The 288,358-nt window shown below is 36.4% G+C and overlaps 10 protein-coding genes and 2 long non-coding RNA genes across 13 annotated transcripts; 6 read left to right on the forward strand and 6 right to left on the reverse strand.

The window, feature by feature from the left end:
- Nucleotides 1-29,088: 29,088 nt before the first annotated feature.
- LOC115929723 lies at nt 29,089-44,616 on the reverse strand. 2 transcript variants are annotated; one of them, XR_004066697.1, is made up of 3 exons: nt 44,241-44,563; nt 33,317-33,572; nt 29,089-29,395 (listed from the first exon to the last, which is right to left on the reverse strand). It is a non-coding gene; the product is annotated as an uncharacterized LOC115929723 (long non-coding RNA). The 2 variants fall into 2 exon arrangements; XR_004066696.1 differs by lacking the exon at nt 29,089-29,395 and having other exon boundaries at nt 32,336-33,572; nt 44,241-44,616.
- A 3,317-nt stretch (nt 44,617-47,933) lies between these two features.
- Nucleotides 47,934-52,287, forward strand: LOC582515 (protein ARV1). Its single transcript, XM_782462.5, has 6 exons — nt 47,934-48,101; nt 48,830-48,949; nt 49,521-49,674; nt 50,417-50,501; nt 50,944-51,092; nt 51,450-52,287. The coding sequence occupies exons 1-6, from the start codon at nt 47,991-47,993 to the stop codon at nt 51,563-51,565; spliced, it is 735 nt and encodes a 244-aa protein (XP_787555.2). The 5' UTR covers nt 47,934-47,990; the 3' UTR covers nt 51,566-52,287.
- Nucleotides 52,288-55,087: 2,800 nt separating this feature from the next.
- Nucleotides 55,088-108,041, reverse strand: LOC764466 (pleckstrin homology domain-containing family D member 1). Its single transcript, XM_003726730.3, has 12 exons — nt 107,428-108,041; nt 103,338-103,431; nt 95,826-95,915; nt 92,306-92,382; nt 87,219-87,363; nt 79,020-79,114; nt 72,128-72,221; nt 66,654-66,835; nt 65,956-66,046; nt 64,772-64,988; nt 63,317-63,466; nt 55,088-57,598 (listed from the first exon to the last, which is right to left on the reverse strand). The coding sequence occupies exons 1-12, from the start codon at nt 107,532-107,534 to the stop codon at nt 57,213-57,215; spliced, it is 1,728 nt and encodes a 575-aa protein (XP_003726778.2). The 5' UTR covers nt 107,535-108,041; the 3' UTR covers nt 55,088-57,212.
- Nucleotides 108,042-111,110: 3,069 nt separating this feature from the next.
- Nucleotides 111,111-120,200, forward strand: LOC579056 (BRO1 domain-containing protein BROX). The gene is made up of 11 exons (XM_779190.5): nt 111,111-111,296; nt 112,592-112,745; nt 114,882-115,003; nt 115,442-115,540; nt 115,792-115,864; nt 116,523-116,628; nt 117,206-117,381; nt 117,829-117,910; nt 118,263-118,413; nt 119,275-119,431; nt 120,025-120,200. Exons 1-11 carry the CDS (start codon nt 111,196-111,198, stop codon nt 120,124-120,126), a joined length of 1,323 nt encoding a protein of 440 aa, XP_784283.3. The 5' UTR covers nt 111,111-111,195; the 3' UTR covers nt 120,127-120,200.
- Nucleotides 120,201-123,715: 3,515 nt separating this feature from the next.
- Nucleotides 123,716-125,575, reverse strand: LOC115929774. The gene is made up of 2 exons (XR_004066725.1): nt 125,397-125,575; nt 123,716-124,070 (listed from the first exon to the last, which is right to left on the reverse strand). It is a non-coding gene; the product is annotated as an uncharacterized LOC115929774 (long non-coding RNA).
- Nucleotides 125,576-126,781: 1,206 nt separating this feature from the next.
- LOC764485 (palmitoyltransferase ZDHHC22) lies at nt 126,782-129,453 on the forward strand. Its single transcript, XM_003726729.3, has one exon. It carries the CDS (start codon nt 126,936-126,938, stop codon nt 127,872-127,874), a length of 939 nt encoding a protein of 312 aa, XP_003726777.1. The 5' UTR covers nt 126,782-126,935; the 3' UTR covers nt 127,875-129,453.
- A 2,588-nt stretch (nt 129,454-132,041) lies between these two features.
- On the reverse strand, nt 132,042-143,301 carry LOC578928 (BTB/POZ domain-containing protein KCTD3). The gene is made up of 15 exons (XM_030998997.1): nt 143,122-143,301; nt 142,404-142,457; nt 140,892-140,937; nt 140,090-140,222; nt 139,478-139,558; nt 138,741-138,905; nt 137,925-138,209; nt 137,358-137,473; nt 136,596-136,683; nt 136,005-136,121; nt 135,140-135,310; nt 134,561-134,716; nt 133,722-133,818; nt 133,080-133,270; nt 132,042-132,559 (listed from the first exon to the last, which is right to left on the reverse strand). Exons 1-15 carry the CDS (start codon nt 143,178-143,180, stop codon nt 132,231-132,233), a joined length of 2,088 nt encoding a protein of 695 aa, XP_030854857.1. The 5' UTR covers nt 143,181-143,301; the 3' UTR covers nt 132,042-132,230.
- A 4,471-nt stretch (nt 143,302-147,772) lies between these two features.
- LOC578865 (potassium channel subfamily K member 1) lies at nt 147,773-180,217 on the forward strand. The gene is made up of 4 exons (XM_030999446.1): nt 147,773-148,192; nt 163,157-163,315; nt 165,613-165,867; nt 175,529-180,217. Exons 1-4 carry the CDS (start codon nt 147,877-147,879, stop codon nt 175,810-175,812), a joined length of 1,014 nt encoding a protein of 337 aa, XP_030855306.1. The 5' UTR covers nt 147,773-147,876; the 3' UTR covers nt 175,813-180,217.
- A 5,005-nt stretch (nt 180,218-185,222) lies between these two features.
- LOC100890408 (COX assembly mitochondrial protein 2 homolog) lies at nt 185,223-187,029 on the reverse strand. Its single transcript, XM_003726727.3, has 3 exons — nt 186,868-187,029; nt 186,246-186,317; nt 185,223-185,614 (listed from the first exon to the last, which is right to left on the reverse strand). The coding sequence occupies exons 1-3, from the start codon at nt 186,946-186,948 to the stop codon at nt 185,543-185,545; spliced, it is 225 nt and encodes a 74-aa protein (XP_003726775.1). The 5' UTR covers nt 186,949-187,029; the 3' UTR covers nt 185,223-185,542.
- A 249-nt stretch (nt 187,030-187,278) lies between these two features.
- Nucleotides 187,279-197,799, forward strand: LOC587575 (eukaryotic translation initiation factor 3 subunit K). Its single transcript, XM_030999471.1, has 7 exons — nt 187,279-187,409; nt 191,751-191,849; nt 192,725-192,845; nt 194,005-194,079; nt 194,737-194,803; nt 195,185-195,388; nt 195,871-197,799. The coding sequence occupies exons 1-7, from the start codon at nt 187,354-187,356 to the stop codon at nt 195,900-195,902; spliced, it is 654 nt and encodes a 217-aa protein (XP_030855331.1). The 5' UTR covers nt 187,279-187,353; the 3' UTR covers nt 195,903-197,799.
- Nucleotides 197,502-201,109, reverse strand: LOC587592 (acylphosphatase-1). The gene is made up of 4 exons (XM_787309.4): nt 201,007-201,109; nt 199,996-200,012; nt 199,070-199,179; nt 197,502-198,402 (listed from the first exon to the last, which is right to left on the reverse strand). Exons 1-4 carry the CDS (start codon nt 201,083-201,085, stop codon nt 198,288-198,290), a joined length of 321 nt encoding a protein of 106 aa, XP_792402.1. The 5' UTR covers nt 201,086-201,109; the 3' UTR covers nt 197,502-198,287.
- Nucleotides 201,110-201,497: 388 nt separating this feature from the next.
- Nucleotides 201,498-238,822, forward strand: LOC590127 (proteasome activator complex subunit 4). The gene is made up of 39 exons (XM_030999469.1): nt 201,498-201,816; nt 203,751-203,891; nt 205,302-205,418; nt 206,381-206,425; nt 207,552-207,701; nt 208,562-208,625; nt 209,140-209,214; nt 209,790-209,909; nt 210,552-210,641; nt 211,327-211,385; nt 212,061-212,267; nt 212,902-213,088; nt 213,745-213,899; nt 214,352-214,505; nt 215,128-215,226; nt 215,896-216,033; nt 217,434-217,649; nt 218,391-218,545; nt 219,112-219,207; nt 220,015-220,186; nt 222,045-222,143; nt 222,754-222,912; nt 223,860-223,988; nt 224,495-224,689; nt 225,434-225,555; nt 226,065-226,118; nt 226,552-226,681; nt 227,280-227,524; nt 227,904-228,099; nt 229,334-229,486; nt 230,139-230,344; nt 230,880-231,011; nt 231,581-231,786; nt 232,435-232,511; nt 233,048-233,176; nt 233,989-234,144; nt 234,494-234,641; nt 235,463-235,596; nt 236,510-238,822. Exons 1-39 carry the CDS (start codon nt 201,626-201,628, stop codon nt 236,642-236,644), a joined length of 5,436 nt encoding a protein of 1,811 aa, XP_030855329.1. The 5' UTR covers nt 201,498-201,625; the 3' UTR covers nt 236,645-238,822.
- Nucleotides 238,823-288,358: the final 49,536 nt, after the last annotated feature.

Here is a 288,358-nt window from a genome sequence, read left to right on the forward strand (position 1 = left end):
CCTATTCAAGCCCTGTTTCACATGTGCTCTCCATGTTAAAGATAATATCTCATTTTATTATATTAGCTGTCCACAGCCACAAATTGCTAACTCTATGTTTAAGAATATGAGTTAATACCCTTCTGGCTCCAAGCAGACAGTATAGTGACTTAGACCCCGTTCTCACTCACTTTGAAAGTGGTCTTAGTTAGACCGCTCCAGACCGCTCCAGAGGAACGGGTCTTGAGGAACGGTTTGCGAGCGTTCACACTCCGAGCAGTTTTTATGGCTCAAACCGCTCCACAAGTCAAAGTGGTCTTGTTGCTATGGCAGCTCAGGTAGGCGGGTCAATTTTTTCGCGCGCGGAATCCAAACCCTATGTCACCTGATGTCCCGTTCGGGACGCGTCCCGTATACATGTATATGTGTAGTGCCTGCCCGATTGCTCATCGCGCGGAACGTCACTTCCGTTCAAAGTACGCTTTCAGTTCACATTGCACGTTAGAGCGCTCTGGAGCGCTCTTAATAAGACCCGCTCCTCAAGACCACCTCGGAAGGTGGACTTCTGGAGCGGTCCAGAAGTCCGCTTCCTGGACCACTTTGAGCGTTCTCACTCACCTAAGAACCGCTCCTGAGGAGCGGGTCTTAGTTAGAGCGCTCCAGAGCGCTCCAACGAAGTGAATGAGAACGGGGTCTTACCAGTTAATAGTACCATGTAACTGACAAATAAAAAGCTTACAAAAGCTTACCTCACAGTCACTGAATGCATTTGCAAATCTTTACTAAATCGTTGAGATATACAAAGTATCCTACTAATAGCAAAAAGCTCTTCTTTTATTTTTGTTACCTAGCTCTCAATTAAGTTCCTAAGTGATTTGAGTCATGATATTATAATGTTCATTAGTCCTATAAACCCTACTAACAATAAAATGCTTAAAAGCCTTCAAGTCATTTCAATTTTGTTAAAAGTCTGGCAGTAATTTCAAGAAAAGGGCTCAAAGTCAGAGGTCTCAGACTCGCGATTCTAATATGTTTGAAAATGTATTTAGAGTTTACATTTCATGATATTAGAGGGTTGAAGTTCACATAATGGACAAAGAGAAATAACGCTAAAAGAAAAATAATGAAGAGTGATATTAGGAAAAGAGCACTCTCAGATATTTTCTTCTCAAGCAGATACCTGCAAGCATGCCACTTAATGTATTTAATTTCGGAGTGCATTAGCAAATTAGAAATGTAATGGGAGCGTAATACGCCCTTACCTTCCCATCTGCGAATGCGGAATTTGATTTCTGCGCATTATGCCACATAGTCATCCCCTTAATTACATAAAATGCCTTCAGTATATCAGAAGCGGTTTGGAGATATGATTGTTATGGATTTTCGCCAGTTTTAGATTTAATCAGCGGTGTGGAGTTGTGAAGGGCATCTTGAGGTGGGCTGTCTGACACAGATTCCACCCCTACAGTACTTGCTATTTAGAAGGTTGATATTTTACTTTTATTGGACTGTTTCTATTTTAGATGGGAAATCATAGGTGAAAGAAAGATTGTAATATATATACTTTCCATTTCAGATATGTTATAAAAGACTCAAGATTTGAAACACCTTTCGCAGCTTTTTTCTTTACAAAATGAAAAAATATGGGAAAAAAATCAATGAATAGGTATGGTTATTATAACCATTATTATGGTTAATTTGGAATATTGTCTTTAATTGACACAGAAGCCATCGAAAGTGATAAATTCTTACCATACAATATGTGTCTTGTTTCATGTTGATGAATGCCAATTCACTTTTTTGACCTTTCATGTAATGCTTACATAATAAGTAGATGACAATGCCAATGCACACGATATGTCTTACTTACAAAATAGCATTAAAAGAAAGGGGCTTTTCATGCAATGGAACTAGCAGGCAGGTTAATAATGGGAGAAAGAATATTAATCACAACGGATAAATGAAACAGTATTTTAAATATTGATTGAAGTTTTGATAGATAAACAAAGCCTAGTAACTTTATCGCTGGAAGGGTGACTTTGATAACCATGATCGGTAGAGTCACGGGGAGTAACAGTGCCACCCTGCTGCTTTACAAGGCGGTCTCAAGCAAAATGTCAAGGTAAAATACTCAGTGTTTATGCATCATAGAGCATTAGAGCTCAAGCTCACACGCTCTCTGACTTCACCCACCTTCTCCCCACCCCCTTTCCTTGTCTTTATCCCTTCAAAAATCATTGATTGCTACTGACACTGACAAATGTAGCACTACTATAATTCCTTCTTTTTGTCTAACCCAGCGGACATGTCAGACCGGCGGAAAATTCCCTACGCCAAGCACGGTACGTTCTCGCCTCTTAGTCTCAAGAAAAACGCGATTCCTGTATAATGGGTATCCTTCAGAAAAGAGCGACTCATTCAGAACCTATTGTGTGCTCTTTGAGATGGAAAGTCGGTTGGTATTGAGAGCAGTAAACATATGAAGACTATGGCAACAAAGAACTTGACAGAGCCATTACTGTATGATTTAGTTTGTATTTCTCACTAAGTGCTCGCAGATTCTCTTTTATATACACCCAAGGTTGAAGTTAATAGTCTCATTTTCACAGCAGGCTGCCTTGGAAATATTAGTTTCAGATTCATTCTCAAATACCAGCTTCTTGAACATGTCATTATATAACAGTAATAAAACAAAATTTGTGATAAATTGTTGTTACTACCAAAATAATGGATAAGTGACATTTTTAATAACCTTTTCAATTTCTATTTCTCTTTCTATTTTATTCTAGACTTCAACTGGTAATAGAGAAAAAGAAACTGCGAGTTACATACTTTATCACTTGCATCTCATTACATTTTTCCAAGAAGTAGAAGTTTCATCTAAATTTATAACCAGAAACAACTATTAAATATTAGAAATGTTAGGTTAAAAATGCAAATTAAGAATAATAATTGCATACCTTACACATAGACTCACTGGATTCAATTCTATTTGAGTACAACAAAGATTTCCACTGACTTAATCCAAAGTTATTAAAGACTTCTTTTTTTGCAGGTTAAACAGCAGAAGAGGAGGAAGAAGTTTTCATTATGGTTCTAGTTTCCATGTGATATTAAACTATATAGTCACAGGGTCAAGTAGACATGTGTGTGGACTCTAAAGTTACACTACAATGTACTTATACAAACTATGTTCTTTAGTACTTGTGTTATGATAACTTCCTCCTTGTAATTAATATCTATAAGTGTCATATCCAATGTCATTCTTCTAACTGGGTTTTTTTCAAAGTGCTCAAGGTCCTTTTGAATTGTGGAGAATGGAGGCTCTTGCTATCTTTCAAGTTTCCACCTTATAGCACTGTAGGTATTAGCAGGAGAGAAATTAATGACCAACAATGTGAGTCCAGTTCTACAATTCCTGGGTTTTCTTTGAATATAACATTCAACCAACAACGACATTCCATGCCCACAGAAGTAAAAAAAAAAAAAAAAAAATGAACCTGTTCCTCAAATGGCAAACGTAAATACAAGAACTACTTAATGAAGGAATTCCTATCGTATGTTTAATTTAATTAGCCTGTACTCATTTGTTTATTTATTTACTACCCATTGTTTCTTTTCTCTGTACTTTGTATTATTATCTGAGGACACTGGAGCCCAGCCTTTGAAAGGCCAATGGCCTCTGCTGGCTACTCCATATTCTTTGTATTATTTATATTTATATATTTGCTTATATGTATAATGTATTGTTAAATGAATTTTTATACGAGAAATGGAAATAAAATGAACTTGAACTTGAACTTGAACATTTGTCAAGGAATCCAGAAAGACATTTGTGCCTTCCGTGGCCTTTAAAGTTATTCAATGTTGTAAAGCTATGTGAGCAAGCTATGAAGCAATATACCAATTTCAACACCGACATCCTTGAGACTTCCAGAGGCACAAATTCTGTCATCATGAACCTGAAGGCAATGAGAGTATTCTGAGTACTTTATACAAACGAATATAAACCAGTAGATGAATTTGGTTTCATTAAGACAACATTTAGTTTACAATTCTCTGCATTATGTTGATTCCCTTACTGTATAATGTCATTCCCCCCAGTTTTATCCACAAGTATCTAAATTTATTTTGGTTTAAATAACAGGTTTATGTTATTATCTCCCCCTGAAATCTCAAAGATCCGCATGAGAGATCCAAACCACCACCTGACAAGCTAGAAGCTGGATTATGTGTTGTAAATGTGAAGCGGGGTAAAAGCCCGAAACGTACCTCAAGAGCACGCAAAGGGAGTCGAGAATTATTCAAGGTGCAGAGACAGAGAGACAGATAAAAGTGTAAAATGTGAACGTAATCATGCCCGAGAAAGGGCAATGAGCTGTGAGCGGCGAGGAAATCAGAAGGAAAGATTAAGCTTCACAGGAATGAAGAAGTTGATCAAAGAAAACTCTTTAAGGTCTCTATCTTCCCCCCTCTCTCTCTCTTTCTCTCTCTCTCTCTCTCTCCCTCTCTCTCTCTCTCTCTCTCTCTCTTCCTCTCTCTGCTCCTCTGCAAGAGCATGCCTTATAATCATATCAATCACTGGAATAGTGAACTCTTTCTGAAGCGGACAGAGTGTCTAACGACTTGCTAAGTATGCAGAGTTTGCCTTCACCCCTGCTGTGATTTCAAAGCTCTAATATAATAAAGCCAGACAAATGCGCAGAACACCACAGCAATTAGCATTCGTCAGGCTTTCCATGCAGCTTTTCTCCAACAGCTCCCGAAAGACAACAGGGGGAAAAAAGGGCTCTGTAAACCCATAACAGATGACAGAGATGTTCAACACCTCTCAAATATTGATTTTCTTTAAAAATCTTCCTACATGAAGCTCGTCTTTGTATAAGCTGTGTATTCTATGTGGTCAGAGGAAAGGAATGGCTGACTGAGTGCTTGTCGTAACGTTTCACTCTTTCGCTGATTGAGTCACAATCTGCACCCCACAGTGTTCGTCCTTGTTCTGTATTCCCTCCTAGTCATGCACCAGGTTTAAAGCTAACTGCAATTAACAATTTGCAATGAAAAACATATGGTAGAATATACATGTAACCGAGAAATGATCATTTAAAAAGTAATATTTGTTTCTATGGATAGTCAAAATGTATATGTGGCGATCTTTCTTAGCTCACTTGATTTCGCAAGGACAATTTAGCATCTCAAATATAATTTGCAGAGATATACCAGTACTGGCTACTGACTATATAATAACAAACAGTCACAGAGATGATCATACAAGAGTTAGACTGTAGAATCGTTTAATGGATAAAACATTGGTCTTGAATCCAGGGAGGTCCCAGATTCAAGTCAATTAGGTGTGCTGGTGACCTACATGCAAAGCAGATAATTGATTAACAAGTGCAACAAATGGGACCTGTAGTCAAATATTTCTTGTTGCTCCCCTGAAGAATGGGCCTACATCTTTGCCATAATCATCATCTAAATGAAAATAGTTTATTCCCAAAATCAATCAAGTTTCCAAATTCAATATCAAACTCATCAGATGCTAACTTTTCCATTCAAAAAAATCTTTAAAATTCCATAGAATAAAATCTAGAATTCCAGCTGACAGTATAAAATGGATTACAGAGTCAATTCGCAACTGTTCCAGCCTCACAGCTTGTCGACAGTATACTGCCCATCAAAACTATCGAGTCTGAACAGAAGACTACCAGCCCGAGTCGGCCAAAGGCAGCCAGCGTCTAATGCGCATTACCAATTGACGTCCACTCATGCATGACCATTCAGGCATTGATCGGCCAGGTTCATACTGACCTTGAATTTCACACGCACGTTGCAGCACCACAAATTAGTGCTGCTATGGGACTAGGAGTTACTTTGGCAGTCAGTCAGTGGATTCGAGGTGTCAAAAAGTTTTTTTTCTTCAATGACTTGACCATGTAGACTTTGGATTATTGCATGTCTCCTCTTTAAAAGCTTTACTTGTTGCTTTGTTTTCTAATGAATATCTTATATGGAACGGTTCTGGTTCGTTTTGGGGGAGTCTGGTACGGATTTTATTCTGAATCTTTGTTTAAAATCATCATCAGTAATCCCTAATCTTTAATCACTGTATGCTAGCCTGTTTTCTCACATCATACTTCTTTAAATTTAGCTCTTTTACCCCTCAAGCATAATGTGGTAAAAATTTCCCATGCAAACTTCTACAATGTAAAAATGTGGTGAAATTTTAAATAATGTGTGGCTTAGGTCCTATCCAGAGAGCAGGGGTCACAGACAAGATAACATTGGACCTGGTTTGATGATGGCTAATGGTGGAGATGATGACCATACAGTCACAAATCATGAAACCTGCTCAGACCATTGGTTTCCAAGCTCACTGAATTCCTTACTTTAACCAAACATGATTACTAACCCTAACCATAACCCTGAAATGAATCTCAAACCCTACATCTTTGACAGAAATAGAGCTCGGATAACATGTCACCGCAGCACTTGTCTGATCACCATCCAAGTAAATATATTCAAGGTCAATGCGAGGTATTCTACAAGTACCACTCATAGAAACGCGCAGGTCCAATTTGTTACCAACCGATCAGGGGTGGACCCCCTCCCCTTCGTCACAGGCCGCTATGATCTTTCATCATCAGGGTCCCTGTGTATTACCCGCCTGCTGGTACCAATTAGGCCATGTCCACAGTGATTAGATGCAGAGGAAAGACGTCTGTATGCACGCAGGCAGGCAGCCCTCGATCAAAAACTTTAACTTGTCCAATAATTTGACAGTTTACGAACGATGATTTTAATTTGTAAAATCACGCACATGACCCTCATTCACCTACATGCATGCATCAACTTGAAATCTTTAAAGGATGGGATCTTCACAGATTGAAGTAAAATTATAAATATTGCAACAGATTGCAATGACAGTCACCACTGAAACTGTCATATAAGGGGGGGACATACAATTAAGAAAGAAAGGGCAGGTACTGAACTGTCGTGTGAAAGACCTCTCCATGGATCGGTTGCAATACATTCTCATTGCCTAATATCAAACTAGTTTATCAGAGATTACACATCATTTGGGATCATAACATTTTCCATTAATTGTGATAATCTAACTACATGTACCACAAATACAAGGAATGATACCTACAGGTAAGGATGTTGTTTTCATTAATAATAATCAATGTTCTGTTGGATAATTCGTTACTGGGAGAAAGTACTCTGCAACATTTCCATAGAAGGCTTAAAAATCAATTTTCCCACTCAGCAAATGCTCTTTATATCATTGACCTATCACTTTACAGCCGAGACGTGGAACAGACCAGTTATCAAATTCTAATCATACAAATGGAAAGGGTGTGAATATCTGTTCAAGGTCAGATATAATGCAATCAAATTTTGTTTCAACACCCAAGCAAGCTGGATATTATCACCAGTCAAGATTAATAATCCACAAACAAGTAATGGTCAAATAATGCCCCGGGAAAAATGAGTTGACCACTCACAGGGCTAATTGGTCACCCCTACCACAATCTTGCCGAGCAATGCGTCAGATCTTATATATTTGTGCTTGCCATATTCAAAATTGTACAGAGTAGTAACAACAACAAAAATGTTGCTGAAATCTGATGAATTTTCTGACTTGTTAGGAGTTTAGTTAAATATTGGCTACAGAAACAAACAAAAAGGTCTATAATTTTTGCCGAATTCATATAAAATAAGCCCTATTTGTTATAATTCTCACATTGTTCCTAATAGTATGCAGTTCAAATAATTTATTTCCATATATATTATATTCAAAACTACAGAAATGCAAAGTTCATACTAACTATCTTCCAGTATGATTATATTGAATACAAATCATGCGATCATGGCCAATTAATTAAATAAACCTGACTCTCTCTTTTTCTTTTAATTGTTAGAAATAACTTGCGCTTTACAGGCACTATCAAAGGACTTTGAATAACTGTGACAAAGACCTAACGTATCCAGCATCCAGTAATTTTCATACAGAGAATCTGATAGTTTAAGCACAAACTTGCTAAGAAAATTCAACAAAAAATTTAAACAAATATCAATTTGAATCGCATCAATGTTAAGATAAACTTGTGATCATCCCCCTTGGACAAACGCAAGTACAAATGTCATTCTTATGTTTGTTTATCTCTTTGCTCAAACCAGCATCACTTGTCTAAAATGAAGTAGGAATGAAAACCAGGCATTAGCAGAAGAGGATAATGCTATTCAATCGTGGCATGCGCTTCTGGGGTGGGCGTGGCATGCCGAAGCCTGGAAACAATAACTATTTTGATGGTTCTCTACATGCTCTGTTGCATCGCTAACCATGCATGCCTAAAAAACCCTACATTGAAAACACTCCATGTTGACTAGTTCGCTACTCGGGGAGAAACGTGCCTTTCTCTCTAAATGGGAGGAAAAAAATGAGCAATTCACGGGGAAATCATCATTATGTTTCCGCTTTTAAATATACTATTAGTCAAGCATAATTAGTAGTTTATCTTAATGATTTCAAATGACTTTAAATTATTTTCTGTTGGCTTTAAAATGTGGGCACAACAAAAATTGCCTTTGAATGTGTTTGGAAAGGGAATATTTGACTTAGCTTTTTTTAAGTCTTCTAAAGTGAACTAAATGCATAATAAAGTCATCTACATGTATGTGTAGAGGGAAATTAAATTTTTTAGAAAAATTTGCAAACCCAGTGTGCCAAAATACAGATACAGGTAAGCCTCTATCCTTTTTTATTTTGCTTGCATAGCAAGAGTCTGAAAATTGAAAGATGGTATCTTTGAAATGGTGTTATTAGGAAAAGTGATAGAAAAAAAGAAATATTTGGTGAGAGTTTGTGTTGATTCTAGTTTTTAATTTGGCTGAGTTTGGCAAAATTTTCTTAATTTTGATGATAATTTTTGTATTCACAAAAAGAATTAAATTTACGGTAAGAAGCATTACAAAGAGCTCAAGCATGAATGTGTGTGTGTGTCTACAATATAATTTGGTACTCCACAGCGATTTTCCTACACCTTAAACTTCAATAAAAAGAAAAGTCATTCATGATGACTATTGATCAAAACATAAATCAAAATGACTCATTCTTGGGGTGCTACTTGCCTAGGTTATTTAAATTTCACTCTCACTTTTGGTGAATGGTAACACACTGAGCTCTTAAGTGATTATGAAGCTGTGCTGTCAAAGAACAAAAACTCTTCTTCAAGATCCCGCTGACTATTTCTTCCTCCTTCCAGACTCATGGTGGAAGAATGAATACATGACTGAAGAACATTCAATGCGTGTCTAATGAGCGATGGGTGGGGAGGGGGGCGAGGGGAATACAAGCACTGGTGATGTGACAAGTCAAGCAGAAGAAGGGGGATGCGGACACCCGCCCATCAGGGGGGCTCGATTGACAGTGTCGTCGACTAAAATGTTCCTTGTTATTATCCCCAAACGTGTTTGAATAGGGCATGTGGTCCATTATGAGCCACATTCTAAACGATCATTGGACTGGGGAGTACGCACGTGTGTCTGCTGTGTGGGCGCAAGAACAACTGAATGAATGTGTGACATAATGGAGGAATTATGACTGTTTGATTGGATATGTAACAGACATTTTGAGATATGTCTGAAAATGTCTGAAAATGCGGTTTACAAACTTAAAAAAGAATCATAAAGAAAAACATAAATTTCAAATTTTATTTCACTTTCAAAAAGGGCAATGTGCAATACCAAGTTTTTAGAATAAATGTTGGTAAAATCTTTGAATTACAACACAATTCCATGTAAAGAGTAAATAAAGCATATTTACATTAAACATTACAGTTTACACATAGGAGTGCCTAAAAAAAACAGCAATTAAAATGGTATGGCTTCTCATTGACAGCAAATTCGATTTCCAAGAAATCTGTCTAAAATATGCTATACAAACTTAGTAATTTTGAAAATCTCAGGACTTTCTTCAATTGCTTTAGTCTCACATCATCTCTCCATTCGTCTCTCTATGCATCTTTCCATTCCTTAGTTGGAGTTCACAAGACTCATAAAAACAGTTCCTACAACAGATGTCAGCTTTTGTGCCTTTGTGTGCTTGAACAATCTTTGTGGGCAGCTCTGAGGGAAAAACCCTTTGGCAAGGCATTAATCTACATTTGCCACTTGGTACCCAGGAGAGAGATGCATATAACAAAGGCCACAATGGTGTCTCCTGCATGCCTCTGCACATGATCAAAATGGGGTTTCATGAGGGCTGCAGCTGCCATCCTGGGTGGATAGTGGCAAACATCAGTTTTCACCTTGCATGTTATGCTATATGTTGTTTTGTGCCCTGTAAAACAACTTTAAGGTTATTTAGTCCTAAAGGTTTAAAGTATCAGTGACTAATAATGATCCGGCCCAGCTGATACCAAACTTCTACACCCGACCAGTTACATGTACAATGTACAATGAAAACCATGATAAACTCACATACAGTCTAACAAACATGTGAAATCTACACACAGTCCGAAAACCATGTAAAACCCATGAGACAAAAAGAAATACTAATATATTGGACAATATTCCTGGGTGGCTTTCCACATGTTTCAGTTAGCAATGTATGAGCAGCAGCAGATGATTTGACAGTGCTCTCTACGCTACACCCTGGCTGTCAATTTGTATCAACTGTTTCAATTAGAACCACAGATTACGCCTCAAATTGGCATTGCGTGGCTCAACAGGGTGTGTCAACAAAAAATCAACTGGTGGTGCTAGATTTTACTCAGATGCTGGTTTGTCATTCGATAGGCTTGACTGGTAGGATATATACTGAGAGATGAGAGCTTCTTCTTTTCCAGTTTGGTGATTTGTAATGTTTCATAACACAACAAAACACAACAAAGCACAATGAAACACAACAAAACACAACCAAAAATAACAAATATAAAATTATTTAACAAAAATAAAAATAACTTTAAACATATAAACCTAGTCCTTTATGAACCTTTATATATATTGTCTACCGGTAATTTCACTATTCAACAAAAATTTAATAAATTATATTGCTATTATAAAACTAATATTGCGATTTTAATAGGAGATTATTTCTTTTCCCCCTTTTCTTTCATACACACCGTATATAATATGCTAAGCTAAATGCTACATTAGCTTTATTTTTTCTGTGGCTTGATCATGGTTGTTTGTGGTATCCCCCCTCCAAATGATTGACGTGGAAGAGAGAGAGTTGAAATGATTGATACACAAGATCTTCATCCGCTTCCAGAGAAAAACATGACCACAAACAAATGCTATCATCCACTCCAGGTTTTCCTCCATCAGCTCCAGGAGAAAGTATACGGATTGCATCAATTCTGACTATGCATAATCTATCTCCCAGTCATTGAGAAGGAATGATATTCACTGGTTAGATGCAAACTAATGTCGCTTTTCATCTACTTTTTTTTTTTTTAAAGGGGGATTGTTTTCCTATTATCTTAATTCTATTTCTCTCTCCTCCATTTCTCTCTTCAATCTGTTAATGCGCGATCAAAGATGCGGTAATATCATGTCACCTCTTTAAAATCAATCTCTCTCTCTCTCTCTCTCTCTGTCTCTCTTTCTTTCTTAATACCTGCATTTCAATTTTTGTATACACAACATTACAACCAACCAAAGGTAATGTGCTTAAAACGATATCCATCAGTTAATATACAATCAAATAATAAGTTGCAACATTCTGGTATGATTTAACAATATATGTAAATGTGATCTCTTTTATCTTTCTCTTCTTTTTTAAATTTCCGTTAATATCTCCAGCAGGTTCAAGCAACCTCTCTCTACAAACAGCTCTCTATCTATTCCCCTCTCTCTCTCTCTCTCTCTCTCTCTCTCTCTCTCTCTCTTCATCTCTCTTCCTCTCTCTCCATCTCTGCCATGCTCTGTGATCAGCATAGAGCACATGCGTACATGTAGTAAGGATGTGGAAGAGCAATAAAGCAAACTCAACAGAGGGCCCAGTCAGTCAGTCAGTCTTTAGCGAGGAGGAGGAAGAAGCAAAGCGCAGCACGCAATGGTTCTTCCATCCCATTTGCTGCGAAAGAGACTGGCATAATGCATGGTGACTAGCCACCAATCCCTAATGCCTAGCCAGCGAGACAGCCTGGCGCCGCTTGCCTCTTTATCACATCGTGCATAATTTCTTGCCCTCCCCCTCATCTCTCATTCCTCTTGACTTCTCTCTCTTTTTTTCTTCTCTCCTCTCTCTCTCTCCATCTCTCTCTCTACCTGTTCAATTTTTATTTTATTTCTTCTTTATATATCTTCCTCTCAGTCTCCAAATCTCTCTCTCTCTCTCTTTTTAATAAATTCTAAAATAATATTATTTTAAAATGTAATATTACAATATATTTAAATGAAAAATTGCAAGATTTAGATAAATGACATTCTCATGTCAATTGGACAAATGATCGAGTATTTATCTTTTTAAAAATTAACCATTTCAAACAAACCCAGGCCATGCGTATCATCTTTCTTTCCATTGTTAAGTATCCTTTGCTCTCTCTCCTCCATGATTTTCCCAATAACACTTTACACACTGATTCCCCCACATTCAAATATCCAATTCAAATATTTTTGATACTGTGATTCGTACATTATGTATTTTTATATATTATATTGCATTTTCTTGTTTTTATCTTTGAATGTGGAAATTAATAAATAAAACCATGTCCTCTCATCTTTTTTTTAAATACCCCCCCCCCCCCCTCGAGTAATAATGTAGTTAACTCTTATATATCACATCACAAGAAATGTCCGTGACCACCAATCAATTTTTTCCTGAACGGTGACTTTTCGATCATCACGTCTGCATATTTTTTTTTCCATGCCGAAGAACACGTAATCTCATCTCCGATATTATTTGGCTGAGTCTTTGTGCACGAGTCTGCCACCATTGCATGACTTCATGGTCAGGGTTAGTCTCCCGGCATCTCACGCCCGTCTCGGCAGCACCAAGGACAACGCTTTATTAGCAACAGTAACCACGTCAGTCAGGCACTGGACAAACGTTTCTTAAATGCTCGCCGAGTGCGTCAACTCCGCGAGCCACTATTAGATTTTCTTCCCCCTCCAACACGTGCACGCTTCACTGTTGCTAGCTGCAACCAAAACAACTGGTGCAAAATCTAATTTTGTGCTAAAAGCCGGGCGGGATGTGACCATCAATAGCCAAAGCAGCCACATTGAAGGCAAAGAATGGGCAATTTAAGGGCCGAATGAATGGCTATTGAGTCTGTGTATCTATGTAAACAAGGCAACAGAAAACAAAAGGCATAGATGTTTCAAGGCATCGGCCTCCGTCGAACAGGCGAAGAGGGAGAAATTGACGCAAATTAGAGAATTTTGGCGTCAGGAGGGGAGGAGGAGATTGGTAGGAAGGCCAGGGTCGGCTGGGGTATGAAAGCAGAGACGTGTGCCGGCCACAGAGAGTGACACACGCCCACTAATCATGCAGAATAACAATTAACCAGGGGGGCTTTTTGTGAAGCCTGGGATGCTCTCTACCAGGGGGTGCTCTGATGGTGGTGGAAGCACAAAGGTCCCTCCAGAGACTTGTATTGTTGCGCCGCTCTAGAGTACTGGGCGGGGGTAAGGGACAAATGAAGCACGGTGGCTACAGTAACACTAGCCAGCTGCCTGCTAGATCAGCCCTTAAAAGAGGTATGAAGGGGAGGGCTGGGAGGAGGGGAGGGCAGGGAATCGGGTGCGATGGCCCGCTAATGAGGGAGCAATGTGTTGATGAAAAATGCGACAGATGCTGCATGGTGGTGTCACGGAGAAGACAGACGCCCTGTACCCCCTAGCTGTAAGGGAATCATGCAATTGAAGCGCAGACAGGGTCAAACTTTTATACCAATCTCGATTTCTCACTTACATCTGCACCGAAACTCCCTGATAATGATCAATCAAGTCAGGTCAAGTTTTTTCATCAATAACTTTTTACAGGGTTGCTCTGATATTAATATTTTTTCCTGACATACAATACTTTTAATCTAACACTAGACAACAATGAATACTTTGCAAATTCATCACTGTTTTTTAGAGTAAACTTTCATCCAACAATATGGATGATTTTCGTCATTTCAACATCTTTCCTGACACTACTTTTCCAGAAGAGAATCACCAACAAGACCACTTGTATTGGCGAGAAGGGCTGAAGATTTGATTTTCTAAACTGGGAAAATTGCTTGTCAACATCCATCCTATGTTCTTTTGATACTTCTGATTTTTTCATGCCCTATTTAATGATATAATTTCACCAAATTTTGGACAGCTACTTAAAACTGTAGTTATGCAAATTATAACACTGGGAATTCTGAGTTCATTTGAAATTAATTTTAAAATAATTTCATTTATCCCTCCACAAAATCTTTCAGCCACCCCTCAGTTACATGCATTTGTTTCATTTGCAACCAAAGGGCATGGTGTATATTCACCTGGCACTAGAGTGTAGCTGTTTCTAGATCAATACAACATGTAACCATATCTAAAACCATAAATATCATGTTAATCTATTTCTCACAGCATTGATGTTAACATCACACTTTTATGAATTTCAAATTAAAACAAGTCATCTATCATTGTATCATAACCCAAAAGTCTTGACTTGCCCTACATTTAAACAAATTGCCCTTATATAACGATTTCATCATTTCTTACTGCAGTCAGTGCGAGAAGGGTACCCCTTTTATATCAGATCATTCAGATTTTCCATCTGGCAATATTACATCCCAGGACAGTGTCTTTTTTAAAAAGTTACAATTTGGTTGGCTTTGAGGAAATAAGATAAAGGGGTAAATAGCAAACTTAAAATGAGCTTCTATGTGTACTTACAAATTTGAATATTTATTGTCAGTATATATTTTTTAATGAAAAGGGACTTCTAATATTAGAGAACGTGTACGTGTACACATTTTAAAGTTTGCTTTCAGTATGAAAGTATGAAAGGGTTGCAGGCTAAGAGTGACAGCAATCTCTTATCAACTCTGCATGTTGGCGAATTGCGGAGGGTGATTGATGAAATTTCCCCCAGCCCATCCCCGCCTGAACCTCTGGGGGCTGTACCCCAGAGTGAGGGGGGAAACTGCAAGCTCATTGCCTGGTCGGTACGTCGGCCCCGGCGGGGGGAAAAGTCAACTTCACGGGTGAATCAGGGGCCGTGTAACGTGGTACCGTTTACATTTCCCCCACTATCTTTCTTTCTCATCCTACATCTCATTTCTGGACTTTTTTTTTTCATCCCCTTTACCCGCCACCGAGGAATCAACTTTACGATTCAAACTACAGTATATTGTAACATGGTCCCATATTCCTCAATCTCTATGCACACATAAACAAACTCAAATGTATTAGTATCCCTTGTCACGCCTTTATGATTTATTTACTGAATCAAGCGGAAAACGAATATAATAAAATGTGGTCTTATTTTCCCACACTTTATGTAAAAATTGCATATTCTGTCATCTATTGCAAAAAAAAATCTGTTTCAAAATATCTCTACATGTACATCATCAATTTGTTACATTTGCTTCCTCATGATATTGTGTCTGAATCATTGGCTAAATGGCTACCTGTAATCAAATAAAAATGTTAATAATAATTTTTTTTTAAATGGTCGAGAGCAGGTTAACTTACATATATTTGTGTCTAATTTATTAGAAATTGTAATAAACGAATGGAGACACCATTTTCAATTCAATCGTTATTGAAATAAATGGCAATGAAATATATTGAAACTATGATATATCATATTTTTAAATTCATTTTTTCTTCAGGCATATCAAATACAGATTACATTAAATTGGCTATTATTACAATCACATTTGTGCAAGGTGCTGAAGGCAGAAGAAAGACAGATTTGTCTCAGTTTTAATAGGCATCCCTTTATACTTACAGGGAATTACAAAATCAATTCTCTTCCTGTGGTAAGTTTGAAACTTAGTACACAACTTACTCTTGTAGAAAGAGCGAAGAGATAAAGGGATACAAGATAGAGGTAGTGAGAAATACAGAGTGAGATGGACATTAAGAAAGATAGAGACAGGGAGAAAGAGTGAGCACAAAAATGAGAAAGGCTCCATTCCTATCAGTTCTTATCGAACTAAGAAACGAGCCCGACGCAGAAATTCAGGTCGATGAGACAACTCAGTTATCTAGTCCTTTTGTCATCTCCCTGTCTCCCTTCCCTCCCCTTCTCTCTCTCTCTCTTTCTCTCTCTCTCTCTCTCTCTCTCACTATCTCTCTCACTCTCTTGGCGACGTTCCCCTCTACCATCGGACGATACGGTTCAGTGGGAGGAGGAAGGAGGTAATTGTCCGCCCATCGGGGGTGCATTATGTTGCATGATGGGTCTATTCTGACGAGAGAGAGGAGGAGAGAGGGGGGCTGAGGTTATCCCTACTGGGGCTCAGCTTGCGTACATTGTTTGATCCATCAAGAGACGCGCTTGACATCTAGCTGATTCACTCTCCTCATAATCAGCATTTTTAAAGGCATCCCAGAGAAGAACCAATCTTTTTCATACAAGTTTGATTTGAATTACTGATTAACCTTCCTAATGGTTTTCAATATTACTGTTAAGTTTATTTCTATTGATTACCATATTACAAATCAATTAATTAAAAATTCCTAAAACTAATACTTAGGGGAAATACTTTTTTTAGATTGAAATCATACTTATACAGAAGAAAACAATAAATGTTAAAAACTTTAATAAATATTTTCAAGGAAATGATTTTGAACCAAGATGATAAGAAAACCAGTTCATTTTCACCTTCTCTTAATGATTAATTTTATCCATGTGGTATTTACCAAAAGCACAATGAACCAAGTTGTCATGAAAGCTTTAAAAAGACCATCTTCATGCTTCATCCGGATAAAGAAAATACAACTAGAAGAAAAAAGCTCTAAATGGACATACTTTGAGTTATGCACGTAAATTCTTTCCTTTGAATTTCCATACAAATTTCATGCTGCTACTCAATAGAGCAGCAAGAAGCAATCCCTGCTTACATTGATAGCTGCAAGTGCATTTGACAAAGCCATTGCATAAAGGTGGGGGTCCCCAATATTCACAAGAGCTCTTTTAAAATTTCCTAGCACTAAATTTTATATTTTCACATTTTTCTAGAGCATTAAAACTTCCAAGAGCTGAACTTACTCTGCTCGATGTATTTTTTTCCCACTGGCCCTTATGCCTTTAATGCTTTAATTACTGGAGAGGGAGAGAAAGAAGAGATTGACCGCAATGACAATGGCCCCCTCCTGTGACCTGATGAGACGTGTCCTCCTCACAAAATTGAGACAATAATTGATGGATGAATTATATCCTATCATTCACCTTTGTCATTCTTGCTACGTCATATATCACCCACTATGATTGCTGATATCATCTATAATTTTGATTCCCTAGAAGGTGATTTTCACATTGATTATTTTGTTGTTGTAGGTTCCACTAGTCACTGGCTGCTATACCTTTCATGCTTGACTATCACAGAGAGAGAGAGATAAAACAATATACATGTAAGAGTTGACCATTATGACAATTAGATGGTCAAAGGAAGATAATAAAAGGAAGAGGAGTTTGACCGCTAAGACAATGGCCCCCTCCTGTGACCCGATGAGACGTACCCTCCCCCTAGACTTGAGACAATAATTGAAGGGTGAATATCTTTGGCCTTTATCAATCTTGCTATGTCATATATCATCCACAATAGGCCTATTTTCATCAGCTCAAGATCGCCAAATAGCCCGCTACTTTGCTCAGCGTTCACGCATAGTGCGAGTCTTCGGGCTGGTAAAGACAGACTGGACAAATAGCAGGATATTTTGCAAACTAGCCCAAGATATCTTGGGATGATTATCTCGACCAAATATCCCGCTAATTGCAACTTCGGGCTGATGAAGACGCAAATTAACTGGATAGTTTGCGATCGGGATAGTTGAAACAGCGGGATATTTGGGAATCTCGGGCTGATGAAAACAGGCCTTATGATTACTGACATTACTGCTGTCCTTTACCCTTCCCTTCATGACAGGTAACTATTGATAATTCTTTAGAGCCTAGAGGTCTTCTTTGATGGTCATATAACTCTGCTGGATTTGTTTTCCCCCTTTCTTTCCCTCTTCCTTTTCTTGATTTTTCCCTTTAGTTCAAGCAAAAAGTTTACAGAGGAGTATTGAGCAATTAAGCTCTGGAAGGCTGCATTTACATGCAAGTGTTTACAAAATAAAAAATAAACCACAGTTCTGGCAAACAAGGTAAAAACTTGAAAATGTTTGGAGAACGTTTTAACACATTTAAAACAAAATTAAAACAACCTTCCATGAACAAAAAAAGAAAATATTAAACTGCGAATGTTGTAAACAAGAGGGCACATTTTGAGTCAGATCTAAAGGCCTTTCAGCACTAATGTATTGACATTTGTTCGATTAAGAAATATAAAGTCTATTTTATAAGTGACACATGCATGCATTTTAGGAGCATACCAGCATGATCCCAATTCTTATTTTTTAAATGTAAATTCTATGCAGTTAAAACAGAGGAAATGCAAATAAAATGGAGGCGAGAAGAATGTATTCAGAAAGGGACAGAGAGATGGAAGAAGATAGAGAGAATAAATGTTCATGCAGATTAAGAATCAAAGGCCAAGAAGGAACATTAGGCCTGTCTTCACTATCTCGAGATTGCCAAATATCCAGCCATTTGAACTATCCCGATCGCAAACTATCCAGCTAATTTGTGTCTTCATCAGACCGATGTAGCAATTAGTGGGATATTTGGTCGGGATTGTCATCCCAAGATATCTTGGGATATTTTGCAAAATATCCCACTATTTGGCAAAATATCCAGCTATCTGTCCCGTGCGTCTTCACTAGACCGAAGATTCGCAATACGCACTAACGCTGAGCAAAATATCTCGAGCTAATTTCTCAAGGTCGAGTCTCAAGTTTCGAGTTCGAATCTCGAGCTGATGAAGACGCAATTTGTAACTCAGGATTATTTCCCAAATCAAAAATAGCGGGCTATTTGGCAATCTCGAGATGATGAAGACGCGCCTATGGGGGTGGAGGCAGTATATTGAAAAGACAAAAATAAGATAAGACAGATAAAACAAAAAAGTAAACAAAGAAGAGAAAGGGAGATAAAGATAAGAGGCTGGAGAGAAAATCTGCATCATGTTGTTGACTTGGAACGAGGGAGAAGGAGAAATGAAGAGTTGCACATGAATGAAGTTAATCCAGAAAGTCAAGGTTACCAATATTCATGACATCATTACTGCTTCACTTGTTGTGTTTATCACATTTTGATCTCTCCCTGAACTTCAGAATGGGAGACATTTGACTTACACATCACCAGATTCAAATCATACCCATCCCCCCCCCCCCCAATCTCCTTCTATTCCAAACCGTGAATGAATCAGCAACCTTCCCCTTGCCGTTATTCTTTTAATGTGTCATGTGGACATAAAGGAACCCCACACTGGGATGAAGAGTAAAACATAATAAAAACAATAAAGATATAGCTCACCAATTTGGGGGTTGGCTTCCCTAGATTTGTTACCAAATCTAAATCAAGATGACATCACCATTGCTGCATTTTACCCAGAGGGTATATATATATATATATATATATATATATATATATATATATATATATATATATAGATATATACACATGTATGTTCATGTAAATTAAATTTCTTGTTTTCTTCCTTTTCTTCATATATAATGTTTCTCTTCATTCTTTTCTTCCATCCCTTTTCTTTGGTGTATTCTAAGCCAGAATGAACAGATTAAAAATGTAATGTCTATAAGATTTTTTTGGGGGGTATCATACAGCATAACTCCATACAACAATGATTTGGGGGCTAATTTGAGTCATAATCCATTTTACAGACTGCAGATGTACCACACCAACCCTTAAAAAGGTGAATGCTGAATCAGGTTGTGAAACAAAGTAAGAACAAATATAGACGTGGTGAATATGGTCCCATTTTCCTCTACATTAATACACACTTATAACAAATAAATTTACAAGTATATTCAATCTCTCCTTTTTCCTCCATTTCTTGATAATTACGTTTCTCTTCCTTTTCTGCTCCCTTCCTTTTCCTTTGGTGAATTCAAATTCAAAGAGAAACTTTCTGTGCTATAATAGCTTTACATGATGTATTTCCAGCATGTTTTTCCACCGATAAACAACATTCAAGGCTATAATTTAAGGTCAATGGCAAGCATGTATATTGCAAGTCTGATTTCAACATTTGTGTAGTTCAATAGTCTCTGCCAGGGCTATATCTCAAGTGAAAAAGTAGTAAAGGGCACTGTTAAATTGTGACAAATTTCTTTGCCAATATTTTAACTTATCAAATTAAAGGGAGGAAGATGGGGGAAATTTTTAGGAAGGTAAACAGGGAGAGGGAAAGCTGAGAGATAGAAAGAGAAAGAGAAAGAGAGAGAGATAGAAAGAGAAAGAGAGAGAGAGAGAGAGAGAGAGAGAAAATGAGATAGAGAGAATGAGAGAGAGAGAGAGAGAGAGAGAAGAGTCAGACAGACAAATGGACAGATGGAGAGGGTGTACTTAAAAATAAAAGGAAAAATAATTCATATGATCATTGCACTAAAAATAAAAGTAAAAATAGATCTTTACCTTGAAACTGTAAAACAAGTACATGGATGGGAAGCCTACATAAAAGAATATACTTTTGAAAAAATGAAGGTTTAACAAATATCAATTATAGTGAACAAATTATTCATTCAAGTCAGAACAATAAAGCACCTGAAAAATCATGGAAATAGACTAGTGAATTTCACGATATGTACATGCACTCCTTTAGAAATAGAAAATTATCAATTCAATGGGGAAAAGTAAACATCCCATCATCATTAACAAAAGTATCTTTGTCTCGCCATCAGCCCCAACAATAACAGTAACTACTCAATTACATGTTTGATCATCAATTAAAACCACTCAACCCACCGCTTACTATGTTGTACACGCCTAATCAAATGGGGAAACTCAAAAGAAAGACAAACAGTAAATAGAATTGATAGTCCTGTATGGATATTTTTAAAAGAAGATACAGAAAGGGGAGCATGCATATTCAGACAATAGCTGAGGCAATGAGGCATTGATGATTGGGCTTTTAGCTCCAACAAGGACAATTAAAAATGTTGGACTGGATGTGTATGGAGATAGACAGTTCGGCTGGGTGAATAGGGATATGCAGTTATAGGACTACAAATCTCACAAATGGTATATATTTCTGGCAAATTAGTCCAACTAAATGTTCTTTTGCCTCTTTTTTCAAGGATATGTGTCTTTAAAATCTAAAGTCACTGATTATGGCTGACAAATTATGAAATGAGAATGGAAATTTATTTTGAAAAATAACTAGAAAACACAAATAAAGGGGATTTCTATATTGTCAAGGACTTTCAGACCATTTACACATTTTTGTAAGAAAAAGCATTGATGTGTACTTAAACTTTAAGCTCTAGGGTGGAATTTATTTTTCATTTTCCATCTGGTATTTGTCATTTAAAGATAAACTTGAGTTCTGGTAAAAAAAGAAAATGAATTCTCACAGAATCTAACGAAACTTACACTGAATGTTCAAGATTACAAATAAATGTCATGTGCCAAACAATTTTGGAAGAAAATGTATACTGGCTGAGTAATGAACATAGAAAGATAAGGAAATCAGGGTAGTAATGGCCCCGACACCATGTGTGTTGTCCCATATACATCTTTCTGTGTAAGTGATTGTTACTTTACCAAGACTCTGCCAAATTTATGATGATTTTGATGACACCAATACTTACATGCTATATGATAAACTTTTCTGATTCATTCCACACCTTTTCTTTCACAATGCAATCGCATTACCAGAACTCAAGTTTATCTTTAAACTTTCAGAAACATGCATAAATGGGGCATCTTTTACTTCACATTAACAACACTTCAAGTAAATAAAATTAATAAAATGTCAATGGCTACTGTTCCGAAATGTCATATTATTTCCATTCATCAATAAATGCTCCCCCGATTTTACAAAAACACTGAAATTCCAATGCAATCCAATCAACATGTAGTATTCCCACTCTGTGATCACATCAATGACTCATGTTTTAATTTCTTATCATCCCTACGATCAAAGAGAAGTCATGAGGGAAATTCACCTAAATGATTGCATGCATGCCTTCTTACAACGTCTTTACACAGTTAGAGCTTGGCCTAGTATAAATCGCTTTTTATCAGATGAACCTTAGCAATGCCTACTGGGGTTCAATTCAAGCTCCATGTGTATGCTCGAAAGCTGAATTAATGCATTTCAAAATGACACGTAGGCCTTATGAAATTTGTATCTCACATATATATGATTCGTAAATGAACTTGTAATGTATTTAGACACAGATAATGAACAAGGAGCATATATGCCACTTTATTTTGGGGGGTGGGGGCGGGGGCTAAAAAATGGGGGACTTGAATGCCTGAAACAAAGACAAGCGACTGCATCTGCAGAAACCTTCATCTATTAGGTATCTAAAATATGATTCCTTTAAAAGAAAATCCCTATTCCAAAAACAAATTCCTATTTAGGGGCAGAATCTAGATGTCTGTATAATCCACATATACTTGAGAAATGAAGACAGAAAAAAAGTGGGAAAAGGGAAATAATTTCTCTGTAATTATCAGGTACATTAATCTATCTGAATGCATTGCAACGTTGCAAGGCTCATGAACAACAAGACTTTGACCCAGTAAGGCAAGATATCTAAACTATATATAATCCAGCAACAGAGGGCAGTCTTTCTGTTTTTTATCCAGGACTTCTTAAGATGTCACAACTGGAAGACAGATTCATAAGATTAAATGTCTCCATATAAATTGGAAGATTTAATCAAGATACTTACAGCTTTCTATACCAGAAATCCATTCTATGATGAAAGTGTACCAATCATCAAAATATATTTTGCTGTGGTAAAATATCATCTCTGTTTAGTGTTTAAAGGAGCAATTTTGAATGAAATCTAAAATATGATTTTGCTTTCTTTCTTTTATCTGTAACTAGACCACAATCCAAATTCTGAAGCTAAGTGATGATTACAAAAATCAAACAGAGTTCTGGGAATGAAATGTTCCCATTTTTCTCAGGTTAGCGGGAGGGCAGGTGGGGTGAAACGCAGTGTGGCATTTACAATACAAACTTATCCTCTCAGCTATTTACCTAGGATACATCTGGGAATACAATATACAGACAGGCAGGCTAGCTTAGAGCACAGTTCCTTTATTGGACATATGATGAATTTGCCCTCACTTTAATTAAAGGAAAGCCCTTGAACGACAAAAAAAAGGGAGGGGAGAAAGAATATATTTGTTTTTTAAAGAATGAGTGAGATTTTTTTCAAGGGTTGATAAAGAGTTCATCTTTAATTTTCAACATTTGATATGATTTCTTCTTTAGAATACACATCATGGGTATGCACAATTCATAATTTTCAAGATAACTGAATGCACATTCTAGAACTATATGTATTTTTATTATGTTAAAATGTATCAAATAGTTTTTGTACAACTCAAATAACCCCATCCAAAGATGTAGTAATGTACAAATCTACAGTGTAGGATCTAAAAGATGTTAATTTCCATATCATACAATATAAGTAATTCACACATATCCATATTTTATTACTTTGTGGCTGTGTATTAAACATTGATGTTCAGCTTAAACTTAAACCATATTTCTAACTCCAGATCTATTCATCTACCCTACGATAGAAGTATTGATTTTGCTTTTTACCTCAGAGTCAAGGGCCATGTAAGTAAGCTATTATAAATGCACAAAAGATGTTGGGTCCCTTTGAAAACATATATGTGTAAAGTATTAAGTATAGTGTTTGACTACTAAGCTTGTATTGGCCTTAATTCATTTGTTTAATCTTCATCCCCCCTAGAGACTACATGCAGCCCCAATGAAAGTTGGTTTAATTAACGTCCATATGTGCAGATGGACTTTTCCTTTCAGCATTCATGCAGTAAGGTTTCAGCTGCCACAGGGTATTGAAATTCAACAATTAGAAATACAGCAGCTTGCAAATAGAGACAAATACTGTATGATCAATATGGTGTGAAGGTGTTTTTTGTTCAAACACATTAAAATAGAAAAATGATTAAACAAAAACTATAATGATTAACAGATTTACATGAATATAAGGTAGTTGAGAATAAAGCAAATCATTTACAATAGTACCTGACTCCTCCTGATTTGTTATTAATCATAGTAAATTTAAAGAAAGAAATAAGATTTGAAGTTTGGATATGAAGGAACACTGCTAGCATTTTCTTTTCAAATAAATTTAGCCAGCCAATGGCTGTCAGAGCAGGAAACAACCAAACACAAGGACAAATTATGATTATTGTTTTCACTGAGTTTGAGAGACATTTCATTAAAAGTTCCTAGAGGGTGGGTAAAAAATATAAGTGTCAGAACTTATTCCCATATGTACAAGTCTGTGCTTATGATTTTTACATTTATCAGCATAATGCAGTTGCTGCGTGTACATACTCCAAATCCAAAATGTCATTTATCTATTAAAAATAAAATTGTATTGCATAAGAATTCCAATATACTGTCTGTTTGGAACCACAAGGGTGTTAACTTCAACCATTTTACACAGAGTTAATGCCCTTCTGGCTCCAAACAGACACTACAATCAGTAACCAAGTATTACTTCTCAATCCAAGAACAGGTTCCCTCAATAATAACAGGTTATTTTATAACATATAACAAATCATGCTTTAACATCTAAATACACATTTAAAGAGCTTTGCCATTACAACACATCACCTTGAACATGAACATACGGGAGAATGCTACCTTTCCCAATAATCATAGCCAGGCAGACTGTTACATTCCCCGGGCAAAAACGCACTCCATTATTTACAGGTTTCTCATCGCTGACATTAGATTATTGGAATTATCCTTCTCTCTTTCTGCTGCCAACGCTCAGCATCGGTCATTAACTCCAGTAATTGGTGTCATTCGTCAAAAGACGGTGATGTGACATCGGGGATGCGCTTCCGTTGCCTCCCCACTTTACCATGGTTAAAGCTTGTTTTATTGATTTGCAATCTGTTTAGAGCATTGCCGAGTAGTTAAAATGAGACGGTGCCTGGCGTATCAACCTCTTACTATCTTCTTAGAAATGACAAAGGAAGACACAGAGTCTCTAGATCTTGATTATGAAATTATCTGTTATTTTTATTACTCGTCTACAACTTTAGGCTTAATGCCAGAGTATCTAAAAGTGGTGAACCTCAGCGTGAAAGACGGGACATCCAACCTACTTTTAAAAAATATATATTTACACTACAATTACAGATTAAAAAGGATTATTAAGAAATTTCATTTTTCAAAACCTTTGATACAGTGTTTATACAGATTATGTAGGCAGGGCAACCAAATTTTGTGTGACAAAGGGAATATAAATGAACCAAAGCTTTCCTGGTCTGTCATTTATTGACATAAATCTCCCACAGAGATAAACATAAAGCAAAAGATGCAGATTATTTACTTGCCAGTGCCTTCTTGAAGCCTAGTATACATTTGAACCTTCCACCTGCATTACTAAAGAATCTCAATTTTTAAAGGGTCCATAACTCAGGATAGTCTGATTTCTACCAGTATGAGACCAACCGGCCTGAATTTGACAAGAGTCCAGAATTGAACAGAACTATGTGTTATTGTCACACTACATGTATGCTGCCGAGACAATCACTGTTCAAGACATGTCTGAATGCCAGACTAGATAAGAGAGGACAGGCATGACTCAAATGCAGAATGAATTTTTAAGTCGGATGAGGCCATCTTGCCTTAAAGTGGGTCTGAATTTCAAACTACATGGACCGAAGCAAAGAATGCTTTAGCAGATCCATGGGACGAACTCATTAGTGTAAAACATGCCAGGAATTCTGAGAACGCCAGACCATAGTCATACTACCACCCCATCATCAAAAACGTCCATCTTCACGAGCTTGTCATTTCGTCGATGGCATCCATCGGAGGTCTGGTATCGTGCTCTCGTAAATCCGCACACGTAAGCCTTTCTGAGCTGGTGGTTTCTGAGGAGCTCTACAACAACACAAGATGACTGATATTGTATGCGATGTATTATAACCGGGCTTGGAAGCATATGACAGGGGGGCCGGTTGTATATTCTTGAGGTGATTCAAACAAATGAGGATTGACTGATACGTGATGCCAATGCTACACAGGACTTTGGGATGTGAATAGCATGGTAATTATGGAGGAGGCTGGGTCTACGTTCATGGACACAGATGAAGTACAGTGCACAACAAATGCATGCAGTAATATTGGACATACTTGAAGAGTAATGACAGAGCTCCTTGCATTCACATAAGCAGAACGTAGCATACTGAATTTCAACCCCATAGTATGTACTGTACATTGTGTATCATTTTAGAAATTGAACAATATAGTCATATACAGTACATGGTACAATATCTGCAAACCGGTTTAGATTGATTCAACATTGTCCTGCAAGGATTTGATAGAGACTAACCTATGACCTAAAATCAATGAGTCTAGATAACTGTACGAGTAAATGAATGAATAAAATATAGAAATGTACAGATAATGAAAATATTTGTATTCAATAAATCCTGACATTGAGATATGATTTGCTTTAAAAAAGCAGGTCCAAGCTTTGCTCCCGTTGTGCATGAAAAAAAATCAAACTCATTAAGATATAGCAAAATAAATTTTTGTCATTTTATAGCCCAAACCTTTAGTTTTATGAACCTTTTATCTTTTAAAAACAAATGGAATTCTACTACCTAATTATTCAATGCAAATATCAATTAACATGACATACAGGACTTGGCACTGTATGTTAAATAGCTTGGACTTGCCCATAACCAACTTGTTCTCTCATGAAAGTAATGTTCTCATTCTTACAACATTGTGCTGAACACAATTTCTCAATAAGTTAACTGTAACTTCCACAAACAATTAAACTACTCTCGTCCATGTTTCAGGATTGATTGCCGCAATAAAAGCTCCTTCTCAGGAGCTGGGGCCTAGCTGCACGCTGCATTAAATCGGTCATTCCCCGCGTCATTCTCCAAATTGACGGGGAAATAATCCGTGAATCCCCGTAATTAGCCTGGCAGCATTAGTTTCTCACTCGAATCATGGATTATGCATGAAAATGATACGATTAGGGCCCCAAACCAGAAACTAGGCTAAGTGATTAACGCTTGACATTCTGGCCACAGCTGACTCCGCCAAATGTCAACTATCATAACTTTTGTGGCTATTAAGCTTACCGCAGCACTGCACACAAAAAAGGATCGCTCATTCTATCCTAACTCCTTTATTCCCGCTCACCAAAATTACCATTGACTCAACACACAGACTGCCATCTGCAGTACAGGGAGGGTTAACAATATTTGTTAATTGATGATAATTTGCATGATTTCAGTAACTTTGGAGAAACCCTGCATTATTCATGCAACTCCATTGATGATATCAGCGATGGCTCATTCGGTTTTGACAATATCAATTTGTTTGAGATTTTCTCCTTTTTTTCCAATTCTTTCTCTCTTGGCAAAGGTAGAGTTCATAGCCCGACCTACATGTAATGAACATGACCTGCATTATAATGTTGTTGTTTTTTTTTTAAGTACTTTTCAAATTGTAAGTTTCCATCAGAAAAAATCTGTTTGCTGTTTTAAAATAAAACCTTTTTAATCTACTTAGTCAAATCTGGATATTTAAAAAAAAAGTCAGCATAGTGAAAGCACTGTACTACACTGTGGAACAAATTTAAAAAGCTTGGCAAAGCTTTTCTTACATTGATTCTACTTTCTATAGGAACAGGTACAGCCATCATGCTCCCAAAGCAATAATGATGCCCTACTTTCACTAAATAATCTACTCAAGAGTCAGAGTACCCCTACATGAATGTAAACATACTACATTTCAAAAGTAAAAACTTTATAAAGAAATTTCTGAAAAGGGAACAAACAAATCATCGAAAATGCACCGAATACCACAGATGGACATCTCTACCACCATGGCATCGCATTAATCTCTAAATTGGCACAGGCTTTTCTCTAATTGCCTTTGATTAAAATTGAAGTCCAGGCCCAGGGTTTGTGCTGTCTTTCTCTTAATTGACCTTCAATCAGGTCGTCTTCCAAGATCTGATTACATCAAATCAGTTTCCTTTCAAGATAATTGAATCTAATGTCCCAAATCAATCGCCTTTTGCATAGTGATGGGTCGACTTGGAGGATCCCAAGGAGAAAAGGGAAGCAACATTTATGACTTTAATACAATAACCATACTCATGAACAGGCAAGTACATTTTTAATGTGAGGGGAAAAGAGGACACAGAGAGAGAGAGAGAGAGAGAGAGGAAAAAAGATAAGGAGAGGGATAACACTGAGAGCAGCTATAGAAATGGAATGCATGAAAGGCAAGAGACAGTATGGGTTAGAGAAAAAAGAAATTTGTATTTCAGAGTGAGAGGGGGGGAAAAGGAAAATAAAGTATAATAAAATATAGAGGGAATGAAATACGATTTTTTAAAAGAGGGGAAGGGAAGGGAGAGAGAGAGGGGGAGGAGAAAGTGAGAGGGCAAGATAAAAAAAAATATGAAACAGAGGTAATAAGGCAAAGACAGAAATACTGAGACAGGAACAGAGATTGAGGGTGAGAAAGAGAGAGAGAGAGGGGTGTGTTTGCAAGGGAGAAAAAGAGCTCGACCGACAGACTGACAGGCGGACAAGATAAAAAGAAAGCCAGATACAGAATAACATTGACAAAGACTCAGATAGAGAGACACTTTTAATGTAAAGACGAATACAGAGAAAAAGAAGAAATCAGAGATGGAGAAACAAGGAGAGGGTGGGAGGGAGAGAGAGAGGGGGGGGGAAGAGAGAGAGAAAGAGAGAGAGAGAGAGAGCGAGAGATAAAAAGAGAGCGAGAGACAGAAAGAGAGAGTGAGAGAGAGAGAGAGTATAAACCCATCTCTAGGTATCAACTCCAGGGTAGCTATCAAAACAGATTGGAAATACCACAAGGGGTGGCAAATATTCCTGCATTTGGACTTGGCAATCATAAGGGATGATTCATCAGTTAATGAGAAGTTGTCACTTACATGTATGCATACAGTGGCATGAGAAACCGCAATTAAATGTATGTACATGTGTTAAAGACATGTAAGATGGCAACTTACATGTAGTGGTGAAACTGTGAAAGAACGAGTACCTGTACACGTACATGTCATTGACTGGTTCGTTGATATCTTTTGAGTGTAAGAAAGGTCATACCTGAATGGTATAGGAGTAGCAGGACCAATAATCAATGTTTAGCACATAAAAGGCAAGTAAATAAAATTCCAATATTCAATGATAAATGTAGCAATGTTCCGAGGAAAAAAATAAGAATCCATGATATTGTTAGTATGCATCTCACTAGCCCCCCCCCCCCCCCCCCCCCCCTCAACAACAAAAACCAAAACAAATTGGACTTATTTTCAAGTATCTCATTTAAGAAGTGTTTAATAGTAGTTAGAAAGGAAGCAAAATACTGGAATCTTAAGTCAGGAAAGAATCGAAAATCAAAAGAATACCGGTACTTGATGAAAAAATGAGTTTCATACATGTTCAAGACAAGTAAGAAGAAATTCTCCTTCCAATATTCCATCCTTTAGTTTTAGCTACAATGAATTAATCTTTTCATAAGCATGTTTCTATACCTGTATCTAACACAATAAGAATCCATGATATTGTTAGTATGCATCTCACTAGCCCCCCCCCCCCCCCCCCCTCAACAACAAAAACCAAAACAAATTGGACTTATTTTCAAGCATCTCATTTAAGAAGTGTTTAATAGTAGTTAGAAAGGAAGCAAAATACTGGAATCTTAAGTCAGGAAAGAATTGAAAATCAAAAGAATACCGGTACTTGATGAAAAAATGAGTTTCATACATGTTCAAGACAAGTAAGAAGAAATTCTCCTTCCAATATTCCATCCTTTAGTTTTAGCTACAATGAATTAATCTTTTCATAAGCATGTTTCTATACCTGTATCTAACACAATGAAAGGTACGTTTGATGACCAATTCTCCTTTAAGAGATATTTATGAGCAAATTTAATCTTTAACAGTCAAAAATAAAACCCCACTTCATGCATTTTTTTAAAATTTAGAATTATATCCAAAAATGAATTCCAGCTACTGTCATGATAATTTTTTTGGTAATATCTGTTTATATTCAATCGCTATCATAATTTTTATTACCATTGGCATGGATGCTATTCAAATTAAGCATTTTTTTTACTGTCATAAAACTATGCAATTAAAAAGGTTAAACATAGGCAAAACCCATCCAAAACAAATTCAAAATCAGAGTCAAAACTCTTTCTTTACTTGCACAGATTCACAAATCATTAATGAAAATCAAAGCCAGACCCAGAACACTTTAGGCACAACGATGGTTCCCAATCTTCCTCGCGACCCTCCTGGGTCCTACATGGGGGTGATTACGACCACCGTCGATACTCCAAGACACATTTTTCGATTATCGAAATGAGGCAGAGGGCTCCTTAGTACACAAGTAACATGAGCTATGCATTGCGCATCAAGAGCAATACTCAAACGCTGATTTCATTAAATTAATGACTCTCTGGCCTCATTTCCCCGGGAAATCGGATACTTGCACGACTTTAGGAACATTTGGCAAAAATTTAGGGCGAGTGGAGAGGGGTGGGCCACTAGAATATTGCAGATTAGACCAAAGGGCAAATAAGATTAATTTTTTAAGCGGAATTTCATTAATCCTTCTCAAATCAGTTATTTTTCAATGCACGGATGGCAATTTCATTTCACAAACAAGACACAAATTAGAGTAAAAACTTATTTTAAAAAATGGTTTGCAAATATCAAAATTTGTTTTCGCACAAATAAATCTAATCATCTTATGAATTTTCAGAAAGAAAAGACAGTTAAATAGAATACTTACACTATGTGAGAAAACTCAAATGAAAACCCCACTGCAAAACCGAAAGTGTGGTACATGTTACAAGTCTGCAAAATTAGCTTGAATCAACTAACACATGTTATGCTACTTTCCAGTCATGTAAAACTTCATTGACAGCTTTTGGAACCAAATACTCTCTTCTATCTGACATTTCATTGAATGATTCAATTCTGACATTGATTGATAGCTTGAACTTGACCTTTGGGCAGGGGTCGCTAGGTCAAGGGTGAGATGGAAATAACAATGATTACTCCACTGAACAAGGCACATCCTATTTATGCTTGTTTTTCAACGGATTGATGTTTATTCTGACACCCTCGTGGCTGGAATTCCTACCATGCGTTGAATACCCCTCGGTAGACAGAATGGCAGTGGTCATACAACTTTCTTGGATGAAAACAATGTCTCTAAAGTCCTCTATTTATGGAAGCCAGACAGTTCAGAATGTACTTGAAAAACTGCTGCATTATTTTTAAAGGTACTATCAAACAAATCACCCCTATCAGGGAAATGTCTATCCAAGATATATCTTTATCCTACTGTATATAAAAAATAAATGATAAATATCATATATTTGTCTATCTTTACAACTGAAAATAAGAGTTGTACAGTGTACTGCACATCACCAACATTATAAATATCTTGCCACAAGAGGATGCTCTTCACCAATTAGTTCCCAGGTCAATACATGTGAATACAGTAGGCATTGACCCACACATAGCTTTATAGAATGTACCTCCATATATGTGTACTGGTGTACACCAGAACATAAATGTATGGGAATTCTTCTCCAGACACATTTAACCTTTATTACTGTGACTGCCATGTCTACTGGAAAATGCAGTCTTTCCTTACTCTAATGGAAAAACATATATTGCTGCACTCAAAACATATCCTGCAATATTCCTTGACTTCAAATGTAGGTTAGATCTAGACCAAGCTTGATTGGAATTTGATATGTATGACGACTGTACATATCATCTTCATTTGAAGAACCACTTCATGTGCAGGCTGCAGTATGAGGCCATTCATTAAGGGGTCACTGGCCACTGGCCATCATGGAGAAGGAGAGGGGGAGGGGGAGGGGGATGGGGTAAAAAGCAAGCAAGGTTGATATATATCATGAAATAATGTGAGAATGTTAAAGTGCTATATGTTTATTTTTTCTATATACTCGTTGTATGTTGTATGTTTCATGTCACATGTACATTTTATTTATTTTTCTCTACGAATAACGCATGTAAATGCAACAAATTACCTTTTGGACCAATAAATGAAATTTGAAATTGAAATTTGATATCTGGATTACATAGCAGGATTATCATGGTTGTGTTATTTTCTGCTCAACATTCTTTTTATCTCTCTCCATTTTATGTTTCCCTTGCCCCCTCTTTTTCTTACGTTTTTTTTTTTTTTTTTTTTTGGGGGGGGGGGGAATGGTTTTCAGCAGTATGGGGAATGTATGCCACTGTTCATGTGCATAAAACGTAAATGAATCACATAGACATCCAGTCTCACCCTCCCATCTCTTCATTACTCCAATAATTCCAGGCTTGGAATACTTTAATGAAAAGATGAGGTACTTCCACAAATGCCTGATGAACAACCCTGGCTTCTGCAATGTAAATGCTTTGTTTTCAATAAAGCTGTATCTAAACCCTTCATTACTTATCCAATTCTGCAAAGCTTAGACAGCTTAGGCCGGTATTTGTATGGATTGAATGTCTAAAGGATGTATTCTCAGTTACGTGGTATTGTCTCAACCGTGTTTATTAACCAATCAGATTTCGGATTTTGTTTTCTTGCACAGAGTATGGATGTGAAAGAGTAATGCGAACAAAGTACTCAAATGGACATAATTAATAGCATGTCTACCTTATGGTTCATGTACAAGTTTAAGTGCAACTCAATCTGGATGTGCGAAATTATGTTCACATACATGAACAATAATGATAATAATAATAATAATTGTCATGTTTATTTAGCCCTTTGTTTATACTTTGTTTCTAAGCGCTTTATTTTTTAATTATAAATGCAAGTACATATTTCAATTCCTACTATTGAAAAACAGCAAAATCAGGATACTTGTGTTTTCATAATACTTGGGTTATAAATAAAACAGTACTTTTCAAATGAACATAAGATAAATATGAACACATAAAGAAACATAAAACAGTCATGTAAAAACAAACCAACCAACATAATACATACCTTGTTTCCTGTTAAAAATCCAATCCAAGTAAAATACTGAGCTTGCAAATTGTTTGTAAAGTTGTTGTTTTGATGGAAGACCACTGCTTGCCAGGGTTTTAATACCTTACATCTGATGGAATAAAAACAGCTTGCTTGCTATCACAATCAGGAAGCCACGCTGAGGAGTCCGATATACCACAACAACATCTGACCCTCATTTAGGAATCCTACGCTCAAAGTCAATGTCAATGTGGTTGTAAAATCGGAAGAAAACCTGATAAAGAAGACACAGAGAATACAAAAATATATTAATTTTTACTACACAGTGGGTATATGAAAGCATTTTGATAGATTATGTTGTACATGTACACGCTAAAATCAAATGTATATAAATATATTTATATATATATATATATATATATATATATATATATATATTTACAGTCAAACCTGCTTTAGCGACCACCTGTCTACAGAGACCACTTTTTTTTTTCAATGAAAAAGGTTTCTCATTGAAACAGGTACTTAAGGAGCCTGTACATAAATGCCACCTGCCTATAAAGATCATTTTTCCTGTCTCCCTTGGGTGGTCTTTATAGACAGGTTTCACTGTATACATGAGCTCCATGGCTATATTCCAAGATGGAGCATTAGTTTTGGAAAAAGATGTCCAGACCCCCTCCCCTCATCTCATAAAAAGAGGTGGATGATCCCAATTAAGTAGAGCAAAAGTAAGTCAATACACAATCAAATCAGTGAGTTGGATAGTGAGTTCAAACCACAAATCAACTTCTGCCTAGACACACACCAACTGATAGTCAACTTCCTATACTCTCTCATATGGGACCTAGCTATAGATTTCACTTGTTGTTTTTAACTTAGCACGTACAACATGTACAGGTGTGTATATGAATTAATGTAGTTTTACCTTTAAACACTAAGGTGATAATTAAATGATGTATAATTCAATCAAACATGTACGTGTAATAGACAAGATTATCATGTTTAGTCAAGAGAAAGAAGGAAACTAGATGGAATTTTGACTGCGCGCAGTCGAAAATGATGCCTCCGCCATAGAGCAATTTAAACAAGTTTGGAGTTTAAATCTCCAGTGGTTCTTGAGATATCATGATAACAATCTCAATGTATGGAATTTCATAAGTTGACCTCTGTGACCCTTGACCTTTGACCTACGTGCTCCAAAATCTAATCAGATTGTCTTCCTATGGTGATACACACTATCATTAAGTTTGAAGTTTAAATCTCCAGTGGTTCTTGAGATATTATGATAACAATCTCAATGTATGGAATTTCATAAGTTGACCTCTGTGACCCTTGACCTTTGACCTACGTGCTCCAAAATCTAATCAGATCGTCTTCCTATGGTGATACATACTATCCTTAAGTTTGAAGTTTTTACATCTCCAGTGGTTTTTGAGATATCATGATAACAATCTCAATGTATGGAATTTCATAAGTTGACCTCTATGACCCTTGACCTTTGACCTACGTGCTCCAAAATGTAATCAGATTGTTTTCCTATAGTGATACACACTATCACTAAGTTTGAAGTTTTTACATCTCCAGTGGTTTTTGAGATATCATGATAACAATCTCAATGTATGGAATTTCATAAGTTGACCTCTATGACCCTTGACCTTTGACCTACGTGCTCCAAAATGTAATCAGATTGTTTTCCTATAGTGATACACACTATCACTAAGTTTGAAGTTTAAATCTCCAGTGGTTCTTGAGATATCATGATAACAATCTCAATGTATGGAATTTCATAAGTTGACCTCTGTGACCCTTGACCTTTGACATACGTGCTCCAACATCTAATCAGATCGTCTTCCTATGGTGATACATACTATCCTTAAGTTTGAAGTTTAAATCTCAAATGGTTCTTGAGATATCGCGCTAACAAACTCAATACAAGGAATTTCATAAGTTGACCTCTGTGACCTGTGACCTTTGACCTACGTACTCCAAAATCTAATCAGATCGTCTTCCTATGGTGATAAATACTATTCCCGAGTCTTAAGTTTAAATCTTAAATGGTTCTTGAGATATTGTGATAACGGTCAAACGGGACGGACGGACGGACGTACGGACGTACGGACGGACGGACGTACGGACGGACGGATGTACGGACGGACGGACGTACGGACGGACAACCCGAAAACATGATGCCTCCGGCACCACCTTCGGTGGCGGAGGCATAAAAAGTCAAAATTTAGAAGAGAATGAGGGGAAAATAAATAACAAATGAATCGGAAGGGGAAGTGATCAAAGTAGATGAGGCAGAAATTATAGTAATAAGAGGGTATATCAGACTAAGAGATACACATAATTATTAAAATAACAAAGAAAGTCTCCAATGCCGGGGTCTGCATCAATAGTACACTGTATTGACTGATTGTATGTCAACACTGAAATGTGCAGTCCCCCTGCATTATGCTTTATGTAGAAAATGAAAAGAGAAGACCCTTGATTTAAAAAATATGAAGCATAAAATGAACATACATGTTGCAACTGGAGACATGAAAGCGGAGAAGGTGAGCGACAAAAAAATCAGAGCGATGAACGGAAGGAAACTGTGAGGATGTCACAAAAGAGGGAAAAATGAATCATAGAAGGGAGAAAAAAAGTAACAATACACTTTCAGCAAATGTAGGGTAGGAGCAAAGTCATGGCTTTTCCATTAAACAGGTGTTTTTCTCACTTGGACCCATGTTCATCATAAATTTGCATTCAGGAACCATAGACACCTATGCACTATAGAGTCTCTTTGGCAGGTTGGATGTAAAAAGCGAAGGGTATGCATGGGTCTATGGGAGAATGAGACGGTCGATTGTCGCTTGAAACGTTGGGTACATGAATGCGCATGGTAGCGAGCTACTGTATAGCCAGTCGAGTTCACAGCTTCTGGTGTTCAATGGAAACTTTCTGCATTTTCAGAGTTGTTGGAAAGTCATTTAATTTCCTATGATGCATACAACTGGTTGACTGGACAAGAGAATTGTAAAGAAAATTACAACAAATAGTTGAAACTGAAGTACACTTGAAACTAACAACAGAAATATGTATACACAGGACTACGTTAGTTACCCAGGGACTCCATAATAGAAATGTTTTCAAAGTATGTGATCGGCCTGAACATTTTTTGTTTTTCTATTAACTGCTCAACTAATTTGCATTAACTTATAATTTCCTTTAGAAGATGTGATCTATTTAATACCACTTGTCTTCATGTTCATTGCATGTTTCTTTTCAAACTCAGCCCAGCATGTACACTGTACATTAGTGCTTTAATTTCTCTCTGGGTACCAGCAGTGAACACAGGAAGGGAAAGTACAGGGGAACTTGTAGGTATGGTTTCCAACTTTTCATCTCTCACGTTTAACACACATGTACTGTATTTCACATACATCTTTCTGATAATCAAACCAAAACTCAAATGATTCCATATCATTCATGTACATATACATGTACACGTACAGTATGTTAATTTAAAGATTTTTGCACATATTCATAGACCTGTCATCTTAGAGATAAAAAGTACAGTATGATTTGACAAGAATATACATTGATGTTTATGGGAGTACATAACAATAGGTGACAATTTTATTGGTTACTATATGTAGATGGTCTTACACAATTTAGCAATGTTTGACAGTAATCAGCAACGAATCAAACTCTAAAATCCAGTTATATTCTCGAATCTTATTTATATAATGATATTCAGTAAAGAAATACAGAAACAGGATGGAAAATAAGTATCACAAAATTTTAACACATCGTTCTGTACAAGTCAATGGTGCCCTAGCTTTAATACCATCACTTGTTAGGCTCACAGTTACATATTGTATGCACATATACAGTACATGCACATGTAGGAGTAATAAAAAATACATACAAAAATAAATACCGGTACATATACAAGAGCCTAAGATGTACCATATCAGGTTTTACCTAAAGTAAATTGTTTTGTATGTATCAATGTCTAATTACATGCACATAAAATGATTAAAAAGAGTGAAAATGTCATATCTGAAAAGTGAGGGTACTTTTCAGTGAAACCACATTTTCATGAGTTCAAAGAAATGCATACTTAACTCAAAATCTTAACAATACGGAAGACATTGCACTCTACTTGTTAATCTACCGTATTTTACAATTAACCACAATTTACAATTCATAGACTCCCATTATCAAGGAAATAACAAGATATCACCCAGATTCTAACCGTCTTTTCAATTATCACTACTTTATTTCCTGTTACACATAAGGCAAACAATTAAGAAGATAATGCACTTAAACCTATAGTACAATTAGAGCAAAAACAGTCGTATTGTATTACAGGCACTGTGTTACAGGCACTGTGTCACAAATATTCCAATCTACAATCCATGAATGTGTAGATAGGTAAGTCAAACATATTTTTCCTGTTTCCATTATGTGTCCTATGTACATTACAAAGTATGATGAAATAATATACACACATAACAAACATCAAAAGGATGTTTACCCCTCACTATTTAAAAGCTCTAGAAAGATACAGTAATCCGGTAGGCCTATACTAAAAATATAAGAGATCAGAAAGAAATGCCCAGATATAGGATTTCAAAGCTGTTGTATAAATTTTATAAGTATAACTGATCATTTTTGTATTAATCATGCAAGCTTTGAATACATGCATATTAATATTGGTTCTTTTGCTCTTCCCATCTTCTTCCTTCTCGGGCCATTACCTCAAGTAATGATCATATGATATTGTATAATTTTATGTTGCAATGTGAATAATTTCATAAATCCCTTTAACTTCTCGCCACTCTTACCGCATGTAGCGGTGCAGAAAGATGTTTGTCATACATAAAGAGCGGGAGTGTATCAAGGTGAATGTGTACATAGATAGTCAAGACGGCTTCTGGAGACATGATACTGCCTCCATGCTCTGCAAATAGATTCGGGGACATCTGTTTTCCAATCCATAGGCTATCCGAGATTGTACCAGAGGTATTATTACAGGAGATGGGTTTTCAAGACTGAAGTGCTCTCCATTTCTCTTGCTCTCCTTTTCTATCTCCCTAATATTCACTGTCTCTTTAACCCATTACACTTGCCCTCACTTTTCCTAAAGTATCTCCCTCTTCCTTTTTCTTTCTCTCTCTCTCTCTCTCTCTCTCTCTCTCTCTCTCTCTCTCTTTCTCTCTGTCAATGTGTTTATCATCTTTCCTTCTTTCTTTCCTTCACTTTCATCTTACCTCCACATGCCTCTTTTATTTTCATTATCTTCATTTCTCTGATCTCCTCTATAGATCCGTGTACTCTTTAAATCTTGTTTAATTTCAATTCCCTATCTACATGTACTTTCTTTTCTACTGTCTTCCTTTTGATAGAGTCTCCCGTTCCCCTTCTACTGTCTCATTCATTCAATTCTTCTTCTCTCCCTTTTTCTCCATCTCTTATTTCCTATACCTCATTTAGACTCTCAATGTACCATTTTACCCTACACATACTCACACATTCGTTCATGTCTATAATTTACAAATTTGTATCAAGTTTGTACAGGTGTTCCATACCTATTTATAAAATTTTCCTTTTTCATACATCATATCTCTGAATTCTCCTCTCCTTATCCGTTCCATTTAAACACCCGACCTGGTGCCTTGGGATCCAATTGCATGAAAATGAAGCCTTGGGTCGCACATCTCATGCACGCAGCCCCATGCATTCATTCCATCAGGGGCAACGTCTTGACACGACATTCATCACACACCTATGCAAGATTCAAGAGAGCCAATTGGATAGCAACGACTCCACTCCATCTCCTCCCGTTCATGTGTGTGATGGCCCTCGTCCATCAAACTTTACGCTCTACATTTCCTCCATAAAGCACCATTGAACTGTTCATTATAATACATGAACTAATTCATTTTGTAAAAAGAGGCATCACTCTAAAATAATAAAATAATTATTTCATACTCCTGCAAGCTGACTGTACATCAGACTTGCAAAAATAGAGAATGGATTGGTTGTAATTTATCATTATATAAAATTATTAATTCTTATGAGTTGATTCCTGTAAGTTATATATGACTGATAGTACTATGATCACTTGTTATTTCCACCTTACAATATCAATGTCTTTCCAGGATTTCCATTTTCAGATTCCAAAATCTCATATTTTGTTAATTAAGAAATACCTAACAATTCTTACAAAATCAATATTTCAGCCTACATGTAGTATGTAATTGATTATTGATAATTAATAGAAATGATGAATTTAATTCAAAGAGAAAACAACAATATGACAGACAAGAGGCGATTGATTCCACTTGGCATTTGCTACAGCCATTTGGTGAATAACCACTTGCCTTAATATTTGATGATTAAATCAAGGGGCCCTATGACTATGACGCACTGCTTATAACCTCCAAGAGGTGTAATTGACAGCTCAAAGATGTCAATATACTATTGCCCTTTCCGCTTAATGATTCAATTAATTGAGCACAAACAATTTAACACAGACACCTGTGACAGCTACACATGTGTAAATGAGGAGAAACATCTTCTTTCATGATCGTACCTGTATGTACAGTATAGAGATTGATGGATTTAGATGGTCACTTTAAAATTCACTTCTTTATTGTGTTGAGCTTTCTTTATATTTTCAGAGAGAAGAGAAAAATGCTTTTAATTGGCAATTGATGCAAGTCATTATATTTTTTCCATTAGTCAATTTGGTCCAGAACTTAGATTTAATTATTTCCAGAACTGAATGCATTTAGCTCTCAAATCTAGTTACTCAACTCATATAGGGGATCTTTGTTTCTGTAATTGATCATTTCAAGAGTTCTTGCATATTGACTTTCTCTTCTTTATATTTTCAATATCTGCAAAATATCTACATGCTTTTATATGCAGACCAAGTACATGTATCTATCCATCAGACAACAAATATGAGAATGTAAGAAAACATGATTTAGTTAGAAATTGGCTATAAAAATTAAGTGAAGTCTAGAGCACAATCAAATGGATAGAGAGTGAATGGTGAGGGGCACATGATAACAAAACATCGTCTCTTTTAAAATCAAACCATGAAACAAGACGTGAATTTCACTTGGTGTAAAAGACATGTCTCTAAATACTTAATACTTAATGCCTGTCCAGATCAAATTTGAGAAGAAAAAAATCAACCTGAGGATAGATTAAATACATATGTAGACATCAAAGATTCCATTTACAAAAAACCTTAAATTTCTCTTGAGTCTTCAAGGAACATTATTTTCATTCTTTTTACTGCTTTGCCAAATTGCAAATTTGTCCAGGTTTTGTTGAAACACATCACAATTGGTGCCTCCCCCCCCCCCTTTTTTTTCCTCTCTCTCTCTCTCTCTCTCTCTCTCTCTCTCTCTCTCTCTCTCTCTATCTATCTCTCCCTCTCTCTTTCTCTCTCTCTCCACCATCTCCTTTCACTCTGCACGTTTTCCCTTTTAAAAAAATGTTATTTTTCAATACTGTCTTTACATGATGTACATATTGTGTATTCATGTGTATAACAGTGTATGGTTCTCACATTATTGCACGTCAAAACTAGTTTCACTTTCTCTTAATTACGTGTCCATTTGCACGTACATCGTACATTTCAGATTTTGATCCTCTTCAAAACTCCTTCAGATATAGCATAAAGGTAATTTTAGAGAACATGCATGTACCTTGCAATCGAAATGGGTAGTTTTACTGATATGAATCAAAGTTTTATTAATATCATTATAAGCATTTGGGCAGCCAATTAACACTCTTATGCTCTATGGTCTAGTTAAAGTAATGGAATCGTGTTAATTATCACATACACTAAATTTAAAGATCTTACACAATATTATCGGAAAATCATGTGTGTATTGAAACCACTTTAGCCAAATGTAAATAAACATAAGAGCATCCAAGCACTTGGTTTGTCAAGTACAATGGGTTTACTTCCATGATAACTTTCACAATAACTTTCACAATAACTTTCACAAAATAAGGTTAGTGGTACAGTTCATCAATTCAATAAAAAGGACGGACATGTCCTTATGCTGACATTACAAAGAGTTTTTTTTCACAGGCTTTTAAAAAAAAATAAGATTGATAGCATTACGATATTTAAAGCACCATGTGATGAATACTGGCTTTACTTTCTATTTCAATACATGAACTTATTTAACTATCATGTACATGTACAGTGTTTCAATTTAACAACTCACTATAAACTTTCTTTCCTTCATAAAACTAAAAGAGGTTTACTTATCAAAGTAAACTTTCAATTCTTACCTCCATGGTTCACTACATCTCTTACTCCCCCCCCCCCCCTCCCCCCCCCCCCCCATTCTCTCTCTATCTCTGTTTCTCTTTTTCTTTCTCTCTCTCTCTCTCTCTCTCTCTCTCTCTCTCTCTCTCTCTCTAAATCAACATTAATTTGAACAATTAAACATTCAAAAAGCATAAATTGCAGAAATGAATTTTGTGTCTTTTGTTGTAGTAAATTTACCCAGCAGAACATATGATAATCACATTAAGTAGATGTACTTAAAGGAAATAATATGCTATAAGCAAAGGAACATGTACATTATGTATGGCACATTCAAAGAAACGATTACGGTACTCTGAATGAATGAACGCCCACACATGTTTTCAACCTGCAAGAAGTAAATGCAAACCAGGTTACACAAATACACTACATAACCTTGTACAATACAGGAAGTTTTTACTTAATAATGACCGTGTAGCTGTAAATCATTATCAGCCATGACAGGTAACACAACACAAGTGACCTCATAGACTTTTAACCTATAATTTTACTCCTGGAAATAGATAACTATCTTGTCCTATCCAAGGCCAAGTCATCATTCTAAAAAAAAAAATCTGCCTGACATCATACAGATATTGTAACATTTAAACTTACACCTAATCAAGAAAAGTTGGTAATTCTCGCTATCGCCAATACGCGCAAAAAAGAGCGGAAGAGACTGCATTTGAAATGGGACCTGAACGAAACATGCAGTATTTTTAATACATTGCCAAAAGCAAGAATTCTAAAGAGGGCACTATCTAAAGAAATAAATATTGTCCTTTGTGAATTTAAATTCATATTAAAAGCTGGACATACCGGTATGTACTGCATGCAAAAGTTGTAGCCCTGTTGTTGAGTTTCATAGTATTACTTCAAACTGTTGAAGTACATGAAAGAGCTTCTCACTGAGAATAAAAATGATATATTGCACATAAGCATCAGAACAATACAGATCGCTTTAACTTATCTGTCAATATTTCCTGTGGAATTAGTAGGGATTATATCAGATATTTTACTATGCATATTTTTTTCTTCAAATGCAAGTATCCCGGTATACAACAGAGGTGTTTTTTTGTATCACTCACTAATATCAAGAATTATATACCTATATGAAACTGAGCTTAAAGTGTACAGGAGATAATAAATATCCAAAGATGTAGATAAACTGAATACTGTAGTATATTTCATAAAGTAATGGATGATGTTGTTCATAGTCATGGATCAGTTTAAATGTGTTTTCTTGGTGCATCTCCTTGGCCTTTGACTGAGTATAACCAACTTGATACTTGCTTCTTTTTTGTTTTATTTGTTGTTGTTTTAGGTTTTTTTTTCTTTCTTCTTTTCTTTCTTTCTTATTTAAGTAATTCAAAAATGGATAACAGGATCCTCTGTCTCGCCTGAAAAACTTTCCCTTATAAGATTAAACACTTCTCCCTCGCGCACTTCTTTGTTATTTTAGTTATTTAGGCTCGGCTGCATACCGGTAGCCTTTTTAGTTAAAGATTACAAGTAGAAAACAAAGACAAAAAACAGAAAGCGAGAGTGAGAGCACAAAAATCACAACTGAACAAATAATAATTTTGATAGCCTTCAGTTCAAGGCCTTCAAGCCTTCAGTAATAGAAGCAGAGTCCAGAGTCAGTCATACATGTACATGTACTGTAAGTAAGTTGTGATCACTAAAGTATAGGAATTTCAAATTGGCTGAATCTGTAATGCCACGTAGTGCCGGACAACTTTCTTATTTGTTCCAATACACATAATTGCTAAAAATGTCTTTTTCTTCAAAATGTATGACTCGGGAGGGTCTTTCCTTTATAGAGGTCAAATAATAATAAAGTCTACTATTTTCTATCCATAATAATATATTTGAGCAGTGCCCCTACGACCCTATGGAGAAGTCACGTTGTGGGTCTTGGCCTTGGGAGAAAATCAGAAATGAATGTCCACGTCCATGACAAAAACAAAGTCACAAACAGGAGAGTTGTCCGTCACTAGATCTATGTCACAATTCACTGACAAAATTGTTGAATTGAATTTTGCATAAAGGTCTAGAGTCTAGAGTCTAGGCCCTAGCTATGAATTTGTAGATAGTAATCTCATAATCATGTAGCTTCATTCAATGGTCCAATTTATTTCAAACCTTCGACATTCACTGATTTTTCTGCTTTCAAGTTTCATTTAAATGAAGGAGGTCCGACAGGTTTAGTTTACAACTTGGGTTGGATTGCCCTTTAAACTCAAGACTCAAGTCAAACTTCACACGCTAATCATGCTAATCAAGGTCTGCGAAACCAACCTCACTCTTAAGTCCTTTAAACTAGTGCTAAGGAATCTTGAAAAGCATTTTAACACCCATTCAAAATACATTTCGGTTCAATGTCATATCTCACACGCACACAATACAGATCGGTAGCCTGGCAGGTTTTATTATCGATTTGTCTTTTCGACGAAAACGGGTGCATTTGTCACGGCGAACAACATCATCAAACACACAAAAAGCGTAAACAATCTACTTCTTGCATTCATGAGTTTAACCAATAACATTATGATCATTGCTTCACAATATATATAAACAATCAGAAATCCATTAATAATCACAAACCTGAAAATTGGTATCTTTGAGTCACGAACGGCCGACGTCTTCGAGCAGACGGTGGGGTTCCAGCACATACAAAACACAACTGTCCCGTATTATGGGTGCATTGTACTTTCTGCACTTTCGCCGTATTGCAAATTTGAAGACAGCGCACTAGTTGTAATCAAGAGTCGGGGATATGGTATCTTTCAAAAGCTGAAACGAAATAAGCGAAATCATTATCACATTCTTATTTTGGTTTCAAGACAAAATATTATGCATTAGTAAGCTTTCATAGACATCGTTTATATGATTAATTTTAGTTTAATTTGCTATGTTCTGATATTAAAATACTCTAAAATATTGGTCAGTAAGAAATGATAAACATGACCCTACTTGTTGATAATGGAACTGCCATTATAATTATTCTTCAAACTTGTCAGAGCCCCCTCTTCACGTATAGGCCATACAAGATTGTTTGGATGCAGATTTGAAAATATGTTTTGTAGGATTTTTATCCTACTGAGTTATGTTATTTTATATATTTAGATGTTATCAATTTGCACATTTTTGTTGGAATTATCCGTCCGTCCGTCTCTCTCTCTCTCTCTCTCTCTCTCTCTCTCGTATTAATGTGCGATGAACTTTATGATGCGGACACTGGTGAAAGGTCAGACATATCAACATAGGATAGTCATAGACAATATAAGGGAAAATAATATTAGCATTTTCTTCATTTTTTCTTCTTCTAATCAATGAAATATTAACATCGCCCAAACAAGAAACGATGAGAGAGAAATGAAAAGGCACTACGCTAGCATGACCCCTCGCTCAATCCGCTAAATACCATTTTTGTATAGTAATTAATATCATGATACATTATACAAGTAGAAAGGTTTACAAGCAACACTATCAAAACTATTTTACGAAAAAATCAACTCGAAGGCGAATTCAATACCTTTGGCATGGAAATCACGTTTGGATTACTCGATAGGTTTTTTTAACGTTCGCACATTTCAAAAGGTCACGTAAAAGGCCATTTAAATGAGGTTGATTTTTTTTTTCTCGAAAATAGTTGCGATTATGACTGTTATGCGTAAAATTGGCACTAATATTTCAATATATAGCTAACGGCAAATTTTCATAATGAATGCGAGTGCGATGATTGTTCTTATGTTTTAAAAAATCTTGAGCCTTATTGATTTTCAGATATATTCACCTCCTCTAAAAGTTCTCACAGGAAGTGTTCACTGTAATCGACTACTTTTTTAAAATAAAATTTGCCCTCACCAATTTTGCCCTATTATTATTTCGTTTATACCATGCTTACGAAGCATGCACAATAGGAAATTGACCCAGGAGGAAGTATTTGACGGAGGGAGGGGGTGGAAACAATTAGGACGAATGCTCCAAAGTTTAGAATGATATTACCTGAATAATATTGAGGCGTTACGATTATGGTAATTGATGACTAAACCTGAACCTCAACTATTAAACCCTAATGGTGGAAGTTTGTGGTTACGAAATTTATCTTAATATTCAAGTCTTTTCCGGTGCATTATGCTTCATTATTAATACAGTCAGCATCACCATGATCACACAGCCAATATAAGGGTTTTAATTTCGCTTTGATAATTTTCTAAGCATAACAAATACATCAACCCATAGTCCCATAAAGACTTTCAAAATCTACTGAAGGGCAATTTGAATATCATTTTGTATTACCTTTTTGGCTTTAGAAATCAAGATTGGATTACGTAATGTTCGCACATTTCAAAAACTGATGAAAAGGCAATTGAAATTTTCATTTTCACCATCATTTATTATCATCAACATCATCACCATCATCAACATCTTCACCATCATCAACATCTTCACCATCATCAGTTTTTGCTCTACTTCATCACCCCCACCCGCACCAATTATTATTGGTATTGTGTTATCAGTCAAATTTGGTTTTAATGCCATCATTTTATTATAGGTTTTTCACGCTCAATTTCATCAGAGTTGCATTGGAATTCTTTAATCGGCGTTCAAGTTAGGCTCTCACGGCTCTCATGGTTCATGTTCATTCTTTGAGCATTCAATTTCGCCTTAAATCATTCTTTTTTCATTCTATATCATTCAATTTAGAGAGAAATCCATTCAATTTAATGACCCAAGGTTGTCATTCAATTTCGTGACAGCTGGATAGACGTTCAATTTTGTCCTTATATATCAATTTCAACGGTTTATGTTATAGGCACACACCTTCGCACTTTGAATGTTCTAATTGAATTAACATAAACAAGTTCTGTAGTTCAATATAATTCTCACCGCAATTTTTTCACGTCTTTTTTGTTTATTCACTGTTCTTTATTATATAATTTCATTTTCATTTTTAAAGTTTTATATTGTGTATTTTAATCATATTTTATATATTTCTTTTCTTCGAGCCCGCGCCGCCATAGTCATGTATTAATGAATGTGTGCGTATGAAAGTGGAGTTATACGAATTCTTGCTTCAATGACAGTTCGTCAGAGGAAGGAGATATTTCAATATAAGGCAAAGGTCCCATTTCAAGGTAAAAGTAAATAATTGTTACAATAAAGAATTGAATATATATGCTAATGCATAATTATGCATGTCTTGACAGCTTTAAATCTTGTAAAATGGGTACTGGTACTAAACTGAACCGCCGTCATATTATCAGGCCACGTTTATGTCACGACATTGTGTATCTTACTTATAGTATCATGCATACAAATTTTACATGATATCTCCCTTGAGAGTTAGGCCACAAATTTCGCTTTTCTTTATATTATTCAAGTCGGTGAATAATTTTGTAGACCCTACACCTTCTTTATACAAAGTGAATATCCGAGAGAAAGAGAGAGAGAGAGAGAGAGAGAGAGAGAGAGAGATAAACACAAAAAAGATAAGGAAAAAAGGGGCCGGGGAGTTAAATTTTAGGGGGGAAACTAAATTGCACCACTAAACCGATCTTAACTTCACGGTTAGATTATAAGTGTTTACGGTATTTGTTGGCAATAGACTATTTTCGTAACTACCAAATGTTATACTTTGTGAAGTGCCGGCAATTAATACACATTATTTCATTCACCTGCAAACTGCATATATTAAGTGTTGCTAGGTAGGCCAAGCCTATAATTTTTGTCCAACCTGGCAACAACTAATGCAGTTCGGATTCTGTCTATTGAAATACTATTATTCTTATTAGGTGAATGAAATAATTTGTATTGAGGCACTTTACAAAGACTTATGCATTAAATTTGATTCCATTACGAAAATGGCCTATTAAATGAATGTTCCTCCTTGCAAGTGCATTTTTCGATACACATGGAAACGTGTTGATTATCCTATTACAGTTCACAGTGATCTTGTGTGCTTCGATCACATAATTTTCAATTCTGTGGCTACTATATGTTAGTAGTATATAGCTCTATGATGCAAATCAAGAAAAAAAAATCGAAACTAGGACCCGTTAAGGCCACCGTATCTGTTTTTTTTTATGGCTGCTAATTTCTTGAAAAAATAACTATATTGGAAATTACTCATACAATTTTATTATGTAAATAATTTTGATAGTATATTTTACTTACAAAAATAATTATTTATAAGTTTAAGAATAATGTACTGTTTTATATTATAAAATTATGAAATCAACTAATTTTTAAAACGTATTTTTCTTGACTCCATTAAATTGGCAAATCAATATGTCAGCCCCCATGTAGATGTGAATGAAGTAACTAAACGGTGACTTTTCACAGTGGAACATGATGAATGAAGTAATGCAGGGTGACACTTTTCGTTGCATAGAATGTGGATTTTCTGCAAGAGAGCTTTACCATGATTACGGCAATGGAATAATTAAAATATCTCACTGTGTAAGTTAATGTTCACCAAATTACAAATCAGATTCAAGCCAACGGCCAACCTACCTGGCTGAGCTGCGTACGCATTCCGAGGAGCTCTTGCCGCCGGACGGCCTGGCGCGCTGTGCCAAGGCCTAGGCCTGTCTGCTGCGATCTTCTCCTGCGCCTCCGCCTCCCTTCTCAATTACAAATATTTTTCAACATGCAATTGCATCATTTTTAATTATAAATGGTAGATCTAGGCCTACTGATTCAATAAATAGAAGTGCCGGTATACAGATAGACCAGTCTATGTAGACTCTATAATCATCTAGGCGGTAGACAAAGGTGTAGCATAGAAATATACATTTTGATAAAATAGTGAAATTTGGGCTAGATCCATCTAATATTACTTAGTTTACTTTAATACACGATGTTATAGGTCTAAGCCTGTTCATCGATCCAGGATTCTTCCATGGTACATGTAACTGCGATTTGTGGATTTAATAGTTTAGGAATGAATATAGTCTAGATCTAGTCTAACTTTGTTAAAATATTATTATTAAGTTAGATCTTTTATAGTTTAGAGGAAAGGGGAAATCATCTTGAGCTCTTATTACTTCATTGTTCTCATTTAAGTTGTATGTATTTCAATTTCAATCAAGGGGAATTCTCATGATTAATGCTTTGTTATATGTGGCTAAGTAAAACCATTAAATACTTGTTTTTGTATGTTTTTCATATCTTTTTTTTCTTGACAGGAAAAGTGTAAACAAGTGGTGGATAAGTATGTGGAGTTCGATCCTGTCATTGTTCTGTTAGATGCTTTACTCTTCAAACCTCAGGCATATCGTCATGTACTATTCAACAAAGTCATTACAGTGAGTCATTTTGTTTGCATTCTGTGTACAACTATTTCTGTGGAGTATATATTCATAATTTATGCATACAAATGATGGGAATGGTTAGTTTGATGGCAAGATTATGGTATTTTGTCTTGTATATTACCAAATGTACAGGACCAAAATACATCTACCTTGGTGAAAAATCCTGATGATACAGCAAAAGTAAATATTGATGTTGAAATGTTGAATTTTTTTTTGCACTGATGAAATGTTATATCTAGGGGGTTACAACTAATACAAGTAACGGTAACCTTATCTTTCATAATTTTAAGTGAAGTAGGAAGCTTATTTGTGAATTTTCCATTCCAGTCGATCCCTGTAATGTTAATCATGATACTTAATGCTGATAATTTCATAAGCATAGGATAATTTATCTTAAAAAAAGACAAAATTTCTTAATTTTTTATCAGTTTTATATTAATGTAACTTAATGATAGTTATGGTGCCATTATATGCAGATTTTAATTACATGTATATAAAAAATTATCAAATATCATTGAAATTCATCATGTTGTGTGACTCTTTTTACCTCTTAATCTGTTTTCAGTTTCACTGGCGTGTGTGCATAGTGTGCCTTCTCTGTGATGCCTATATGAAATGGGCACACAAGTCTGCTGCCCCCACTGAGGGAGAGAGTAAGCCATTCCTAACCTACGCCCTCCAGTGGGACTTTTATGCCATGTTTATGATCGCAGGATTGGGTAAGTTGACCTTTGAACTTTGCAGCCTGAATCTAGGAGGTAACTACCGTATGTATAGTACATGAAGCGAGGGAGAGAAAGAGAGGGTCGGACACTACTGAGAATGTCAAAAGATATAATGTAGACATACACTGTAGAGACTTCAACTTAATGAGTATAAACATGGAAATAGTGGCCTGTATACTAGAAATTAGAGAAATGTTAAAGACATGGCTTCACTAGTCTACTGCTTCATGGTGCCCCAAACTCAACTGTCATCCTACATGTATCAATTTTGTTCAGTAAATGCCATTCTGTAACGGTATGAATGTTTGTTTTTTATAGTTTGTGATTAAGACGATTTTACTTGATGCAGAGGATGACATTTTACTCTCCACAAACAAATTTTCCTCTTCCTCATTTAGTCAGGGGTAGGCCTGGCCCAAGAACCAGTCAAAATATCTTTATCTCTAAATCACCCTCATACAGTGTAATGCTTGATAATATATAGATCTTGATGAGACTTATTTCCCCGTTTTATAAAGATTTAGACCTTGCCCACTTCTGACCGTGATTTCTCAGGTTTTTTTCATATACCATGGGGCTTCAAAAAGTCATAACCCCTGTCATTTCTTCTCTCATATCCTGGAACCCAATATTATCATTTTCAATGCACCTGTGATTTGGTTTTTCATTTTAAAGAGGATAAAGCAGTTTTAGCTCTATTGATAGACTAACATTACCTGATTTCTTTTGTTTTCAGAGTTATTAGCATTCATAGCTGGTGTGGTAGGCATCTGTTTTCTACATTCTGCCCTCTCAAACAGCCGGGAGCATTGGAAAGCAAGGTAATAAGATATATAAAGGAAAATGCTCATGCTTATATTTTTTTTTAAATGATAGACCTACCGTACATGTAATATTCCATTGTTGTGTTGTATTTCTGTATTGTCTAATAGAGTCATGTACTCCACAGACTAACCTATCGGTTTAGCAGCTCATCATGTTTTCTTTTCTTTTCTTTTCCCCCCTTTTCAATAGCAATTTCACATTCATATTTATGTTTAGGATTAGGGAATCACTTCAAGATGTATTCCCAAGGATTAGCATGTTTATGAGGGACCCTTTGCAAGAATGGTCAGAATTTCAACTTCACAGACATCTTATGAAAAGTCGGTTTAATGTTACAACACATGTTTGGATGGTATACTATCAAACTTTATAGTTTCTTGCTACTGGTCACAGAAAACTATTTGTACTTTGACAAGCCTGTGATATTTCCTTTTTCAGATCATCTCGTCTAGTCAAAGCACTGTTGCTGTCCTCAGCGGGCAAGCTACTGGTCATCCCTGTGGTTATCTGGGGTGAGACACATATCTATACCACCCTTCTACTGACCAGGCTCTTCATGGCAGTGGCCAGTACTCAAGCCATTACAGGTAGGTGTGTGTTGTTATGCAGGAAGCAGTGCCACAGGGTAGGGGAGGAGGGGAGGGGGGCACATGAGCAGGAAAAAGAAAAAGAAAGAGGAGAAAGAAAGGGAGAGAGGTACAGCTACGAGGTGAAAAGAATGCATCCCCTTCCGCACCCACATCCCACTGGACCGCCCTGTTCTTTCTCATTTGATAAATCTATTAAGATTGTTGCTCCCTGACACCAGTGACCCCCTAAAAGGTTGAAATATTTTTGAAGTAATCTTTGGGTAAAAAAGTTCCCCCCAAAAAGTCAAATGTGTTAATTGTAGAGAAACAAAAACCATATCAAAATATAATTTGTCACATTTTCTTTGCTTGCAGTGATACTGGACTGCCCACACATCACCAGCATATCACTAATTGGGTGTGGGTTCATCACAGAGGCCTTAGTGAGCTTACTAACGCCCTCTATTGAGAGCATCCTCTTTGTGAGCTGAGGGATGGATGCCATGGAGACTTGGACCGTTTGATCATCCAAGCCCAATGTGTTTCTCAAATTTACAGAAGCGACAGGATCGTACTCGCTATCTTGATGATAGTGCTGTAGAAGTGTTTGAGATGGAGCCTTGGTATGGTGCGAGGTGTACTGCTTCATCATTTCCAAGTAGCATGGAAACTGCAGAAGTGGGAATGAGCATATGTACAAAGGACACCAGTGCATAAAAGTTCCTGACCGTTAGTGTCCATGTGACGTACGTAGCATTGTATTACCCAAAAGGCTAATAATGGCTGGTATTTTTTCCAGTACAGTACTGTGAACATTACTGGAGGAAAAGGTCTGCTCCACCAGCAGAACTTGAGTCGTGCAAACCTTGAACGGGATGTTCTACTCGTCTCCAGATACCACTCGATCTCCCTTTGAAATGCTTTCATCTATTGAAATATGAACATACTAGCCCATGATACTTCCACTAGCAAACTCTGCAATGAACTTCCCTGGATTGTATACAAAAGGGACTTTTTGTTCCATTGAAACTAACACCCGAGAAAACGGCCGACTCATAATTCTGAATGAAAGCAGCCTAGTTTGGTGCAATAATTCTACTGCAGAGTATGCAACATTATAAGCAAGAACTACAACTGCACCAAAACAGTTTTTTAAATTGGTTTTCTTCATTTGAAACAAGATGGTATTAAATGACTACAGTTACCTGAAGAAGCCATTTGAATAAAAGTGTAAACAAATATTTCTTGTCTAAACAGTTTCCTTTGTCCTATGGTGACTGTCTTTTATTTTAACTCTCTGAACAACTTTAAAACATGTTTATGTGTATGGTACATGTATGTCATTTTATCATAAGATGGGAGAGGCTTTCTCTTTTGATATCCAATGGTCACCCCAATTTATACAATTATCAGCAAAATTTTCAGGTATTCTTTTTCTTCAAAGTGTCTTTCTTAAAGGTAAAGGCCAGTTTTGGAAACACCCCCCTCTCAAAAAATGAAATGGAAGCTCTTATTACCAATCATGTGAAAGAATATGATTTGACATGACGATAACAAATTTGCTGGGAAACCGCCTACTAATTTATATATTTGGTAAATTAGTTATCTATTTGGATGTGATAGATATATCTTTACATCTTTCTGTGTACAGTGCTTGTAACTTTACAAAGACTGGGCCAAATTTCTTATCATTTTGATGATTCCAGAACCTTGCAGTACACACCAATACTTATATGCTAGATGATCAACCTTTTCTGATTGATTCCACAATGTTTCTTTCACAATGCAATCGCATGACCATAACTGGTCTTTATCTTTAAGACATTTTGCTTCATAAACTACACATATACGCTTTATTAGGCTCTGAACATCATTGTAACCATTTATGAAATGGACAGACATTACCCTTGTCTTCACACACACACCACTCAAAATAGGAAACATATTCACCACCTTTGCAATTCATACAAGTGTTCTTTTTTTTAATCAATAAATCATTGCAATGATCTGCAAGGCATATAAGAAATATTTACAAACTTGTCATCTTCTCTTTTCTTCTAAAAAGTTTAAAGACACATGATTTACATTTTATAACAATTTCTCCAGAAGTCATTGTTGAAACAATACCATCAACTTTCCAATACCTTATTCGGTCAGGCTAATTCAATATACAGAAATCTATGTACATAATGTTGCATCCCCGGTTATACAAAAATAATCATTTCTCTTTATCAAATATCTCTACATTGATGCCTGTACATGATGTTTACATAATGTAGACTGGAGATAATTCTTTTTTAGATACAGGTAATAAGAACTTGAGCAGAAAGCACCTTAAATGCTATTTATCCGATTAAATAACATGCAATAATAACATTACTGGGACATTTTAAACATATACCCATAGTAATATACAGATGTTTGACTGTACACAATAGATTCTCCTTTGTTACATAATTACAAATGACTATGATAGTCTGAGCAAAGAATATGAACTAAAGCTATGGTCACAAATCAGTTAATTGGTTAAAAACTCGCCACTCGGCTGCCGAGCAGGCTACTTTTGGGTAATGTGACCATAGCATTAGATAAAAAATTGACTTGTAAAATCTGAAATTTCAAAGTACATTCAGCGGCGACCGAGCGATGCCCTAAAAACGAGCGGTGCCTGAGCAGCCACCACTCCGTGGCCAGGCAGAATTGGCTAAAACTTGCCGCTCGGCTGCCGAGCAGGCTACTTTTGGGTCATGTGACCATAGCATTAGATAAAAAATTGACTTGTATAATCTGAAATTTCAAAGTACATTACTATCTTCATCATTAATAATAATAATAATAATAATAATAATAATAGCCTAATAGTCCACTCCAAATTTTATTAAACCGAAACGGAAATTCTTTTAAAGTCATCTCTATAGAGTTCTCACCATTAATATTCCACCTGAAACCTATTTCATCTATATTTTACAAAACCATTCGTTTAAAAAAAAATGGGCTGGCACTGAGTTAATTATCTGAGAGAAGGACTCGTATTTTAGAGGATTTTGTTTTTGCTGTATACTTGCTGTCTCTAAGGCACATCACTTCATAGTTTTTAATGTATACAACAGACCTCTGGGCCCTGTCTCATGAAGAGTTCTGATTGATACGGAGTGACTGCAAGTCCTATCAATTGCAAACTCACAAACTCCTATCTCTCTTAGACTCTAGAACAGAATTGCAATTGATATCAAATTTCAAAATCGATCCAAATCAATTACAACTCTTCATACAACATGGCCTACGACAGTTAATAATATGAAAACGAGGCACAGATTCTGAAAGAATTTGACTACCGGTACATTGGAATATAATAAGATACATGTATATATATAAAGATTAGTGCATTATCACTTACAACAGACAGGCACCATGTGATGGTATTGGTCGATCATGGATTAAGAGGTATATAGATGTGATGTCTGGTTTAAGGACTTCCTGTGATGCAAATATCTAGAATATATCGTATAAACAAAAGTCTTGATGCATTTGTGTGAATGCTATCAAACATGAAAATGTGTTGGACAAAAAACTTCCTTGAATATGGCATGATAAGTATGAAGTCATCTGCTGCTGCGAGCCAGAAATGCATTAAAGCAACAGCTTTCCGCCTCTCAAAACAAAAACAGAAAGCAAAATTAGCCATTGATATGGATTTAGAGACTTTATCATTTAGATTGCTTAAATTGAATAATGTTTGTTTAGATTTATTTCTTTTTTGAATAAATTCCTTTACAGGTGTCCACATTTCTTTTCTCCATCACAAAAGGTTCTTCATGCGTTATTTTTTGTCCAATATGTTTCTTGTGACCTGCATCTACCAGTAATTTGGTTTTGTCCAGGGCCAATATGTCTCCTTTTGATCAATATGTTTTAAAACATTATACAGACATAATGTTGAATATAGTGACACTATACTGGTACTTTTGAAAAGAGGAAAGTTATCTTAATTTACAAGCAGCATTCACCAGAACTCTTGTCTGACCTCGCATGACCCCAGACTGACCTTGTACATCTATCTTGCCCGCCAAATCATTTGCTACAAAGTATTAAAAAAGTAGTATTCAAATATACTTGAAAGACAGATGAAATACAAGGATTACATTTTGTTACAAAGACAAATGATCTTAGAAAGATTGGTACAGGTGCAGATAATTACATACTACATTCATGACACCATCAGTCATTTCAATATCTCTCAATTGAACATTCCATGTTTCTAGTGCAGGAACATATAATACATATTTCAAATCAAAATCTATAAAAAAAAAATCAATGTGGAGCACCATATCCATATATCCTGAAGATGGTGTTATCAAATGTACCAGTAAATGATTAAATGCTGTGATAAAGAATCACATAATAAAGGTGATTAGATATATGTTAGAATTAATTATCAAAAGATCAGATTTTGAGTTGTTTGATAAATATATAAAAATTATAAATTATAAATAATTGCATTCATTTAATTACTTACAATATTCATGATAACCATTTCTTTACTCGGTAACTGGGTAAAAGTGGATAAAAGACTTAAAATATCATGATTTCAAGCCTCTACAGGCATTTCAGCACCATGCACTGAAAATCTTCTGCACAATGGCCTATGAACAACTCGGACAAATCAATGTAGATCTCTCAACTGTGTACACATGTAACAAATTACAAGAAGAGGTCAAGTACAAAAGCGATATTTTCTTAAAAGTAGTCTTCAGAAAACCCATGTCCTAATTACTGTATTACTGCATCCACTTTTATATACTGTATACTGAATATAATACTGTGTTTCATCACCTCACTGCCAAAAGGACATTACAGCTATTGACATAACATGGTTTCAGTGTCTTTTTTGCAGTGAGACAATTTCTGTTTCACTAATGTGCATTGAAATTCCATAAGGGAACAAAGACGATACCAGGTCAATAGAAAGTAACTCCCCTCCAGCTTTCAGCAGATAATTAATTCAACATTGCAAAATTATGGGAAAACTGTGCAGAGGATATATTTACTCAATGTTAATAATATGCCTATTTCTGCTCCATTTTCTATACAGTATGAGTATCCCCTGAATGGCCTTTTATGGCCTACATGTTTTAACCGAAAAACAGGAATTATATTGTTTTGAAATGGTTGCATAAGCGTGTTCATACAGTTGATTGTGACATACAAATGATAAAGGCTAGATTGGTGTCTTCTATTAAAAGCAAAAGGCACAGGAAACTGTGATAGTGATTGTCTATATAGAAGGCACCTAGTGCAAAGGCTAGGGTAAAGACAACCTCCGAAACATACAAAACTTATCTACAGGTAATTAATGCCAGTATGAGCACTCAATATCATCAACTGAAAACCAAAGTAATGGGATTATAAATAGTATACTGTGATGTAAGACACTTCTATACCAATCAAATGTAATATAAATAATCTTTGTAGATTCACTCTTAGCTACATGATGAATATTAAGGCACTTTGACTAAACAAAACAAAGAAGTGGTCCGAGGCAATTAAACATCAACACACACTGCATGTACATACTTTAATAGGCCGATGAAATATTTATAGATGATAAAATGTTTAGTCACGTGTACTTGTAAAACCTGCAGCATATTGCAGATAACAGCAGCTGATATCCATTACACCTCTAACTTTCCCCATTCTCTGGCCTAAAACAAGGATCTTGCAATGGATTTATGGGCAAGTATCGTAAAACTGGACTAAGTATAACATGTTGTTACTCAAGTAGTCCAAATCTGGCTAACCTTACTCCATTTTGATGGTTTTTCGTGAGGGGCCTTCACGTTCAGGTTTACTGACGCCTGAATCATGAAGATCACCTATGTATAAAGGCCAATCTTCTTACTTCCCTAGAATGGTCTTTATATTCAGGTTTATTGAAGCCTGTATACCTACACAGGCTTCTATAAACCTGAATATATGGAATACCACCTGTCTACAAAGGTCACTTCTCTTGTTTCCCTTGATATGAGTAGTCTTATATACAAGTCTGGACAGTAATACAATATGAATAAACAATAGTGGTGGGCAATAAAAGTCTATCCTCAGAGATACTCTATAACTTGATCAAGTAATGATCTAGATTCATATTTTCTGCTCAAAGGCAACGTGTAGGTCGTCGACCTCTCCAGGCACAGGGGAGTTAAGACCGTCCGTTGTGCTGCTAGACACCGAGCTACTCTCATCATCTGCCCCACCCCCACTCCCTGTGCTGTCATAGCTCTGCTTCAAGCTTCTCGTCTTTATGGTGTGAGGGGGGCTGGCCAGCCCACCCCTGGTCGTCGACAGCAGCATGAGGTCGTCCAGGTCAAGGGAGCGGCGGGAGGGGTCACTGGAGTCCCCATCGCCTTCCCGGCCGTTCAGGTCCAAGACGAAGTGGTCATTAATCTGGTTGCCGATGGCGACCGAGTGCCGCAAGGAGGAGACGGAGGCCAGTTTCTGGGAGTCTGCAACACGGAATGAGGCAAAACCTGAAGAAAGGGAAAGAGAAGTGTTTCAAAACCGAGGTGTTAAACTTGGAACATACATCAAGCACATTCAAAGGAATTAAAAACTATTTCATCATTCCATTACCAATTAGTTTTACTTACTATGGGACTGAACATGATTAATATTTTTTTTAATAGATAGTCATATTCATCTATCTTCGTGATTACCTGTAAACAAATTACACCTGTCTGTAATAACCCTTTTTCTTGTTTCTCCAGCAGCCTGCATTCACAGGTTTGGTTGTGATATCATTTTAGCTTTAAATAATGCTCTACTTCAGCAAATGGTTTCACATTCATTTTCCAGAATAGTCTTTACTAGTCTACTAGTACTATTGCCATAAAGAATATAAATGTCTTGAAGTTCCTTTACTACAGTGAGATGATAATGGGGCTATCAAAGGCCAATGTAGTAGTATCTACTGAATGTATATGTACTGTAGAACTCTAAACTGATACAGAAGTAAATAAAAATGAAAAATATATCTGAACAAATACATGTACCGGGTATACTGGTTAGGTACTTGGAAACAAGCAAAGTGATTTAGTCATGCAGCTATACTTGATAATACACAGATAATGCCATGCAAACTTTTCACATTAAATATATACAAATTGGAATATATTTTTCTTTCTTTTATAATGAGAATAAGAGCAATTCAAAGTGTAAATGAAATAATAAAATACATGCAACATTTTTCAAAACTTCATGTGAATATGACAATAAAAACAAAGATTAAGTTATTGGGCTTTCAAGAGAGCTCTGATTTCATCTGTCAAAGGCAGCATCCCAAACATATTCTTCACTTGATCCCGCTTAAAACACAGAGCAGAAACAAAAGGTGGAAACAAATCTTAAATCAACAAATTTGGCACTGTGAAATGTTTGTGTTGGGCATGAATGTGCTATTATATAGTACATCCAGTCAACATTTTCAACTTCAGGATTAAAAAGCCATGTAGATTAAACCAATTTCCAACAATAACAAAAAACAAAACAAAACATAAAAACATTTTAAAAATACATAAAATAAGGCCCAGAAGAATAATGCTCAAGTACAATACAGCTCTTCCTAAAACAACAGATATTTACTTCTAACTTTTGCTGAGAAAGAAGCTCTCTTAAGAACCACACTATTGTTTGTTGCATTAGTAACAATTGCATTAGATCAGTAAAAATGTATGGAGGGTGAAAAAAATTAATGCAAAAGTTATTGCCAACTAATTTGCTTCTAGCACCCTTCAAATGTAACAGCTAGGAAAGTTTAGGGCAAAAGTCATAGAACTTAATTCAACCTATCCAGGAAATCACTTTTTTTTATAAAGGACATTATATAATCAGCTTGAATTATATAATCAGATTTGTCTATTGGGGTCAGTCTAGTTAAATTGCATTGGTAAATTTCAACAGCCCCCTGGTACGAAATAATTTAATACATAGTCCTTTGAATCATATCCCATCGATCTTAAATAGGGAAAAGCAAGGGTAAACTGCTGTTTTTTTAAAAATATACTTTATTCTGTGAGTTGAATTTGTATCTTGTTCAAACACCATCCGCCAAATCAAACCCTACCCACATATACAGTAGCTTACAAACTTTACCAGCCCCAAGTATTAATCTCTTTTTATGCACAGCTTGTCCAAAATATACACCCTAACTTGCCTTTTAATACTGAAGTAACACAACTTGATTTTTATCAAAATGTTCATGACGAATGAAATGTATGACAAATGAAATGTATGGCTATTCAGTATTGCTCTTGCACTTCAACTTGGAAAAGAATATTGTAATGATTGGTCTAAAATATGCCAACCCAATTCTAACAGCACTAGGCCATGTTTCACAAAACTTGCTACCAGTAACAAAATACAGTGATTATTTGAAGCCACTGAAATCCCTTCATTTGATTGGCTATGCACATGTTTGTTAAAGATCTAGGCCAGTTGTTATTGATGATAAACACTTTTATGAAACAGGGCCCGAGTTCAACATCCTGAAGTAAACAATGTATATGATGATCATGACAGTATTTTGAGACAAATGACTTCATGTATTCTATGGCACCAGTTGAACTACCCCAAATTGCCGAAGGAAGAAACAAATTATAAAGCTACCTCTTCTGCCCTCTGGAGCATCATCCGTTTTAAAAGCTGGTAAAAATACACCATAAAGTCAAATGGTTAGAAAGGGATCTGAACGTTTACATATATATTCTACTTAATCTATGTTTTGTATTGTTATTTTGAACACTGCAAGTCTTTCAAGTGGACACATAAAGTAGTTGCAACTCTTTCATTGACATCTCAATTCTCCGTAACCATTTCGAAACAAATCTATCAAGTAAAGGAACATTAAATAAACTATTTAATAATCACACTTCTTTAGCATGTTAGTGTGTGTGGATAACACATGTCCAAGCACTGCCTAGACAGAAAGTATGTGAAGTGCTTACTGTTTGACAACCTGTAATGCTATTGTGAGCAAGTGCAATGTGGTTGAAGCAGCTGTGGTGGCCAGTGAGGCCTACAATCATGATCTGGTGGACCCTTTAAATTCTCTACAGAGTGTTCTTTAGACTAACATTGTCAGTCTTCTTGTATGTTGTGGTTGAAACTGGTTGACTCCTACCTTACCACAATAGTTGCTTTGACAAAAAAAGGGAGGGTTTTAATGGACCAATTTGTAGATACATCATGGAACAAATGACTCCCGTGGAGTCACTTGAACCCTGTACCTTGTGATCTGTAGGCAGGTGACTTATCCACTAGACCACAACATCTCTACATCGAACAGGTATAAATCCTGCATAACTCCATCTCAAATTTACCAAAACTACATGTTATCTCTGGTATTACTATTAGTACTGTGTGTAAGTGTCGATGCGATAAATATTGATGCTACAAACAGTTAGATACATGTACGTTTGACAAACAAAACTACTTGAAAATGCAGTGATTTATTCCAGTTTCATTAGTAAATATTTGTGGTATTACAGTTTAAATAACATGGGAAAGGTTATTTTTTTTAGGAATTTGGGAGATGTTTTATGAAGGTGGGGAGGCGGGGGGCATGAGTGTAAGGAGTGAAACAGGTGAGACTCCACAGGGGTTTAGACAAAGTGGGAGTAACATTTTGAAGGAAATCTGGATGAACTGAATAAAGTATCAAAAGAATTTGCTATCATCCATCACCAGAAGCAGTTGCAGAATTATAGCCTTAAGATTGCATGTAGAAAAATCACTTCATTTTAAATTTCTACCCTAGTTTTTAGAATTATTTTTCTTTTTCCACCACCACTTAAAACAATTTACAATTCATTAAGAGAAAAAAGTAAATTCTAGAGAAAGTTGAAGCTAGAGAATGAAAAAGAAATGTATTAATTTTACACTTTGCCGATACAACTATTCAATTTTTTTACAAAATCATTAATATAGTATGAATTACCGTACTATAAAGCCTATACATAAAAACTAGAAAATATTTTGTCATATTAATTTCATAGCATTGTTATTACCTACATGTAGATAAACATTTGTGTGACCTTTTGGACTGATAATTCATCATCTAATATTCAAAAGTTAAACAGTACCTTAAAATAAAATCCCTCAGCTGTGTACCATCTAAACTCTTATTCTACTCTGAATTTACCAAATGACATGTTTTTTCTATAAGATATAAAGAAGGAATGACTTCTGAGCAGAAACGAATAGGAAGTAGAGGTGAACAGGATAACTTGAGGAAGAAAGGATATTTTTGGAGCGAGGGAAGGTAAAACTGAACATGCGGACAACACTGGGACAGTGGTAAACTAGCTACAACACGACTGCTAGCTGGCACAAAGCGATTTCACATGGTCGTCCATATACCTTCTTAGACGCTCGTTCCCAGCAATGATACATCCAAGGCACTGTTCGGTGACAGTGTGGTGCCCTCTACCCCCAGACACTCATTAGAACGTGAATCTGGGAGTTGAGGGAATCTGGTTTGTGTGGACATGGTCAGACAGCTTGAGCTGACCGAATGCTGCACTCCCACACTCCCGTTTGCACTTGTACTTTTGCCGTTGGTGGTGACCATTGCCTCGCAGGCTGCGTCAGCACGAAGACAATGGTCACTGGTCGAGTGGGCACGGATCAACGCCACGGCCTCGCGACGGATCTCCCGTTTACGGGTGGCGTCCGACCGTGCAAGCTGCCGATCAATTTGAGCTGGAATATCTGGGTTGCTATTTTGTCTGCCTTTAAGGGTTGTTTCAAGTTATTTTCCAAAAGGTATTTGATTGTAGACATGGGACCGCAGATACGCAAAAAGCCATGGGAGTGCATCGTGGGAGGTGGAAGGCATTGCATCGTGGGTAAGGAGGGGTAGAGTAAAATAAAGAAGGAAAGCAAATAAAAAGAATACATGATGAAGAGAATGATGACAAAAATAAGATACCCAAATGTTAAATGAAAGCAACGAAAATTCAAATGTTTAACTCATCCAAAATAATTCAGAAGGCTTGATGAGAGGCTAAGAAAAGAAAATATATTTGATGGTCAGAACTTTTTATACAGCAACTACGATATAGGGAGACATAATGCAACCAGCGAAATACAGAAAGTATATTAACACATGTGGTGTATTGTCTCAAAATAAAAATTATTTTACTACAGTGCCCTTTAAAAATGTCAGTCTCTTTAAATTTTGAACAATTTTTACTGCAATGAATTTACACTTTGAACTACATAATTGTACTTTAAATTGGATATTTCAGTTGGATCATGTCTTATTATATGTGACATGTCCTTTTATTTTTTGAATGAAAGAAATAAAATAAAAATAAATATATATAACCTACTAGGCTGGATAAAGAAAACTTTGTTATAAGAATGAAGCATGAAAAGAGACCTGAAAAAGTTGTCAGAAAATGAATTTTGAAAGAGTAAGATGTGCAGATCATATTTAAATAGTCTACCATGAACCATTAGTTTTTAATGCAAAAGAAACTAGTGCCTCAGTGCTCTTAATAGACCCTCAGGTGTGCTATCAAAAGTGTGATGTATTAGTAAACTTGCAATTATCTTGCACACCTTCAGCTTGAAAAAAAAACAGAACTAGACCTTGTATTAAATCAACATTGATACTATGACTAATGCCTGCATCAATATGTGGATGGACAAGGTGGATTGAGACATGAACTGATCTTATCTAGTTATTACATTTTCTCTTTACTTCACTTTCACAGATCATCATCATCTATTTCGAACTAAATCCGCAATTTTCAAGAAATAGGCTTGCAGTATCCTTGTAGCATAGATTTTTTTTAATAATTAAGCGTACCATTTCCTTTTTCTGATGTTTTCTTACATTAAATTTATCATGGTAAATAGGGAATCATGTATCTCAATAAATATGCAATTTAAGCATGAAATTGTTGATTTACAAAATAAAAATCAATTATAAAGCAGGATATATTAAAAATAAAATGATACATGATAAGAATAACAATAATCGGTCACATAATGCAGGGGGCACAGGTTCAAATTAAAACCACCAATACATCAAACTTGTACATTTGAATCCTACAAACAAATATCAGTCTTCCCTGTGTACAGAAAGGGGTATATCCATCTAACAACCACCACAAGGTTTGTTTGCCTTGTTACCATGGTGCTGACCTCTGTAACCATGATGACCCTGTCTCCCGAATACTCACTGTGTCTAGCATGGTTGCGATCCCTCTCCTTCCTGAATTTGAAGCTTTTGGTCTTGCGGACGAGCGACTTGCGAGCATGAAGAGCATTCTTCATGATGATTGGCTTGTTGGAATCTATCTGCGCCTCGGCCGCGATGTCTTCAAAGAACCCTGAAAATGGTGAGAGGAGAAGAAATATAGATAGAATAATAATGATAAATTCCACAAAATTCACATTTTTTTGTTACTGCTTTGATGTTTTGATGTAAACGTTTATTTATTTTGATATCTTTTTTGCCATTTACTATGTTTTTCTTTATATATAAATGTTTTTAATGTTTTTTTTATATAATTGAATGTATGATGTAAACTTGCATTTTTAGTCTTTGGACTTTTTGACGAGATTGAATAAAACCTGATTTGAATTGCCTTGAATTGAATTGAAACAACCATAATAACTATAATATTGCTTATACAATTCAAAATACATATTCACAATTTTCATGATTTCCAAAGCACCATGGAAGTATATAGAGACATTAAATTAAAATGTGATATATAAATAAAACATTGGATATGCCATTATTGTCGGCATCCTAATCCTTAGATCGTGCCAAATACCAAAAAGCCATCACCCTTCGGATGAACCACCTGTAAACAGAATATGTCAATTATATTGTCAGGTAGATAAGGCAGAAAAGACGTACAAGTACACCCTTTTAGCAGCTTTACAGCTTGAAAAAACAGAGTAGGGGATCATAGTATACAAACAACTGTAAGACCAGACCCTTTAAACTTGTGAACCAGCCATGTCCAGTCTCAAAGACTATTACTTTTGGAAAATGACTTTTACAGTCTGTAGTCTTTATCAACGCTCTGATTGCCAAGGCATTGTGCAAGGTGACAAAACGAGGATAAGATCTCTACATAAAATTCTGTGAAGGGATCATCAGATTGTCCCAAAACTTGGCACACTAATCAAGCACTTCCTGTTTTGACCAGCATCAATACAAAAGGTTACAGATACTCTGGTTTAAAGTTACAAGAGATCAAAATGAGAAATGTAACCAGAGCCGTAAAAATATCAAAGCTAAAACAAACTGAAGATTACAAAAACACAGGTCTACCTGAGATTGTTTGGCACTTCCAATTTTTGAAATTACGAAGAAAGTATATGCTTTCAAGAAATACTAAACATAAAAATGGGACCATCCCATCCTAAACGCATCTTTACTGAGCTCCAACTGAAAATCACACCATGCGACTTTAAGGGGGTTAAATTGTGGTGCCTGGTCACAATTTTTAATGATGACCAGAGTTTTTTTTATAAAATTGTCAAATAAGTGGATTAATTGTTTCATCATGTAGCACAGTAGGAAACTTTTGTAAATATGAATACTGAATAAATTCACAAAAATTAAATGCACGCAAAACTTTCTGTTATTAGCTTGGCGATCAGCCGCTGAGAAGACCTACGTTTGAGATGTGCCACATTGGTGAAGATCTCCACATCTAGCTCGCTCTGTCTCTCTGTCCTTGGCTCTGGTCCCTCCATCGACTTCTCCTCCTTCAGCGCCGACTCCAGCCTACCGAGAGAGTCCTCCGCCTTCTTGAGCCGCCTCTCAGCGTCCCGTCTGGCGATAATCTCTTCCTTCAGCTCTGCATCGGTTAACTCCTTTTGTACGGTCAAGTCCTAATCAGATCATGGTGGGTGATGGAAATCAAATTGGTAATGAGAATATCAATGGGGTCTATGTAGGGTAACCCTTGATGGTAAGGTTCCACAATCAAACATGTAATGATTTTAAGATGAATATCAGTTAGCAATATCACAATATTCATTCTACCGACAGCTGAATCACAAACTAAAAAATTTCTGTGGTGTTTTTTAATACTTACCCAAAATCAATTTCTAAGTGTGAAATTTGATTTAAAATTCTTCTTTCATTGTAATATTTCCCACATGAATAAATTATACAATGATGGTACCTTTTCTTGTTTGAGAGATTTGAAAAAACAGCCATTTTTAAAATCAAACTTAGCATTAAAATGAACTACACTGGCTTACAGTTACTGAGATAATATAAACTTGGATACTTGTTCAAATTTTTAAATCTTTGTCAACTATACTTCCTCTATACATCTCTTCACTCTTTCAGCAACAGAGAATATCGTATTCACTTTGATCTACATCAACTCCGTCCTTTCTCATCACCAAATCCAGAGAACAGCCTAGCTTCAAATCCTTTCAAATTGTTGCCCGCGCTTATGGAACAAACTGCCTGCATTTCAGAGAACCCTACTTCACTTGACTTCTTTAAAAAAACCTTTGTAAACATCCCTCTACAATTCTTAATTTGTCCTTAGACTAAGATAGCACCTTGTATTCAATGGAAAAGACGCAAATAAATCAAATTATTATCGTCATTATTATTATTCAACACTCAATTTCTTGACTGAGATTTCCCCCTTGTACAATTGGATATTTGTAATGTGCCATTTACCAAGATGGCATAGCATGGCTTCCTACACAATCAGTTTGACTCCCGATCTAAATTCATAAGACAATCTATATGTTGAATTGACACTTCAATACAAGCATGATGATCCCTGTCTTTAGTGAGTGCCTAGGAATACAACCATCTGAACAATCCTCTTACATGTAATGACGACTCCAGTTCTCTGGCTTGCATGTTGAAAGACCTCTTTTCCTCTTCCAGGATTTCTGCTTGAACCTCCTTTTCCTTTAACCTGTATGAAATAAAAAGGAGGAGGACTTGTGTAACCATATAATACATATATGTGCTACAAATGTTCATAATTTACCACTAATTTATTATTGCTAAAATGATGTTCCTTTTCTCAGCTTCATGCTAAACCTACTACTTCAAATCATAGGTGGATTCTGCCTACGATGGTGCCCTCCTGATCAAATGCTCCCATCTACCATGTCTTCAAGGACACAGCATTCACTGTCATGAACGTTAGACTCTTCTTGTTCTCACTAACCTTGAGGATATCCTTGAGGATATCTTAGGTAACCTTGTACTCCTCATCCCCTGTACTCCTCATCCCCTGTCCACCCCACTCATAACCATCCCTCAGAACCATCCCTCATAACCATCCCTCATAACCATCCTCATCCTCATCACTATCTATTACTCCAACCTAACCATCTTCAATGACAAAGACTCATTCACTATTAGGTTTGCCTTATTAGCACTGTCTTTCAAGTCATTCTTGACAATGACCTGAGTTCTTCTACTCCTACATTATCTTCCATTCTCCTTCCATCCATTTCTCTTCCCCTCTTCCTTTTCCTTCCCTCCATCCCTTTCTTCCTCTCCCTCCTACCTACCTGTCTTCAATGACGCAGAGCTCATTCTCCAGTAGATTTGTCTTGTTCTCAATGTCTTTGAGGTTGTCCTTGAGGGCGTTTGTTTCTGAGACCAGGGTCTTGTTCACACTGCTCAGTTGATGCATCTCAGACTCTCGTCTCTGCAGCTCCAACTCCTTCTGTTCTCTCACCAATGCAAGAGCCTACCAAAATGCACAGAATAGAAATAAGATATTTTAGACCTAGTCAAACCAGTGTGGACAAAGATATAATTGACAGCCAGATACAAAGTTTGCTTACATCCTGTATTGAACTTTCGCATTTGACACACTACATGTCTCTCTAAAAATATATGTGGATCTTTTTTGTGCTTCAAAACTCTTCTTTCTTTTTTTTTCTTCTTCTTCTTATTTTGTATTTGGCATCACCTGTGCCTGGGAGGCGAAAAGCAAACTGAATCACTGTAACCTTCTGGTATATCTGATTTGGGGTGTGTAGGTGGACCACCACACCTGGGTCCCCCCCCCCTACTCTTTATATACGAATGGAACCGTGGGTTCTTAACATGTGCAAAGGTGGGGACTCTCCTTCACACAGGGCCTCCATTTAACGTCTTATCCGAGGGACAGAATGCTCGTTCTGTTTCTCATTTACCGCATCTTTATTTCCATCTTTCCCATCCTCACATAAGCACAGTGTAAGTGAATATTCTGCAAGTGATCAACACTCATCACAATTTATTTTCCTATATCAATTTTTTCTCTACAAAGATGAAATTACCAAACACTAACCACTCTGCCATTCCCCCCCCCCCCCTCCCCCCCCCCCCCCATTTTCTTGATAAATGGATAAAAACTTACTAAAGCAAGTAAATATAAAGACTGCAATTCAACAATACTTTTTTAATCTATATAGAAGATTATGAAAAATGGAAAAAGGAGGGAAGGGGAGGAAAGCAGAAAATGGAGGAAGGATCAAATTAAAAAGAGATCAATGAATAGCGTTAAGAGATGAACTACTTTCTCTGAGATTTAATCATGGCCACCATTAAAAAAGAAGTGATATTGTGCACTGTTGTTTGCCCCTGAGAGCCATAGCACCAAACAAATAATACCATCCCTAACAAACAGGTTATTATCAATTAGCCTTCCCTCCTTCTAAATCAATCCATCTCTCTCTCCCAACCTATAAACTTACAAGCTGAGTCACACACTAAAAATGGGATGGGGGGGGGGGGGGGAATGAATTATTGTTTGAATAATTTTACCCTACACTAGTCCTACAAATAGGCTGAAATTATTTTATCAAAGTATTTATGACCTACGATGCTAATGTGTCTCTTTCGCCCTAACTATGCGTAACCTGGTGTGCTTTTGGCAGGCGTGAAGAAAAGCCAGGTGATATCTAGCCTCCGAACACTTCATGGTACAATGTATGAACAAGTTGGCAACATCTTTAATTTTCTTAATTTCAACTCAATGAGATTCTAGATAACCACATGAATTTTCTTTTTCTTTTATTTCATCTTTGAGGTCTACTTTAATCAACATGGCCATGAAGGAGGTTGATACACTTTTGGAAACAAAGAGAAATGTAAGCCCCAGTTCAAAACATGCATGATATCATCAAAGATATTTTTTTATATATAAGCTAATAGACAAATAAGAACAATACATTAAAGATCAGCACTCTCCCCTAAACTTGAAATAATAAGTCTAGCATCAGAGCCAGGAATTAAGTGCCCTTTTCCCCAATATTGTTAGAAACTCCTTCTTAATTCTAATAATTAAACCATTGAAAATTTGTTCTGCTCCACTTAATTTTTATTGTTCATTCAGACACCTGAAACAAAACAAATAAAACAGACCTATGTTCACTCCCCCTGACCAAAAATATTTCCCAAGCTCCTCTGATCCATACTTCTCCACAAATAAAACAATGGCTCAAACAGATTCACAACCCATGAATGCTCGAATCCCCTTTTATTCCATTCTAATACCCAGATTATCGCTTCTACGTATATAATATTTCCAGTTGATACAGAGATGACAATGGAATGAATGTTTGAATGGATTTGTTCCGATAAACCACCCTTCCCAATCATTCCCCCCTATCTCTCTCTCATCACACTATAAGCAGGTGATCTTTGTGAACAAGTTGGATTATCTAGGCCATGAAACAGAGCACGGAGGCCTATGTACTTCCCCAATGATTCACAATTGTTCATTGAGAGGCCGTCATTTAAACAATGCACACACACATAGCCAATTACATTAATGACAAATCCCATTAGGCATTTGTTTTCTGTAATAGACTACATGTTGGTCATAAATTGCATTTTGATCTTTCAAATCATTTAGAAATTTCCATGATTTTTTTCTTCAATTAATGTACCGGTAGGTCATTAAATTTAAATCCTATTGTTCTTTTTTGAACAATAGAATCTCTAATCGAAACAGAAACTACATAAATAAATATATGTTATTGTTAGTCCGATATGACTCAACATTAACACAACAAGTATTTCAGGGCATACCATGAAGCAGAAAATGTTCTATTACCATGGCTAACTCTCAAAATAACAGAAGAACACAAAGAGATTTACAGCATAGAAGCCATTATTTTCGAAAGTATATATCTGTGTCCATCAAGAGCCAATGAATCTGATTCTCCACACAAGTAAACTCAGAAATTTGCTGTAGTATCTGTTTCAGGTTTTAAACAAACTAAAAAGCTTATCACTACCATATGTTTTGAAACAGTAGATGAACAAGAAGAAAGAAAATTCAGGAAATATATGTACAATGGACATAAAGGTAGTTCAACCTTGACATTAACATTCAGGAAAATACAATCTTTTGTTGAGTTTCGGTCTGGTGTCCTTCCCTTAGACATGACTGATGTATTACACTGGCATAAGTTGGTTTTCACAGCCATTTCAACTATCAAAGGCACATGCAAGACTCAAGGAGTAGTCACGTTATCAAGAGCTACATTTACGCAAATGGAATCGCCACACACACATGGATAACCCGGAAGCAGTATTCTATTCCCACTTTTTGTGATGTTTCAGACTTTGGGGATACCAGTTGGTTTCAATACCTGTGTAGCCTGTAAAGTGACCCAGAAATATTGGGTCCCCATATATTCTGTCTGATAAAAAGATTGAAAAGGTCTGAAACGGAGAGGTGACAGAGCCTGAAATCAGGCAAAAGCCTGAAAACTGGCATTCCTGTATGCTGCCAATGATGTGCCTCTGAATCAGACCTGAACATCTTTCAGAATGTCCAAATTCTACAGTGTCCTAAATGTTTTAAATATTTTTATCAGGTAACTCTGATATACCCTACCTCCCAGTTTAAAAGAGGAATTTCTTGCTAGTCTAAAACACATACATACTTGCAGCGACCCCACATTCCATCGTTCTCACTCAATGTGTCAACCATCTTTGATCCATGTCAAGACAGCTGATAACAGCTGAAGAGCAGACAATTAATGTTTCATCAGCTGGGAAGTCTTTGATTATTTAAGTAACACTAAGACTTCCTCTGTTTCCATGGAAACAAGTTCTTGTGAAACTAAGGAAAATCCTTTAAAAAAACTTTTTATGAGGGGCTGTGAGACAACTCTGAATTTTACAGTGGATCTGATCATAATTCATAACTGTATAGGAACTAAATCATACCCATTACCAGTATTTTATACAGAGGGCAATTTCATAGAACAGCAATATTTCTAATTACAAAGCATTAAAGAAATGAAAACTAAATTATGTCTCCAGTACAATATTTTGGTGAACAGAGGCAACAATACTGCTCTTGATTAAACAAAAAAAATGTGTTCCTGCTGGGTCAGACTAACAAATTGTATCATTTGGATGTTCAAAACGATCTGATGAAAAAGTCTAGCCCATATTTAGAATCAATATGAATAATATTCAACACTCTTAAATTTCCTGACGTATAGCTGCATTATGAAAAGATCTTTTAAAAGGTTTATGATAATCATGTTTAAGTTTCATTATTTTAGTGAGATATATATGTAAGATAAATCTACCAGCTTTTTCTTGTTACAACAATGTCTGTCATATGGCGCTGGAAAATACTTTTAAAAATTTGCTGTATAATTCAGTGCAAAGTCAATGGGTGTGGAACAGAATCTGAAATTGTCCTCTCTTTAAACAACCATTTAAATTCTGAGGGGAAAAATATGAAAACTGATGACAGGTGACAAGCATACAGGAATGTTCAAGGGACTGGCAAGCATGTCATTACTCTTCTATTTCCATGGTAACGGTTTCTTAAACAACCCAGGCAGGTCTGTATTTAGAATCAAAGGATCTTTTGCTTTACGTGTCAGGTGTCATCATGAGGCAGTTTTAAGGAGACTATCATATTCTATTAAAAAGGAGAGTATTCACTTGAATGTAATGGTGAATGGTGTAATGACGAGTATTTGTAATGTGCCGACTCTAAAACAATAATGTGCTCCATTAATGTGTCTTATAAGCCCTCGTAAAGCTGTTACTGGTTTCATTACCCAACTCATAAATCATGCACGTCAGAATTTATGTTAATACGAGATAACATAGACAGAGTGTACAAAGATCGCACACTGTGTGCATTGCAAAATACGCAGGGACTTCCCCCATTATGCACACAAATCTCAGTGCAGCTATCTCTTTCCTATAGATCACATTATATCTCTGCTTTCAATTCAATCACTGCGTGAAGTGGAATGAATACATTCTACTCTAACAATCCCTCGATATTCGGAAGAAGATGTGAATGATCTATCTTTAAATGGATGTGAATGCTTCCATCTGAGTAGACTCATTGTTAGTCATTCAGATGTGCAAATGTCAATGACTAAGCTTCTAGGCCCAGTTACTCTGAATATCGTTGAATGTGTGAGAAACATGTCCTACATCAAATGAGCAAAATGCTTAGTTGCATTGAGGTGCCGGTATGCATTTTGCATGATAATGAGAGGGAATGATAATAGGTCGTGCTCATCAATTTAGGTCATGCTCATCAATTTCCGCAATGAGATATGCAGTGAAACAGTTTGATTCTTACAAGTAATATATTTTGTTATCTATACTATACCCCCCCCCCCCTCACACACACACACACAACTCATGTGCCCACTCTCTTTTCATTACCTAAATGTAACTATTTTATCATATTCTGGTGAAATTAAAATATATACCTGGATAAACAAAAATATATACCTGGACAAATATTCAGGTAAACAGATGATCATTGAAATAACACTATTTTGACATTCTTTTTCTTTGTATGTGCATATGCATCATAATATGTATAAATACATTCTGGAAGGGGAAAACATTTCAAAATTACCTACCTGTTAGAGAGAAATATTTCAATCACATATTTGTTTTCGTGTCTATCTTGTCTATCTTGCTATCTTTCAAACTTTGGACTAATTTCATATACCTTTGCTTAAGACAAAGAGGAAGGTGTGATACATACCTTGATACCTTCAAGATAGCTCTCTGATGCGTGACTCAGCTGTTCTTTCTCACTTGCCACTTGTGACATCGCATTCATTGTCTCTTCCAACTCCCTGAGAAGAAAACAAAATAGCCAGAGAGAGAAAGAGAGAGAGAGAGAGAGAGAGAGAGAGAGAGAAAAAGAGAGAGAGACAGAGAGAGAGGAACACAGAGAGAAAAAGCAATTGATTACCTTCATGTATATCAACCGAATGGAATCTGCCATCAACTCAATGGAACAGTACTCTAGACGATCAAATATCCGGATATTTGGTCTGCAAGAAAAGAAAGGGGAAAACACAGATGCCCTTGTAGCTGACGTCATCACTCGCAAGCTTGGTGTAACCTTGGATCCAGTGAGAGACCTAGATCGCACTCACCGTACAGGAAGGCTGCATGATAACAGTGAGCCATCAGCACCAGGTACATCGTCGACTGATGCTTCATCAGCTAGGAAGGCCCGATCACGTCCCATAATTGTCAAATTGACAACCTACAGGAAGAGGAGAGAGGTCATCTACAATAGAAAGAAATTGAAAGGAACAGGGATAGTAATTGTTGAAGACTTGACAGTTGAGAATCAGAAACTTCTGTCTGTAACACGTAAGACGTCAGGTGTCACAGCTGCATGGTCTTCCGACGGTCGAATCATTGCTCTTATCAACGCAACCGGAGGTAAGAGCATCACCAAACTTATTGCAAGTGAAGGAGATCTGAAAAACATTAAAACACATTCATGATATACTGTTTAACACCTTGTTGGAATGTCTCACTCCTACAACTTATGCAGCTTTTTTTATAAAGCAGACTACTAAAATGTACCAATCCATTCCTCCCATACCTATATAGGCATTTCATTTAATTTTACATATTCCATTTTTATGTCCATTTTTATGTACGATTTTAAATACATTTTTATTTGTTCTTTTTTATTTAGTCTTTTGTTTACTGTTTACTTTTAAATTTATTGCTAAGTGAGTGAGTGTTGTGAATGGGTGTGAGTGTGTACTGTTCTTGTGCTTCATCTTCCTCTCTATGTATTCAATGTTTATCCGAGATTTTTCCATTCAATTATTATGAAGATGACTGTGAATTCCTCTGGTCTATGTATACATTCTTTCATTTGGATAAAGATATTAATGTAGATAAACTGTTAAAATTAAAAGTTAATCCTTTTAACATGAACTCGCCAAATCAGAACTTCAATGTTGAGAATATCTTATCTGATGACGATTGTAACACATTGTATGTAAATAACTGTAAATATACTTTTTGTGACAATTTTAATACACAATATAAAGATAAGAAATCAAATATTTCCATGTTGCATTTAAATGCAAGAAGCCTACCAAGGAATTTTAATGAATTTCAAGTTCTCCTGTCATCTATTGACTATGACTTCAGTTTTATTGCAATCTCAGAAACATGGTTTAAGCCTTCTACTCATTTTGGTATGTTCAATATAAATGGTTACAAATTAGTTCAAGTGTGTAGACCATCACAAACAGGTGGAGGTGTAGCATTATATGTAAAATGTAATATAGAATATACAGTTCTTGCAGACCTATCTTCATCCACTGCAAACTATGACACTTTGTTCATTGAAACTATTCAAAATAATAAATCTGTTGTAATAGGATGCATTTATCGTCCTCCTGACACCAATATTACACCCTTTAGTGAGAAGATAAAAGCAATTTTTGATATTTTAGAATGTGACAAGAAGGACATATATGTAATGGGTGATTATAATATAAACCTGATTAATTATGATGTTCATAACACAACAAACGATTTTTTGGACACTATGTTTTCATATAATATGTACCCGTTAATTACTAAACCCACAAGGGTCACTCATAGCTCAGTTTCTTTGATAGATAACATCTTTACTAATACAGTGCATGGTGATAGAAATGTTGGTATTTTATATAGTGACTTCTCTGATCATTTTCCCATTTTTTGCATCTCTTCCCTTCAATCTTCTTGTAATCGTCATGTTGTTAATAACCGTAAACAGAGTCGGTTGATAAACGATTCACATATGAATATGTTTAAAGAAAAGTTGGTATCTGTTAATTGGTCAGATGGAGTCAAATGTGACAATGTTAATGACAGTTATAATATATTTTTTGAAAAATTTTACAAAGTTTATGATAATTGCTTTCCTTTACAATTGAACTGTGTAAGTAATCAACCTAATTCTATAAAGCCCTGGATTACAAAGGGAATCTTGAAATCAGTCAAACGAAAACATAGATTATATGAAACATTTTTAAAAAAACCAAGTGACCAGCATAAGAGGAAATATTTGTTGTATAAAAATAAATTAACAAACATTAGTAGATCTTCAAAAAGAAATTATTACAAGAATTTATTTGATAATGTCAAAGGGGATCTTAAAAAAACTTGGAGACAAATAAATTTGATTTTGGGCAACAAAAAAGAAAATGCATTTCCCAAAACAATGTATCATGAAAATATAAAAATAAGTTCAAGGATAGATGTTGCTCAATATTTTAATTCATTTTTTGTCAATATAGGTAAAAAACTTTCGAGTTCAATTTCTTCATCCCACTCATTTCAGGAATTTTTACCAGACAAATCGTTCAACTCATTTTATATTAAACCAACTTGTGTCAATGAAATTATAGAAAAAGCATCAACTTTAAAAAGTAATAAAGCCTGTGGACCAGATGGTATTTCGCCAAAAGTTGTTAAACAGTGTATCCATTATTTTGTACAGCCATTGTGCGATGTATTTAATAAATCTTTTATGAGTGGTATTATGCCAGATAGTTTAAAAATTGCAAAGATAATACCAATATATAAAAAGAATGACATAAATAACATTAAAAATTATAGACCAGTAGCTTTGTTATCCATATTTTGTAAAATTTTAGAAAAAATAATGCACAGAAGACTGTATGATTTTTTAAATAAATCCAAAATCCTTATTAATGACCAATTTGGTTTTCGTAAAGATTTCAGTACTTCACTTAGTATATTGAATCTTACTGATTACATTTTACAAGAATTAAACAGTGGTAATTTTTGTTGTGGTGTATTTATGGATTTATCCAAGGCTTTTGATACCATCGATCACCACATTCTCTTGAAAAAATTGAATTACTATGGTATTCGTGGTATACCGCTTCAATGGTTTCAAAGTTATTTATTAAGTCGTAAACAGTATGTGGTGGTCGATGGTGTCGAATCCAATCTCATGAATATTGATATCGGTGTCCCTCAGGGTTCAGTTTTGGGGCCACTTTTGTTTATTTTATATGTAAATGACATTGTTAATTCATCAAAATTATTGAAGTTTTCTCTCTTTGCGGATGACACTGCTGTTGTGTTCCCCCATGCTAATATATCTCAATTGATTTTCACTGTGAATTCAGAATTGTGTATTTTAAATAATTGGTTCAAATGTAATAAATTGCAACTTAATTTTGAAAAAACTAAATATGTAATTTTCCATCCTAGGAAGAGAAAGGTATTAAGTGACATTGAAATTGTAAAAATTGATGATATTGCTATTGAAAGAAAAGATTGCATTGACTTCTTAGGAGTAACCATCCAAGAAAATTTAAATTGGAAAAAACATATTGATCGTGTCTGTAACAAATTGCTCAAATGTATTGGTGTATTTTATAGACTTAAGGATTTTTTACCCCTCAGAATATTATTTAATATTTATTATGCAATATTACTTCCTCATCTGAACTATTGTACTATAATTTGGGGCAATACTTTCAAATCAAACTTATCAAAATTGTTTATTTTACAAAAGAAAGCAGTTCGTCTGTTGACCAACTCTCATTATATGACTCCAAGCGCGCCACTTTTTGTTAAATATAAAATTATGCCTCTTTTCGAACTGATAAAATTTAATACCTGGATTTTTATGTATAAATATAATAAAGGCGCCCTTCCAGAAGTTTTTTCTAACATGTTTCAAACAAACTCAAAATTCCACACTCATTTAACTAGACAACATCAAGATTTACATAAACCCTTCTCTAGATTTAATTATGTTCGCAATTCAATTAGATTCACAGGGGTGTATGAATGGAATTTGTTAAGTAGTAACATTACAAATAGCACAACACTATCCAGATTTAAAGTATTGTGTAAGTTACGTTTATTCAGTTCTTTAAATAATCTCGATCTCTCTTCGTAGCTCTTTATCTTGTATTTTTCCTTCCTCTTATATCTTTGCTCCATTCTGTCGTGTGTTTGTGTGTGTGTGTGTGTGTGTGCTTGCTTGCTTGTTATGCGTGCGTGTGCATTTAAATTTATATTAATGTTATAATGTACTTGTATATAGGGTCCCGACTACAAGCAGTCTTGCTTCTCAGGGACCCTGACCATTATTACTTTTGTTTGTTGTTGTTATTTGATATCATTCTTCTATTGTATTGTTGTTTTGTATATTTTGTTGTTTTAAATGGTCAATAAACGAAGGACTTCCTTCATATTCAATTCAAAAAATGTATGACCAGGACTTAATAACTCTCCCTTCTTTGGTTGTGTTCAGTAAATATTTTCAGTAAATATTTTCAGTAAATAAGTCACAAAAACAAAGAAAGAAACATTCTTGTAATATTTATGAACAACACAAACAGAAATTGTGAAATATTTTTACATACCGATAACTGTTTCATAAATTTGACATTTTTATGCAACTTCTTTTAACTTTCATACCATTTCAAGTCCCCCCCCCCCCCCCCCCCCCAATCTTAATATCACTAATACACTTCTCTGATTCATCTACTATCATTCACATCAAATTGCTACTAAAGCTGGACTACCCCTTTAGATTTACAGACAGATTCTCTCTCTCTCTCTCTCTCCCTCTCTCTTCTCTTTCTCTATCTTTCTCTCTCCCTCTCTCTTTCTCTTTCTCCATCTTATTCTAGTTCGGAGCCAGAAGGGCATTAACTCATACTTTTACACGGATTTAATGCCCTTCTCGCTCTAGAAAGTATCTTTAATAGCTCAAGTCTTTCCCTTCAGCCTGGGTATTGACCTTTTAATACCGAACTCTGACAAGTTCAATACCTCAAAATAAACATTTGTATAACTGGGATTTACAGCCCTAGGTCAAACATATGCCCTATATGTAGACACACCCATGGGAGTTCGAAGTCTAAAATAAAAGATCCGTGGATTACTATGATGTTAATGTTTTCAAACCAGCAAAATCATTTAAGCCTTGATCAGATGTGCATCGGATGTGCATCGGTAAACAAGAGCGTCACATTTTCCATATGATAGTATGGAGCTGCAGTTTGGGACAACTGGAACATTGTCAACAGTGTTTTTTGTTTTATTCTTTTCTGTTTTGTTTTAATTTTTTGGTTGTTGTTAAATCCAATTCATCATTGAGAATATTTTTTTTTTTCAAACCTCAAAATAAATAACAGTTTGTCTGCTATCTCTGTATAGCTAGTAACTAAATGACTTCTGAATCTCGTGAAAACAAAAAATGATGCAAATACAAGACATATGGACAAGACCTACGTTCTGCTCAAGATAAATGGCTGCTTCTTACGAACAACCAATCATTCTGGCAAACTTTCAGAGGGAATGAAAACGATGAACTTGTTGCATCATTACCCAAGGTAATAAATCAAGCTGAGGGAGCAATGACATCGTTAGTGATGGTCATAAATAATGGTGAAGAATCATGATTGTAGATTGCTTTTGACATTCTCACTCACTTGTAAAATTGAATTACCACTACTCCAGGAGTCATGACCAGGCTATTTTCACAGCATACAAGTTGTCAATCTTAATTGCCTTCTACACCGAATTTATGAAAGAAATTTAACATGCAGAAAGAAACTGCCTTTATGAATTGTAAGTGAAATGAAATATCCTCACGGCAATATTTATAAACTAAGTGTTATACAGGGGACCAATAAAAAAACAAAAACAAAACAATTGCACTGTATAAATGGGATGCAAGGTGAAATACCAAAAATTACTCAATCTCCCCTTCACGTTTTTCAATTGAGACCCATTTAGATGTCTCATTTTGTTGTTTTATGATCATTTCAAGATTTTTTTCATTTCAAGATTATTACTGTTATTTATACTTTTTTTAGGGGGTGCTCCCCCCCCCCTCCCCCCGGTAAAACAGAAGAAGAAAGTTTTGAATATTTTAAGGGAATGAATAGTCAGCATGGACCACCTTGAAGAGTTATAATTTCTTGAGAAGCATCAGTGTTGCCTCTGGTGACAAGCCTGACAAACTCACAAATAGTGAAACGGTGTGAAACAGGTCATTATCAATATCAACTGGGTGACCCATAACCTCAAGATCAGAAATAAATGGACTTCAAATACCAATCAGATCATTGTGTATCATCAATACATTTTTTTTTTTAAATCAACCTTGTTTCACAAATTGGTCTGAAATCTGAAGAAAAAAAAACACCTGTCAACAAAGAATTTTCAGCAAAATTTATTCTGCAAACATTATTCAGGATATTTCTTGAACCACAGGAAGGAAATGGTGAGGTAACAAGGGAAATTCCCATTTACTAACACAACAAGGTAGGACTAAGTTTGACTAAATACTCATTTGTGAGCAATTATTCCTAATCCATGCAAATTTCCTACCAGAAAGTAGCCCCACCCTCGTGAAAATTTAATCTTTTGAAAGAGAGGAAAATTCTAAGCCTATACATTTTTTTGGATAGATAGAATAGTGATTCACTCAATGACTCAAGCGTCTGCCAGGGAGACTCAAATCACGCATTTACTGTCTCTTCTTAGCATTTCATTTCTTTGCACCAGCTTTAATTACAGAAATCCTGAAAAGTATTTTTGCCTAAATAATAAGAAGAAAAAAAACTCACATTTTTGTCCTTTCATGTTCATCTAAGAGTTCTCTGGCTGTGTTCTCTATCTTCATCTTCTCCTCCTCCAGCTCAATAGCAATCTTCTCAAGCTCCTACAAACATACACAAATGATGAAAACAGAGAGAGAGAGAGAGAGAGAGAGAGAGAGAGAGAGAGAGAGAGAGAAAGAGAGAGAGAGAGAGAGAGAGAGAGAGAGAGAGAAAGAGAGAGAGAGAGAAGAGAGAGAGAGAGAGAGAGAGAGAGAGAGAGAGAGAGAGAGAAACAATCCAAATTAGAGGTACTATTGACGAGTGCTTAAAGTGACACCACATTCAATTCTTCTTCAAACCACCACAAGGAAAACAATTTCATTTTCCTACCATTTTCATAAATATGTACTACTGTTCAAACTAGACACTTTGGAGACATGAAACTATATTTATATCACAGGACAGTTTTGTACACATCAGAACAACTAACACAATTGCCAAAGTTTTACGCATGCAATATATAGTTCTCAGTTTTACAATTCATGTACACTGAAACGCTAGCAAACTTAGGGGCCGTTGGTCTTTAAAAATTATTATATATGCAGTTCTATGTAACGATATACAAGCTCAAAAATAATATAATTTCTGTATATAATGAAAAACCTGGTTGCATGCACACACCCACTTTTGTATTGGGTCAGGTCAAAGTTCAAAAGGTGCATGATATTGAGAACAGAATATCCACTCATGTACATTTGTACCGAGGGGCAAAAAAACTGAATACCAGCATGATTTTCGAGCAATAAAGAATGTTTATATGAATAACATTTAGAATATATTTCTCACATGCTTGTTCCTCTTTCGCTCATTGGTAATAATCAAATCGACTTATTCACAGTTCCTTATTTCACAATAATTCTTTTTTTTATCCAAAGAGACTGATAATCTATTCTGCCATGTGTATTCAAACTGATCTGATTCTGAATGACATTTCAATTCAACAACTTCTAATCACAATAGTTTCAACACCTAGCCTTGACTGAAAGCGCACTGAACTATGAAGTGCTGTTTATTTGCATACTGCCCTGTTTACTCAATAATAACAAGTTGTAATAAATGTTGATAATTATAACTGTACTGGATCAATTCAGATAACGAATTAGTAGTTTGAGTGGGTGAGCTTTGAGAGAATAAAGTATTTATGTATTGGTGTCATTGTTTCAATGTTTGTTATCTAACAATAAATCCATCACTGATGCTAATGAAATAATGTCAAAGCTATTCAAGTTTACAATAATGGAAGATTTTCATAATGAAACCAAATGACAAACATGCAAATTGTATGATGATGGCATTTCACTGATTTGTAAACAAATGCTGTGGTTTACATGTAAGGGAGTGCTAAGAAGAGATACATCTGGTGCCTAATTATGAGAAACTGAGAGTCCTAAATATTATTTAACATTTCCGTAGTGTCTTTACAATATATGATTCTGCTGATATTCGACTATAAACATATCACTTGATAGTTCTGTGGCCGCAGTTAATCTCTTGTACTATTACTTTCACTTAGTGTCTGCCTTTAAAAAAACACAGGCCAACTAGGCAATTTTACTTTTTTTTCACCTCCCCCCCCCCCCCTGCACTTACTAAAACTTCACAAAGTACCCCAATTGGCCCATAGAAATTATTTAAAACGATGAACTGTGGCCTGCATGCAGACAATACATGTTATAAGGAAACTCACAATATATAGAAGTCAAAACAATCTTACTGAGCTAATATATTGCGCAAGAAACTGTAAATCAAAATCGTATGTTCTTTTTATTATCACTTGAAACATAACGGCATGAGCATGCACTAGGGAATTCCCCCCTGGAACAAATTTATTCTGGTATGTTATCACCAACGGCAACTGATAACACAGGTAAAGGTGTATCACTTACAACAGACCAAGAATTTTTGATATTTCTTAATGTAATGTAAAAGACAACATTTTTCACTGCTGAATTCAAAATGGAGTGACTGAATAGAGATCACGCATATCACATGATAAATTATATCAATGGAAAAATGGGGATTTTTACTGAAACTTTTGAAAAGCAAGAAAAGAGGGAAAGAATAGATTCAATACCGTAGCTGTCTATTCAAAGGGAGTTTGTGCAGGTGTTTTTAACCAACACCCAAAATATTTAGACTTTATTTGTACGGCTCAATTCATCCCATGAATGTTATTGCCATGGTGAAACTTATGTGATCAAGTATACTGTCAGCTAAAAACAGATTATAATTTCCTCCAATAATCTATTTATAATAAACAATTTGACAGAAAATGTCAGTTTATTCTAAAAGCTACTGAAGTTACCGGTAAGCATTTTGAGACTTCTTATATTTCAGTTTTTATTAATACATGTATATCACATACAAATTCATGAGTTAATTAATGAAATATGGCTGCAAGATTTGTCAGCTGATAGCCAGAAGGACTTAAACTCTATTTAATTTAAATGAGATAAAACATAGTCCTCCTGTTATCATCCAACATGAAACACGTCAAACTAAAATAGGTTTTATCATAAACCAAAGATTATCAGAAGTGTTTTTAAAAGGGATTTTATAACAGTTTGTACATCAATACAAGTATCTAAAGTCCCTCCCAAATTCAGTCAACACCCTTGTGGTTCTCAGCAGACTACTTTCCCCGTATAGGCTTCCTAAAAATAGTTCGTCGACAAAAGTATAAGCTCATGGCATTTGATCATTTCCCTTGCAGTCAATCCACAAGAGCAAGCATCAGATCGACACCAAGATATATCTGCTCAACTGGTGAGAACCTGTCAACACACCAGACTGGTCAGAGCCAGAACGGCTTTCTCTCATCTATAAACGAACAATATTTTAATGCCCTTCTTGCTCTCTGTGTAACCACAGTCTCTCGCTTCACAACTGGATCAAAATATTTTGTATGTAATCAGTGTTAGAAATCATAATGCTTACTGCCCTTTTCCTTTTAGGAGCTAAATTTAGAAGGTTCATCCAAAAGAGGATTCTGGTTATGTTTCCTGTCACCTATTTTGGTCAGAAAGTGAAAAAATCAGGACCTTCATCATCCATCAAGCTTATGAAGAAGTTAGTTATGATTCATTATTGATCTATGTTTGGGTCGACAATATTTAACACCACCAATTTTAATGCAGACAATTTATTATAGAGAGATCTAAAATATTATATTTTGAACATACATTACATTACAGGTTATGGAGAACTCTATTTCATCGGATGATTTTTCTGGACATAGAAAATATGACAGATTATCAATATATAAATATTTGTATTATTTTCATGCCTGATTTGACTATGTACTGCTACGAAAAGTGTTGATGATGATGATCAAATCACGCAATTTGTTTGAATTTTAGCGATCTTCATAATAATGAACTAAGAGATGCAGCTTTATACAAAAATTACAAGCACTTCACAGTCACTTAATTTTATACAATGCCTCCACACACATTAATACATACATTAGAAATCCATTTGCACACATTTCCAAATGAAAAATATAATTAGTGCTAATTAATAGCCCTTTTTTCTTTCTCTTTATCAAAGGCTTCTCTTTATTCTGCTGGTCATTTCCTTCCTTTTTCACTTAATTGATTTGTTTCCACTGAATGGTATTTCTGCTTGCCTATAAATGGATGGAAACAGTACCGGTAGTTTCGATTTAATGCCAACACTTCTTCAAAGAGAATATCAGGTTACAAATGTCGATTCACGTTTCCTGAAAGGCTACAGAAATTTTGAAAACAAACGTTGACAGGGCCCATGTATTTGCCTTCCGATATGACACAGTAGGCACGTCTTCATCATCTCGAGATTGCCAAATAGCTCGCTATTTCTGATACGGGAAATAATCATGAAGTAATAAATCCCGTCTTCACTATCTCGAGATTCGACCTCGAAACTTGAAACTCAACCTTGAGAAATTAGCTCGAGATATTTTGCTCAGCGTTAGCGCGTACTGCGAATCTTCGGTCTAGTGAAGACGCATGGGACAAATAGCTGGATATTTTGCAAACTATCCCAAGATATATTGGGATGACAATCCTGACCAAATATCCTTCCAATTGCTACTTCGGTCTGATGAAGACGCAAATTAGCTGGATAGTTTGCGATCGGGATAGTTCAAATAGCTGGATATTTGGCAATCTCGAGATAGTGAAGACAGGCCTAGTGAGAGTGAGAATGGAAGGAAATGTCCCTGGACGAAAATAGACCAGGAATCACACTCCAATCTGAAAGATAGATCTGTAAGTCACCGTAAGGGCAGTCAAATCAAGTTTGAGATAACTTTGAAACCTCTCTCTGGTTCCTATGGATGACCTGTGCTACAAACTGCGTACCTTTAATCAGATTTAAACCTACTCAGACATGGTGCAGGATTACCGTGCTTGTCGATAGATTAGAATTATGATATATAAACTGACATTATGAAATCATGCCATTTTTTGGTTTGAGTTTTAAAGGTACATGAACTGTACAGTAACATCCCAAGTCTCGTTGGCACAAATGTGTATGTTTTTACATGATTGAAACTAAAGGTGCGCCTATTGTTTATTTGGGTTTGTTGTGATCCTCATTATCCATTGATATTAAAGGAAAGAGATATTTGGGGGAAAGGTTGAAAATATTTTTATTAGGTTTGGGCATTATTGACTTAAGAAAAGAAAAATCAAATCACAATCTAACTTCAATTGTCAACATAATCAATTATTTCAATTTTAATTACAATGTAATACAAACTGATTTTGTATGAATTATTCTACAACTGTTCTCCCAAGCTAGAATTACCCACAGCCAGTAAATTGGGCTTAAAAAGATATTCCTGTTTAAATTATAAAGGGAAAGAAAGGATAATCGACCAAATACCGGTAACCTTCAATCTGGCCAAATGAAAATGAGTTTTACAATCAGAGGTGATTGGTACTAGTACTACTCACAAAGTTGATTAGCCAAATCTAAATTGCTTTTCCAAGAAAACCATGTGACTGATTTGGGAACGGTTGAGTTGGAAATACATACATGTATTGATTAAGGATACAATAATAACCAGGAATGAGTCAATCCATATTATAACGAAATTTTAGAGTGGACTTCAATAAATGTGCTAACAGCTGAACCATTTAGGATGATGAGTTTCAGAAACCAATTTCCAGATGAATTGCTCCACAAACTTTTCCCCCTATGACACTCCTAGAGAACACTCTATTCCATAAACACAATTCCAAGTGAAATACCCCAAAGAGCAATTTAGCAATGACTCAAATTGTTCGTAATATCTCTGTACAAGCATGGAAATTCAATTTTGAACAGAAAGGGGGGGGGGGGGGCTAGGGAGAGGGGAGCCAAATCAAATGCCACAGTGACGTTAAAGGTAATCTCTGAGATGTGGTAAAGGTCTTTGTGTTTCTGGTATCTTTAAAGAAAGTTGTTCAAATGTTATTCTAAATATTTGATTAACATGCTCAAAGTATAAAAATGATCTCAAGCACAATTTCAAGAAAACTATATTCAAATGAAAGATTCTGAAAGCACTACACAGATATACTCATATGGGACAATGTATTTGTATGATTGTCTACTTATCAGTCTTTAACGTCTTCATCCTCCCATGGATATTAGTAAGGTGTCAAAGGTATTTCTGGCAGATTTGTCTGACATTCAACAATAGCATTCAGCATCCGTACAAACATATTTGATGCTATAAGTATTTCATTTTCCATCTTTATGAGGAACTGCAAGACTGCCTTTAAAAACCAAGTCCTGATTCCATGCGTTTTCCCATGAACCCTGTCTAATCAATTCTATTTCCATAATGGATGGATTGATGTTGATCAATTTGCCGCTGATGGGAGGCATCCGTTACGGCCATTATCTGATTTTCGCGTTGAGTCATGGGAACCCATTTTGGTGGCTGATGGGAATAGCATGCTCCATACAGTCGCAACCTTAACCTTGCTGGGGGAAACACTTTCTACTGCAGAGGAGAAAGATTTGTGGAAGATCGGGGGGGGGGGGGGGGGGGGGGGGGGGAGGGGGGAGGGGGAGAGGGGGGTTTCGATCAGCAGTCACGCCACGCTCTACACATACATGTGCACACATACATGTGCACAATCAATCCTTATTTATTTAGACTAGCCACATGAATGTGCTTCCGGTTGAATAAAGGACGCAAATTGAGGCTATGTCAACTTTTAGTTTTGGCATGTGTTAAACACAAACAAATCAGGCATAGCTAATGACATGGGTTGTCCTTTAAGGAAGTTTGCGGAGAGTGGATGTGTAATTTCCGAACAAAAGCTATTTAAAACAAGGGAGGGTGAAAATAAAGTTTATTCACATCAAGGGAAGAGTTCAAAATCTCTAATGGCGATACTGCTTTTAAGGAATGCTGGAGAAACGTACGGGTGGGTCTCTGTAAATATGAGGAAAAGTGCTTTTGAGACCAACTGAAAGAAAGAAGCCATTTCAGAAGGCAGTGTTTCAGTGTAATAATATAATCTCATGACGAGTTATGACCTGGTAATCAAGTAATCATATAACTATTTACTGGTAAGCATTAATATCTCTTTTAATTTGCATCTTACATGTGAAACATTTGGTCAAAACAAATTCGCTAATTTCAACATCCTAAACAAAAAAACTAGAACACTGTAAACATTAAGAAAATGAACGGCCAGGATAGAAAGTTTTGGCAACTCCCAGACGTGCTAACTGCTTCAAAACATCCTTGCTCTTGGACGGGCAATACAAAGATCATATCCTTGTTATTTCCCTTACTTTAACAACACAACAACTCTGAACTTGGGTGCAGGGCTAAAGGGGAGGATGTGAAAGGGGACACAGACGTCCCCCATGGTTAGTTTTCTTAAAGGTCAGTGTTACAACCAACATATAGACCTGACCTGGTTTTATTGCCAGGATGGTGGATGATCATTAATTAGAAATTTGTCCCAAATATAATACCCACTTCCCATGTAGCCTGTAAAGTAGATTGTAAATTCAAAAGAAGGACCGGTACTGGTTGTGTATCACTTCTATCTATATCTTATAGCATACAATTCAAAAAGTAGCGCCCCCCCCTCCCCCCCCCCCCCCCCCCCCCCCTCCCCCCCCCCCCCCATATCCTACCATTCAGTTATACATAAGCGACTGTTTCTCTGTCACAATGTTTTTTTTGTTTTTTTAATACTCAATCGTTTATTTTTTACTCTTTCTAAGAAAAGGGAGACAATGCCCACCCAAGAATTTGAGTGTTGAACAATGTGACGGGATAACTAAGTTAGAATCGAATATGTTTCTTCCTGAAACAGAAACTGGTATCTTCATCATGAAAATTTACTTCCACTGAAAATCTGTGTTCCATTTAACACCAAAACAAAGCACTGTACGTCACGCTATAACGCTTAAAATTTGAGACGTAAAATTTGCTAATAACACTGTGGCACAGTTTAGATTTAGGTTAGAAGTTGACCACTTTATATGAGAATCCATCCAAAGAGTGACAAAGTAGAACGTACTGCACACTGGTAGATGGCTAAGTGCCACTAATTTCCCCCTCATTTGTATCACTATATGTCACATGTTACAAAGAACAAAACTTTCGCTTTCACATATTGTATTTTCTAGGTGCGAGACGGTATATAATGAACTGATGATCTACTTTTAGCACAGGAAATAACAGAGTTCAATCACATTCAATTACACCCATGAGTAGTATCACGTTGACATTACACCAACAGTGCATGTCCATCTGTCAACAACGCTCTCATTATATTAACACTGTATGGAGGTATTGGTCTCGAAAGGCAACATGTATATGAACAGTTCAAGCAGCCCAACATGCCAGTTGTGTTATCTTTCTTTTTTTTGTGGATTACTGAAGGGTGGGGGTAGGGTGTACACCTATTTTACTCTTTTATAGATTTATACATCATCCACTGTCTCACATCTGTGAACTTAAAACAAAATTGTGCTGAAATAAAATTACAGCTCGCATTCCTTCCTCCCTGAACCTGAATCTCTTCTTCTCCAAATATGTCCCCAAAGAAGTCCCCAAAGAACCCCCCCTCCCAATAATCAAATGGAACCTTCCATTGAGCCTATCACCACCTTTAAGCTCTGGCAGAGTCCACTGCAAGCCAAGGGTGGGGCAGCATGTCTTACCTCACATTTGTCCATTTCGTCCCTGAGTGCCAGTGCCTCCAAGTGAAGCTGTTCCCGATACCTTTGACTGTCCCTTGCCAGCTCCAGACTTTGTTTTTCCAGCGTCTGGATCATGGACTCGCCCAGTTCCGCATTCTTCCATGTTCTGCAAAGTTCAAAGAAGGAGAGGGGTAAAATCAATAAGAGTCCTAACGAGTAACCTATTTTGCTCTTATTACATCTCAAAGGTATATGTACGATGCTTATAATGGATTTTCTAAATAACTTAGCTTGAATTCTTGAAGTTGGGGTTAGTATTCATGCTGAAACCATTTCAAACAATGTATCCTAAAAAGTAAAACAAATCTTCTACAAAGCACTTAAATTCATTAGTACGAACCTAGCAAGCAAATAAATCTGCATAAAAATCTCTACTACCATAATGATAATTGTGGATGAAGGCTATCATCTTGTTTCACTTTCAAGCCAGGTACATAAAGTTTACACCTACATTGCTCTAATAGAGGCCTGTGCAGGTACTTTAAAAGTGACTAGAGAGAGAGAAAATAAATCTGTTCTCAAAAAAAATAAAATTAACATTTGATTAAAGTCATGTTTATAAATTTAATTAAATTAGGATGTCTATTAAACTCCCTGGAGGTTATGCATATATGACCGACTTGTACACTGATAGATAAATGTATTTCTGTAACAACAATGACAGCTACAAAATTAGTCACAAGTAATTAGCAGCATCAGGAATGAAAATTTGTGCAATCCTGTCACCTGTGAAGAAAATTACAGGTGACAAGACAGATTTCACCTCTAAAATGACACACAAGGAGAGCTGAGTAAGTCCTTCATGGGTAAACTCAGAATAGAGAAGCTATATACCGGCTTATGCCAATTTCGTGTTAACTTGAAGATTTAGCTTACTGTCTATCTAAATCTGTTAAGATTTTGTTTATCCAACTCTGATATGACTGAAATGCAAGCATATGTGTAGATCCAGTATAATTTTATTTTATATTTTTCAAAGAAAATTGTTATTCATGAGCAAGAACAAAGAAATAGATTTGAACAAAGTAAATGTTGTGACATATGGGTAGAACAAACATTGTTACATCAGTTGCACATGTCTCCATTTATCTAGTAATTCAACAAATTTATTGCGTTTGATAGAAAGAAACCGCTCAACTTCATAAAAACGTTTAAGCATCTTCCTAAAAGAATTCAAAGACCTATATACATTTATATGTATCTATCTGTATGCACAACAGGAAATCCTGCTTCTTCTACAAAATATCATTGACAGAAAATGACTTGCAAATTTCAGACTGGATGATCACAGTAAATCATGACCAGCAAGAATTAATGGCCTGTGTTATACAAATGTGTGACTAATTAAGAATACGGCAGGAAAACGTACGGTAGGTATTGCTCAGGTTTAGTTTCTTACTTTCTATTCTAAACCTTGGTGACTTATTCAAAATGAATCACAAAATTGTTTGATCTATAGGGAATCTTACACAAAACAAGAATGAAATGAAAGAGGTAAAGTCTTTGGGGAAATACATGAATCATAATTAAATGTAAAAAACAAAAGTGTATAAAATATTGGGATGAACATTAAAACGAAAGACATCCTCTCTTCTTACATTATTCAGTTCCTGCCTTGGAAACTAAATGTATGTTCACTTTTAATTATACATTTGTCAAGGCATTTTCATTTTTTTCATTTTCAGTCCCACTAATCCAGAAATATGAATATAAACAGAAACTAACATGGAAAATCACATATGTTGAAAGGAAAGTGATGCAGCACTTTGTACTTTCGAAAAGGTTCAGGTTTAGCTCTAGGACACGGCACTAGAGCAGACAAATGGAATTCAATACCGCAAAAATGTGGAGGTGGTTGCTATATATTGAAGCTCGTATTTCTTTACAGAAGTACTACTGCACTCCTCGGGCTGTTTGAAAGGTATCGACAAACAAGCCTGACTTTTGCATCGCCAACTTGACATCACATTCCGCTGTACATAGGTTCAGTCCCATGAAGTAGGGTAAACTTTTCAACAGTTTGATTTGAACTCTCGACTGTGGGTACATGTGGGACTACATGTTTACCTACAATGTAGTTGGACCAAACATGCATATAATCTAGTCCTACTTGCTGATAATCAAGATTTGTGGTTTTTAATAAAAAAGCCATTATCTACATGTATATCATAAAAGAAAAATTCGTTTTTGAAATAGTGACATGCAATCATGCAATAATACACCTAAAAAGACCTTCATTATTAATGTATTTCTCCTATCTTGAAACTGTATCTGAATCAACATTCATGTTCATAGCATTGCAATTCTCTTTAAAAATGGGTAGTTTGATGCTGGGTCATATTCAAAATTGAGGCCTATTTTCTCTCTGGTATCATACAAAAAACATCAATGATTTGTATAGTTCGCAGACTGAATGGACAATGTAGCACTGAGATGAATAACCCAAATATTGATCTCAACACCTTTGACAGGTGACTTTAAAACCTGGACAGTCGACATCATAAGAAGACGTCAACTGCCAGTCACCCAGTAGTGTCGATGACGATTCTGGGTGGCTACTGTACCAACAGCAGGCCGGAGTAATCAGATAACTTGCTCCTACGTTACACATTGCTCTTGGCCAGACAAAAATAAATAGGCTTCATTACAGTTAATAGGCCAACTAACTCATCACATGAGTATGAGGGTCCGCTAACTACATGTAATTCATCAAGTGCACAAGTCATATCCTCTGTCCAGAGGTGGTGTTGTATATATAATTGGGACGTGTGTTCTGTTGATGAGTCAAGGGAATCAGTGTGTTTAAAAGGTAATCTTCAATTCTAGTTTCAATAAAACTGTTTCTTCCGTAACTATCTAAAGCTTTTGACAATGTATATGTAATTTATGGTGGTCTACATATAATCAATCCCAGTTTTCTTGTCTTCATTCATTGGCTAATCATGGTTCTACCCTAGAACAGCCCTCATGAAGTATAACTATAGCCCTCTATCTACAGTATATGGAGTAGAGAAAGTTCAAAAGGATCAATCACTACCGTTACATCTGATTTACCGGGTTCAAACGACTTGAATTCATCATATATATAGCTGTATGAGAATCGTAAAGCTTTAAAACTAATATAGAACATTTCTCTATACGATGTTGTTTTCTACTAGTGTCTGTAAAGCTTCTTTCGCTATACTATGATTTTAAAAAAATACAATATAGCTTTCCTGTAGTCTGAATAAATTGAAATTTATCTACTCTCTCCATTTTGCTCTCACTGTTCCTGTCTCTACCTGGTTCCACTGAACGAAGTATTTCACTGCAGACTTATAAAACAATAATTACTTGATTACTTAATTACTTGGAGTGAGCTTAAACAAATTTGTTAGACACACATTGGCCTTATTCCATAAAATGTGTTACATCAAGTTTGCATTTCAACCCTATTAAATGGGTACCGGTAGTGAACTGGCGATCGTCAAAAAGCTGTGAAAACTCTGAAGTTGTCAAGCTGTTGACCCTGTTTAACCCCAAACATTTTTCAAAAGGAAGCTGTCCATAGTTCCATCCGTTGGTGCAAATACTCTGCTAATATTACCTGCATTTCAAAAAGCCCAATGACACAAATAGCACCCTTTTTCTAGCTACATGTACATGTATGACCAAACTATAGGAGCAATAACTCCCGGAAAAGATAATTTCCTAAAATGTAACCCTTAGGGTATCTGTCTGACCTAGAAAGATTGTGACAAGGTCTTGATAAAAGTTCTGGTCACAACCTCACTGACAAGAGTCACAAGTGCATTTTAAATGGTTTTGTGTGCTGTTTCATGGTAAAAACAATAAACATACAAGTAGAGCATTTTGGAGAAAATTAATCATATTGTGTGTTAAGTTTATATATATCAGTTGAATCTTTTTCATCTTTTCCATTTCATTTTATTATATTTTACTTTCTTTTTGCTTATAATAAGAGCTCCTTTTCTTCTGTGAATCAAAGTGGGTTCATGAACTGTGAAATTAGATATCATGGAATATTGTCGGTATGATAAAGAAAATTTGAGGCCAGAAGCATATTGTGTGTACATGTAAGTTACGTTCCTGGAACCATAGATGTTTTTCCGGTCTACTGATCAAATTTCTCATCTACCATGCAGGCTTGTTCTGTTTGTCAAGGAAATTGATTTTACAGTGGCAGGAGCACACACACACACATATGCTAAATGTCCACAATAAATAAAGGAAGGACATGAAATAGCCTTACTGTTTTATTAAAATGAGGAAGATTCTGCCATTGTGTATTCTTAAAATTACATAATATATTTACTTTTATCAGGAAGTTGAAATGTAGATAAAGTTAGAATGAGATTTCAGAGATATAATGTCAAAGACACATAACGAAGAAGCAGATATATGATTCCAGTGTCAAGAATGACTTTTTGTTCATGTACATGTATGTAAATAGAGTCTCTTACAGCTCCATTTCCTAAATGGATATTATTAATTGTTCTGTTTTTCTTTCTTCAAAACTTCCTTTTAGCCTTTTAGAACAAAATAACTTCTGCCTCCTGCACGATAGCTCAGTCGGTAGAGCAGTGGTCTCGTATTGCGGTGACCCGGGTTCGAAGCCAAGGCGATGCGCTAGTGCCCTTTGGTAAGGCATTAATCCTCATTACCAAGTCCATCGGAGAGGACCTAAAGCCGTCGGCCGTCTGGTTTCTTACTTACAAGCATTTATACTTTCTTAGTAGTCAGGTAAATAACCACCACCACACCCTACTTCACTATATTTTTCATGGTGAGATTGTTGAATTGGTGATCTAAACTTTTGAAAATGAAATCAGAGCATCCTAATAATTTCCATAATATTTCTCAAACTGTAGTTTCTGTTATTTATCTATTTTTATTTATCTGAAGCAACTTATCACCAAGGTACAAATTTCATATCATTCTATCATTCGCACCATCTGCAGAAATACTCTGGATTAGATCAGAATGTTTTATAATTTAGACTTTTGGTGGAATGAGGGTGAAGGCTGAAGAGGCGTATCTATACTCACATTCTTCCTGACTTGCGCATAATATCCACCCATTTCTCCCTGTCGTACTCTGTGTCTGTCGCCAGAAATATTGAACCCTGTTGAATGAGATATAGAAAATTAAAAGAAAGAAGAATCTCTTTAATACTTATTGTGTCTTTGGAGCCAAAAGGGCGCTAACTCATATCCTTTAACATAGGGTTATTGTCATTCTGGCTCTGAACAAACGATGTACAATGTAATTATAGCTAACGTTGCAGTTAGTTTTATTCTGATGTACAAGTACTAAAGTTGAAGCATTTAGATGTGAAATCTCTATATTTAATTACAAATGACGTCAATTCTGCTGCGTACCTGGTACAAAATAATTCAATGACCAATTGTTGGCTAAAGGATGAGAAAAAGATTCATTCAATGTGTGTGTGGAAGATGAAAACAGTCATGTGCATACTAATGAATACTGACAAAATCTCTGATCAGTGCAAAAATTACTTGTTCAAGCACAGCTGATATAAAATGTATTTCTTCCCAATATTTAAACATTAATTTCATATGCCCATATTTCATATTGTACTGCATAAGAGATGTACAAACATAATGATCATCTAATACACATTTGAAACTCGTTACATCTTTTCAGTACTGGGAACTATACATGTATTTATTTACATTATTTTTGGTTGACTTTTTTTTTTCAATGCAAAACTCTAATTGCCTGCTGACTGGAGCCATTAATGCTTGAATGCAACTATGGTTATTTATTAAATATTCTATAGCGAGCACTTTGCCAAATTAAAGTGCTGGTGGCATTGTTAACAGTGAGAACAAGGATATGAACAGCTTTCCTAATATGCATGCAAACTGCCCCGGATATATACTGTAAAGCTATTATTAAAAAAATGTCCAAGCAAAGAAATGACAAGTGATGCTTGATCACGATACAAATTATGGTGAAACAAATTAAAAACACAAACTATCATAATAGCACATTGCATTGTACACTGAATCCCAGTGTTTTATACACTTTTTGTATTTAGATTTGTATATTTCTTTGGGAATGTAAGGGACAATGTGTATTTTCCTTGTATTTTGGTGTAAAGGATATAAATATCATGTAATATATAATTATAGATGTACAGTGTAATATACATTGCCACTTTTCAATTGTAATTTTCAATAGCCCATAAACTAGTCAACATCAAGTAATGGCATGATATAAATATATACCAATGTAGACTCTCGCTTTCTATTTAGAAAAACTTTGAACACTTGAAACTAATATCTGTTTATAACTACTTACATGTAGATATTACAACAATTTCCCTTTGCAATATTAGATCATGTGGGGTACATTATGTTTGTACATTTCAATAAAAATCTACTACATGTTTACGGTCTCATGATGAGGAACTTCCCCATTTGATCGGGAGGCAAATTACTTTCATTCTTCATTAAAAATGTCACGGGTCATGAAAAATATACCTGAACTACATGTAAAAGGGATCCTATCTACGGATCCCTAGTTGCTTTCTGAATGATTGAATCAATAAAATGTGTCCTCCAAATGTTTTCATCCTTTAAAATCATATATCAATCTCCTTTTCATTGAAGTTCTCTATAGAGTGGGCATAAATACCTTACCACTCCTATTCCTATTTAAACCCACATGGACACATACTGTACATAGTGTAGATAGTTCATTATTAAACCAAATCAGTTTACAGAGATAAAGAAATGACTGTGTGTGTAACTTTAAAGGGATCCGGTAACTTTGTCTCAGATTCTGAAACAAAATTCTGAATTTAGCTCATGATGCAATGATAATTATAAACCTTTAGGTCAGTCAGGAACCCCATGACTTTTACAAGCCGATCGCCTGTCTGATTATCAAGATATTTATGATTGGAATTACAAATTTTGAAAACCTTTCGCCTGACGGTTTTCATAACACTACAGTCTATTGGGGAAAACGAGTATGGTAAAACCGGTCATTCAAAGATTTTTACTTTTTTGAGGCACTTCTTAATATTTTGAAGCGCAATTTTTTTAGGGCTTCAATATTACACGATATCACAGACACTGATAACACGTAGGGACGTGTATCTCAGGTTTAACATTGTTAAACGATCCCTTTAATAGTCAGCATTTGTCTTTAAAAATACTGTATGCTTGTGGTAGGGATAATGTGAGGAGTATGATATCCCGTAAACCATAAAAACACTGCAACATAAACTCCTACAAATAAATTGTCCCCCCCCCCCACCCCCACCCCCAAAAACAGCAGACAAGTTTATTACAAAGATCTACATGTATGTGTAGTTAGGAGCTAGAGCCTACAGTGCATGTAGTAGCCTACAAGTACAACATACATATTTTATTTTTGGTTCCAATATCAAATATTTGGGAAAGGCAAGATAAACTTCTGGGTCCTGTTCCACTTTACTGAAGGCGTTGAAGACACATTTTGCAACAACAAAATCCTTGCTCGCCTTCAAATCCACTCCTAATTAAACCTGGTATTTTTGCCTACACTGTATATGGTGCTATTGACAGGGTCAAAGAGTCACAAATGAACCAATTACATCAAATTACTACGCACAAAATATATATATGGGAGCATGTCATAAAAATACATGGCACATGCCATCCCATGGCTGTTTTAGTGTTTAGCAATCACATTTTATCACTCCCACTCCTAAATAAAAGTACGGTAGATATCAAAGATACGAACCGCACATACCATGTGGTTAAAACCAGAATTCCTGGGCATTCACACAAGAGGCAGTCTATACAAATTCATATCAAGACATGTCGTATGATGAAAGAAGAGAACATACAGGATATGAATTTGTATTTTAAAGAAACATTTTATTTATTTATTTATTTATTATTTTTTTTTGGGGGGGGGGGGTCAACTTGCACCATACATTACATGTAATTTCATTGAGTCTACGTTCATTACGATGCTCAATCCTACGTTTCATTATATGTTTCATAAAATTTCATTACAGGACATTCAGACAAGAGAAGAAATGTAAATGGTAGCTACATGTATATGAAACATTTTGCTAGTCTGAATGGGGACCAGACTGACCCATAGATGTTTACTAGTCGCTACAATCTGTCTGGTATCTCATTGTGACAGGTAATGTGTGTAGAGACTAAACATAACCGATAAGGTAAGAATGGCACATTTGCATACCTGCACATAATCTTGTGAACAAATCAATTCTGTAATCCTGGAACAAAGAACTGATTAAAAAATGGCTTGTCTTGTGAATTATGTGGCTGCAAGGTAGAATTTAACTATATTGGGCTATGATTTAAATTATATTCACTCTAAGCATGGAAGAACCACAATAAGTGAAACATTTCCTTTCCCCTAATATCATATTTAAAAAATCAATTACCACATATTTTTCTGTGCCTTTAACAGAAGCAGTTATTATTATTATCATATCAAATTTGTAACAATTCCTATTAAAATAAGTCTGCTTTTAGAAAGTTTTTATTTTTGAATGACATTTATAAGCAAACTTACATTGAGGTCATCATGGACGATTCTGAAGGCACACATCTTGGTGGGGTCATTGACCATCTCTATCACGGCTCCACCCAACGGAATCACACCCTGTACAGGTCAAACGACAGGATGAGAGAGAGAGAGAGAGAGAGAGAGAGAGAGAGAGAGAGAGAGAGGGGGGAGGGAGAGAGGGATGGAATGGAATAACATATGCAGTTAGTTTCATATTTCATTCAGTTTGCAAAGCATTGCATGTAAATATTAAATTGGTACAAACAAAAGATTGTTTTCCATCTCCAGTACTAGTCGAGCAATCTTTCGCTCAGAAAGGATGCAAAATGTCATAAATAAAATACCAAGTAATGAATACTGAAATACTGAAAACATACAAGAAATATATAAATGCTTGGGATTCTGTGTTGGTCTACAATGCATGTACAAAAACATTAATATACATGTACTATCCTAGTAACGTCATGTATGCAAGTTATGATGGATTTCTAAAGGTATCAGCACAAAAATATAAGTTTGGTAGAGAACCAATGATCTCCCAGTTCCCTGTTAGTCTTTTCACTACCAAGTGAGCTGGTACACTGTATGTGGTTCTCAAATATTTAATCCAGTTAAGTCTAATCTTGCATTTCCGACTGATCAATTGCAAATCCCTTGTTTCCTTCTTACCAAAGAAGACTTGCTTCTCACATACATTGTAGCCCAGGTGGTACAAGTATACCATTACATAACATTCATCCCTTCCGTTAGATATATTGAATTAAGTACAATTAGTACATATACATGTAGGTCTTAAAAAGACAAAATGTTGTACACAAGGAGCACTGAGCTAATTTGCTCCACAAAGCTCAGAGTCTTTTCTCAAACTTGGAGGAAAAATTAACCTTTTTTAAATATCCCAATCAATATTGTTTTGAATTTCTCCATAGAGCTTCCATGAACAATAAGGTACATGTATGGTACTTTAAAACGCAGGTATTAAATACAATATAAATGTTCCTGACTTTATGTAAAGAAATACAGATCCTCCAACTTATGAGGCCTACGTATAATACAAGAATTTAACTGAGAACTGAATCTGCATTGAAAACGATACCAGTAGATCAGTGATGAGCTAGAGAGATTCTGTACATACATGTACTCAGTGGGCGGTTGCAGAGATAATGACCCTAAAAATGGGTCATTTGCTTTATTATAATGGGGTGTGTATTACAGATTGTAGATTGTACATGGTATATGCACATTAAACTGTTACTAATTAATGGGCAATTGGGTATCACAGCTGACTGACTGAGTCTCATTAATTTTGACCTAAAATATTTTAAAATGGACCCCAAAATGAATCAGTTTTTTTTTGCAAAAGCCAACCTTCATGGATTTTTTTCATGCCTTACAAAAGCATTGTACAGCAAGATACACTCTTGATAAATAAATTCAAAAGAACTATGCATCTATACTGCATTAAATTTCAATTCCATTCATTTCATAATTCAATCTGCTTGAGAAAACAATATGAAAGTCAATTCTCTTTCAAATTTTTCATTCCCAAGATTTATTCAAACATTATTTATTTCACACACAAATCTACTTGAATATTTCCAATTTAATGTTATGTATTATTATTATTATTATTAATACGAATAACTTATACTTTTCCAATATTTACTAAAACAAGGAAATTCTAAACCTACATGTACACGCACACTCGATTGTACATGGACAAGAGGATGAAAGGCTTTTGTGATTACTGACCGTGATGATGAGTTTATCCCATAACATCCTACTCAGTCATACCAGATTGGTTCGGAACAAAAACATTCTCTAGTTTTTTAGCTTACAGTGATTGACGTCAGTTGTCAGTTGTACATGTATTTCTAAGCGACAAATCCAATCCGGGTACAGGACCCAACATTCCTAGCGATTTTATTTAAATCTTCTCTCTACCCCATTCTTTTTCCTCAAAGATAATAAAGAGTTCTGGTGATGGATGGAACTTCAAGCAAAACTGGATGATACTGTAGATGTATTCTGAACTTTTTATACACTGTAGCTGGTTTATGTACCTGGTACATGTACATGTAGACCAGCAGAATGTAAACATTAACAAACAAAATAACAAAACTACCTGTGTCAAAAGTTTGCTGGAAATCACAATTTGTAGAAAGCAATCGATACGCAAATATGGGACCACGTTCTCATTGTAAAACAGTCAAGAAGACTATAGCGATCTTCTCATCTTTCGTTACTCATTACTACCGGTACCGGTATACATTTTTAACAAAGGCAGAAATCATTCAATTGCAGTTTTGAATATTAATTAATTTTAAAATCCATTACTACCAGAACCAAATTCGAGATTACAATCAATATGTAAGCTCAGTATTAAAAACCATTAAAGTGGGCACAAATAACAGGTTTGTGTAGGCTATGTAGCCTTGTAGTGGAGGTCCACGATTAAATTCAACATCAAAATAATTTTCCACCTAATACCTTTCATTAATTCCACCTTTGCAAATGCTTTTCATCAACTGTTCTCTATCCATTTTCGAAAGAGTGTCAACAAAGGAAAATATGTGAAATATTCACAGCACTAAATCAGATGGAAAAATTTGAGTGCACTAGCCCTGTTTATAAAATTCTTAGAACAATTGTATGAAATGCATATTTTGCATTTATTAAATACCAAGTTAAAATGCAAACATGTTATTAGAGGTGTTCTATTAAAGTTTGCTGCTCTGCGAGCATAAAGCTAAATCTATGTTATAAGCCTGAGTCATTACGGTTTTTGTGCTAAACGGATAACCGTTAAAAGTATACGGGCGGTTTCGTTTAACCGTTTAATAATAATCTGAAAAAGTGAAAATACAGTATTTGTAATAGTGCTGTAGCTCGGAACCCTGCTGGTCTTCAGACTGTCAGGCTGAGCATTCCGAGCCGGATTATGGTACAAATTGGGTCATCCTGATAAACAGAGACCAGTAATGAACAACATAAAACATGTCTTATTATTCCTCATCTGAATCTGATATCATGATTAACCTTGCAAAGTTACTCTGTAAAGATAGCTTGATCTGTGACGTGTTTATATATGCCTTTGCAATGCAATGTTTGCACGTGGTCATGGAGAGAGCTCCCTGCATGTATCATTGCCATATGAAATTATGTGGAAGTGTGTATCACACACACCTAAGACACACCCTGCAATGAGCTGATCCAAGTTAGTGACCAATCAGGAAGGTTCTCTAGCTATGTGGGTGGAGTTTGATACCAGCATAAATTACAGGTTGGTGACCGTGCGTGCTTTCACCGTACCCAGTTCAGTGGGAGGTCAAGAAGCCACGCCCACATGTGTGCATGTGATAAGCATGAGCTCTCTATCTGTGTGTATGTACAGTGTATTTGAGCGCCGGAGGTTTGTGTGTACATGTGTGTGTGACTGAGAGAGCATGTATGGTCTAGCATGTCCCTGCATGGACCAGGCATGCAGGGACATGAGAGAGTGCAGTAATAAGAAAAGGTACATGAGCAATGAACACATTGCAGAGAGAAGGGAATAAAGAGGGTGAAAAAAGAGATAAGGGGGTTGGTTGTTTTATTGTTTACAAATTCATTCATGGAGATTACTGCTGCCAGAAAGCTGGCGCACAGCGGCCAGCGAATTTTTTTTCCGTACTCGAGAGAGCAAAAATCCCATGTGCGCATGCGCGTGGACTTATGATTTCTCTGCTACTTCCCATACGAAATGTACATGTATTCGCATGTACTGTGCACGATTCGCGTTCTACGAGTAAACGATGGCATAGTAGTCTTCAAACACAGACTCTGATTTGCCAGTTTGACAAATCAATATGCGTATGTGTCGCGATGTGCTTATTCAAGTCTGTGTAGTTGTATGATTCAGACCCAGTAGTGCATATGGAAATACATTGCAACTTGTATAGAATGGTATAGTAGTCTGCAAGCACAGACGCTAATCTGACAGGCCTACTATCGTTTGTTCAGAGCCAGAAGGGCATTCGTTGTGTTAAGAGTTAACATCCTTCTGGCTCTCAGCAGACCATGATTATAAATAAAAGTAATACAGAGAGTGCGAGCATACTGGAGGGAGAGCTAGAGAGAGAGAAAGAGAGAGAGAGAGAGAGAGAGAGAGCAGTGGCACAACACAGAAAACTACGAAAACTTGAATAAAAGCACTACTCAATACACAATAGGCCTATATTATTCTGTCAAACTGTCAAAGGAGAGTCTGTGCTTGCATACTACTATGCCACTCTATAAGTTGAGGTGCATTTCCAATACACGCACCAGTAGGGTCTGAATCATAAAACTACTCAGACTTGAATAACACTATTTTGTCAAACTGTCAGATTAGCGTCTGTGCTTGCAGACTACTATGCCACTCTGCAAGTTGAGATGCCTTTCCAATACACGCACCAGTAGGGTCTGAATCATAAAACTACACATATTTGAATATAAAGCACTACTCAAGACACTATGTTGTCAAACTGTCCGATTAGCGTCTGTGCTTGCAGACTACTATACCATGCTATTCAATTTGGGATGCATTTCTGTAAGCACTAAAATGTCTGAATCATACAACTACTCAGACTTGAATACTAGTACTATTGCTACGCACGATATATGCGTAATTGTTTTGTCAAACTGGCAAATCAGAGTCTGTGTTTGAAGACTACTATGCCATCGTTTACTCGTAGAACGCGAATCGTGCACAGTAGATGCGAATACATGTACATTTCGTATGGGAAGTAGCAGAGAAATCACAAGTCCACGCGCATGCGCACATGGGGTATTTGCCCTCTCGAGTACGGAAAAAAATTCGCCAGCGGCCAGGGTGTAACATTACACTGCCGTTTCTTTGATTATCTTTATCACTGGCTATTAGCACATTCCAAAATGTATACAAATAACGGTTAAACGGAGCAAGAAATGCCAAACGGTTTTGATGAATACGGTCGGATAACCGTCGGTTAAACGGATTGACTCAGGCCTACTATGTTACTATTTTGTACATAGAATGATGCTGGAGTCACATGGCTCTGTACTTCTACAGAACTGTGCGTTAATTACATCGTAGTTTGCAAATAATGTTATTAATGCTACATAACATTGTACCTCTGAATGTTTATTTTTAACCCAATGATTATTAATCCAGTCAGCCTTCGTAAAAGTAATTGATAACAACCCATATCATGGCATGTCCAATATTGCACTTCAGCAAATAAAGAATTAATTAAAGACAATTTTTTGTTATAAATATTATATTTTCTTTCCTCTAGAAGCCTTACCTATTAAGATCACAATATCAGCCTTGCTCATTTTCAAGTTCAGAGCAGACTATAAAAAGAGGAAGACGTCCTTGGCCAAATTCAAAACAAAATAGACAATGTTTTAACAGAGGCTTGCATGTAAACAATAAGTGATGAACCATGAGAAAGCACTTTCCATGAAAGAGAAACAAATACAACTACCTTACTACACACACCTCAGCTCTCAGTATACCAATACTCATTCAGTCAAAATAGAGTGGACAAAAAAACATTTGCATGTATACCAATATACTCAATTACATATATGTACATGTAAAGTTGTATATACTTCTTCAAAATATTCAACTCATATTTGGCGACCAAATACGAGTTGTGTATTTTGTAGGTACAGTGTACATGTTCTACAATACGGATGTCACCCATTTGTATATATGCACAGAAAAAATGTCATATATATGTATGGTAAACTTATGTGAAGTGAGGTATACATTTATATATTAAGTACAGATCTGTACACCTCCACAGTAAATATCTTCAATCATAGTAATTACATATGGCATACCATTGCGGTCTATTTTGCAGATGCCTAGGTATTCCCAATGAAAGAGACACATGCCAACCTACAATGTTACTGTACATACAGTATTTCTGTCTACTTCTGCTGGTATACTGGTGACAGTAAATGTTCAAATCTCTTGTTTATTACTGCAAATTAAATTACCCATAGAAAAATGAGCAATATAACATTGGGTTTATGTGCACATTGCAGCCTACACTGTACAAGGTCATAGTGATCATACTATACACGTGTGCACAAAGGCAGCATTTTCTCTCAATCCTGATTTGTGCGTTCTCCATGTCAATTCAATTTCTTGCCCCATTTCATACTACATTTTTGCCCTTCATCCCCAATCACTGAATGAAAGCCTAAAAATAGTTTTCAGACATAAGATGAAAGGTACACATTGCCAAAACTCCAAGAAAAGAAACCTACTTCTCTTCTTTCTCTCTCTCTCTCTCTCTCTCTCTTTGAATTTCCATTCAGTTTCAAGCAGTCTCCACGACATCCCCCCCCCCCCATTTTCTGTTTGATGTTTGCATATGAAAATTGGATTGCCAATGCCTCATTTTTCTCTCTCAATAAATTAACCCAAGACATGCAATTGAAAAACAGGTATAATAGAAAAATACAAGGTCAAGTTCAAACTAAGATTTCTTGGTACATTGTCATGCACACACTGGTTTCCTTTGATGGCTATCATCGACTCCAACATTTTTTCGCTACAAGTATGGAGTTATTGTTTTGTTTTTGTTTTTTTAACTTGAAGTTTCATGTAAAACATAGACATTATAATCTATACACATTATAGATTTAATATTGATATACCGGTATTACTTTTGGGGAATACTAAACATCCAGCATACACTTAAAGGACGTTTTACCTTTATTTCCGCATTTCTTTCTTTCTTACATGTACAGTACATCATACACAAGAACAAAAATAAACAATATTCATCAAACTACATTCATGACTTTTTTCAAAATGTTGATTATTTCCTTTAAAGTCAATCTCACAATGACAATGCTAGAAACACCCTTCAGTGTTCTTGCTGGCCTCTATGATTTATGAACTAGTAGTTTCCAACTGTACCCATTGTGCTTGTGACTATGCAAATATTGCAACGACATGCCTTTTATCCCAGTGAGATGCAAAAACAAAATCTGTGCTTCTCTTTTCTTTGTTCATTGCCACAAACCACGTTTGGTAAATAACTGTGGCTAACAGATTCAAACTAACAAGGTTACTTAAACAATCTCTAGCTACCTGTATCACATGCGGTTCACAATATAAATATACTGTACAGAAATTCATTAGGTTACATGTAATTCACAAGTGAATTTGAATAAACATAACAATTTCATTTTTAAATCTGGAAGGAACTCTTTCAACATGAATGAGTTTATGAACAGCTATTGTTCTATGAGAAGAGAAGAAATTTAGATGACTTTAATATTTTAGTTTTAATGGCTTCAAGTATCTCCTTTCAAGTTTCAGTACAGTACAGTACTACAGTTACACCCTTTTCTATTGGAAAGAAAAAAATTGTAATGGTAACTTATGTTCAAGTATTGTATTTGGGAAGTGCTGTAATTTATCAATTATATCACTCTGAGTTGGAAATAAAAGGTTTCTTTTATAAACTTAGTACAGTGCATGTAAATCTTTACCTTCGGATGCATGTTGAAGTGCTGCTTTCTCTCAAAGTCTCGCTTCTCACTCTCAGAGTAGTACAAGAGAAACCCTTCTTTTATGATGAAAAACCTACAGAATTAAGAAAATATAAAGATACATAATGTTAAGCAATGCATACTAATATTCAAATAATGATGCCTTTCATTTACAGTATTTATACTTCTACCCTGATTTTATCAAGAACAAGGCATTGAGGCCTTCCTATATGTACTGTATGTACAGTACATTTATTCCTTCATTAACAGGGAAATCTGGACCAGATTCCAGGAACCTTGTGTCAAAGTTGCTGGTCAGTAGACAGCGAACACTAACTAAACATACAATACATACGATGAATATATTCGTACACAGGACGATGCAGACTCCTCATGCATAAATGGGGCTACCGGTACATGTAAAGATGGACTCACTTTGTGCTACTGTTTTGAAGAACAGATGCTGAAACACCTTTTAGTCTGCTCTCCCCCCCCCCCCCCTCTCCTCCTCCCAGAAGTCTGTACCCCCAAAGACTTAGAGGTTTCAATGCTAAGGTCAGATCCTGCCTGGAGGACGAGGTTTGTTGTGGAGTGACTCAAGAAGAAGAAGATTAACACAGTATGAATCATCCTTACAACACTTTATTTAATACAGTAATTACTGAAGCAAACCTTTTACAAAATGTACAGTACAACAGACTGTCATACCTTGTTCAGGTGTATATAATGAAGGTATGATATACAGGAACAGAAGTTAACAGACTTAGTTTCATAAAGCTAATAAAGAGCCCTGCAATAATAAGAATGAAATATGAGTACTGACTAGTTAAAAACATTTTAGGTTAATCTCACTTTTTTTTCTACATTAAGTCTGTGAGCTCCCAAGATCTCTGAAGTAAATTACAACACATTTATGGTACACTGTACAGATTCAATTTTTATAAACAAGTAAAAACACCAGTAAAGTAACATGTATGTGTTGGCTAGGACTAGGCACATATCTTAATCTACAACACATGTATGTTCAGTTCACTTAACAGGGAGCTAGACAGACTAGTTTACAAAGAAAATGGGTCATCCTAAGCTCAAAACATGAGTGTACCTCTATGATAAGAGCAAGGAACATCAAACACATGTTGGATAGGATTAGAAGGAAGGCTTAGACCCAAAACGTGCCAAGGGGTATACATATCCCCAGTCTTGCAAGCTAGTAACATCAGACAGATTATGTTGCCAACTTGATGAACTGATGATTCAACGATCGATCGGTCAAACTTGGGGCACAATGCTGGGGGGAAGCACACCTTTTTTTAACCACAATCGTGAATGCTCATAGAATTATTTTTAGAAACAGAAGGGTTGAATACTTGAATCAAATGTATGCAATATGGCTCTGATGTTACTTTTGCAAGTCTGTATAGATTCTAAGTTGATCCTCGATACGGTAAACAAATGTTATCAATTGCATATTATACATGAAATCCTAACATTTTACAACAAATATATATTATAGAAAAACATTACCCAAATTCCTACACTTTTTGTATCTTTTAAATCTTTGGCTGACTTTCCATATTGCAACATTGTAAATACATACAATGTACATATATAAAGAAAGATCACCCCTCCCCCCCCCCCCCCCCCCAACAACAACAACAACAAAAAATCAATTTGCAAAGTTCTTTCATGCCTAAAAGAACTCTTGTTGGAAATTTGCCATATAAACTGTTTTTGTGAGTGATTTGAAATCCCCTATATTAGTGCACCTGTGACATATATTTAGGTCAACATACCTGTACATGTAAGTTGGCAAATTCTAACAAAGTTTACATCAGGATTCGAAGAATATAAAAGTATCATTACACATTAAATTCTAACGTCAAGACTCAAGAGTAATATTTGGCAAACTATATCAAGAGAGGCAAGAATGTACCCTCTGGTCAAACAGTATGTCACAAACAACTATCTTCCATTTGTCCTTTCCCCCTCTATAGTCTATCCACTCGGCCAGGAGGAGAGGAAATGTCAAATTTCCTGAATTACAAACAAGTGATAACTCTTCTCAGACCCCTGCCTAGAAAAAGACACTAGCCATAGCATGATAGATAAGCTGGGCAGGCTATCAGTCCCTCACACTGCATTTCGTGTGAGCTGGTGATAATCGCATCGGTAAGGGGATAAAAAACGGTAAGGATCAAAGTCTTACGACGTGGGTCCAGCACGAACGTCCTCAGATCAGTAGGCTAGTACTGTGACTAACTTAGAAAACACATGCTGTCTCATGTCACCTTAATCCATTCACGAGTAATGTGTAAAAAAGTGAAGTAACTTCTCAAGGACTATGGTACTACACACACTATCCTTGGTGTACTGGGTACAATTCTGTACTTACAGATGTACTTGTTATTTAAACTTGAACATTGCACTGTAGCCTGTAGGCCTACATAAATAAATCAGACTTCTCAAATGAAGTTTAAAAAACAATAAATATTTCAACACACAATGTATGCCGTAGTAATATAACCTACCATATTGGTTAACCTACACAATACCCTAAAATTACTTAATACATTGTTGTATGAAGAATAAACATATCTTGTGTTTCTGCCAAGGGTGAAAATTCATTTTAATGGTGCAAATACAGCTCCAAAATCATTTGTAACAGTGCTTCATCAAATTTGTCACTGTTGTATCAGAAAAGTATGTTTATATCATAACCATACTCCATACGCCACAACTAGGCCTTGTGGCGTGCGCCTGTAATCCAGCTAACAGTGGAAATTAAAAACTGATTCAGCCGAGGACGCAGGTTTGAAACTGAGTATTGTCTTTCGGATGGTGACGTTTAAAGGTCAGTCCCCAGACGTAAATAATCTATATCTGATTGATACACGTCTGTAAAAACCAAAACACACACGTTCTAATTAAAACATGATCTACATGTATTTGTGACCTCATTCTGTGAGCTTGCCTTACTTTTGTTATTGCACCGTAACAGGCAGAATATACTCTTTGCTGGTCAGAGCACAGTGGTGATTGACCTGATCATTGCATTGTAATAGGATTGTTTGCATTGACAGGCTAAACTAACTTTTCTCAATGATGAACTAATGCCTCAATAATTAATTCACAACTTACATTTAGTTAACTATTTAAAGGGCTTGTCTTCAAAAGTTGCAAGCATAGTAGTAGCATGTACATGCAGGTGTTCAAATTTCAAGCACTTCTCGCTTAATTAAACAAAGGTTTCATAACTGGGATGCACCATCAATCCTTTGATGTGAAACTGTAAGTCTGTAATCTAACCATTTACACGTACAATAGGCCTCTTGTATTTAAAGGATTCTCTTTTCATTATGATCTATTCACATCCACTGTAACATGAAACATGTTTTCTCCAAACAAGAGATGCCTTCATAAAGGATAACCACATGACTGTACGTTACATTCAGACTTTCGAGAAACAACACAAATAAACTGTGCATGTACATTTATCTATCATGTCTATGACTATGGTTTTCAACTGGCTGTAGATGGCTTTATCACCATAGCACAATTATTTTTGGATGCAGATTGCAGAATCTGTGCAGAAGTCTACATTTTTTAACAAGAATCATGACCAGCATTTGTAATCCGAATCACAATTTTTAAGTCCTTCGTTCTTTTTACAAGAGCTTTTTTTTTAACCTTCCATGCCAACAAACTGCCAAAGCTCTCTTCTCCCGATACCAACATGACTACCAGAAATGAATACCGGTAGTTACCCCCTATCTCTTTTAAAAACATTATTATTTACTGTTCTCGATCAACTTCCAAATCTGAAATGAAAGTCCCTTGCAAATGTTCTATCTTACTAACAGAAACAGCGTAAACAGCGTATTCATAATTGAATGACACATGCCTTTAAGACCAACAACAACAACACAGCCTAAAAATACAATAGTCCAGAGTCTCAGACTAGAGAAAACAATAATAAAATCCAATTAAGATAGCAATGACCAGGATGACTAAAATAAAGAGTTAACTAGATCTACAGATCTGAGACTTTTATTATCAATAGATCTACATCCAATAATCCAAAGTACCGTACCTTTTTGCCCATTTTGTTGATCCGTTTTGACTGAAAGGTTTCTTCCACAATACTCCCCATCTCTGTACTTTTGAAGGCAGGGTATCCCCGCCGAATATGTCACACATGATCTTGTTAAAGAAAAAAATTCCAACACAAAGTAACAGAAACAATCTGATCAACTACTGCAGATAGCCATAATTGAAAGACAATAACCAACTATAAGAACAAGTCACGGTGTTCAAACGCGGTTCTGTTTTGATCTGTCTCTGAGCTGAGCTCTGCAGGATGGATGCACATGCAGTCCAATGATCAATTATGCACCACGCACTAGATAAGGATAGCGAAAGCAGAAGAACGACCACGCCGAAACTTTCCGGGCAGTAATCTGTTGGTGTACCGAAAAGAGTCAATTTAAAATGCTGCGATAAAACTGCATCGTCCTCGAACAATATGATCCAATTTAAACTCTCCTCGAAATGTTTAAACTTAGAAGTTTCCCTTTTTGGTTATGTTCCCAAGGTTTCCATTGCAAACAAACTTCAAGTCCTAGAAACTTGTGAAAGTGGCACAAAAGAGATTAGGATTTCGGCTCCTTAGATCTGCCACTTCCTGGTACAGCAGAATAATACGCAATTTGCAAAATACAAGAAATGCATGACGGACAATCGACGCCAGATGGCGTGAAAGAAATTAATTAATCTACATCCACTGACCTTCCTCTACCTTCCTCTACTGTTATTTTGATTATACACTGTTACATGCAAGACCTTATTTTTTTTTTCCTTTTTTTTTCTCTCTGTGTTCATTGATTGATGTAACTTATGAAATGTCTTGTATCAAAATCTTGTTTTATATTGCTTATCTTGATAATTTCTTGTTATGTGAATTTCTTGTTATGTGAAATTATGAGGAAGGAAATAAAATATAATTTAAAACAAAAAAAGCTACACTTTAAACCTTCCTCTACTGTTATTTTGATTATACACTGTTACGTGCAAGAATTTTTTTTTTCTTCTATGTTCATTGATTGATGTAACTCATGAAGTGTCTTGTATCAAAAATCTTGTTTTATATTGCTTAATTTGATAATTTCTTGTTATGTGAATTTCTTGTATGTGACATTATGAGGAAGGAAATAAAATATCATTTCAAACAAACAAAAATATTAGGAAACCTTCCTCTACTGTTATTTTGATTATACACTGTTACATCCAAGATTTTTTTTTTTCCTTTTTTTTTCTCTATGTTCATTGATTGATGTAACTTATGAAATGTCTTGTATCAAAGATCTTGTTTTATATTGCTTATCTTGATAATTTCTTGTTATGTGAATTTCTTGTTATGTGAAATTATGAGGAAGGAAATAAAATATCATTTAAAACAAAACAAAACAAAAAAAAAAAAACAACAAAAAAAATCCACTGACGTCCATCACCTGTGCCTTTTATTCTTCTTCTCCTTTTCGGCTTTTCCATAATCATTTTCTTAATTTCTCTGTTTTCTACCTTCTGCTTCTCCTCTCCTCTTCTTTCTGTCCACGCTGTTGCCGTTGCCTGTTAATATATATATATTTTTGGTGGTTCTCCTCCTCGATCCTCCTCCTTCTTCTTCTTCTTCTTCTTCTTCTTCTTCTTCTTCTTCTTCTTCTTCTTCTTCTTCTTCTTCTTCTTCTTCTTCTTCTTCTTCTTATGGTGGTGATGATGACAATGATATGCATATATATTCCCCTTTAAAAAAAAGTCTCCTCACTCTTCTTAATGTTGTGTTATTATAACTTCTACTCATTTTTGTAACTCCTTACAGTATAGGCCCTCATCTCTATACAAAAAGGGAAATTTCTTTTTCATTTAGTATGTAATGATGTCCGGCAACTTACAACATTGATGTTTGCGATTAATGTAATTTAGAGGCTAACCTGTGGCGTTTCACGGGAAACGAAAAGAGGGCTGTATAGTCCCCTCCACCTTAATTTATTGAATATGGCAGAGAGAGAGAGAGAGAGAGAGAGAGAGAGAGAGAGAGAGAGATAGAGAAATAGAGAGAGAGAGTGTGAAGTGTCAGGTGAGAATTAAAGTAAAGAGATGGACTCGAAATGACTTAATGCGGGTGAAAATATCAAAAAAAGGTAGGCCTCTATAAGGAAACCAAATAACAATGACAAAGTTGTATAATGAAGTTACGAAGGGGCGTTTTTGAAAGTGGGGGCACCAGTTGAAGAAAACCGTCTTTTTACTTATTCTGTATTGATTATTTTGTTCTAGATTGTCATCTTTAGGTAGTTGTAGATAATGCTTTGCAATACTTGTATTTGATGATTAATTTGAGAGCAAGCCACTGTAGTTTTATTCCTATTTGCTGGAGGTCATGACTTTGATACAAATTACAGTGATATTAATGAAAATGATAACCGTCTATTCCTTTTTTTGTTCTTAAAAATTATTTAACATATTTTCTTACATCAAGGAATATATCGGCAAATCTGTGTTTTAACAATTCTTTTCAAGGCACTTATTAATAGTGAGTACACACTTAGAAATATCAGATCTCTTTCAATAAGAATTACCAAAAACTTGATATGAGGGGGCGGGTGAGCTTAAGCCCATGCTAATTATAGAGAGTGAAAACAGAAAAGAGACCTTTAGAGGTACCATTTAGTTAACATAATTTTGTGACTGCTTGATTCCATTATTCATTATTACTTGTAGACAGGGGCGTACGCAGGGGGGTGTTTTGGGGGTTCAAACCCCCCCCTTTGGTATTTTAATGTATGTAAACCCCCCTAAAAAAACCTAAAACCCCCCCCCCCCCCCCCTTTGGCTTTTTTTAATTTTTTTAATTTTTTTATTTAAAAAAAAAAAAAAAAAAAAAAAAAATTATACCCACGGCTAACCTAAATACGTAAAAAAATGTCCAATTTTGAAATTTTGAGACCAAAAAAAAAAAAAAAGTGTCCGCTTACCCCCCCCCCCCCCCCCCCCCCCCCCCCCCCCCCACTGAGCGACTTTTCGGCCGGCGCGATTTTCAAATTTTCGGGAGCAAAATATTTTAAACCCCCCCCCCCCCCCCCCTTGAAAAAATCCTGCGTACGCCCCTGCTTGTAGATTGACTATAAATGGAGCATGCTTAGCGAGCGAGGATGGTTAGGGAGATGTTTAAGTTGTCCTTTATTTGAGCGGTGGGATATTAGGAAACATTGAGGCCTACTTCGGGCAAGTCAAAATAAGCTGGCGTGTGGTTATCTATAAAGGGGCACATTTACATAAGAACTTCCTCTATTTTAAGAGAGGGATGTTTTTCATTTATGTGACAATTATAGGTACCTGTAATTGAAATAATATCTTATCAATGATAGCAGTAAAATAAGCCTGTTTTAAAATGGTACTGTTTGTAAATATTAATAATTGATCCAAGTCTTGGACGCTATATGGCTCTTTTGAGGACATCATTTTGGTGAGTGCATATGCAAAAGGAAATGTGGCCTATAGGCTATATATTTATAGCCTAAATTAAAAGCATTAGAGTCTATCGGTATTCAAAAGGGAATCTTTCAGAAAAAGGGGCAGTCTGGTAAACTTTGTTCGTCATGCCCCCCCCCCCCCGATACAATATTTCTTTGACACTTTTATTGACATAAAACAGAATAGTCATCATCATCATCATGCATTTATGATGAACAATCAGCTGTTAAAATAGACGTTGACGTCATACATAACATTTGGCTGATCGAGAGACTCGACGATCGACGTTAATTTTTGGTTAACAATATCGACGGATTTATAATAGAAAATGGCGCATTGGTTTCACAGAAACCCCATCAAAGCAACAAACGCAATAACATTTGATTTTGGTAGTCAAGCTAGCACTCCTCTTGCAAGAAACATTTGCAGGTAAGATGACAAAAGTTCTGTAACAGTGTTGTATTAACGCCTTTGTTATGTGTGTAGTCCCATTCATGCGTTTTGGTGTAAATGAACAATGACAATGTTTTTGTTTTCTTCTTCCAGCTCCAGTAGGCATATAGTCTAGTAATTTGTACAATTTTCTCATGAATATGATAATATTGATGAAGAGGATATGATTTAGATATGAATTGAAAAAAATTGAAAAATGTGTAGATCTATGCACTTAATTATCATACACTTTCTTAAATGTCAATGATAATAGTCTACTGTAACGTAAGTCTGTAGATCTAGATCTAGACTAGACCGAAAGCTTCAGTCTCTATAATCGTCGGTTGTTCCACTGAGACTACGTCTGGCTCCACTAGACCTCCGGTTATAGAGACTGAACGACTGCCTATGCCAGCCTGTGTTGAACTTATTCCGCTAGATTTTAGCCGCTAGGCCCCTCCCACAAACTTGCCACGGCCGTATTGTTATGCCCCCAAAATCCCCCAAAATGTCATTTTACCTCGTTCATTTCCAATTTTAAATTAGGCCTAGGCTATAATACATTGGTTCCACTTACTAACTTGATTGATATAATCCGTTTAATGGTCCCTTTTAAGGAAATTATCGGTCAAAATCGACATCCATGTTGAAAATCTTGCAAGCCGTGTTAAACTCTCGCTGCCGTCAATCTCATCCCTTCTAGTCTACGCCGAAGGCAAAATGATTATGAAGGAAAAACTGTGCGCCATCGACACGTTCGTAATGGCGTTATCACAGTTTTTCCTTCATAATCATTTTGCCTTTGGCGTAGACTAGAAGGGATGAGATTGACGGCAGCGAGAGTTTAACACGGCTTGCAAGATTTTCAACATGGATGTCGATTTTGACCGATAATTTCCTTAAAAGGGACCATTAAACGGATTATATCAATCAAGTTAGTAAGTGGAACCGATGTATTATAGCCTAGGCCTAATTTAAAATTGGAAATGAACGAGGTAAAATGACATTTTGGGGGATTTTGGGGCATAACAATACGGCCGTGGCAAGTTTGTTGGAGGGGCCTAGCGGCTAAAATCTAGCGGAATAAGTTCAACACAGGCTGGCATAGGCAGTCGTTCAGTCTCTATAACCGGAGGTCTAGTGGAGCCAGACGTAGTCTCAGTGGAACAACCGACAATTATAGAGACTGAAGCTTTCGGTCTAGATCTAGACCTAGTTCATATTTTTTATTTTTATATACGAGTACCAAGTTAAACTAAGGATAAATCTTTTAAACTTTCTTTGACTTACAGTGAAGCTCGGAGTGCTCGTTCGAACCTCCTCACTATCTTTGCTGACCCCACTCGTGACCTGTCAGTGTTGACCGACGCTGCAGAGAAGTACCTCGGAATCCTCAAAGGATTTGTGGAGCCAACCACTGACCCTAATGCCAAAAGTCCTCCTGCTGTAAGTTGTATGAAATGAAATATGAAGGTTAGGGGAGCTCACGAGGGGGCTCATAATGTCATAATGTGCACAGGTCCACATTTATTTATCTGTAAAACAAATATGAAAGTTTTTAAAAGTATCATCAGGAGAAATCAGAACTAAATTTGAAAGGTACATTAAATCTTCAGCAATGCTGCACGCAGACCATTTTCATGTTTTGAATCTCATTTTATGGTATCTTCTAAATTGTATGAGTGATGGTGACTAAATTTCCTCTCCCCCCCCCCCCCCCCCAAAAAAAAAAAAAAATTATATATATATATATATATATATATATATATATATATATATATACATATATAGATTTTATACATGCATCAAACAAACAAAAATCAATCAATTTAAAGACTTTTAAAGATGAGAAAAGAAGAAAGGTTACCAGGTAAACTTCTGCTATGAAGGTGTCAATATATGAAAATAAATGGATGAGAATAGAGCCCACCAAGAGGACACAAATCGGTCAATGAATAAACTAGCTGCCTATTATTCAACGTACCAAAACAACAAGGAAAGGACCACTACTACATGATTGTCACATAATGTGCCCCAAAGAACTCAAAAAGATGTTGGTTTCTAAGTTGCTATTCAGAATAATTTAGTGTTTTATGTAGATTTTGATTTTTCATGTGATGAAGATATTAAGATGTTTGAGTGCTTTTATTCTTATTGGGGTGATATACATAATGTGTATGGGTTTGATATTACATTGAACTAAGGAATTAGATACATTTAAATTAATCAGTCTGTTGATGCTTTTTAAAGTATTGTTTAACATATATGATTAAAAAAAACAAGTGACATTGAGCTTTGACTTGGAAATAACCACTTGCTATAACTGGCAGCTTGCCAAAAATAAATCCTCTTATGAAATAGATAAGCTCTTACATTCTTGTTTATTACAGAATTTGGAAAAGAAAAATACAAGGAAATGATGCTATGAAAATATTTGGATGGTCATAAGTAATGAGTTATTTCCTTCTCAACTTAACATCATGCAATGCATCTTACATGTACGCTACAGATCAGTAATACATAATAATCATCAATTATTATTCAGAAGCTTATACATGTATTCTTCATTCTGTATTTTTTAAAGACTCATGAAATATTAAGATTCGTCATTGAGATTGCTAAATGAAAATTTTAAAAATCCATATTATTTTTCAACCTTCATTTTCAAAATAGCATATGTAGGGGTTATAAGAAGGAAAAAAAATGTGTTCCTACATAGAATTGTCAAAATTGTATAAGTTAAATTCAAACATTGTATTCCGTACAGTGACTGAAGATAATTATAATAATTATGATATCACTGTCCTTATAAAACATTTCAGAGGGTACTATTCTGCCATACTTTGTATCTCAACCTCAATAAATAGGTGAAATGTAACATCTTTTCTTATTTCTCAAGGTGGGGTGGGATGGATGAGTCGAAAGGTGCAAATATGTGAAAATGACTTAAAGGAAACCAAAACCTTTATACTAAGTTACTTTTATTGTAAAGTTTAAGATATTTGAAAAATATCAGTGGAAATTTGAACAAAATCGGGCAAGGAATAAGGAAGTAAGAGCTTTTTTAAATTACTAGTCACTAGAGGGCGGTATTCAATTTGATGACATCATCTCTGAACAACTCTCCATGCCTTTTGTACATAAAATTTCACAATTTTTTTGTTTTCTTCATATTTATTTGTGTTCTTGATCCGACTTCATAACATGTGAAGTAGAATATCATTTTGCATTCTATATCTTGCTTTCAGGGGAGTACATTATCTCAATCACAAGAAAGAAGGAAAAACATGAAATTTGATATACAAAAGGCATGGAGAGTTGTTTACAGATGATGTCATCAAATTGAATACCGCCCTCTAGTGACTAGTAATTTAAAAAAGCTCTTACTTCCTTAATCCTTGCCCGATTTTGTTCAAATTTTCACTGATATTTTTCAAACATCTTAAACTTTACAATAAAAGTAACTTAGTATGAAGGTTTTGGTTTCCTTTAAAGGGGTAATCTGAAAATTATTAAAGGGAGACTAATATTGGCCTGTTAAAGACTATGACTGAAACCATTTACTGTATTTATTAATTTTAGCAAGCCCCCAGCAGTGAAAATGGAGAGGTGGAGAGTATGGAGGTGAGCAGTGGAACAGGGGATAGCAAGCTAAGGAATGCCATCAAATTCACCTGGTCAAACACACTGACTGAAAAGCATTCGTAAGTAACTGCTCTTTCCTATTTCACATTCCCCTGCCTCCATTTTTAAAATCTGTCTTTATTTTAACCTTCTTCGTTCATTATGATCTCATTTACACCATGTACAGGCGTAATCTGTATTTACTGTGTATGACTCAGTCTCTCACTTGAATCTGTATCTTACATTTTCTTACATTTTCTTGCATGTTCTTCAATTGATTTACACAAGTGAGCAATGTGGATATAAACACTTTTCATGGATCACTGTTTTCTCTATTTATTTGTGTGTTTGCTTTTAACTAGATTCTGTTTCTAATGTAATTGCATCTTCAAACTTACGTTGTATGTCATGTAATTAACTTAATCTCTCGCTTGATTCTATTATTATTTACAATCGAGTGATTTTGTGTTTGTTAATCAATTATCTATCTTGCCTTTGTTTTGCCTTTTTTCTGACAGGAGTCAACATGACTTTGTCTTTGAACAGATCAACATCCTTTTTAACATTGCCCTCTGGCATACAAAACATGCAGCAGCACTGGCGGGATCTAAAGAAGAGTAAGTAAGACAAGAAAAATGAGAAGGTTAATGTACCATTTAACAATTGAAATGTATTCTCCTGTGATTGAATTGTGCCTCAACCTATTTTGAATCAAGCAAATGGTTATTCCAATTCCTTGTTCTCATTTGCAATCTTTGCATTATAATTCACCTGATAAATCATTGTCTTTTATCTACCAATTTGTATAGTTGTTTAATTTGCATTTTCGTTATTTCTACATGCGATTCTGTCCTTATTTTCTTGACAGTATTGCTGAAGATGATGCAAAAGTAGTTCACAAATGTCTGAGATCAGCAGCTGGTATATTCAACTACATTGATGTAAGTTTAACCTTGAAACATGAGAACAATAAATGTATATACAGTAGGCTTATGGTTGCACCATGTGAGAGAGGGGAAGGATTGGGGAAGAATTGGGAGTCCTGAAAAGGACTGTCGCTAATCTACATCACCATGCAAGCCGATACTTATAAGCAGCATCTAATGCATTAAAAATGTGATGTTCAATAATTCTAAACATGTTAAAGCCTTTTTTTAAACCATTCACAGCTCACAATCTTTACTTACCGTATTTATAGGACCTTGATTGTATTTTTTTTTAAATAATCATATAAAAACACTGGTCATATGGACATTTTCATAAGGCTCAGGACCCTTTAAAAAAAAAATCTTATACAACAAAGGATGGTAAAGATTTTTTCATTTTACAACAAGTCTGAACTAAACTACCAGAAATTTAAAAACCAGCCCAGTACTCAACAAACAAACTTTACTGATGGGGTCAAAGAAAGATTATTTCAAAGAATACTGTATAAAGCATGAACAGTTGAATAAATCGGGCACTATTGATGTGACCCATTTTGTGTATTATTTTCTATTTCTATATATTGTTGATCATTACAGAAAGCACTATATTTTCTTATTTACCCGGGGGCTGCATATTAATTTCCCATTAAACAAATACACTATTTGCATACAGGAGAAGTTGACGGTGAAGTTGTTTGAGAGGTCCGGAGATGGAACAGACCTAGACCCGAACATCATCAAGGCTTACTGTCAACAATGTACAGCAGAAGCACAAGAAGGTTGGTAGCCATCTTTGAATATTCAACCCTTGCCCTTTCAGTCAACTTTTGGGTTTGAGATAATCAGTATAGATCTAAAGTCCTGTGTGTGCGCATCTCTGTTCCAGCTTTACTGTATTCATGGTTTTTCAAAGTTATCTATTCTATCATAATCTTGAGCCAAAGAACTCTTTGATTGACAGATATTCCATTTAAAAAGCAATCAATAATAACAAATGATGTTTTCTCACAAATAGCAATTCTTTGCAAGTACTTATCATTACCTATAATCAAGCATGGATTCATACTATCAACATAACATATCGCAATCTCCTGTATGTGGATTATGCACTGCTATGGCTCTCTATTCACTGTTAGTGGAATACTTGGTTGATTTAGTTTAACCATTCACCAGGATGAGGTAGGCTTTAGCATGCAGTACTTAATCATTTTCCTGGGCCCAGTAAAACAAAGGTTTGCGATCAATTGCAAACAATGATTCTGATTGGTTAATTGCCTATTGAACAATAGATGCATGCAACTCTCACACAGTACAAATACCATAACTCTCTTCATCCGTTTTCCCCCTCTCTGTTAGTGACGGTTGCCAGGGCGATAGAGATGAAGCACACCAGCAGCCTCATCTCATCGCTAGCCTTTGAGACGGGCAAACAGTTCAAGATGGCTGACAACTCCCTCAAGGCTGTGGAGGAGAATCTGGTGCAGAAGTGGCGCAAGTATCTCCAGCTCAAAGCTACGTTCTACCTGTCATATGTGAGTAGTCCACAAGACCACTTAAAACATACTGTAAATCCAGAAAGTCTAGCAAACTCTCCACTGGCTATTCTTTGTGGCAAGAAACTTTTATGAATCGGAAAATTATATTATTGCATTTCAATTATTTTTAAAGTACATGTAGTGTGTATGAAACGTTGCATATCTCAAATAAATCAAAACTTTGCACAAGCCTGATCCTTACAAAAGTTGTCTGGTTTGACAGGATGTGAATCTCATTGCTACTCTGTTGTCATGTGGAACATCATATTCCTTATTGCAAGATACTACACAATTGTACCATGGAGATATGACGTGAAAAAAAACCTTGCTAGGTTTCCTGTATATTCTGTTTAAAAAACCAAGCAATAAATCGCCTTTTCCATCTATTTCTATATAAGTTTGATTGTTGTACTAATCATGCTCCCATTATGAATCTGTTGACAGGCTCATTGCTACAATGGTCAGACACTCCTTGCCCAAGATAAGTGTGGAGAGGCAGTCAGAGCACTCAAAGAGAGCAAGTCACGTAAGTTTGATCACACTTGATGGTGACTTAGTAGATTGTACATGATTTCCTTGATTGAAGGTAATTGTAAATTATGGTATATCTGTGAATCTGTCCAAAATGTGGGATTTGATTCCTTATTTTTATGATCTCTCTTTATCTTGAATTTAAATTTTGTGCAATTAGCTTTATGTTTAGCAGTGTAAGCTATTGAAATTCAAGACACCATGAGATTTCAATGAATTGCTACATCTTAATGCCATACACATCCCCAAAATTCACCTTTCCATGAACAATTCACTAGTTAATCAACTTTGAAATATCACATTGCAAATCGCAAGTGAACTTAAAATATCCCTCTGTATCATTGCAGAGTTTGAGAAAGCCGATGAACTTGGAAGGAGCTACACAGCAACCAAGGGAGCAGGGAAGAGTGCCAAACCACATGAACATGCCTTCTTCAGACGGTTAGGACCACAGGTTAGGAGGACCCTGGAGAAAGTAGAGAGGGAAAATGGATTCATGTAAGTTTTTTGGGCTCATTTTTGTTTATTCATGATTATATCATTAATAATGAATGATACATGCTCTTTTGAATAGCAAATGTATTGCTGTAATACTGGCAAGGCAGGATTATTCAGAACAATTTTTTTTTGTCTGTGCCATTTGTTTATCAAGAGATTTATATTTTATTAATAATAATAGTTATTATTACTTTTATAGCGCATTTCAGGACCGAAGGCGCTCTCAAAGCGCTTTACAATGTACAATGTACGTTTACATAATAATAACTAGAAGCATTCATTAAAGAGGTGAGTTTCAGCGCTCTCTTAAAAACTTCAACATCAGTCATGGAGCGTAGCGACACTGGGAGAGCGTTCCAAAGTTTTGGTCCACCACAAGCAAATGCCCTGTCACCATAGGTTTTTGTGGCTCCATGATTGAGGGTAAGAAGGTGTTGAGAAGACGACCGCAAATGCCTTGGTGGGATGTACGGTGTGAGCAAATTATTGTACATGATATTCCTCTCATTAAAAACTCCACAAGATGTTTACATTTATATGAACTAATGTTTAGGACTCAAGTTAATTATTTCGAAAGGAGCTGAATGTGAAAAAATGATATAAATCCCCATCCTTTATCAAATAAAATCAACCATTATTTTTTTGGTGAAAGGAAATTTGAGTTTTGATGAGCATCATCTATATTTCAATGTAGTGTGGCTTCAGTTTGTGGCATGCTAGATGATTTGTTTTTTCACTTTTAAATAAGCAGAGTTAATTCAGTCAAAGTAAAAATTCCTTTATAATAATGACATTTGTATAGATTCCAGTAATTTCCACCATCCAAAATTTCTCCCAAATCTTCTTTTTTCTGTGATACAGTTATTTTCAGAAGGTGCCCGAGGTCATACCGGAGTTACCAGCGAAGGCCACCTATGGACTAGCCAGCCCTGTTGAATATGTTATGCCAAACAAACACGAGGACTGGACTGCAGAGACATACAATGGATTTAAGATTTCTAAGCCAGATCCTGAAAAGGTATGAAAAGGGGTATTGGCATTAAAATTCCATTAAAATTATTTGATTTAATTCAGAGGTTTCTAAAATGGAGGAATATATTGGTCGTTTTGCTTTGAATGAAATATTATTTCAACAAACTGTAACTACAAACTTATATTATTATGAGAGTACCAGTAGATGTATTTTGCTTGAGGAAGTAATGACAGTGTCAAGATTCTTTGGGAATTTTCCTATCGGTATGTTAATTTTATCTATAAATGAATGGGGCATACAAAATTGCACAAAGTGGGAGGTGAATTAATTTGATGGCATGTATAGGAAAGCCTTATTACTACTCTTGACAGTCTATACAACTTGGTAAAGCATGTTAAAAATGTATATGTAATTAGCACTGAATATCTTCATTTGAGAAACAATTTTCAAGTGCAAATTTATTTTAATCAAACAATTCTAAATGAATGAGCAACACACTTTGTATGAAGTTGTACAATTAAAATATCGTTTAAAAAAGCAAGATCCATTTGTTTGGTGACTGTGGTCCCAGTCATAAGATTTTGTGTCCTTGTCTGTCTATCGTTTCATGCATTGGTCTCCTTTCAATGTTGTTACAGAGAGAAAAGGACAAGGACGATGCCCCCAAACCAGTCAAAGAAGTACCTGTAAACCAAACAGACAAGGAATCGAGCAGCAGCAGTGGATGCACCATCTCCTAGGCAACGGATACCATGGCAATATGGTAATATACATTGTGGTAACTGCCTCTTGTTTTGGCAAGGGGCTCTGGAATTATGAAATATTGTCTAAGAGCAACTCATGGGTAGTAATATGGCAGAAAATTTGTAACATAATGCAATTTTATATATAATGTGTCAAAGACAGCTGTTTAACACTATACAAATAACGCACGTCCCAGAGTGCAATAGCGGTGAATGCAGTACGCGCGAGGTTTCTTTAGATTGGTGCCGCTCTGTGCAACGAGCCGCTTGCGGCGAGTTGACAGTGCGAACCATCTGAAGAAACCGAGCGAACACTGCATTTACGTTTCGCACAACAGGGTCAAGTGCGTTATTTGTTTTATAAAATAGCGACACAAAAACAGCAACAAACAAAAGTTTAGATCTTTTATAATAGTAATACGAGAGTTCGATCTAGATCTAACTGTTAGAGTTAGCCTATGTTGGTTCTAGAAATAAAATGAGGGTCTAGATCTAAGACCTTGCAGGCTTAGTTAGACCAAAAAGTCCACGGGATTCATTGTTTGATTAAAAATAAAATGCATAGGGTGTCTAGAGACGAGTCTACGTACATCAGACAGCTGAAATTCCTGGCTTCATTATAAAATCCAAAAGTCAAAACGGGTCTAAATCCAAGGCAAAAGTAAAACAAAAATTTGCTTTCTAATAATACCCCGCTCTAGCTAGAGCTAAGCTTCGCGTACGCTGCGCTGGGGATCATGGTGGAGCGTACAATATTAGCTACGCGCGTAGCCTATAGCCTACAATGCACTCGAGGGAGCGTACTAGTACTACGCGTACGCGCGCGCACTGGATCTCCATGGTCACGTACGCGCCGTGCAATATAACTTTTTACTGCGCTTTTTCTGCACTCATTTCTGCAAAATCGTGCTTGCATCAAAAATTTGTCAATGCCATGTGACGCGTATTGACCAATCACGATGCTTAAGATACTAGAGCCATTTTATAAACACAGATATATACTAACAAATCCTGTTGTGTTAATGCCTTAAGCATGTTTGTTGCCCTTGGGAGGGGGGGGGGGGTGCTGAGAGGAATCATGTCATGCACTTTTAGGTTCATTAGTAATTCTGTTTTGGAATAAACTGAATTCAATTCATTGTGAGGTAAACATTACTTGCCCGTTACTTATAACTTCACTTGGAGATGATTTTAATTCTCTGGGTATTTTTTTAAAAGACCTTTAACTTATATCACAGTCAGTCACTGTAAATTTATTTTTCTATGATATCTTCCATGTTAGGGTCTTTTTTTAAAGATGTAGCTCCTCTTTCCTTGTATTGTATGAAATAAGAGGAGTATATTAGCTATTGTCAAATTACATGTAGTATCTTTTAATCTCTCTTTCATTGTATAAAATGACTTTATTTATTTCATTCATATATCTTGAATGTTTCAAATGGACAAATATATAGTCATGTTTGTATGTTATTTTTTTGCATTACTAACCTGTAACAGGTTTTCTCTTTTAATTTCTGTGTATAAAGCCAGGGTAATAATCGGGAGCGCCAGGAGGGTCAAATCTGACTGACATGAGCGCTATACAAGAACCCACTATTATTATTATTATTATTATTATTATTATAAATAAACAGTTATACATTTGGTTAGTTTTTGTTACAATATTTTTTTGTATTACGGTTGTACAAAAAAGTACTGTCATTAAATATTCCCATTCATTTTTCTCCCATCTTTCTCTCTTAATTTGATTTCTATGTAAGCAATCCAACCCATAAATCCATTATCTTTTTTTTTTTAAATTATATTTTATCTGTCACTATAAATGGATTAAAGCCAATTATCCATCATAAATATGTATCTAGCCTGTTGTTTGAAAATGCGTATTATCAAAATTGATCCTGTTAGATTAAAGAACATCTAAAGAACAGATTTATTTCCATACAATGAAATTTCATTGTACATCGTCCATGAGAGAATAAAAGGGTATTAACACCAAGTGGAATGTTATGAGTAAATGTCCTTATTATGTTGTATGTAATACTTGTCATGAAGGCCGAAAAATGTGTACATTGTATTATGATATTTTTTTTTTATTTGTAGAGTTGAATACTGTTATTTATTCAATCATGTAGACAGTCATTTTATGAATAGATTGTTAAAAATTCTGGTTACTCAGATATTTTACTTTGCACAGTCATTTTGCTCTAATTTTTGTAATAGTCCATCCCAAAATATGTCAAAGGGGACACAATCATGATCCTGTTCAACATATAATGGGCTTAAGTTGTGTCTTTATAAGTAAAGGGAAAAAAGAGTTACAGAAAGTAGTATGGGATTGTGCAAATATATGTAAGATGATTAAGACAAGGGATTCTTACTGTTATGTAAGCATTTGGAGGGGGGGGTATGATGTTTGTGGTTTAGATAGCAGGTAATCATGCTTTTGGATTCAAAGTTTTGTAAGTTAGCAGTCAGGGAAAGGATACTAAATTCAGTCACATTATAGAAGGAACTTGTATATAGTTTTCGTTCCAACCAGCTTGACATTCCAAGGAATTTTCTCTTTTTTAAATTGAATTTGATTATTAAACAGAAAAACACTCAAGATATAGATTAAAAGACTCTTGTATGTCTTTTGGAATGCCAAAGAAAGTTGTGGTACAACTTTTTCAGTCTTTTGCTTTAATAGTTCATGGTAAGAAAAATTAATTGTACTTTTAGCTCATATGAATTACAATAACGGATCAAGATTGTACCTAAACTAATGCAGTCATGGGCTGCCTCCAAGTAAAGAAAATTGTGTTAGTTGACTTTTTAGAGATTCATGTAAAACGTTATCAGTCTAAGATAGGGAATGGCCCAAACAATAAGAATAATTGTGTTTTGTGCACACAAGTAAACAAATTATATGAAAATTGAAATAACCATGTATATTCAGATGCAATATGGCGCATCCATGGTTATATAATTCATGAAGGTGAAGAATTCATATCCTGGGCAAAGATCATTTTATTGATAGCAGTAAAGCTTTGTTCCCACCATATACCTTGTCCAAGACGTTCAGTCATGATTTGATGTGCATTCAAAATGTGTTCATACTCTCATATCTATCCAAAGTCTATCTCCACCCTATTGTACTTGTGTGCCTAAACTCTTATGAAGAAAACATTAGTTTAGATGTGTATGTATAAAAGTGGAAATGCAGCTTTATCAAATCTTCAACTTTGTTTTGTTCACTTATTTAAAATTAGCATGCATTTACATTGGATGCTTTTATCTCAAGATTTCTTCTGGTAATATGTGAAGAAGAATTCTATGGTGAAATCTGATGATGGAGTTATGCATTAAAATATGAGTTTTATATCAATGGTAATAATGTAAATGATATAGATATGGAAATAATAAAGAGCTTAAACAGAAACTAATGATTCAGTGTTCAGTATGAGATATGTTCCTTTTTCCAATTGGTGATACAAGAAAAGTAATTGTCGTTTGATATAAAAGTTATGCGTTGAAGTTCCAGTCTCATATTAATGATATGGAAAAGATGCAACATTTGAAAGTGGTAACAGAATACTAACACATGTAGCTTTCATTCCATTTCTTATTTATTTACAATGGAAGGGTTTTGACAATCAAGAACATTTGACAGCAATACAAATCTATTTTTACATCTTCATGATTTCTCTATGAAAATTAAATTTCACAATTTTGAGGATAGTTCATCAGATATTAAGCTTGTGGTTCCCATGGCGATCAATATTCAGTGGGTCTAGGCTAGTTCGATTCCAGGTCTAGTTGAATGCAGGCCCATCGTCCCTCTTCTGATATTCTGGTATCATAACCAGATAGTAGACCCATGGTACATAACAGCTCGAAAAAATGGTGAGAAAGGCAAACAGACGTCCTCCTGTGGAGAGTGGTGCCATTTCTTTGCAAGTCTGGAAAATGATAGAGAAAGGGGAAACAAATGGGAGAGAGAGAGAGAGAGAGAGAGAGAATGGTGAGGAGAATAGAGATAAGAAAAGAGAGACAGGTGTAATCGGGGAGGGGAAGAGATGAAGGTAGAGAGAGAGAAAGAAAAAAAAATGGAGAGCAATTTCTATAAACAAGATAAAACAAGATATATTATTTTCTCTCCATTATTCATATTAATCTATTATCATGTAATTTATTATCAGTTTTGATAGTAACTGTATGTGAGAGAAGAAGAATACATTTCTTAACTGAATATTTGAGATGAAATAGGGTCTGGGATCAATAAACCCAGATGTTGTGCGTCCCAAGAGGTTTGAATAAGCAATTTGAAGAAAATAACATGCAGTATTGCATATATCTCTTAAGGCCTTAAGTTAGACATTAGCATAAAAAAGGACATTGTTATGATTGTTTGTGCTATTTGATGCATATTATATGCCGACTTTTTGTCAAAATCCAAAAGCTAAAGTGACTGTTTTATTTTTGTTAAGCGTCCAAATACACAACTTTCACCATTATTCCTTTTTATTTCAAAAATGAAGATTTTGAAAAAAATTCTAAGTAATCTAAGGAGTATAGACCTAGTACCACCAACAACTTTAGTACAACAGATTTGGGAACAAAGCATGCTTAATTCAAGGAGCCGGCCTTCCTTACCACCTGATCATTCATTTGGAACTTAATTATCAATCAATTATAAATGTAGATATTACTTGCGCATCACTCTTAAACTCGTCGAACGAGTCAAAAAAAATTATCCTTCCTTGATATGTTACAAAATTATTTTTTTACCACCTTACTATAGATCCTATTAAGATATAAAATTATGTATGCGGGAGCCCCGCTGCTAAATGTACATGAACAAAATTATAATATAAGGATGTTCGATGCCCGGATTTTCCTGTTTCTTGTTGTTGAGAGTGAGTGAAGCGAACAAGGAGTCAAAAATTAATTTTGGTAATATTATGTATTTAAGAAAAACAGACGTACCCTCGCTGTCAAATAGAATGATATTCGGGCACCTCTTTGCCAAAATATGAAGGTATTCAGGCACTTTGCTGCATCTTTAAAATGCTGTTTCCTCATCAAATTACATACTAGCGGTACTGGTATTTGGTGTTCACGTAACCGACGTTATTCCAGAATTAATCACTTCTTGAAGGAACTACATTTCTCTCACGGCATCCAGGTTGAAAAAAACGCTGGTCTAGACAACACCCAGTGTAAAACTAAAACCAAGAACAAAAAACATAACAAACAAACAAAACAGAAACACAAACAAAACTCACTGAGCCGAAGCCACATGCATTTCTACTCGTTTGTTGTTGACCAAGTTTCTGGATTCGAAAAGACTGCGGACGTCTAACCACTTTTGCTCTAGATGATCGTAGGGCCTGGAAAACAGCGTTTCGGGCAATCCCATACATGATGATGAAGATTTATGATAGTCTATCTTCTTTTTAAAAGTTATCGGTCCAAATTAGGCGAGTTATGTAATTCTGCAATATTATGATTTCTATTTGTGGACCGCCTGTATTATGTGCCTGCACTGCGCGCGATCTAAAACGTGCACCTCATGTTATATTTTTTATGCCTGGCGTTGCTTAGATACACATTGAGCGCGTATAGCGCAAAAGGCGCCAAAAAGTGGGTGTGGCCCATTTTTTTTCTTCTTCTCGCATATGCATGCAGTCCAATTAGTATACAAATAACGCACGTACTTCTACGACGATACTCAGCAGGATCCATAAGTCAGGATGTAGTGCTGAGGAATAAACTATTGACTATGCCAAACCTTTTGAAATTGACAGTATGGTTTGTTTTTGTCTTTATTCTTGTTACACACTCAACCCTTGGTCTATTCCTCACTTCCTAGCCTCCTAGCCCATTCCCACATGGCCCCATACGGGCCCGTGACAAATCGGCATTGTGACCTGTCTTATTTTTATTGGCCAAACAATTATTAACATTTTGTTGAAATGTTGCAACATATGCAATTGTCCCTTACTTTTTTTTGTCTCGAGTTGTGCATAATTATATATAGGCCTAGCTTTAATGTTCAGGCTATATATATATATTTTACAACGTAATTCTGGCCGGAATTCTGGAGTTCTCGATCATGGAAATTTAGTCACAGGCACATGGGTTCCCTACTTTTGATATTGACCAAATTCTAGATTAATAATGGAATTCTAAAGTTACGTAAAGCTAGTGGGTCCTTAAACTTCAAAATACTGAAGGAGAGAGAGAGAAATAAAGGCACACATTTGGAAGCCGATAGAAAACTATCACGGTGAAATACTTACCGGGACCCCCCTCCCCCTTCCCCTGCCATATATTTGCAAGCTCCAAACTTGAATATAAAGGCTCGAAAGGAGCGCGATCATAGCAACCCATCCCAAAGAAAATCCCCGGATACCAAATAGCATTGTGCGATGGAACGCGACATGGAAATAAGGAACATTTAAGTTGTCTTCGAATTGATTTATGTATATATCGTATATTGGAAAGTAGTAATTCAATGAATGCAGATTATAAAATAACATTAAACATACATTCATAGATATGAGTGACTGAAATATTTTTTAAGATGGCAATGTTTATAATATCCGAAATGAGGTGCAGGTTTAATAAAAGTTCCAAAAGCGTTTCATACCACTGGCACTGCATATTCGGTTACGATCACGTACGGCAAGAATTAACTGTCAACAAATGCAGTCTCCCATCCCATTTATCGAGCCCTTTTCTGTACTTTCACGATCACGTACTCATTCGAGTAAGTTATTCTTCAGAACCAGGTACTAGTTCTTACAATTCAAGAGGACAAAATGGGGAAAATCGAAGGAATAATCAACTCATTTGAGGCAACATGTGAGAATTTTGCGAATCGGGTTTTGCCGCTGCTGCCTGGCCAGAAACGCATCCTGCTTCTCGCCAACAAAAGCGGCGTAGCTTTCTACTTCGTTATGTCAGCGATTATGTTCTTTGTCAGTACGTTTGTAGTTATTCCATTCAACCACAAAATCGAAATGAATGATCCTACAATCGACTCGAGTGGACCAACGCCGACTTCAACGTGGATCCTGAGTTTCTTCATTGGCAGTATGATGCTGAACTATTTGAGAGCATATTTCACTTCCACGTTTTACGACGCAGGCAAACTGAACGTGCCAACAGCGGAAGGCGGTAAAAATTGGGGCTACTGTGTCCCATGTCAGCAGTACATCCCACCCCGAGCCCACCATTGCTCTGTCTGTAACCACTGTGTCCTGAAGCGAGAATCACACTGCTTCTTCCTGGGGAAATGCATCGGTCACACAAACCAAGGTTTTTTCGTCGTCTACCTCTTCTATTGCGCCCTCTCAAGCCTCTTCGCACTTCTCCACATGGGCATGTACTTGCATCATGTGATCGGACCAATCGTCTCTTTGAGGATGCACCATTACCTGATCCCCTTCGCTACCTATCGATGGATCATGGGCTCATTTGCGACAACGGACTACGTCATGCTGTTCCTGCTTTACAACACGCTCATGATTGGGCTCGGCTGCAGCTTCCTCTTCTTCCAACAGATCAGTCTCATCCTGCAGGGTCAGACAAGTTTTGAAGCAGCGAAAAGGGTCATTCTGTACGACAGTGGAGCCCATATGAATCTTCAGGATGTCTTTGGGAGGTACTGGTGGATCCGCTTCATCCTACCCATCAAGCTCCCTCAGCCAGTGGATGGCATCAAATGGAGCAGGGTTAAGGATATCAAACGATACTAAATCACACTGTAATTAGGGAAAATGGTACATAAAGGATAGCTTTATCAGCAGTCATAATCATGCATTAAAAAAAAATGATTATTTCAACTTCCAGATTTTATGGCTCATTGAAAATCCAAGTAATCCTTTTAAAACCTTGTATTGAATAAAGAAAAAAAAAAGCTAAAACGGGGTATATTAATGATGACTTGCTAGGATTTGCATCAATTTATACAAATTATTATTTCAAGAGTACATACATGTACATGTACATACAACAATCTACATGACATGTACTTGTACATTTGCATAAATGTAGGTTGTTTTATAAATTTATTCAAATTTAAACTTGTGTTCATCTATTTATCCACTTTGTTCATGAAGTTGTCTTTCATCAATTGGTATCCTCAGATTCCACATGACAATATTTCTGAAATACGTTTTTAGGTGTATACATCTATCGTCAAGTTGAGTGAAATGCATCAACTCCCAAATTAGGTCGTGCCAAAAGGGTGTAAAATAGTGACAAAGTTTTCTAAATAGTGGATTGCTATATGGAACTTATTAAATGTATCCTATTTCACTGTATCCTACATCAATGTATCGCACATTGAGAGCCAGAAGGGCTGTGTTTAATTCAAACGGATTTCCACAGATTATGTATAATCATAGTACTGTTTTTCTTTGTATACAAACTAATGTTGTATGTTTTATATTGAACATCTTAAACTGTATTCTGATTATGCAGAATGGGTTTGTACCACAAGTGCCATGAAAACTGCTCTTTCAGTCTTTTAGTCCCTTACATGTATTTGTTTCTATTTTTATAAGTCAAAATGAATTTGATGTCATGAAGGAAAAAAATCACAAGATGCCTTTTTTAATATGAAAAAAAAGGTATGCTTCATGCATTTGGGAAAGGAAAATGCTGGAAATTCAAAATGACTTTCAATTTCAAAGCAAATGTTACAGTAAAATAATGGGATACAGGGCTAATATTATCTTGATTTGTCATAGAGAGAAATAAATATATATATATATAGCCTACATGTACCTTATTTCGGTCTGTAGACAGTCACAAATATCATGACTTGAAGTTGATGTACATGTACATACAAGATGCTCTGTTGTAATTGTGCAATCAAACAAAACTTGCATATTTTGTAAATTATGGCATGGCTGGAAATATTCTGAAATTGTTTTATCTAATGTACAGACTGGTGTGTAAGTTTACATGAAGAAATGCTATACAATCATATTTATTTGTTTGTTTTTTATGCACAACTAAAGGGAATCCTTCCCATTATCAAGTTGATTTAAATAAAAGTCATGTATGTTATGACAAACCTTGTGAAAATGTATAATATCAGAGTAGCAGAAAAAGTTTAGGATGTTACAAGTTTAAGAGATCAGAACAGTTTTCTTTCTTTTAAGAACTTCTTTCTAATATCTTGAGCATTATATCAACTAAAGATCCTGTACTATTTTGTGTTGATTATGTAATTAAAGGTAATACAAAGTTTTGGTAGGGGGTCATGAATTTGGTTCAAATGAACATATTGGAAGCATGATACGATCCTACAATATTCAGTGATCGTTGTTGCGGTCGAAATCGACTCTAAAGTTATGAAATTGCAAAAAATAAACACTTTATGTTGAATAGCTCCCTCTCAAGTTCGAGATATTAATCAAGCTATAAAACAATGTTTATTGACTAAAGTCGACCGATTAGCTATTCACGTTCGGAAATTATATACCATAACTACATAGTTTGAGATTTTTATGGTTGCAGCTACCATTGTACGGCCGTAGGAGCTATTTGAAATTTATCAACATTTACCGGGAGCACCGGTAAATCTTTATATATTAAAAGCAGAAGTGTTTTAGGGGCTAAAATTTCTGATGTTTTTAATACATCCACAGGGGCATCAAAATATATCAAAATTGTAAAGAATCACTATCCACCCATTTTTCAAAATATCCCAAAACTTTGTAATACCTTTAAGTGTACCCAACAAATGGAAAGGCCATTTTTACAAAGTCATCAAAGTTTTCCAATTGAATTGAACTTCCAAATTCATTATTTTCTTATTCTCTCTCTGTACCAATTTTATCAGGCTAATTTCTGATTTTATGTCAGTCCTCTTTCAGGAAAACTTTTCTCTCGAATTACAACACTCCTCCCCTTATTCGATTTGTATCTATTTTTGATGGGGGGGGGGATGAGGGGTGATGAGGGGTAGGATAACTATTATATATATATATCTTCAATTATGATCTTATCCACAAATCTTTGAAGATAGAAAAGCCTTGATTAATAACAAAGTTATTATGTAAAGGTGTGGAAACTGGAATATAACTTTTGTACTGTCTTTTGTATCTAGTTTTTTACATTTAAGAATTGATTGAAGTACTTTTTGCTGCCTTTATCAGATGATAAAATTCTTTGTTTATTTACCAAAATTTATCTAAGTGCATAATTGTGATTTCTGTGATTAACACCATTTAATATCATTTAGAGTGTGTGTACATTTGTTTATACACCTATGTATTGTATATGCAGCTGTATTAATTTTGTTTGTTTGATACGATCGTTTTTTGTTAATTAAAGTTTGCAATTAAAATCTGTATTGGCTTTTTTTGTTGAGCCTGATTTTAATTGTACAGTAGTCAAATTGTAAACTTATTTGCATATTTTACTTTATGATTGGAAATCAGGCCCGATTATCCGGATAAAAATCAGCACCACACTGTCTGCACACATTCCTGTTAAAATCCACTCTTTTCTCTTGCTCTCTCTTTCTCTTGCTCTCTCTCTCTCTCTCTTTCTTCATTGCTCCACTGTTTTAGTCCACTTATATGGTTCAAAATATACAAATTGGAATCTGTCAGACAGATGAATAGTAACCATTTGAATTTGGGCAATTCCATACAATTTTCCCCATATGATGCGTTACTTTAAACCATTTATTTCATCCAAAAAACAACAACACAATTTTTATTCGCAATCATTTACTGATCTTTTTTTTTTCTTCAGTAACACTACCATTTGTCACAGTATGATCAAAAGAGTTTTCATATTTGAATGAAATACGTGAAAAGACATGTCATATGATACACACTGCATGGAACTGCCCAATTTGTTTATTCTGTAAAACATATGCATTTATCATAACAGATGTACTTTAATAATACATTATTATATCCAGGCTTTACTATAAACCCATATAGCTATTTATATCAAACATATACACACACATGTAAGACATAATTTTCTTTAAATATATGCAAGACACAGTATGATTTTGATATTTTAAAGCAATGTGCCAGTATTATCCATTTCTCAAATACATGTATCCATCTCATGTGTTCCCTTTGTTCTCAAGCCAAGTGGAATACCGCACATATTTTTTAAGCATTAAGCTTCTCCATTTTAGAGATGTGCCGCAGATGATAAACCACGACCAGAAAACCCAACAAGATTGTATTACTAGAGATGTTCCTCCTTGTTAAAAAACAAAATAGAAAGAAAGACAAATATAGGGCAGATACTGAAAGTAATATCACTGAACTGTAATCTCCATTCTATTTACTGTATGATAAATAGTTTGTACTCTTTCTTACAAAAATAACAATAAATACAAATCAATACAAAAATATAAAAACAAAGTTATGAATATGTATTTGTGCATAATGGTTCACATGATGAATAAAACACTGTGAAGCTGACTTTGGCTGAGTTCAAGTCACAGTGTCAAAATGGAGTCTTTGCTTGCAGCCTGTGGAGAGGGAGGAGGGGGAAAAGTGAGAGAGGGAAAGCTAAATATAAAGAGAAAAATAAGAATATGGAGGGAAAGATGAATAGAAATTGGAAACGATACAAGTACGGTAGAACCTCATGATAACAAAATATCCAGGACAAAGGAAATAACCTTGTGTCCTTTAAATCTTGTTGTATTGGGGCTAAGAAACAGATGAAAAAAGAGAGAAGACAGAGCTGGGACCAGCAAATTTACCTTCATAATAATAATAATATTATTTAGCTTTTATATAGCGCTTAATACAATATCTCTAAGCGCTTTACAAATATACTATTACCCCGGTCATTGGATTCAGTGCTTGCCCGCACACATTGTGTGCACAATCTCCACTCCCTGGGGAGCATTCCAGCCAAGTGTTACTTGACGCTCAAAAACTGTTTGATCAACAATGACGGTCGCATCCTACCAGGTTCCCATTTAACACCTGGATGGAGAGTAGCAAGTGCAGGTTAATATCTAATGAGAGCTTGTTATAGCAGTGTTCTCTATAAAATGGTTCAACTGTGTAAACAAATGAACATAGGATAGATAGAGTTGATCTGTATTTTTCCTAGTTTCAACAATGTGAAACTTTGTGAGGTACTGACTGTGAACCACCCTCCTTCCACGCCTCGGCACCTCCACCATCCCTGGGTAGGTGCTCTCCATCACCCCCCTCCTCCTGACCTCCCTCCGCCCCTCCCCTGGGATGAATCTCCTCCATGCTTGGCTGGCGTAGGGTGGTGCTGGAGGCCCGGAGCTGGGTGGCTCGGAGGAGGGGGATGAGCTGGGAGGAGGCGGGGCTCATGGAGGGCGTGGTGCAGCGGGAGGCGCTAACGTCGCACCCTCCCAGGAGCTTGATGAGCTCCTCCTCTGTAGGCCCACCAGGAAGAATGTCTGTTGAACCTGGAAAAAAAACGAAACGTTCTTTTTACATGTTAAGGTAATTATACATCACTGCTATTCAACACATGGTAGTCAAGGCAATTAGATATTATCTTGAATAAGTGTGGGAAAGCTGATGACCATATAGGTGATTCTTTTTCTTCCACTACAAACCAACCGTCACTCACTTCCAACCTTGTGGAGTATCATCCTACAAGAGAAATAATTCTTTGCTGCTAGAATTGATGAAATTATTTGTGAAGGTATACATGTATGCATGTTGGTGCTTCCCGGTACTATTGATTTCAGGCTAAATTTAGTGAGTCATATTTTAGGCACGATAAACCATACAACATGATTAAATGGCTATATCTCCGGAAATGAAGTTTGCTCACAGGACCTCAAAATTATCCATAAACCTTGAAGTTATATAGATTCCAAAAGAGGTGTTCCTATTATGTTAAATTAAAAATCTATCTGCATTTATCATCATCACATTGAGAGGACACGCATGCAGTATATATTGTAAAATGGAGCTTACTCTTTTCTGCTTTTTCATTCTTGTTGAATATTTCCATGGCAGAAGTCAGGTCCCACATCTGTACACCGCCGTTAGCGTGACCTGTGAAGAGATATCTCCGGGGTCGTGACCCCATCCTACTTGACCCCTCACACTCATGGACGCAAAATGATGAGATGCTGCTGCCATCTACTGATCTGATAAGGCACACCCTTAGAAAATAGATAAGGTAAATGATGATATGAAGAAAAGAAATTCTTTTATTTATTTCATGCATTACTTGAAAACTGAAATACAGCTTGCAATGTTAGAAGTAGCCCTGGTCACTGGATTTAAGGCACCCACAGATTTCCTTTCCTTCTTTCCCTTCCCTCCTTCTAAGTGTTTTATTCTTTTCATTTCTCCTTTTTTTTCTTCATTCATACCTGATTCTACCTTTTCTCTTCATCTTCCCTCTTTCATTTTTTCCAAAAACACCTCCATCTAATTGTTCTTTCTCTTCTTTTCATTTTCTTTTTACTTTTCCTTACTTCTCTTGTGTATACTCATTCATCTTCTTCTCCTCCTCCTCCATTTTCTTCTTCTTCTTGTTCTCCTTCTTCTCCCTCCTTTAACTTTTGCATTCTCTCTATTTCCTCATTCATTCCATCCTATCATTCTTACCTCTGCCCAGTAGATGAGAGTCTAACATAGACTTGGTCTGTATCTGGAACTACCTTTTGAACAAACACCTGCTGGTCATCCCTCTCTCCAAACGGTCCTTTATACAGATAAAGGTTTGTTTAAAGACAAATTAACTTTAAAACACATAGAAGTACTAGATCCAATATAATAATGCAAATTATAGTAGAATTTTTTCAACTTATGTCTAATAAAGTCAAACTTAGAAAGAAAACTGTCCAAGGTAAACAAAAATATAATATTTTAAAAACTAGTTTTCTTCAAATGAAGATTCTCTTTGACAATATATCATAATAGCAAGTAGATGCTTTTCACTATATATAATCCATAATGTAAAGTGTATGATAAATTCACAATATTTAACTTCCAGTAGTTACAAACCACTATTTAATCAATAAATAAAGTTCTTCCTATTTTTAGAAATGGAATCAATGCTACCTCGAATATACAGCAAATACCAAGTAGTATAAATTGACAAGTAAAATGTTACATGTGTCGTGAGGGGTTTTTTAAAGTGGAAATCAAGGTTTTCACCATTAGATTTATGGCCAGTGATAAATAACCGAATAGGCAGCCAAAAATGATACTTAATGCCTTATAACCTATAAACAGCATCATTTTACAATAGTTATGAAGGTTTTCCAAGGAAACAGATCTTTTAAGTTAAAATTCAGTAACTGTTTTAACAATAATATAATATCATATTCCGCTGTTATATAGCGCTTAATACATCTCCGACGTCTCTAAGCACTTTACAGATATACTATTTAAGTGGAGGAACCTCATTTGAATATATACACCATCTTGTCTCATCTACTCACCTATATCATTGCCGACCAGATGGCAAGGGAAGGGCTCAGAGTCTTCCAGAGACAACACCTTGAAAGAAGCAAGAGGGGTGGAGCCTGGTTGAGTAGAGATCATCCCTCGGAATCGGGTCACCGTCCATGTGCGGGCGTGGTTGTACTCAGAGCAGACTAGGGAGGAGAAAGCAGAAATGCGGATTTAAAAGCCACTTGGAGGACAGGTAGGACAGAAATATATCTTTATAAGAAACACAATTGATGCAATGGAAATGAAGATACTCTAATTACAGAGGGTTTCAATCTATCAAATTTCTGAGATTCCAGAAGTAGGGCGATTTCCTTTTTTAACACTAATTTTTTTTTTTTAGCATAACAATATCATTATATTTTTCAACATTTACACACAAAAAAATCATGTCCAATTCAATCACAACAATACGAAAATTGCATATTATAAATGGAATGATTAAAGTTATTATTTATAAGATATTTAAATAGTATTTAACAATAATAATAAAAATGGTTCTTATAAAGTGCTTTCCGGTACCACTGAAGTCCCTTAGCGCTATATTTAAAGAGATATTCTAGACTCACCAGAAACCAAGTATTTTTCAGAGAGCATGACCTTGGTGATGGGGTTCCGATGCACTGTGAATGTTTGGAACAGCTGAGGTCCTTGACCCACCGTCTCGGGATGCTGGACGATGACCCGTACCTTGCCTGAGCTTGTCCCGTATGCTATCTCAATCCAGTTCCCGCTCAAGCCTAGATAAACAGATGCATTTTTTAAAACTTGAGTGTATTGCTGTATCTCAAACAAATGCTTATCAGAGGGTGGATATATTTTTGCAGTTGCATTCACCAAATGATAATTGAATGAATGCAACTGCATTTCCACTATCCTCTGTCTGACATGCCCATTGTCAATAAATTTCCTAAACATGGTTCTTGTACAGCGCATATCACATTGTACAAAGTCTCTATGCACTTCCGAAGAGCTTTGGAAATTATTATTTTTATATTATAAAACAGGGCCCTTGTTCTCAACTTACAGATAAATGGTAAGTAAAATAATCCGATAAAGAGAGTAAAAACTCACAATATCTAATAACTTCTATGACATCTGATTTACATGAACTAACTTTCAAATCTAATTTTCCTGGTGTTGACATTATTAGTACCAGTTTAGAATGCAGTGCTTCAAAAATTGGTTATCATAGCCCTTATGAATGAAATTGACCACAAATGGTGACCTTGCCATCAATATTATAACAACCATGGCAACATCACTCAACAGCCAATCAAATCAATATTTCCAAGGAATCTACCACCAATGGTAAGCTTTATGTAACAGGGCCCTAGTATAGCACTATTGACATTACATAGGAGAATGGACAGGTCAACGATTCTCAGGTTTAAAGGGGGGCTTTCCATTTAATACGAAGGTGAGATAACTTACTGCTCTTTGGTGTAAGATACACACTGAGTGCTGTGACTGCATCATTGGCAGGGTCCTTGTATAACTCAGTTACCAACAGATCCTTGTCCTTTATTCTCAGGGGAAACTTCTGCATATCTTTATAAAGAAAACACAAAGAGAGCAGAAATGATTATTTCATAACATGTTACAGTCTTCTACCAGTACCTCTCCCCCATAAAAAAATGTATGAACATAGCTTTAATCGCATTAGCAAGTTTCTTCATGACTAACACATTTCACATTATCAATTAGATTAGTGACTCTAGAAAAGTAAATGAATGCATAACACTGTAATTAATGTGCTTCTTATCAATTAACTAATCAACATAATGCTGAGGGTAAGCTGCATTTCTGGGTGTATTTCTTTTTTTTCTTTATTTTTCCATTTTTTTTTTTGTGGCAGTATTAAAGATACTCTGGTATTCGCTGTAAAGGAGATGATAATCATCAGAGTCGGATATCAAAATAATCCTTTTACATGCCATATTTTATAAAATTCAAGAATACTGAATACTAAATTTGTTAATTGAAGACTGGATTAGCTTGTAATGAATAAGTATCTTATCTTACCTATGTAATATATAGATCCATTTGTGCATCCAAGTAGGAGGAAAGATCCTGCTGTATCGTAGCTTGCAATTGGGTTGACATCTTGAACCTGTTAACAAGTTGTGAGTGAGGGAGGGAGGGAGGGGATGCAATGAAATAGTATTCATTACTATAAATTGTATACTTAATAAAAAGAGAAAAACATTTTAGGATACAATGGTTTTGTCTCAATGAAATTATGGTGGCACTCACAGAAATCTGAATTCTTAAATTCATGGTCTTGAATGGTGGTTTCAATTTTTAAGGAATCCACCAATTCTCTGTACATTCTGCATCCTCTTAAAACCACATAGTAGTCAGTGTCCATGCATATAGCACCATAATTTGCTGACACCAAATTAGGTTGATTTACAAATGAATGGGTCGGTGTGTGCAAAGGTTTCTGAAGCAGCGAACATGCGGTCCCAGCAGAATATGCGGTCCCAGCAGAATATACTCCATCTTGCCTTCATATCTCGAAGGTGAGGGAAATTTTATATCATGATGAGAATTCCATACGGAGGTAGGCTAGGGCACAGTTCATTACATACAAGTGAAGTCTTGGTGACCGACAACACCTGTTATTGGGTGAACAATGGAATGGTATCAAATTCTCCATGAAAACCCACTGCTATCAGCCTTTGATATTAATGACATCCTATTAAAGACAGAATAAGTAATATTTCCTTGAGAACCGATTATGGATAAGTTTTGAAGAGGCAATTCTTTCAAAGGTTTTCTTACCTGCCATGTTTGTGTAAGGGCATGCCATACACCAACCTTGCCTACATGACTAGTGGCTACTAGCTGACTACCAATGAAGAATAAGCTATCCACCTTCACTCCAAGGTTAAAGGTACCTATCAGTCAGGACAGAGATTAAAAAACAATAAGCAGGAAAGACATGGTTAAGACTGAAAACAAAATTTATCTGTGGGTCTTAGGTTACATTTCAATGCCTATCTGTGGTCTGTAAAAAGACTCTGTATTAAGGGCACTCAAACTTGATAAAAGAAATCCTGTTAATACTTCAAGACCACTATAAAACATTAGTTTAATTTAAACTTTATTTGTGACTTTGAAATCAAATTCATGTATAATTCCTTTAATCTAATTCTTTTACATTCTACAATGAATGTACATTGTCTTAGCTTGAAATTCAATACTGCTATTTGCAACTTTTCTTTTTTGAACTCCAGTGGCTCATACAGGAATAACGAAACCGTAAAGACTCTGTAATCACTTTCGATTAAAATCATCGGCTGCCTTTTTTAACTTCAATCTGAAATCTCTAACAAAGTAGACCCTCACCAATTTCCACCTTCTCCTCCGATTCGTTACTACTCCACATCCTGATCTGGCTTCCGAACGCCACGGCAACCATCTTCTCCCGGTTCTCGAGATGGGCGGCCCCGCCCACCTTGGGGTTGAGGGCGACCCTGTGCACCGTCTGCTCCAGGTGGGGGGACTGGAAGACTTGATGCCAGCCAGTGGATTCCTTGATGCGGTAGCAACAGATGAAGTGGGAGTAGGCCAGCACGATCCAGTTGTGATGGCCGCTGACGATGAGCACCCGTCTGGGATCTATGCTACCATCTGTCAGGCCATATAGATAGAGATATTGTAAAGCCTTGCTGTCATTTGTTCATTTCATTATGTAATTGCTCTCTAATAGTGAAATTGGTGAACACACATCAACCATTAACTAACCACCATCTTAAATACTGTTAAATAAAGATGAAAAATGACAAAACAACAAAAACAACAAAGCAAAGATCTCGCAATGGCTTTTGTTCACAATGCTGTACATCAAATTGAAATGAGTCAGGATGCATAACAATTTTGACACAATATCATCAAAAATATTTTCCTAATGGATGGAATAGATGGTGCAATTTAAAAGTCCACTACTTTTTTGAAAAGAAATAGGACCTATCTGATTCTGTACAGGCTTTAAAAGAAATATTAAGTCCCCTCAAAAAGGAGCAGAGCTGATTACAAGTTGAATTAGATCAGGAAAAAGTCTTATCATTTGAATCAAACCAAACACCAACAATATCTGAAAGGGGGGAATGTTAACAACTCAGACAAGAAGATTTATTTGACAGTGTTAGCTCCTGGACTCACCAAGTGGTATGTCCAGATCATGTTTGGAAGGCCTGATATCAATAGCGGAGGCTGGTCTCTGGTCCCTTCCTGAACCTCCTCTAGATCCAGGTCTTGTTCTAAACTCTGCCTCACCGGCAAAGCTGTACCTCTGTTGATCGGGTAAGTCATGTCTGACAGGGAAGGCTTCATGGGGAGAGAAAGAGAATGTGAAAAAGAAATTCATATGTTGTTGAGATTTTGAAACAGTGAAAAATAAAAACCTTGACATTCAGAAGTTAAATCTGAAACAAGTATAGAACAAATTTTACACTTTGTTCTTCCTTGTTGGTGAAGCATAAATCATTTAAATTTAGAATCATAATTCTTGAAGTTGTTTCCCTAATTCCCCTACCTTTCCCCCGAAATGGACACAGGAGAAAACATTCAATACAATGGTATATATGTTTCGTCTGTTTGTGGTTCACTGTTGTCCTGACTGATATTATTTTTCCATTTTAGTCCTATCTCTAACATGAAAGAAAAAGAGAAAGATTTAGAGAGAGAGAGAGAGAGAGAGAGAGGGAGAGAGAAAGAGGGAGAGGGAGAGAACGGGAGAGAGAGAGAGAAAGAGGGAGAGGGAGAGAAAGAGGGAGAGGGAGAGAAAGAGGGAGAGGGAGAGAAAGAGAGAGAGGGAGAGAAAGAGGGAGAGGGAGAGAACGGGAGAGAGAGAGATAGAGAGAGAGAGAAAGAGATATTTGATAGATTCTGCTACTTACGTGATGGAGGAAGAAAGCCATGAAAGAGCACACTGCCACAAGATGCCCGGTCAAGTTCCTCACACAACGTCAGCTTCTTGACTGATAGGAAACAAAAAAAGACCAGCAATTAGAACAAATCACTCCTGCACCTGCTCCTAAAAATTATACCAATATCTTCTCATTAGAAAATAATGATTAAGTGCATCATTAACTTTAAGATAGTTAAAGAAGCTACTGGTATTAAGGTGTTTAAAACTATACAATCCTGCACACAAGATTTAAGAAAGGGCCTACCTAATTTGCTTCATATATTCTTAAATATCAATCAATCAATCATATTTTTACACCGTCAATTTTACGTGGGTGTGTTTTTTAAATAAATAATTAGTGCAATAAACACCAATCCAATTAAATTCAACACTCAAAATTATGGAATTTTCCATCAAAAACAATATCTTTATGCTTCAAGGTCCTAATAAAATGGACAACATATAAAACTGTCTAAGAAATAGTTATCATTGATACACAAGAAGGAGTGGCTCGGAATATCTAGATCATGACATCATCAATTATCTTAACCGCTTCCTTCTGTCTATCTCTCACATGATGTGCATAAATCTCTTCATTTACCTAATGGTGATATGCCATAGAATTCCGCTTCATGTTTGAGTGTCTCGATATCAATGCCTTTTATATTGAGCTCCTTGGTCCTCAAATAATTCAGGATTGGCACAAAGAAGCTGGGGTCTCTGTCAATAAATATCTACAAGGGGGAGAGAGAGAGATAGAGGGGGAGGAAGGAGGACAGGGGGGAAAAGGGAACCAAAACACAGACAGAATACAGAGCGACAGATTAGTGAGTGACGGACATATACAGACATAAGAAATGAAGCGAGACAGAGAGAGAGAGAGAGAGAGAGAGAGAGATATGGTGATTAGGGGGGGGGGGAGATAGGGGGAGATAGGAGGGACAGAGACAGACATGAGTTGCATAATTAAGTATTTAATCTAGTCTATAATGCTACTTATATGTAAATGTAAAGGAATTTTGCTGATGAGAGAACTATAAAGACAACCAAGTAAGCTTTCCTTTAACTTAATCACAGGTCCAAAACTTCTGTGAATAATTGAAAACTTTGATAGTGCCTTTTGTTAGTATATTTTATCATGGTTTTACTGTATTATTAGACTAAGGATATGCATCAAAATGTCCTTATTCAATTCAACATGTCAGCCAGAATTCCCCTTTTTGCAATTTTGTGCATCTGTCTAATTCCTCTGTGTGAAACTTTCAGACTTTAACATATTCATCTTGCTTGCTACACCAGCCTTTGCAAAACACCACAGTGATATATAAAATGTACAATACAAGACTATTTGGGATACTTCTACAAAAGCCATCCCTTTGAAACCAATAACTGATGATACTTACTGCTCCTGTTTCATCTTTGACAGAGGATATCCTTCCACTCAGTAAGCTGAAAAGAACATAGAAACAGACACAAATTATCTATTTATTCATAGATTACTGTTCTATTCACAGCCATTCACACCACTCTCAGTTTCTCTTCTTTGAAATTAAGGGTACCTTGTTTGTTCCCACAAGTTTGTTAGATTGACAACTGTATTACCCTCTGGAGTCTACAGCCAACAAGTTAAATGTGTGTTTTATCTTTAATAGGCTTCTTCATATCCCCATTTCCAATGTTATCTAATCCTTAATTTACAAGAATATACCAGAGTTATTTATCTACTTTTTTTCTTCTTCAAACTACCTTTGCAATATTTTCTTGTAAACAAAACTGTCAATGTGTAACATGAAATGTGAAATAAACCTGTATGACTTGACCTTAGAAAAAACTTTACATTTGTAAATATTATTGTCTTAACTTTATTGTGTGGCTTAAAGTCTGGCCTTTTATTTAATTGTCACCCATTTCTATATTGACACCTGTACCATTATTAGAGTGACACACATACTTTCTCTGGCAAGCACATTCTAAACCCCATTGTATTGGGATATGCACTTTGTGCAGTTATACTGGCAAGCACATTCCCCACCCTATGTGTTGGGATGTGTAACCACCCAATGTATTGGTATAGCATATTCTTGCATATTACACTTGCTTTTGCCACATGTACTTTTATCACTCCTCCTTAAGCGGTTCTTATAGAGCACATGTCTTTTAGAGAGTCTACATTAAGGCCAACTCAGCTTCATCATAATTTGTGTCTTACTCCTTCGCTCGATTCTCTACTCGGTTCTAAGGCCTTATTACTTTATTGAGATGAGTTTTGTCTCCCTTACTTCATCCACAAAGAAGCGACAATACTGTATAAAGTCTACATATTCTTTCTATGGGAACTGTGCAATATTTGAATGACAGTTGACTACCAATAATTCACCTTGTCAATATACATTATCTCACTGTGACTTGTGAGATAATCTGTCCCAACAATTAGTGGCTCACTAATTCTGGTGCCGGTTTCAACAGGTGCTGCTACAAGACAAGGTAAAAAAGCAGGGAAAGAAACTAATATTTATTTTTCGGGGGCTACTTGTCAAGCTTGCCTGCATGAAAATAACATTCTAAAATTTGTTTTGCATTGAACTCTATGCAAATTTATGGTGCTCTTTTCTGATTTTCGGGGGCTCTTTTGGGCATTTCGGGGGCTAAATCACCCCAAGCCCCCGTGTTTTTTTTCACTGTAAAAAAGAAACCACTTTCTATTTCCTTTATTTTAGGTGACCGATCCCCTAAAAACCAATCATAATATTCTTTAAACTTACTTAAAGATTCATATGTAAATGATATATTGATTCATTGAACCTTTATATTCTTCTTACTCTTTTTTTTTGTGTGGTTGTTTACTTGTATGTTTCTTTCTGCAGAAGCCCCAAGCTACCTTATCATTCAAAACATGTTGCCCGAGAAAATCTTACCTTGAGAAGAATGAATCAGGGATCCATGTTAATGTCTGCCTAGATGTAGAGAACCTGTCAAAGAGAGAGAAAGAGAGAGAGAACAAAAACGGTCAAGTCTAGGAAATACATTTCTTCAGATCTAGGGATTCTTAACAAAACATTAAAAAGTGGGAAATGAGTTTCTTATTGTTCAATTGTTTTAACACAATATGTTACATGGCAATTTAGTGTTCAGTACAGAAAAATGACTATTAAAATAATTCTATTAATATCACAAATTCGCCATCAATTTTTTCTTTTCAATTTTTTTTTTATTTTTAAAACCATTATTGCATTAACACAATGAAATAAAGATAAGAGTAAGGTATGGGCATCATCAAAAGTGAAGCAGATGTAAACAAAACTAATATCAGAATCACAACAAAGCTTTATCAGCAATGTAATTTGTCATCGACATTGGTTTGAGAATTGATACATTGATTTTCAACTTTCCTTTTTAAAAATAATTCCAACTCAATCATCAATCAATCCGGCAATTATTCATTAATCATCAAAGGATATAAATACAAATATGCCACATGAGCATATATATGGGCATACCTCATCACCTCTGCCATCACATAAAATGTGGTCTCTTTTATAACATGGTTTATAAATTATTAAGGTCTGTTTCGTTTACCACATTTTTATATTACGTATGGGACTGAGGCAAAATACTACATTATTAGATACTCACCGCGTACCACCAACATTCAATTTGATGAGATCACCTGAGCATAAGAAGTGTCCGTTCATGGTTGCTCACCGTGGACTGCAAATTTTTCGATTTGAAGGGCCTTTATGAACCTTTTTTTGTTGGTACAATTACGTCAAGTATTGCAACACTAAATTATCTCAAAAGTAAATATGGGCGTGGATAAATAACGTAGATGGCAGCAGAGTTAAATTAACATTGGTCGACTTATCCCATAGAGATATATCTCTATGACTTATCCATATCTTGTTGTGGGATGGGGGTGGGGGGGGGGGGGGGGGGGACGATTGTTGTCTGCTTTGAATGGCCTTTTCTCTAATTATAGCCACTTTTGATATCAACTGAAGTGTGTAGATAACTGTACAATTATCATACCAAAATGTTACCGACATTTTCCTGAAGACGAGACAGGTAATGCAGGAGATGTGCTCAGCCTCTCCCACCATGCTCTTAATTCCTAATTACTTCCTATTTTGCATATACACTGTCCTTTATTCATGGGGTCCACACCCACTCACCCATTTTCTTTTGTAAAATACTGTTCATGTAGTTTATATAGTTTGATACATGTTCTCTTCAGTAGTCTCCGTAAATCGACACAACGCTTTTTTCTAATCTTTGTTAAAACTATTGTGTTAATTTGTTATAACATTATTTGTCGAGAGGTCCACACTCTACAAGCTATATGCTTCTTAATGGATCCCTCCATTTACTCTTGTTATAGAAATATACAGCAGCATGTTTTATATGTTTGTTCTTGATTTAGATTGTATGATATGTTTATCGTATAATTATGAACTATACTTTTGTTATGCAAAGAAGAATACCATGTACACTGTTTAGTATAATTACTTGTGTATACTTTGCAAAATGTTGTTCGTAATTTATATAATTTATTAATTGTAAATAATTTGTATTTTTCCTTGTTCAAAATGGAAATAAAACTTGAACTTGAGCTTGAACTTGATCCATGGGTGTCACTCTATTGAAATGTCTTTTTTTTTTGCTTGACCCCAAAACAAAAAACAAAAATCCGGGATCCATACTACGCCAATGTTTTGAGGCTAACCGTTTCGTTAAGGATACAACAGAAGAATTATGATGCATATTATATAGGCCTATATACTTCCCTTTTTTCTAATTTGCCTTACTCGTTGGCTTTTTAGCAGTGGCGTACCTGCATGGGTACTCCATCAGGGGGGGGGGGGGCAAGCGACCGAAACAAACAAAAAAGGCGATGTTAATTTTCACTTCTGGTGATGTTAAAAAGTATATAAACTGGTGTTGTTTCAAGCCGGGGGTGGGAACATTCACTATTGTCTTGTTAGCGACGTTAATTTCATTTTTGGCAAACGAGCGTAGCGAGCAAGAAAAAAACAACACTTTTTTTAAAAATAATTGCCACTTAAACTTGGTTCAATTGTCCCATGCAGGGCGCGGGAACAATATTGTGTTTAGGGTGATTTTATACCCATTTTAGCTAGCGAGCGAAAATACATCTTTCTCTCAATGAATTGCTATATAAAATTTGTTTCATTGTTGCAGGTCGGGGGCGGGCACAATTGTGTTTAAGGCAATGTCAATTCCATTTTGGCGGGCAGGCAACCCCCTACATTTATCTGTTTAATGATATTGTAGCAGGTCAGTGGTGGGCACATAATTCCACGAGCGAGCGAAAAAAAAATCACTTCTCTTTTATAGGGAAAATATGGTACATAAAACTTGGGTTCATTGCTCCATGTCAGGGACGTGATTATTAAAAGCGATGTTATTTCTATTTGGGCGAGCGAGCGTAGCGAGCGAGCAAAATTTTTGTAATGATAATTGGTTCATAAATTTCAGATTTTTTTGTTGCAGGTCAGGGCTTACACAATCATGTCTAAGGTGATGTTAATTCCGTTAACTCCGTTAAAGGGGCACTTTGCCCCTGCCCCCCTCAGGTACGCCAGTGCTTTTTAGCCCACCGGGGTCGGCGAGGTAGCGACAAAATGTCCCCATCCCAACAAAAAGTTCCTATCCTCAATACCCTCCTCTTGACGAATCGTCGAATTTTGCGTTTTTTAAATATAACCTCCTCCACCTAATTTTTGAGGATATTTTTATCCACATCCAGTTTGTTGAATAAAAGACCTGCATGTCTTCATTATGGGATAGATGACAGAAAAAAAATTAAAAAAGCATTCTAGTGCAATAATTTTCTCCCGCCCAAATCACTATCCGATATAAGGCGTTATGAAAGATGCAGAAATGATTATCCTGCTAAAAACTGGGTCGATGACGATGTTGAACATTCCCTTATTGGCACACGCCCTCACTTGTACGCCTCAACTCCGTCCAAAAAGGAATTGCCATTTACTGGTTCCTCAATTTTCTCCAGTGTATTGTACGTTCCATTTTCATTTTCATCGGTTTACATTTTGAAATGTTTATGAATGCTATCGTCTCATCTTTGCCGAGATGATAAAGGGGAGGGGGTAGGAATCCGCATCCCTCCCGGCTCGAACCTGAGAGATCGTCAAAATATAGGGTTCATGCACAATATTTTCGAGAAATACTATTTTAAGTAGTAACTGTTTGCAGTGGCGGCTCTAGATTGAACGAAAATTGGCTTTAATATAGTAATGGCCTAACTTAATTAGTCCCCTATGTTCACCAAACATCTGGATAAGCCACTCTCTGTAAGACATAATAACGCTCATCTTATTCCGCCTCTCCCTTCCCACCCCACCCCAAGAATAAACGATCAGATACTGCTTGACCAGTGGACTCTATGGAAGTGATACGGTCGTGAACGTCGATTTATGATTGATAAGTAGGGGATGAACACATTAAATTAAAATGGAAAATACGCTGTCTGAACGATATACTCAGGATCCAAAAATCCACTCATTGTTGGAGGGGGGAATGTTCTATTCCCCCCCCCCCCCCTATGATGTAGTTGGAAGAACCACACTAAGTATAAGCAGGCCTGAGTATAAGTGCCCTAAGAAAAAGTAAGGTGATTTTTACAAATTGTTTAGTCTCTTTTACCAACCTGAATGGTTATTGAACATCAGTTTGATAATGATCCGTTTATAATTTTCAAAGTTCCTATCTTGTTTCTATACGAATTTATTACATTGTTCTAAGTAAATTACTAGTATTGGATCTAGGCGGAAATGACTATATCAATACAGACAGAATGAGAGATACAGAAAAGATATTGATAGACTGAGAGAGAGAGAGAGAGAGAGAGAGAGAGAGAGAGAGAGAGAGAGAGAGAGGGAGAGAGAGAGAGAGAGAGAGAGAATTTAATTATGTTTGTGAAAATCCATTTAATGAAAGCCTTTATATATTTACACATTATTTTGACATTCAAGGAGGTATTGCCCAACTTTACCATTAATTCAAAATGTTGACAAGAGTTATCATCACTTTACATATTTTAACCAAACAAAAAAGTAATCTCGCAACATAACAATGGGCATTATTCTTCTTTTCCCGTTCACTTGTAATTCAATATTTTTAACATGTTTCTTTCTCACTTTTCCTTCCCTTTTCTTTCTTCTTTTTCTTGCGCTTAGAAAAAAATAGTATTAAGCACTTTATAAATATTATGTATTATTATTATTATTATAACCTTCCTCGCACATAATTTCCCCATTTCTTTACAAAACACTCCTTCATTGTCCGTGGCATTGTCGGTGCGCTCCCGCGTTGACAGCGCACGTAGCACTCGCGGCTGTATGGAATATAATAATGGTACTACAAGTCATGTACCACGAAAGCATTCCGGCTAATATACTATTTATGCCTTCATCATATCTTGGTACACTAGTTCCACCAAAGACCGGCCGGCCAGGAGCATTATACTCTTCTCCGCTCCGCATTGTAGTTACATTGATCGTTCATTGATTGATACAATCGTCACTGGAATGAACGGAGGCCCTAGAGCTGATAATGTTACTTTCTGTTTACCGTGGTTTTGACGGGAAGTGATTGGGTCAGAATTTGGACAGATTTTCGCTGTGGAGTTGGCCTATATTTGCAGAGCACCACACTGCTTTTGTCCGTTTGAGGTCCATTCTTTTTTTGTTTTGAAAGTCTCTATTTGTCTGGATCAAGCTGAACAGTCCCGGTCAAACATTTACTTCTGCATGCTTGGTGCAGGAATATTCTACAAAGTTACAGGCTGTGCCGTATTTCCGAACAATGTAGCCATAAACCTGTACGTTTCTAGTTTTGTGGAAACCGTCTCACTGTATAAACGTGTGTACGAATCCTACCTGCAACAACTATTGTTTTGGGTAATCGTTTCTATTCAATCTGAAATTGTCGGGACAGAATTAATGTTTGTGCCACACGGATAGAAAATAACCATTTGGAGGACGTTGCTGGCAAACCGACTTAATGACGCCGAGTGCATTTGATCTTCTGCAACTTAAATTCGCACTGTACTTCAGTCAGCAAACTCTGTGAAAATACTTTGTTTCGGATGACGATGATCTTTTAATTTGAACATTTTGTTCCTGTAGCAGCTCCTAAGCTATATGGTAGGTCTTTACATGCTATTAGGCCTGGCAATCCATCTTGGGGTTCATGCAGTTGTTGGAAGATCTTGGAGTCGGGTTCGTCTTATTTCAAAGTTCTTCGCTTTGTGGGTATATTTATGATTGACATTGGCGTCGTCTCGTATGTATCTCTCGTAAATCATAATTTCGTCTTGAATCCGTCGAATACAAAAAAGGAATAATCACCATGAACAATGCAGGGCGCCTCATCTTCTTTGCTCTTATCTACATCCTTTACATTTGTATCGGGGCTGGGGTCTTCATGGCCCTGGAACAGCCATACGAACAGACCCTGGCCGAAAACATCATCAAACGGAGGGATGGGTTCCTCGAAGCCCACTCGGAGTGCATGACCGCGCAGGAGCTCGACAAGTTCGTCACCGACATCGAGCAGGCGTTCCAGTTCGGCGTCTCCTACAAGGTCGCCGTCAACTCCACGGCTAACACCATGTGGAACTTCGGAGGGTCATTTTTCTTCACAACAACTCTACTGACAACTATAGGTGAGCTCCATACCCTTTAGAATCATGACAAATCAACATAGGCGTATAACAGGCTCTGAAATTTCGAAAATGATATGCCTGTTTTGACTTGTAATGTTATCTATTTTCATAAATCACATTATATGCCAGGCTGGTGTTGGGCAGTTTAACGTATGCTGCGATAGATTATCATGATAATTCTCATCTAATGACTGAGTTAAAAGGTTGTTTTTTATGAAAATGTAAGGCCTTCAGGTCTATTCCTACTAGTGCTGTTAGTACTGAATCAAACATTTTAAGCCAACCCTTCCCATTGCGGTGAATGATGAAAGCGTTAAAACGTCACAATTTTGTTTATCGTGGAAAATTAAAAGAATCATTATGTGCTCAGAGAACGTTCTCCTTCTAAGAATTAATTTTAACAGTTAGACTCCCTGCAAAATGTTTCACGGCTCATATAATGTAAAGGTTCTGGAAGCGAACTAATTATCAGTTGGCCTCTCTTAAACTAGGTGCACAAAACATAACATTATTATTTGCCAACACGTCTGACCTAGATGATTTTAAAAGGTATATATATCACTACAAGTATAGATCACAGAATATTCTTTCAAAACAATCGGGGGTAATGTAATATATCAGGGGGGTGTTTCACAAAGATCCTAAGTTGAACTTATCTCTAAGTTGGACTTAAAAAATATGGAAAGCCATTAGCATCTTTGAAAATATTTTGTAAAAGTTATTTTGAAAGGCATTCATTGTTTATTGAAATCATTCATATTTTCTATCATCAAGGAGATTTCATGTTCTGGATGTGGAATTAATAAAAAGTCTAAAATACTTGAATTTCTGCTTTTGAATATATTTCATTTAAAGACTCCAATGGCTGTCCATAATTTTTAAGTCCAACTTAGAGTTAAGTTCTACTTAGGATCTTTGTGAAATACCCCCCAGGTCTGGTATCGGTCTCATTGGTGTGACTGGGGTACTGATGGGTAAATCACAACGTAACTACATTTATAACAGAAGACCTAAAAATAAGCCTATTTCGTTTGAGGATATGTGTGCCGCTGAGACTATGTGTGGCTTCACCGATCACCGTCAAAAATGAAGACAAAAAAAAAAAAAAAAAGTTGAACCAAGGAGATTTTGTAAAATCTCCTTGGTTTTCAGGGATTATGACATCATTCCTGGCCTGTTTCCTGGTGTTGTAAGTTTTTTTTCTTCATGTAGTCTGCTATACAGTCATGTCATGGAAAATTGTTCTAGAGGAGTCAAAAGAAGATTACTACTCGATAGAGGTGACGAAAAGAGATCTTCAGACGAAAGGAAAGCACACATAAGGAGGAAGAGGATGAGGGGGAGGAAATAAAGAGGGACAGAATAAGAGAAAGGCTGACATAACCCCTTCCTAGACCCCCTTTCGGTTGCTCCCCCCCCCCCCCCGTGCTTCCCTCGCACTTCATTGGCCTCTATTGTAAGACAAGCCCCACCCCCCCCCCCCCCATCCCCGGCCCACAACAAAAAATTACCCACTCCGTAACGTATACATGTATCAGTAAAACATTACCTAATAGTTGGAAGGTCACTTTATAGAATGTATTATGAAGAAGATAAAAAGGGGAAATGAAAATTGCCTTCGTTGAGCTGATAACCAAGCTATCGTTAGACAAATCGACGCTACAGTCTGTTCTAGAGCCGGAAATATGCCATGAATACAAGCAATCTGGTTTCCAGCATGCAGTAAGCCATGAATGTAACTTTTACCACTCAGAGTCAATGAGTCATAATTTTTCGTTTTTATGAATTGTTTGCACAGAAAAAGAAAAAGAAATAGATTGGTTTTGTAAAGTGCATATAGTCATCCGCGCCCCTCTAAACAAAATGTCAATACAGTTTGACAAATTAATGGATCTGTTGATGATTTAGCGCTCGAACTCGAACTGTTATGTTTTTGTTACAGGTTCCTTTTCCTTACAGGCATACGCACGTTTCCTGAACTAGACTCATTCATATAGGTGAAATTATCTAACACCAGGAAAAAAAACAGTCTGGGATTAAAAATAACTCACTTTGTAGTTATTGCATTTGACAGTGCTTACTTCGACGTGCAAACAAATATATTAGAGTGGGTATAGTTTTTCAAATGAGTATTACGCATGCCACCATTGCAGCTTGTAGAGAAACAGCAGCGAATGCGAATATTGTTGAAAAGTTTGAAAACTACAATACGGCTAGACATTAATGTTTAATTATGAAACAGTCATACACGACCCCAGGGCAGTTTGTGATTTAAGGTAAAAATGAAACCTTTCCAGACTGGCCACTCAAGCGAAACACTAACAGACGGCCACTACAAACATGTGGCATTCCTGCACATATTGTCAAACAGTCTTAGTAGAGAAAGGCACCGTGACTGAAAAGTATATTACACAAGTAGCCAGAAAATATGATTCGTTGGCTCTTTGTCATAATTTTTTATGATGATGAATGATTCATCAAAATAATCGGGACTCCAAAATAACTGATGAACAAACATACAGCAACAACAAAAAAAAACCAACAAAAAAAACCCAAAACATCAACACATATTATTACTAATCAATCACAATTGTGTAAGTTTCAGTTTCAGCTTCAATTTTATTTTTTCATTTCCAACAGAGCAGTAATTTTGACAAGAAATCAGATATACAATTCAACATTCAATAATATAATATTTTTTTACATGGTTTAAAGGTACTATGTCCCATTTGCAGGCCCCCAAAATAAAAAAGGTTAAATTCCAACGGCATTTGAAAGATATTACTAATTTAGAACTTTCCTTAAAAAAAGGGGCGCTTAAAAATGTTTTTAAGTGGAAAAATTACGACTACTAGTTGTCAAATCGATTTAAGTGCTACCAAGTCAGAAAGTAATAGTCTTATTTTCAGACCATTGTACCGAATGGTCGTACGTTTTGTGCTGCACAAAGATTCAATCAGTTTAAATGGGAAGTCCACCCTGAAATTAAGTTAGTTTTAATAGGAGTAGAAAAATGAGAGAAACAAGTCAGTGAAAGTTTGAGCAAATTCCGATTAAAAATAAGGAAGTTAGGATTTTTGAAGTTGTGATCAATCAAACACAAATTGGCAACTCTATGACGTATCATGCGAGCTCAATTTCCATTTGCTCAGTACTAAAAAAATCTAAAATTTTCATTTTCCCTCAAGAAAAATTTCAACCATACATGCACCCTAATAATTGCAAATATGTTTCTATACTCCCCCTGCAAGGAACAAATATATATTCCGTCATCAATAAAGAAGAAAACATGATTTTATGGAATATTATGCACAAAGCAAATGAAGGAGAGCTCGTATAATAAGTCACAGAGTTGCCAATTTGTATTTGATTGATCACAACTTCAATAATTCATAACTTTCTTATTTTCATTCAGAATTTGCTCAAACTTTCACTCACCTGATTTTCTTATTATCCTGCCTCTATCGAAACAAACTTATTTTTGGGGTGGACTTTCCCTTTAATTTTGGCCATTACAAGAAGTGGGTAATTGATGTAGACTGATTGAATTCCAACGGCATTTGAAAGATATTACTAATTTAGAACTTTCCGTTAAAAAAAGGGGCGCTTGAAAATGTCTTTAAGTGGAAAAATTACGACTACTAGTTGTCAAATCGATTTAAGTGCTACCAAGTCAGAAAGTAATAGTCTTATTTTCAGACCATTGTACCGAATGGTCGTACGTTTTGTGCTGCACAAAGATTCAATCAGTTTAATTTTGGCCATTACAAGAAGTGGGTTATTGATGTAGACGATTGCTCATTGTATACCTTTACAGCTCATTGTTATGTATGTTATTACCAAAGGAAAAAAAGAGAAGTCAGTCACTCACTCAATATAGTGTCTGACAGTGAAGTCTAGAAAGTAAACGGGTTTCCTTGCATAATTTGAATAAAAGGACACTGCTAACGTTTACATTTAAAATAACATACCTGACATATTCATATTTTCTGCAAAGTTCTACAGAATTTGATGTTGGCTGCAAATGGAACATTACCTTTAAGAGATGTGATATTGTGATATTGCAATGTTGCTGTTGATTGGAGGACTTGCGATTCTTTATAAGACGGGACCATTTAGTCTTTGAAATGGGTCCCAAATAATTATATTGAGCAATGTGTGCAGCGCTTTGTAACTGCAAGGAAAATCAATCTATCTCGAAAATGTGCTATAATATATTATTTTAATATTCCTTTTGAATTAGATTGGAAGTAATTCTCTCAAAAGTTTTCCTTTAGTAATGTTAATCGCTTTTACCATTCGTTTCTTCTGTTCCTATATATTTTTTCTTTTTCTTTCTTAACAAGCTCCATGAAGTAACTAAATTCGTTTGACAAACAAAGCAATTGCCAAGTTATTGTCTTTATTGAGCTGGAAAATCAATGAGTAGAAATTAGTTTTTAGAAAGAAAACAAAAACGTCAAACAACGTACGTCACTTAAAAATGCATTAACTTTTCAGATCCTGCTGCTAAAATGAATTAGGCTACATTTTATTCAATAAATTAAAAATATTTGTTTACATAAGTACTTTCATAATGAATGAAACCTTAAGCCCGACACGTCCACTATAATAATACGTATTGAAGGTTGTCTCCCTAATTACGTATGTTACACGACGCATTTATTAGAAAACAGGCATTATCGTGATATAGTTTGCAGCGCTTTGTATTCATCTCGCACCGTCACCTTCTTTCAATAGTATTAATAATTATATATAGAAATAAGCCTTATTGTAATACATTTCATAATTGTATCTTACTTTCTTCCCATCTTTCTTGCATCTACTTCTCTCATTCTCTTTCTTTCTCTCTCTACCTCCTCTTGTTTTCTTATGTCGCTCTCTGTCGCTCCTCTTTGTCTCTCACTCTGTCTCTCTATCTTTCTCTCTCTTTCTCTCTCTCTTTCTCACTCTCTCTGTCTCTCTCTCTTTCTCTCCCTCTCTGTCTCTCTCTCTCTTTCTCTCCCTCTCTGTCTCTGTCTCTCTCTTTCTCTCTCTCCATTATCACACTCTACGTCGCCCGTTTCCAAAGAAACCAGTAATGAGGCAAAGAAATTGCCCCGATGGTTTTCAAGATGAAATATGGCGGAGGGCATTACGTAACGTGGCAACCCAGCATTGTGTAGAGCGAGAATGAGTGGTCTTCGAGAATCATAATTATAATGATGTTGTTAATTGGATGCAGATACTCTTATTTTTAAGAAGCGTCCGTGAAATGCTGAGGGAGAAGGCACTTGATGGAGAAGACTTTGCTGTCATCTTTTTGACCTTCTTCCGTGATCTGGGTATATTGCGTGCAATCTGAATTTAGCTTTTTGTACGACACAGATTGCAATTTAAACGATTGCCCAATATATGCGATGTTTAGTATGTTAGAGCTGTGATTTATTGAAATGTATGTTTATTTATAAGAGTGGGAGTTGGTATTTCGGTAAAAGTGAATTATTAATATAACCGCTCACTATCATAAAAGCAGATTGACGTCCTGCATAAAGCAATTTATTGTTATCTGTGTAAGATCTTCACCTTAAAACAACATGACTTAGAAGAGACGTGTGTTTTGGAAGGTTGTGTTAATGAGGAGTTGTTCTAATAACGAATATTAATGAGGTCTAATGATGGTGACATGCGAATGACGAACTTGTTGGCTCATGGTAAATATGGGTTCTAAATCCTTCGTTTATTTTAATTAATGCATGTATTATTGCTTTTCTCTTTGACGATGTCTCTCCCTGTCTCTCCTTTCCCCTTTTCTCCTATAATCTCTACCAATATTAATTGTATCTCCAGCAATGTCGTCTCCTCTCTCTCTCTCTCTCTCTCTCTTTTAATCTCTCAATCTCTTCTTTCTTTCTTCTTACTGTCATTCTGGCTCCCTTGCCCTACTAAAGTACTTTACTATACTATAATAATAATACTAATAATCATAATAATGATAATGATAATAATGATAACAATAATGATGATGATGATGATAAGGTTGATGATGATGATAATAATGATAATATTTATGATAATAATTAAAACAAATAAAATTAATAAAAATAATTGGATTTATATAATGCGCTTTTCCGGGTGATACAAAGCGCTCTCCCTCAGTCGAATTACTAGTTAAAATTGTAGATGTATGTTTCCATAATAATATGTTTATAGAAGAAGTCAAATTGAGTTTCTCAGAAATACAGGAAGTTAGTTCCATATGCGTTGGGCAAGGGTTTGAAAGTATTTGGAGCCAGGCTATTTCCAGGATTTGGGAATGAGAAAGGAAGGAACTGAAGTAGATCGAAGTGAATAATACATTCTCTGTTGCTGGAAGAATGAGGAGCTTTTAAGAGGAAGAGTGTGAAAGATTTAAACGTTTGAACAAGATTTGTTAAAACTTTTATCCGGTATTGTATTCTCTCAGTAACTGGAAACCAGTGTAGTTTTGATTTGATTTGATTTGATTTATTGGTTTCTGCTTCTTTTCTTTTTTTCGTCATACATTTTCATGAACATAGTATGGTTTGATACAATATTTTAAGTGTATATAATTTTATACAGATAATAAACGAAATTAAACAAATGTATTGAATGCATAATTAACATACATTAGATGCAGGAGGGCTACAGAAATAAGCAAAGTAGCTTGACGTGCCCGCAGCCCTCAACTTAGATACAACAATAAAAATATAAATAAAAAAGAGTGTGACTTGCAGAGAAGTAAAGGAAAGGCGAGAGAAGGAGCGTTGGTAATAATACAATAAATCTCATACATCTGCTGATTGAATGCAGGTTCATTCATGAATGGATAAACGATGCTAGGTCATGGACGATTACACATCATTGTTGAATATACAGTCAATGTACAATGGGGTAGCATGGAACCTTTTCGGTTTTTGACAAAATAATTAGCCGTGTACACTTATTCTGGAGCCTTAGGAGTCTGCCCAGGTACTTCTTATACTAGTACCTCTAATCAAGCAACCGCCATATTCGAGCCTGGAGTCCAAGACTAGTGCTCTAACAACATTATGGAATGGTCTCGTTCCAAGTACCTTCAGATGTACCTTTAGATTGGAAATTTTCCAGTTGAGGGTACGACATAAGTAGGTGACATGGTCAGTTATTCTTATGTTCCTATCAAACACTGTCTACACCCAGGTCCTGGAGAAATAAGGATGTGTTGATCAGCAATAGAAAATGAAAGTTAACCGAGCCGATTCGAATGGTTGGGTGATCACTGATGCAGCAATGAAAATTTTTGCCAGAATTCAACTTTAATTTGCTAGTGACAAGCCAGGATTGTACGTCTTCCAAGCACTTTGAGATACGGACATATGCACATGCCGCATCCACAGTCTTGCCAGGATCAAAATATATGGTAAACATCTTAATAATATCAACATGCGCATGATAATAATTGAATGCTGACTTACGATGTTACCAATACACCATAGGGTGGTATGATAATACATGTGGCTCAATAATAGATAATACCTGCGGTATCACAATCTCCAGTTGTTGGTCACTTCAAAGGACTGCATAGGATCGAGCAAATCATTGTGGCTGACAAAATTGGATAACCGCTTAGAAGCAGCCTTTGCAATCAATTTGCCTAGAAATGGTATATGAGAAACAGGTCTACACCTTCTCTTTGTAGAGAAGAGTTCTTCAAGACTGGAGTAATAACAGAACATCTTGGTGTCTCTGGAAACATATACCAGTAGACAATGATAGATTCAGCATACGTAACAGTACTGGGCCCCGTCTTACAAAGAGTTGGTATTAATCGTAACTTATCTGCGATTGATATCAATCGCACTGAGCTATGCGCATACGAGATAGGATACTGCAAACTTGCGATTGATTTGGATCAATCGTAACTCTTTGTAAGACGGGGCCCTGGAAGTATAACTGACAGGTGTCTCTAAAGACCAAGATTTTGGATCAATGGACACTTCGAGACATTTTCACTCACAATCATGATCACACTGCCGAGCGAATGTAGAGTCAGGTCTTTGAGGATGTATGGCATAGCCGTATCTGTATTATGCTCACTCTCTATCATACATGTATAATGAGATCTTATTTCTAATTACCTAGAAAAATGGTGGCCAAACGGCCAGGGTCACTTCTTTACAAAAGAGAAGGGTTAACACATGGCAAATTGAAGGCGTGCTAATTGCCTTCATAACTTTGCTGCTATACCATGGGACACCTCACGCTCCCATTGGAAGATAATGTGTTTTTAATCATTTCTCTATACCTGCCAATCATGACGTTGTCTTAATGCTCTTAGTCATGAACCTGTATCACTTTAAAAACCAAGCTGTTCAAACAACATATTTAAGGGGTCTGTTTTGATACATCAGAAGGTTTTAATAACATTTATCCGTGAATTGGTTTCCCAGCATCTCTCTCTTTCTCTCTCTCTCTCTCTCTCTCTCTGTATATATATATTATATGCGATAGACCCACACGCACATACATACATTCCATTTAAACGCATACACTTAATTAGTAAATCATACACCTACTTTTAGTTCTATCTGCAAAATACCCTTTCATAAATTTCCACCAAGCTTTTGAAAAACAAATTGTTCTCTTTCTCTCTCTTTGACTTCCACGAAATCATTATAGGCCTATCGTCCTCGGATCTGTGTCTTCAAACGGGCTTATTATCTTATTATATGATTACGAATCAAGCATCTTTTCCCTCAAGATGTATTTTTCGAAAACTGGGTCGGTGCTGAGCTCTAGGGGCGAGCAATAACCTTGGTCGTATAAAATCTCTGACAATATAGATTCCGTTCATAATTCAGTTCTCATACATTATTCAGCTACAAGACAGATGGTCTTCTAATCCACCTTGAAATTTGGATAAACAGTGTATCGTTATTCAATGACTTCAAGATATATAGTATAGGTATATTATAACGTCGAAATAAATGGCAATACCTTATCATGGTAATGATTTTTTTCCATTTGGTCCAATAACACTTGGTAGAATATCCATGTACCATCTAACACCGAGACTGGGTGTGTTGTCAAATCAACGTTTTGAATTTGAATCAAAATATATAAAACACCCAAAATAGCCTCTGATTATCATAATGGCGATAAATTTGATGATCTTAGTATTCTGATATTTTGTATTTTCATTTTGTCCATTAGATATCGAGTGATGTGGTGTATATGTTCCAAAATATTTATTTACATTCCTTCTTTAATCTTGCATATCTCGGAGAAATGATCGAACGTGCTGAATGATCAGGTTTGTCCATTTAGCCAGTTCATCGTGAAATATTCGTTACAAGATACACAGCGAACAATAATTCTTGTTTCTATTTCGATTGTTGCCCAAACACACACTGCAAACATTCATTCAAAATGTCAAAAGGGAACCGTTTGGCCTAGAGCGAGCTAACGAAAGATAATCGCAAGTACATTCGCAAACAATTTTCATATGTTAATGAGACCTTGGACCGGCTAACTGAGCATAATAAATTCAAAGAATCTTAGCTTACCATCAAGAACCCCAAAACTTTTGTAAAGCAGAAGTTCTTAAATGTTTTCATTAATAAAAATTAGTCATATTTGAATAGCACTTACTATATCGCGTTTATAGCCGATGTACATTATAATTCCCATTACCCTCAGCCATTTATATTTAATTGCTAAACAATTCAATTCAATTTTATTTCGCACTATATAAATCAAAATATACAAAGTAACGGTAAATTTTAACTATGTTTACACAGGTTATATGCGGGGCTTTCCATGAAGGTTGCGAAAAGGTCGCCCATTACAGAATGAAAAACAAAACAAAAAGAAATACAAACTATTATAAACACACAACAATAAATTAAGTAAAATAAGCAAAGTACAAACACTTCAACTATCTATATCACAAAAGAAAGTGAATTAGAGAGAAGAAAAAATATATATAAAAGGGGAAAAGAAAAGGAAACTAAACAAAACAGCAATGAAAGGTGGTTCAGATATTTAAAAAAAAATCAACAACTGTGCTGATTAATTAATAATAAATAATTATTCTGCACATGATATTGCTTACTCTCCGCTGCATTGGAAGTATTCTGGCCAGGCACCATTTTGCAAACACACAATATGTCACAATCCAACCACATTAACGTTTGCATCCTACCGGGTATCCATTTAACACATGGATGGAGTAAAGCAAGGTAGATAAATTTCCTTGCTCAAGGACATCAGTGCCGTGCCGGGGATCAGACCTACGAGTCGTAGGCTACGACCTTTCTCATCCCCAGTCAAGTGTTTAGACCACTCTACTACGACATCTCTACGATGTCACTATCTTACTAAGACAATAGTTTATGTGATACCAGTCTAATGGGGCTGAAATAAATTGATCACCCAGATGAACCAATTAAAAAAAAAATCTTTTGTTATACTTCTGTAGTGTATGAGATGAATGTAAAAGAGAAAAGAGGGAGGATTGAGGGGATGGGATAGAGAGAGTTAGGAGAGGGGTGGGGAGAGGGAAGGACACAGGTAGTGAGAGAGAGAGAGAGAGAGAGGGGGGGGGGGGAGGTTTGGAGATTAGGAAGAGGATAAGATTATAATAGATATTTTTTTCTCAGGAATAAATATCGCTTCCTATACGGTTCATTTCTTATACAGCTGACCTAAATCGATCCTTGAGAGGAGAAAATGCCAACTAGTAATAAGAAAGTAAACAAAGAACATTGAAGAGAATAGAAGACAAAGTGAACGAGACTTCTGTCACTTAATAAGAAAAGAAAAAAGGCCCCTCCGGTCCAATTATAGAAAATATGCCCTCTAATTTCAATCCGCTTTTAATCAATTAGATTTGGCCAAATGAAATAAGTGTGCACCCACCATTTTATTATCATTGTTCAAGTAAAGACCATTAGCAAATCGAATCAGAGTTCAATGGAGGAATAGACCTCTGCAAGTATTGGCATGCGTAGTTACAGTTACAGCACATGCATTTACAGTCACTGAAATATCGGCGGACTAGGCTACAAGGCCGTGAAAACTGGTCAGGGGTCTGTATAATAGCAGATTGTTTTCAAAAGATTTGTAGGGAAATACAACTTGTTAGCAACATGTTATAGGGGTGAGGCTCCAGGTGTGTGTTTTTTATTGGGTATACTGCTGCCCAATATCTTGTAACTTACAAGTGTAAATATATATGGATAAGGAACAAAATATGACATGATGGTGCCTATAGAACGAGTTCACGACATTATTGTGGGATTATCAGCTATTGTAAAGTTATAGCTAAAATTTGATACAAACGTCATTAAATAGTTTACTTTATGCCAAATTCAGGTGAACAAAATAATTACACGAGCTGTTCAATTTTGCTACATGTTCACGCTTCCGATTCACGTGGTTGTGAACTTGTGACTCAAACGTCATTAAATAGTTTACTTTATGCTGCGTTCAGGTGAAAAAAATAATCACACAAGCTGTTCAATTTTACCATATGCTCACGCTTCCGATCATGGGTGTCGATCCCGGGGGGATGGGGGGGATATATCCCCCCCAATATTTCAGGTGGGGGGGATGGCCTGTACAATCATCCCCCCCAATAATTCACCATAAAAAAAATATAAAAAAATGAAGAGAAAAATTAATGATGAGAGTCCGATGAGAGTAGTTAATGGTTATTACTCGCAAGATGACCATCAATATACACATTTTGCTATCTCATTTTTACAATACATACATATATACGAAGTAAATAAGACAACCGTATATGAGACAAGAATAAATTGAATTCTCGCTCATACGGCTTCATCAGGAATTGATGAATTTATTCAATTTGTTCAATCAACAGCATCATAGAAATGCAGTGCGCCAAATGCAAAGACGCAGCATCAAAAGCAACGAGCTAAATGTTAAGTGTGAAGCACAAAAGTAGCAATCTGCAATGCACATCAGACAATCCTGGACGGTGTAAACAAAGATGAACTCTGTGACGATTTCGTGATGAGATCGGAGACAAGGAGAAAGATTTTCGGACATTAGTATGACTTATAAAATAGTTCACTAGTTGTTATGTTGTTTCCGTTCACCCTTTTTAAAATTCACGTCATTGTATCTTTATTTTTATTTTTTTCACTCATTTTATTTCCTGATATTTCCAAAAACATTTTTCATTTTTGGAGAAAGATTATTATGTCACAACTTATTTGTGACACAACTTATTTTCAGTGGGGAAACTAAATTCAGACAAGGATTAATATAGAGAACAGTACAACGAATCGTCTTCTTTCTCTAATAATTTAGCGAACAGGGCAAAGCTGTTAGGGGGCAACTAAATTCAGATGTGGATTAAGAGTAATAATCAAATGAAACGTCAAAGTACACGATACAACTAATCGTCTTCTTTTACTAATAATTTAATGAAACGTGAAAGCTTCCGCGCTACGCGCGGAAAGGGCGAAAATGAATACAGACAAGGATTAAGAGTAATAATTTATTGAAACTGAATTCATGAAGGACACGATACAACAAATCGTCTGCTTTCTCTAATAATGTAATAAAATGTGAAAGCTTCCGCGCTTCGCGCAGGAATGGGCAAAAATGAATTCAGACAAGGATTAAGAGTCGAGAATGGTACATAGAATCGTCTTCTTTCTTTAATAATCTAATGAAACGTCAGAGCTACCGCGCTATGCGCGGAGGAAGGGGAATTTGATTCAAACAAGGATTAAGAGTCGAGAACGGTCCAACGAATCGTCTTCTTTCTCTAATAATTTAGTGAAACGTCAAAGCTTCCGCGCTTTGCGCGGAGGGGGGGGGGGCTTCCCCTTCCTGCACCCAACCCCCCTAGGAACCGCGCTTCGCGTGCTCACTACCGCCCCCCCCCCTAAAATTAAATCCTGGCTACGCGCTTGGGAGGGGTGCAACTTGCCACACGCTTCTACCACTTTGGTTGCTTTGATCCATTGCCGAAAATATTTTGGCACCTATCATCCCCCCCAACCACGGATACAAATCGACACCCTTGCTTCCGATTCACGTGGTTGTGAACTTGTGCCTTACAAAGAAGCATTTTGTTTGGCAGCACCCGGTGTTGTTTTTATTGAAGCAACACAACTTTTTAATTTACATAGCTTTGGTTTTATATGAAATCATTCAACCGCACATGAAAATTGTATTGGGTTCTGTAACTATGAATGTGGGCAAATAAATATTACTTGTGCCACCTGACTGCCCTATGAATATAATAAAGCCTTTGCAAATGCCAGATGTTTTCACTGTGAATTGTTTAATACTATAATAGCAAACAAGTCTAGCTCATCCCTATATACTGTTGCCTCACCGTACTCGGACTTTAGAATTTAAACATACTTTATTTTACTTCGTTGACATGTTATTATGGTCCATGAAGGCATTGTTGTTTAATTCATAATTCGATTACTCGGTTGATTGATTAAAAAAACTCGAACAGGGTCATTGAATAATTGTGGAAAATGGAAATCAGTAACCAGCGGGCCCTGAAATATGCTTTTATACACATCAAAGTGTAAACGGCTCGAAAAATTCCATATTGAAGTTGTTGATCTTGGCCATACAATGGATAATGCTTTAGGGAACTGTTAACGAGCAGCGTAGCATGGGTCAAGAAATTCGGGGGCACTGGTGGCCAATGGTTGGTGGGGGTGGGGGGTATGTCTCAGTAGATGTATGACAGGTAATGGAGCAGATTGCTAAGTCAGGTGTGTATTCGCCTCACTTTCCCCTTTCTTCCCCTTAACAAAAACATTTGTTCCCCCTTTTGCACATTCAAGGGGCGCCCTACGTAACTGTTATGGTCACGGACACAGGTCATTAGACCAGTAGCCAACAGATAAATTGAAAGGTTGAAGGACTTGATCTTAGAATAATACATGAAGATAAGGGGACCATAACAAACAAGAAACATGGCGTATTCATTTAAAAAATAAAATTACTATACACAAAGTTATCCTTTGTTAAAATACAAATGACACATGAGTTTCCCGATTACGTCGTGCAATTGGAAATGTCCAGTTATTGAAATACCTCAAAATTCTCATTTTTATAAATATTCTCCCCCCCCCCCCATTATCCCTTGCACCCCTAAATGCAACCCCGGCCCTTTACCGAACCTTCACTGCAAGTTTCTTATTATGTTATCGTTTACATAATGGATGCACATCACCGCCATTTGTTTATGATTATTCTTCTTGCGATGCATCACGGTATCATCGTTTCGAAGGGTATTCGGGTATCGCCTCCGAGTTCAGGAATTGGGAAGTGAGCGATGGAAGATAAATTTGATTACATAATTCTCTTTTCCCTCGTAATGAAATTACCCATTGTAATTGAGTGGCGGGATGCATTTATTGAAATGATTTGTGCATTTACGGACCAAGGGCATCTCTTGTTCTTCCATCTTCTCTCCACAATCATCATTCGTTAGAATTACCTGATGAGAATATCGCCTGTTGATAGCCAGAAGGCTCTTAACTCTTATACTTTTACACAGACCTTTTTGCCGTGAACTGAAGAAATCATAAAGGGAACAACGTGATGGATCTCTTGTATGCATTGCGTTATCTTTATTTATCTCATTGTACTTCTTGTATTATCAAGGCACAAACTACTATGGATTATTGGCTCGATTTAATTAATTGTGTCATCACTTTTTCATCTTAAAAGAATGATCGTGTTGATGTTAGTTGAAGTGAGATGGCTGTAACATGAAAGGTGTACTGAATGTTCAAAAACATATTCTTCAAAACTGAATATTCAAAACCTGTAAGCTTTTAAAAAAACTATATATTCCAAACTAACTTTAAAAAAAAGAATTTACTATACTGGTTGAGTATTAATGATTTTTACCATTTGAAAACAAATGACTCCATCCTCAAACGTGTTTCTTATTTTATTTTTTTCCTTCAGGTTACGGTCACGTGTCACCGCTAACATGGAGCGGTCAACTCTTCTGTCTATTTTTTGCTCTGTTTGGTATTCCTTTTACCTTCTTCTTCCTCGGTACAATCACATACGTGGTCAGTAAACCCTCTCAGATGCTGCTTGACTACCTCACAGATAAATTCGGTAAGTTTTCTCAACTCGGGCTATCTCTTAAAATATTCAAGTTTTAAAGATTATCCATAGTTCCATTGATTAATTGAGTGATAAATTAACCTTTTTCTTATAATTTTATCTATTTATTCGTGGTCGCCTTCTTAGTTTAAGAACTGCTATAACAGCTTAGATGCGATAGTATATTGCAAGACGTAATGATTACAACCTATTTTAATCTCGATTTTAATTTTGATATTAATCTCAGTTGTACATCTTTGATTGAAATAATATTCTTAATAAACAATATTTATTCTAAAAAAGAATAGCACGCCGCATTCGCAAAAAAATCCTGAACTTTGGAAGCTGATTTTTAAGACGGGATTTTGTCAACAATGCCCATTTGCAGTTTCCATTTTTCAACAAAATTTTAATTTGAAGCTTCCCCATACTCACATACGTACCCACACAAAATTAAGGATTTGTAACATTTGTCTCCAAATAAACATTTCTACCAAAAAGAAAAGGAAGTACACGATCGGGTCAAGATGTTAATGCAATAAAAAATAAAACAGAATTACATCGCACCGTCTTAAGTCTGAATAATTGATTTTAAAATAATTACGGTCCCAAACCAATCCAAGGTTTTCACACAGCACTACTTACACAAGTGAGCCCCATGTGTTCTTTTCTAGCATTAATTACAGGGGAAATGAAATTAATACGGATCCGACTCTAAAGTCTGCGTGCATAATTAGTGGAAAGCGACAACGTCTAATTCATGGCTTTACGCATGGCAAAAAAACATATGGCGTTTTCATCATTAAATATTAGCTCGGGTTCAACTGAACCGAAGTACGTACACATGAAGTCACATTAAAGTAAACTCTATTATATTCTGTAATGTCCTTAGTTTTGTCCTATAGTGAAGGTCGTGGGATCCATAAATCCATATCCCTTTAAAAAAATAATGATAAGAGGTTATACAACGTAAAATCGACCGGAGTAATAATCGTCATTAATTTTTTCTGAATAGGTCGTTGGAAAGAGGTGGTTTCCTTTGTTATGCTAAGTAGAGTTTCTTATACTTTAGTTTTCTTACTTTGTCACCGTGAATTATCCATGGGGTTTAATTGATTTTCATTTTCATTCTATTCAGTTCATGCCATATTGAAGGCTGTAAAGTTGGTTCATGAACCAAAAACGATGTAAAATAATGAAATAGTTCCTTGAGCAACAATATCAAATTAGTTTTCTTCAATGAATTACTACGAATATACGAAAATTCAATGCGTAATTTACTTTCATAAATGAATGAAACCGGAAAGAAATGGTGTGTTGAGGCCATCGTCCTTTTTTTTTTATATCTTGAAGACATAAAGCGCAACAGTATCACGCAAACCATGAAATTGTTACTGTTAATAACCCTAGATTTAATCTTCGGGCTCACTGCATGGTTCTACAGACTCTTTCATAGTGAATACTGAAAAACGTTCTTTCTGGTTCCTGAACGTGAATGACAACTGCCATAGCTTTAGAAAATAAAATTGCTCTCATGACTGTTTAAGTGAATTCTAAGCGCTTTAGGCATGAGATCGACGAGAAAAACGATGACTAATACACTCGTTCGAAGATTTATTGCCCACTTTAACCCGCCATAAAGAAGGGATCATAAAAACAAAGTCACCATAATGTCAGTGATAATTTAAATAGGTTTCCCCAGGGCCCCAATACAGTTAGCTTCCAAAGTGTATGGCTTATAATGCGTTATGATTTTTCTTTGGATATCTTATAGCCATCGCATGTGTAAAACGAAATGGATGAACATGGGGGCGGAATCTTGTCTGGACAATGGGCGTAGGGCGGGGACAGGGGCGGGATGAGGGAGAAAGGTACCTTAGATCCCCGTGAGGCGTAGACCCATTGCAATTTTAAGACCTTTTTTCCTGCATGGACCTAAGTTCAAAATATGTTCATAAATTATAAAAATGACGAAATCTTATTTTGGTAGGTCTTCACCGTCTTCGGTAAAAAAATGTTATATCGAGTAAAAACAAAACAAACTGACATATACTGAAAACAGTGGCGTGGGGGGGGGGGGACGTGCCCCCCAAAATATCGAGAATATATTAAAAGTCCCTTATGATTGTGTGAGAATTTGATTAGTGTCATTGTTGCCTGTTGCAGAAATGTTCCCCACCAAATTAATAACCGCATTCTTATCAGTCATAATGAAAATACATTTATATCCTTTTTTCTTTAAATTTTTGTTCCTCTTCTCCCCCCCCCCCCCCCCCAAAAAAAAAAAAAAAAAAATCTTTATCCTCAAGACTATAAAGAATCGGGTCCCGGCATCCGGGTGTGTCATCTCTTCATCCTCTTCGTTCTCATCCTCGCCCTCTTCTTCCTCATCCCGGCCGCCATCTTTACCACCCTGGAGAAGAGATGGAACTACTTCGAGAGTTTCTACTTCATCTTCGTCTCCCTCACCACTGTGGGCCTAGGCGACTTCGTTCCCGTCACCGCCGTCAGGGAAGGTAGCGCCTACGAGAGCACGCGCTCAATCTACTTCATTTGTGTATCACGTAAGTCTTGATTCCCAATTTATCCTTACGACAGGGGGAGGGGCTTCCTTTCTTTTTTATTAATACGTATTAAAGTTTTAGAAATACATGTGAAAACATAATGTATCTCCACGGTCCACCCACCCCAACCCCCTACCCCCGACAAAAAGTGTTGATGTTCGTCCACTTTCTCATGGGTGTACAAGATGGGGGCTGGGTTCTTCACCCACAAGAATTTTGAAATTTTAAATATTCTGATAACTGATGGTTATAATCATTCTAACCAAATCGAATTTTCTGTATCATTATGTTGCACTTTTACCAGCTAGTCTGTATGTAATATATACGGAATACGGAACGTAATACAAATTATGTGTGTGTGTGTGTGTGTGTGTGTGTGTGTGTGTGTGGTGTCCAAAGTGCTTAATTGTCTTTTCTATTTGCAACCAATATACATATATGTTTTGCTTTATGGTCTAGCATGCTAAGTGAGAAATAAAACGTCTACATAGGCCTACCTACCCAGTTGTCTTCACTTTCATAATCATCAAATTTTACTTTCCATAAAAACGAGTAGTAAAATGAGAGTAATTTTATTGAGTGTCTGTATTGAGGTCAGTGAACACCTTTCTTTTTCTAAACCTGTTTAATTGAAACAGAACTACACAACCCTTATCAACATCAACGCATTACAATCAAGTCTATGTCACTTTGTGAACCATATCCATAGTCAGCCATTTTGGATAATGAAAAATCAAACTTCACTGTACGTAGAACTATACACTTCACTTCAATGATCTCACACTCATCGTCACAGATCTCAAATTTAGAGATTTCATATGAATCACCGAGTGATCCGAGCGCTTTCCTACAATTCTCCTTAATTAACAACCCACGCATTCGGGCCCTTATGTCGCGAGTGACATGTCCAGGATTTTGACTTAAAGGGGCACGTACCGAACTTTGTGAGTGCATTTTTTTGCCAAAATGCTGAGTTGGGTAAAAAATTATAGAGGGAGACGAGTGCAAAATAATGTTATTTGTTACATTAATGTAATGAAAGTAACTCTTACGTTGCTTTAAAAAAACGAATTATATTACCTGTGATTGACATTAATTGCTCGTTCCTCCTATTTTAAAGGCTATTATAAGATTAACTACTCTTTAGGACTTGCATCTCACAAGAAGAGAGTTTTCACCATAATTCCCTTCCATACTTTACATTTCCTATGAGTAAAGCCTTTTCATTTTATGCACTAAAAAAAATGGATATAAGATTCTCACTTTCTCCTTTCTCTCCTCCTTTGATATAGTTCATGGATATTTGTACCATTTATTTCCATTTTGTGAAATCATTGCAAAATTTGAAATAAAAACTAATTTGCAATATGAACAATAAACTAAATCTGAAACTCAAACCTCAGTATGTGCATGCATTCCGGTCTCCGGATGTTGATAAAAGTATAAGAAGGGGGTCATGGCTCCCGACCACACCCCTTCTCATCTGGTTCCGCCACTGTTCTAAGTGCACTCAATAAAGCGATCTAATGATGACCTGTCAGGCTTCAAGACCTATGGATTAAGTCCACGTCATTAGACAACTCATATGGGCATCGCTGCTCGTCTAATTATGAAATCATCTTCGCACTGTTTGTAGGCCTTGTTTAAGCCTGCATCTCATTAGTGATAGTTGGTATATCTGCAATACCGCCTCTGATCTTTCACTAGAAGTGATTTTAAACGAATTTTGACCACATGATTACCTAACTAGTTCGTAAAGAGCACATCTTTATGGTTTGACGAAGATGTTGTTTTTATAAACGCTTTCCCTGCATGATGAGCAGCTTTCTTTGCTCTACAGTGTACAATTATATTCAAAACATTACATACTACTACTACTACTACTACTACTACTACAACTTCTACTACCACCACCACCACCACCACCACCACATATACTACTACTGCTACTACTGACAATAATTGGGCAAAATGCGCAAAAACTCGAAATTTACACTACTTCTGATTATGCAAAGAAAGAAACAATATAACATGTTTTGCACTATCAATTGTGTATTCTCACAATGTCAGAAGAACAGAGTTTTAACAAGCCTACCGCTTATTGCGTTTTGAGCTGGGATGACCCGTGTTTGTTTGAACTTTGAAACAGAAAACGACGGAGGAGCATCCGTGCAGGATATTCTCATAAACTTGAACGTTCATTTCCTTGGCACGTAATTTATGTCATCTTGAAGTTTTGAACCAAGTACGTTAATGTTAACTGCATTACGTTCGATGGTTGTTCTTTTTTGTCAGTCATGTGCCATAGAACATTCACTACTAGCTATTAAGTACTTAATGGGCCGTGTGCATACTCACGATACGCATATTGCAGATGACAGTAATCAAAGTGCATCGATATCGAAAGGCTATAACCCTTATCATCGTCTTCTTCATTTACAGAGAAACGTTGTCTATAAAAAAAAAATTGCTGATATTTTAAATATGATTTTATGTCAAAAGTTCTTTTCACAATATCATAACTTGTTTAGGTTTGGCCTCTTATTTTCAATTCAAATGACATTTAACATTTTTCGTTGCCCATCGACTTTAAGGTTGATGTTTTATAAGCCCTTTATTAGGGAAGAAACCCAAGTATTATATTTGGCATTAAATCTTGTAATAATTTTATATGAAATCGTTCAATGCTGCTATTCCGTTTTTTGTTATCAAAATACCAATGCAAAACGTCGGCATTTGTTATTCTTTGTTTTAATATTAGTATATAATTATGCAAGAAGACCAAATGATTGTGATTTATGTACACACATATAAATAATTGTTTAAATATCTACCGATTTCTAAAATAATTGCTCAAATCGCCAAATAATGAGCCCTAAAAAAATAAATTTAATTTCAGATGCAAAATATTTGAATTTATACGCATGTACATAGGAAGGAGGCGATGTTCTTTAAAAGCACACGGCTTGTGATGGTGTCGCCCTAGCAATATATACGTGTAAAAGGATTGGTACAATCGGTACAAACAAATCGAAGAAAAGCAACGAACACAGACATATTCAAGCTTTTCGTCTTTTACACTCATGGGCGTAAATCGACCAAATCTTTCGATGTACTCTGATAAAAGAAAGACAAAATGATTTAGTATGTCTGTATTTCTTGTTGCATCATTCGATACTTGCATAATTACGCACATTATAATATAATACAAAAATATATTTATGAATACCTTAAAGAAAAATTAAGGAAATAAAAAGTCATGTTAAAATATTAAGAAACACAGTCACGTCAGAAGAGCTCTTTCCACATTCACTTAAATAACAGTCAAGATTTCCATTGAAATCAGTACAGTTCATAATCATATGATATGGGATTAGTGTATCTTGGAAGCGTACAGCCACACCATTAAACCTTAATTGGCATAATGGACACGCACTATCGGTGTTTACACATTGTATATTAGAGGAAGGCCCAGCCCGGCCTTGGTGCCACTTTCGACCGGTGTCATGGTTGTTTCTGTGTTTGTACACCTATTACAACGTTTAGCTAATTACTGCTTTTCTTCAATCATACATGTGGATGATTGGATTCGAAGGTCACGTGATGTGGGTGTTTTAATGGCGTACTCTTAGCTGTCTTGACATGATGACGATTGTGGTCCAAGAGTGTAATACACGTTTGGACTAGGAAAATTTGGCGGTTATTTCAGCACAGATTGGAGGCGATATACACTCTGATTCAATCGTACATCAGAATGTTAACGTGTTTGTCACACTTCCTGCCATACAATTTATTTCATTATATTTCTTTGTTATTCATCAGAATATTGGATTGATTGTTACACCAGTCTTTCTTCCATACATTTTCTTCCCTGCTGTTTTTCTCTCGTTTCTATTCATCATAATGTTATTAAGTGATACTGAGTTTTACACTTTATTCCCAGCACTTAAATTTCTTCCATGTAACTTTTATTTTATTTTCTATTTATTAATTTCTCTTTTACCAGATCATTTTCTTGAAATAAATGGCATGCCATGGGTCCAAACATGGAGGAGGGGCAGGGATTGGGTAGGTGGAATGGGTAGACCGGTCTTACTAGGTGGACCGTAGCAAGCCAATAATGTGCCTCTTTCTTTCTTTCTGACTTTTTTTGTTGGAGGGCGGGGGGGCTATGATTGGGGGGGGGGGGGCGGAGCTTCACTGCAGGGTCTTTGATACTTATAATTACTTATGATGAATAAATTTTGCAATATTACATAGGCCTCTATAATTCTACAGTACTAGCCTATATCAAGTTGAATTTTTGTTTTGTATTTCCAGCTTGTTGATGTTGAGTAGTCTAGTGCAGAATATAAAACCATTTTCTAATTAATATTTGACCTCGAAAAGGGCCCTCGACCTTATCCCAAGCTGGTATATTCTAAGAGATCCTTAATGTGATATGAAACGTACTTGAACGTGAGCTTTTTGTGCTGGTGGTATATATGCTCATTGTTTTAAATGCATTTTCTTTGTAATACAGAACGATCTATATGTGAAATGGAGATATACCGATTTGGTTGGCAATATGGTTATCCTATACAGAGCGAATGACGCTGTCCTGAGAGAGAGAGAGAGAGAGAGAGAGAGAGAGAGAGAAGAAGGAGATTGATTGATTGGTTGCTTATATTCTATTATACCAAACATTAACATTTCTTTAAGTAATATAGAAGTAAATAATCCTGAATCACAGTAATTAACATTTTGAAAGAATCTTCTGTAAATCATCAAATACGGAAATGAAAAGTGAACCAACTTAAAAGCTGGACTTGTTGTATCTAGTTTCACCGAATTAAACTACTGACTTAATGTACAGAAACATAGAATACACATTCTCTAGACTCAGACAAAAGGTTACCAAACAAAATAAAAAATGTTACGGCTAAAAGTGGAAGAGAGAGAGAGAAAGGGAGAGAAAATAGGGGTAGATAGATAGATCAATAGATAGGTACGTAGTAAGTTAGATAGATACATAGATATATAGTTGGGAAGGTAGACAGAAAGAGAAAGAGAGAGAGAGAGAGAGAGAGAGAGAAAGAGAGAGATGAAGAAGTAAATAAAACGAGGGATAAAGATAGTAGTATAGAGTAAGGTGGGACTGGTTAATTCCCTCAACGTATTGGCAAGTGGGGGGGGGGGGGGGGGAGAGAGAATATAGATATTGTAATTTATGGAACAGAATGTTGCATAACATTCCACACTTCATTGTCTACATGACACACACACAAAAATAATTCCAAAATCGTTGAGATAGATTATCAATGTAATTATTGTGCCGTTATAGCATTGTGCTGATTAAACAACCACAACTGTAGACACCACTTACACATTATCTATGCAATTATTTTGTGTACCGAACTAATAATAGAAATCGCTACAATACACGAGGGAAAATGATGCCATATGGAACGAACAAAGAAAGGAACATCGATTTTATGCAAGCTTTTATTTTGTTTGCAAATATTGTATTAAAAAACAAGTCGATAAAACCATAATGGTTACACTCACGCACTACCACCCACCCTTTAAAATTGCTATGTAATTAAAATGTAAAACGTATTACATTGATATGTCATATAAAGGTTGCAATCCTGCTTTATACAATTAAATTACTCATGGAAATATGATTACATTGACGAAATACAATATGTTTTTATTTTTCTTCGTTGATATACTATACACATAAAATGTACAACTTTTAGAAAGCAATTAGTTCAAATCCACTGTTATTGTTTGACAAAACGAAGTCCCTAAATGGTGACTTAACTGACCCATATTGTATTTCAGGAAAGACGTACATACATAAATATTATACAGTGTATATGTACATGACTTTAAAGAAATATTGCACGATATGCGTTCATATTGCCTAAAATAACAATACAAAGCTGATCAGAACTTAACATGAGCTTTAAACATACAACTGTATAAAATCACTGTTTGGAGTTCGAATTTCAATGCCAGCATATTTTAGTAAACTGTCATGACTGTAAGCTTAAACGCTCTGGTCCTTCCTGACCTAACTGGGTGCGTGGCAGCTGTGCTCACTCGAGTAGATATTAATTTCACCACTTGCATAAATCTATCAAATTAAACATTTTAGTATGAAAGCAATTTACGACACTGCTTTGTTTGCCTGCCATTTCATTGATATAATGCATCTATAGGCTAGAGCGCTAGGCATTAACCTTTTCATAGATTCATTTTGGTGAAAGGTGTTACTCCATAATAAGTAACCCCTAATTATATTGGAATATTGCTATCTTTCACCTCAACTACCTGGTAGCAATCTTCCGAACTTGCGTCAATAATTACAGTTTTATATTATTCAAAAAACTGCACAAAACTGACAAATTCATAAAAACACAAACCCTCTGGTAGGCCTATTCCCTACGGACCACTGTCTATGTGTTTAAATGCCCAAATATGTAACCCACATTTGCAGAGGAGTCCTTTTTGGGTGCATGGGGGCATTTGCTCCTTCCCAATAATTATGAGGTTTTTTTTATAATCTCATATGCCATGCAGTGTATGCTTCCGATTATTGTGTCTCCCAACCGATTATGTTGATAATAACAAGGGTGGTGGAGCTTTTTTTTCTCAAAAAGGGACAACAACCAAAAGGGCGTGGCCGGGGGTGGGGGGGGGGGGGGGTTCAGCACCTGCAAGGGGTGGATACGCAACTGCAATCATTAACATTTAAACGTACAGGTGTATTGTATCACCTTCATCCAAAATAATTTGTTGTTATGGTCCACATTATTTATTATAATGTTATTATGTTTACAAAGAACATATGATCAGCCCCCTCCGTAATTACCCCTTCCCATAAATAAACACCTGGTCATGCCCCGGTCGGTAACATAATCCTGTCGACCAAGGTCACATATAGGCGGGTAGAGTCTTGGGTAAAGAAACACACACCCACCTGTCTGCCTAGCTGTCGTGTATCGGGTCAGCATCACACTGATACAAGCACAGATTGGGGTTGATGTCGTTTAATTAATAGTCCTTTCAACAGTTATTTCTGTCACTCGTATACCACCTATAAGACGCCAGATTGCCGGCCGCGTATGCGGTGTACAATCAAGCTGTGCAAGCTGTTACAAAAAATATCGACACAAAATCATCCAAGCAAGCAGACAGAATTCAATGATTATATTTTGGTTTAATTTTTTCTTTTGTGTATTAATAAACAAAATACTTGCGCTATTAATGGCACTAATGTCAATTTGGCTAAGGTTTTCTCAGTTCGTAAGAAAGTAGATTAAACATAGCCCTATATCATTCGTCATGCTTACATTGTATACATAATACTTGCTGTTAATGCACCTTTTTAAGAGAGCATCAAATTGCAAGTCATTAAATGAAGAGCGAACGGGGTAGAACGATTGTCTGCCTCCCGCTGTCCTAAAATAGAGCATGCATCTAGTTGTCCAGTATGTTACCATCTAAGGTAGACAGTGACGTGTAGCCCAAGTCTTGACGGGGGGGGGGGGGGGGGGGGGGGGGGGGGGGGTGGAATTCTTACCAGCTGATTGAAATACGTAAAATCGAACGTCGTCAAAAGGGTATGTCATCTTCTTTGTGACGTTCCTGTTCTACCCATCTCCATTTTTCTCTAGCTTTTTTCATTTCAATATTTTTTTTTCCTTTTGATGGGTGCTTTCTTAAATGAAGATCTTTCATCAATTCATTTGACATATCCATAAGAACTACCTTAAAACGGAAATATTTCCGGTTGTAGATAGAAATTCGAAAGTATTTATGATCAGACATGTTATCATCTAACGTAGATTTCTCCCCAACATTATAGTGCAGTGAATACTCAATGTCAATACCGAGCATCCCGTTGTAGTTGTGTACTCTCCCCTGACTGCATCAATTGTTTTTCATTTACCAAAAGCACCATCAGCACCATTATCACCACCATCAAAAACGAGTGCCTTACTAGTACAACACACAGTACAGTCAAACGAAAATAAGTTTAGAATTTGGTACCCCCCCCCCCTTCACTGCGCCATCCATGACGAATATAGATGAGCACCTAGGGAGCCCTGCAAGTCTTATTCATGCCGTTAGAGAGACGAATAATAATTTGACTTCTAAAATGATTACGCACCATTAAGACAGTGTCAAGCGAAGGGGGCCACAAAGTCCGCTGGGGAAACACAACGTAAAGATTAAACAAAGTATAAATAACTAATGCATCTAAAGCCGAAGGGGGTAACGATCTATTTTCATGGAAGGGGAAAGGGGATGGGCTAGCATATTAGTCTGGTTTATACCATAGAGATATATACTACTATTATGGTTTATACAGATCTCACACAGTAAATCTCGTTTTTATGGGGGTAACTGAATAATAAAGCGTGATCGTTGATCCTAAAATGTAGCATATATACTGAAAAATTATACAAATTCAAATTGGTTTAACTTTGATTCTCGGATGATTCTCGGACAACTAACCTCTGGACCGTCACCCTAGTAGTTGTTTGGGGGTGGGGTGTAATCAAGTTGTGTTGGAACGTATAGATGTATAGGGTGTGGGGAGGGGGTCGTTGTCAGTGGGTGGTTGCCTACTTGCCCGAGTTCATTATTCGGGTTGAATGTCCAGATATTTCTTTTCTGCTTATTTTTAAAGAATTATGAAGGATGGTATTATGATTCATACACATTTTGGTATTTACATGAGTAGACCGCTCCAGAGTATACTTGCAGAGTGATCTGGATACAGATGGGAGATTGTTTCTCCGTAATATTCATTAATGTCCCATCTAGAATGATCTATCTCCGAGAGATATCGCTGGAACATGCAGGGTATAATTTTATTCAATTTTTCACCGCATGACGCATATATTTTGATCAGACAGGAACCATCCATCATCATCATCGCTTGTAAATGAACTTCATGCTTGGCCTGTCCTTCTCTCAGTCTCCCCAGTGTTTCATCATATCAGGCTTCTTGAAAGATAGGCCTACATTATTGTATGTGATGTATGGGCCATACATATAGGGACAGTCTGTTGTTATCACAATTCTATGTTGTTTAACAATATTTAGAGAGTGCGCGTGGGGCCCGACACCATTTCGTCTTAACGATATGTGTCGGCAACATTTTAATTCCACACAACTAAAAGTTAAATTTTACGACAATATTGTTGTACCATTGTCCGTGAAATTCATTATCTTGTTATCTTTTTCAGCCTTGTTGGCAAAAGTAAAAGTTTTTGGTAGTTTAAATTTGAATCTTGGATATCTTTCAAGATATTATGCCTTAATTTATTAAGCACACACTCTAAAAACTGAAATGTTAAATCACCATTTAAAAGGGCCGAGGAGTGACCACTCTTTCAAAATGTCAGATTGATACTTTTATCCTGCTAGATTTAACCTTTATAATGTTGCATCCAGCATGTTCAAAGTGTTAATCTACCATTTTGAAAAAGTGGTCACTCCTCAGCCCTTTTAAATGGTGATTTAACATTTCAGTTTTGCAAGCAATAGAACATTATTTTGCCTTAAAATCAATATACTAAATACAATCGTTGTGATAGAGTGATTACTAATTTTTCGTATTTTTTCTTTCTCTCTCTCTCTCTCTCTCCCCCTACTGGTTCAGTCTACCTCCTGCTCGGTTTGGGGATGATGCTGCTCTTGGTGGATACCGTCATCAAGATTCCGCAGATCCAGCGGCTCTGGGAGATGTCCACGCCAGCCTCCTCGACCGCCACCTCAGTCAGCTCCTCCAGGAGCTCCTCCCCGGCCCCGATCCACCGGGAGCTGCCGGTGAGGAGGAGCTTCGGGAGCAAGAAGAAGTCGGAGGAGGAGAGGGAGCTAACCAAAGAGGCGGCTCCCATCAGCCGTACCTATGACGCCATACAGCAAAAGGGGGACAGGTCATGAGACGAGGAGGCGGTGGCGTTGGTGCACTCCGCAGAACATCGGTAGAACATCATCAGTGGCATTATTGGACGAAACAAATATTTAAGGCCTTAATGTATAACAGCTCCAGAGAGAAAGACAAAGAGAGAGAGAGAGAGAGAGAGAGAGAGAGAAGGGAAGAGAGGGAAAGAAAGATAGTAATATATTGAATTGGAAGAGCGAGTGTCTGTGCCTGTGTGTGTTATGTGTGCGTGTGCGTGTGCTTGTGCGTCGCGTGTGTGTGTTAGAAAGAGAGAGAAAGAAAGAGAGTGAGTGGGAGATACAGGTACACAGCTATGTGTGCGTGAAAAAGCAAAAGGGGTGTGGTTGTTGATGTGTGGGCGACTGTGTGGGTGTGTATGTTGATCGTAGGGGAGGGAAGAGGGAGCTAACTAAAGAATATAATATATGGCTTCACCATGTTAACGGTCTACTGCAGGCACATGCAATTCATATATCACACCTGCACTTTTGTATAGGTCATTTAATTTTTAAACAAAAATCATTTTTATAATCATCGTCACTATCACCATCATCCAACTTATCATTGTCTTCGTCGTTGTCATCATCGTTGTCATCGTCGTTACCACTGACCCCATGTTCGTTAAACATCATCTCAAATCTATTGATCACAAGCATCGTCTTCATCACTGCCAACGTCACCGCTGAAATCTTTATTGTCAGTTCTTCTTTAGACAAAATGTAGGATAGATTTCCTTGTATTAGGATTATTTTCTCTTTTTAAAAACTATACCTTGAACGATTCTTGAGTAGAAACCAATACAAAAAAAACATGATTAATTTGCGAATCGATTAGTACAGTCAAGGTAAATAATTGCTTAAAGCTTAAAAGTTTTTAAAAATGTCGTTTTTCTTTTTTTGGTAATGGTTTCTTTTGGTGTGTGTGTCGACATTTATCTGCCATGTAAGTCTGTGCAATAGAACTTCTCGCAAAAGGGGACTTTGGGTTATTCCTATTTAAACTTTGCCTACGTACTTTGATGTGTATAAGTTTTTAACTCTAATTCATAAGGCTAAGAAAGACAGAGAAACTAAGTTGTTCTAATATATTTGTTACAAATATATGGTTATATGTTTAGTTTTTTAAATAAATAAATATATACATATATATAAAAACATTTTCAACAGAAAAAAACTATAACAATATGAGTATAAGAAATTTTGATCTATCCTCTAATTTGAATTCGTTTTTATTACAATTTAATGATTAAAAAAAAACAGCGATATTTGCTCAAAATCTAATTTTAACACTGTACACTTTTTAAGAGCCCACTCAATTTTCCACATTCTTTCTTCACAATACATGCATTGGGTATTTGATTCTTTAAGATGTCTGTGCACCTTGCTAGTACATAGTGATGAGAGATTAATTCCTAAGATGATACATCAAGTGTATTTTTTTTCACTTATAAAGCAGTTTGATATTTTACAATATGTTGCCACAGTGATTTATATATTCACTTTGTGATTCAATGCCAAAGATTGATCAAAATATTGTTCACGTTTTAGTATATATCAATGTCAGTCATATTATCCCACTTTAATGGTTAAGTTAGATGTATGTCATTAATTAATTATTTTGCTATTTTGTTGCTTTTTGGTGTTGCTTAACCCTGCGGGCATACTTAAATGCACAATACGCAAGTCCAAAGGCTTAAAGTATTGCGAAATTGTGTCTTTTGTTCAGTCCCATTCATTGATTTTTACAAGAATTTCCTCACGTAGACACGGCTAGCACCACCACATACTCAACACGATAGACATTCTGAATATAATGAATGTTTGGAAAGGTTGATAATTTTAATAGATTAAAAATCTAATTTACTTTATTTCATTTTATTTCATATTATCAAGTTTTTAAAATTGTAGATAACCTATTTTTATTTCATCTTTTTCTCATTCAGATATTATCAAAGATTGGTAGTTAGCTTCTATGATAAAAACATGCATGTTTGAGAGAAAAGTCGCAAAGTTATACATGGAATACAGAAGTTGTTTTTAAATAAATTGAGATAACAAACAATTGTGATCTTTGGCAACATAGTACCAGTGCAATAATATGTGTTTTCCCTGAACATTTTCAATCTACGAACAATGATATGATGGCAGATGTCACTGAGCAGAGTAAGAAGAATAATTGGCGTCTTGGGATAATGCTAAATGAACACAGCATCTTCGACCGTCCAATCCAGGCATATTACGTAATGCAATATTACTCATTTCCAAACATATTCATTTAGAAAATGTTAGACTCCGTTCATTTTTGTAGGTTTTTAACCATTTTTATCCTTGGTCGTTTTAATGTTTTGGCTTACTTGTTGGGAAGCCGGGGTTGGGAAGTCTATTTATACACCTCATTTCTATTTAAAACGGGCTAGTGACGGACGCCCAGGCTTCTTTTACGTAAATGTTAATCCCTTGAAATAAATTGAATCCCAATTCGCTCGAAGCCAGACACACAGGAGTGGAAATACACTACAGGAAACAATGGTTATTTTCTATTATAATAGCGGGTTTTGTAATTATAGCATCGCTCTATACTAATTAGTGAATCTTCGAAAGTGACTATTGCCCTTGAGCTAGATACTATTGTTCGACGAAATACTAATGGTGTAAAAAATTAAATCTATGCTAATTACTAGCATGTCGGGCAGGAAGTCAAAAGAAAGAGAAAACGCGAGAGCAGTGATAATGATATACAATCGGTGATATTTGCTTTCGTATTTATTTCAATTTTTCAAGCAATGTTTTTCATAAATTTTTATTTACAAAAAAAAACTCTTTCCGTGTAATGATTGTGACCATATTGTTTAATCTTGATAGATAAAGCTGATATCTTTTCAGATTGTTATTGATCACTTTTCATTGATCAATAAGGTTCTGAGTATTATGTAATCCATATAATTTTGTACCCATATACTTCTAAAAGGTTAAACTATTTTTGTCAGCTGTGATATTGTAACGATTGTTTCAATGACGCACAAATGTCATTTTATCAATGAGATATAGATGGAGAGCAATTTGTTTTATTTCAAGTAAAATTAAACCTATTTTGGTCATTATGATTGTAGTCTAGATACGATGTTGTACTTATGACAGTGTCTTATATAAGGTTTTCGCACGGAAAGACATTGGTTTGTATGAATCATTGGCGAAGAAAATAAATAAATATGGAATGTACATGCAATATGGATTTGTGATTTATGATAATGAAAGAGAAAAAAATATCAAGATGATTTGACATCCAAGACAAGCATGGACTCATTTTTATTTTTACCATCTTAATGCCTGTATCCTTTGTATTGGGTCTTTTTAATATCATCCATCTCTATGTAACAAAGCTTAATCTACAGCTTTTACTCATAAACCTCTTGTCAGGGTTGGGAATTCTCTGTGTTCATAATATACTGATAAGAAACGTGTTCGAAAAGAATCTACCAGTCGAGAAAAATTCAGGAATATAGCAGTGTTTTATTAACCTACTCGACGCAGTACCTCGACATACTTAGTTGCGCTTTATTGTGAACAGAGCATACCCTACCTCGTGCAATAGAGTGTGTTTTGCACCTCCCCCCTCGTTTTTCAAATTTTAACTGTCTTTTTAACCTGTATTTTGTAGAGTCGTCTCGATCAAGAACACAGGGTTGTGCATAATCTAATGCAAAGTCTAAAGACCTTGTATAATATTGTTCCATCAAAAGCTTTTTTTAAAAGTATAAATAGTAGTGTATTACGTTTTGTTGATTTATTTTTGTTTGTCTGCGTTGGTTCGTCAAGAGAATAATTTTGGCCTAAGCACCAACGGCCCTTTTCCCGACGACATGTCAACCATTGTAACTAAATTGTAACGTACCCTAAAACAGTTGAAAATAAATCGTACAAATATTTAAACGCTCATTTTTCCAGGAAATAAAAAAAGATTGAAGTAAAATAAAACAAAGTTGTGTTATTTAATTGAAAAATTGAACAAATTTAAATCATAACATAAACGGTGTGTAATCAACAATACATTGCAGGTGAAACACAAGACATGAAAGTATTTATCGTAATTTAATAACAATCGACTGTTTTAACTATTATTTGCAATGAATATTATTACAAGCTGTACTTTATGCCTTACTTTGATAATTTTTTGCCGGTGTTTGTTCGATATTTTGTAGACAGAATGTGCAATATTTATTCCTCTTTTATCTGTTGTTAATATTTCACCTTCGGCATTTTGCTATTTGGCTTTTTAGTTTGTACTTTTTTTTCTTCTTCGTGTTTTGGGATATTTTCAGTATAAATTGATATTATTACTGATAAAAGGCTGGCGTATTAGCTGCTGGAATACATTGAATAAAATATATATATATATGACACAGTACATGTATAATGACTTTCCTGTTTTTATGTTCGTGATTTCAATTATGATGAAATGAGTGATAAACGGGAAAAGGAAGGGGAGGAGAAATAGGTAGAGTGAGAGGGGAGGGAGGGAGAGAGAGAGAGAGAGAGAGAGAGAGGGAGAGAGGGGGGAGAGAGAGGGGGAGGTGGTGGAGAGGGAAAGAGAGAGAGAGAGTGTGACAGTCATCAAATTTTGGTTAAAAAATTGACATATTATCTAGAATTTATTTCAATGACCAAGATCTCCGAAGGCTATTTTCCCACAACGCATTCAGAAATTTGAGTTGCACTCCTGCGCAGGAACGCAGCATGATCTTTCATCATTTACGAATATCAGATGAAAAAGTGATTCTCAAATTACAAATAATTATCGTAATAATTGCATACTGTCTTCATTTCTTCTCATTCACCTTTATTCACGTGGCGTTTGGCATCATTAGATTATCACTATTAATTACTGCGATTGATGACTCAAGGGAACAATTATCCTAAATATCATCATCATCATCGTTTTTATGAGTAATGTGGGTTGGTGGCTCGGCGTGAAGCGTGATAGGTATTCTTATTATTGGTATGGGGCACAGAATGGGCGCCAGTGTTACCCCCTGCACGGCTGCACCCCATCGACCCGACCAATATTACATCAACAACTTCGAACAATAAGATGCGCTGGTTATGAACAAGATTTGAAGAAAATGCTTTTGTGGGATTTTATCCACCATTTTTTGACCTTATGGAAGATATAAAAGAGGGAATCATGACTTGTGCTGAGATTTATTGTATCCGAGAACCATCTTTTTCAAAGTATCCCAAAAAATATAGATGAGTTTTAAGATTACACTTTCATAAGAAACAAGCCATTAATTAAAGCATTATTTCTAGAGGATTACAAAGTTACGTGCTCGTAAGCAAAATTGATTGAAAGTTGATTTGATATATGATTTGTGTAAGATATTAGATGATTAGATTCATCTCCCACATGGGATTTCATCCACATTTTAACTCAGTTTTCCTCAAGAAAAATGCCATAATATCTATAAGACTTGACGCGGGGCATGATCAAGATATGCGACATCTTTGAGATTTGGCTCCTCCCCGCTCCCTTTGATGAAACCCCTTCTTTCTGTCACCCCCTTTCGATTATTAGGCCTTTACAAACAGCTTACTTTCATCGAAATGAGTAACCAAGCGTGCGCTGGGTGCTGTGATTACACAAAGACATATGCAACCAAGGGTAGCGGCGAAACATCTGTCTCGACAAAAGAAACAAGTCGCATATAATGATTCTCTGTAAGCAATCACAACTTTCCGTGACCTATGATATAGGGGCATCGGTCACACGTTTTGAAAATGAAAGGGGTGTGGGCATAAACAAATTGCAGACAGAAGAGCAGAGTTGGAAATATAAATAAAAATTCCTTATGCATCACTAGGTTATTTGAAGGAGGGGCGAGGGGCAATTTGTCTCTCATAAAATGCATGTATTTCGAACTGCAAAAGCAGCCACAATTGCAGATAATAGTTTGTGTTAGTATTAGAATCTTTTCCATACTCAATTTCAGATTTGAATTCTCATTTCCTTCTCAAAATAAGTCTTTTCCCCCTCTTTTTCTTCGTTGTCTCCTTGATCACCGTAATGTTTGATAGAATTACCTCTCCTGAGGCCAAAGTCTGGAGACCCTTATGTCGGTTATAGGACAATTGTTGCCCCCTTTAATAGCAATCACACCGGCCAATTACCAGCGGGACAATTAACCCCCTCCCCCATAAGGAAAACTATCCCCGAGGACGCCCCCCCCTCCCCTCCCCGAGGACAATCACCCCCAAAATAAAATATTCTGCATCATACGTCATCCTTCGCGCTTCTAGAATAGAAACCACTTCCCTGACTTTTCAAGAAGAGAGAGAAAGACGCACTCTCACACCAAGCCTGGCGGAAATCATCAAAATCGATGGATAGGGCCCCCAAAACCCCAAAACAACATCAAGGAATAATATCTCTCTGGTATCCACTTACACCTGGCTCAAAAGTGGATAATAATTGACTAAATTTCACTTAAATTAATTAAGATCATCACTAAAAGCAGGATTTGCAACCAAAGTCACAACTTCTAAATAGATGATATCATTGTTAGTGTATTGTGGAAATTTATGTTTTTACCAAACACACAATCAAATTTCAATAAGAGTTTTATGACTCGTCTATGATATCTTACAGACAAAAACTATATATTAGGGAACATGATTGCCATGCTAAAAAGGAAAGATTGATCTTTTTTAACCAATTGTTAAAGGATCATATATCAATGTGAGAAGACATATCATGAGAGACATAAAGTTACAAAGAGAGATGACAGGGAACGAGATCTGGGTGGGCGTGGGGTTGGGGGAGGGTGGGGGGTACACATTTTTTTGATTTTTTGTGAAACACTTCATAGATCACACATTTGTTAATACATGTATAAACTGCAAGGTGAGATGGTGAAAACACAACTTAAATGAGAAGAGACTGCAAATCATGTAATGATGTGATAAATGGTATTTTATTCATAATCTGAATATACAAATGGATATTGTATCGGACCACAGACTGGTTTCTTTTAAGACACACAATAAAGGTGACAGATATCTTTTCACACACATTGGTATTTTATAAACCTGAATATATAAAAAAGATCAATTCTTCACGTATGATAACTGTCTTATTACAATTTTTCACACTGTGCTACTGTTAAAAAAAGGAAAAAGAAAAAGAAAAGAAAACACAAACACCCCTCCTCCCCCCCCCCAACAAAAACATACTGAAATCATATTTCAGTGAAAGCCATAAAAATGCAGTACATGTACTAGGGTATGGAGGCATATAAACCCAGCCCTAAAGAAAAAAAGTAACGGTAAGTTTCTCTCTTCTCGAATACTGTACTCAAAATTTCTAAAGTGACATTAAACTCTCATCTCCCTGGTGACATATCCAGATTAATTTTGGAGTGCATTATATTCATGTAACAGTTTTGTTACACACCTCTTCAATCATGGCATTTATGAAAATGACTATTCATCTTGATACACCCATAATTCTACGATATTATCTTTCATTGAATGAATTAAATGTCTTGGTACTATATTCTACATTAAGATTTACTCTCTATGTATAAGCATCATGTACATATATAATTCCATATCATATTTAATTCATTTCATACTTTTCAGATATCTTTTCACACACATTGGTATTTTATAAACCTGAATATATAAAAAAGATCAATTCTTCACGTATGATAACTGTCTTATTACAATTTTTCACACTGTGCTACTGTTAAAAAAAAGAAAAAGAAAAAGAAAAGAAAACACAAACACCCCTCCTCCCCCCCCCCCCCCAACAAAAACATACTGAAATCATATTTCAGTGAAAGCCATAAAAATGCAGTACATGTACTAGGGTATGGAGGCATATAAACCCAGCCCTAAAGAAAAAAAGTAACGGTAAGTTTCTCTCTTCTCGAATACTGTACTCAAAATTTCTAAAGTGACATTAAACTCTCATCTCCCTGGTGACATATCCAGATTATAAGTATACCTACTAAAGACTACCCAAGTGGAAACACAAGAGAAATGTACTTGACCAATTATAAGAAGTTACTTGAAGGTACTACATGTATGTCCCATAGAGTACCAAAGATGTGACATCATAAAAATCTATTTTTTGAATTTTCTCAGTTTTTTCTTCATTTTCCAAAAGAGCATCAAAAATAATGTCCGAATGTCGAAACCAATTGAATATGTTAAGTATTGGTTGAGATATGACCATCTGAATAAATATATGTCCTATAGGAGCTCAGTGTTATATTGCTCTGGCTCCTACTGTTATGAACCAGAGCAATATAATATAACTCTGAGTTGCTACAGGAAACTTTTTTTATTCAGATGGTCATATCTCAGCCAATACTTAACATATTCAATTGGTTTTCGGCATTCAGACATTATTTTTGATGCTCTTTTGGAAAATGAAGAATAAATAGAGAAATTCTCAAAATAGATTTTTGATGACGTCACACTTCAGCCAATATCAAATTCTGTAGAACTTTGCAGGAATTATGAATATGTCACGTATGTCCTATCCGTGAAATTTAAATGTTAGCAGTGTCCTATTATTTGAATTATGTAAAGAAACTTGTTTACTTTCTAGACTTCACTGTCAGACACTATTGAGAGACTGACTACCTTTTTTTTCTGTGGTAATAACATACATAACATGAGCTGTAACTTACTGTAAAAGTACATGAGTATTTGTCTACATCAATAACCCACTTCTTGTAACGGCCAAAATTAAACTGATAGTATCTTTGCGCAGCACCAAAGATACAAATATTCAGTACACGGGTCTGAAATCAGACTTTTACTCAAGTTTTGACAACTAATGGTCGTTATTTTCCCACTAAAAGCCATTTTCAAGCCCTTTTTTTTGGAGGAAAGTCCTAAATTAGTATTATCTTTCAAAGGCTGTTGGAATTGAACCTTTTCATTTTTTAGGCCTACAAATGGGGCAATGGGGGAGGAACGATTTTTTGGTTATCTTAATATTACTTGTCAGGATAGCACAACCTATTGTCCAAAACCTCCATGTGTATCAAAAGCCCCTTACTCTAAACAGAAGATATGACTCTTGACAATAAAACTCACACATCTCACTTTAAGTACGGTAATACATTACTTGACATCCAAACTACTTACAAGCCCATTTGAAGTAACAATAATAAAACCTAATGTTTAAAAAAAGAAATGACAGAGGAAAGCAAAACTTTGTTATCCAAATTTAGTTCCCCAACATCACTATCAATATAGCATCTTCACTCTTTAAATTGCAGATTATTGGGCTGCATTCTACACTATGCCTATTCTGAATGCACTCAAAGTGCTACTCAAATTACTCACTCATATTAAGTAGGTTTCTAATGGAAGCAAAAAAAATAAGAGAAATGGGTCAGTGAAAGTTTGAGGAAAATATGGTAAGTAAGAAAGTTATGAAAATTTTAAGGTGTGATCAATCAAACATAAATTGGTGACTCTTGTGAGCTCTTGTTGCAGATTTTACTACATCTTTGATCCTGATCCTGAATTCTCTTTCCATAACTTCCTTTGGAAGCCTTATAATCATGTTTGAGTAAAAACAGATCACATATTCTAGCTCAGTCCTAGCTGGCAATGGCTTCCTTCCTCCTCCGTTGCCCTTCAGTGTAGAGAAATTTAGGCATCTGCATCTTACGCCTCCGTGAAGACGTTGGTCGTCGGTGTAGGTTGGTGGACGTCAGTCAATCAGACCCATCCGTTTCCTTCTTACGTCCGACTTTTCCTTATTGGCTTGGAGTCGTAAATGATACTGCGGTTAAAATAGGGTAGAAAGTAAAATTCAAGGGAATTAAAAGAGACTTGTGCTTGTGCATGTTCTCTCTTTATAATTTCACTGAATATGCCATCAAAATTTTAAAAATGAAAACAATTTTTTGAGATTTATTATAATGCGTAAAACAAAATTCAATTCTCTCAAAGTGAGTGATGCACTAAATATCCATACAGCCAGTTTACCATTGCTTTACCTAACAGCCATCACTTATTCATTTAAGACAAATTGTTCATTCATGCTAGTCAAGAGAGTTATCAATTCCTAGCTTAGTTTGAATGCAGTCTGTATCTTATACATTTCTGCAGTAGTTTCCATACATTAAAAAAGAAAAAAAGAATCGTTATAGACTATTTATTAGTCATTACACACACTCCATCTCTCTCATTCAATAGCAACAACAACAGAAACGATAATAATAATAATAATATTAATAATAATGATAGTAATAATAATGATAAAAATAATAATGATAGTAATAATAATGATAAAAATTAATAATCATAATCATGATATCAATAATACCAATGTTTTCATTATCTCAGCCCAAATCATTCTTTTGATGTGAAATCCGCTATATTAAATAAAAAGATATATATAATGGACTCACCTCTTTCTTGAAGCATTTGTTCATAGCTGTATTGTACTCGTCACATGCTCCAACAAATTTTTTCATGGGGTGCTGCAAATGACAAGAAGATGAAATAATATGTCACAAATTGCAAACCTTAAATTAAAATCATTTTACATAATTAATCACAAATCGTACATGTAAAATGATGTAGATTTGGAAGAAAAAAACATCCTTATAATCCACATGTGTACGGACAGGTTGCTTACCCCTACAAATTGTTTTCAAAGAGAAATAAATCAAACAGTTTTTTCTTCAAGATTTCATGATCTCTACTTAAAAGAAGTTTATAGTAAATTGAAAATTATCACAGAATGGAGTGAAATCCACAATAAAAAAATGCAAGCACTCAATTCTTTCCAGACACACAACACAACCCCCACCCCAGTGACCCCACATACCCCCTCCTCATGCTTGTAATGTTTTGATGTATGTGCTATAGATCTGGACCGTTTTTATTAGTTTTATCTGTTTTTCATTTCACTTCCAGTCTTCCACATATAAATTCCAGCCTCCAGAAACAGGATGATCACCATCAACATGATCAATCCAATCCTCTTTCTAAATCTAATTATGAACTACTAATAAGTGACTTATTTACCTCTTTATGACAGTCTAGAAGTTGCCGAATGATACCATTACATTCATCAGTATGTAGATGTGATGACAGATCTGGATGCATATTCGTTTGTGATTCCTGTAACTACGTAAAATTCAACAATTGATAAGAGATTCACATGAACTTGTACCAGCTGCAACAGTAAAATTATAACATGTACGTGAAAACTCACGTACGGGACTGTATCGTATTTTACATTACACAAGTACATAATTAGACTTAGGATCGAGGCTTTTTGTATAACATTTTCTTCAATTGGGGTGTAATGACTGTAAAAAACCTCTCAAGAATAATTAAAAAAATCATTTTACAATTTACATATCTTTAAATGTTGATTTTAATGTATCAAATCATATATTTGTTGGTTATTACTTTCTTTTTATTGATAAAACATACTGTTTCAACATCTACCTTCATCACCATTCCCACACGTGCATTTCAATAGGACAGGCAAAAGAGGTTTGAAAAATGGCTTTTGAACAGGCACAAGCTACTGTTTCGTCGATGTTACATGGTATAAATAGGTAAGCTTCCCATAAATTGTTCAATTGGTAAAATACTATTCACAGAAAATGATGTATTGTTAATGTAAAACACCTCCAGCTGCAGCTGTAGATGTCAATGTTAAAATCACATGTAAAAGCTATGGAGCTGGAGTGCAGTGACGTGACTCTTGTTGTTGAGACTGCACCCAGGCGCAGGCCTATGTCTGTGTGCATGTTCAGAACGTCAGCGAATCATCCAATGAATGTGCTAGATAACCATTTTATTCTTGTTAAACCTGTTTTCTGAGTAGGCCCAGGTCTGCCAATATTGAGTGAGATTATGTCTGACCAAGACTAGTCTATAGAGTAATTAATATGAGAAAAAATAAATAAACATGATCATGCTTCATGTGGTTTGCAAAGTTGAAGCTTTAAGTTCATCCGCAAGCTTCTTCTTCCTTTTGAGTACAGACCTCTTTACAGAGTATTATCGTACTATACTGGGGGTGTGTGCAAGGGGACCACTACACCTGGGTTTCCCCCAACTCTTATACGAATAGTGCAGTGGGTTCTTAACATGCAAAGGTAGTGACTCTTCTCTACACGGGGCCTCCATTTAACGTCCTATCCGAGGGACAGAGTCAGAGTGTTTTCCACTTGACATAACCTGCGTCTATGAACAAGGGAAGGGGCACGTTAACACACAACGAAGGCTTCAGTCAGCTGCCTGGGTGGGAGTCGAACCCGGGGTCTTTGGTTCGACAGACGGATGTGAAGCGATCCACGGCGAGACGGCCCGGTGGCCAAAGCCGCCCCGCCTAGTACCGACTCAGAAAATGTTAAAGTATAACTTAGGTTCTTGAAGTGTAGAAAACGAAGATAAATCAAAGTCACTAAAACAAATTCTTGATTGGAGTTGAAGATTTATTAAAATAAACGTAGAATTAATAAAATCACGAAGTTCATGTTTTGGGGCTGGGCAACCCAATTGAAGCAAATTAGCAACTCATGTCGGTATCGTAACGGAAAAGAGGTCCCGCTCCAGAGACGCAACTCGGTTTTTATCCCCCCGAACTGACACGCCTCGTCCTCCCAAAAATTGAGGCGTGTCACACAGACGCTTTGCGTAATATCAATCCACCCATAATTAGTTTCCGTATTAAAAGGTCCTATATTTCTTGGCGAATTTACCCCCTCGGATATAAGGCGCTCTGGATGATCCGCATCTCTATTCCTCACATACTTCTTTCACGCACCCACCTGTGTCTCTTACATTCTAATCTTTCAAACAAGAGATGCAAATCACCCGGAGACCCAACAACCCTGGAAATTAATGCAATGAATATAAAAAGGGATAAATGTTGCTATGTCCGTCCACACTAGCGAGCCCACATGCTTTTGGCTATTACACACATGTAATCCTCACTTCCTCTCTCATACTATTTCGATAGTGTGAACAGACCCGGCAACAAGGAAAAACCCTTCCAATTGTAATACAAATCTATTTCCCAAATTTGCCTAATTAAATTTAAGTCAACTGTGGCGACACGCCCAGCGACACCTAATCCAATCGGCCAAGCCGAAAAAGTAGAGCCAAAGTTAAGAGCGCAACGTCTCGGAACAGGTGTTAAAAATAGCGTACAAGGAATTCACCATGTATGTTTGTAAACATAGTTCTAGCGAAATCTACCAGGAATTTGCCTTGTACATGTAGGTCAATGAACCTTTGAGGAAAACGTAAACACGAGAATATCCATATCATTACAGATGCTTTACCGACTGAGCCAGCTCGCCTCCTGAGGCCTGGTGCCCTGGTCAAGGGTATAGCAGCTTAAATTCAGTCATGAGAAGTGTCAAGTTGTGCACCAAAGTTGCAGGAACCCTCAGCATCAATACCAGAATCATTAAAGTGATGTTATTGATCAACTTGAGGATATAGAACAGTTGATGAGGAAAAGGTTCTTGGGGTTTACTTCTCTCTAAATCTAATTTTTTTTCTCAGGATGTACATAAAGTAGCTGCCAAGGCAAACAAAGTACTTGGCCAATATGCCCTTTTCTCACCTTACAAAACATGTGTATGTAACTTTGTATTATTATATATGGCCTTTATCAGACCACTTTTATATTACTGTTCATGTGTATAAAATGAACTCACAAAGAGAGATGCAAGTAAGCTTAAGTCAGTAAGTCTGTTCAGAGAAGAAGAGCTACCACGTTGGTGTCTGAAGTGAGATTATTGTGATATTCTGAAACAGGGTTGTTTGATTTAAATCGACATGATTTAAATCGCGATTTAAATCACTTGATTTTTTTCAAAAAAATCACTGATTTAAATCAACTTTTATGAAAAAATTAGTTTTCTCTATTTTCTCTTCTTCTTAACAGATACTTTCAATGTAATCATTTTCATTTCTGTTCCACATGCTTTAGAGATACTTTAAAAGAATGATACACCCTCATGGAGTCTGATTTAACACCACTGTTTTATTTTCAAATTGTAAAACAAGCAAAAACTGATGAAAACAACAAGTTTCTAACGAAGTAATGATAAATAACTCTCTGTATGTACACCAAACTGTTAAATCTTCAATAAAATAATATATAAAATCTACAAAGGTGCTCAAAGTCCACAACTTGGATACTTTTACAAAACAGCTGAACTACTTGTATGTACCTCCTTCTTGTTACTATTAATACCCATTCTTTCAATTACTTAAGTTGAAGGCATATGTGTACATTTGATAAGAATTACATGTATATTTGCATGCTTGTGTATTTTCTTATCAATACCCATACATTCAATTACACAATTTCAAAGTACACATGTATACTTAATAAGTAAGAATTTAAAAATGGGAAAGTTGCTGGGCAAGTGTTACTGTATGCAGCAATACAACTGCTGTGCTTGCTTGTTCATGTAATAGTTTGAAAAAACAGCACATCAATGATGTGGTGGACAGTGGTGCTTATCCTGCATCTTGCAACAAAATTTATTGAAGTTTTATTTGGAACTGAGGTTACACTGTAATGAAAACATAAAATGTGTATTTTGTTACAAGCATATCAGGAAGTGCCTATTGCAAATCTGGTTAAATGTTACATTCAAATTAGATGTTAACGTACAGACTGATATAAAAATTTCAAGAGTTTAAATGTATACATAATACATAACATTACTTGGGCTTCCATAAAATGTCCCTCTCTATAATGCAAATAAATAAAAAAAAAAAAAAAAAAATTACCTGTATATAAGTGGATTATTGTGTCAAATAGTACAATACACAATGTTCAAAAGACTACTTGACCACTATTATTGGTGTAAAACAGTTTAAATATAGTCTAAAACTTGTTAAGTGTGACCATTATTTTTCGTTGGAAAAAAAAAAAAAAATCTGATTTAAATCATAAAAATCCGATTTTTTTGATTTTTTAAAAAAAATCAAAAAAATCAACAACCCTGTTCTGAAAGACTCAAGCATATAGGAATTTCATCCCTAGAGTACAGGCGTGAACGGGCATACAGTATGATTCAGTGAAAAAAATACACGGGGGCTCAGGGCGAAATAGCCCCCGAAATGCCCAAAAGAGCCCCCGAAAATCAGAAAAGAGCCCCCGAAAATTTGCATAGAGTTCAATGCGAAACAAATTTTAGAATGATATTTTCATGCAGGCAAGGTTGAAAAGTAGCCCCCGAAAAATAAAAATTAATTTTTTTCCCTGGTATGATTCAGGTATTTAAGTTGCTGAATGATGATTTGAAAGACTTTGATCCAGCTGCACTCTTTGTTCTTAACAACAAGGACACAAGTTTAAGTTCTATAGGAGGAGATGTCGCACCTACAAAAGATTACATTCTTATTTCAGAGGGTAGTTAATTCTTAAAATAACCTTTCTGTTTATATTTTTAAGGCATGGTCAGTCAATGTTTTAAGTCCAAACTCATACTCACATTCTTCTTTCATTTTATGTTTGTTGTTGTTACCAGAGCTGGCATCTTATTGTAAATCATCATTTCAAAATGTTTTAAAATTGAGTTATCAGTTAGTCTTTTTTTTTGTTTTGTTTTATCAAAAGAAATTGTGAATTAAATTTAAATCATGGTTGGGTAACTTGGGTTACTTCTATGCTCATACATTTACATGTACATGTAAAGTCCATCTTTTACAGTGTATCTATATTATCAAAGAAGCTGTACCTATCTTTTTGCAGGAATGATTTTGAACTTATTTTTAAAAATATAATTGTATTTTAGCATAGAACCCCTTACGTCCAGAGTAAAATAGTTTGCAGTAATTAATTTGCTCCTTTTAATATCCATCCTGATTATTATTGCTTAACTGATTTTTTTCTTCTTCTCCCTGCTATTCTTTTTGGCCAGGTACAATCCAGAAAATCTAGCTCTACTGGAGAATTATGTGGAAATCCAAGGGAGAGAAAACCAATATGATCTGGAGGCAAATCTTGCCATTCTCAAGCTGTAAGTATCGAGTGGGATAAATGTTAGTACAGGTACATGTATGTATACAAGATGTTACAGGCATGCAATTACAACCAAACATGATGACTTTACTTCAACTCAGATTCCAAAGCACACTGATAAGTTGTGGATTAAAAAAAGGCATTTGTCAAAATGTAATGATTTAATTTTTTAGTCTGGTCTGATTCAGGAGGGGAAAAAGAGAAAGAAAATAAATGGACAAACATCCAGGAGTTTGTTTTCCACATAGGGTCATAGAACATCAAATAACTTGATGTTCTTTTGATATAATATTTTATACAGAACTAATAAGTAGGATTTATATTCTGATTCTGGCGAGGATATAGTTTGAGGTAGCAATCCAGTGTAATATTTAATTCTAAAATGTGAATATTGACAGTAAGTGATACTAGGTAAATTCATACTTATTTTTCCACAAAGATATAGGCAAATTAGAATTAGTTTCATTTGAAATATTCAGGCCTGATAAAAACCCGATTTAAATCGGCTTCCCCAAATTTTTTGATTTTTCCAGATTTTTTTCTTCTTCCCGATTTAATTTTTTTGTTTTCTTTTTTTTCTGTGTTCCCTATTTTATCCTGATTTTCCTGATTTCCCTCTTATTTTCTCTATTCTTCCCTATTTTGCCCTTTTTTTCCCCCAACTTTGTCCCAATTTTCTTACTCGAAAGGGGGGAATGTTGTTACCGGTAGATGCCATTTTTTCGGCGCGAATCCTCTTCTTTTTTTTTTTTACTCAAGGGGGGCGTGGTTGAGGGGAAAACAAAAAACCTATTTTTTTTGTAGTGCTCACTATCACCCCTCAATATTGTCAATGACTTTTCTCTCTATTTTTTACCATCTTCATGCCCATAGGTATCAGCTGAACCCATCACACTTCAAAATGCCAATAGCTGCTCTGATCTTTCTCAAGGCTATGACCAACCTTCCACACACAGACATCATCCTATGCAAGTGCCTTCTGGACAGTGATGTTGTATCCTTTTTAAAGAAAGTGTATATGCCTGCCTGTAGTTATAATTGTAAAAGGTCACCAAGGAGACTTGTTAACCACTTGACTGCTCACCACGTACATGTACGTGCTTAGTGCATTGCACTTCCAAGACCGTAGAACTGCATAAGGCCTAGCCTTACTGTGTAATTAGCACTGCAACGATGTTTACAGGTCTCGAACTCTCGAACAGTAGATGGCGCTCTTCCCAAAAAATACCGGCTTTTTTGTGTACAGTGTACAGTTTTTGTACAGTTTTTGTACAATACAAAAATGCTGTAGCACAGGCGGTATGAATGCGTTTTGAGCCCAAGCAGTACTTGTGCCAACTATTTTCAACATTCTATCTAAGATGTTTTAGATACCTGAAGAAAAGAAGGGAAAAAAACAAATTAAGGCTGTCACTCCAATCTGTCAATACCCAAGACCATGGCTCAGTACAGGCAAGAGAGGTTTGTACAAATCATGCACAGTGCACACCACACACAGCTGTCCATTATAAACATACCAGTCACACCTGAATGGGAATTAAGATCCTATGAAGGATCTAAAATTATTTTTACCTCTCCCAATTCCATGTTCACTATTCCATTTGAAGATAAAACTCTTCACATCGGCTTTATAGCATTTAAAGGTATGTTTTTTTGATAAACCTTAGAGGTAGTTATTGCAAAGGCATAAATGCAGAGGTGCCAGTTCCTTTCATGAGTTGACACATTATCTGAGAGAAACATTGTCAGAATAATTCATCTGAGAGAACTTTTGTTAACAAATAAAAGGAAAGCAATGCTGGACACTTTAGCTTCTTACATAGTGCTTCCTTCCCTTCTTAAAGAAGGCAAAATATTGCAAGTGTTATACAGTATTATAACAAATTTTAATGTTTAGTGCTATTCTTATGTTTATTGTGCATTGGGGTTGTGAAGGTAATACGCATGAATTACATGAATTGAAAAATCATCAGTATCAGAAGAAGTGCTTTTTTTTTGATGGAGCATGAGGAAGTTTAACTCCTCGGCCATACTCTTCTATTAAAGACAGTGCTTATTTTTTGGATGTGCCGAGACCAATTGTTAAAAGAAATATCAGCCTCTGTGTTGTTAGATTTGTTTCAGTTGTATTTTCCTTAATACTATACTTCTAGCAACAGGAGGAACCGTTAGCATCCATCTGCTACTTTGCAGGATTATTAGAAACTTGTCAGTTCAAAGAATTCTGGGTAAGTTTCAATAGTTTCTATTAATGTGACTTTCAATTTTTCTTCAAACTAAATGTTAAGTATCATCTCCAATTCATCGTTATGAAGCATATTGTAAATAAAGGGTTCAATTACTCTCGATAGTTTTGGTTTCTTAGTGAAGTATTTTATCTAGCAGTAGAAAGGTTGTTCCTCATGATATTTCATCTAATGTCATTATGCTCTTGTTCAAGTTAATGGGTTTTGGGCAAGTACAAGGTATGTCCCATACATTTACTAAGTATTACTGAACTTGATTGCCTAACATGGATTGAAAACAAAAAAAATATAAAAAAAATAATTTTATAATTAATGTTTTATCTGATTCAAGCTCTATTGGGGCTATCGGCCTGATACAGTCATCAAATATACTGAAATCTTTGATGTGGTCAGTATAAAAGTATGGGACAAAATATGTAGTTTGCACTTGCCCTTTTCATGATAATAAAGATGAAATTATTAATTGAAGGTTCTCTATATATCGTTCTACAGGTGTATTAATACAATTAATTCGATTTTTGTAATTTTTTTAATTCATAATGACTTAGATTCTGTTTTGTCCACAACTATCCACATTACAATTGATATTTCTGCGCCCTAATTGTCAAGTTTCCATCCATGTTCCATGTACCTCAACAGACTAAGTACGAGTCCAGAACTACAGCGTTACAGACTGTTGCCGGTTTCCACAATGCCATCCGAAAATGTAAGTAGTATAAACTCCTGATATACATTCAATATTAAAGGAAACGTTCAGGTTCCCTTTGTTTTTGTGTCAACAGTTGCAAGCATGATGTGGTCAGATGAATAAGGACCAACAAAAAAACAGCATTTGCTGCATGTACATTTAATAACTTACATCAGATCCAATTCGTATATATACATGATTTTATGTTATATCAGACAATCATCCATAAGCTTTCTTCAATTGAGGCCTTTGTTTAAAAAGCAAGCATGCTTGTATCAATTTGAAATGAACAGAGTAAAACCAACTACTGCACATGTATTCTTTTTGCCCCTTGGAAATGGGGAATTATGTTATGATTTTTTTTTGTGTGTGAACATTTTGAATTACTCCACAATCCAGTCATCTGCCACGTGATCAACAGCACCTACCAGACGATTGAGAAGGTACAACTTGGAGAGCTTCTGGGAGTTTCTGACGACACTGAGCTCAAGAGATGGATGGCCAACTATGACTGGAAGGAGCTCGATGGCGGAAAGGTCTTCATTTCCAATCAGGAGGAAAGTGTCAAGACAAAGAACATCACGGAGAAGATCGGCTTTGATAGTAAGTGGCAATGTTTCAGGATATTGTTGGAATAATGAGAAATGGAATTTTAGAGTTGATATTTCAGTTTGTCTTCTTGGTTTAGTGCAAGCAGAGTGCACTCCCAAAATTATTGTCTGATTGAATCAAATAATTGACTGTTGGTGTAAAACATGTGATCATTTTTTGTACACGCCATGCCATTAAAAAGGTTAACTAGTACGTATTCATATTATATTTCTAATGCATTCAGAAATTCAATCATAAGTATTTTTCCCACTGGTAATGATCTAAGTTTTTCAAATAGTTTACAGTATTAAGTATATAAAAATCTGCTAGTACAGTTGTACAGGTATATTTGTTCAGGAGAGTTTTTAGATATATATATTTAAAATACTTTAGTTGTAATTTTACTGGCAAAATTTTTAGCAAAATGTATCTGGTACCGTTACTGGAAATTACTAAATATCTATGTTTTATTTTCTTTGTCAATTTATTTGCAGATGTGGCTACTGTTATGAAAATATCACAGTGATGTGAATGGAAATAGCAACATAGAACAAATCATGAACTTACAGAATACTAGACTATTCAAAAGGTAGTGAAACATACTGTAAATGACACACATTTCGCGAACCATGGAGCTAAATTATCTGGATTTATGACCTTGATGTGACCTTCTTCAAGTTCGGAGCAACATGTGATAACTTACAGTGCATAGACATCTGATTTTCAAGCTCATCTGGGAATTCTCTACTTTTCTTCAACATTCTGTTTTGTTTTACTATTTGTGTATGTGTGAACTCGTGTTTCAATAAATTAGGTCACTTCAAATCAGCATCTTTACAAATGAATAGATGCAATTATAATTTTAGTTCAGTTCTCACCTGTAAGATAATTTATTTTTTCTGACTCTACAAATATATAAAAATGTTGATCCTTAAGGACTGCTAAAAACAAAGGTACCATAGCACTTACAAATTACAGAATGTGAATAGAAACATAGACTTATGAATCACATTAAGTAACTGAGGGAAGTATGTTTTAAGTCAGGTTAGGCAAGACGGGTTAATTCACTGATGGAAAGTGAAATATTGTCGGATATCATGTGGAATAAAAGTAAGACTGGTGTACAAATACCGAGTTAAGAGCAATGGTAAAGCTAATGCCTTATTACAGGTGATGTAATAATACTTCTTTGTCTCAACATGAAATCAAGAGGTAGAGCAGTCTCGAGGTCACCGAGGGCTGTAGTGTTAACCGGTTAGGACCAGTAACATAATCAGTCGGCATTTGCATTGTATCACATTCACATCTGACATGATGTTGGTAATCGACTCCTTGAAATGGGATATTTTTATCAACTGTCAAAATGTTTAGAACATTTGCCAATCACAGACTAGGGCACACCTCTTACACTTTGTCCCCCAGCTGCAACATTATAAACATGTACTGGTATGCATTCAAAGGACATTCCCTCGCTTTGCAGTTAGAGGCCATGTAATTTAATTTAATATTTTTCTCATCATATAACAGAAGTCTTGATAACTCTATATTGTGACTTAGTGAAAATGAGATCGGCCTAGTTCTGTACATGGGGTTGTGTATCACAATGAAAAACAAAGACAAAAAGAAATAAGAAATACATTTTTGCAGGCATACATACAAACATATTTATTATAAGATAACAAACCTTGCAAATATTTTAAAGTTCTTTAATTTGAAAATAAAACATGACTTTCCTTTTCAAATGCTGTTGAATACATGTTAAAACAAAAGATAATGTACGTATACACAAGAACTATGGTTTTAAATACATATGTGCATGGACAGTATTTTGTGGCAGTAAGCACTTCCTAAAGCTTAAGCTGCCTCATTTTTAATAGGGCAGAGTCAACTTCAAGAGTATTAATGTTTGTTATAATTTCATTTACAAAACACCTGAATGCAATTTATTCCAGAAGTTGGTATAGTACATGAACTGCTGTGCATTCCCTTTTTATGTTTAATTTATTTTAGGTAAAGTACAGACTTTATTGATCTGAAATGGAAAATTATCATTATAACTTTAGTAAGCCTCTTACCCAGTTGAATTTGTAAAACAGATTTCATTCTACAGTGTTTTTTTCGAGTGTAAAATCAAAACCTAATATAAGTCCCCATTTTAATTTCAAAACATTAAATTGAAAGACTGTCAAGCTTTACTTTACGAATGCAAAGAAATGAATACATGTCCCCTTCATTCAAAATAACAATATAACATGGTTATAAATGTTTTGTACATGTATTAGAAAACAGATTACTTGAAATGTTGCCAGATTATAACTATGTGTACATCTCCCTTCAAACCCCCCCCCCCATGTTTCAGAATAATAATCATAGCATATCAATAAATTTGTACAGAATTGTGTCTGTATACCTCTCAAGCTCAACATATCTTTGTAAAGAAGTTTTCATTTAATATCCAGGTTTTACAAGTGGAACCTTGATTCAAATGTTCTGCTGGAGTACTAATGCAATCTGTGATAAACTAGAAAATTCAGACATTTGAGGCATTCTAGGAGACACAAGGATTATTTGTGGCACTAGATTATTGTGTCGGTGGTTTTAGTATTGCATGGTTATGGGTTCAAGGTGTTTCATTGTAAACGTTTATGTACATGTACAGGTGCAGAACCAAACTTAGCATTGTCCACTTAAAACTAACAAAAAACAAACAATTTGGCAGTATTCTCTTCAGAACATTTAGTTACAATGAAGCTGACTTTAACTGTTCTAGTATACATTAAATAGCAAATCATAAATGAAAGTTACATCACTGCAGACTTTGAGAAAATAAAACCATATACATTTAATGTTGAAAAAATAAATACTAAAATTGTACATTCACTGTAGTATTCCCAATTTGATGCTAATGATGCTACCTTATAATATCAAATGTTTTGAAAGTCAGCTCATCTACATTTTTCTCATTGGAGAACACGGCCTTGTCGATCCTGGACTTTGGACTTCCTTTAGTTTTTAGCCAACTTTTCCTACAAGGACAAAAAGTAAAACGGGGAGAAATTGTTCCGGATTGTGATTTTAAAAAAAATGAAAGAAAATTTTCCACAGATGTACATGTAGGGTGATATCTTAGACTTGGAATTCAAAACACTGTTAATCCAAATGACAGTACATGTGTTTACAAGTACATGTTTACTAAATGTACAAATTTAATATCAATTTATCACATTCCTTACTTAATTTCTTGTGACAAGAAGTACAGTCATATTTTTCCCTATAGAGTACAGAAGTTTAGATGCTAAATAAAAATTGTTTTCAACATCCTTTTTCCAAAAATGTAATGTTTTTAATGGAACCCATGTAAAAGGCCTTTATTTAAAGTACTGCAAATATTAATTTTTTTTAAAAGAAGAAAAAGCACCAAAACTAAATATGACCACTGCAATCGCTAAACAAAATGTGTAATACATTAATACTCCATATTGACAATACCTAAAAGTAGTTATAACCTTACAAACAAAAAAAGAGATTAGATTTCCTATGTCTTCTATTCCAGGCAGTGGTCATTCACAATTCTTCATTCTTTCATTTCATATATTAATTTCATTTTGTTAGTTGGCAGCTGCAACTTCCTAGTTTACTATTAACAATATCAACAATATCTTCATATTCTTTGGTCTATTAGACGGCACTCACATCACTTTGATTTTATCCACAGGTCCCTGGGCTTGTCCTATGACTGTTCCTTTGCTGGTGTTCTGTGCCCATCCTGTGAGGGCTAGCTCTTTTGCTTTCCTTCTTGTATCCTGATTGGGAATTAAAAAGGTTGATATTACGATTTGCAAAAGCCATCTCCACTGCTTGTTATGGCTAATGATTGAACACAAATTAACAACAGCCTCTTAACAAACCATGACACAAAATAGGGATTAAACATTTACTAATTGTATGTAGCGGAGGCATTATGTTTTCGGGTTATCTGTCCGCACGTCCCGTTCTCGTGATCGCATTATCTCAAGAACTGATTGATGAATTACCATCAAACTCAAGACGTGTTTGTATCTTGCAGAGCCACTGAACTGATTAGATTTTGGGGTCATTTTATATACACAACATGGAATGAAGTATGACGTTGGTTTTAGTAACGTTTATAAAGGAGGGAAGTCAGTTTTCAGGAACATGCATGATTTAGGGTTATTTGATTAGATGTCAACCAACTGGGCGTAAGAGTTAACTTATATAAGAATAAACAAAAAAGGATACCTCGTAAGCAGTATCTGTATTTGTACATGTATACATGCACATACAGCTCAGCAAGCTGAAAAGATCACATTTTATTGCAACTCAAACACAAGTTTTGTTGTTATTTCTGAAAAGAACTCTTCCCCATTTCGTAAAATAATTATAGAAAAGACTTTATACACTTTTGCTGCAAAACTGCCTAAAATATCTAGAAAGAAGAATATTCTGTACATACATGTATATCATTGTTAGATTGTACAATGTAACAAAATTCATACTATTTCCATTTCCTTTGATTGTTATTGTTAACAATAAATAGAGTCATCCCAAAAGGCCAAAAAGTTCAAAGATAATACTATATCAATTCAATATTTACTTACCCTTCTGAAGAAGACACCTGAAAAATAACCACAAAGTAAAAATAATTAAAAAAGTTAATTTCGCTTTTAATAAGGAAAGTTTTGCAGAGGTTGCTGTATCTTAAAAGTAATACATTTTTTTTCAAATGATTTTCTATATTTGATTAATTATTAAGCAACCAATTCTACACTTTTCTGAACTCTGAAGCAGATGATCATATTTTGTTGTGAAGCAAACAACTCCAGAGCAGATTCAAAACTCACAAATATATATCTTATTTCACATAAACAGTCTGATGTAGTTAGTAAGATCTACTTCAACAATGAGAAAAATGATGGGTCAAGTCTTATGAGATTTATGAAATAATGCATTCAAACTTCTTCAAATTGCTGTTTTAAATCAACTGCCGAACAACACTCGTCTGGGTATAGGTTATATCTTGTAAATTATTATAGGTACAATTATACTAGTACTTATTACCCTACAGTTATAAATACTCTCTGAAGACCTATTAATTTCTTATTTAATGAGCCTGGCTCTGTGCCTGTCTGGCCCGAGCCACATCAGACTGCACTGGGGCCCTCAACCTTCTGTCTGGTTCATACATGCATCCACGCAAATTAGGCTTGGGATGGAGATGGTGCACACTTGCATTTTGTGTGTGGGTTTGAAATCCAGTGACCAGACTTTACAGAGGGAGGGAGATTGTGAATTGATGAAAGCTAAAGAAAGTGAATTGAAGTAGAGTTCTTTTATGCACAAATTACTAGACTAGTACTGGTAGTAGTACTGGTACTAGGTCTAGTAGTAATAGTCGTAATTGGTACACGTGCATCCTGCTGTCACCGGCATGGACAGCCGGAGTCGCCGCCACGCTCCCGAGGCGGATCGTTGACGTTATCTCCTCCCGGGCCTCCCACTTTCATCATTTCTATTTTTCGGGAATGTTCTTGATTAACATGTGCGCATAATTTCAGAAAATGTTCAGACAATACTTTACTGTTGTAATTTTTTGGTATAACCAGTTTTACCTTGAACTTTCCCAAATATCTCGAAATCTATTGACCTCCAAACGATCTGTTTTGCCGAAGCAGACGCTCCTGTCGCCATGTTTACAATCTTGAAATATATCCTACCCTCGTTCATTCTCTTTAGATAATAAAAGTTAGATTTAATCACCATAGAACAAAAAAACAACATTTTAACTGATAAATATAATATTCATTAATTCACTGAGATATTCAGAGAAACATGTTTTTTCAAACAATAAAGATTGTAGTTTTTAACTTTATTAATTAGATCATTGCTTGTAATAGTTAAATCCATTTTCTTTGGTAGGGAGAGTCAGCATGAAATTGTTCTTTCTGTCTTTTATATTTTATGTATAATGGAGCACCAATGAATTTCAAATGAAGCAAAAATACATTTTGAATGGCAAACATTTCTTATAAAATTAACAATATAAGAAAATAAGCTCTTAGTTTGTGATCCATTATCATAGCACAGTCATTATAAAAGTCTGAAACCTGCAAACCATATCGACTAGTCATGACGTGTGTAAAAAGGTAAAACATGTCAGCCTTGTGAAATGGGCAATTCATTGTAAAATCTGAGCTGGAAGCTGTTATTCGATCAAACATTGCATTCACCATGGATGAGCAAGACGGGAAAGATCCCCGCTACCAAAAAGAATTGATTTACAACAAATTGCTACCGTACTCCTCGGAATTTGAGGAGGAATCGGAGAGACATCTGACTGAAATCAAAACCAATTTATCGCTTGCTGTGCAGCTTCGTGAACTTCGCCCTGGTGTGCTTTTTTGGACCGGGAAGTTTTCGGCGTAAGTTGACCTCCTTTTCCGTTAGGACCCCTCGCTTCTGCTGCTAGCCGCTAGCTGCTTGCATGTTTCACATTTATTAATACAAACACTCAATTGCTCAAATAGCAATGAACAACCACACACGTTAAAGCTTGAAGTTGATATGATATACCTTGCACTATAGTTTTGAGAATTACATTTCATATTTATCTGAAAATGTTTTTAAATTTAAGTCCAGCTGCAAACTGGTAATTTTTAAAGAAACAAAATCTAGTCTAGATCTAGGTCTAGATCTAGTCTAGACCAAATTTTTTCCGTCTCTTTCGTTCGTTAGCCTCTTATTGGGGTAGGGTCGGCCGGCTCTCTCTTTAGAGACGGAAACCGTCTATACACATTCCCTTGATAACGCCACGGCCATTTCAGGTCGTAGCGTTTTGCCCCCAAAATCCCCCAAAATGTCATTTTACCTTGTGCATGTTATATTGTAAATTAGGCCTAGGCTATAATAATTCAGTTCCACTTGCCAACTTGACTGAAATAATCCGTTTAATGGTCCCTTTTAAGGAAATTATGGGTCAAAATCGACATCCATGTTGAAAATCTTGCAAGCCGTGTTAAACTCTCGCTGCCGGACTCATCTAAATCAATCTCATCCCTTCTAGTCTACGCCGAAGGCAAAATGATTATGAAGGAAAAACTGTGATAACGCCATTACGAACGTGTAGATGGCGCACAGTTTATCCTTCATAATCATTTTGCCTTCGGCGTAGACTAGAAGGGATGAGATTGATTTAGATGACTCCGGCAGCGAGAGTTTAACACGGCTTGCAAGATTTTCAACATGGATGTCGATTTTGACCCATAATTTCCTTAAAAGGGACCATTAAACGGATTATTTCAGTCAAGTTGGTAAGTGGAACTGAATTATTATAGCCTAGGCCTAATTTACAATATAACATGCACAAGGTAAAATGACATTTAGGGGGATTTTGGGGGCAAAACGCTACGACCTGAAATGGCCGTGGCGTTATCAAGGGAATGTGTATAGACGGTTTCCGTCTCTAAAGAGAGAGCCGGCCGACCCTACCCCAATAAGAGGCTAACGAACGAAAGAGACGGAAAATTTGGTCTAGATCTAGTCTAGATCTAAATTAAGCTTAAAACTAAACTAAAAGTTAAATAGACCTAGTTCAAGTAGTTGAATTTTTAAATAGTAAAATGTCATTAACCAGGAGGGGCGCTGGTAAACTGACAAATCGCGTCCTAAAAAATAAGATTGTCCGCGTGTTGGCGATGCTAAAAACTGATTCCATGATGATGATGTAATTTGATGCTCCATGATCAATGATGATGCATTTCTCATTGACGCAGCACAGAGACTTTCACATTATGAATGATAAATCCTTGGGAAGACAGACAACCCATAAAAGTAGAGGGTGAACTGGGAGTATTTTAGCTTTTTACATTGCCAGCGCAGTGCGCGGACCAGGAACCCTACACCCGCAGAGCGCCAAAGAAAAAAAACGTCCAAGAAAGTGCGGATGATCATTACTTTTTACAATTTTAGGATGCAATTTGTCCCCGTTTACGGAGATATCCTCGTTTATGCAGACGATCCTCATTCTCGGGCCAGCTGACTGTTAACTGTTGGCGTCACAAAACAATTATTAGATTTGGGAAAAAAATATTGATGGGACGTTGACTTAAAGGTGACTTGCCTTGTTGAAGATATAGACAGTACATGAAATGTATTTCAGGTAATCAGTTTTTTATACACACAATATCAAGGTCATAACTCTCCAGCAACCAGGAATCCTAATGAATTAGTAAATAATAAATTGAGACACCTCTCTTCACTTATAAGATAACCTTGGCAACCTTTAAACAATTAGCAATGAATTGGTCACTTGGTGGGTCAAGGAACACTAAATATTAAAACTGAATTCCCCCCTTAGGTATATACGTTATTATGGCCGAAAGTTCAGCAAGGAAGAGCATGTGGCCTTCATCAAGCTCTATCTGGAACTTATCAACATTCCAGATTTGGAGTTCAAGATCATGTCAGAGTTTGCCAGAATTCTGAACATACTTCTCAAGTAAGTTGACTAGTTGACAATGTTTTTTTCTTCTGAAATGCACCATACTTAATTTTGGTAGATCTGTCATCCAGCCAGAGGTTTATCAGGAAGGAATTTGCATAAACAATTTTAATATGGAAGATATCTAATGGATATCGATAGTAAGTAGGATCCAGCAACTCAGTATATTGAGAGAGGGGGGAAAAAAAAGGGGGGGGGGGGGGGAGAGGCAGGAATGGCAAATTGCCTTTTTATTTTTAAATATATATTTTGCATAGAAGATAAAACAATCAAATTACGAGTTGCTGAAAAGTTGGAATAATTGCAGTTATTGAAGTGGTCACTGACACATTTTGTGTAATTGGTGATTCTTGATTATTCAAGTTAATATCAGGATAAAGCCAATTTATTTGATTATTTAGCAGTAGGAGCTTGCATACCGGTAGTCCCTTTACAATGACAAAGCAAAATTGATGCCCTCGGGTTGTTTTATCCTTTCACTATGGAATGTTCTTATATCTTCCACAATAATGACGTTGCAGCTTATTGCAAGAAGCCATATTGGATTCACTTACTGTGACCCCCCCCCCCCCCCCACCATTGCATTCTGTTGAAATCTTTCGTTGCCAACAAGTGTGATTACTCTTATGCCATTTCTGACCTTGGATCATTGTTGACATTGTCAGAAGATAAATGGGTATATCCCAGTGAGAAGGCAAAATTGAATAACACCATTTTGATTTGATGTTGACTGAATCATATATTTGATCATATTTTAGTGAGAAAGCAATATTGAACATCGCCATTTTGAAATGAAGTTGATTTATCAAATCAATAAAGTTTTGGCCTTTTGCCAAATAAACCAGATTTTGTTCTTCCATAGTCACTCTCTTTTGAGGGATTGGAGTGAGGTATTTGAACTTATGTAAACAATCAAAGAGATTACTCATATTGTTTATTGGTTCTAATAGACTAATTCAATATTTTGTGACTACATGTATAAATATTTCCCTAAGGCCAAGGTTGATATAAAACTGCACTGGGGAAATTTGTAATTTGCAAGTCAACATGTATGAGGGTATGTTTATATTTCATGCCTTGTTTAGAACTTCTCAACCCATTCTCTGTTACATACTTGCCTTTGTTGTTTAAGGTGCTCTGCAACAATGCCTAATATTAATTTCCTACACATTATAATGGATAATTTATCCTTTTGAATTATTAATTGATGTGAATAATGATTTTTTTTTTTTTTTTTTTTTGGGGGGGGGGGTACATGTTATAGATTGCTTGTGAGTGACTCAAGTTGAAACATGCTCAAGTGATAATAAACATATTTAAATTCTTAAAATGTCCTGATACATAAAAACAATGTTGACTGTATAGTAAAATAAATAATTGAAACAAATGGTACCCCTCTGCCTTCAGGAAGCGAAGTTTGCTGTCACGAGACGACCTGCTTATACCCTGGCGACCCCTCTACAAGATTGTTGAAAGGATCATGTACTCACCATATGAACCATTGGGCTTAGAATGGTATCCACAGTAAGTGTCCATTTTAGTTTGGTTTTACTCATTGATGTACATGTATGTAACAAATTTATCCAACTGCCCAATGTAAAATTGCAAATGAACATTTATGTATTTATTAGCGTGTGAATACGATATTCAAATAATTGAATGCTGTTAACTGTAGGCATTCATTAATATGTTCAATGCATACCAATTTGGTTTGGTATTAGTCGAATTTATATTAAAATCAACATATTTTTACATTGACATTCTGTCTAATTCTTCTAGATCATATTAAACTACCATTTGTCCATTGACATGGCGCTATTGCAAAATGGAGTGAAGAAAATATGCCTCTAGGTAGAGTTTACTAAGTACATATTTTCACAATTTGGCAACATGCCACAATGGAAATATAAATGACACCACTGAATTGAATTGTAATAGAAGTCATTCTGTTTGTCATTCTTAGTTTGTCTTCATTAATCAATTTTTATATTTCTGTTGAAGTAAACGTAGATTTGTTGATGGACGTGGCTAGCCAGTGGCCATATGGATCTTGTAATCACTCAAATTTCAAACAATATATCGTCTTCAATAGTCAATGTCCATATTTCTGTTGAAATGTAGATAATAATAATAATAATACATAACATTTATTAGGCGCTTAATACTGATGTTTCTAAGCGCACAGTGTTCTGATTAAGAGAAGACTATAACCCGTAGAATTAAATTAGAAGAAAAAGCAAAAATACAAAAGTAACATAGATAAGGTAAGAAAAACAGTGGCAATCAACTAAATAAAGGCAAATATGGTGCGACCTCCATTGACCGACGCACAACTGCAATTTACAATTTGAAAAGATAGGTTTTGAGTGGCTAACCAGTGACCTCATGGATCATGGTATCACTTAAATTTCAAATGATATTGGTATGTTGCAGTCTTTTCAGATATTTTTTTTTATCAATCTCTCCTTTCTACATTTTTTATTCAGCACCCTGGAAAATCGTCTAAAGTCCCTCATGCGGATGTCCAGACCGTAAGTGTGTTGATGCACAGAATACTTTCTCTAATTATAGATTTATTTTTCATAGAGTACCATTAAATATCCAAGAGTATGCTTTATTGATATGCCTCTCATCTGAATGATGGAGATGTGTTTATCTGCCGTCAAAAATCCATGGGGGGGGGGGGGGGTCACAATCTCCCCCCCCCCCAGCCATATTTGAGAACTTCAAAAGGAAAAAAATAGTTTCTCGTCACATGATATGTAATGAAGATGTAGAGTTTGTGGGTAACTTAATTGTTATTTGAAAACCAGATGTAAAGTGATTTAGGAATACAAAAATTCTGACACTGGGGCATGGCTGAAATGGTGAAAGAGGATAACATTAATTTCTAAGTGAAGGCTTGAAAATCATATAAGCGTTTGACATAAAAATTTGTTTTAAGAAATGTAGTAAAGGTGAGCACATGCAAAAATGTAGTAAATTTGGGTCTAATAGGTTGTCAAATTTTGACTTGCGAAAGAGAACTAATTCAACAAAATAGTATTACTGTACTTGCAAAATAGAAATTATTAAATGTAGCAACCATGTTTATCTACATGTAACACTATACAAAAAAACATGTATTGGATTTAAATGTCAGTATGCATTTTGTAAATTCAAAGTCCTTCAAATAGAATTAATTTAAAAACTGAAAAGATCAAATGGAGCAACCATGTTTATCTAACGCTATTGAAACAACATGAAAAAGATTTAAATGTCAGCATAGATTTCAAAGTCAAATTCAAAGTCCTTCAACTATTTGATATGTTGTATGCGTGAAGTAGACAAAATAAAATCTGTCTTATTCTTGCAACCATGTTTACCTAACACTAAAAAAAAAACATGTACCCCGGTATTAGATTTAAATGTCAGCATGGATTTTGTAAATTCAAAGTCCTTCAACTATTTGATATGTTGTATGCGTGAAGTAGACAAAATAAAATCTGTCTTATTCTTGCAACCATGTTTACCTAACACTAAAAAAAAAACATGTACCCAGGTATTAGATTTCAATGTCAGCATGGATTTTGTAAATTCAAAGTCCTTCAACTATTCGATATGTTGTATGCATGAAGTAGACAATATATAATCCCCTTATTCTTTTCACCATTTCAGATATTTCTCAGTTGACAGTACTAGAGAAATGCTAGAGGAATGGCGCCCTCTCTTGTGTCCGTTTGATGAGACCATGGCCAAGGGTATCCATTACATGGAGTGCTTTCTCCCAACCCTGCTTCCACCAGAACATCACCAACATGGCTTCAAGTGAGTACATTGTTAGATAGATAGATACATAGTATTTATTGATATTTCCATGCGCAGTGACAAGTAAGTGAATTGCAAATGAATAAAACATTGATGGAAAAGACAAGTATGCATTTCAAGAGATATCACAGTAACAAGTTGCAAGCTGACAAAGGCTCAAGCCTTGTCAGTTTCAGTGTAGTTGCATTTTTGTAGTGATGATAACACTTCATTTGTCAAATTGACAGTTCTCAAATGGCTTTAATTACAATAGACCTCCTTAGAGTAAGCGTTCAAAAATTGTATCACAGGCTACCCCGAAATATCCAGGTTTAAACATACTAAGTTCTAAGGAAAACCTGCTTTTTCCATACTCCAGATTCTTTAAAGAGCATTTCAGTCAGCATGCTTTTTACAGGTGCACACTTGCTAATCTACCCACTTTAAACTTTCTTTTCCTTCTGGTTACAAATATTTTCTTAGATAGGGAAAAGAGTGTAGATAAAATGTATTGCTCAAGGTTATGTACTATGCCAGACTCTGATTTTTTACTACCAGCCAAGTGTTAAACTAACCTTTAAAAAAAAAAAAAAAAATGAAATATTCAGGATTTTTTTTTCTTTCCTAAAATGCCTTAGAGGTAATGATAGACAGTTACATCTACAGTGTACATTGTGTTAACATGGCATGTAGATCATACAGCTATATGTTCAGAAAAATCCATGTAAATACAGGGATATTTGTATAGCTCGGTGTGTCATATTTTAATGAACAATTTATCTATCGGCAATGTTCTATTGTACATTCTGTGTAGATGTTGTAACCATAGCATTTATATACTCACTCAGTGAGATTGCTAATTGAATATCTTTATCTTGCAGGTTATGGCTGGATGAAATGATCAGTATATGGAACAATTCGCAGAACTCTCCGCACATAGAATCAGTAAGTACATACGTATCATCGACATTGCCTTCTATGATGCATTTTGTCAATCGTTTTCATTATGGTGACTGCAATGTGACACAAAGTCACCTAAATTATGAATTCAGAAATATACTTTTGAATTGCCAACATTTGAACATCTGGTGTACTGACAAATCTGAATTACTTTTCTATCAGTCAGATTTTTTAAATGTTGATTTGGCATAAGGTATAACTCCAGTTGTAGCAGACTTTCAAATTTCTGTTTCTATTTCTGGAAATATGTAAATCTGTTGATGGGGGGTGAAAAGAGCAAAAGTGTAATGTAGCTAAATAATCAGAGTTCCCATACCATATCTTGTAACCTAGAAACATTTTTTGCATCTGTTTCTGAACCTTCTCATTACAGCTGCTTGAAATATTCCCACCTTCTCTTCTCCTCATATTATGCTCAACAACCAAGTCCCCAAATCTTTATTACAGCATTTTGGGAGTGTGCTGTGACTAATGTTGTGTTTTCTATTGCTTTTGACAGGCACTAGTAGACCTATTTTCTAGATTAGCTACAGAGAATATAGGATACATTGACTGGAATCCTCATATACCAAAGGTGAGTTTCAAGATGTTTTCATTTTGGGTTTTGCAAGTATCATTTAAAAAAAAAAAAACTGGGTATACTTTTAAGTTGTTTGAGATTGCACAAAGAACAAATTTTATTTTCAAATGAAAAATGTGTTACTGAATGTTCCAAAAGGAGGATACAGAATGAAAATTGTTAACATGTCAAAACAGACTCTGGTTTGTGTCTACGGAGAATATATGTTTTCCAAAATCTAATAGCACATCATGGGTTAAACCGTTATGTGAAAAAGTCATGATGCATTTAATTTTATGAAGAGTTAATATTTTCTTCTTTTGTAGAATAAAGTTTGCTGTATAAATGTCATAAGATTATTAACTGGCCTGAATCAATCTTAAGTTATTGAATATCAGTGCCTTTTGGGTTACAAATACTCACAAATAAATTTTAAAAAAACATTTGAGACTGTTTGAATACTGTAACTATATATGTACATTGGGAACTACAAATATCAAATGTTGTGGATTAACTGTTACAAGTCAATCTGAACTAATTCAATGCCAATTTTTGTTTTCTTCACTTCCTAATGTCTTGTTTTTGCACAGATATTCACATGTTTCTTGAGAGGCCTTAGTCTACCTGTTGGTTCCAAGAAGCTTCAGGTAGCTCGGAATGGGAAGGGTTTTGATGTTGGTCCTCTTGCAACCTGGATTGTTTCAATGCTGGTAAGAGTAAAATCATGAGATTTCCCCCCTTGTTTTAAACATCATATTCTAAGGAATGATCAATTATGGCCAATAATGATCAACCAAAATGTTGTATTGTAGATCTGTAAGTATGTGACAATTTCATTGAGAATGGTAAAAGCAAACAAGAAGTTATCTTAGTACACAACCTTCTTCCTTATGGTCATATTTAAAGAATTGCTTAAAGGCATCGTTTAACAATGTTAAATCTGAGATTCACGGCTCTACGTGTTATCAATGTCTGTGATATGGTGTAATATTGAAGCCAAAAAAATCATTGTGCTTCAAAATGATCAAGAAGTGCCTCAAAAAAGTAAAAATCTTTGAGTGACCAGTTTTACCATACTCGTTTTCCCCAATAGACTGTAGAGTTATGAAAATCATTAGGAAAACACAAAATTTGATTTTGATTTCCAATCATAAATATCTTGATAATCAGACAGGCTTGTAAAAGTCATGGGGTTCCTGACTGACCTAAAGGTTTATAATTATCATTGCAACATGAGCTAAATCCAGGATTTTGTTTCAGAATCTGAGACAAAGTACCCAAGCCCTTTAATCAAAACAATATGTTCTGCTTAATTTGCATTGTTCTCTCTCTCTCTCTATCTCTCTTTACAGGGTCACACAACAACTTGTCAGGACCACTTACATAAGTTCTTTGTAGCAACAGATTCATACTTCCATCCATCCAATACTGGAAAATACTCTGTAAGTACATTTGCTGTTCTTTTGTTTTTATTTTTTTATTGAGAAAATAGGCAAAGGGAAGAAGAATTAAAGTGTATCAATTACTTACAAAATTAATTTGTGTACAGCTAGAACGTTTAAAACCAGCATGAGAAAAACCCAGATTTCTTTAGGCTAACTGATTAGGCAAATGAAGCAATTAATTAATCAAGAAACATAAAACTGTGCACACAGAACTAAAGTTGGCCTTGGGTTCCATGAGAGCCCTATTTCAAGTGAGCGCATACAGGTGCGTCCAGTAGTGTACTCACATTAATTGAGAGTGTATTTTAACTTGCAGAATCTCTTTGCAGAAGTGATATTTGATGCTCATATTTTGAATATAGTGATACGATATTATGTCTTGGTAATTAGTATACGTTGGCAACAGAGATTGAAGAAGAGAAAACAAGAAACCTGGAATACATAAGAACGTTAAACAACGCAGCCATGAAGTCAAAGCAAATGCAGTAAATGAGTACACTGTCTGACTAAACGTTGTATATCTGAATGTGTGTGTTATTTATGTAGTCGTAGCTGAATAGCATTTCATCTGGGTGTTGGTGTTTTAATTTCAAAATGTTTATGCAAGAATAAACTGTCTGCAAAATGCATAAGCCAGTTTAAACTTGATTACCTTTCTCTTATTTCATTCCTGCTCCATCAGTTCAGCCTTCAAAGGATGCTTGGTCAGCTATCCAGTGAATTTGTCAAGAGATTACACAGGTGAATAATATGATTACAACCAATACAGATTTAAGAGATATATTTGCCAATATTCTATTTTATATTTGTTGTTTCTATTATACATGTACCCTTGGTTAGCTTTCTAAAACCATGAACAAATATGTGCAAAATAAATAGGACAATGAATGATTTTGGGTTCTGTTTGTTTTGTCCAATGAAGTTGACTTAAAATGCAGCTTTGCATTATTTTGATGCAAAATTTGGGTGGGTGAAAAGGGCTTTCTCAATGTAGTCCATAATTGTTGGCCTAATTTACCCATAAGATAGACCAGTTGAATTAAATAGTTGAATCTTTTTCACACTTAATTATATCTTTTGATCACCTAAAAGCTCTTCAACGGCTTCGCAGAGGCTTGATGTATGGAACAATTCAACTGACATACAAACAACTGATGAATGTAAGCTGAATACCATTATAGAAATGTCACACAAAGTTTTGTCACCAGGGGCCCATTTCACAAAGCCTTTTTTCAATGACAAATGACAAAAATCAGTGACAAATCTGCTAATAACCAATCAGAAGCAAGGATTTTAGTAGCTTATAACAAAACAAACTTTAAGAAACATCCCCCTGGTTTCAATGGAGTTTCCTGGGAAAGTATCATTAAACTGGTCTGTACCATCCTTCCTTCATTTATCCAATATCCTTTCTAGAGAGAGGTATAAGAAGCCCTCGTGGCAGCACCAGATCCCTGATGATTACAAGCTGAAAGAGGATGACATCACAGCGTTTGTTGAGAGCATCAAGGCTCCGGTGTTCCTAGCCATGTACAGTAAGATGGGTCACAGGGATGCTGCCTCGACCCTGCATAACCTGGCCTTGCTGAGACCTGAGCTGGTCATACCAACACTGCTGGAAAAGTGAGATATATTTCTTCTGTTTTTTTTTTCTGTGGTTCTTCTGCGGTTCTGCAGTTCGGTCTTTTATGGAGATGCCATTATGTTCACCTTGTCTTATCATGCCTGTCCATTCTGTCCTCTAATCCCCCCACACCCCTGTAGTCTCTCCCTCTCTCTCTCTCTCTCTCTCTCTCTCTTTTTTCTCTCTCTCTCTTTCTCTCTCTCTCTCTCTCTCTCTCTCTCTCTTTCTCTATCTCTATCTCTTTCTCTATCTCTATCTCTTTCTCTCACTCTTTCCCTTTTCCCTCCCTTTGTATTATTTTGTAATTTCTTTTTCAACCACAGCTCTCTATATCCTCCCTGTCACACTTACGAACTGTTTCTATATTCCATCACCCTTCATCTGTAAGGAATTATTTCTGACAATACTCTGTAAATGTGGAAGATGCAGTCACTAGAGGCCCACATGAGTTTTGTAAGTTCATTTCCATTTTGTACAACACAAGATGGCGAAGCAAAGTCCATTATGTACATTTAAAAAGTAATACCATTGTTTTGTCCAAGTCTTATATGTCATACTGTACTCTGCAACAATAGCAATCATCATTTAGTACTATATATTTATTTTCATATCTCCTTTCATATGTATTTACAGGACCTACAAGGCTTTAGATACCCTGACAGAGCCCCACCAGCTGATAGCCACAGTGAGCTGCGTGGTGTCGGTCTCCTGCACCATGCTCAAGGGGGGCAAGTGGCTCCCCGATGGCCCCACTCACCTACTACCTCTCCTCCATGCGATGCTACCTGGTATCGATCCCAACGACTTTGCCAAATGCATGGTAGGTAGTGCTGCTTTATCTTGGGTCATTTTCAAATGCTAATCCTTCAAGCATAGTGAAGTCACACATGTTTGTGAAAACTTGTAATATCCCATTATATCTATAGCATGGTATTTTGTGTTGATCTGGATTTTGGGAATATCTAGATTATTTGCAAAAATAAACCAGTTCATAGGTCCAATTTGATCCTTTGTAGGTGAGGGTCATTTTGGCAATTGTAGTATCCCAAATTGCTAATCTGGAGATTGAGAATACTTGGGCAGCCGTTTATACTAGTGTGTTATAGGTCGACTGCAAGTTGTTCAAATCTACCATGCCCTCAGAAGGGGGGGGGGGGGTAAACCGCCTCCCCTCTGCTGGATACACCCCTTGGAGTAAATTGTAAAAATCCACTTAGTTTATATTTGGCTTTATTTAAAGTATTGAAATATTATTAGCCCTCTGTTAAGTGTCAATGATAATTTTTTTTAATGTTTAATTTAGAGTTTCTCAACCACTTTGAGAGTGATTGACTTTACTTCAAACTCCATATAGTCAGACCTTTATCTAAAATAATTGATTATTCAGAAATCATATGGGAGTGTGCTTTCTATCAATGAATGAGTATAATTTTAATGAAGTTTCTTACAAAAATCTTGCCTTTGCTTGAACCTTAGGTCACACTGCAAGCCATCTCTACCTTCACCGTCATGGTACCCATAGTAGACTGCTCTGAAGCTTCCCTGGTTAGAGACGACATCACGGAACAGGAGAGGGAGCTCTGTTCAGCAACAGCCACCTTTGAAGATTTTGTGCTTCTCTTCATGGACAGGTATTGCATCTCTTCAGAAAATTGTTTTCCTTTAGATGGTGTAGCATGAAAGGAAAATTTGATAATCCTTAAGTCAAGATATTCATGAGTCAATTGTTTTCAAAGATTTGTTATCATCTTAACTCATTTTTGATAAATGGAGAGAGAATGGAATAAAATAAATGGAATAGCAAAGACAGAGAGTAGGAGAATGCCAGAGTGGAAGATCCAGAGAGAGGTTGAGATGGAGATAAAAGAATATAGGAATAAGACAGACAGATATGAATGGGCTTGAGAGAGAGAGAGAGAGAGAGAGAGAGAGATCTTTGATGTTCTTCGGTTTTTGCAGAATACTGTCTCTCATAGCAGAAATGTAAAAAAATTGCCTTTCCTGCATATGATTTTTTTCACCATCATATTTATTGTTATTATATTATTATATCTTTACTCCTGCATTTTCCATTTGCTGTTAGATGTTTCAATCTGATTGAGGCATGTTCCATCGAGCATATACGAAGCCAGGACAACGATCAAGAAAAGGTGAACCACCAAGAAGCCATGGTGGACGTAGGATTGTCTTCAACATTCAGTACCATCTGCTCCCAGAGCTCACCTCAGATATACAAGGTCAGAAACAATGTCATGGTTTATGTTACAAGGTCAGAAGAATGTCATGGTTTATGGTACAAGGTCAGAAGCTATGTCATGATGTGTGGTGTAGAGATAAGGAATATTGTATGGTGTATGGTTGGAGGGTCAGAAACTATGCTATGATGTCAAATTTGAAATTCAGAAAGATAGACCAGAAAGAAAAATATCATGACTTTAGTCCATGTATTTAAATTTGTTATAACACATTTCTTGAAGTGTGAACAGTCTATCCTTGAGGTATGACATTGATTAAGAAACCACATCAAATTTCTTTGTTTTGTTTACACTCCAGACATCGGCAACCCTTTGATATCTTACTCTGACATACTTTACTCATATAAATTTAGAACAATTTTATAGCACTTTATGAGGCACACTTTATATTTGTTGTTAAAATATCAAAATTATCTAGTTGTAACAAATGCAAAGTGATTTAAAGCCTATCAGGGGCCAACAGGTACTGCTTAGGCATTGTTTGTTATATAGAGGGTGCAAGTAGTTGTCTAATCTACAATCAGGAAATATCATAACATTGGCTTTTTATTGATCACATAAACAGTATGTTGACCTCCACCATTTTCTTTCTTTGCTCTTACAGGCAGCAGTCAATCGTTTGTTCCGCTATGTTTCGTCGTCTATCCTTGAGACTAAGGTGTCTGGTAAAACCATTGCCAACATGTGCAGGGCAGCCGCTAAGGTATGTTAAAGTTGTTGTTGTTGTTGGGTTTGTTGGCGCTATCCATCGATTTCAATGATTTTCTCCAGGCTTTGGGAATAGGCAAAGGTTTTTAAGAAGTGTAATGTTGTTAACTTTTGCTGTTACGAGAATGTCAGTTGACATTTATTCAGTTACTGCTTTTAAAATACTTTCTGTACCATGGTAACAGGATTTGAATTCAGTAATAACATGGTAAGAAATATGCAACACTATGATAGAAACATTAAATTATTGTTATTTTTGTGTTAATTCAAATAAAGTCTGTTAAAAGAGATCAGGATAGAAAATTGCAACACAAGTAAACAATCTATATGATCATAGACTCTAGAAGTGAATATCATACTTCTCATATTCTAGGTAGAATCTGAGTATACTCTATCCAAGCTTATGCTTGACAGTAGTCAGAAGTTCCTAGATAAAGATAAATGAAAAGAAAATTATGTCATCAAAACAATAGCTACCGGTAATTCACTTTGTGATAGTGCAAATAAGGTTTCCCTTACAATGCTTCACTGTAGCCAGAAGTTCCTAGATAAAAATTAAAAAAAAAGAAAATTATGTCATCAAAACTTCGGTAATTCACTTCTTGATCGTTCAAATAAGGTTTACCTTTTAATAATGCATGGATATTATTTGTTCATATTGTAGGTGGATCCCAAGTACACTCTGTCCAAGTTTGTGCCTCACTGTAGCAAGAAGATCCTTGATGCCTTCACATCAGAAGAGGTCCAGTTGGAAGAAGAGTTGGACAAGGAGATTCTCTTCAACCTCCAAGTTCTCTCAGAGGTAAGTTCCAACATTCTGGTCTTTAGTTTGTTTTATGTTATTGTTTTTACATCTTTTATTCATGTTATAAGAATACACAGGGATGCCAGGCCCTGACACCTTTCCATATCAGGCTTCATCAGGCTTCATATTGTACATATTATATGAGGCTCAAACATGTCTGGGCCTCTTTTCAGGCTCATCTGGAGAAACCAACTGGTATCCCTGAATACAATTGCAGTTTAACCCTTACTGTACTGGGGGGGGGAGGGGGGGGCCTCCCAGGCCCCCCCCTCGACATTTTCGGAGATCGCGCCGCAACCGCTCGGAATTTCGAATTGTCGTTTCATGACTTTTTTCCTTCAAGTCTTACGCACATTTTGATACCATTTTCGTCGAAATCGGATATACCTGTAAGGTGTTACATAACAATTAGTGTGCGCATGTCATCAAAAAAGTGCTATAATTGCATATATTCATGTACAAGCAGAAATGTGAAGATATGAATTGATATCAAATTGCTTTTATATGTTTCTCAAAGTAACTTGATGTATTTCAGAACAAAAAGATACATTAGAAATAAAACAATAGATATAATAACAAATAAAAAACAATGAAATACGTAAGAAAATAAAAAGTTGAAAATCGCATCAAATTTGCATAAATTATCATTATTAATTACATCAAATAACTATTTTGTGTTAGAAAAGAAGTTTCATATGAATAATGAGTTTCAACATAACAAAAGTGGAGTCTGACAATTTTTGTAATGATTCTAGTTCCCTGTATATTTCCAGATTAGATATTCATGAATGCGTAATTTGCGTATTCATAATTTATGCAAATTAACCTATGCATTTTCAAATATCATAAAAATAATGAAACCTAGTGAATTTGAGATGAAGGAAACATTTATTCAATACATTTTCACGATTCTTCACAAGTCTACGGACAAATATGTAGAGTTTTCTGTAAAATGCATAAAATTAGCATTTTGCATAATTAATTAGGCTATAACGACAAAAATTTGCATATTAGGAAAAAACTAATTATACCATCTTGTTCCTTACGTAAATATCTACAAACATGCAAATTTTCGCGTTCATCGGACATTCGACGGCCGAGATCATAGGGGGGGGGGGGGCCTCCCAGGCCCCCCCCCCCCAGTCAGAGAGTGCTCGAAATAGCCCAGTACAGTAAGGGTTAAGAGGAGGTCATATGTTATTTAGTTTTCGACAGAGACTCCTGACATTTGTAATGAGTGGTAGCTCTGACAAAATGTTCCTTGCTTACATTCTCATTCAATATTTGATGAAGATGATGATGATGATAGGTTATAAATGAAGGCAGAACTTGAGCCCTGCCATACGTGTATTTGTTGTCTTTGCAAGTTAAATAATCATGTGCTTGATATTTTGCAGGTTATACGAGTTCCTAGCGAGGTTGTCCTCACCTATAAGGACACCCTGAAAAAGGTCCTGAAGGCTACCCTTCATCTGACCTCTAAGAAAGGTTACGAGCTGTCCTGCCAGCTACTCAAGCACTGGCTACGAGCTATGTGCCTCATGTATCCTAGGGAGTACTGCAGTATAGCAGAGGGCTTTGACAGGCCACTCACAGAGTACTTGCCTATCAGGGTAAGACTTCCCTTGCTATCGATTGAGTCATTCATGTTGTAGTAATTGATCTGAATGTTATATTTACAGAATGATGCAGAGGTTGCTTATTTATATAACATCTTATTCAGTGAGCTATAATGGTAATGAACCATCAAATTATTTCTTTGTCATTGATGTAACAAAAATCGACATGTTTTTGGCAGCTTGATGTACGTGTGGTCCATGGTAGTAGGTTTAATCCCTCTCATGTAAATGGAATCACTTCTTGATATTTATAGTAAAGATGCTTCACATGTATTTATGAATAATTGAACAAGGAGTTTAAAAAATATATATATATAATAACAAGTTTTGAAAAATGACCTCCATTTTATGCAATGCTGTGACATGCCTGATATACCTTGTAATGTTTTTTGAGTATTTGAAATGGCACCTTTAGTATCAAATACCTTTTCGGATTGTTCAAGCAAATGCACCTAATAATGGTTTCAATGGTGACAACCAAGATGGTAAAGAGGGTGATGGTATTAAATGAAGATGATGCTCACACTAACAAGAGTCATAATGATGTCAACTAGGATTTTGATGAGGATGATAATGATGTCTAAGGAGGACAATGGTAATGACAATGATTGACAATATCAAGTGTGATGATGGTAATGATCATTGATTATGATATTGATGATGATTATCCTTCTGTTGCTGCTTCTGCTGCTGATGAAAGAAAGTGATGATGGTTTTATGATGACCCTTTCTTAGGACTGGGCAACGTGCGGTGACATTCACAACCTGGGTGTGAAGTGGCATATACCCTCTGATGACGGAGTAGCATGTGTGAAGGAGCTCTTAGATATCTATTACAAGCCAGAGATAGAGAAACTACAGAACTACATCAAGGGGGAGTCTATAAGCAGGTATGAATCCTGGTGCTTGTCATAGATTATGTTTTTCATGCCAGTTCTCACTGAAATACAGTCGTGGGGTGTTCGTTGAATTGAATACAAATTTACTTATTTTGTGATTCAACTCCATTAGCTGTCGAAATAGGACAGATGTTCATGATGATTTACAATCAAGAATAAAGATATGATACAAGACCAAGCAGTTCTGATGCAATGAATTTATTTCAAAACACAATCATAAATGATTATGAGTGAGAGATGGAGTGTGGTCTGAGAACCTCTCCAAAAGTAAATGTATGTATTTCCACATTCTAATTCTTGAGCCAGGAAAATGATCATTACCATTGAACATCATGACTTGGAACCCCCCCCCCCTTAAATCCGGAAAAGACAATATGAGAATATAAGAAAAATATGTAGCCACGTTGAAGCATACTCAACAAAAATGGCAGATTACATGAATGTTCTGATAGATATCTGTTAACTACTCCACCAAGGTCCACCATTTGATTTGATTTGATTTGATTTATTGATTTCTTTATACATAATTTACGTTTCAAATCTCTTTATTTTCTCAGAGAGAAGCTACTACAGAGCCTGACCATCTTGTTCAATGTACTGACAGGGGCAGGGGTTCTTATGCCTAAATGGAAGAGGCCCTCGATACCAGAGCTGTGAGTGTACATCCCTGCAATACATACTTTCTAATTTAAAGCCCCACCGCACTACTTATAGCTACTTGCGCCCTCTGTATAGCAAACAATGCCTAATCGGTGACTGTTGGTCCCCAATGATCCTATTTTTCTTATGTTAATTGAGAGGTTATTTGATGAGATAACCACCTGTCAGTGACCATGCTGGGAGGTCTAATCCCTCCTGGCAAAACTAGTGCGGTGGGGCTTTAATATTCAGTTGGTAGAGCACCTCATTTAATAATACATGGCACACAAGATGTGACATAGACGTAGTTGTGGCATGGTGCAGTTTGCTTTTGATTTTAAAACCTTACACGAGCAATGAATGCAGGAGAAAATACCAGCACACTTTTATGTTCCTAATTGGGGTTTCAGAATGTGATATTTTGTTAAAGTTATGAGTGAAAAGGACGGTAAAAAACGAATTGCTATAAAAACATTGGCCCGGAAGTTTCTACTATGTCTTTCAATCTCTATCAATTTTAGTTTTTAGTATTGATATTGAATTTCAGATTATACCTTCTACTTTGTTGTCTTTTTCACCTGATTTATAGCAAACTTCGTCTGAGCTTTAGTTATTCAAATACGAGGCATGAGGACTTTGGTTATGTTTTCAGTTAGGTTTACAGTTACATGTACGTTTTAAGTGTTTTGGCTTGAGCTAAAGTTGCGAATTTGCGAATAGTGTTAGAGCTACAATTAGAGCATACACCTGTATGTCATACAATCTCCACCTTACCCTCTGATACCTCTGTAAACACCTGTTGACATGTGTTTTTTTTTTAGGAGTGAGAGTCAAGTTCACATGCACACTCTAGATAGGACACTAGGATCAACGGACAAACAGAAGAGGTTTGAAGGCATCAGAGAAGAACTAGCTCAGGTGATGCATGATCTTCTTAATCATCTCCTAGCAACAGGGGAGGATGACACCAAGTCCATCATACTCATCATCAATGTAAGTTCAGTAACATTATCTCTTTTCCCATTATAAAGTTATTCTAATAGTGTAGAAGGTTCAGTTATGGAAACACATTGGTCTGTACTAAAAGGAGGGTTAGACTACCGAAATTGATATTAGTCTGACTTTGACTTAGAAATATTTTGAAACTGAGGTTTTATGTCCAAAATGGACTTATCATTTAAAAAGCCCTTTACAAACATCCCATGTTTTCTGTGGTGCAAGTTGCTGTCCAGGCTTGAAACTACTTGACCACATTTAAACAATGTAGCATTTATTCTCACTCGCAAGATCTATCTCTCATTGTATAACTGTTATTGTGCCAAAGTAGTGGATGCTTTATTGTCAATGGGCCTTTGGTGTTTTCTTAGTGTCGTAATACGGAGTAATTTGTCGTAATACGGAGTAAGTAAGGCACCATGCATGCAGCTTGAATGTGAAGGGTGGGCGATGAGCCCATTTATTTGTGAACAGCAATATACATCAGCATGAAGAAAACCCTGCAAATCAATCAGATGTGCCAAACATAAATACAAGACAAGTATAGATTCTTATCAACATATATCTGATACATAGTATACAACAATGTGGGCGAGGTAAACAGACAGTAAATTATCACACTGTTGGTTTACACTGTATTACATAAACTGTGACATCATGCATCAATGATAATATAATAATAAAGACAATATCATTGTCTTTAATTAGCACATATTATATGAAAGTACATATTCAAAATGCATCAATAAACAACATTACACCAATTAAACAATGTATATATATTAAATCATATCCTACCCAAGGTCTCTGAGATACAAGCCGGAGCAGCTCCCGGCTCCCAAAAGACAACACAGTCCCAGCTAGACCACACTAATACAGCTCCCAGCAAACCTCGCTAGCATGTCATCTATAACAAATCGTTAAAACATCCTTATAGTATACTAATAACACATTACATAAAGTAACTCATCAATTAAATTATCATACAAAGATTCCATGAGCGCCGCCATCTTTATCACAATATTAACATCATACGCCCTCAACGGCGAAATCATTACAATCAATAATTCACGCACTAAATACAGGTAGGCGTTAACCACTAACCATTTAAAAGACAATTTATCTAAACATCATATAGAATAAATGTAATAACATTTATTTAAACGATCAATGTAATTTGATTAACTGGATACCATATCCCTATGAAGACATACTATTCTGACTAACGGAAGTTGTCAAGTACAGAATCAAATACATTCTCCTTCCAAAATAATCCTTATTTTCCTCTCCTGAAGGACATAAAAACATTTCATAGACACGTATCAAAGCTTACAATCTTTACTATCAAAGTGACATTTAAAGAAAACAACTTACTTCTTTCAAAGGTGTAAAAACGTAACAAGGGCGTTGCACACTAATATACGGCCCGACACACGCACAACCTCCTTCGCCCATGACAAGATGCAATGTGTGCCTACGTATCTGCTATGTCAGGCAGATTCCCGTGCCCACATATAAAGACCTATCACAATTCTATAAACAAAATATCCTTCCTCTTTTTGCTATTCTTGTACAAACACCTTTTGAATGAAGTAAAATTAAGTTATTACACATTATATGCAATCTTATTCCTTTTTTACATAAACTCACAATATATCAATTCTTCCTCAAGATAACAAAACAAACTTATAAATCGAGGAACTACATTTCATTCACCCTATTTTTAACGGCAGTTTTATGCAAATTATACAAAGTCATTTGCATAAGAAAAACACGTATAAATCCAATTTCCTACATTAGTCAACCAGCTAGTGAGGACTCGTGCATTCATCCAATGTGTTTGTTTTATATGCAGATCAACAATGCGCTGATGTGGTACATGGGAGCAGAGAAGAAGGACTTTGACAGCCGATGGAAGGGATTCCTCATCATCAAGAAAGCCATGGAAGACAGGGTAAGCTTAGTGGAAATATTACCTGTATTTACTAATCAAAATACTAATTGAAATCTTTACCCTGGCGTTGGTCCCTGTTGATACTAGTCTAGTTACCCGTCGACAACATCCCTTTAGAGAAATGCAATAGTAGTTCAACTCACTAACCAAGCAAAGATTCAAACTCCTGACGTCTCATTGGAAAGTTGAGTGAGTAAGCAAGTCAGGGTACTTTCATAAACGACAAGCTGGGATATGAAATATTTGTAATATTGCCAGATAATAATGATAGATAAAAGGTTTTATATCAACCTAGGAAAGTTGATGGAAATTTCCTGAAAGTAAGTCATTGAGTGCTATTTACTAACTGCCCGCCTCAAAGCTTATGTAATAGTTTCCAAAGCATATTTATTGTAATTTCATTTGTACAAAGGAAAGATTTTGTTGTTGAAATTCCATCAGCATCTTCTCTATCTTTGTCTTTGTTAATAAGATTTATCAGAGTCATACTAGTATGGTGTCAACATGTAATCCTGAATGTGTGTGTGTCTTTTTTTAATGATATGTAATCTTAATTTAATATAATATTCCTGTGATTTAAATCATCTGTATTATCCTTTCTCATCCTCAGTTACATGGGAAGAAGAGGCACCTGCGAGCCCTGTTGATAGATCGGGTATACCTCCAGCATGAGATGAGGATGCTGGTCCAGGCCAAGCATGTTTACACTGATCTTGATAAACAGATTCATAGTGATCTGTTCACACTGTCAACAAGCAGGTACAGCGAGGTAAGAGACATGTCTTTAAATGTATTGAATGTGATGGTGTTCAACCCTTGAAGTTTTGATACAGGATGCACATTAGCCACTATGGGGTACAGTGTGGTAAATATCAGTAAGATGAATTGTACATTAACCGGGGCATTGTATGTGTCAAACCATTTCGTGTGGAAAAAGCCTGTGGCATCAGGAATGAGGTAAGATTGAGAGGTCGAATATGATGTGTATCTAGATGTAGATAGGAACACAGACTGAGGGGTGTTCACCCTGGTTATCAGCTGGTACAGTGAGAAAAGATTTTTTAGAGAAGAGAATGCATGGGTGTTATTTAGTCTTAACCTTAATGTAAGGACAAATACAAGCTAACCTGTTTCTCTAGTTGCATACATGTACGGTGATGTACATGTTTGATTAGACATTAGTAGACGTAAGTGAACTGGATAGGAGAGGGGCTAAAATCATTGTGCCAATTGCTTCAAGCTTTACTGCATCAAAGATATGTGGTTAGGTTTTTATTTGGGTTAAATGTAAATTTTTTATGATGTTGAGATTAGGGTTAGGTATTGAGTTTGGTCAAGGGTTGAAGTTCAGTGTAGGATACTAGTGTAGGACACTGACTGTAACTAGAATTTGTGTCGTAGAAATGAACTTGGATGTAATCGTGTCATGAAGCTTAACCAGCATTGATTTGATGGTTTGGTTTGTTTTACCTGACTGCTAAGAAAGCATGTGTATGCTTGTAAGTAAGCAACCAGGGACCGATATCTTTAAGTCCTCTCCGAGATACTTGGTAATGAGGATTAATGCTTTACCAAAGGGCACTAGTGCATCAACATGGTTTCGAGCCCAATACCTCCCGGTTACAAGACCATTGCACTACCACTCAGCCACTGCTTCTCCTCTTAGCTGCAATGCATTCACCTTTGTCTAATTGTCCTCCTTGTGAATGAATGCAGGTGCGTAAGAAGGCCCAGATCATGCTGTTCAAGATGATGGATCACTTTGTATCATCAGTGAGGCTAATCATTCCTAAGGTCTTGGTCAACCTCAAGCCAGATACAGACATCCCACATCACCAGTTCAAGGTAAAATATTTAATTTATGTTCAACTTTTGTTTGCCCCCATTCTATGCCCATGAATCAGTTGGCAAATACCTTTTGATTTTCAATAGTTGATAAGTAGCAGGATATACATTCAACGTTTAAGCTGCTGCCAATTTCTTTTCTCCTCGAGCAGAGTGATTAGCAAATCACGATGATTATAACTACATTTATGATACATACATCTATTCTAAAGGATACTTTATCCAACTGTCTTGTGTTTAGCAATTAGCAAGTGACACTATCTTCCACTCAAGAATTCTAACAGTGTACTCAATTTTGGAGACAAAAATTCTAAATCTTTTCCTGAAATAGAAACGGGCAGATGCATTAAGAAGTATATTTAAAAAAATGTTAATTTATTCTAACAATGATAAAGAACTTAAACTAAAAGTGTAAGTCTTAGAAGTTTGTTCATGGTAACTGTTCTTTAACAAAGTGCAACAGGTGGACTTGTATTTATGATATCACAATTTGTGTTCTGCTACAGGGAGCCCTCTATGTACTAAGTGGGTACAGCATGAACAGCACATGGGCATGCCTGCCTTACTGGTCAATCCTGAAAGACGTATGGTTAGGACTGGTCAATGCCGGCCACTCTGAGAAGCTGTCCATCATGAAGGTCTTAGCTCAGGTCATGATGAAGGTCAACAAGGTCTTTGACACGTCGGCCATCACGGTCAAGGTTAGTACCCAATGATGTATCTCAGTTTGCTGAATATAATATGCAATTTTTCAACAGGTCATTTTTGTTATGCAGTGATACAGAGCTCCCAATCTTTCCGGTTTTCCCGGAATTACTGTTTTTTTCCTCCAAATTATGGTAGTACGTTTAAAAAACAAATCACAAATTCAATAGAAAACTATCATTACAAAAAATTCTCAAAAAGAATGAAACGCTGATAATACAAAAATAACAAGAACAAAATACCTACTTGTAAATAAACTATGGGTCCTTATATGGAAAAAAAATAGCATGAGGAATGGACATTTCTGCATTGGAAGTTTGTCGCGCGTGGTTATAAGTTTTGTTTTAATGAATTCCTTTTTTTTGCCATCATGGTTCCTTTTTTTTGGTTTTACAGGGTTGACAGCTCTGGTGAGAGTCTTTGTCAAGTACCTGTTGAAAAACTATTTTATTAAATTTATATGAGTTATTATACATTGAGACCTGTATGGATAGAGTGCCTTAGGGACACATAAAAGGAGTGGATCTTCACAAAATAATCCAGTTCAAATATAAGTTGTAAGCAGTTTGTAACACATTACACCTTCTCTATATTATTTCTGTTTCCTGTCTGTATAAAACTGAACAAAAAAATATGACAGAACTTTTAGTCTGTGCCCTTCTGCCAGGCACACAATGAAATGGACAATATATGCACTATATAAGAAAATCAATTTAAGCACTCTTTCTTTTCCTTACTAGGTTTCAGATGGCGCCAGGAGCAAGGCCAATGATTTGGTACAGGGTTTGAACGTCAGCATAACGCCTGAGCAAGAATCAGCATCAGTACAGAGGTTACAGGAACACAATCAAAGCAACATGAGGTGAGGAGAATATTTTAAGAAGAAATCACTGAATTTTACATGATCAGGATAGCAGTAAACAAATAAAGAGTGAACTACCCACAAATGTGTTTTGTTGGTCTTCTAACAAGAAAGAGCAAATTATCTGCCGATAAACATAAGTACAATTTATCTGCCCATCGTCACAGTTTCTACCATCAAAGTTTTAATTAGGTATTTGCAATTTTAACATTTCATATTATGTGTGTAGTCCACACATAAACTCTCTCTTATTTTATATGGAATGGAGTTGCCCAGAATGGAATTGGAGGGAGTGAGACAAAGTTTAATTTTTGAAATTTAATGAGGTTTGTGTGCTCTCGGCACCTGTAAAGACAATAATGACAAGAACACATTGTACAAAAAGTGAGATGGATTATGCAGTAGGTGATGTGCTAGCTGTTCCACCATATAAATGATCTTGAAGAATGTTGTGTTTTTCTTTGAATTTTGATTAAATCAAGGTTTAATCCTTTATACTTTTATTACAGAGTGTATAATGAGCTGGTATCCGAGCTGGTGGATGTAATAGAGCAAGGCAAACTGTAAGTATACTAATTGAAAAAAAGAAATTTGCCAGTGAATGATAACACATTGATCAAAAACTTGAGTAGTATGCCTAGATCAACCACAGTTGATTAGTTGATCAAGATAATTTGATGTTTATGGTATTTTGTTTGTTTTGGGGGGTTTGTTTTATTTTTGCTATTATCAGGTGTATATTCATAATCATAACACTTTTTTTAGTAAATTACATAATTGTCATGTTGTTTATCTGTTACAGTGATTATTTCTATGTTCATTCTGCGTTTGATGCTATTTATACATGGTTGGTAGTGATATTATTGTGTGATTTGACGTCCATGTATTTGATCAGAATTTATGTTTTAGTTTTGGATTTAATACCAATACATTTGATTTGATTATACATGATGAGGTTAATTATGTGTCACTTTTTTCATTCTGTGTGTCTTCTAGGCGATGGAAGTTTTCTCAAATGGCGGCAAGCCTCCTCCGTCTTCAGCTGAGGGTAGATACCCCTCCACCAATCCCTGTCGTACGGCTCTTCACATCCCTCCTCGTACATGACACACTTAACTTAAGAAAGGTAAGCGGTGCTTAGATTTAGGGCCACTCTGTTCCTGTGAATATGATCATTAGGGAATAGTTATGCTTGAAATAGAAGAGAGGACTAGTGGAAAGAGAGAAAAGAGAAAGAGTGAGAGTAAGATGTAGATGGTAGAAAAGGGACCATTTCATTAGGAAATGTTCTCTTTGTTATAGAATTTTCTCATTGATAGAGGGAAAATTATTTAGTTTGGTTTTTTTTTCTTTCCTGATGGAGCAAGTTCAGATGTTATCTATATTCCAGACTTACCCGTTCCGGAGATATTATCAAACATATTATGAGAGCTTCTTTCTTCCACCAGTATTGATTCATGCTCCTCCTGTCTTTCAGTAGCTTATGTATTCAAAGAAATGGCATGCGCGAGTTGGCAACTCGCTATGAACAAATTATTTCACTGATCGATCTTGGAGTGCTTTATGAACCAAAGGATAGGTAATTTTAGTTCTATTAAACAAGACCCCCCTCCCCTGAAAAAAAAGAAATTAAAAATAATTGCATTATAAATTAAATGTCTACATATGTTGTTCCTTATAACCATTCATCACACAAACATTTTATCGATTCTTCTATTCCTCAGCTTGCCATTTCAGCCATGGGTGCAATAATGAAGCAACTGAAGCGTCCGCACAAGAAGGTGCCCCTTGACCCCTACGCAACAGCTGGGTGCCCCGCCCCTCCTGACGACGCCCTACCCAACCCCGGGGAGCGGCCGGACAACAAGTGGACTCAGTACCAGTGTGACAGGTTGCCCACCACCCAGGAGAAATGGGACCAGTGTGTGTTTGTGGATAAGACCCACTGGGGCTACTATAAATGGCCCAAGTAAGTTGTTGCTTGAAAAGCCAGTTAATGACATCACCTTGGATGTCTGAATGACTGGCATCAAATGTTTTGTTTATAAAAGTATGCAAGGAGAAAATGACATGAAGGCATAAACATTGATTGATTGAGTGGCAGATCCAAAAAGGGGAGGGGCACAGGGGGGCAGTGTCCCTCCCTCCCACCCTTGATCTTTGGTTCCGATTTGGTATTGGGGTAGGTTTAGGATTCCCATTGAGTTTAATGTTGGATCCTGGGTTGAAGGTGGGAATGGAGTCAGTATGTTACATATTGATCACAGAGCAGTTGTGATATAAAACCAATGTCTGACATTCTGACTGTCATCTTAACACCCTTGAAACCAACTCTCCCTTTGCCTCAGGAACATGCAGATCTACGCCCCATTCGATGAACAGCCCAAGCTAGACCGTAGCAGAGAGGAGCTGTCAGAGACGGAACAGATCATCTATGATCACTTCAGCAATGCAGAGTTTGTAGAGAAACTAGTAGGCTACCTGTCCTTAGAAGATAAGAAAGGAAGAGACAAGTTTGACAACAAGAAATACACAGTCTTCAAGGTGAGTAGAGTATGGGACATTGCAGGATCCTTTAGTGATTCAATTTTGTAAGACATTGCAATGTAATCAGATAAAGAAATGTAAAATCCTCCTGACTAGGATCCCTAATAGCTGTAATGGTTGTAAAATTATAATTGTGTAGATTACTAAAAATCCCAATGAGAGAAAAGTCCCAGTAGGCTGCGAATCGTACTTGGACCAATGTCATCTTATTTGACAAAAACTATTGCTTGGTACATATTTTCCCTATTGTACAGGACTAAAAAAAGAAATTCTGAATCTGCTTTTCACTTGGTTGCATTGTTTTTGCTCATAGATCATTATAAATGAAATTTGACCTGTTGGTGAACACAATTGCTAAATTGGGAATTCAGTTTACAATGTTTAATATTGGCTGTTCAAACAAAATATGGCTTTTCAAAAAATTATGAATGTTCTTAGCAAATTGCATAATAAATAATTTTATTAATAAAAAACTCTTTGCAATGAAAAAAACTCATGTGGGCTTGTCAAAATTGCTGAAAAAATTTAAATAGAGCACACACTGTAAAAATATAAAGGTTTAAAGGTATTACAAAGTTTTGGGAAATTTTGAAAAATGGGCGGATAGTGATTCTTTACAATTTTGATATATTTGGATGCCCCTGTGGATGTATTAAAAGCACTAGAAATGTTAGCCCCTAAAACACTTCTGCTTTCAAGAAAAATTGAATATAAAGATTTACCGGTGCTCCCGGTAAATTTTGAAAAAAAAATCAAATAGCTCCTACGGCCGTACAATGGTAGCTGCGACCATGAAAATCTCAGAATATGTAGTTGTAGTATATAATTTCCGAACAGAAATAGCTAATCGGCCGATCTTAGTCAAGAAACATTAGTTTACAGCTTAATTAATATCTTGACCTTGAGAGGGAGCTATACAACATAAATTGTTTATTATTTACAATTTCGTAAGTTTAGAGTCGATTTCAACCGCGACAACGATCAGTGAATATTGTAGGATCGCATATGCTTCCAATATGTTCAATTGAACCAAATTCACGACCCCATACCAAAACTTTGTATTACCTTTAATGCTAGCAGATTTGACCAATGCAAATGTATTAACTGTAACCTGTTTGAAATGATGATGTATGTTAAATTTGAGTATTCATTGAAATCATAGACCCAAGATGTATCATTCTTCTGTTCTGATTTAATTTTACCGTAAAACCCTGTTGTTTTTATTTCCCAGGGACTGTTCCGTAACTTTGGGGACACTTTCCTGCCAGTCTTCCAGCCCCACATAGAGAGGTTGTCCAAGGAGGCACTGGAGAGTAGCCAGCGGAGTATGATGGAGATGATGGCTGGTGTTATACGAGGCAGCAAGCACTGGGGCTTTCAAAAGGTATTCTTTACTGGTCAAACAGCAACATATCTTTATTTAAATGATATATATATTTCATATGGTTGTCATGAATAATGAAGTAAGAGATCATTGAACAGTGTTGCATTGTGATGAATAATAAAAAATAAAAAAACTATGATTGCAAACTTGTCTCATAGACTTTGATTTGTTAAACAAGTTAATAAACTTATGGCCCGATATGGGTTAAAATATAATGCATCATCATCAACTGTGGAAGGAAACCAGCTAGACTAGGGTCCTGTTGCATACACCTTACCATTTATGGTCATTTTGCCATTGATAGTAACCACCACCTGAGTGATGTTGCCATAGTAGTTTATATTGATGGCAAAATTACCATCAATGGTAAGTTTTATGCAATGGGGCCCTGGCTTCAAAAGGGAAATATCCATGTTTTTAGTAGTGGATTAGATAAGTATTCGATTTGGTTGAATGATTAGTATGTGCTGTAGTTGTAATCATAGTTTCCCCTTTTTTAATAAACATTTGTTATTATGATAACTCAAGAATGATCATCTCAAACACACTAACCTTGATCACTCAAACTGGAGTGTGTAAATAACATTTAGGTTTTGACAGTAATCTAATGTTTTTTTCCCTCTCCTTCCCCACCATCATTTTTATTTTCCAGACCAAGAATCTGTGGGAGACTGTGCTGCTACCTTCTATGAAGACATCATTGTCCTTGGTAACAGCAGAGACCATCATAGATTGGGGGATGTGCATGGCTACGTCATGTGAGAGTAGAGACCCTCGAAAGCTTCATTGGCTGTTTGAATGGCTCACCCAACAACCAATCAGTGAAGATGAGGAGAGGGGGTCTTTCCTGGATTCAAGGTAAAAAAAAAGGGAGTAAGAAGGAAAGTGTAATTTTGCTGTAGATTCTAATAACAAGATTTAAATCAAATAAATCATTTATATCTTAGTGTAATTGTACCGTTTGTTGTTTTTCAGACAAATTTGAAATTGATTGTAGGGTATCGATATCCATGTAGTAATTGCTATTTTCCCAATTCTAGATATTCACCTGAATGTTGAATGAATTCAAGGTGTCATATGTTTTTACAGAATTTTTACATTTTTTGTCATTTTGGTTATTGAATTTTGTTAGATTCTGCTATTAAATTCACACAGTTAGGGTTCATGTGATGGGTTTCTTGCTGTTTACATCCCTCTCTTTCTACACTGATATCGATGAACTTCTGTCAGACAAAAGTAATATTTACCTTACATATGGCGGCCTTTGCAAAACTATCTGTTTATCTAATCAAAAAATTTGTGTAATGGAGAAAAAAGAAGGGAATGTGAGTAAGACTGTAAAAGTGTACAAAGCCAAGATATCACTTTCTTCATCTCTTTTCGTCTCCTTCAGTCGTCTGTTCATCCTACAAGGTGGATTGTTTCAGCAGGAGTGGAGAGTACCAGGTCTTCATCACAGACTGTTAGGCTACATACGACAGCATCTTACCCACAGCTACAAGAATGTCAGGGACAAGATCGGCAGGTAAGACCCATGATGTACCAGGGGGGGGGGGGAGGTGTTTCACAAAATTTGTCATCAGTGGCAAATGACAGTTGTTGCACCTGTATTTGGCTACTGCGTGGCTGTAGCTTGTGTAATAACATTGGAGTGTGAAGAGCGAGATGGATTTGAGCACTGAACAAGATTTTTGGGGGGGATAACTATTATTTATATACACCTGTATCATTAAAGTTAGACAAAATAAGTTACTAAATGTACACGTATTTTGTATGAAAACTAAGGACCAAGACATTTAAAGTTGGGAAATTTTTCTGCAAAAACTTGTATAGCTTTAACTTCTCTTGGGTCACTATTATCAAACTACCACTGAAAGAGCTATCCCTCCCCACCCACAGGTATGAATATCATGCATGTAGTTGGCCAGGGGTGGCTTTTCTAGAGGGTGATTTTGTTAGGAACTAATTATTTGAGGTGGCGGTAGTTGAAGTGATTAATTGCCTAGGTCGTATTTGTCCGTGAGTACCACTCACAGCTCCAACCTCCCAACTTAATGCCTTCCAATAAAATCAACATCTCCATTTCATCACCAGCTTCCTGGTCATGATCTTCATGTACGACAATGCCTGGTCCCGGGAGAACCAGACATCCTCCCCTCACCGCCAAGAGTTCTTAGAATCCATCCTACCCCAGATGGCCCCCCTGGCTAACATAGACGTCTGGGGAGCTATCCAGGTCTCTGATGAAGAGAAGGCAGAGGATGATGAGAGGAAGAAGGTCATTAGGTTATGTAAAACAGGTGAGTCCACCCCTTAACCTGTGTGGCAAGAAGAAGGGCATAAGTGAGCAATTTCTATGTTTGGGACTCTGTGACTAACTTCTTGCCATTCCCATGTAGACTTATTAAACGCAAGGCAGAAGATGATGAGAGGAAGATGGTCATAACTTAGATTTATTTGAGACAGATGAGTCAACACTACCTTGTGTGCCTTGCAGAAGTGTGTTGGTGCATTGTGTCATTCAAGGAACTCCTCGTTCAATATTAGTGTCTTTGCCAGGCTTATAAAGACTAATCAAAGACTAGGCAGAGGATGATTAGAAGAAGAATGGCATTAGGTATTGTTAGCGAGTGGAAGGTCTTAGTGCAGGAACATTTGTTCAATAATTGTTTAGTATTTATTAGGGCCTTTTAACTTTTAACTTTAATTGTTCTGGTTATATTCGTATGTGTATACAAAGACATTCAATTGTTGGATACAAGTGTTTCACAGCTTTCAAATTTGTCATCAAATGATAAGAACTTGTTCCTTTGGAATTCTTCCGCCGATGATTTAGAAACGTGCAGTGCATCTTGTAGAGAAAGTAAAGTACTTAGCAACATGATATCTTTACTTATGGAGAGATGAATAAATTTGTCAATATTTTTCACTTTGAATTCTCTCTCCAGTCATGAAGTGGATTGTAGGTAGCCTAGGGAACCTTGTATCTCCTGCACCTCAAGAATACTTCCAGTACCTTCCTCTGGTAAGTCAAATCTTCGGGAATATTTTCTGAGGAGTTGTAGCTAAGATGTTTATTGTAGTGTTCTCAGGGTTCCTTACCAGACATCGATTCAGTTCAATTTATGTTCCTTTTTCAATATTATACAACTTCTAATTTCAAGGAAAAATAAGGTTTTTCTCAGTCAATTCTTTGCCAGACATCGATTCAGTTCAACTTATGTTCCTTTTTCAATATTATCCAATTTCTAATTTCAAGGAAAAATAAGGTTTTTCTCAGTCAAATATTGGATATGGTACTAGAGTACTTCAGGAGGATGATATTTCATGATAAACCACCTACATGTATTGTACCGATTTGGTTATGTGCCATTGTTTGTATTAGTTTATAGATTTCTTCATTAGGATTATATGTTTATGAACATTTTGTAAAACATGAATCACTGGTATATGTTTCACCTACTTGTATTGTACCGATTGGGTTAGGTGCCATTGTTTGTATTAGTTTATAGATTTCTTCTGTAGGATGATATGTTTATGAATGACTGGTATATGTTTCAGTTTGCACCTCTTGAGAGCTGTGAGTCTGATGAAGAGCTACGGTATGAAGCAGAGATGACCCTAGCCTGTCTAGCCCAGACTTTACTTCAACCAGGGATGATACCCCTTGTACTCTCCTCTCTACAGCAGGTAAGATTTATTTCATCCATGCATTCTTGATTTTCACTCTTTTTCATTTACTCTATTACATCTCTTTCCTTTTCCTTTTACTCCGAAGATCTAGATACATTTATCTTAATCTAAGGAGACACGAACGAACGAGCTTCACTGTATTACCCCTCATTCTCTCCCCTCACCCTCCCCCTTCTTCCTTCTCTCTTTTCCTTTCTCTTCTGTTCTGTTTCTCTTATACAGATCAGCTTAGTTTCATCTCTCTCTCATCAAGTTCAATCTCCTCTCCATCATACATTACCTTTTATAAATTACACTACTTTCCTTTTGATGTATCCTTCTCTTTTCCTTTCTTCTCCCTTGCTATTTTCTCCCTTTGTTATCCCCTCACTACATATTTTTGTATTTGATCATGCCTTGCTGTTATATCTCACATCTCCTGTTTACTACATCCTCTTTCTCTTCCCCCCCCCCCCCCCCTCTCTATCTCCTCCTGTTTCTTTTCCCCTCCTCTTTTTGTTTCATCTTCCTTTTCTTCTTCTTCCCCACTCTCTTGTCTCCTAGTCTCTCATTCCGTACCTTTCTCCCTTCTCTTTCTCTTACTCGAAATAGTGACAAAGGAGGTAACAATTATGAAGAAATGTCAGGTTCAGTTTATTATTATTATCAATAATGTAAATTTTCGATATACAAAACAATTGAAAACAGTTAAAATGTATTCAAAAAGAAAAAACTTAAAAGATATAAATGATCACATATTCACATTGTGTCATTCACACTAAAACCCTTTTTATTCATTAACTCACTTTTACTCGTTTGCATTTATTTAGATTGGTCAGGGCCAATCCTGGAGAGCCAAGTGTAGTATGTTAGAGTACCTTCAGGTGATGGTGTTCTACAACCTCTTCACCATCAACAGTCTACCCAAGCATATAGAAACCATTGGTCAACTCGTACTGGACAGGCTCAAGGACGATCGCCTTGAGGTACAGTCATTAATTCATATTGATTTTGATGATGATGATGACAGTATTGATGATGATGCTAACAATGATGATGCTAACAATGATATTCATAATAATGATATTAATGATGATGATGATGACGATGAGGACTGAAATGCTCTGAAAATGGAGCTAATGTTGAAAGATTCAGGACACACCTTTTTTTCTCCATTTGGCTATTCAAGAGACACGTAACATGAATGTTTGCAAACTCCCTCATGCAAAGTGTCCTGACACAGAAATGTGCAGCGTACGACACTTACTTACGAAAAATCGCTGCGGTTGACCAACTCGTATCTGAACATGGCTTAATTATCCTCCATCCATTCAGGTGAGAGAGGTAGCAGGTGCAACACTGAGCGGTCTGATTCACTGTGGCTTCTTACCAATGGAGAATGGGATGCAGAGCCACTTTGAGAACCTGTGTAAGACAAGACTATCGACCAAGAAAGTAGTCAGTATGGCTGCACCCGTTGAAGGTAAGCATCCCTCAATACGAGCTCTGTCTTGTTTTACAGAAATGTAGGAAAATATCTTGAAGGAATTCAAGTTATGTAAAATGGCAAGTGTTAAGGTATACTTTGGCAGTAATTAAGTGTTTAAATATAATGCTTCTAATAACAAGTAATGAAATCTTATATATTTTGCTTCAAATTATGTTATCACTTGATACCATGAGTAAAAAATAAAATTGTTTGCTCAGGTATTATTCATATATTTTCACAGTGCTTTGGGTCAGTATTGTATTAAGTTAAACTCAATGCTGGGTTGTAATCACAAAGGAAAAATTCATTCTGCAGCAGGGTGGTCCACAGACATAAGAGCAAACATGTAAAATTGGAATGTGGAAGGATTATGAGCTGATCTGTGTAAAGCACAAAGTCACTTGTTATCAGGTTACATGACTTGCTTAAGAGCTCTAAAGTTCTTAGATGCACTCTGGTGCAATCTGATTCATACTTTGAAGCATTTTAAGAACATTGTATGACTAATATTTTATAATTGATTTTGGTTGACAATGAATATGAACCTATTGCTGAATTTCAAACCTTCACAATAAAAATTGAAACCTGTCGCTGTAACACATTTAAGCCCCTTGAGGACCACTCTTATCTTGCTAAGCTCCACTTAGGATAGAGCTTACCAGGTAATCGGTACATCCTAGCATTAGGTTTTGATTTGAGTGTACCTGGCTTTAAAGTTTAATCTCAATTCTCGTATTAGAGAGATCATAAGATGTGATTTATCACTCATCTTGTATCCCTCCATAAATCTTTTACCTTTGTCGATTGCTCTCCAGCCATAGTCCAGAGGCATGCTGGTATCCTGGGTCTGAGTGCATGTGTCCAAGCCTACCCCTATGATGTCCCTGAATGGATGCCAAGGATACTGATGGACCTCACAGATCATCTACACGATCCTCAACCTATCGAGGTATGTCAACCTAAAACATTGAAATCTGACAGGAGTATTATAAAAGTGTATATTAAACTGAAGCCCAGTTAGAATAGGGTTTAGTCCTAGTCCAGGGGAGTGTTTCACAAAGACTAAGATCGACTTTAACTTGGACTTAACTATGGCAGGCTGCTCATGCCACTAGCTGCTCTCACCATTTACTGGCATTAGACTCTCAAGGGATGTACAAATCGTGGTCACCTACGACAGAATTTACATTTTTTGATAGTTCATTATTGAAGGAAATAATGGTGGGAGCAATCAGTGGCATGAACAGCCTGCCATAGCAAATTCCAATTTAAGTCGATCTTGGTCTTTGTGAAACATCCCCCAGGTGTAACCCTGATTAAGCTGGTTGAGTAAGTTCGTTAATTAACGAGTGCCAAGTGTAACTTCATCCAAGCATGCCCGTATGAAGTCCCTGAACGGAAAACAAGGATACCCACGGACAGATCATTTCGCATGATCATAAACCTATCAAGGTACGTCTCATTATAAAATTGTATTTTTCTTGCCTTTATGTTTACACAGTTGCAAAGACTTTAAAAATCAACCCAAGGACCATCTCAGGAGCATACTGCATTAGATATCAATACCACAATGGCATATTACACAATCAGAATGTGATATTTATAAGCAATATGAAAGGGTAGTCATTTCTTAATTGTCGGTTTGATAATCTTGTTCATTGTACATTAGCCGTTAGTAATGAACAGCTTTATACAGTTAATAACATAGTTATTCAGCTGAGTGTCCTTTATTCTGTCAGTCTAAATTTGTATATTATTCTCGTTGATTATCCATTTTACTTGTCTATTATGTGTTTTTCGTTATCTCTCATTACCAAATTTCATCCCGTTTCATTTGTCTCTTCTTTATTTACTATCTGCAGAAAACAGTGCGAAAAACCCTGTCTGACTTCCGCAGAACGCATCACGACAACTGGCACGAGCACAAGCAGAGCTTCACAGACGACCAGCTTGTAGTACTTACTGACCTTCTAGTCTCGCCCAACTACTACGCATGATGCAGCCTTTGTCTCGTTTGAAGTTGTCTTCTCAGCTGGTCAAAATTCTTCAGAATGTGAAACACCAGAGCAACAAGTTTGGTGAAGTCGGCGCATCTCTCGGTGCTAACCTGCTGTAAGATTTGTTATGCCCAGTAGGCCAGTATGGATAGTTTTTAAGTATTTGCTATTATGGGATATCTATGCTACATTATGATGTGGTCTATAATATTGAACAGTTCACATCACAGCCATGTATTGTCAGTCGTAACTATCCCCTTCTTACACTGATAGTGTATGACTCAGAGACTGGAATTCCTTAAGAATTAACATATTATAAAGTCATACATAGCTATTGGCCAGTAATAAGAAAAAGACTGAATTTGTAGACAATGCAACCTTATCCATGACAACATGAACTCTATGACTGTATGTGTGTCTTCAGATATCTAGTTACCATAGATACACTCACAATATTTTATACTATTTTATTTGAGGGTTAAAGGAAAGGTATACAATTATTTCATTATTTTTAGTGAAATTATTAATTGTAGTGATCTCAATAATTTGTTACTATGGCAGATGAGGCATTTTAAAAGATATGAAACTGTTGCCAATTTAAAGAGAAAAGTTGTTCATTTATACCTCAGAAATCTCTGAACTGCTTTGGGTGAATGGATTTGTTTGGATTTAGATTCTGAAAGCATTATTTGCAAAGATCATACACTTTCACTAAATGTGTATTCAATGTTTTTTAAATATGATCATAAAACAGGGGTGCACCAATGAACAAAAATAGTACATTTCTGTCAAAGAAAGTGCAATCTATGTTTTAATTTATATTTTCTTTTTATTACAGTTAGTCACTATGTATATTACTTTTATTATTTTCATGTTAGAACTTTGCAGAATTTCATTTTCTTTTGAATTGTTTTAAATTGATGTGAAAGAATTGGTTTCTCTAGCATGAAGTTATTTTAGTTGACATACTGAATCTTTTCAAATATGTCATTTTATTCATTACAATTCAATGTGAAGAAGAGTGACTACTAGTACCCATACCCATGTAATCACATTTTTAGGATGTTTATGCAGGGCCTTCTGTTTATATATTTACAATGGGTAATTTTTCTGGAGTTCCTTTCTTTTTGCATAAATTAATTACATGATTGGCTGGCCCTGTGCAGCTAAGTTGCATAGGAAGTTAGGAACATTGCATAATTCGTTCATTCACCTGTTACAATTGAATTTTAGTTGTTGCTAGGTCAAACATTGTGATTTGCCAGACCTAACAACATGCAACTTCCATTTAAAGACGTAAGCACTTAATTTGATTATATTACAAAAAGAGCCTTTAATGAGAAAACTTCATGAGTTTTGCTGACTTTGTCATATTGGATTTGGACTTTTAATTCACACTTCAGATGAGTACCAGCCCCATGTTCACTAAGGCTTTGTATTCAATATTTTAAAACTGTTATGATGATGGAAATACCTCTTTACCTATGGACAAAAAAAGATGTGTTGGGCTGTATGATCTAAATTTATACCGGTGTTTGGGTATTAACTCTGTCCATTGATTATTGAAAATTCATGTATGTGTTTATGATGTACAGTTGTTGTTTTTAGGATTTTGCTAAATTTGGAGTCATGCATGTTTATGAATAACAGTTATTATTTGGTTTGAGATCTCACTAATTCCTGGTCTTAATCTAGTATATGGTTAATAGTGGAATTGTCCATACAATAATCTGTGTTTTTTTAATCAACCAATATCTGATTCCTGGGTTGTGCTCATCCAGTTCCAAGAATTATGAAAAGGTAAATTATGTTATATATTTTTGTTTAGATTAAGCAGACATAAGCTCTCTTATATATTACATTTTTATTTCTTATATGTTTGAATTAGGGGCAACACTTCCATTTAATTTGAAGTTCATCTATAGAATTGCAATATTTTAATGGATTAGGTACATGACTGTTTTTAATGTCAATTGGTAGTAAAGTTAATGACTCATTTTTTACGTTCTCGAAAGGTGGAAAACTTAGGTGCTAAAATAGATGTAGAACTTTGAAATACTGATTGATGCAGGGATAAGTATTCAGGAATTTGGTTCATTCAATATTTATCAGCTTTTGTTTATCCACTGTGATCTGTAATAGATGGACTTTATTTTGAATATATACATATATAAAAAACAGCTAGTTACCCTGTAGTTAAACAATGCTCATGTGAGATCCCCTAGGCTTTACACGTTTCACAATCTAAAAATAGAAAAAAGGCCTATATTGAGATTCTAGTTTCGTGCAGCACATTGCCAGGAAACTCTGTTGTGGTATCCAGGTCAATATTTTGTGTTGTTTTCTCAAGCATTGTACAGGACAATTAAGATATGCTGTACCGTATCTGGACACATCCACCCCCGGATAGTTGTCAGGGGTGGTTGTCCAGGGGGTAGGTGTCCTCACTATGAACATGACGGACAAAGAAAGCGGACAAAATATACAGTTCCTCAGGTAGACAAAGGAGCATCCCTTCACTGCTATTATGTCAAAATGTGTAGAACAGGTGTCACATGCATATTCACCTGTTCTACACATTTTGACATAATAGCAGTGAAGGGATGTTCCTTTGTCTACCTGAGGAACTGTATATTTTGTCCGCTTTCTTTGTCCGTCATGTTCATAGTGCCTAAGCCCCTATCTTCTTATTTATAGATGAAATTATGGTTACTGATTACTTTCAATATGTGGGTACGGTGTATTATTACTGTGTTGATATGCAATAAAGGTGACATATATTGAATTCTAACCTCAGAGCCAATTTCTGTCTCTCTCTGTCCCTCTCTCTCACTGTCCCCCTCTCTCTCTCTCTCTCTCTCTGTCCCTCTCTCTCACTGTCCCCCTCTCTCTCTCTCCCTCTCTCTCTCTCCCTCTCTCCCTCTCTCCCTCTCTCCCTCTCTCCCTCCCTCCCTCCCTCCCTCCCTCCCTCTCTCCCTCTCTCCCTCTCTCCCTCTCTCCCTCTCTCCCTCTCTCCCTCTCTCCCTCTCTCCCTCTCTCCCTCTCTCCCTCTCTCCCTCTCTCCCTCTCTCCCTCCCTCCCTCCCTCCCTCTCCCTCCCTCCCCCCTCCCTCCCTCTCCCTCCCTCCCTCCCTCCCTCTCCCTCCCTCTCCCTCCCTCCCTCCCTCTCCCTCCCTCCCTCCCTCTCCCTCCCTCCCTCTCCCTCCCTCCCTCCCTCCCTCTCCCTCCCTCTCCCTCTCCCTCCCTCCCTCTCCCTCCCTCCCTCCCTCCCTCCCCCTCCCTCTCCCTCCCTCTCCCTCCATCTCCCTCCCTCTCCCTCCCTCTCCCTCCCTCTCTCTCCCTCTCTCTCCCTCTCTCTCTCCCTCTCTCTCTCCCTCTCTCTCTGTCCCTCTCTCTCTGTCCCTCTCTCTCTGTCCCTCTCTCTCTGTCCCTCTCTCTCCCTCACTCTCTGTCCCTCTCTCTCTGTCCCTCTCTCTCTGTCCCTCTCTCTCTCTGTCCCTCTCTCTCTCTGTCCCTCTCTCTCTCTGTCCCTCTCTCTCTCTGTCCCTCTCTCTCTGTCCCTCTCTGTCCCTCTCTCTCTGTAATGTAATAAAATTTAATGCATATTCCCCGTTACGAATAATTATATCTCGGAAGTCAGTATGCGAATTGCATACATTCCACGTTAGGTCGGTCAAGCCATCATGTTTGTCCTACCCTAGCAACAATTAATGAATGCAATTTGCATTCTTACTATTCAAATACAATCATTCATAAGAGGTGAATGAAGCAAGTCATAAATAGGCACTTAACATTGGGCATTACATTAAGAAAATGGTCTATTTAGGTTTCTATCTAGCTATTCAATTCACCTGCTATACATCTCTATAGATGAAATCTACTTTGCATACATTCTCTGTTGCTATGTCTGGCAATGTCTGTCAATAGAAACCTTTCTTCATGAAGTTTGCATACATGGCCAAACTTGTATAAAAAGCTGTGGAGACGAGAAAAGAAATGCTGAAAGTTTCGACCCCCTCCCCCTCTCTCTCTCTCTGTCTCATTCTCTTTTTATCTCTCTCAGTTTTCTGGCTGCCCCTAGGTATTCTATAGACAACAGTAATTGCATGCCTCGTTACTAATCATTTCATTCACCTGTTTTGATTAATTGTATTTCAATAGTGTCAATAGAATGCAAATTGCATACTTAGGTCGGCCAAGCTACATGTTTGTCAGACTAAGCAGCAACGAATGTATGCGCATTCTAGCTATTGGGATATCCAGGTGAATGTAATAAATCATCTCTAAGTAAACATTACAAAAAATGGTCAATTAATTAATGCGATATCCCCACTTCTAACTCATCTTCATAATTAATAAATAATTGAAAGCCACACATCCAAACACAGTTTTATTTTCATCATAAATGAACAATACCGAGACCCATGATCGTGATGTATACAACACTTTCATAAATTTCATGTATCAAATTTCTCTTTTCTCATTTAGCAAACATGTTTGCCTGTATCCCCTCACATGCCTCATCCAGTCTCCAAACCCCAAGTCATCGGACCCCCCCCCCCTTGAATGCACTTGTAATGTTAGACATCGTAACTCGCGTGTAGACTAGATTGGTTTCCTTTCGTATCAAATTTCAGCTGATCGAGGTACACTGCAAGCAGCGGGAGTAAACATGAATGCTCAGAATAAAACCACATTAATGTGCATGCGCTGTTCGTTATCCGTATAAATGCAGTACCATCACAGTTACCTTTTTTTATCCATTGATGCTCTGTCTCACTGTACAAAGCAAACTGTAAAGAGCACCATTCAAAAATGCAAATTTTATGATTTCATTCAGATGGATTTTGTCCAGTGTCTAGACAGACTTTTGATTTTGATCATGAGCAAACCGGCATGCATGTTTAGAGAGACAGAAAAATATCCACGTATGAACACAAACTATATATCGCAAAAACAACATTGAAATGTCAGCAACATTATCAGCATCATCATCATCATTATCAGCATCATTATCAATATCATTATCAGCATCTTCATTATCATCAGTATTATTATCATTATCAATATCATTATCAATATCATCAGAAAAATATCAACGTATGAACACAAACTATATCGCAAAACAACATTAAAATGTCAGCACCATTATCAGCATCATTATCATCATCAGCATCATTATCATTCTTATTATCAACATCATTATCAGCATCAGCATCATTATCATTCTTATTATCAACATCATTATCAGCATCATTATCAGCATCATTATCATCATCAGCATCATTATCATTCTTATTATCAGCATCATTATCAGCATCATTATCAGCATCATTATCAGCATCATTATCAGCATCAGCATCATTATCAGCATCATTATCATCATCAGCATCATTATCATTCTTATTATCAGCATCATTATCAGCATCATTATCAGCATCATTATCAGCATCATTATCATCATCAGCATCATTCAGGTTTTTATCAGCATCATTATCATCATCAGCATCATTATCTTCATCATTATATTCATCATTATCGCCATTATTATCATCATGATTATCAGCATCGTCATCATTATTATTATTATTATTAACAAAGCTTATAAGCTACTTTTTCATGCGTACAGCAAGCTACGAAGGAAGCATTCCCTTTTTCTTGTCATTCACGAGATACAAATTCCAACAAAATTTTGTATCCTTTAGTGGTCCCCTGTTTTGAGTAATGTTACCTTCAAAGGCGCAATAATACGACTAGGTTTTTATCGTGCACATCCAATCGGCTGACATTTCAAAAACTCATTGGCTGGACCTTGACGCGTCGATAATGCACATAAAAGTGTTGTGGCCGTGAGCGAGGCGGTGGGGTTCGCAAAAAGGTGTTCAAGGTAATTTTGATTGCGATTTTAGCGACGTTGTTGCGAGTTTTGATTGTCAGCATCTAATGGTGGTAAATAATTATAGGGCTCCGACGATATGACAAAGAAGATGGATACATAGCTATGTTTAAATCGCAAGTAATTGTCGAATGATACAGTACACAATAGGCTAGATGAGTGGATCGAAGATGGATATATATAATTCACAATTATTTAAAGGAAGGATCTTCACATGCACGAGTATAAAGCTGCAATTCGTGTGAGGTAGCCTGAATAGAGGGACACCAAGATGTATTCGCTTCAGAGCTTCATTAATATATTATGAGGGCCCTCTAAAAGAAAGACAAAAATCTTCTCACCGCGACATAGAGGAAATAGATATCAAACAAAATTGTATTTTGTTAGATTGTGAGATGGATGGAGTAAGAGGCATTGGAAATTTCATCCCGAAATCCTCCATGCAAACAAAATTGGTTGACAGCCCCCCCCCCTGGCCCTCCTTTGGGACAAACGACGTGCTCAGTGTTTTTATTAAATCGCAGGGAAGAAAAGTGGCTTGACCTATCACTGCAATCGCTGTAAAATCAAACTCATTCCCTCTTGTTTATCTTTAGAGGCGCAGATGTTCATTTCACCCCTAAAGACATACGTGATAAGTCGTGAAAAGGATTAGAAAAATAACACGTTTCCAATTAGCAAGTGTGCCCTAACGAAGACACCATGGAAGTAAGCTCAACAGTCCCAACTCCCCCTTTGTTAAGTACATGAACTTTTTGTTCAACCCCGCATTCAACTAATAAAACAAAATCATATTAATTTCTCACCTCCGATATTACTTCGCAGCTATTCCAACGCATTGTTAATTGGTCGGCGTCTGTATCGAATGAGAATATTTCTTGACTACAGTGTGATACTACATTAACATGTATCACAGAAAGCACCATTCCACCGTATTACCATTTAATCATTCAGGGGTTTCGCCTTTTTGTGACTCTACGGAGGTCCACATGTCCTTTCCTTGATCATTTCCTTGTATTCTTTCTCTTTCAATGCAAAACGAATCTTTGATTTTAATAAACAAGTGCGCTTTGAGCATTTTTGCCTTCAAGTGGATTTCGCGCCTTACAAATATTATTGTCATCATCATTATTATTATTATTGTTTTTGTTGGTGTTATTTTTTCAAAGGAGCGGGGCGTTGTCCCTTGCCCCAACCTCCTATTCGCGTGTGATGAGAATGATAATAATGATAATAATATATATACCTTGAATACCAAAGCATCTGGAAAAAAGCCGTCTCCAGCTGCCGAGCTTCCAGATTTAACTTCAAGGGTGGGGGCGGGGGGAGGGGGTGTCCCAGCTTCCGGGTCATGCACCATGGTCATTTTACATCTGTATCTTGCTTGCTGGGTGAGCGGGTCATATCAGGATTGTCAAAGTTAGAGTGTCTACTGGGAGAAAGTAGGATTATTGCTCCTTCTTCCAGTGTTTGTCAAGTCTGGCTTTAAAGCTGTTTACCGAGGTTGCAGATCGATACCACTGATTCAGGGAGGGAGTTCCAGTCGTTGAGGACCCTGTGGCTAAACGAGTCTTGCCTGAGTTTGGTGTTGCACCTGGGTTTGGTTAGTTTGAAAGCAATATCAATAATAATAATTATGATAATAATAATAATAATAATAGTAATGTAATACTAATGATAATACATATTTAACCCCATTATTGTTGCCTTTTCAATGGTTCATTTCAGAACGGTGCCCCTTAAAAAATTAAAAAAAACTCTTTCACCGCCCCTGTCTGACGTCTCTTAAAGGAAATTGGAGTACCGATCAATAAACAGGGTGGAGAAAATAGCTTTCATGTCTTAATTTGCAGACATGACCCTTAGCACGATTTTTTTCCTTTTGCATCCAAGATTCAGCTTAGCGTGTATAACCGGAGAGTACATGAATCATTCTCGCGATCCCCATAAATAGCTCATCCTCTTACCTATTTAACGATGAACTTTGGCAGTGTTTTCTAGACCAGTGCACATAGTCACTTCAGAAGCCGAACCGGTCCCCAGGAAAACCGTATATCGATCCGTGCTGCACTTATCAAGTCGAACCGATGTCAGAGTGGGGAGGGACATGCTCTGTATGTTAAAATAGGAAAGAGGTTTGTGATGAAACATTACGGAAATCGTACATATAACTTAAAGCCGGGATTTAAAGAGACTTCGATACATGTACATAATATGGGCAGTTTTTGTAAAATACGTCTGACGTATATTTTAATGTGTCGTGCTCATGTTTATGATATACATTATAACGAGTAGCGACCTTTTAACCCATTGGCTACTGAATTTTCATGTTCCCCATCGGTTTAATACAGGAGCCACCCGGTTCATGCAGGCAATGGGTTAAAATTATACCATGACCCCTTAACCCATTAAAATGTTTTATAGATGCCCCTATATTCAAACCGAATGTTACCTTAGGGCAGTATATATCATCTGAAGGGATTGACTACACAGAGGCTACTTGCCTTAGTATATATGAAACAATTATATTATGGGGTAAACTCACCGTGCTTTTGACTACTTATGTTTAAGATCATCAATAGTCTTATACCGCCCTCGTTGGTGTTGATAATTGTTTCGCATTCGTCCTATATATGCAATCATCCCCTTTATGTCTCTCTCTCCCTCTCTCTGTTTCAATGTCTCTCTTTCTCTGTCTGACTGTCTCTCTTTGACTGTTTCCCTCCTTGCCTGTTTGTCTGTCTGTCCCGCTTTCATCCCTTTCTCTCTCTCTCTCTCTCTCTCTCTTTCTTTCTCTTTCGCTCACTTTGTGGCTCTCTTCCACCAGACCACCACCCTCCCTTTCTTCCTGACTGTTACCCCTCTTTATCTCTATCCTAATGAATTCTATTACTTTCAATGAAATGACCACCCCCACATGGGGTAAGGTAACCCCATCCCCTGTAGATAGCAATTTGCTCCGGAAGAACCCTCTCCAATCGCGCGTTATGCATGCACAAGAGTTTCTTGTTAATAGGACGAACCATGCAAGTACTAGGCCCGAATCCATCCATAGGCATAGACCTGCCGCCCCCAGGTAATTTAGAATGGAGGTACATGTTTGACTGTGAAGTGTGTCTCCTTGCTTCAACGTGCCTCAGGAATACACGCGAAGCTCGATATGAAATACGAAATGATAGTAGGCACTTGAACCCGTAAGTGGAGGAAGGAGAAACAAAAGGAGGGGCGTCACGCATGAATCATGCATAATAATATCTGTCGCCAGCGGCAAAAATGTGAAAACGGGCAACTAGTAAGCAATCTGTAGTGGGTTTTTTGTGTTTAATCAAATTTAATTTTAATCAAATAATGGACATGACTTAATATTTTTATTACTTTTAGCAAAATTGATGATCTGTGCCACAGGCGATTTTCGGATTTGTTTTTTCTTCAAAATTTGACGTAAAGGCCCCTTCGGGGAATAAACGGGGATCACAATAAATCTGAAGGAATGTTGTGGCTTTCATAGAGAGAAAACGGAGGATTTTTCGGCAAAAATGTTTTACTCACCCCTTGCCAATTTTGCCAAAAGGTGGTGACTTTGGAATTTTTGCAAAATTTGACTTAACGCTCCTTTTGGGAACAAACAAAAGGGTCAATATAATTCTAAGGTTGATTTGGGACTATAATGATGAGCAAACATAGAAGATAGTTTTCGGAAAAAATGATGAATTAACCCCTTCCCATGATCCATTAATGATCCAATATTTGCCCTAACGCTCCTCTTAGGAAACAAACAAGGATCAATATAAGACTGAGGACAATTTGGGACTTTCGTGATGAGAAAACGAAGAGGATTGAATTGATAATATTCTGCGAAAATAGAAAAAATAACCCCTTGCCATTTTTTCCAAAATAGGGCCATCTTCGAATTATCCCAAATTTGCCTTTACTCCCCTTTTGGGGGAACAAACTGGCGTCATAATAAGTTTGTGGGCATTGTTGGTTTATGATGGAGAGAAAACGGAGAGGATTGAAAATTTTCATTTTTCGGCAAAAACGATGAGCTAACCCCTTGCCATTTTTCCGAAAAAAGGGCGGTTTTCGATATTTTCCAATATTTTCGTTTCATCTTTCTTTGGAGACAAACGGGTGTCATTATATTTTTAAGGCCATTTAGGACTCTTTTGATGAGAAAATGGAGAGGATTGGAAATTATCACTTTTCGGCAAAAACGATGAGCTAACCCCTTGCCATTTTTTTCCAAAATAGGGCCATTTTCGAATTATCCCAAATTTGCCTTTACTCCCCTTTTTGGGGAACAAACGGGTGTCATAATAAGTTTGTGGGCATGGTGGGATTATAATGGAGAGAAAACGGAGAGGATTGAAAAGTATCATTTTTCGGCAAAAACGATGAGACATTTTTTCGAAATAGGGGTGTTTTTTATTTTTCCAATATTTGCCCTAACATACTTTTTGGGGAACAAACGAGTTATAATAAATCTGTGGGCATGGTGGGATTATAATGGAGAGAAAACGGAAAGGATTGAAAATTTTCATTTTTCGGCAAAAACGATGAGCTAACCCCTTGCCATTTTTTCCAAAAAGGGCGGTTTTTGATTTTTCCAATATTTGCCCTAATATCCTTTTTGGGAAACAAACGAGAGTCATAATAAATCTGTGGGCATGTTTAGACTATTATTGAGAGAAAACGGAAAGGATCGAAAATTGTCATTTTTGGGCAAAACGATGAGCTAACTAACCCCTTGCCATTTTTCAAAAAGGGGGCAGTTTTCGATATTTTCCAATATTTGTTGATTCATCTTTCTTTGGGGACAAACGGGTGTCATAATAAGTTTGTGGGCATTGTGGGATTATAATGGAGAGAAAACGGAGTGGATTGAAAATTTTCATTTTTCGTCAAAAACGATGAGCTAACCCCTTGCCATTTTTTCCAAAATAGGGCGGTTTTCGATATTTTCCAATATTTGTCGTTTCATCTTTCTTTGGGGACAAACGGGTGTCATAATAAGTTTGTGGGCATTGTGGGATTATAATGGAGAGAAAACGGAGTGGATTGAAAATTTTCATTTTTCGTCAAAAACGATGAGCTAACCCCTTGCCATTTTTTCCAAAATAGGGCGGTTTTCGATATTTTCCAATATTTGTCGTTTCTTCTTTCTTTGGGGACAAACGGGTGTCATAATAAGTTTGTGGGCATTGTGGGATTATAATGGAGAGAAAACGGAGAGGATTGAAAATTATCATTTTTCGGCAAAAACGATGAGCTAACCCCTTGCCATTTTTTCCAAAATAGGGCGGTTTTCGATATTTTCCAATATTTGTCGTTTCATCTTTCTTTGGGGACAAACGGGTGTCATAATGAGTTTGTGGGCATTGTGGGATTATAATGGAGAGAAAACGGAGAGGATTTAAAATTTTCATTTTTCGGCAAAAACGATGAGTAACCCCTTGCCATTTTTTCCAAAATAGGGCGGTTTTCGATATTTTCCAATATTTGTCGTTTCATCTTTCTTTGCGGACAAACGGGTGTCATAATAAGTTTGTGGGCATTGTGGGATTATAATGGAGAGAAAACGGAGAGGATTGAAATTTTCATTTTTCGGCAAAAACGATGAGCTAACCCCTTGCCATTTTTTCCAAACTAGGGCGGTTTTCGATATTTTCCAATATTTGTCGTTTCTTCTTTCTTTGGGGACAAACGGGTGTCATAATAAGTTCGTGGGCATTGTGGGATTATAATGGAGAGAAAACGGAGAGGATTGAAAACTATCATTTTTCGGCAAAAACGATGAGTTAACCCCTTGCCATTTTTTCCAAAATAGGGCGGTTTTCGATATTTTCCAATATTTGTCGTTTCATCTTTCTTTGGGGACAAACGGGTGTAATTATATTTGTCAGGCCATTTAGGACTCTTTTGATGAGAAAACGGAGAGGATTGAAAATTATATTTTTCGGCAAAAACGATGAGCTAACCCCTTGCCATTTTTTCCAAAATAGGGCCATTTTCGAATTATCCCAAATTTGCCTTTACTCCCCTTTTGGGGGACAAACGGGTGTCATAATAAGTTTGTGGGCATTGTGGGATTATAATGGAGAGAAAAAGGAGAGGATTGAAAATTTTCATTTTTCGGCAAAAACGATGAGCTAACCCCTTGCCATTTTTTCCAAAATAGGGCCTTTTTCGAATTTCCCCAAATTTGCCTTTACTCCCCTTTTGGGGGACAAACGGGTGTCATAATAAGTTTGTGGGCATTGTGGGATTATAATGGAGAGAAAACGGAGAGGATTGAAAATAATCATTTTTGGCAAAAACGATGAGCTAACCCCTTGCCATTTTTTCCAAAATAGGGCGGTTTTCGATATTTTCCAATATTTGTCGTTTCATCTTTCTTTGGGGACAAACGGGTGTCATAATATTTGTCAGGCATTTAGGACTCTTTTGATGAGAAAACGGAGAGGATTGAAAATTATAATTTTCGGCAAAAACGATGAGCTAACCCCTTGCCATTTTTTCCAAAATAGGGCGGTTTTCGATATTATCCAATATTTGTCGTTTCTTCTTTCTTTGGGGACAAACGGGTGTCATAATAAGTTTGTGGGCATTGTGGGATTATAATGGAGAGAAAACGGAGAGGATTGAAAATTTTCATTTTTCGGCAAAAACGATGAGCTAACCCCTTGCCATTTTTTCCAAAATAGGGCGGTTTTCGATATTTTCCAATATTTGTCGTTTCATCTTTCTTTGGGGACAAACGGGTGTCATAATAAGTTTGTGGGCATTGTGGGATTATAATGGAGAGAAAACGGAGAGGATTGAAAATTTTCATTTTTCGGCAAAAACGATGAGCTAACCCCTTGCCATTTTTTCCAAAATAGGGCGGTTTTCGATATTTTCCAATATTTGTTGTTTCTTCTTTCTTTTGGGACAAAGGGGTGTCATAATAAGTTTGTGGGCATTGTGGGATTATAATGGAGAGAAAACGGAGAGGATTGAAAATTATCATTTTTCGGCAAAAACGATGAGCTAACCCCTTGCCATTTTTTCCAAAATAGGGCGGTTTTCGATTTTTTCCAATATTTGTCGTTTCTTCTTTCTTTGGGGACAAACGGGTGTCATAATAAGTTTGTGGGCATTGTGGGATTATAATGGAGAGAAAACGGAGAGGATTGAAAATTTTCATTTTTCGGCAAAAACGATGAGCTAACCCCTTGCCATTTTTTCCAAAATAGGGCGGTTTTCGATATTTTCCGATATTTGTCGTTTCATCTTTCTTTGGGGACAAACGGGTGTCATAATAAGTTTGTGGGCATGGTGGGATTATAATGGAGAGAAAACGGAGAGGATTGAAAATTATCATTTTTCGGCAAAAACGATGAGCTAACCCCTTGCCATTTTTTCCAAAATAGGGCCATTTTCGAATTATCCCAAATTTGCCTTTACTCCCCTTTTGGGGGACAAACGGGTGTCATAATAAGTTTGTGGGCATTGTGGGATTATAATGGAGAGAAAACGGAGAGGATTGAAAATTTTCATTTTTCGGCAAAAACGATGAGCTAACCCCTTGCCATTTTTTCCAAAATAGGGCGGTTTTCGATATTTTCCAATATTTGTCGTTTCTTCTTTCTTTGGGGACAAACGGGTGTCATAATAAGTTTGTGGGCATTGTGGGATTATAATGGAGAGAAAACGGAGAGGATTGAAAATTATCATTTTTCGGCAAAAACGATGAGCTAACCCCTTGCCATTTTTTCCAAAATAGGGCCTTTTTCGAATTCCCCCAAATTTGCCTTTACTCCCCTTTTTGGGGAACAAACGGGTGTCATAATAAGTTTGTGGGCATGGTGGGATTGTAATGGAGAGAAAACGGAGAGGATTGAAAATTATCATTTTTCGGCAAAAACGATGAGCTAACCCTTGCCATTTTTTCCAAAATAGGGCGGTTTTCGATTTTTTCCAATATTTGTCGTTTCTTCATTCTTTGGGGACAAACGGGTGTCATAATATTTGTGGGCATTTGGGACTATTTTGATGAGAAAACGGAGAGGATTGAAAATTATAATTTTCGGCAAAAACGATGAGCTAACCCCTTGCCATTTTTTCCAAAATAGGGCGGTTTTCGATATTATCCAATATTTGTCGTTTCTTCTTTCTTTGGGGACAAACGGGTGTCATAATAAGTTTGTGGGCATTGTGGGATTATAATGGAGAGAAAACGGAGAGGATTGAAAATTTTCATTTTTCGGCAAAAACGATGAGCTAACCCCTTGCCATTTTTTCCAAAATAGGGCGGTTTTCGATATTTTCCAATATTTGTCGTTTCATCTTTCTTTGGGGACAAACGGGTGTCATAATAAGTTTGTGGGCATTGTGGGATTATAATGGAGAGAAAACGGAGAGGATTGAAAATTTTCATTTTTCGGCAAAAACGATGAGCTAACCCCTTGCCATTTTTTCCAAAATAGGGCGGTTTTCGATATTTTCCAATATTTGTTGTTTCTTCTTTCTTTGGGGACAAACGGGTGTCATAATAAGTTTGTGGGCATTGTGGGATTATAATGGAGAGAAAACGGAGAGGATTGAAAATTTTCATTTTTCGGCAAAAACGATGAGCTAACCCCTTGCCATTTTTTCCAAAATAGGGCGGTTTTCGATATTTTCCAATATTTGTCGTTTCATCTTTCTTTGGGGACAAACGGGTGTCATAATAAGTTTGTGGGCATGGTGGGATTATAATGGAGAGAAAACGGAGAGGATTGAAAATTATCATTTTTCGGCAAAAACGATGAGCTAACCCCTTGCCATTTTTTCCAAAATAGGGCCATTTTCGAATTATCCCAAATTTGCCTTTACTCCCCTTTTGGGGGACAAACGGGTGTCATAATAAGTTTGTGGGCATTGTGGGATTATAATGGAGAGAAAACGGAGAGGATTGAAAATTTTCATTTTTCGGCAAAAACGATGAGCTAACCCCTTGCCATTTTTTCCAAAATAGGGCGGTTTTCGATATTTTCCAATATTTGTCGTTTCTTCTTTCTTTGGGGACAAACGGGTGTCATAATAAGTTTGTGGGCATTGTGGGATTATAATGGAGAGAAAACGGAGAGGATTGAAAATTATCATTTTTCGGCAAAAACGATGAGCTAACCCCTTGCCATTTTTTCCAAAATAGGGCCTTTTTCGAATTCCCCAAATTTGCCTTTACTCCCCTTTTTGGGGAACAAACGGGTGTCATAATAAGTTTGTGGGCATGGTGGGATTGTAATGGAGAGAAAACGGAGAGGATTGAAAATTATCATTTTTCGGCAAAAACGATGAGCTAACCCTTGCCATTTTTTCCAAAATAGGGCGGTTTTCGATTTTTTCCAATATTTGTCGTTTCTTCTTTCTTTGGGGACAAACGGGTGTCATAATAAGTTTGTGGGCATTGTGGGATTATAATGGAGAGAAAACGGAGAGGATTGAAAATTATCATTTTTCGGCAAAAACGATGAGCTAACCCCTTGCCATTTTTTCCAAAATAGGGCCTTTTTCGAATTCCCCCAAATTTGCCTTTACTCCCCTTTTTGGGGAACAAACGGGTGTCATAATAAGTTTGTGGGCATGGTGGGATTGTAATGGAGAGAAAACGGAGAGGATTGAAAATTATCATTTTTCGGCATAAACGATGAGCTAACCCCTTGCCATTTTTTCCAAAATAGGGCCATTTTCGAATTATCCCAAATTTGCCTTTACTCCCCTTTTGGGGGGACAAACGGGTGTCATAATAAGTTTGTGGGCATTGTTGGATTATAATGGAGAGAAAACGGAGAGGATTGAAAATTATCATTTTTCGGCAAAAACGATGAGCTAACCCCTTGCCATTTTTTCCAAAATAGGGCCATTTTCGAATTATCCCAAATTTGCCTTTACTCCCCTTTTGGGGGGACAAACGGGTGTCATAATAAGTTTGTGGGCATTGTGGGATTATAATGGAGAGAAAACGGAGAGGATTGAAAATTTTCATTTTTCGGCAAAAACGATGAGCTAACTAACCCCTTGCCATTTTTTCCAAAAAAGGGCGGTTTTCGATATTTTCCAATATTTGTCGTTTCTTCTTTCTTTGGGGACAAACGGGTGTCATAATAAGTTTGTGGGCATTGTGGGATTATAATGGAGAGAAAACGGAGAGGATTGAAAATTATCATTTTTCGGCAAAAACGATGAGCTAACCCCTTGCCATTTTTTCCAAAATAGGGCGGTTTTCGATATTTTCCAATATTTGTCGTTTCATCTTTCTTTGGGGACAAACGGGTGTCATAATAGTTTGTGGGCATTTGGGATTATTTTGATGAGAAAACGGAGAGGATTGAAAATTATCATTTTTCGGCAAAAACGATGAGCTAACCCCTTGCCATTTTTTCCAAAATAGGGCGGTTTTCGATATTATCCAATATTTGTTGTTTCTTCTTTCTTTGGGGACAAACGGGTGTCATAATAAGTTTGTGGGCATTGTGGGATTATAATGGAGAGAAAACGGAGAGGATTGAAAATTTTCATTTTTCGGCAAAAACGATGAGCTAACCCCTTGCCATTTTTTCCAAAATAGGGCGGTTTTCGATATTATCCAATATTTGTCGTTTCATCTTTCTTTGGGGACAAACGGGTGTCATAATAAGTTTGTGGGCATTGTGGGATTATAATGGAGAGAAAACGGAGAGGATTGAAAATTATCATTTTTCGGCAAAAACGATGAGCTAACCCCTTGCCATTTTTTCCAAAATAGGGCGGTTTTCGATATTTTCCAATATTTGTCGTTTCTTCTTTCTTTTGGGACAAACGGGTGTCATAATAAGTTTGTGGGCATTGTGGGATTATAATGGAGAGAAAACGGAGAGGATTGAAAATTATCATTTTTCGGCAAAAACGATGAGCTAACCCCTTGCCATTTTTTCCAAAATAGGGCGGTTTTCGATATTATCCAATATTTGTCGTTTCTTCTTTCTTTGGGGACAAACGGGTGTCATAATAAGTTTGTGGGCATTGTGGGATTATAATGGAGAGAAAACGGAGAGGATTGAAAATTTTCATTTTTCGGCAAAAACGATGAGCTAACCCCTTGCCATTTTTTCCAAAATAGGGCGGTTTTCGATATTTTCCAAAATTTGTCGTTTCATCTTTCTTTGGGGACAAACGGGTGTCATAATAAGTTTGTGGGCATTGTGGGATTATAATGGAGAGAAAACGGAGAGGATTGAAAATTTTCATTTTTCGGCAAAAACGATGAGCTAACCCCTTGCCATTTTTTCCAAAATAGGGCCTTTTTCGAATTTCCCCAAATTTGCCTTTACTCCCCTTTTGGGGAGACAAACGGGTGTCATAATAAGTTTGTGGGCATTGTGGGATTATAATGGAGAGAAAACGGAGAGGATTGAAAATTTTCATTTTTCGGCAAAAACGATGAGCTAACCCCTTGCCATTTTTTCCAAAATAGGGCGGTTTTCGATATTATCCAATATTTGTCGTTTCTTCTTTCTTTGGGGACAAACGGGTGTCATAATAAGTTTGTGGGCATTGTGGGATTATAATGGAGAGAAAACGGAGAGGATTGAAAATTTTCATTTTTCGGCAAAAACGATGAGCTAACCCCTTGCCATTTTTTCCAAAATAGGGCGGTTTTCGATATTTTCCAATATTTGTCGTTTCATCTTTCTTTGGGGACAAACGGGTGTCATAATAAGTTTGTGGGCATTGTGGGATTATAATGGAGAGAAAACGGAGAGGATTGAAAATTTTCATTTTTCGGCAAAAACGATGAGCTAACCCCTTGCCATTTTTTCCAAAATAGGGCGGTTTTCGATATTTTCCAATATTTGTCGTTTCTTCTTTCTTTTGGGACAAACGGGTGTCATAATAAGTTTGTGGGCATTGTGGGATTATAATGGAGAGAAAACGGAGAGGATTGAAAATTATCATTTTTCGGCAAAAACGATGAGCTAACCCCTTGCCATTTTTTCCAAAATAGGGCGGTTTTCGATATTATCCAATATTTGTCGTTTCTTCTTTCTTTGGGGACAAACGGGTGTCATAATAAGTTTGTGGGCATTGTGGGATTATAATGGAGAGAAAACGGAGAGGATTGAAAATTTTCATTTTTCGGCAAAAACGATGAGCTAACCCCTTGCCATTTTTTCCAAAATAGGGCGGTTTTCGATATTTTCCAATATTTGTCGTTTCATCTTTCTTTGGGGACAAACGGGTGTCATAATAAGTTTGTGGGCATTGTGGGATTATAATGGAGAGAAAACGGAGAGGATTGAAAATTATCATTTTTCGGCAAAAACGATGAGCTAAACCCTTGCCATTTTTTCCAAAATAGGGCGGTTTTCGATATTATCCAATATTTGTCGTTTCTTCTTTCTTTGGGGACAAACGGGTGTCATAATAAGTTTGTGGGCATTGTGGGATTATAATGGAGAGAAAACGGAGAGGATTGAAAATTTTCATTTTTCGGCAAAAACGATGAGCTAACCCCTTGCCATTTTTTCCAAAATAGGGCGGTTTTCGATATTTTCCAAAATTTGTCGTTTCATCTTTCTTTGGGGACAAACGGGTGTCATAATAAGTTTGTGGGCATTGTGGGATTATAATGGAGAGAAAACGGAGAGGATTGAAAATTTTCATTTTTCGGCAAAAACGATGAGCTAACCCCTTGCCATTTTTTCCAAAATAGGGCCTTTTTCGAATTTCCCAAATTTGCCTTTACTCCCCTTTTGGGGACAAACGGGTGTCATAATAAGTTTGTGGGCATTGTGGGATTATAATGGAGAGAAAACGGAGAGGATTGAAAATTTTCATTTTTCGGCAAAAACGATGAGCTAACCCCTTGCCATTTTTTCCAAAATAGGGCGGTTTTCGATATTTTCCAATATTTGTCGTTTCTTCTTTCTTTGGGGACAAACGGGTGTCATAATAAGTTTGTGGGCATTGTGGGATTATAATGGAGAGAAAACGGAGAGGATTGAAAATTATCATTTTTCGGCAAAAACGATGAGCTAACCCCTTGCCATTTTTTCCAAAATAGGGCCTTTTTCGAATTCCCCCAAATTTGCCTTTACTCCCCTTTTTGGGGAACAAACGGGTGTCATAATAAGTTTGTGGGCATGGTGGGATTATAATGGAGAGAAAACGGAGAGGATTGAAAATTATCATTTTTCGGCAAAAACGATGAGCTAACCCCTTGCCATTTTTTCCAAAATAGGGCGGTTTTCGATTTTTTCCAATATTTGTCGTTTCTTCTTTCTTTGGGGACAAACGGGTGTCATAATAAGTTTGTGGGCATTGTGGGATTATAATGGAGAGAAAACGGAGAGGATTGAAAATTATCATTTTTCGGCAAAAACGATGAGCTAACCCCTTGCCATTTTTTCCAAAATAGGGCCTTTTTCGAATTCCCCAAATTTGCCTTTACTCCCCTTTTTGGGGAACAAACGGGTGTCATAATAAGTTTGTGGGCATGGTGGGATTGTAATGGAGAGAAAACGGAGAGGATTGAAAATTATCATTTTTCGGCAAAAACGATGAGCTAACCCCTTGCCATTTTTTCCAAAATAGGGCCATTTTCGAATTATCCCAAATTTGCCTTTACTCCCCTTTTGGGGGACAAACGGGTGTCATAATAAGTTTGTGGGCATTGTTGGATTATAATGGAGAGAAAACGGAGAGGATTGAAAATTTTCATTTTTCGGCAAAAACGATGAGCTAACCCTTTGCCATTTTTTCCAAAATAGGGCGGTTTTCGATATTATCCAATATTTGTCGTTTCTTCTTTCTTTGGGGACAAACGGGTGTCATAATAAGTTTGTGGGCATTGTGGGATTATAATGGAGAGAAAACGGAGAGGATTGAAAATTATCATTTTTCGGCAAAAACGATGAGCTAACCCCTTGCCATTTTTTCCAAAATAGGGCGGTTTTCGATATTATCCAATATTTGTCGTTTCTTCTTTCTTTGGGGACAAACGGGTGTCATAATAAGTTTGTGGGCATTGTGGGATTATAATGGAGAGAAAACGGAGAGGATTGAAAATTTTCATTTTTCGGCAAAAACGATGAGCTAACCCCTTGCCATTTTTTCCAAAATAGGGCGGTTTTCGATATTTTCCAATATTTGTCGTTTCATCTTTCTTTGGGGACAAACGGGTGTCATAATAAGTTTGTGGGCATTGTGGGATTATAATGGAGAGAAAACGGAGAGGATTGAAAATTTTCATTTTTCGGCAAAAACGATGAGCTAACCCCTTGCCATTTTTTCCAAAATAGGGCGGTTTTCGATATTTTCCAATATTTGTCGTTTCTTCTTTCTTTTGGGACAAACGGGTGTCATAATAAGTTTGTGGGCATTGTGGGATTATAATGGAGAGAAAACGGAGAGGATTGAAAATTGTCATTTTTCGGCAAAAACGATGAGCTAAACCCTTGCCATTTTTTCCAAAATAGGGCGGTTTTCGATATTATCCAATATTTGTCGTTTCTTCTTTCTTTGGGGACAAACGGGTGTCATAATAAGTTTGTGGGCATTGTGGGATTATAATGGAGAGAAAACGGAGAGGATTGAAAATTTTCATTTTTCGGCAAAAACGATGAGCTAACCCCTTGCCATTTTTTCCAAAATAGGGCGGTTTTCGATATTTTCCAATATTTGTCGTTTCATCTTTCTTTGGGGACAAACGGGTGTCATAATAAGTTTGTGGGCATTGTGGGATTATAATGGAGAGAAAACGGAGAGGATTGAAAATTTTCATTTTTCGGCAAAAACGATGAGCTAACCCCTTGCCATTTTTTCCAAAATAGGGCCTTTTTCGAATTTCCCCAAATTTGCCTTTACTCCCCTTTTGGGGGACAAACGGGTGTCATAATAAGTTTGTGGGCATTGTGGGATTATAATGGAGAGAAAACGGAGAGGATTGAAAATTTTCATTTTTCGGCAAAAACGATGAGCTAACCCCTTGCCATTTTTTCCAAAATAGGGCGGTTTTCGATATTTTCCAATATTTGTCGTTTCTTCTTTCTTTGGGGACAAACGGGTGTCATAATAAGTTTGTGGGCATTGTGGGATTATAATGGAGAGAAAACGGAGAGGATTGAAAATTATCATTTTTCGGCAAAAACGATGAGCTAACCCCTTGCCATTTTTTCCAAAATAGGGCGGTTTTCGATATTTTCCAATATTTGTCGTTTCTTCTTTCTTTGGGGACAAACGGGTGTCATAATAAGTTTGTGGGCATTGTGGGATTATAATGGAGAGAAAACGGAGAGGATTGAAAATTATCATTTTTCGGCAAAAACGATGAGCTAACCCCTTGCCATTTTTTCCAAAATAGGGCGGTTTTCGATATTTTCCAATATTTGTCGTTTCTTCTTTCTTTGGGGACAAACGGGTGTCATAATAAGTTTGTGGGCATTGTGGGATTATAATGGAGAGAAAACGGAGAGGATTGAAAATTATCATTTTTCGGCAAAAACGATGAGCTAACCCCTTGCCATTTTTTCCAAAATAGGGCCTTTTTCGAATTCCCCCAAATTTGCCTTTACTCCCCTTTTTGGGGAACAAACGGGTGTCATAATAAGTTTGTGGGCATGGTGGGATTATAATGGAGAGAAAACGGAGAGGATTGAAAATTATCATTTTTCGGCAAAAACGATGAGCTAACCCCTTGCCATTTTTTCCAAAATAGGGCGGTTTTCGATTTTTTCCAATATTTGTCGTTTCTTCTTTCTTTGGGGACAAACGGGTGTCATAATAAGTTTGTGGGCATTGTGGGATTATAATGGAGAGAAAACGGAGAGGATTGAAAATTATCATTTTTCGGCAAAAACGATGAGCTAACCCCTTGCCATTTTTTCCAAAATAGGGCCTTTTTCGAATTCCCCCAAATTTGCCTTTACTCCCCTTTTTGGGGAACAAACGGGTGTCATAATAAGTTTGTGGGCATTGTGGGATTATAATGGAGAGAAAACGGAGAGGATTGAAAATTATCATTTTTCGGCAAAAACGATGAGCTAACCCCTTGCCATTTTTTCCAAAATAGGGCCATTTTCGAATTATCCCAAATTTGCCTTTACTCCCCTTTTGGGGGACAAACGGGTGTCATAATAAGTTTGTGGGCATTGTTGGATTATAATGGAGAGAAAACGGAGAGGATTGAAAATTTTCATTTTTCGGCAAAAACGATGAGCTAACCCTTTGCCATTTTTTCCAAAATAGGGCGGTTTTCGATATTATCCAATATTTGTCGTTTCTTCTTTCTTTGGGGACAAACGGGTGTCATAATAAGTTTGTGGGCATTGTGGGATTATAATGGAGAGAAAACGGAGAGGATTGAAAATTATCATTTTTCGGCAAAAACGATGAGCTAACCCCTTGCCATTTTTTCCAAAATAGGGCGGTTTTCGATTTTTTCCAATATTTGTCGTTTCTTCTTTCTTTGGGGACAAACGGGTGTCATAATAAGTTTGTGGGCATTGTGGGATTATAATGGAGAGAAAACGGAGAGGATTGAAAATTATCATTTTTCGGCAAAAACGATGAGCTAACCCCTTGCCATTTTTTCCAAAATAGGGCCATTTTCGAATTATCCCAAATTTGCCTTTACTCCCCTTTTGGGGGGACAAACGGGTGTCATAATAAGTTTGTGGGCATTGTTGGTTTATAATGGAGAGAAAACGGAGAGGATTGAAAATTTTCATTTTTCGGCAAAAACGATGAGCTAACCCTTTGCCATTTTTTCCAAAATAGGGCGGTTTTCGATATTATCCAATATTTGTCGTTTCTTCTTTCTTTGGGGACAAACGGGTGTCATAATAAGTTTGTGGGCATTGTGGGATTATAATGGAGAGAAAACGGAGAGGATTGAAAATTTTCATTTTTCGGCAAAAACGATGAGCTAACCCCTTGCCATTTTTTCCAAAATAGGGCGGTTTTCGATATTTTCCAATATTTGTCGTTTCTTCTTTCTTTGGGGACAAACGGGTGTCATAATAAGTTTGTGGGCATTGTGGGATTATAATGGAGAGAAAACGGAGAGGATTGAAAATTATCATTTTTCGGCAAAAACGATGAGCTAACCCCTTGCCATTTTTTCCAAAATAGGGCGGTTTTCGATTTTTCCAATATTTGTCGTTTCTTCTTTCTTTGGGGACAAACGGGTGTCATAATAAGTTTGTGGGCATTGTGGGATTATAATGGAGAGAAAACGGAGAGGATTGAAAATTATCATTTTTCGGCAAAAACGATGAGCTAACCCCTTGCCATTTTTTCCAAAATAGGGCCTTTTTCGAATTCCCCAAATTTGCCTTTACTCCCCTTTTTGGGGAACAAACGGGTGTCATAATAAGTTTGTGGGCATTGTGGGATTATAATGGAGAGAAAACGGAGAGGATTGAAAATTATCATTTTTCGGCAAAAACGATGAGCTAACCCCTTGCCATTTTTTCCAAAATAGGGCGGTTTTCGATTTTTTCCAATATTTGTCGTTTCTTCTTTCTTTGGGGACAAACGGGTGTCATAATAAGTTTGTGGGCATTGTGGGATTATAATGGAGAGAAAACGGAGAGGATTGAAAATTATCATTTTTCGGCAAAAACGATGAGCTAACCCCTTGCCATTTTTTCCAAAATAGGGCCTTTTTCGAATTCCCCCAAATTTGCCTTTACTCCCCTTTTTGGGGAACAAACGGGTGTCATAATAAGTTTGTGGGCATGGTGGGATTGTAATGGAGAGAAAACGGAGAGGATTGAAAATTATCATTTTTCGGCAAAAACGATGAGCTAACCCCTTGCCATTTTTTCCAAAATAGGGCCATTTTCGAATTATCCCAAATTTGCCTTTACTCCCCTTTTGGGGGGACAAACGGGTGTCATAATAAGTTTGTGGGCATTGTTGGTTTATAATGGAGAGAAAACGGAGAGGATTGAAAATTTTCATTTTTCGGCAAAAACGATGAGCTAACCCTTTGCCATTTTTTCCAAAATAGGGCGGTTTTCGATATTATCCAATATTTGTCGTTTCTTCTTTCTTTGGGGACAAACGGGTGTCATAATAAGTTTGTGGGCATTGTGGGATTATAATGGAGAGAAAACGGAGAGGATTGAAAATTTTCATTTTTCGGCAAAAACGATGAGCTAACCCCTTGCCATTTTTTCCAAAATAGGGCGGTTTTCGATATTATCCAATATTTGTCGTTTCTTCTTTCTTTGGGGACAAACGGGTGTCATAATAAGTTTGTGGGCATTGTGGGATTATAATGGAGAGAAAACGGAGAGGATTGAAAATTATCATTTTTCGGCAAAAACGATGAGCTAACCCCTTGCCATTTTTTCCAAAATAGGGCCATTTTCGAATTATCCCAAATTTGCCTTTACTCCCCTTTTGGGGGGACAAACGGGTGTCATAATAAGTTTGTGGGCATTGTTGGATTATAATGGAGAGAAAACGGAGAGGATTGAAAATTTTCATTTTTTCGGCAAAAACGATGAGCTAACCCTTTGCCATTTTTTCCAAAATAGGGCGGTTTTCGATATTATCCAATATTTGTCGTTTCTTCTTTCTTTGGGGACAAACGGGTGTCATAATAAGTTTGTGGGCATTGTGGGATTATAATGGAGAGAAAACGGAGAGGATTGAAAATTATCATTTTTCGGCAAAAACGATGAGCTAACCCCTTGCCATTTTTTCCAAAATAGGGCCTTTTTCGAATTCCCCCAAATTTGCCTTTACTCCCCTTTTTGGGGAACAAACGGGTGTCATAATAAGTTTGTGGGCATGGTGGGATTGTAATGGAGAGAAAACGGAGAGGATTGAAAATTATCATTTTTCGGCAAAAACGATGAGCTAACCCCTTGCCATTTTTTCCAAAATAGGGCCATTTTCGAATTATCCCAAATTTGCCTTTACTCCCCTTTTGGGGGACAAACGGGTGTCATAATAAGTTTGTGGGCATTGTGGATTATAATGGAGAGAAAACGGAGAGGATTGAAAATTTTCATTTTTTCGGCAAAAACGATGAGCTAACCCTTTGCCATTTTTTCCAAAATAGGGCGGTTTTCGATATTATCCAATATTTGTCGTTTCTTCTTTCTTTGGGGACAAACGGGTGTCATAATAAGTTTGTGGGCATTGTGGGATTATAATGGAGAGAAAACGGAGAGGATTGAAAATTATCATTTTTCGGCAAAAACGATGAGCTAACCCCTTGCCATTTTTTCCAAAATAGGGCCTTTTTCGAATTCCCCCAAATTTGCCTTTACTCCCCTTTTTGGGGAACAAACGGGTGTCATAATAAGTTTGTGGGCATGGTGGGATTGTAATGGAGAGAAAACGGAGAGGATTGAAAATTATCATTTTTCGGCAAAAACGATGAGCTAACCCCTTGCCATTTTTTCCAAAATAGGGCCATTTTCGAATTATCCCAAATTTGCCTTTACTCCCCTTTTGGGGGACAAACGGGTGTCATAATAAGTTTGTGGGCATTGTTGGATTATAATGGAGAGAAAACGGAGAGGATTGAAAATTTTCATTTTTTCGGCAAAAACGATGAGCTAACCCTTTGCCATTTTTTCCAAAATAGGGCGGTTTTCGATATTATCCAATATTTGTCGTTTCTTCTTTCTTTGGGGACAAACGGGTGTCATAATAAGTTTGTGGGCATTGTGGGATTATAATGGAGAGAAAACGGAGAGGATTGAAAATTTCATTTTTCGGCAAAAACGATGAGCTAACCCCTTGCCATTTTTTCCAAAATAGGGCCATTTTCGAATTATCCCAAATTTGCCTTTACTCCCCTTTTGGGGGGACAAACGGGTGTCATAATAAGTTTGTGGGCATTGTGGGATTATAATGGAGAGAAAACGGAGAGGATTGAAAATTTTCATTTTTTCGGCAAAAACGATGAGCTAACCCTTTGCCATTTTTTCCAAAATAGGGCGGTTTTCGATATTATCCAATATTTGTCGTTTCTTCTTTCTTTGGGGACAAACGGGTGTCATAATAAGTTTGTGGGCATTGTGGGATTATAATGGAGAGAAAACGGAGAGGATTGAAAATTTTCATTTTTCGGCAAAAACGATGAGCTAACCCCTTGCCATTTTTTCCAAAATAGGGCCTTTTTCGAATTCCCCCAAATTTGCCTTTACTCCCCTTTTTGGGGAACAAACGGGTGTCATAATAAGTTTGTGGGCATGGTGGGATTATAATGGAGAGAAAACGGAGAGGATTGAAAATTATCATTTTTCGGCATAAACGATGAGCTAACCCCTTGCCATTTTTTCCAAAATAGGGCCATTTTCGAATTATCCCAAATTTGCCTTTACTCCCCTTTTGGGGGGACAAACGGGTGTCATAATAAGTTTGTGGGCATTGTTGGATTATAATGGAGAGAAAACGGAGAGGATTGAAAATTTTCATTTTTTCGGCAAAAACGATGAGCTAACCCTTGCCATTTTTTCCAAAATAGGGCGGTTTTCGATATTATCCAATATTTGTCGTTTCTTCTTTCTTTGGGGACAAACGGGTGTCATAATAAGTTTGTGGGCATTGTGGGATTATAATGGAGAGAAAACGGAGAGGATTGAAAATTTTCATTTTTCGGCAAAAACGATGAGCTAACCCCTTGCCATTTTTTCCAAAATAGGGCGGTTTTCGATATTATCCAATATTTGTCGTTTCTTCTTTCTTTGGGGACAAACGGGTGTCATAATAAGTTTGTGGGCATTGTGGGATTATAATGGAGAGAAAACGGAGAGGATTGAAAATTTTCATTTTTCGGCAAAAACGATGAGCTAACCCCTTGCCATTTTTTCCAAAATAGGGCGGTTTTCGATATTATCCAATATTTGTCGTTTCTTCTTTCTTTGGGGACAAACGGGTGTCATAATAAGTTTGTGGGCATTGTGGGATTATAATGGAGAGAAAACGGAGAGGATTGAAAATTTTCATTTTTCGGCAAAAACGATGAGCTAACCCCTTGCCATTTTTTCCAAAATAGGGCGGTTTTCGATTTTTTCCAATATTTGTCGTTTCTTCTTTCTTTGGGGACAAACGGGTGTCATAATAAGTTTGTGGGCATTGTGGGATTATAATGGAGAGAAAACGGAGAGGATTGAAAATTATCATTTTTCGGCAAAAACGATGAGCTAACCCCTTGCCATTTTTTCCAAAATAGGGCCTTTTTCGAATTCCCCCAAATTTGCCTTTACTCCCCTTTTTGGGGAACAAACGGGTGTCATAATAAGTTTGTGGGCATGGTGGGATTATAATGGAGAGAAAACGGAGAGGATTGAAAATTATCATTTTTCGGCAAAAACGATGAGCTAACCCCTTGCCATTTTTTCCAAAATAGGGCGGTTTTCGATTTTTTCCAATATTTGTCGTTTCTTCTTTCTTTGGGGACAAACGGGTGTCATAATAAGTTTGTGGGCATTGTGGGATTATAATGGAGAGAAAACGGAGAGGATTGAAAATTATCATTTTTCGGCAAAAACGATGAGCTAACCCCTTGCCATTTTTTCCAAAATAGGGCCTTTTTCGAATTCCCCCAAATTTGCCTTTACTCCCCTTTTTGGGGACAAACGGGTGTCATAATAAGTTTGTGGGCATTGTGGGATTATAATGGAGAGAAAACGGAGAGGATTGAAAATTATCATTTTTCGGCAAAAACGATGAGCTAACCCCTTGCCATTTTTTCCAAAATAGGGCCTTTTTCGAATTCCCCCAAATTTGCCTTTACTCCCCTTTTTGGGGAACAAACGGGTGTCATAATAAGTTTGTGGGCATGGTGGGATTGTAATGGAGAGAAAACGGAGAGGATTGAAAATTATCATTTTTCGGCAAAAACGATGAGCTAACCCCTTGCCATTTTTTCCAAAATAGGGCCATTTTCGAATTATCCCAAATTTGCCTTTACTTCCCTTTGGGGGGACAAACGGGTGTCATAATAAGTTTGTGGGCATTGTTGGTTTATAATGGAGAGAAAACGGAGAGGATTGAAAATTTTCATTTTTCGGCAAAAACGATGAGCTAACCCTTTGCCATTTTTTCCAAAATAGGGCGGTTTTCGATATTATCCAATATTTGTCGTTTCTTCTTTCTTTGGGGACAAACGGGTGTCATAATAAGTTTGTGGGCATTGTGGGATTATAATGGAGAGAAAACGGAGAGGATTGAAAATTTTCATTTTTCGGCAAAAACGATGAGCTAACCCCTTGCCATTTTTTCCAAAATAGGGCGGTTTTCGATATTATCCAATATTTGTCGTTTCTTCTTTCTTTGGGGACAAACGGGTGTCATAATAAGTTTGTGGGCATGGTGGGATTATAATGGAGAGAAAACGGAGAGGATTGAAAATTATCATTTTTCGGCAAAAACGATGAGCTAACCCCTTGCCATTTTTTCCAAAATAGGGCCTTTTTCGAATTTCCCAAATTTGCCTTTACTCCCCTTTTGGGGGGACAAACGGGTGTCATAATAAGTTTGTGGGCATTGTGGGATTATAATGGAGAGAAAACGGAGAGGATTGAAAATTATCATTTTTCGGCAAAAACGATGAGCTAAACCCTTGCCATTTTTTCCAAAATAGGGCGGTTTTCGATATTTTCCAATATTTGTCGTTTCTTCTTTCTTTGGGGACAAACGGGTGTCATAATAAGTTTGTGGGCATTGTGGGATTATAATGGAGAGAAAACGGAGAGGATTGAAAATTTTCATTTTTCGGCAAAAACGATGAGCTAACCCCTTGCCATTTTTTCCAAAATAGGGCCTTTTTCGAATTCCCCCAAATTTGCCTTTACTCCCCTTTTTGGGGAACAAACGGGTGTCATAATAAGTTTGTGGGCATGGTGGGATTGTAATGGAGAGAAAACGGAGAGGATTGAAAATTATCATTTTTCGGCATAAACGATGAGCTAACCCCTTGCCATTTTTTCCAAAATAGGGCCATTTTCGAATTATCCCAAATTTGCCTTTACTCCCCTTTTGGGGGGACAAACGGGTGTCATAATAAGTTTGTGGGCATTGTTGGTTTATAATGGAGAGAAAACGGAGAGGATTGAAAATTTTCATTTTTTCGGCAAAAACGATGAGCTAACCCTTTGCCATTTTTTCCAAAATAGGGCGGTTTTCGATATTATCCAATATTTGTCGTTTCTTCTTTCTTTGGGGACAAACGGGTGTCATAATAAGTTTGTGGGCATTGTGGGATTATAATGGAGAGAAAACGGAGAGGATTGAAAATTTTCATTTTTCGGCAAAAACGATGAGCTAACCCCTTGCCATTTTTTCCAAAATAGGGCCATTTTCGAATTATCCCAAATTTGCCTTTACTCCCCTTTTGGGGGACAAACGGGTGTCATAATAAGTTTGTGGGCATTGTGGGATTATAATGGAGAGAAAACGGAGAGGATTGAAAATTTTCATTTTTTCGGCAAAAACGATGAGCTAACCCCTTGCCATTTTTTCCAAAATAGGGCGGTTTTCGATATTATCCAATATTTGTCGTTTCTTCTTTCTTTGGGGACAAACGGGTGTCATAATAAGTTTGTGGGCATTGTGGGATTATAATGGAGAGAAAACGGAGAGGATTGAAAATTTTCATTTTTCGGCAAAAACGATGAGCTAACCCCTTGCCATTTTTTCCAAAATAGGGCCATTTTCGAATTATCCCAAATTTGCCTTTACTCCCCTTTTGGGGGACAAACGGGTGTCATAATAAGTTTGTGGGCATTGTTGGATTATAATGGAGAGAAAACGGAGAGGATTGAAAATTTTCATTTTTCGGCAAAAACGATGAGCTAACCCTTTGCCATTTTTTCCAAAATAGGGCGGTTTTCGATATTATCCAATATTTGTCGTTTCTTCTTTCTTTGGGGACAAACGGGTGTCATAATAAGTTTGTGGGCATTGTGGGATTATAATGGAGAGAAAACGGAGAGGATTGAAAATTTTCATTTTTCGGCAAAAACGATGAGCTAACCCCTTGCCATTTTTTCCAAAATAGGGCGGTTTTCGATATTATCCAATATTTGTCGTTTCTTCTTTCTTTGGGGACAAACGGGTGTCATAATAAGTTTGTGGGCATTGTGGGATTATAATGGAGAGAAAACGGAGAGGATTGAAAATTTTCATTTTTCGGCAAAAACGATGAGCTAACCCCTTGCCATTTTTTCCAAAATAGGGCGGTTTTCGATATTTTCCAATATTTGTCGTTTCTTCTTTCTTTGGGGACAAACGGGTGTCATAATAAGTTTGTGGGCATTGTGGGATTATAATGGAGAGAAAACGGAGAGGATTGAAAATTATCATTTTTCGGCAAAAACGATGAGCTAACCCCTTGCCATTTTTTCCAAAATAGGGCCTTTTTCGAATTCCCCAAATTTGCCTTTACTCCCCTTTTTGGGGAACAAACGGGTGTCATAATAAGTTTGTGGGCATGGTGGGATTGTAATGGAGAGAAAACGGAGAGGATTGAAAATTATCATTTTTCGGCATAAACGATGAGCTAACCCCTTGCCATTTTTTCCAAAATAGGGCCATTTTCGAATTATCCCAAATTTGCCTTTACTCCCCTTTTGGGGGACAAACGGGTGTCATAATAAGTTTGTGGGCATTGTTGGTTTATAATGGAGAGAAAACGGAGAGGATTGAAAATTTTCATTTTTTCGGCAAAAACGATGAGCTAACCCTTTGCCATTTTTTCCAAAATAGGGCGGTTTTCGATATTATCCAATATTTGTCGTTTCTTCTTTCTTTGGGGACAAACGGGTGTCATAATAAGTTTGTGGGCATTGTGGGATTATAATGGAGAGAAAACGGAGAGGATTGAAAATTTTCATTTTTCGGCAAAAACGATGAGCTAACCCCTTGCCATTTTTTCCAAAATAGGGCCTTTTTCGAATTCCCCCAAATTTGCCTTTACTCCCCTTTTTGGGGAACAAACGGGTGTCATAATAAGTTTGTGGGCATGGTGGGATTATAATGGAGAGAAAACGGAGAGGATTGAAAATTATCATTTTTCGGCAAAAACGATGAGCTAACCCCTTGCCATTTTTTCCAAAATAGGGCCATTTTCGAATTATCCCAAATTTGCCTTTACTCCCCTTTTGGGGGGACAAACGGGTGTCATAATAAGTTTGTGGGCATTGTGGGATTATAATGGAGAGAAAACGGAGAGGATTGAAAATTTTCATTTTTCGGCAAAAACGATGAGCTAACCCTTTGCCATTTTTTCCAAAATAGGGCGGTTTTCGATATTATCCAATATTTGTCGTTTCTTCTTTCTTTGGGGACAAACGGGTGTCATAATAAGTTTGTGGGCATTGTGGGATTATAATGGAGAGAAAACGGAGAGGATTGAAAATTTTCATTTTTCGGCAAAAACGATGAGCTAACCCCTTGCCATTTTTTCCAAAATAGGGCCTTTTTCGAATTCCCCCAAATTTGCCTTTACTCCCCTTTTTGGGGACAAACGGGTGTCATAATAAGTTTGTGGGCATGGTGGGATTATAATGGAGAGAAAACGGAGAGGATTGAAAATTATCATTTTTCGGCAAAAACGATGAGCTAACCCCTTGCCATTTTTTCCAAAATAGGGCCATTTTCGAATTATCCCAAATTTGCCTTTACTCCCCTTTTGGGGGGACAAACGGGTGTCATAATAAGTTTGTGGGCATTGTTGGATTATAATGGAGAGAAAACGGAGAGGATTGAAAATTTTCATTTTTTCGGCAAAAACGATGAGCTAACCCTTTGCCATTTTTTCCAAAATAGGGCGGTTTTCGATATTATCCAATATTTGTCGTTTCTTCTTTCTTTGGGGACAAACGGGTGTCATAATAAGTTTGTGGGCATTGTGGGATTATAATGGAGAGAAAACGGAGAGGATTGAAAATTTTCATTTTTCGGCAAAAACGATGAGCTAACCCCTTGCCATTTTTTCCAAAATAGGGCGGTTTTCGATATTATCCAATATTTGTCGTTTCTTCTTTCTTTGGGGACAAACGGGTGTCATAATAAGTTTGTGGGCATTGTGGGATTATAATGGAGAGAAAACGGAGAGGATTGAAAATTTTCATTTTTCGGCAAAAACGATGAGCTAACCCCTTGCCATTTTTTCCAAAATAGGGCGGTTTTCGATATTATCCAATATTTGTCGTTTCTTCTTTCTTTGGGGACAAACGGGTGTCATAATAAGTTTGTGGGCATTGTGGGATTATAATGGAGAGAAAACGGAGAGGATTGAAAATTTTCATTTTTCGGCAAAAACGATGAGCTAACCCCTTGCCATTTTTTCCAAAATAGGGCGGTTTTCGATTTTTTCCAATATTTGTCGTTTCTTCTTTCTTTGGGGACAAACGGGTGTCATAATAAGTTTGTGGGCATTGTGGGATTATAATGGAGAGAAAACGGAGAGGATTGAAAATTATCATTTTTCGGCAAAAACGATGAGCTAACCCCTTGCCATTTTTTCCAAAATAGGGCCTTTTTCGAATTCCCCCAAATTTGCCTTTACTCCCCTTTTTGGGGAACAAACGGGTGTCATAATAAGTTTGTGGGCATGGTGGGATTATAATGGAGAGAAAACGGAGAGGATTGAAAATTATCATTTTTCGGCAAAAACGATGAGCTAACCCCTTGCCATTTTTTCCAAAATAGGGCGGTTTTCGATTTTTTCCAATATTTGTCGTTTCTTCTTTCTTTGGGGACAAACGGGTGTCATAATAAGTTTGTGGGCATTGTGGGATTATAATGGAGAGAAAACGGAGAGGATTGAAAATTATCATTTTTCGGCAAAAACGATGAGCTAACCCCTTGCCATTTTTTCCAAAATAGGGCCTTTTTCGAATTCCCCCAAATTTGCCTTTACTCCCCTTTTTGGGGACAAACGGGTGTCATAATAAGTTTGTGGGCATTGTGGGATTATAATGGAGAGAAAACGGAGAGGATTGAAAATTATCATTTTTCGGCAAAAACGATGAGCTAACCCCTTGCCATTTTTTCCAAAATAGGGCCTTTTTCGAATTCCCCCAAATTTGCCTTTACTCCCCTTTTTGGGGAACAAACGGGTGTCATAATAAGTTTGTGGGCATGGTGGGATTGTAATGGAGAGAAAACGGAGAGGATTGAAAATTATCATTTTTCGGCATAAACGATGAGCTAACCCCTTGCCATTTTTTCCAAAATAGGGCCATTTTCGAATTATCCCAAATTTGCCTTTACTTCCCTTTTGGGGGGACAAACGGGTGTCATAATAAGTTTGTGGGCATTGTTGGATTATAATGGAGAGAAAACGGAGAGGATTGAAAATTTTCATTTTTCGGCAAAAACGATGAGCTAACCCTTGCCATTTTTTCCAAAATAGGGCGGTTTTCGATATTATCCAATATTTGTCGTTTCTTCTTTCTTTGGGGACAAACGGGTGTCATAATAAGTTTGTGGGCATTGTGGGATTATAATGGAGAGAAAACGGAGAGGATTGAAAATTTTCATTTTTCGGCAAAAACGATGAGCTAACCCCTTGCCATTTTTTCCAAAATAGGGCGGTTTTCGATATTATCCAATATTTGTCGTTTCTTCTTTCTTTGGGGACAAACGGGTGTCATAATAAGTTTGTGGGCATGGTGGGATTATAATGGAGAGAAAACGGAGAGGATTGAAAATTATCATTTTTCGGCAAAAACGATGAGCTAACCCCTTGCCATTTTTTCCAAAATAGGGCCTTTTTCGAATTTCCCCAAATTTGCCTTTACTCCCCTTTTGGGGGGACAAACGGGTGTCATAATAAGTTTGTGGGCATTGTGGGATTATAATGGAGAGAAAACGGAGAGGATTGAAAATTATCATTTTTCGGCAAAAACGATGAGCTAACCCTTGCCATTTTTTCCAAAATAGGGCGGTTTTCGATATTTTCCAATATTTGTCGTTTCTTCTTTCTTTGGGGACAAACGGGTGTCATAATAAGTTTGTGGGCATTGTGGGATTATAATGGAGAGAAAACGGAGAGGATTGAAAATTTTCATTTTTCGGCAAAAACGATGAGCTAACCCCTTGCCATTTTTTCCAAAATAGGGCCTTTTTCGAATTCCCCAAATTTGCCTTTACTCCCTTTTTGGGGAACAAACGGGTGTCATAATAAGTTTGTGGGCATTGTGGGATTATAATGGAGAGAAAACGGAGAGGATTGAAAATTATCATTTTTCGGCAAAAACGATGAGCTAACCCCTTGCCATTTTTTCCAAAATAGGGCCATTTTCGAATTATCCCAAATTTGCCTTTACTCCCTTTTGGGGGGACAAACGGGTGTCATAATAAGTTTGTGGGCATTGTTGGATTATAATGGAGAGAAAACGGAGAGGATTGAAAATTTTCATTTTTTCGGCAAAAACGATGAGCTAACCCTTTGCCATTTTTTCCAAAATAGGGCGGTTTTCGATATTATCCAATATTTGTCGTTTCTTCTTTCTTTGGGGACAAACGGGTGTCATAATAAGTTTGTGGGCATTGTGGGATTATAATGGAGAGAAAACGGAGAGGATTGAAAATTTTCATTTTTCGGCAAAAACGATGAGCTAACCCCTTGCCATTTTTTCCAAAATAGGGCCATTTTCGAATTATCCCAAATTTGCCTTTACTCCCCTTTTGGGGGACAAACGGGTGTCATAATAAGTTTGTGGGCATTGTTGGATTATAATGGAGAGAAAACGGAGAGGATTGAAAATTTTCATTTTTTCGGCAAAAACGATGAGCTAACCCCTTGCCATTTTTTCCAAAATAGGGCGGTTTTCGATATTATCCAATATTTGTCGTTTCTTCTTTCTTTGGGGACAAACGGGTGTCATAATAAGTTTGTGGGCATTGTGGGATTATAATGGAGAGAAAACGGAGAGGATTGAAAATTTTCATTTTTCGGCAAAAACGATGAGCTAACCCCTTGCCATTTTTTCCAAAATAGGGCCATTTTCGAATTATCCCAAATTTGCCTTTACTCCCCTTTTGGGGGACAAACGGGTGTCATAATAAGTTTGTGGGCATTGTGGGATTATAATGGAGAGAAAACGGAGAGGATTGAAAATTTTCATTTTTTCGGCAAAAACGATGAGCTAACCCTTGCCATTTTTTCCAAAATAGGGCGGTTTTCGATATTATCCAATATTTGTCGTTTCTTCTTTCTTTGGGGACAAACGGGTGTCATAATAAGTTTGTGGGCATTGTGGGATTATAATGGAGAGAAAACGGAGAGGATTGAAAATTTTCATTTTTCGGCAAAAACGATGAGCTAACCCCTTGCCATTTTTTCCAAAATAGGGCGGTTTTCGATATTATCCAATATTTGTCGTTTCTTCTTTCTTTGGGGACAAACGGGTGTCATAATAAGTTTGTGGGCATTGTGGGATTATAATGGAGAGAAAACGGAGAGGATTGAAAATTTTCATTTTTCGGCAAAAACGATGAGCTAACCCCTTGCCATTTTTTCCAAAATAGGGCGGTTTTCGATATTTTCCAATATTTGTCGTTTCTTCTTTCTTTGGGGACAAACGGGTGTCATAATAAGTTTGTGGGCATTGTGGGATTATAATGGAGAGAAAACGGAGAGGATTGAAAATTATCATTTTTCGGCAAAAACGATGAGCTAACCCCTTGCCATTTTTTCCAAAATAGGGCCTTTTTCGAATTCCCCCAAATTTGCCTTTACTCCCCTTTTTGGGGAACAAACGGGTGTCATAATAAGTTTGTGGGCATGGTGGGATTATAATGGAGAGAAAACGGAGAGGATTGAAAATTATCATTTTTCGGCAAAAACGATGAGCTAACCCCTTGCCATTTTTTCCAAAATAGGGCCATTTTCGAATTATCCAAATTTGCCTTTACTCCCCTTTTGGGGGACAAACGGGTGTCATAATAAGTTTGTGGGCATTGTTGGATTATAATGGAGAGAAAACGGAGAGGATTGAAAATTTTCATTTTTTCGGCAAAAACGATGAGCTAACCCTTTGCCATTTTTTCCAAAATAGGGCGGTTTTCGATATTATCCAATATTTGTCGTTTCTTCTTTCTTTGGGGACAAACGGGTGTCATAATAAGTTTGTGGGCATTGTGGGATTATAATGGAGAGAAAACGGAGAGGATTGAAAATTTTCATTTTTCGGCAAAAACGATGAGCTAACCCCTTGCCATTTTTTCCAAAATAGGGCCTTTTTCGAATTCCCCAAATTTGCCTTTACTCCCCTTTTTGGGGAACAAACGGGTGTCATAATAAGTTTGTGGGCATTGTGGGATTATAATGGAGAGAAAACGGAGAGGATTGAAAATTATCATTTTTCGGCAAAAACGATGAGCTAACCCCTTGCCATTTTTTCCAAAATAGGGCGGTTTTCGAATTATCCCAAATTTGCCTTTACTCCCCTTTTGGGGGGACAAACGGGTGTCATAATAAGTTTGTGGGCATTGTTGGATTATAATGGAGAGAAAACGGAGAGGATTGAAAATTTTCATTTTTTCGGCAAAAACGATGAGCTAACCCTTTGCCATTTTTTCCAAAATAGGGCGGTTTTCGATATTATCCAATATTTGTCGTTTCTTCTTTCTTTGGGGACAAACGGGTGTCATAATAAGTTTGTGGGCATTGTGGGATTATAATGGAGAGAAAACGGAGAGGATTGAAAATTTTCATTTTTCGGCAAAAACGATGAGCTAACCCCTTGCCATTTTTTCCAAAATAGGGCGGTTTTCGATATTATCCAATATTTGTCGTTTCTTCTTTCTTTGGGGACAAACGGGTGTCATAATAAGTTTGTGGGCATTGTGGGATTATAATGGAGAGAAAACGGAGAGGATTGAAAATTTTCATTTTTCGGCAAAAACGATGAGCTAACCCCTTGCCATTTTTTCCAAAATAGGGCGGTTTTCGATATTATCCAATATTTGTCGTTTCTTCTTTCTTTGGGGACAAACGGGTGTCATAATAAGTTTGTGGGCATTGTGGGATTATAATGGAGAGAAAACGGAGAGGATTGAAAATTTTCATTTTTCGGCAAAAACGATGAGCTAACCCTTTGCCATTTTTTCCAAAATAGGGCGGTTTTCGATATTTTCCAATATTTGTCGTTTCTTCTTTCTTTGGGGACAAACGGGTGTCATAATAAGTTTGTGGGCATTGTGGGATTATAATGGAGAGAAAACGGAGAGGATTGAAAATTATCATTTTTCGGCAAAAACGATGAGCTAACCCCTTGCCATTTTTTCCAAAATAGGGCCTTTTTCGAATTCCCCAAATTTGCCTTTACTCCCCTTTTTGGGGACAAACGGGTGTCATAATAAGTTTGTGGGCATTGTGGGATTATAATGGAGAGAAAACGGAGAGGATTGAAAATTATCATTTTTCGGCAAAAACGATGAGCTAACCCCTTGCCATTTTTTCCAAAATAGGGCGGTTTTCGATTTTTCCAATATTTGTCGTTTCTTCTTTCTTTGGGGACAAACGGGTGTCATAATAAGTTTGTGGGCATTGTGGGATTATAATGGAGAGAAAACGGAGAGGATTGAAAATTATCATTTTTCGGCAAAAACGATGAGCTAACCCCTTGCCATTTTTTCCAAAATAGGGCCTTTTTCGAATTCCCCAAATTTGCCTTTACTCCCCTTTTTGGGGAACAAACGGGTGTCATAATAAGTTTGTGGGCATTGTGGGATTATAATGGAGAGAAAACGGAGAGGATTGAAAATTATCATTTTTCGGCAAAAACGATGAGCTAACCCCTTGCCATTTTTTCCAAAATAGGGCCTTTTTCGAATTCCCCAAATTTGCCTTTACTCCCCTTTTTGGGGACAAACGGGTGTCATAATAAGTTTGTGGGCATTGTGGGATTATAATGGAGAGAAAACGGAGAGGATTGAAAATTATCATTTTTCGGCAAAAACGATGAGCTAACCCCTTGCCATTTTTTCCAAAATAGGGCGGTTTTCGAATTATCCCAAATTTGCCTTTACTTCCCTTTTGGGGGACAAACGGGTGTCATAATAAGTTTGTGGGCATTGTGGGATTATAATGGAGAGAAAACGGAGAGGATTGAAAATTTTCATTTTTCGGCAAAAACGATGAGCTAACCCCTTGCCATTTTTTCCAAAATAGGGCGGTTTTCGATATTATCCAATATTTGTCGTTTCTTCTTTCTTTGGGGACAAACGGGTGTCATAATAAGTTTGTGGGCATTGTGGGATTATAATGGAGAGAAAACGGAGAGGATTGAAAATTTTCATTTTTCGGCAAAAACGATGAGCTAACCCCTTGCCATTTTTTCCAAAATAGGGCGGTTTTCGATATTATCCAATATTTGTCGTTTCTTCTTTCTTTGGGGACAAACGGGTGTCATAATAAGTTTGTGGGCATTGTGGGATTATAATGGAGAGAAAACGGAGAGGATTGAAAATTATCATTTTTCGGCAAAAACGATGAGCTAACCCCTTGCCATTTTTTCCAAAATAGGGCCTTTTTCGAATTTCCCCAAATTTGCCTTTACTCCCCTTTTGGGGGACAAACGGGTGTCATAATAAGTTTGTGGGCATTGTGGGATTATAATGGAGAGAAAACGGAGAGGATTGAAAATTTCATTTTTCGGCAAAAACGATGAGCTAACCCCTTGCCATTTTTTCCAAAATAGGGCGGTTTTCGATATTTTCCAATATTTGTCGTTTCTTCTTTCTTTGGGGACAAACGGGTGTCATAATAAGTTTGTGGGCATTGTGGGATTATAATGGAGAGAAAACGGAGAGGATTGAAAATTTTCATTTTTCGGCAAAAACGATGAGCTAACCCCTTGCCATTTTTTCCAAAATAGGGCTTTTTCGAATTCCCCCAAATTTGCCTTTACTCCCCTTTTTGGGGACAAACGGGTGTCATAATAAGTTTGTGGGCATTGTGGGATTATAATGGAGAGAAAACGGAGAGGATTGAAAATTATCATTTTTCGGCAAAAACGATGAGCTAACCCCTTGCCATTTTTTCCAAAATAGGGCTTTTCGAATTATCCCAAATTTGCCTTTACTCCCCTTTTGGGGGACAAACGGGTGTCATAATAAGTTTGTGGGCATTGTGGGATTATAATGGAGAGAAAACGGAGAGGATTGAAAATTTTCATTTTTCGGCAAAAACGATGAGCTAACCCTTGCCATTTTTTCCAAAATAGGGCGGTTTTCGATATTATCCAATATTTGTCGTTTCTTCTTTCTTTGGGGACAAACGGGTGTCATAATAAGTTTGTGGGCATTGTGGGATTATAATGGAGAGAAAACGGAGAGGATTGAAAATTTTCATTTTTCGGCAAAAACGATGAGCTAACCCCTTGCCATTTTTTCCAAAATAGGGCGGTTTTCGATATTATCCAATATTTGTCGTTTCTTCTTTCTTTGGGGACAAACGGGTGTCATAATAAGTTTGTGGGCATTGTGGGATTATAATGGAGAGAAAACGGAGAGGATTGAAAATTTTCATTTTTCGGCAAAAACGATGAGCTAACCCCTTGCCATTTTTTCCAAAATAGGGCGGTTTTCGATATTATCCAATATTTGTCGTTTCTTCTTTCTTTGGGGACAAACGGGTGTCATAATAAGTTTGTGGGCATTGTGGGATTATAATGGAGAGAAAACGGAGAGGATTGAAAATTTTCATTTTTCGGCAAAAACGATGAGCTAACCCCTTGCCATTTTTTCCAAAATAGGGCGGTTTTCGATTTTTTCCAATATTTGTCGTTTCTTCTTTCTTTGGGGACAAACGGGTGTCATAATAAGTTTGTGGGCATTGTGGGATTATAATGGAGAGAAAACGGAGAGGATTGAAAATTATCATTTTTCGGCAAAAACGATGAGCTAACCCCTTGCCATTTTTTCCAAAATAGGGCCTTTTTCGAATTTCCCAAATTTGCCTTTACTCCCTTTTTTGGGGACAAACGGGTGTCATAATAAGTTTGTGGGCATTGTGGGATTATAATGGAGAGAAAACGGAGAGGATTGAAAATTATCATTTTTCGGCAAAAACGATGAGCTAACCCCTTGCCATTTTTTCCAAAATAGGGCGGTTTTCGATATTTTCCAATATTTGTCGTTTCTTCTTTCTTTGGGGACAAACGGGTGTCATAATAAGTTTGTGGGCATTGTGGGATTATAATGGAGAGAAAACGGAGAGGATTGAAAATTATCATTTTTCGGCAAAAACGATGAGCTAACCCCTTGCCATTTTTTCCAAAATAGGGCCTTTTTCGAATTTCCCCAAATTTGCCTTTACTCCCCTTTTTGGGGACAAACGGGTGTCATAATAAGTTTGTGGGCATTGTGGGATTATAATGGAGAGAAAACGGAGAGGATTGAAAATTATCATTTTTCGGCAAAAACGATGAGCTAACCCCTTGCCATTTTTTCCAAAATAGGGCGGTTTTCGAATTATCCCAAATTTGCCTTTCTTCCTTTTGGGGGACAAACGGGTGTCATAATAAGTTTGTGGGCATTGTGGGATTATAATGGAGAGAAAACGGAGAGGATTGAAAATTTTCATTTTTCGGCAAAAACGATGAGCTAACCCCTTGCCATTTTTTCCAAAATAGGGCGGTTTTCGATATTATCCAATATTTGTCGTTTCTTCTTTCTTTGGGGACAAACGGGTGTCATAATAAGTTTGTGGGCATTGTGGGATTATAATGGAGAGAAAACGGAGAGGATTGAAAATTTTCATTTTTCGGCAAAAACGATGAGCTAACCCCTTGCCATTTTTTCCAAAATAGGGCGGTTTTCGATATTATCCAATATTTGTCGTTTCTTCTTTCTTTGGGGACAAACGGGTGTCATAATAAGTTTGTGGGCATTGTGGGATTATAATGGAGAGAAAACGGAGAGGATTGAAAATTATCATTTTTCGGCAAAAACGATGAGCTAACCCCTTGCCATTTTTTCCAAAATAGGGCCTTTTTCGAATTTCCCCAAATTTGCCTTTTCCCCTTTTGGGGGACAAACGGGTGTCATAATAAGTTTGTGGGCATTGTGGGATTATAATGGAGAGAAAACGGAGAGGATTGAAAATTATCATTTTTCGGCAAAAACGATGAGCTAACCCCTTGCCATTTTTTCCAAAATAGGGCGGTTTTCGATATTTTCCAATATTTGTCGTTTCTTCTTTCTTTGGGGACAAACGGGTGTCATAATAAGTTTGTGGGCATTGTGGGATTATAATGGAGAGAAAACGGAGAGGATTGAAAATTATCATTTTTCGGCAAAAACGATGAGCTAACCCCTTGCCATTTTTTCCAAAATAGGGCCTTTTTCGAATTCCCCCAAATTTGCCTTTACTCCCCTTTTTGGGAACAAACGGGTGTCATAATAAGTTTGTGGGCATTGTGGGATTATAATGGAGAGAAAACGGAGAGGATTGAAAATTATCATTTTTCGGCAAAAACGATGAGCTAACCCCTTGCCATTTTTTCCAAAATAGGGCCATTTTCGAATTATCCCAAATTTGCCTTTACTCCCCTTTTGGGGGACAAACGGGTGTCATAATAAGTTTGTGGGCATTGTGGGATTATAATGGAGAGAAAACGGAGAGGATTGAAAATTTTCATTTTTCGGCAAAAACGATGAGCTAACCCCTTGCCATTTTTTCCAAAATAGGGCGGTTTTCGATATTATCCAATATTTGTCGTTTCTTCTTTCTTTGGGGACAAACGGGTGTCATAATAAGTTTGTGGGCATTGTGGGATTATAATGGAGAGAAAACGGAGAGGATTGAAAATTATCATTTTTCGGCAAAAACGATGAGCTAACCCCTTGCCATTTTTTCCAAAATAGGGCGGTTTTCGATATTATCCAATATTTGTCGTTTCTTCTTTCTTTGGGGACAAACGGGTGTCATAATAAGTTTGTGGGCATTGTGGGATTATAATGGAGAGAAAACGGAGAGGATTGAAAATTTTCATTTTTCGGCAAAAACGATGAGCTAACCCCTTGCCATTTTTTCCAAAATAGGGCGGTTTTCGATATTATCCAATATTTGTCGTTTCTTCTTTCTTTGGGGACAAACGGGTGTCATAATAAGTTTGTGGGCATTGTGGGATTATAATGGAGAGAAAACGGAGAGGATTGAAAATTTTCATTTTTCGGCAAAAACGATGAGCTAACCCCTTGCCATTTTTTCCAAAATAGGGCGGTTTTCGATATTTTCCAATATTTGTCGTTTCTTCTTTCTTTGGGGACAAACGGGTGTCATAATAAGTTTGTGGGCATTGTGGGATTATAATGGAGAGAAAACGGAGAGGATTGAAAATTATCATTTTTCGGCAAAAACGATGAGCTAACCCCTTGCCATTTTTTCCAAAATAGGGCCTTTTTCGAATTCCCCCAAATTTGCCTTTACTCCCCTTTTTGGGGAACAAACGGGTGTCATAATAAGTTTGTGGGCATTGTGGGATTATAATGGAGAGAAAACGGAGAGGATTGAAAATTATCATTTTTCGGCAAAAACGATGAGCTAACCCCTTGCCATTTTTTCCAAAATAGGGCCATTTTCGAATTATCCCAAATTTGCCTTTACTCCCCTTTTGGGGGACAAACGGGTGTCATAATAAGTTTGTGGGCATTGTGGGATTATAATGGAGAGAAAACGGAGAGGATTGAAAATTTTCATTTTTCGGCAAAAACGATGAGCTAACCCCTTGCCATTTTTTCCAAAATAGGGCGGTTTTCGATATTTTCCAATATTTGTCGTTTCTTCTTTCTTTGGGGACAAACGGGTGTCATAATAAGTTTGTGGGCATTGTGGGATTATAATGGAGAGAAAACGGAGAGGATTGAAAATTATCATTTTTCGGCAAAAACGATGAGCTAACCCCTTGCCATTTTTTCCAAAATAGGGCCTTTTTCGAATTCCCCCAAATTTGCCTTTACTCCCCTTTTTGGGGAACAAACGGGTGTCATAATAAGTTTGTGGGCATGGTGGGATTGTAATGGAGAGAAAACGGAGAGGATTGAAAATTATCATTTTTCGGCAAAAACGATGAGCTAACCCCTTGCCATTTTTTCCAAAATAGGGCCATTTTCGAATTATCCCAAATTTGCCTTTACTCCCCTTTTGGGGGACAAACGGGTGTCATAATAAGTTTGTGGGCATTGTTGGATTATAATGGAGAGAAAACGGAGAGGATTGAAAATTTTCATTTTTCGGCAAAAACGATGAGCTAACCCTTTGCCATTTTTTCCAAAATAGGGCGGTTTTCGATATTATCCAATATTTGTCGTTTCTTCTTTCTTTGGGGACAAACGGGTGTCATAATAAGTTTGTGGGCATTGTGGGATTATAATGGAGAGAAAACGGAGAGGATTGAAAATTTTCATTTTTCGGCAAAAACGATGAGCTAACCCCTTGCCATTTTTTCCAAAATAGGGCGGTTTTCGATATTTCCAATATTTGTCGTTTCTTCTTTCTTTGGGGACAAACGGGTGTCATAATAAGTTTGTGGGCATTGTGGGATTATAATGGAGAGAAAACGGAGAGGATTGAAAATTTTCATTTTTCGGCAAAAACGATGAGCTAACCCCTTGCCATTTTTTCCAAAATAGGGCGGTTTTCGATATTATCCAATATTTGTCGTTTCTTCTTTCTTTGGGGACAAACGGGTGTCATAATAAGTTTGTGGGCATTGTGGGATTATAATGGAGAGAAAACGGAGAGGATTGAAAATTATCATTTTTCGGCAAAAACGATGAGCTAACCCCTTGCCATTTTTTCCAAAATAGGGCGGTTTTCGATTTTTTCCAATATTTGTCGTTTCTTCTTTCTTTGGGGACAAACGGGTGTCATAATAAGTTTGTGGGCATTGTGGGATTATAATGGAGAGAAAACGGAGAGGATTGAAAATTATCATTTTTCGGCAAAAACGATGAGCTAACCCCTTGCCATTTTTTCCAAAATAGGGCCTTTTTCGAATTTCCCCAAATTTGCCTTTACTCCCCTTTTTTGGGGACAAACGGGTGTCATAATAAGTTTGTGGGCATTGTGGGATTATAATGGAGAGAAAACGGAGAGGATTGAAAATTATCATTTTTCGGCAAAAACGATGAGCTAACCCCTTGCCATTTTTTCCAAAATAGGGCCTTTTCGAATTATCCCAAATTTGCCTTTACTCCCCTTTTGGGGGACAAACGGGTGTCATAATAAGTTTGTGGGCATTGTGGGATTATAATGGAGAGAAAACGGAGAGGATTGAAAATTTTCATTTTTCGGCAAAAACGATGAGCTAACCCCTTGCCATTTTTTCCAAAATAGGGCGGTTTTCGAATTTTCCAAATTTGCCTTTCTCCCCTTTTTGGGGACAAACGGGTGTCATAATAAGTTTGTGGGCATTGTGGGATTATAATGGAGAGAAAACGGAGAGGATTGAAAATTATCATTTTTCGGCAAAAACGATGAGCTAACCCCTTGCCATTTTTTCCAAAATAGGGCGGTTTTCGATATTTTCCAATATTTGTCGTTTCTTCTTTCTTTGGGGACAAACGGGTGTCATAATAAGTTTGTGGGCATTGTGGGATTATAATGGAGAGAAAACGGAGAGGATTGAAAATTATCATTTTTCGGCAAAAACGATGAGCTAACCCCTTGCCATTTTTTCCAAAATAGGGCCTTTTTCGAATTCCCCCAAATTTGCCTTTACTCCCCTTTTTGGGGACAAACGGGTGTCATAATAAGTTTGTGGGCATTGTGGGATTATAATGGAGAGAAAACGGAGAGGATTGAAAATTATCATTTTTCGGCAAAAACGATGAGCTAACCCCTTGCCATTTTTTCCAAAATAGGGCGGTTTTCGAATTATCCCAAATTTGCCTTTACTCCCCTTTTTGGGGACAAACGGGTGTCATAATAAGTTTGTGGGCATTGTGGGATTATAATGGAGAGAAAACGGAGAGGATTGAAAATTTTCATTTTTCGGCAAAAACGATGAGCTAACCCTTTGCCATTTTTTCCAAAATAGGGCGGTTTTCGATATTATCCAATATTTGTCGTTTCTTCTTTCTTTGGGGACAAACGGGTGTCATAATAAGTTTGTGGGCATTGTGGGATTATAATGGAGAGAAAACGGAGAGGATTGAAAATTTTCATTTTTCGGCAAAAACGATGAGCTAACCCCTTGCCATTTTTTCCAAAATAGGGCGGTTTTCGATATTTTCCAATATTTGTCGTTTCTTCTTTCTTTGGGGACAAACGGGTGTCATAATAAGTTTGTGGGCATTGTGGGATTATAATGGAGAGAAAACGGAGAGGATTGAAAATTATCATTTTTCGGCAAAAACGATGAGCTAACCCCTTGCCATTTTTTCCAAAATAGGGCCTTTTTCGAATTCCCCAAATTTGCCTTTACTCCCCTTTTTGGGGACAAACGGGTGTCATAATAAGTTTGTGGGCATTGTGGGATTATAATGGAGAGAAAACGGAGAGGATTGAAAATTATCATTTTTCGGCAAAAACGATGAGCTAACCCCTTGCCATTTTTTCCAAAATAGGGCGGTTTTCGAATTATCCCAAATTTGCCTTTACTCCCCTTTTGGGGGACAAACGGGTGTCATAATAAGTTTGTGGGCATTGTGGGATTATAATGGAGAGAAAACGGAGAGGATTGAAAATTTTCATTTTTCGGCAAAAACGATGAGCTAACCCCTTGCCATTTTTTCCAAAATAGGGCGGTTTTCGATATTATCCAATATTTGTCGTTTCTTCTTTCTTTGGGGACAAACGGGTGTCATAATAAGTTTGTGGGCATTGTGGGATTATAATGGAGAGAAAACGGAGAGGATTGAAAATTTTCATTTTTCGGCAAAAACGATGAGCTAACCCCTTGCCATTTTTTCCAAAATAGGGCGGTTTTCGATATTATCCAATATTTGTCGTTTCTTCTTTCTTTGGGGACAAACGGGTGTCATAATAAGTTTGTGGGCATTGTGGGATTATAATGGAGAGAAAACGGAGAGGATTGAAAATTTTCATTTTTCGGCAAAAACGATGAGCTAACCCCTTGCCATTTTTTCCAAAATAGGGCGGTTTTCGATATTTTCCAATATTTGTCGTTTCTTCTTTCTTTGGGGACAAACGGGTGTCATAATAAGTTTGTGGGCATTGTGGGATTATAATGGAGAGAAAACGGAGAGGATTGAAAATTTTCATTTTTCGGCAAAAACGATGAGCTAACCCCTTGCCATTTTTTCCAAAATAGGGCGGTTTTCCAATATTTGTCGTTTCTTCTTTCTTTGGGGACAAACGGGTGTCATAATAAGTTTGTGGGCATTGTGGGATTATAATGGAGAGAAAACGGAGAGGATTGAAAATTATCATTTTTCGGCAAAAACGATGAGCTAACCCCTTGCCATTTTTTCCAAAATAGGGCCTTTTTCGAATTTCCCCAAATTTGCCTTTACTCCCCTTTTGGGGGACAAACGGGTGTCATAATAAGTTTGTGGGCATTGTGGGATTATAATGGAGAGAAAACGGAGAGGATTGAAAATTTTCATTTTTCGGCAAAAACGATGAGCTAACCCCTTGCCATTTTTTCCAAAATAGGGCGGTTTTCGATATTATCCAATATTTGTCGTTTCTTCTTTCTTTGGGGACAAACGGGTGTCATAATAAGTTTGTGGGCATTGTGGGATTATAATGGAGAGAAAACGGAGAGGATTGAAAATTTTCATTTTTCGGCAAAAACGATGAGCTAACCCCTTGCCATTTTTTCCAAAATAGGGCGGTTTTCGATATTTTCCAATATTTGTCGTTTCTTCTTTCTTTGGGGACAAACGGGTGTCATAATAAGTTTGTGGGCATTGTGGGATTATAATGGAGAGAAAACGGAGAGGATTGAAAATTATCATTTTTCGGCAAAAACGATGAGCTAACCCCTTGCCATTTTTTCCAAAATAGGGCCTTTTTCGAATTCCCCCAAATTTGCCTTTACTCCCCTTTTTGGGGAACAAACGGGTGTCATAATAAGTTTGTGGGCATGGTGGGATTGTAATGGAGAGAAAACGGAGAGGATTGAAAATTATCATTTTTCGGCATAAACGATGAGCTAACCCCTTGCCATTTTTTCCAAAATAGGGCCATTTTCGAATTATCCCAAATTTGCCTTTACTCCCCTTTTGGGGGGACAAACGGGTGTCATAATAAGTTTGTGGGCATTGTTGGTTTATAATGGAGAGAAAACGGAGAGGATTGAAAATTTTCATTTTTTCGGCAAAAACGATGAGCTAACCCTTTGCCATTTTTTCCAAAATAGGGCGGTTTTCGATATTATCCAATATTTGTCGTTTCTTCTTTCTTTGGGGACAAACGGGTGTCATAATAAGTTTGTGGGCATTGTGGGATTATAATGGAGAGAAAACGGAGAGGATTGAAAATTTTCATTTTTCGGCAAAAACGATGAGCTAACCCCTTGCCATTTTTTCCAAAATAGGGCGGTTTTCGATATTATCCAATATTTGTCGTTTCTTCTTTCTTTGGGGACAAACGGGTGTCATAATAAGTTTGTGGGCATTGTGGGATTATAATGGAGAGAAAACGGAGAGGATTGAAAATTTTCATTTTTCGGCAAAAACGATGAGCTAACCCCTTGCCATTTTTTCCAAAATAGGGCGGTTTTCGATATTATCCAATATTTGTCGTTTCTTCTTTCTTTGGGGACAAACGGGTGTCATAATAAGTTTGTGGGCATTGTGGGATTATAATGGAGAGAAAACGGAGAGGATTGAAAATTATCATTTTTCGGCAAAAACGATGAGCTAACCCCTTGCCATTTTTTCCAAAATAGGGCCTTTTTCGAATTTCCCCAAATTTGCCTTTACTCCCCTTTTGGGGGACAAACGGGTGTCATAATAAGTTTGTGGGCATTGTGGGATTATAATGGAGAGAAAACGGAGAGGATTGAAAATTTTCATTTTTCGGCAAAAACGATGAGCTAACCCCTTGCCATTTTTTCCAAAATAGGGCGGTTTTCGATATTTTCCAATATTTGTCGTTTCTTCTTTCTTTGGGGACAAACGGGTGTCATAATAAGTTTGTGGGCATTGTGGGATTATAATGGAGAGAAAACGGAGAGGATTGAAAATTATCATTTTTCGGCAAAAACGATGAGCTAACCCCTTGCCATTTTTTCCAAAATAGGGCGGTTTTCGATATTTTCCAATATTTGTCGTTTCTTCTTTCTTTGGGGACAAACGGGTGTCATAATAAGTTTGTGGGCATTGTGGGATTATAATGGAGAGAAAACGGAGAGGATTGAAAATTATCATTTTTCGGCAAAAACGATGAGCTAACCCCTTGCCATTTTTTCCAAAATAGGGCGGTTTTCGATATTTTCCAATATTTGTCGTTTCTTCTTTCTTTGGGGACAAACGGGTGTCATAATAAGTTTGTGGGCATTGTGGGATTATAATGGAGAGAAAACGGAGAGGATTGAAAATTATCATTTTTCGGCAAAAACGATGAGCTAACCCCTTGCCATTTTTTCCAAAATAGGGCCTTTTTCGAATTCCCCCAAATTTGCCTTTACTCCCCTTTTTGGGGAACAAACGGGTGTCATAATAAGTTTGTGGGCATTGTGGGATTATAATGGAGAGAAAACGGAGAGGATTGAAAATTATCATTTTTCGGCAAAAACGATGAGCTAACCCCTTGCCATTTTTTCCAAAATAGGGCGGTTTTCGATATTTTCCAATATTTGTCGTTTCTTCTTTCTTTGGGGACAAACGGGTGTCATAATAAGTTTGTGGGCATTGTGGGATTATAATGGAGAGAAAACGGAGAGGATTGAAAATTATCATTTTTCGGCAAAAACGATGAGCTAACCCCTTGCCATTTTTTCCAAAATAGGGCTTTTTCGAATTTTCCCAAATTTGCCTTTCTCCCCTTTTTGGGGACAAACGGGTGTCATAATAAGTTTGTGGGCATTGTGGGATTATAATGGAGAGAAAACGGAGAGGATTGAAAATTATCATTTTTCGGCAAAAACGATGAGCTAACCCCTTGCCATTTTTTCCAAAATAGGGCCTTTTTCGAATTCCCCAAATTTGCCTTTACTCCCCTTTTTGGGGACAAACGGGTGTCATAATAAGTTTGTGGGCATGGTGGGATTATAATGGAGAGAAAACGGAGAGGATTGAAAATTATCATTTTTCGGCAAAAACGATGAGCTAACCCCTTGCCATTTTTTCCAAAATAGGGCCATTTTCGAATTATCCCAAATTTGCCTTTACTCCCCTTTTGGGGGACAAACGGGTGTCATAATAAGTTTGTGGGCATTGTTGGATTATAATGGAGAGAAAACGGAGAGGATTGAAAATTTTCATTTTTTCGGCAAAAACGATGAGCTAACCCTTTGCCATTTTTTCCAAAATAGGGCGGTTTTCGATATTATCCAATATTTGTCGTTTCTTCTTTCTTTGGGGACAAACGGGTGTCATAATAAGTTTGTGGGCATTGTGGGATTATAATGGAGAGAAAACGGAGAGGATTGAAAATTATCATTTTTCGGCAAAAACGATGAGCTAACCCCTTGCCATTTTTTCCAAAATAGGGCCTTTTTCGAATTTCCCCAAATTTGCCTTTACTCCCCTTTTGGGGGACAAACGGGTGTCATAATAAGTTTGTGGGCATTGTGGGATTATAATGGAGAGAAAACGGAGAGGATTGAAAATTTTCATTTTTCGGCAAAAACGATGAGCTAACCCCTTGCCATTTTTTCCAAAATAGGGCGGTTTTCGATATTTTCCAATATTTGTTGTTTCTTCTTTCTTTGGGGACAAACGGGTGTCATAATAAGTTTGTGGGCATTGTGGGATTATAATGGAGAGAAAACGGAGAGGATTGAAAATTATCATTTTTCGGCAAAAACGATGAGCTAACCCCTTGCCATTTTTTCCAAAATAGGGCGGTTTTCGATATTTTCCAATATTTGTCGTTTCTTCTTTCTTTGGGGACAAACGGGTGTCATAATAAGTTTGTGGGCATTGTGGGATTATAATGGAGAGAAAACGGAGAGGATTGAAAATTATCATTTTTCGGCAAAAACGATGAGCTAACCCCTTGCCATTTTTTCCAAAATAGGGCGGTTTTCGATATTTTCCAATATTTGTCGTTTCTTCTTTCTTTGGGGACAAACGGGTGTCATAATAAGTTTGTGGGCATTGTGGGATTATAATGGAGAGAAAACGGAGAGGATTGAAAATTATCATTTTTCGGCAAAAACGATGAGCTAACCCCTTGCCATTTTTTCCAAAATAGGGCCTTTTTCGAATTCCCCCAAATTTGCCTTTACTCCCCTTTTTGGGGAACAAACGGGTGTCATAATAAGTTTGTGGGCATGGTGGGATTGTAATGGAGAGAAAACGGAGAGGATTGAAAATTTTCATTTTTCGGCAAAAACGATGAGCTAACCCCTTGCCATTTTTTCCAAAATAGGGCGGTTTTCGATATTTCCAATATTTGTCGTTTCTTCTTTCTTTGGGGACAAACGGGTGTCATAATAAGTTTGTGGGCATTGTGGGATTATAATGGAGAGAAAACGGAGAGGATTGAAAATTTTCATTTTTCGGCAAAAACGATGAGCTAACCCCTTGCCATTTTTTCCAAAATAGGGCGGTTTTCGATATTTTCCAATATTTGTCGTTTCTTCTTTCTTTGGGGACAAACGGGTGTCATAATAAGTTTGTGGGCATTGTGGGATTATAATGGAGAGAAAACGGAGAGGATTGAAAATTATCATTTTTCGGCAAAAACGATGAGCTAACCCCTTGCCATTTTTTCCAAAATAGGGCCTTTTTCGAATTCCCCCAAATTTGCCTTTACTCCCCTTTTTGGGGAACAAACGGGTGTCATAATAAGTTTGTGGGCATGGTGGGATTATAATGGAGAGAAAACGGAGAGGATTGAAAATTATCATTTTTCGGCAAAAACGATGAGCTAACCCCTTGCCATTTTTTCCAAAATAGGGCGGTTTTCGATATTTTCCAATATTTGTCGTTTCTTCTTTCTTTGGGGACAAACGGGTGTCATAATAAGTTTGTGGGCATTGTGGGATTATAATGGAGAGAAAACGGAGAGGATTGAAAATTATCATTTTTCGGCAAAAACGATGAGCTAACCCCTTGCCATTTTTTCCAAAATAGGGCGGTTTTCGATATTTTCCAATATTTGTCGTTTCTTCTTTCTTTGGGGACAAACGGGTGTCATAATAAGTTTGTGGGCATTGTGGGATTATAATGGAGAGAAAACGGAGAGGATTGAAAATTATCATTTTTCGGCAAAAACGATGAGCTAACCCCTTGCCATTTTTTCCAAAATAGGGCGGTTTTCGATATTTTCCAATATTTGTCGTTTCTTCTTTCTTTGGGGACAAACGGGTGTCATAATAAGTTTGTGGGCATTGTGGGATTATAATGGAGAGAAAACGGAGAGGATTGAAAATTTTCATTTTTCGGCAAAAACGATGAGCTAACCCCTTGCCATTTTTTCCAAAATAGGGCGGTTTTCGATATTTTCCAATATTTGTTGTTTCTTCTTTCTTTGGGGACAAACGGGTGTCATAATAAGTTTGTGGGCATTGTGGGATTATAATGGAGAGAAAACGGAGAGGATTGAAAATTATCATTTTTCGGCAAAAACGATGAGCTAACCCCTTGCCATTTTTTCCAAAATAGGGCGGTTTTCGATATTTTCCAATATTTGTCGTTTCTTCTTTCTTTGGGGACAAACGGGTGTCATAATAAGTTTGTGGGCAT

Source organism: Strongylocentrotus purpuratus, unplaced genomic scaffold, assembly GCF_000002235.5.
Source record: "Strongylocentrotus purpuratus isolate Spur 01 unplaced genomic scaffold, Spur_5.0 spur5_scaffold_5, whole genome shotgun sequence".
Taxonomy (NCBI): Eukaryota; Metazoa; Echinodermata; class Echinoidea; order Camarodonta; family Strongylocentrotidae; genus Strongylocentrotus; species Strongylocentrotus purpuratus.

Bases quoted from the DNA above. Each gene is read 5' to 3' on its own strand.
- LOC582515 (XM_782462.5), top strand. From the start codon at position 47,991: ATGATGAATGAAGTAATGCAGGGTGACACTTTTCGTTGCATAGAATGT. The intron at 48,102-48,829 runs GTAAGTTAATGT...TTTTCTTGACAG, and splicing joins TAATTAAAATATCTCACTGT to GAAAAGTGTAAACAAGTGGT. The intron at 51,093-51,449 runs GTAGGTGTGTGT...CTTTGCTTGCAG, and splicing joins CAGTACTCAAGCCATTACAG to TGATACTGGACTGCCCACAC.
- LOC764466 (XM_003726730.3), bottom strand. From the start codon at position 107,534: ATGTGTGACATATTCGGCGGGGATACCCTGCCTTCAAAAGTACAGAGA. The intron at 95,916-103,337 runs GTAAAGATTTAC...TGACCTGTACAG, and splicing joins ACTTCAACATGCATCCGAAG to GGTGTGATTCCGTTGGGTGG. The intron at 79,115-87,218 runs GTAAGACATGCT...GTATGTTTGTAG, and splicing joins ACGAAATGGACAAATGTGAG to GAGCTTGAGAAGATTGCTAT.
- LOC579056 (XM_779190.5), top strand. From the start codon at position 111,196: ATGGCGCATTGGTTTCACAGAAACCCCATCAAAGCAACAAACGCAATA. The intron at 112,746-114,881 runs GTAAGTTGTATG...TATTAATTTTAG, and splicing joins ATGCCAAAAGTCCTCCTGCT to CAAGCCCCCAGCAGTGAAAA. The intron at 115,865-116,522 runs GTAAGTTTAACC...ATTTGCATACAG, and splicing joins GTATATTCAACTACATTGAT to GAGAAGTTGACGGTGAAGTT.
- LOC764485 (XM_003726729.3), top strand. From the start codon at position 126,936: ATGGGGAAAATCGAAGGAATAATCAACTCATTTGAGGCAACATGTGAG.
- LOC578928 (XM_030998997.1), bottom strand. From the start codon at position 143,180: ATGAACGGACACTTCTTATGCTCAGGTGATCTCATCAAATTGAATGTT. The intron at 139,559-140,089 runs GTAAATGAAGAG...GTTTCCTATCAG, and splicing joins CTATGGCATATCACCATTAG to TCAAGAAGCTGACGTTGTGT. The intron at 133,271-133,721 runs GTAAGAATGATA...CTATTTTCTAAG, and splicing joins CTCTCATCTACTGGGCAGAG to GGTGTGCCTTATCAGATCAG.
- LOC578865 (XM_030999446.1), top strand. From the start codon at position 147,877: ATGAACAATGCAGGGCGCCTCATCTTCTTTGCTCTTATCTACATCCTT. The intron at 148,193-163,156 runs GTGAGCTCCATA...TTTTTCCTTCAG, and splicing joins AACTCTACTGACAACTATAG to GTTACGGTCACGTGTCACCG. The intron at 163,316-165,612 runs GTAAGTTTTCTC...TTTATCCTCAAG, and splicing joins CTACCTCACAGATAAATTCG to ACTATAAAGAATCGGGTCCC.
- LOC100890408 (XM_003726727.3), bottom strand. From the start codon at position 186,948: ATGCATCCAGATCTGTCATCACATCTACATACTGATGAATGTAATGGT. The intron at 186,318-186,867 runs GTAAATAAGTCA...TGTCATTTGCAG, and splicing joins TTCTAGACTGTCATAAAGAG to CACCCCATGAAAAAATTTGT. The intron at 185,615-186,245 runs GTGAGTCCATTA...TTTTAACCGCAG, and splicing joins ACAAATGCTTCAAGAAAGAG to TATCATTTACGACTCCAAGC.
- LOC587575 (XM_030999471.1), top strand. From the start codon at position 187,354: ATGGCTTTTGAACAGGCACAAGCTACTGTTTCGTCGATGTTACATGGT. The intron at 192,846-194,004 runs GTATCCTTTTTA...CTATACTTCTAG, and splicing joins GCCTTCTGGACAGTGATGTT to CAACAGGAGGAACCGTTAGC. The intron at 195,389-195,870 runs GTAAGTGGCAAT...ATTTATTTGCAG, and splicing joins GGAGAAGATCGGCTTTGATA to ATGTGGCTACTGTTATGAAA.
- LOC587592 (XM_787309.4), bottom strand. From the start codon at position 201,085: ATGGCGACAGGAGCGTCTGCTTCGGCAAAACAGATCGTTTGGAGGTCA. The intron at 198,403-199,069 runs GTGAGTGCCGTC...TTGTCCTTGTAG, and splicing joins GTGGATAAAATCAAAGTGAT to GAAAAGTTGGCTAAAAACTA.
- LOC590127 (XM_030999469.1), top strand. From the start codon at position 201,626: ATGGATGAGCAAGACGGGAAAGATCCCCGCTACCAAAAAGAATTGATT. The intron at 211,386-212,060 runs GTGAATAATATG...TATCCTTTCTAG, and splicing joins TTTGTCAAGAGATTACACAG to AGAGAGGTATAAGAAGCCCT. The intron at 216,034-217,433 runs GTAAGTTCCAAC...GATATTTTGCAG, and splicing joins ACCTCCAAGTTCTCTCAGAG to GTTATACGAGTTCCTAGCGA.